The sequence below is a fragment of the Schistocerca nitens genome, chromosome 5 (genome assembly GCF_023898315.1).
Source record: "Schistocerca nitens isolate TAMUIC-IGC-003100 chromosome 5, iqSchNite1.1, whole genome shotgun sequence".
Classification (NCBI taxonomy): domain Eukaryota; kingdom Metazoa; phylum Arthropoda; class Insecta; order Orthoptera; family Acrididae; genus Schistocerca; species Schistocerca nitens.
In genome coordinates, this window is record NC_064618.1 from 400,280,575 (window position 1) to 400,568,932 (window position 288,358).

At 42.3% G+C, this 288,358-nt stretch overlaps 1 protein-coding gene across 3 annotated transcripts; it reads left to right on the forward strand.

Moving 5' to 3' along the window:
• The first annotated feature begins 14,295 nt into the window (after window positions 1-14,295).
• Window positions 14,296-163,348, forward strand: LOC126259758 (proton-coupled amino acid transporter-like protein CG1139). Of its 3 annotated transcripts, none has more exons than XM_049956751.1 (10): window positions 14,296-14,433; window positions 71,181-71,292; window positions 77,415-77,542; window positions 95,053-95,127; window positions 106,556-106,828; window positions 122,183-122,267; window positions 134,009-134,281; window positions 140,215-140,393; window positions 161,442-161,617; window positions 161,906-163,348. In XM_049956751.1, exons 2-10 carry the CDS (start codon window positions 71,224-71,226, stop codon window positions 162,151-162,153), a joined length of 1,506 nt encoding a protein of 501 aa, XP_049812708.1. In that variant the 5' UTR covers window positions 14,296-14,433; window positions 71,181-71,223; the 3' UTR covers window positions 162,154-163,348. The 3 variants fall into 3 exon arrangements, with proteins under 3 accessions (XP_049812708.1, XP_049812709.1, XP_049812707.1); XM_049956752.1 differs by lacking the exon at window positions 14,296-14,433 and adding an exon at window positions 26,450-26,547; XM_049956750.1 differs by lacking the exon at window positions 14,296-14,433 and adding an exon at window positions 39,523-39,648.
• Window positions 163,349-288,358: the final 125,010 nt, after the last annotated feature.

Consider the following 288,358-nt stretch of genomic DNA (forward strand, 5'->3'; position numbering starts at 1 on the left):
CCGAGCCCCCTCAAAAATTCGTTTGTGGGGTTGGAGCCCCCCAATAATTTAAGAAAATTATTAGTTACATTTTGCTTTGTAAAATCACATAGTTATGTTGGAAGTTTTTTATTTGACGATAGTTACCTTTTATTACATTAGTAAGCAGGTTAACTGATAACGAATAGTGTGAATCATGGTAGTGTTACGGTATTGCGGGCACACTCAGAATTTGTACCAGTGCGCGAACCTTCGGGTAAGGAAAGTCTGGCGCCAGCGGGCCAGCGCTGCGGCCGCAGCGACATCAAAAGGACTGGAGCAGAAGCGCCTGGAACCCTCCGCCTCGCGTCGCCTTGACGCTCCGAGATATTACGATGCCGCGGCTATATAAAGCCCACACAATTATTGTGTCGTCAGTTGCTTCGTCGTCTTCAGGCGAGAACCGTTCACAGCCAAAACTTGCACAATCCGGTAAGGGAAGATCATTACAGAAGTCTTGGTCAAATATACGTGGCTAGAATATGTAGCATCTACCGAAAATTTTTTTGCAAAACCTGCAAAGAGGCAGATGCTAAAAATCTACTACAATTTTAATAAATGAAAAGCACCAGTTTGCTTTTGTTCTACAATATCTACAAAACTGGTGCTTTTCATTTATTATTATAATGTTGTTCTACCAAGAGCCGACGGAAGATTCTGTTAATATACTACAATTTTCTTCAAAAAAAAAAAAAAAAAGAAAAAAAAGAAAAAAGAAAGATGCGTTTACTACCGTAGGGTTTTCTAACTGGAAAAAGGCTTTGGAAAAATTCCGTCTTCATGAAAACACATTTACGCATAAAGAAGCTGTTCTGAAACTAAATTGTATCACTAACCGAAGTGTGGCCTCCCAATTGAATGAACATTTAGATAGTGATATGAAGAAAGGCTGTTTAGCTCTTGAGACAGTTTTTACTACCATGCAATTTCTACGCCGACAAGGACTGGCAATTACAGGGCACGAAGTTGTAAACTCAACTTTTTTTCAGTTGTTGGAACTCCGAAACAATGACATACCTGAGTTTAAAGATTGGCTAGGGCGTTCGGGTGTAAGTGGACATCTCACGATATTCATAACGAGATCATTGATGTACTTGGAAAGTCTGTGTTGAGAAAGGTATTGGATACAATCAAGAAGACTGAACATATTTCTGTTATGGTTGACGAAACAAGTGATTCTTCAATTCACGATCAAGTGCCATTTAGTATTCGATTGTCAATGATTCCTTAATCATCAATGAAGACTTTATTGGCTTATACGAGACCCGCAACACTGAATCACACCCTCTGTTTAGTATTTTAAAAGACGTTTTTGCTCGTCTTGATTTGTCAACGGCTAACTTAACAGGTCAGTGCTATAATGGTGCCTCGAATATGAGAGGTAAGTTCAAAGAACTAAAGAAGTTAGTTTTGGATACACAACCAAAAGCACGTTACGTGCGCTGCACTGCTCACAGTTTAGAAAAAATGGTTCAAATGGCTCTGAGCACTATGGGACTCAACTGCTGTGGTTATCAGTCCCCTAGAACTTAGAACTACTTAAACCTAACTAACCTAAGGATATCACACACATCCATGCCCGAGGCAGGATTCGAACCTGCGACCGTAGCAGTCCACTCACAGTTTAGACTTAGCAGTGGTAGCTAGTCTCTGCCATCTTACGTCTATGAGGGATATTATGGCTTTAGCCAATGACTTAATAAACACCATAAGGGAATCCAACAAAAGGACGGAACTTTTCAGGAGCATACGCTGTGAGAGCGTCAATGACCAAGCTGGTCTATGACCCCTTTGTCCGACTCAAAGGACTATGCGAGCTTCTAGTATCTTGAGAATATTGAAAAACTTTGAAGAACTTCTAGAGATTTTTGAAACAATTTCTGCAAAGGACAAATCAGAGGTAGGTTACAAATGTGCAAGCTACCGCGAGTCAATGTTACAATTCAAGACTTATTTCTGTCTACGTCTTTATTGCCATGCAGTAAACCCTGTAGAGGAGGTCAATGAAAAAATTCAGTGCCCTCATCTAAGTGTTGCACGTCAGGAAGAAATACACGAGGGCTTGATTTGTATATTGTATGGAAGGTGTGATAGTTTTGAACACTTTTGGGAATTGTGTTTTCAAGAAAAACCTTCACAAGTTGATGCTCCTTCGCTTCCTCGGAGTCGAAGTTTACCAAAGAAGTATGAAAACAACAAAGCCAGCTCACCGCACACTTTCAAAACCCCAAAGGAATACTACAAAGCTATTTACATTGAAGTTTGTGAAACAGTGCAATCTTGCATTACTGAGCAGTTTGTTTCAACTGGACTCATACAGGTCATTGCAGTTGAACAAGAGTGTTTGCTTTTAATAAACAGAGGTGAAACAGATTTGGAAAAACCAACTGAGTTTTTCAAAATGACCTAGACATCGAGAGACTGTGCTTACACTTGAATAAGTTAGCCGATATTGCTAATAAAAAACTGGTCTTAAAAAACATGCGTGATGTAAAAAAGTACATTACACAACAGCCTGCAGTTGGAGAAATGTTATGTGAAGTAGTGAAGTGTATTAAGCTTCTCCAAGTAGTTCCAATCACGACAGCAACAGCAGAAAGGTCGTTTAGCGTCCTTAGACGTCTGAATTCATATCTCCGATAAACCATGGGACAGAAGCGATTGAACAACCTGGCTGTTCTTCATGCCCACCAAGATATTTGGATGAATTGGGTATCCGACCAGTCATGAACGTCTTCATATCCAGTAATCCAGTCAGACGGTCGACATTTGCACCTTTCTAAAGACACTCTAGCCCTAATAATGGCATTTAGAGCAATATTAAAAATCTTTATAAAATAGAGAATTAAATACATACATAGTGCTAAATTTTCAGTTTCGAAATATTAGTACTAGTTTAGTACTGTATTACTATATTACTGTATTAGTTATTTTAAAATACTTAAGTATTTTTAGGGTGTAAGACCCAATTAAAACCCGCTATTTACACACTGTTTGACTGAAAGTATTGGGCATACTGTATTAACTTTATTAACTGTATTGAAACATTAACTTTGAGTTACTGGTATTGTTATTATTTAATGAACCCTGAGCCTTATTCAAAGTAAGCTTAAATTAGCTATTACACTTATTAATCAAAGTGGTATTACTGTGTGACAGAAATATTTTATGAATTATTCTTTTAATGATAGTTTAGGATTTATTTAAATATAATTTCAGTGTTTTCAGAGCTATGTATTCACTGCTCTGTAATAGTCTATAAGCATGATTATTAATAAATAAGCATGATTATTACTGTAAATTAAATTAGCTATTTATAATAATACCATGCGTGTTTATGTTTTGATTCTTTTTTCAAAGCCAAAAAATGTGTCAGGCTTGTCGAGTTTCCCAGAGTGTCCAGTTATCGAGAGTCCAGTTTTCAGGGTTCTAATGTTGATCATATGACTGTAAAATGCTTAAAAAGTCTTTAAAACTCAATACTTTTCATCTAAAATTTAGAAAATTTCCTGGGGCAAGACCCCCAGTAAGGCCCCCCTTCCCAATATTTTTTGTAAGTCGGCGCCCCTGCTCTGTACCTGACGGCTGGCCAGGGCCGGATCTAGGAGTTTTACAAAAGGGGGGAAAGCTTAAATTTACCGCCCCTTCTTTCAGCCCCACTTATAAAAATCAAAAGTTTTTGACAGTAATTGGGTAATATATTTCGAAATAAATGTGAGTATCTGACAACATAAACTTATTTTATTAAATGAATTAAAGTCAAAGAAAATAAACATAAACAAGTTTAAAATATACAAGAATATGTCATAAATCTCATAGAATAACCGATTTAAAACTTCGCTTTCCGTTCTTTTCTGGCTGCAAAAACGTTTATGATATCGTCAAAGTTTATGGAAGCAGCTCGTTTGTGCTCTATGGAGATTATACTGAGAATGGTTAATCTTTGTTGAGCAGTCACGCTCCTCAAACGATTTTTAATTAGTTTCAGCTTGCTGAAACTTCTTTCTCTAGAGTAAACAGAAACTGGTATGGCAAGGGATATTCTTAAGGCTGTATTAATGTCGGGATACCCCTCTACCAATTTATTTTTATAAATCAAACTTAATGTGGATGATGCAGTGGCATTTGGCAAGTCTCTCTCTATTACCAGGGCATGGTGTTTGAAACTTTCAATTTCAAAAATAAGTTCTTCCTTGTTTAGATCTTCTGCATAGGTATCAGACAGTTCCACTGCTTTGGCCTTTAAGTCCTACACTTCTATTTCTTGAATTTGGACCCCACACAGAAAACTGAATTTTGCACTAATGTTCTCCAGTGCAGTAAACTGGGGACTCAGTTCCAATATCACTCTGTCAATTATTTCTAACAGGAACATCCTGAACAAATCTTCCTATGAATGTTTGGATACTTCTTCCTCACAATGCTCATCGGTCACTTTTTTCTTTATTCTGATCCTTTTTTCTGAGAATACCGTTGATACCTCATTATCTTCTGCTAGCAATCTGGCCTCAGAAATAGCTTCAGAGGTACAGGAGTCTCTGGAAGTTTTGAGAAATTTCAAAAGGCCCTGAATTTTTCGAACAGCTTTATCAATTGTAAGGTCTTCTCTTTGCCGAAACCGATTAACATGAACTCTTTTTTTCAATATTGCATACCAGAAACATGTTAAGGCAATACATTTGAGTTGCCTTATATTTTTTAAAATAGACCTTACCTCTTTTTTTGTTTCTGGTGTTGAGAATTTCAGTTTCTTCCAGAGCCTTTACAACTTTATGAAAATGCTTATAAACTGCTTCAGCTGCCTCTACTATTGCAGATCACCTAGTCTTGCTCTGGGGTTTTAATGTTGTGAGTACATGTTTTTGTAAGATTTCTCATCTTGATGTGGAATCCGCGAAGAATAGATACAAACAGTGGACGGTTCCAAAAAACGTTTGGGCTTCAGCAGATGTGTTGGCTGGATGTGGTCCTACTAAATTTAAAGAATGAGCAGCACATGGTACGAAATAGGCCAGGTTATTCCTCTCAAGTATTCTTGACTGGACCTCTTTGTACTTTCCAGCTGTGTTTGCCCCATTGCCATAAGACTGACCTCTGCAGTATTCAATGTTCAACCCATCTTGTTCTTTTTTTTTCAGTATTTCTTGACTAAGACCTTCTCCCGTTTTGTCTGTAGCTATAAAAATGTCAACAAAACTTTCCACAACCTCTTAGTCATTTGCCTTGACATAGCGAACTACTTGAGTCATCTGCTCATTGTGGCTGACATCTGGAGTGCAGTCAAACATCAATGAAAAGTATGTAGCATCTTTAATTATGTCTTGGCTTATTTTGTAGGCAGTCAATTCAAGGAACTCATCTTGTATATAATTGGAAAAATAGTTAATCTGCCCTTTCTTGTGGGTTTCAATATGCACACGAGGGGGGACACTATAGTGTGATATAAGATCAATGGTATTTAGAAATTTCCCACTCTGTGGATGACCAAAATCACCAACTTCTATTGTTCCTCTAAACGGACTTCCTTGCTTTGCTAGAAGAACGACAGCATCAATAATACAGTGCACCACTGCTCTCCAGTGAGATTCCTCTTTTTTTTATCTGGTTTTCCAGTTCTCTATCAATGCCTCCGCTTCCGAGAGAAGACTCTAGAGGCTTCCAAGAGCAAAAACAAAATTTATGGTTTGGTGAATTTTCATTTGCAGGCAATTTTTTACTAAGCTTTTTCCAGTTAACAATCCCTTCCTCTTTAGCTAAGGTAAGAATGATTTTGACTCAGAAGGTATTTTATCTGTATTTTCGGTGTTACATGCTACACACACATGATCTACACTTGATCTGGGTTGCGATTTCGTATGACAGCAGGAGCACTTTCGTGGTTATTCCATGCACTCTCACTGTAAATTTGTACATCAGTCTCGTGATTCGACCTGTTGTACTACCATTCATGAACAGCATTCCAAGGCGGTGTTTTCCAACAGGATAACGCTAGCCCTCATACCGCTCTTGTAACCCAACGTTCTGTACAGAGTGTCGACATGTTGCTTGGCCTGCTCGATCATCATATCCGTGTCCAATGGAGCACATCATCGGAGGACAAGTCCAGTTGGAACCACTACCAGAGCTAACAATCCTTGTATTGACCGACTAAGTGCAACAGATACAGAACTGCATCCCACAAACTGACATCGGTCACCTGTATGACACAATGCATCCACGGTTGCATTCTTGCATTCAACATTCTGACGGTTACAGCAGATATTAATGTACCAGAATTTCACATTTGCAGTGGCTTATCTTTTCTTTTCTTTTGATGATGCGTTAGATGAAAATCAGTTTGGCTTTAGGAGAGGTACAGGCGCCAGCGAGGCAATTCTGACGTTGCGGTTGATAATGGAAGCAAGAATAAAGAAAAATGAAGGCACGTTCATAGGATTTGTCGACCTCGAAAAAGCGTTCGACAATGTAAAATGCTGCAAGATGTTCGAAGTGCTGAGAAAAATAGGTTGGTTGGTTGTTTAGGGGGAAGAGACCAAACTACGAGGTCATCGGTCTCATCGGATTAGGGAAGGACGGGGAAGGAATTCGGCCGTGCCCTTTCGAAGGAACCATCCCGGCATTTTCCTGGAGCGATTTAGGGAAATCATGGCAAACCTAAATCAGGATGGCCGGACGCGGGATTGAACCGTCGTCCTCCAGAATGCGAGTCCAGAAAAAGTAAGCTGTAGGGAGAGTCGGGTAATATACACTATGTTCAAGAGCCAAGAGAGAATAATAAGAGTTGACAACCAAGAACGAAGAGCGTGGATTAAAATTGGTGTCAGATGGGGATGCAGTCTTTCGCCCCTACTGTTCAATCTGTACAGTGAAGAAGCAGTGCAGGAAATAAAAGAAAAGTTCAGGAGTGGAATTAAAATTGAAGGTGAAAGGATACCAGTGATACAATTCGCTGATGACATTGCTATCCCGAGTGAAAGTGGAAAAGAATTACATGATCTGCTGAATGGAATGAACAGTCTAATTGAGTACAGAATATGGACTGAGAGTAAATGGAAGAGAGGACGCAGGTAATGAGAAGTAGGAGAAATTATGGAATTCTACTCACGCGGCAGAAAAATAACAAATGACGGACGGAGCAAGAAGGACTAAAAAGCAGAGTAGCACTGGGAAAAGGACACTCCTGTCCAAAAGAAGTGTACTAGTATCAAATATATGCCTGAATTTGAAGAAGATATTTCTGAGAATGTACGTTTGGAGCACAGCAATGAATGGTAGTGTAACATGGACTGTGGGAAAAGCCGAACAGAAGAGAATCGAAGCATTTCAGATGTGATGCTACAGGCGAATGTTACAAGTAAGGTGAACTGATAAGGCAAGGCATGAGGAGGTTCTGTGCAGAATCGAAAAGAAATATGTGGAAGACAAGGAGAAGGGAAAGATGATAGGACGTCTGTTAAGACATGAGGGAATGACTTCCATGATACTAGAGGGAGCTGTAGAGGGTAAAAACTGTAGAGGAAGACGGATTGGAATACATCCAGCAAATAATTGAGGACGTAGGTTCCAAGTGCTACTGAGAAGAAGAGGTTGGCACAGGAGAGGAATTCGTGGCGGGCCGCATCAGACCAGTCAGAAGCCGTCAGCGGTGGTCTAGCGGTTCTGGCGCTGCAGTCCGGAACCGCGGGGACTGCTACGGTCGCAGGTTCGAATCCTGCCTCGGGCATGGGTGTGTGTGATGTCCTTAGGTTAGTTAGGTTTAAGTAGTTCTAAGTTCTAGGGGACTTATGACCTAAGATGTTGAGTCCCATAGTGCTCAGAGCCATTTTTGAACCAGTCAGAAGACTGACGAATCACAAGAAAAAGAAAGTCTTATCTCGTGTTTACATTATCCTGTGATCTTGCATTGTTAATCACTTAAATATGTTACCTACACAATTGTATTCCTGAAATTTCATTACTCTATATTAACTAGTTTTTGGTGTTGCGATATTTTTTCAGTCATTGTATTTACATTGTCTTCTTTGGTACTCAAACCCAATAGTTCACACCCCATAGATTCTAGAGTTGGAGAGTTATGGCTTTCGAGAACAGCTGTTTCCTATGACCTTTTACGAGGTCATCTGACCGCACCACCGAAAACGAGACCCACCCTTGAATCTTGCAAAAAGCAAGTCAATGTTAATGTTCCAGCTCACTCTAGCTCTGCATCATGCCAGTCTCTGTTGTCTGTGAATGATATCTTTGCACTTCGGCCAACTGGCTGTACAATTAGTCGGTAAGAAGCTCCTTTGTCCCTTACGCCAATGATTCGACCTTCGTCATTCAAAATTTGGTGACAGCCTGCGCGTGCTGTCCTTTGGGCGAAATGTGTTGCGAAAGTACCATTAACTGTAGACACACTCAACAGCCTCCATATACTCACACCATTCTTTGTCTGTAGGAATGTTTATTTGGACTTGATAATAAGTTCGCGAAAATATGAAATTTCAATCATTCCGTTCTACAAATATGGAATTACCGCAGCAAGTTGACGATCGTTTAGCACTTTGCAGACATACATCTAATGTACCCATCACTGCACCGAAGATCACTTTTCCGTAAACGAACGTCCGCTGAAAATCATTCTGCAAACTGGTGAAGAGATCATTCCTCGATATGCTGATTCATTCAAAAATCGAGCTGCACTCTGTGCTGCTTTTAGTGATGCTACCACTGCCAGATGTCTGGCGTTCAGACTAACGGGATCTAGCATAGTCCTAAACACACAGTCCTTCGAGGCAACTAAGGCAGCTATAATTTTTGCAGGCGAAAATACGTATTGAAAGCCAGCGGTAGGTGTTTAACTTCGTCATAAATTGTTCCAAATGCTTCCTCCCACAATTACTTTGAGCAACTAGTTCAGGAGCCCATCTCAAGGGTAAATGGTTGCGAAAACGTACTTGACCTCTTAGCAACAAATGATCGCAAGCAAATAGTAATGAAACTAACCACCCAACATCCAGATCCACCAAAATAAATGCAATGTACACAAAACAGGTGAGTAAATCGTCGCAGAAGGAACGGAAGAAGCATGTCAAATTGAAAAGAACCAAATCTCCAAGATTGGCGATGTTTCACTGAAGCTCAAAGCTTAGAGGGACTTCAATGCGACACATTTTTAATAGTTTCCACACTGAAACTCTTTCTCAAACTGTGACAGAAAATCCGAAGCGATTCTTGTCGTATATAAAGACGCAATCAATACCTTCATTCCGTGATACCGATGGTAATATTACAGACGACAGCGCCCCTAAAGCGGAGTTTTCAGATAAACTGAATATTCCAGAATTCGAATCGAGAATAACTGCCAACATGAGTAACTTAAAAGTAGAAATCCTCGGTGTAGCAAAACAGTTTAAAGCACTTAAAAAAGGCAAGTCTTTCAGTCTCGATAACATACCAGTAAGGTTTCTTTCAGAGTATGCTGATGCAATAACCCCATATTAGCAATCATATATTCGTACAAACGCTTACTTGACAAATGACCTGTTCCAAAAGACTGGAAAATTGCACAGGTCACACCAGCACTCAAGAGAGGAAACAAGAGTAATCCACTAAATTACAGGCCCATATCACTAACGTCGATTCGAACATTGTGAATTATGTCGAAGGTAACGGTCTATTGACACACAGTCAGCACGGATTCAGAAAATATTGCTCTTGTGAAACACAACTGGCTCTGTATTCGCACGAAGTATTGAGTGCTATCGAAAGGGATCTGTATTTCTAGGTTTCCAAAAGACTTTTGACACCATTCACCGTTCATACAAGCGACTTCTAATCAAATTGTGTGCCTGTGGAATATTGCTTCAGTTGCACAACTGGATCCGTGATTTGCTATCAGAAAGATCACAGTATGTCATAATCGACGGAAAATCATCAAGTGAAATAGAAGTGATATCTGTCGTTCCCCAAGGAAGTTTTATAGATCCTCTGTTTCTTTAATCTACTTAAACGACATAGGAGATAATCTGAACAGCCCTCTTAGATTGCTTGCAGATAATGCTGTCATTTACCTTCTAGAAAGTCGTCAGAAGATCTAAATCAATTGAAAAATGAGTTTGGCAGCGGAAAGTGCCAATTGTCTCTCAGTAACAAAAGTACATGAGTACAAAAAAAAAGTTACATTTTGGATTACGTAATAATTGAAAAAATCTATAGGCTGTCAGTTGGAGTAAATACCTAGGACTTACATTTAAGAACATCTTAAGTAAGAACGGCTACCTAAATAATGTCTTGGGAGAAGAAAATCAAAGTCTACGTCTTATTGACAGAAACTTAGAAGACGCAACTAGTCTACTAAAGAGACTGCCTACACTACGCTTGTGGGCCTCTGCTACAGTATTACTGTGCCATATGTGATCATTACCAGATAGGATTTCTAGTATGATAAAAGAAAAAAAAGTAAATTAAATTAAATGTATTTCAAGTTTTTCAATTTTAATCTGATAATTATATATGTAATGTATTTCATACTAGAATGTGGTGTTCCCAGTTTGGCACAGCTTTGTCACAGGAAACAAGAAATAGGTCGAAGACGTCCTTCTTCTGGTCGGCTCCTGATCGTTGTCAGAATGAGCCTAATTTTTGATTACGCAAAGGCCTCTATTATTTGGAAAAGAAAAACCCGGATTCCTTTAAGTAATCAGTATGAATTTTGTAATTATCTAAGGGACCTTTAACAATGAACAATAAAAAAATTGAATTTGCAAATGAAATCCATAATAAAGGGGCGGCTATGAGTTGGGTGGAAAACAAGGAGCGGCCTTCTGTCTATGACCAGGATGCTGCAGTATTCTCTGCTGTAGTAAAGGCTGTTTGACATTTATAAAAGTAATGTGACATGGAGGTAGCAAAAGGAAAGAATATTCAAATAATTCTCACAAGCCATTAGGGCTTATTTATAAACAGGCTAACTTACATAAGTAATTTTCTGACACTGCTGGTGCGATCAGATTTCAGCCTGTCCTGTGCTAGCTCCTTGGTTCACGTCTTTATCACAAATTATACTCATTACTTTTCACCTTACTTCGAGACAATTCTTGCACCGTTCAACACCTTCATAACAATAACTTGCCGATTTACAGTATCGAACATAAATTATTTGAATTTTATTAATTATTAACTGTTATCTGCACGGTGGCAATACCGCTCACTTTTATGGCTTAAAGACGATCTTCTTTACGCTTTCACATTACAAGAAGAAGTACGATAAAATCTGAAGATCTACAAAGGTTTTTACCATCATATTTTTTATTTAGATCGAAGCGGAACGCCCAGTTCAGCTACTGTTAAAATGTTTCTTTGAGTGCGCATTCGATGTATTAGCGTTCGCGCTAGATGTGCATCTTTACAGTTACGTATCTACATCTACATGGATATTCTGCAAATCACATTTAAGTGCCTGGCAGAAGGTTCATCGAACCACCTTCACAGTTCTCTATTATTCCACTCTCGTATAGCGCGTGGAAAGAATGAACACCTATATCTTTCCGTACGAGCTCTGATTCCCCTTATTTTATCGTCGTAATCGTTTCTCCCTATGTAGATCGGTGTCAACAAAATATTTTCACATTCGGAGGAGAAGGTTGGTGATTGGAATTTCGTGAGAAGATTCCGTCGCAAAGAAAAACGCCTTTCTTTTAACCATTTCCAACCCAAATCCTGTATCATTTCTGTGATACTCTCTCCCATATTTCACGATAATACAAAACGTGCTGCTTTCTTTGAACTTTTTCGATGTACTCCGTGTGTCCTGTCTAGTAAGGTTCCCACACCGCGCAGCAGTATTCTAAAGGAGGACGGACAATTGTAGTGTAGGCAGTCTCCTTAGTAGGTCTGTTACATTTTCTAATTGTCCTGCCAAAAAACGCAGTCTTTGATTAGCCTTCCCCACGACATTTTCTATGTGTTCCTTCCAATTTAAGTTGTTCGTAATTGTAATACCTAGGTATTTAGTTGAATTTATGGCTTTTAGATTAGACTGATTTATCGTGTAACCGAAGTTTAACGAGTTCATTTTAGCACTCATGTGGATGACCTCACACTTTTCGTTATTCAGGGTCAACTGCCACTTTTCGCACCATTCAGATATTTTTTCTAAATCGTTTTGCAGTTTGTTTTGATCTTCTGGTGACTTTATTAGTCGATAAACGACAGCGTCATCTGCAAACAACCGAAGACGGCTGCTCAGATTGTCTTCCAAATCGTTTATAAAGATGAGGAACAGCAAAGGGCCTATAACACTACCTTGGGGAACGCCAGAAATCACTTCTGTTTTACTCGATGACTTTCAGTCAGTTACTACGAACTGCGACTTCTCTGACAGGAAATCACAAATCCAGTCACATAACTGAGACGATATTCCATAAGCACGCAATTTCAATACGAGCTGCTTGTGTGGTACAGTGTCAAAAGCCTTCCGGAAATCCAGAAATACGGAATAGATTTTCAATAGCAATCAACACTTCATGTGAATTAGGAGCTAGTTGTGTTTCACACTAACGATATTTTCTAAACCCATGTTGCTGTGTGTCAATAGACAGTTTTCTTCGAAGTAATTCATAATGTTCGAACACAATATATGTTCTAAAATCCGACTATATATCGACGATAACGATATGGGCTTGTAATTTAGTGGATTACTCATACTACCTTTCTTGAATATTGGTGTGACCTGTGCAACTTTCCAATCTTTGGGTACGGATCTTTCGTCGAGCGAACGGTTGTATATGACTGTTAAGTATGGAGCCAATGCATCAACATACTCCGAAAGGAACCTAATTGGTATACAGTTTGGACCAGAAGACTTGCTTTTATTAAGTGATTTAAGTTGCTTCACTACTCAGAGGATATTTACTTCTACGTTACTCAAGTTGGCAGCGGTTCTTGATTCGAATTCTGGGTTATTTACTTCGTCTTCTTTTGTGAAGGCATTTAGGAAGACTGTGTTCAGTAACTTTGCTTTGGCAGCACTGTCTTCGATAGTATCTCCATTGCTATCTCGTAATGTTATTGGATTAACGTACTTAGTGAATGAAGTATTTAAGGATCTCTCTCGGTAGGGAGCAAAAGAAACATAACATAAGGCATATAGAGGTATATACGTTTCACATTAAGTAGTCAAAACTCATCACAGTTGCTTGATCATTAACAAACTTGGTTATGGCTTGATGCCATCATAAATGTTCAAGGATTTAACATAGGTTCCTTATTGCGTATGCTCAAGAATTACTTTCAGTCAATAGGAACATTGAAATACTAACATAGATACAAATTCAAATGCAAATACACATACACATACATATATACACAAAAATGACAAGAAGAAAAGAAATTTGTTTACAGGAATTCATTTGAAGTATTGGTGCATTTCCGCCAATTTTGAACAGAACATAAAACTTCTATCAGTCTTTCTCGTAGCGACGTCACTCTTCACTTTGTGGTTGGGAGTATTTCTTTTGAACTCTGGTGATTTTCACAGGGGAATTCTTTCATCACCTTTCACTTTTCACTGCACTATAACTGGGAATCACAGTTTCACATTTTGGTGGAAAACACTGGGAATTTCACTATGTGAAAGGGGAAGTGATATATCTCGACTCGACGATCCATCAGGTCGTTTCGGGAATCAGGAAAGTTGATGACTGGTTCAATGATGAATGATTCAGTTTGGTGGCTGTCTTAATCTCATTCCAATTTATATATCAGCACATGAAAATAAAGAGAAAGAAATCTGTATTAGGTCTTGCTCATTAACTAGAATCTTAATCTAAGGGAATACAGAGTACGAAATTAAGACAAAAATTACTATACAGACTATGTATATATATATATTATATATTACTCATGGTTTGTGTCTAGATTTCATATTCTTTCATTAGCAAAACACGTTTCGTCCTGTACAGGTCTTTCCTAAGCAATGTATTTAGCAATATTGCCGTAGCAATTTTCATAATTAGGGAAAAGTCATCATTAGTGTCCTTTTCGTGTAAATATAATAAAACAGTGCGTCGTTTATTAACGTTTTATTATTTTTATTTCCATTTTCGTCTCAAATCTGGAGCACGCTAGCGCCCGTTATGGAGAGGAACGCTTACTGTTGAGCGCGGGCTGGCGAGCAGTCATTGGATGTTGCCACAGTGCTTCACAGTCACGTGGTAACGAACTGGCGCTTTAACAGCTTTGGCAATCCGCGTCCTTGCACGAGGCAGATAGCTCAGTGGCTACCAATCGTTTCATAACTTGTGCATTTTGTTGAATCGTGGATACTGGAGCAGCTCGTCAACTGCGACATGGTCAACCTGGACGGTAAATTGACTGCGCCAGCGACGAAGAAGAGTCGTCGATGAAAATGACTACTATTTACCTATTGCGGTGAGTACAATAGCTTGTCTATCCTTTGTCTGGTAGTCATTGTATCGTCGTTGCAAGGTGAGAATATTTAAGATGCTAATTCACACGCGGAATATCACACGTGTCCATAAGTTTATCACAGTTTTGATTCACACGAGAGATAACTAGTTTTTCGTGTCCATACATGTGTCAGATTACGATTTTACGCGAACCAGTGTATATATCCATCATTTTGTCACTAAGTGAGTCACACTCAGCAATCCATACGTGTCCATATAAGTGTCCTTATACCACAGAGTAACACAGGTAATGCAAAAATTACTTATAATAAAAGAATCATTTACAAATATACATAACTACTGTCCAAGACCTAATGAAAGTCGTGTTTGCTATTCTGAATGGTGCTTCTGAAGTACATCAGATTTTATATGTATTTTAAATCTAATTCTTTTCCTTTTCTTATTGTTCTATAACAGCCATTTTTAGTTCCTTTGTTCATTTACTCCGTTACATCAGTAATCAGTAAAATATACCTTCTTTGACGTGCCGAACAGTTCACGTTCAAATCTACATCTAACAGAAATCGGGAAAATTATTCATATTTCCTAGGATGCTTTTGCTCACAGCAAATCAGATTTACACCACGTTTCGATAAGTAACTGCAGATACGCATTAACCAATGAGCCACGATCGTCAATACACACAATATACACACGTCAAGTCTTTTGAACCAATTCCAAATTTCTTCTCCTACCTGGTAAGGTAGAAAGGTAAGAATGCTAAAGAAGAAAACTACAACAGGATAATGCAAAGAAATAAAACATACGAAGATAGATAATAGGTGAAATAATCAGTTTATCAAATTCATTCTTTGGCTACACCGCTTTTAATGTCATCCGCGCGGTATAACTTGACTTCAACATTAAACTGTCGCACATATCAGCTTCCAAAGCATCGTCGATGTTTCTGCTTATACTCGGTGTAATCTACAGGTTACTTTGTATCAGTTTGTATTGTACATGGTTCTAGCGACTTAAAATATCAATCCCTTGAAAGCTTAACTTAGGTTATCACTTCACATATACGGACATTCTGGTCTGAATCAGGAATTTAAAGAAAACCTTTACTACTTGGTAAAAAGGAGATTTGCCATAACTTAAAACTAAAGCAGCAGGTTCTAACAACCCTACCACAACAAAGGTCAAAATTTTAATAACGATTGTGGTGTTGCTCAAGCTGCTAAATACTGCATTTTCGGGCACATCAGTCATATTATGTGGCAGGTGTCATTAGAGCACAGTTAATAGTCATTTCATGTAATACTGAAAAAAACTAGGCACTCATCTTTTTGTGTTTCCCACGCTGGTCTCTTATTATCATGGCTCAATCGTTGAAAATCTAGGTGATTATGATTCCAAGCTCGGATGCAAAGAGACCTAGGTTTTATTCTGCTATATTCAAAAGTTTTGTAGATGCGCTTCTCAAACCATTCTTGGAGGCTAAACCTTTCAAAGTTAGCACAATAGTGATGCAAAAAAAAAAAAAAAAAGTCAGCACTCCGAATTTAAGTTACACTTCCTTTTAATTGCTTTTATTGCAATATCTCGTAGCACACAAAACATAACTTCACAATACAAAACATACTTGAAAACATCTTCCTCACATTTTATAAGCCAACTACAAAATGTATCTTTCCAACATGACGTCCAAGACTTGACCTTTTCAAGGTCCGACTCTCTAACAACTCAACAACTAACTAACAATCGCTTACGCGCCCAAAAATCAGAGTTACAAGTACGTCAAAGATCATAGCGACAAAAGAAAGAATACACATAAGAATAATATCATTGCAATATAAACATATCGATATATCACAAATGAAATCAAATCTGAATGTTGTCTCAGAAATATGTTAAGTGGTTAACAGAAAAACAGTAGAATATTACTGGTATCGAGAGGTTCAGGTGAGGTACCATAATCGTTACGTAATCCAAATACCATTACAAGGTGGCACTTCGGCACATTCCACCTCAATTCGACGACTGCAGCCCTCTATGGCTCAAGAAACTTAAAACTACCTTAAAACTAAGGCAAATCATATTTTCCAAATACGTAGAGTACCTTCTTCAATCACTTCATATCCTTCAAGCTCCATCATTACTTTGCGTGCACCTCACTCAAATGATTACGTCACCTGCAGAATACATGTACATGCTGTTGACGCACATACTTTCTAAACAGATCACACCCTTGTTTCAAGTTGCAGCTTAATATAATGATTTTTTAAAATGTTTTTCATGGTACTTCTTTAGGTCTACATAGTGGTAAAGTCCTTTTACTCGTCCACTAACTGGATCTGCCAACACATAAAACCAATATGTGGCTTCCTGACTATAACAAAGGGTCCTTCGTATAGGTGTTGCCACTTAACGATTTTTACATAAGATGAGAGATGGTTTGAAGTGTGTCAAAAGAACACGCTCGTTCAAGCGATACGACAGAACTTTATTGACTTGCTTGTCAAATGCCTTTTTTCTTAAATTAGCAAGAGTTGTGAGAGAGATCAGGGCTTGTCTTAACTTATTATCTAGGTTGACTTCTGGACCTTGTATCTTGGGGATAGGATCAGTCCATTCATTGCTTTCCTTTTGACTGGAGATTAGTTCTGAAGATGTGAAAGCAGTCGAAGTGTGTGGAAGGTTATTTACAATCTCTTCAAATGGAGTAACGAAATATACCCACCGTGTTTGCTGGTGGGAATAAAACGATTAAATTCTTTGAAGACTCGTTCTGTCGGGTTACTGGGGGGTCTAAATCCTGAAATTAGAATCTGTCTAATACCATTACTGGCAAGAAACTGTCTCCACTCTTTTCCAACGAAGTTTGAAGCATTATCAGACAACATGGTTTCTGGCTTACCAAAACGATGAAAATAATCCTTTTCTATTCGTCTTATTAAAGATTTTGAACTGGAAGAGCCGGCCGCTGTAGTCGAGCGGTTCTAGGCACTTCAGTCTGGAACTGCGCGAGCGCTACGGTCGCAAGTTCGAATCCTGCCTCGGGCATGGATGTGTGTGATGTCATTGGGTTAGTTAGGTTTAAGTAGTTCTAAGTTCTCGGGGACCAATGACCTCCACTTCCTCTCAGAAGTGGACCTGCATAGTCAAGACTGACTATTTGGTTTGGATGCTCAGAGTAGATAGGATTCAAAGGTGTGACGTTCCAAAGATTGAAGGGCTTTGCCTTCTGAGAGATTAAACAAGTGCTTACGAGTTTATGAATTCTCTTATGCAGATTGGGTACGTAGCAACAGGCAGAAATCATTCTTTTACACTTCTCAGGGCCATAATGTCCCCAGGATAGGTGAGTGTACCATATGAGATATTCAACGTACTCCTCAGGAATACAAACACACAATTGCTCCGTCAACGTAGATGTACGATGAAATAAAACACCATTGTGTGATTTATAAAATTTCGACAACCGATGATTAGGGTTGTCTTGTAGAAGCTGTTGACTCTCCTCCATTTACGGTCGATTTCTTGCAGAGTACCCGTCTGTAGGAAAAGACGTAGAAAATAACTACGGTTCAAGGGATCTTTCGTAAGGAGTATCTTGTGATTGGAAATCTGTTCTACAAGTTCCGTAGCCTCCGGCATATCTTCCGGCATGCGTGACAATGCATCTGCAACGATGTTGTTCTTGCCTCTCACGTAAACAATTTCGAAATTGTACTCCTGTAGAAATAGGCACCAGCAAGTAAGTCTCGGATGATAGAGCTTACACGAAAGAAGAAAATTAAGAGCTTGATGGTCGGAATACACTTTGATCGCATGACCATAATTGTAATAATTGAAACGGCGGAACGTCCATACAACTGCCAATCCTAACTCCGTAACAGAGTACTGTCTCTCCCAGTCCGTCAGCACACGACTGGCGAAACTAATTATCCTAATCTCCTCTTTATCTCCAGTTTTCTTTAGCTGGAACAAACAAGCGCCCAAGCCTTGAAATGAAGCGTCACAAGAAATGCAGAATTCTGAGTTCATATCCGGAAGACTGAGGATATTGCTATTCAAAAAGAGTTTGATTTTGTCAAAGGCTTGCTGACATTCAGAGGTCCATACCCAATGAACGGTTTTCTTTAATAGATTGTGCAATACTGGATTTTCATGGACTGATTTGGTATAAAGCAACGAAAGAAAGACGTTAACCCTAGAAAACTTTTTAATTGTCTTTTGGTGCAGGGCACAGGGAAGTTTCTTATAGCAGACAGTTTGTTAGGATCGGGAGAAATTCCCTCCGAAGAGATAGCAAACCTCACGAAGATTTTCGGAATCAAGTCAAGATGTTCCTCCCATGAAGTCGAGGCTACTAAGAGATCATCGACATAGACAGTTATTTTGTCCAGTAAATCGTGACATAAGACATGGTCAAGAGCGGCCATAAAGACACCTGAACTAATATTCAAGCCAAAGGGTACGACACAAAATTGATATGACCGACCCGCAAAGATAAAGGCCGTCACCCACACTGTTTGTCGTCTTGCCTCTGTCATCTGCTACGTTTATTTTCAAGTTTGTGACGTAACTGCTCAAAGAAATCTTTCACGGCACGACCATCGTCAACTCTCAGATACGCACGCTGCGACTCTTCCTGATCGAGGCCTACTTTCTCGTGGGCCTCGTTCCTGACAGTCAAACGTCACACCGCAGTAGCTGACAATTGCAGAGCTACACCGGGTAGAATACAAGATGGCTTCAAATGGCTCTGAGCACTATGGGACTTAACTTCTGTGGTCATCAGTCCCTAGAACTAAGAACTACTTAAACCTAACTAACATAAGGACATCACACACATCCATGCCCAAGGCAAGATTCGAACCTGCGACCGTAGCGGTCACGCGGTTCCAGACTGAAGCGCCTAGAACCGCACGGCCACACCAGCGGCCTACAAGATGGCACCTAGCTTACAAAATAAGTGTCACCTACTAGACACTGAATCCTGCTATTATGGCATCCATCTTGTATTCTTAATCGTAGCGAGAATGAAGATACTAATAATGCCAACAAATAAACCTTACCTGAAGAGATGATCAGAAAGGCTCAAATGGCTCTGAGCACTATGCGACTTAACTTCTGAGGTCGTCAGTCGCCTAGAACTTAGAACTAATTAAACCTAACTAACCTAAGGACATCACACACACCCATGCCCGAGGCAGGATTCGAACCTGCGACCGTAGCGGTCACGCGGTTCCAGACTGAAACGCCTTTAACCGCACGGCCACACCGGCCGGCGATCGTAGATAAGCAATTCTGCAAGGAAATTAACAGCGATAGGATAAAATGAAGCAGTAAGGAAAGAAATTCCGGAAATCAGTTTTTTGATACAAGACGCGAGATTTTATGCGTTATGTAAACCGTAGCCTACTTAAATCCGTCGTTTTGCGCACTGCTGTTATTTTTCGAAATTTTTAATACTTCCGCGGTTTTGTTCAGTACTTCCTTTATGGCTTCCCGATGTCTACCGGTTGATGTAATGAAACAATAACAGAACAGATTTAGTTTTTATCAAGCCACTGTTTGGGTGCCACATCTAGTATGATAAAAAAATTAAATTAAATGTGTTTCAATTTTTTCGGTTTCAATCTGATAATTATATATGTAATTATCAGATTAAATTTGAAAAAATTGAAATACGTTTAATTTATTTTTTCTTTTATCATACTATATATGTGAGACTTCAAAAAGAATATAATAATTCCAATCCCAAAGAAAGCAGGGGTCGACAGATGTGAAAATTACCGAACCATCAGTTTAATAAGCCACGGTGGCAAAACACTAACACGAATTCGTTACAGACGAGTGGAATAACTGGTAGAAGCCGACCTCGGGGAAGATCAGTTTGGATTCCGTAGAAATGTTGGAACACGTGAGGCAATACTGACCCTACGACTTATCTTAGAAAATAGATTAAGTAAAGGCAAACCTACGTTTCTGGCATTTGTAGACTTAGAGAAAGCTTTTAACAATGTTGACTGGAATACTCTGTTTCAAATTCTGAAGGTGGCAGGGGTAAAATACAGGGAGCGAAAGGCTATTTACAATTTGTACAGAAACCAGATGGCAGTTATAAGAGTCGAGGGGCATGAAAGGGAAACAGTGCTGGGGAAGGGAGTGAGATAGGGTTGTAGCCTATTCCCGATGTTATTCAATCTGTATACTGAGCAAGCAGTAAAGGAAACAAAAGAAATATTTGGAGCAGGAATTAAAATCCATGGAGAAGAAATTAAAACTTTGAGATCCACCTATGACATTGTAATTCTGTCAGAGACAGCAAAGGACCTGGAAGAGCAGCTGAACGGAATGGACTGTGTCTTGAAGGGAGGATATAAGATGAACATCAACAAAAGCAAAACGAGGATACTGGAGTGTAGTCGAATTAAGTCCGGTGATGCTGAGGGAATTAGATTAGAAAATGAGACACTTAAAGTAGTAAAGGAGTTTTGCTATATGGGGAGCAAAATAACTGATGATGGTCGAAGTAGAGAGGATATGAAATGTAGACTGGCAATGGCAAGGAAAGAGTTTCTGAAGAAGTGAAATCTGTCAACATCGAGTATAGATTTAAGTGTCAGGAAGTCGTTTCTGAAAGTATTTGTATGGAGTGTAGCCATGTATGGAAGTGAAACATGGACGATAAACAGTTTTGACAAGAAGAGAATAGAAGCTTTCGAAATGTGGTACTACAGAAGAATGCTGAAGATTAGATGGGTAGATCACATAACTGATGAGGAGGTACTGAATAGAATTGGAGAGAAGTCAAATTTGTGGCACAACTTGACTAGAAGAAGGGATCGGTTGGTAGGACATGTTCTGAGGCATCAAGGGATCACCAATTTAGTATTGGAGGGCAGCGCGGAGGGTTAAAGTCGTAGAGGAACACCAAGATATGAATACACTTAACAGATTCAGAAGGATTTAGGTTGCAGTAGGTACTGGGAGATGAAGAAGCTTGCACAGGATAGAGTGGCATGAAGAGCTGCATCAAACCAGTCTCAGGACTGAAGACCACAACAACAACAATTATATATGTATTGTGTTTCATAGTAGAATGTCGTGTTCCCAGTTTGGCACAGCTTTGCCACAGGAAACACGAAAGAGGTCGAAGACGTCCGTCTTCTGGTCGGCTCCTGATCGTTGTCTGGAGGAGGCTAGTTTTTGATTACGCAAAGGCTTCTATTATTTAGAAAAGAACAACCCGGATTCCTTTACGTAATCGGTATGAATTTTATAATTGCCTAAGGGACCTTTGACAATGAACAACAAAAAATTGAATTTGCAAATGAAATCATTAATAAAGGGACGGCTATGAGTTCTATAGATTACAAGGAGCGGCCTTCTGTCTACTACCAGGATGCTGCAGTACTCTCTGCTGTAGTAAAGGCTGTTTGCCATTTATAAAAATAATATGACATGGAAGTAAAAAAAGGAAAAGAATAGAATAAGTAATCTGGTAAACACTAAATACAGTATATTCAAATAATTATAACAAGCCATTAGGGCTTATTTATAAACAGTATAACTTACATAAGTAATTTTCTGACTGTGTTGGTGCTATCAGATTTGAGACTGTCCTATGCTCGCTTCTTGGTTCACGTCTTTATCACAAATTATCCTCATTATTTTTCTCCTTCCTTCTAGACAATTCTTGCACCGTTCAACACCTTCATAACAATAACTTGCCGGTTTACAGTACTGAACATAAAGTACGTGAATTTTATTAACTAACAACTGTTGTCTGCACGCTGACAAGACCGTTCACATTTTTATGGCTTAAAGATGACCTTCTTTAGGCTTTCACATTACAAGAAGTACGATAAAATCTGAAGATCTACAAAGCATTTTTCCGTCATATTTTTTATTTAGATTGAAACGGAACGCTCAGTTCAGCTTCTGTTAAAATGTTTCTTTGACTGCGCATTCGATGTATTAGCGTTCGCGCTAGACGCGCATCCTTACAGTTACGTAAATTATATAAAACAAATGTCTTTCTAAGAATAGGTCTCATCTCATAAGTTGATCATTTAATACACAGCTAGGTGAATGCCTTTCCAAGAGTACTCACAGCTTTCATACGACGGAAAGCCCAATAATATTACACTCTGCATATATATTTCACTAATCTCACCAAATTTAGGAAGTAGGAGTTTACAGGTAAGTGAGACGTTTATCTTAAGCATCTGATTGAAGTTGCATACTCTGTTGATGTAAACAGGAAGGCAAGATATATGAAAGCGTTTGGGATCCTTAAGCCTATCATAATTATTACAACAGTGCATATTCGACTTTCAAAAGCAGAGTCGATGCAAATCCATTCAAAAGTATTATTACTGTATTTTTATCCATTCTGCCATTTGAGGGTTCTTCCTGCTCTCCTCGATTCTCTCATTCTTTTTTTTTCCTTGGAGTCTCTTTCTATCTTCAGTCCATTTTGTCCATGGTTTCTTTGGGATTTCATTCTCTGACCTAATATCCCACTTGTATATCATCCGACTTCAACTTCTACTGGATCGACTTGATCTTTCTCTATGTCAAGTTTGACTTTTAAGACGCATGGTGTTGTTGACTTTACCCCTTGTATGTATATCAGAAATCTGTTGGTAAGTCTTGTTGGTAGAAGGCTGCTGACGTGCCGGTAGAGTTTTAATCTTCTGTTTCTGACATCTGTTGTGGTAGGTTTGACAGGTTCCCTGTGATTTTCCTAGAGTGTAATCTGTATCCCTTTTCTGTCACCTTCTGGCCGAGAATTTTTCACATGATTTTGCGTTCTTCCTTCAGTATGCTTTCCATGTCTCTTTCGTGTGAAGTGTTAGTGTCTCATCTATGTACAATATTTCAGGCTTGATTACTGTGTTGTAGAGTTTCATCTTTGTCTGAATGGTTATGCATTTTAATATACACTACTGGCCATTAAAATTGCTACACCACGAAGATAACGTCCTACAGACGCGAAATTTAACCGACAAGAAGAAGATGCTGTGTTATGCAAATGATTAGCTTTTCAGAGCATTCACACAAGGTTGGCGCCGGTGGCGACACCTACAACGAGCTGACATAAGGAAAGTTTCCAACCGATTTCTCATACACAAACAGCAGTTGACCGGCATTGCCTGGTGAAACGTTGTTGTGATGCCTCGTGTAACGAGGAGAAACACGTACAATCACGTTTCCGACGTTGATAAATGTCAGATTGTAGCCTATCGCGATGTGCAGCCACGTCTCGATCCCTGAGTCAGCAGATGGGGACGTTTGCAAGACAACAACCACCTGCACGAACAGTTCGACGACGTTTGCAGCAGCATGGCTGCGGTTACCCTTGACGCTGCATCACAGACATGAGAGCCTGCGATGGTGTACTCAACGACGAACCGGAGCGCACAAATGGCAAAACGTCATTTTTTCGGATGAATCCAGGTTCTGTTTACAGCATCATGATAGTCGCATCCGTGTTTGGCGACATCGCGGTGAACGCACATTGGAAGGGTGAATTCGTCATCGCCATACTGGCGTATCACCCAGCGTGGTGGTATGGGGTGCCATTGGTTACACGTCTCGGTCACCTCTTGTTCGCATTGACGGCACTTTGAACAGTGGACGTTACATTTCAGATGTGTTACGACTTGTGGCTCTACCCTTCATTCGATCCCTGCGAAACCCTATATTTCAGCAGGATAATGCACGACTGCATGTTGCAGGTTCGACTGCTGCCCTGGTCAGCACTTTCTCCAGATCTCTCACCAATTGAAAACGTCTGGTCAATGGTGGCCGAGCAACTGGCTCGTCACAATACGCTAGTAACTACTCTTGATGAACTGTGGTATCGTGTTGAAGCTGCATGGGCAGCTGTACCTGTACACGCCATCCAAGCTCTGTTTGACTCAATGTCCAGGCGTATCAAGGCCGTTATTAGGGCCAGAGGCGGTTGTTCTGGGTACTGATTGCTCAGGATCTATGCACCCAAATTGCGTGAAAATGTAATCACATATCAGTTCTAGTATAATATGTTTGTCCAATGAATACCCGTTTATCATTTGCATTTATTCTTGGTGTAGCAATTTTAATGGTCAGTAGTGTATATACATAATTACGTAGCCTACTGAATTATATTAGTAGCTCATGTTCTTTACCAACCGCTATCAAACTGAACTGTCACGGCATTCCGATCAGCCATCGAACGTTCGTGGTTTTATTTTATTGCTGCGATAAGAAGAAGAACGAGAAGATTCTCTGAAGCTGTAAGAACAATTTGGTACAGAAAATGTAAGAATTGAGACTGTTGCTAGTAACGTCTTTTTGACTTACATCTTGAAGCTGGAGAGAGCTATGCACGTGTGCTGGCAAAATCTCTTGATCACTGGCACATCAACGTATTTCTGCCCATGTTTCGACTGAATGGCCACACAGGATTATAGGTGTTTTATAAGCAAGGTAGGCACTAACATAATGTAATTGATGTTCCTGTAAGTCTTGTAAATATTTTTTTAAAATTATTAATTAATATTAGAAGAGTGAGAGTCGGGAGCACAGGAACGCCAACAAAGCAAAGACGTAAAAAAACATGGAGAAGAGACTTCGTAACAAATTCTGTAATTTTGAAATTTATCCTTCTAATGTTTTAGTGTCTCTGTTATTCTTGTTATTCTTTCTTTTTAATCAGATAATCTAATAATTACTTTTGGCCTTCCAAGCTCATTGGATGTTTATTGAAGCTATCGATATGTATCTGACTGTGTATATTCTTGTATCTTTCCTCACTTACCAATCTCATTATTAGTTTCTTTTTCCATTTATTTTTCCTATGACATATTTAAGAGGAAACTGTTTTGTCGATATGCTATTGACTTTAATTTTCGGAATAAATAATTTCAATACATATGTTAGTCATACTACTCCCTAAAGAGTATCAGTTCAGACCATAAGAATAAGGCAGTTGCATTTTTCTGAGTGTTAGTATGTGTCTTTCGGGCCAAAAAAAAAAAAGCAAGAGTCACTTTTTTTTTCATTCGTGCTTCCTTGTTAGCGTATTGCCACTTCAACATTTGCCCCAAGATAAATTTTGCCGGCCGGAGTGGCCGTGAGGTTGTAGGCGCTACAGTCTGGAGCCGAGCGACCGCTACGGTCGCAGGTTCGAATCCTGCCTCGGGCGTGTATGTGTGTGATGTCCTTATGTTAGTTAGATTTAATTAGTTCTAAGTTCTTGGCGACTGATGACCTCAGAAGTTAAGTCGCATAGTGCTCAGAGACATTTGAACCATTTAATAAATTTTGACAAACTAAGTAGCTACATAGCGTATTAGACTGAAATATCGTAATTAGCAACTCAAATAAATAAGAATCATAACAATGAGTTGCTACACAGGTAAAAAATAATTCCAACATTTCAATTCTTTTTTCTCTAGAGAGAGCAGCGAAGTACTTCAGCTGCGGTATTAAAATGCCATATCTTTTGGTTCTCCTTGTGACACACGACATCTTCTGCTCCAATAACAAAGGCTCAGATAACCTGGCAAAGAACGCTTACCATGTATAATATCGAATATCTACTTCCACGGTATCATAAATTGATTCGGCGTAATGTTAGTTGCCACCTACAGTCACACAGAACAAGGCGCCATATACGCTACCATTGATAACTCAAGTATTATTGGCCGATTTCGGAATTCTTTGATCTTCCACTGATAGCCCTAATGACATTTAAGAAAGGTACTACATTATCGATGATTGCATTTTGAATGCTTTGCTACTGCTGATTGACCTACCACAGACAAACAGCCTTGTGTAACGTTTGATTACAGAACCCGCGGACAGATAAGCAAGAATAATATTATCAGCGATATCTAATCCGTCATGTGTGAGTGACGTTTATTTGCTGTAAGCAGGTAGAGTGTTCTCTAGATAAGTTCAAAAAAAATTTCAAATGTCTCTGAGTACTATGGGACTCACATTCCCCTAGAACGTAGAACTACTTAAACCGTACTAACCTAAGGACATCACACACATCCATGCCCGAGGCAGGATTCGAACCTGCGACCGTAGCAGCAGCGCCCGCTCGGCCACACCGACCGGCCTCTAGGTAAGTCGCATTAGTATTATAGATACTTCCTCTGAATCTTCGGTTTTACTTTTTTCGATTGCTCTCCCATTTTAAACTGTATATTGTCACCAAAGATGCTGTAAACCAAGAAAAGTGAGCAACAGCAATTTAACACGAGCACAGGACGCCTCTCGTTAAGACTCAGCCCTTGGACGCTGAACGAAATGGTTCAAATGGCTCTGAGCACTATGCGACTTAGCTTCTGAGGTCATCAGTCCCCTAGAACTTAGAACTACTTAAACCTACCTAACCAAGGACATCACACACATCCATGCCCGAGGCAAGATTCGAACCTGCGACCGTAGCGGTCGCGCGGTTCCAGACTGTAGCGCCTAGAAACGCTCGGCCCCTCCGGCCGGCGAGTTCAGCGCGGGATAAAATGTCCTACATATGCAGATCCTACCTATCACAGTAACACCGGCCAACAGCATCCAACGAGTCTTTTGCTGGTTCTTGCCAGACAACGTCTTTAAAGTACAATTCGACACCTTGTCTTTACCCGTTTCAAAAGGTGCCTCAACCTTGTGAGCGTGAGACATATGTGCCAAAAACTTTTAATTTATAGCATAAAGAAAGAAGTCAGAAAGCTAAATCGAAATTTAATCCAAAATGTGATACTCAAACATGAGCTGGGAAGTACCACGCCACCGATAAGCCTAGCTTAAGGGGGTGTAGGACGTCAAACAGGCCGACCTGGAGCAGGAGAGGCACCACAGGACATTTTAATTTCCACTGTCTACACTTAAAAAAAAAAACCATAAAACTTTGTCAGTATGACGAGGAAGGAGTCAGAAGTCACACTCACAGCAGAGGGAGTTCAAAAACATAACAAAATACATTTTTTTTACATGTAAAATTTCATAATTTTTTCACTTACTATAGGCTGCATTTGTTGCTTTAGGTACACTTTTCCTGTTAATTAAGAGAGATTCTTCGATGAATTGTGCCCAGTTTGCAAACCATACTTACAGGTGTATGAAACTCTACAATTTACTTAATTTACGAAAAAATTAACGAATTGTTGCATTTTAAACTTCATGTTTAGAAAAAACTCAAATTTTGTAGTTAATTATCTCAATTTTTACCACAACTTTTAATAGATTTGAAAAATTCTAGAGTTTCATACACCTGTAAGTATGGTTTGCATGCTGGGCAAAATTCATGGAAGAATCTCTCTTCCTTAAGATGAACAGTGTACCTATAGCAACAAATGCAGCCAATAGTAATTGAAAAAATGATGAAATTTCACATGTAAAAAAAAGTATTTTGTTATCTTTTTAAATCCCACTGCTGTGAGTGTGACTCCTGAATCTTTCCTGGTCATACTGACAAAATTTTATGAATTTTTTCGTAAAAGTGTAGACAGTGGAAATTAAAATGTCCTGTGGTGCCTCTCCTGCTCCAGGTCGGCCCGTTGACGTTCTACCCTCGTTATATTGACATTTTATATCCGCACATCGGGCAATACTACGATGGGTTCAGTAACATAAAAAGCAAGACGGACAAACCGAAACTATTTACCAACAGAGACACTTATACTATCCTGACAGTAACAGCAGTCCACTGGAAGCGAATCGAAGAAAAATATTCTCCACGGAAATAGATCATCCAGAGGAATGTAGACAACCTTCACCTCACGTCGGTCGCGAAATCTAAATAGTACATTATCGTCAGTGACAGATTCCCGACCAATGAAAAATTCTACAAAATACACCCTAGACTGACGCCTGGATTGTACGTAGCAATGTTGACACATTAACCCACATATTTACTTCTGGACATGTGATTTTAGTATTTCCTTCGTCAGAAACTGGCAACGATCGACAAGCCAACCCCTGCAAACATAGATATAACTGAATTCAAATGGTTCAAATGGCTCTGAGCACTATGGGACTTAACATCTATGGTCATCAGTCCCCTAGAACTTAGAACTACTTAAACCTAACTAACCTAAGGACAGCACACAACACCCAGCCATCACGAGGCAGAGAAAATCCCTGACCCCGCCGGGAATCGAACCCGGGAACCCGGGCGTGGGAAGCGAGAACGCTACCGCACGACCACGAGATGCGGGCATATAACTGAATTGATACGATCAGTAAGACTCAGAGATATGAGAGCAAAGAACAACTCTGCAGTCTGGACGCGCATACCGCAACATATATCACACATCAACGAGCAGCAACGTGCTACTACTATTCATCATACGTTGAAAACTATAACTGGAAAATCACGACAGATGCCAAATACACCGACAGCTTTAGCAACAGTCTAAAAATGACGACCACATCATAAACACAGTCGGCACACGACTACAGTTAATGGAAGCAAACGCTGTCATTTAACATCTCTACTCATTTCTAATTTCAGCTTCGGTGATACTTTCAATTTCAGTTTTGAATACTGTCTTCAGGAAACGAGACCACGCGTACAATTTTTCTTCACACATATAATATTTTAACCTCCTATGACTGAAGAAGATTTATTTTTCTTGAAGGACAAAACATTATATTTCATTTGTTTGAGAAAGGACGAAAAACTGATTTTCTTAACAATAAGTAACCTTACTTTTATAGATACTTGACTAGCGACAAAAACACAGCAGGACAGTGAATTGGGAAAATAATAATAATAAAATGAAAATAAACAAACTGCTGGTAGTGATGATGCAGTAGCTCTAGAAAGAAAAGCTGATTACTGTGACAAAAATACGTGAAACTTACGCAATTCGCCGATAACAAAAGATATTCTCTTCCAGTATAGGGACTCTTACCGGAAATTGATACGTTTATCCTTCTCCATCCTCCTAGAAAGTGTGTAACATCATCACGGAACCACGCTGTGTATATATACGTTTGCAATCGCCGGCGCCTGTAACTTCGACGCTCTGTAGCGTCGCTGGATGACGTTTCGAGACATGGGTTCCTATGTAAAATTGTACCTACTAAGTCCCCTCTACAGCCTCTAGAACTGTGTAACATGAACTGTGGAGCACCCTGTATACAAAGTCTGAAATAATGATCTTTACCTGCACATGAATCTCAGATTATTCTTAAAAAAAAAAAAAAAAATGTTCAGTTCGTCATGGCGATGTTAATAAATTTACATACACATCCACATGACTACTCTGCAACTCACACTTAAGTGCTTGGCAGAGGGTTGATCAAACCAGCTTCAGACTTTATTCGCATACCATATCCGTAACATTCTGCCTCCTTTACGCGATAGTACAAAACGAGCTGCGCTTCTCTGAACTTTTTTGATGTTGTCCGCCAATCCTGTCTTGTAAGAATCTCATATAGCGCAGCAGTACTGCAGAAAATGACGGCCAAGCGCAGTGTAGGCAGTCTTTTTAATGGTCCTGTTGCATCTTCTGAGTATTCTGCCAATAAAATTCAGTCTTTGGTTTGCCTTCCCCAGTAACATTATTTACGTGATAGTTCCTATTTAAGTTGTTCTTATTGTAATCCCTAGATACTTAGTCGTATTGGCACCCTTAAGATTTGTGTGATCGTGTAACGGAAATTTAAGTTAATTTTTTTCAAAACACTTTCTGTTCGTTAGAGTGAATCTTTACTTTGGGGACCATATAGTTATCGTACCTAAATTGTTTTGCAATTGGTTTTAATATTTTGATGACTTTACTAGATGATAGGCGACAAAATCATCCGCAAACAATCTACGAGAGGTCCTCAGATCTCAGATTGATTCTACAATTGTTTGTATACAAGGTGGTCCATTGATCGTGACCGGGCCAAATATATCACATAATAAGCGTCAAACGAAAAAACTACAAAGAACGAAACTCGTCTAGCTTGAAGGGGGAAACCACATGGCGCTATGGTTGGCCCGCTAGATAGCGCTGCCGTAGTTCACTCTTGCTTCGGAAGACTACTCTCCATTGAGAATGACATGCTGCTTGGAACGCATCTCCATTACAGACGCCGTTTTAAAGGCTACGTATAGCACCGCCACCTATCGGAACTTCTTGAAACTGTAGGGGTCGAAATGGGATTATTCATGCACATCCAGCAGCACATAATCTACAGAGCACGCCTCGATGATACAGAGATTTTGGAAACATGTTTTGAATATGTTACCGATGGGTTTCACATTAACATCGAGAGATTCTCCATAAAATGGCTTCCTTCGAGGCTGACACTATCTCAGAATGTTGATATTCTTACAATACAGTACACTCACACCTTTGACGACATGAACGGTTTGATTTACGATAAGCAATTTTGTGAAACATAGACATGATTGGATGTTATACAGGGTGATTCAAAAAGAATACCACAACTTTAGGAATTTAAAACTCTGCAACGACAAAAGGCAGAGCTAAGCACTATCTGTCGGCGAATTAAGGGAGCTATAAAGTTTCATTTAGTTGTACATTTGTTCGCTTGAGGCGCTGTTGACTAGGCGTCAGCGTCAGTTGATGCTAAGATGGCGACCGCTCAACAGAAAGCTTTTTGTGTTATTGAGTACGGCAGAAGTGAATCGACGACAGTTGTTCAGCGTGAATTTCGAACGAAGTATGGTGTTAAACCTCCTAATAGGTGGTGTATTAAACGTTGGTATAAACCTGAACGTCAACTACCCGAGGCGATGGATCGGCCGCCAGGCAGCCCGTGACAGAGCACTTCATCACTGGCCTCCAAGAAGCCCTGATCTTACCCCCTGCGATTTATTCTTATGGGGGTATGTTAAGGATATGGTGTTTCGGCCACCTCTCCCAGCCACCATTGATGATTTGAAATGAGAAATAACAGCAGCTATCCAAACTGTTACGCCTGATATGCTACAGAGAGTGTGGAACGAGTTGGAGTATTGGGTTGATATTGCTCGAGTGTCTGGAGGGGGCCATATTGAACATCTCTGAACTTGTTTTTGAGTGAAAAAAAAACCTTTTTAAATACTCTTTGAAATGATGTATAACAGAAGGTTATATTATGTTTCTTTCATTAAATACACATTTTTAAAGTTGTGGTATTCTTTTTGAATCACCCTGTATTGTGGGAGACTAAGGGTCCGTTTCGAGGGGGAGGGGTGTGGGGATTGAACATCGCACACTGTACAAAGATGTGGCGGTCCTTATGGTGGGGACGTGCTGAATAAGAGGGGAGAGGAGAGGAGAGGAGATGGACGCAAGACAAGCAGGAGAAAACAATAGCAATCGCTGTCAGGAGCCACTGAGTGATAAGCTAAACCTAATACAAACAGGAATTTCAGATTCCCTATCTGAGGGCTTTAGCTTGACTGACACCACCTAATTTGATAAGCCAATATCTGGATTACCAGTAAGAATATTGATCAAACTAGTCAGGCCAATGTCATAACCTGCCTTCAGAGAGAGTTCCGTTAACAGTTCCTAAATCATTTTAAGATCAGAACTAAATATTTCCATTAAGAATTATCTCTATTCTAGCAATAATAACTGACAGATCTGTTATCTGAATAACAAAGAACTGAGGTAGTCTTCTTCAATTGTCCACAATGAAATTTTCACTCTGGCAGGTTACAACTGTGTGCCGAATGGAGACTCGAAATTTGGATCTTCAAATGTTCAAACGTGTGTGAAATCTTATGGGACTTAACTGCTAATGTCATCAGTCCCTAAGCTTACACACTACTTAACCTAAATTATCCTAAGGACAAACACACACACCCATGTCCGAGGGAGGACTCGAACCTCTGCCGGGACCAGCCGCACAGTCCATGACTGCAGCGCCTAAGACCGCACGGCTAATCCCGTGCGGCGTAGGATCTTCATTTTCGCTGGCTAGCGTTCTACCAACCGACCTACCCAAGCACGATTCACAACCTGTCTTCAAAGTTACTTCCGGCATTACTTCGTCTATTACCTTCCAAATTTCGCAGAAGTTCTCCTGCAGAACTTGCGGGACTATCCAGTCTTGCAAGTTACTGAAATTGTGTGATATTACCTGGATATAGCAGAGAGTAGACTTTACTTCAATACAGAACTACACTGATACCTACTAAGACTGTGTACGACGGTGGCATGCTGCAAAGTGCATCAAATGTACTGCATACTTAGGTTTGCAGCTGATTAACATTTCATCACTACCACACAAAGCAGGTTGAAGTTTTGCAGTCAACATTCTGTATATTAGGAAAGATTATGCATTAGGTTTCTCACTCAGAAATCGCATTTGAATGTTGTTTACTTGTGAGAAGATCGTGTTATGTCTAGAGGAAGAAGGAGAAATGTCTGCCCACAGTGGAAGGACTGTGGCTTATCGTGACTGTGGGTCTATTGTTACATGATACTGCTGCTCATGCTGATCGAGATCCCACAACAAATACGGAGTCAACGAGTTCAGAAGGGCCATACTCCGTCTCATGTGGGGTATCTACGGCCCAACGTGAATAGCGTCCGGGAACACAGACATTCTGTTCACTTTGCTGTGCTGGATCTTACAGCAACGCCATGCACCGTGATTTAGGGATCTGACATGCTAGTACGCGACAGATATCAGTACGGAGGATGTGCGAAGGTGTTCGGAATACCACAGACTGTCGGCAAGGCGACCACTGTTGCTTTTTCTCATGACTTCGTAGCAGACAGGGGCCCGTCGACAGTGGTGCGCCCAGCGACAACAACGGACTTCTGACTGGTACCACGTGTTTCGGACAGTAGTCGAGACGGCGTGGTAACTGACACCTCGCAGGGCTGTTGCCAGCTTTCAACTGCGGAGCGCTAATGGTTGCAGACGGAAACAGTTGCCGTTTACACAGCTGTGACAAGACCGCGCATTGCCATAGAGACGTTTACGAAATCGCGTTACGTTATTGGTGAAGGTAGTCCCACAAAGCTGCCGTGACCAGGCCACTGCAACTGTCAGGGATCAACGAACGCCGACTTAACCATAGTCTGTTCTGCATACTGCCTCATGCCGTCCTGACCTACCGTGATATAAAGGGTTTTCGCCAGTTGACCTGGCAACGATTTTCTCCACGTCTGTCTACTGAAAACATCTCGTCCCGATTTGCCCAGACACTGGCATGTCAGCACTCATTGGCTACTTCCTTATAACTCAACTGCAAAGTAACACATTAATATACAGGGTGAAAAATATTTAAACCGACAAACTCTGGGAGGCTGTAGGAGACATCAAAACAAATATTTTACCCTAATGTCATTTTTTCCTGTGAGGATTATTTAAACTGGTGGAGGCCGTATTACACTCTTCAGTTGTTACAGGCCGTATTACGATCTTCAGTTGTTAGAGGGCGTATTACGCTCTTCAGTTGTAGGCAACTGCTGTCCACCAGTGTAGCAGTGCATTGTCTCTGTTTACTCTAATATGGTTGGTGTGTACTACGTAGCGCACCACAACGGGCGAGCTGCACAGCGGGTTTATCAACAACAATATCCTAATCGCCGTATCCCTCATCATACGACCTTCGATGCTGTGTACCAACATCTGCGTGAGACCGGGTCATTTAGCAGATTACCTGGACAGGGACGCTGTCGCACGGTAAGAATGCTGCAATTTGAGGAAGCTGTCTCGCTGCATGTGGAGCGGGATCCTTCAATCAGCACTCGTGCAATTGCACGTAACATGGGGAGGAATCAGACGAATGTAAGAACAATCCTTCGAGAGCAGATGTTACGTCCATTTCACTTACAGTGTGTCCACAACCTGGAACCAGTTGATTATCCATCCTGGGCACAGTTTTTGCAGTGGTACCTGGAGCAGTGTAAAATTTATCCTACGTTTCCTTCCTCTGTGTTGTTTACCGATGAAGCAACGTTCGGGCGTGATGGAGTCTTCAACATGCACAATTCGCATGTTTGGAGTGAGGATAACCCACATGCCACAGTTACTAGCGCTCATCAAGTGCGGTTCTTCGTTAATGTGTGGGTCGGTTAGCTGGGGACTGTTCAATTGGGCCGTATCTGCTACCTAGGCCATTAAATGGCAGGTACTATTACAATTTTCTCGCCAGAGCATTGCCAGAATTGGTGGAAGACGTCATGCTCCCTACAAGACAACGCAGGTGGTTCCAACATGACAGGGCGCCGTCACATTTCAGTCGTCGTGTGCTTCGACTCCTGGACCGACGGTTCCCAGAAAAGTGGATTGGCAGAGGTGGTCCTGTACCATGGCCTGCTCGATCCCCAGATATGTTCCCCTCTGGACTTTTTTTGTGTGCGGAGATATACCAACGTTGCTTACTAACTCATGCTGCATCAGAAGAGGATCTGGTTGCCTGGATAGTAGCAGCAGCAGGAACAATTCAGGATACTTCCTGGGGTTTTTGCCCGTGTCAGACAGAACATGATCCGACGGTGTAACCTTTGTTTACGTGTCAGTGCAGGCATTTTTGAAAATCTACTGTAATTGAAACTGGGTTGTGTTAATGTGTTGTGTCTTGGTCGTAAAAAAATGGAAAAGTTTTTTTTGTTTAATTAATTTGCCGCCAGAGAAACTTCCTCTACCGTTTTAAATGCTCCTCACAGGAGAAAATGACATTAGGGGAAAATATTTGTTTTGATGTCCCCTACAACTTCCCAGAGTTTGTCGGTTTAAATGCTTTTCAGCTTGTAAATTCCAAGAGGAAGGACACCAGAGTAAACCAGTTCCTGATGTATTGAGGAACTGAAATGCAAGATCAGATTTTTGTTTCATCCATTCAGAGAAAATCTGGTAACTTGTTGCAAATGGTGGTAATTATTACAAATCATGTAAAGCGTCAAGCAGCCTCTTCTTGTTGTTATGGGGATGTAGGAACACATCAACGATCGTACTTTGATGGGTTGAACTTAACCAGAATGGAAAACCTCTGTCAGCTAAAGATATTGTCAGATCCCTGTGCCATAGTATGCACACCATGGCTTCTGCTCCTCCCTGTGGTTGGCAACATCCCTACTGTTTAGGGCCGGAATCTCATTGAAGTTCAGCGACTCAGACATCACAAAAACCCGGAGCACAGCCACCACCTGCCTCATTTGCTCATTCCTCATTCTGTTACTTTGCTTCTGGACTGACAAGAGCTGTGGTGCTGTGAATTGCCGCAGTCATGAACATGGCTTGCTCTAGGATATATATATATATATATATATATATATATATATATATATATATATATATATATATATACTCACATTAATAAAAAACATTGAGTTGGCGTAATTTGATCGTTGACAGTGGCAGTGTTCAGGGTGTGGCAGCTTCGCGCGCCATCATCAACTCATAAAGTAACGCGATTTTGTAAACATCTCTACGTCAACGGCACATTGTTGTTACAGCTCTATAGACGGCTATTGTTTCCGCCTGCAGACGTTCACACTTCACATCTGAAAGGTAGCAACAGCACTGCCAGCTGTCAGGGAACTTCTTACTATAGTCGCAGTTCGTTTATTGCTGTCAGCAGAAGGTCATAGTGTCATTCGAGTACAGACGTCACCGTTCTTATTCGGCGCGCACGAATTTGTTGCGTCTCATCCGAACACTTACAGCGTTAACCATGTGGCAAAAAATGATTGCAACACCATTTTTCACATCGGTCATGATCTCATGGGTTCAGAACTCTCTCTCTGGTCTGACAGAAGCTATTCATGCATCCTATCCCTAGCCAGAGTTGATCTGACTAAACAAGTTTGTATCGTTCCATAATTCGTGTAGATACTATTAATCTGTAAAAGAAGACTGTACACATGGAAGAAGCCTGGAGATACTGACAGATTTCAGATAGATTATATAATGGTAAGACAGAGATTTAGGAACCAGGTTTTAAATTGTAAGACATTTCCAGGGGCAGATGTGGACTCTGACCACAATCTATTGGTTATGAACTGTAGATTAACACTGAAGAAATTGCAAAAAGGTGGGAATTTAAGGAGATGGGACCAGGATAAACTGACTAAACCAGAAGAAGAATGGGTAGCTTTGAGGGATGAAGTAGTGAAGGCACCAGAGGATCAAGTAGGAAAAAAGACGAGGGCTGGTAGAAATCCTTGGGTAACAGAAGAAATATTGAATTTAATTGATGAAAGGAGAAAATATAAAAATGCAGTAAACGAAGCAGGCAAAAAGGAATACAAACTTCTCAAAAATGAGATCGACAGGAAGTGCAAAATGGCTAAGCAGGGATGGCTAGAGGACAAATGTACGGATGTAAAGGCTTATATCACTAGGGGTCAGATAGATACTGCCTACAGGAAAATTAAAGAGACCTTTGGAGAAAAGAGAACCACTTGTATGAATATCAAGAGCTCAGATGGAAACCCAGTTCTAAGCAAAGAAGGAAAAGCAGAAAGGTGGAAGGAGTATATAGAGGGTCTATACAAGGGCGATGTACTTGAGGACAATATTTTGGAAATGGAAGAGGATGTAGATGAAGATGAAATGGAAGATACGATAGTGCATGAAGAGTTCGACAGAGCACTGAAAGACCTGAGTCGAAACAAAGCCCCGGGAGTAGACAACATTCCATTAGAACTACTGACAGCCTTGGGAGAGCCAGTCCTGACAAAACTCTACCATCTGGTGAACAAGATGTATGAGACAGGCAAAATACCCTCCGACTTCAAGAAGAATATAATAATTCCAATCCCAAAGAAAGCAGGTGTTGACACATGTAAAAATTACCGAACGATCAGTTTAATAAGCCACAGCTGCAAAATACTAACAAGAATTCTTTACGGACGAATGGAAAAACTAGTAGAAGCCGACCTTGGGGAAGATCAGTTTGGATTCCGTAGAAATATTGGAACACGTAAGGCAATACTGACCTTACGACTTATCTTAGAAGAAAGATTAAGGAAAGGCAAACCTACGTTTCTAGCATTCGTAGACTTAGAGGAAGGTTTTGACAATGTTGACTGGAATACTCTCTTTCAAATTCTAAAGGTGGCAGGGGTAAAATACAGGGAGCGAATGGCTATTTACAACTTGTACAGAAACCAGATAGCAGTTATAAGAGTCGAGGGACATGAAAGGGAAGCAGCGGTTGGAAAGGGAGTGAGACAAGGTTGTAGCCTCTCCCCGATGTTATTCATTCTGTATATTGAGCAAGCAGTAAAGGAAACAAAAGAACAATTCTGAGTAGGTATTAAAATCCATGGAGAAGAAATAAAAACTTTCAGGTTCGCCGATGACATTGTAATTCTGTCAGAGACAGCAAAGGACTTGGAAGAGCAGTTGAACGGAATGGACAATGTCTTGAAAGGAGGATATAAGATGAACATCAACAAAAGCAAAACGAGGATAATGGAATGTAGTCGAATTAAGTCAGGTGATGCTGATGGAATTAGATTAGGAAATGTGACACTTAAAGTAGGAAAGGAGTTTTGCTATTTGGGGAGCAAAATAACTGATGATGGCCGATGTAGAGAGGATATAAAATGTAGACTGGCAATGGCAAGGAAAGCATTTCTGAAGAAGAGAAATTTGTTAAAATCTAGTATAGATTTAAGTGTCTGGAAGTCGTTTGTGAAAGTATTTGTATGGAGTGTAGCCATGTGTGGAAGTGAAACATCGACGATAAATATTTTGGACAAGAAGAGAATAGCAGCTTTCGAAATGTGGTGCTACAGAAGAATGGTGAAGATTAGATGGGTAGATCGCCCTTGTATAGGATTGGGGAGAAGAGAAGTTTGTGGCACAACTTGATTAGAAGAAGGGATCGGTTGGTAGGACATGTTCTGAGGCATCAAGGGATCACCAGTTTAGTATTGGAGGGCAGTGTGGAGGGTAAAAATCGTAGAGGGAGACCTAGAGACGAATACACTAAGCAGATTCAGAAGGATGTACGTTGCAGTAGGTACTGGGGGATGAAGAAGCTTGCACAGGATAGAGTAGCATGGAGAGCTGCATCAAACCAGTCTCAGGATTGAAGACCACAACAATAACAACTATTAATCTCTATTTTAGGTCTCCATTTACGTATTATCTGTTATCAGAATATATTTACTTGTTGATCTTTAACCTTTCTTTTGTAATTAGAGACCTAATTCCTATCCATCTCCCTCAGTCTCAGATTAACATGTGTACTTGCCACCTACACAATGAGAGCACCTTCTACTCATAGGAAATGACATCACAATGGTTCGTCAAAGACATAAAAAAGGACGTATAAAATATTCATTGTACCAATTGTGTGCCCAGGAGTGGAGGTAGACAAATAGAAAGTGCAGTCGCAGCCCAAGCATATCACAGGAGGAACTCAGATTTCCTATTCACCGATGACAGATCGCTCCCTGAAAACATATACAATTAATATTATTCTTGCAGTTTTCGCCGACGTACTAGTTGGTGTAACAATCAGAAACTTAATATATACCAAAAGGAAACTAAAGCGACTACAGCATTCCATGTTAAGTCTGTTACATCGATCAGGTACATTTCGTAGGCTTACAGTCATTCTGCAAGCTATGTTCAGGCGTGCTTTAACGATCAGGCCAGTGAGCTGAATGTGCTCAAAGGCCACTCAACAACTATGCTGGTGATTGTACAGTAACAGTGTAGTTTGGGCATCAGCACATGTAATCGACGACCGAACTGAGTACGGGACTGTGTGCCGAATGGTATAAAACTCATGTGTAAACGATTTACGTGTCGTTTGCATTCATTCCGAGGCTAGTTACAGCTGCACGCCACGGCGGTCTAAATATGGTGCAACTCCGTAATAATCAAACTCCATCGGATACGAATTCTGTTATCTCGCCTCTTTCAAGATCAAACAACAGTAAGCAGGAGCGTGTAATCGACCGGAAAAGCATCAAGTTGTTCTCCAGCTCTCGGAAGGTCTTGGGTCACCTGTCTTTCAGCCAATCGAGACGAGTCTTCTCGATTTCAGCGAATCGCAAGGAATCCGGCAGATCTTTCCACTAGGTCAACGCAACAGATATATTCGACATACGGCCTAGTGGCACATTCCCGTTAATATCACAGGTGTGGTGGAAGGAGTGGGAGTCAGTTGTTGGGACGCGAGGTGGGGGCATCAGAGGAAACAGCGCTCTCGCTAATCTCAGTCTCGAACAGCTTTGCGATAGCTCACGTTCCACGAAGCGGGCGAAAAGCTGAGGGTCCACAGGCGTCGTAGCTGGTGAGTCTTTTTTCGACAGAACTAGTGGAATGAGCTGTGTTGTTGTTTTTTGGGTGAGGAGACCAGACAGTGAGGTCATCGGTCCAATCGGATTGGGGAACGACGGGAAAGGAAGTCGGCCGTGCCCTTTCAAACGAAACATCCCGGCATTTGTTAGAGCGATTTAGGGAAATCACGGAAAACCTAAATCAGGATGGCCGGACGCGGGATTGAACCGTTGTCCTCCCGAATGCGAGTCCAGTATGCTAACCACTGCGCCACCTCGCTCGGTACATATACTCGCGAAATCCATAGAATAAATTCATTGTTTCTCGTTTTAGCTATTTACTGCTTCTACGGTTCCCACGTTTTGAAAAACGTTCAAATGTGTGTGAAATCTGATGGGACTTAACTGCTAAGGTCATCAGTCCCTAAGCTTACACACTACTTAACCTAAATTATCCTAAGGACAAACACACACACCCATGCCCGAGGGAGGACTCGAACCTCCGCCGGGACCAGCCGCACAGTCCCACTTTTTACGCGGTCTTCCAGGATTTGCTTTTTCCTCTTATTTTTTTCTGGTAATCTTTCAGGACTCATCCATTACAAATGTTCGTTCCATTTTCTCTGTTTTTCGTCTAATGGCGCTTTCATTACACATCTTCAGTTTATTTCTGGTTTCTAAATACCTAGACCTCCTTTATACTTCATACTCCAGGTATGCATTAATGCTCTTTGTTTACTATATATGCTTTACATTTACATAATGATAGAGCAACAGTACTTAGTCTCGCACTCGTGTGTTCCTAAATTTTATTTTTAGGATATCAGCAATTTGTTTCACAAATAATACTGGATTATTGCCATTATTTTGTTTGTCATAAGCGTACATTAAACAAGAAATATGGCGTCTTCTATTAAAATGATCCTAGCGACAATTTGAGCCCATGTTCTTAGTTTTCAGCATCAAAATTTTCAGATTACATCGTAAATAATTTTGTTTAGTTCAGTATCTACTATTTAGAATGTACGAAGACGCGCTGAAAAGTAATGCCTCCGAGTTTATTATGCGAAAACTGTTAAAACAAACTAACACCGCTCGAACAGGCCTTGAAGGCCCACGGCACCGACCGGCCGCCGTGTCGTTCAGCCCTTCGGTGTCAGTGGATGCGGATACGGAGGAGCATGTGGCCAGGACAGCCGCTATACCGGCCGTTGTCAGATTTCGTGACCGGTGTCGCTATTTCTCAGTGAAGTAGCTCTTCAACTGGCCTCACAAGAGCTGAGTGCACCCCGCTTGCCAACAGTACTCGACAGACCAGGACGGTAACCCATCCAAGTGTTAGCCAAGCCCGACAGCGCTTAACTTCGGTGACCTGACGGGAACCGCAGCAAGGTTATTGGTGAAAACTGTTAAGATTTTTTAAATAAAACAAACATTATTAACACTCTATGTCGTTAAGTTTCATATCTACATATTTACAGCCCTCTGCCGCTAGAGGGCTCAGAATTGTGGCGTGTAACGAGGCGATGTGCAAAGTAACTTATGTCGGCGCGTGAGAAACACCGTGCTGTAATCAAGTATCGAATAAATCGAGTTTCAAATTAGAAGCGTTCGTCCACACGTGGAGCACCTTCTCGTTCAGCTTGACAATGACGGACCACAAACGAGCGCTGCGACATCTGCAACAATGCGACGCCTTGTGTTCATTGTCATCGATCTTCCTCCATACAGACTTGGCTCCATCCGATTTTCATCTGTTTCCAAATATTAAAGAACGCCTTCGATGACTTCACTTTGACAGTGATGAAGCAGAGATGTGGTTGTGCCTCCGTCAACAAAGTCAAACATTCTACAGTAACGCTATCAACAAAAAGGTCCCTCGTTGGGAGAAATGTGTTCGTCGCATAGGTGACTACGTTCAGAAATAAATATGTAGACATGAAGAATAAAGATGTAGAATGTTAATAACGTTTGTTTTATTTCAAAAGCTTTCAAAGTTTTCACATAAAAAATTCAGAGGCATCATTTTTCAGCACGTCCTTGTATTATATCATTATGAAAATTAATTTTTATTCCGAACGTGATGAGTTACAGAAGTCCAACGATAGAGTATATTTTTGTTCGTTCTACTTTAGTCAAGTGCTGGTTTAAAGATTTTGTCCTATTATACGACCAATGAAAAATATACCGTCAATACCGTCAATAACTGTTGCAGTGAACAAAACTTTACTGTAAGAAACGTTTCAACTTCTTTCTTGAATTGCGTTTTCTTGCATATATTTTTCGTATCTGTTGCAAATACAGTATACTAAAAATGGAATTTGCAGGGCATTCTACTTGTTTCCACACGATTGTCTCTCTGTGTCTTATTTTAGGCTTGAATACTCTGCATCCTGTCGCAAATACAGTATGCTAAAAACGGAATTTGCAGGGCATTCTACTTGTTTCCACACGATTGTCTCTCTGTCTTATTTTAGGCTTGAATGCTCTGCTTCCTTCCGTACAAGTTCATATTGTCGAAAATAGTTCGCAAGGAGTAGCTCACAATTTAGGAGGTTAATCTTAGAAATGTACATTTTTGGTAGGAGACCACGTAATGTACGCGAACTAAAACCGCACAATGCAAGAATATGGAAACCATTGTCGGTTGATATGTTTTCTAACGCAAGAGCATTTTAATCACGGACGATGCATTAACTGCGGACATCCCCAAAAGCATTTCTTGCCTCCTTTTGTTCAGAAGAATTTGACACGAACTGCGATCAAGAAATAACAATTTTTTTCCAACCGCATGGTTTCAATTGGACATAGCATTTACTAAATTTCATCGCCTAATGGCACAAGAGCATTCACCGCAAAGTTTGCAATACCTCACACCTGCCCCAGCTGTGACATTGTAGAGTCTGCTTAGTTTCGCAGTCATGGTGTAGTGTTCGCTTTATTGTTTTTCGTGCATCCTTCGTTTGAGGAATTATATTTCTGCTTTCACTTCATTTTCACTTTCACCAACGACAGAAAGAAAATAAAAAAGTGATCTTCATCTCATCTTATTCTGGTAGATGATACTGAGAGTGAACGGAAATCGGAAGCGAGCTCACACTTTGTATAAGATTTTGCCCAGCATAGCGGTGAGTTGCCAAAAATTGTCCACATAAAACATAATGCTGTTATATATTCAATAGAAGAACCTTCCGAGCCAGGGTTATTAAAATGGAGGAAAATTAAGATAGTTGTTTTAACGATGCGAGTGTTGTACATAGTCTTCCTCCAATCGAGTACACTGCACAGAACGTTCATACAACCACGAGAAACAGTCAGAAAAATCCTTCTTTGGGATGTTGTCCAATAGGCGCGTCATACTGGCTTGAATGGCGATTATGTAGTCAAAGCGTTGAGCCTTAATGTGAATTTCTACACTTTACCGTTTTTGATAGGTTCGTTCTGATAACAAAAAGTCTCGTCGTCTGTGTGATATTTTCCAGAATGCCTTTTCGCATTTCAGTCAAGTTGCGGTAGGCGTCTACAAATCGTTGTTTTTGTTCGGGAGTCAAGATGTGCAAAAGAAAAAACTACACCCAAACTGTGCTTTTCTTCAAAACATTCTGGAGAGTGCCTTGAACGTTATCACTCCGTTGCGATTTGTGATGCAACAATGTTAACAGACTACGTCCACTGCTTACCACTGCCTAGACACAACTGACTGCTCGAATACACACATTTTATTTACAGTTGTTAGGTCAAGCTGCCATCCTAGTTAAACGAGCTGACGTCACTTACGCGTCTGGAATAAAATAAGTCTCGGAACTTATTGACGGAATTAGATTCTGCACTTGTTCACAATAGTGTTGGGGAGTGGCTCCAGCGATTTTTGTTACAGCTTATCTACGTCCTGGAAACACTTCTCTTCAAGTTCGTTTTCAACCTAAGAATCGGGAAAATAGATACAGCGGACAGATCCGGTGAGTAGTGCCTGTGCTTAGCGGTTGTCATTTTAATTTTGGCAAAAACTCTCTGTTTACGCCGTGAGAGCGGGAGTGTTTTCATTTTGGAACAGCCAACCCATTGATCGCCACAAATGTAGTTCGATTTTCCTATAGTACCTCACGAAATCACTGTAGCACTTAACTGTACTAATGATGGTTAGTTCTGATACTTTGGAGAACAAATTCATCGTGGGTAGCCTATTCATGTCGAAGAAACAAATCAGTATTGTTTTCACACTGTATCTTAACTGCTTGTCTCTCTCAGGTTGTGGTGCTCAAACAATCTTTCATTGGCTCAGATGTAACATATTTTCGAAACAGAGCGACGACTGCGGAAAAAAATTTCCCTAACGTGACACTGTTAGATAGTTTCATGTTTCATAGATAATCTGAACGATTTTTTTTTTGTCGAAAAGATTTGGAATGGGTAAGTTTATGGAAAACATAAACATGATTAAATTTAACATCTGTGCGGCGCTATTTTTCAGGCTTACCCGTATAACTCATTTGAAAACCATGTGTTTCTTACGGGGGCTACTATTTTTTAAGCAAAAATTCGTCTATGGAATAGGAGTTATGCAGAAGAAGTGATTTTGAACTAGATTTAAAACTTGTTTTGCTACCTGTCAGACATTTTATGTAATTGAGGAAATGGTCAAAACTCATTATTGAAGCATATTGAACCCGTTTCTGAGCCAATGACAGCTTTAAAAATGGGCAATAAAGATTGCATTTTCTTCTAGTGTCGTACGTACCGCCATCATCACTCCTCATAAATTATGGTGGATTATTTATGATGAATTTCATTTGCGAATATATACTGGGTGTTTGACTGCTATAGGTAGAAAGGAAAAGGACGAGTAAAGAACAACGAAACAATCAAATAATCATGATAAGCATAGGTGTGGAAACCAGAGATATCACCGATGCGACATGTGCACAGTCAATGTTACGATACTGTTTACGTGTAAGGCAACGTGTATTTCGAAACAGCGCAAGTAAAGAGTAAATTACGAACTGATAAACCGCTATCATTTGATTCCGGATACCTAAGTTCTTGGAAATTGCGTTTTGTCGAATGCATCAGTCATGGCTCGTTAGTACACCATGGTCTCTCAGATATTCCGAGTTCAAGCAGTTTCATTATTTTTTGTTGTTGTGTAGGGTTATTTGGACGCTTTCGTGATTTCCAACTCGGATGGTAGTGTCGACTCCAGGAACGCCTTGTCGATGGTTGTCAACACATTCGGAACATGCCTGGGATTTTTTTGTGTGTGAGACGTGCTGAAGCCTGCCTTCACATGAACAATGACCATGTGAAACACTTGCTGTACTTTGTTTGTTCTCAAGTGACACTCTGCAACATGGATCGGTTGTACGGTGTTTTGTATTCAGTCTTAATGAGTGCTTTCGGGGATGCCATTGGTTTGCGGACCGATGTCTCTTACGATTACTAGGATAATTTGCTTCTGTCTCGTTTGTACCTTTAACAAACAACCCGTTTATTGTAGAGGTGCAGTTAAAACGCCTAACTCATTGACGAGGTACCTACGAGGTGCATTCAAGTTCTGAGGCCTCCGATTTTTTTTCTCCGGACTGGAAAGAGATAGAAACACGCGCATTGTTTTAAAATGAGGCCGCGTTCATTGTCAATACGTCCCACAGATGGCAGCACCGTACAGCAGATGGAATTTTACCGCCAGCGGGGAGAATGAGAACTGTTTTAAATACTTAAAATGGCGACGATTTCCTTACTTGAACAGCGTGCAATCATTCGTTTTCTGAATTTGCGTGGTGTTAAACCAATTGAAATTCATCGACAGTTGAAGGAGACATGTGGTGATGGAGTTATGGATGTGTCGAAAGTGCGTTCGTGGGTGCGACAGTTTAATGAAGGCAGAACATCGTGTGACAACAAACCAAAACAACCTCGGGCTCGCACAAGCCGGTCTGACAACATGATCGAGAAAGTGGAAAATGAAATGGCTCTCAGCACTATGGGACTCAACATCTTAGGTCATAAGTCCCCTAGAACTTAGAACTACTTAAACCTAACTAACCTAAGGACATCACACACACCCATGCCCGAGGCAGGATTCGAACCTGCGACCGTAGCAGTCCCGCGGTTCCGGACTGCAGCGCCAGAACCGCTAGACCACCGCGGCCGGCCCGAGAAAGTGGAGAGAATTGTTTTGGGGGATCGCCGAATGACTGTTGAACAGATCGCCTCCAGAGTTGGCATTTCTGTGGGTTCTGTGCACACAATCCTGCATGACGACCTGAAAATGCGAAAAGTGTCATCCAGGTGGGTGCCACAAATGCTGACGGACGACCACATGGCTGCCCGTGTGGCATGTTGCCAAGCAATGTTGACATGCAACGACAGCATGAACGGGACTTTCTTTTCGTCGGTTGTGACAATGGATGAGACGTGGATGCCATTTTTCAATCCAGAAACAAAGCGCCAGTCAGCTCAATGGAAGCACACAGATTCACCGCCACCAAAAAAATTTCGGGTAACCGCCAGTGCTGAAAAAATGATGGTGTCCATGTTCTGGGACAGCGAGGGCGTAATCCTTACCCATTGCGTTCCAAAGGGCACTACGGTAACAGGTGCATCCTACGAAAATGTTTTGAAGAACAAATTCCTTCCTGCACTGCAACAAAAACGTCCGGGAAGGGCTGCGTGTGTGCTGTTTCACCAAGACAACGCACCCGCACATCGAGCTAACGTTACGCAACAGTTCCTTCGTGATAACAACTTTGAAGTGATTCCTCATGCTCCCTACTCACCTCACCTCGCTCCTAGTGACTTTTGGCTTTTTCCAACAATGAAAGACACTCTCCGTGGCCACACATTCACCAGCCGTGCTGCTTTTCCCTCAGCGATTTTCCAGTTGTCAAAACAGACTCCTAAAGAAGCCTTCGCCGCTGCCATGGAATCATGGCGTCAGCGTTGTGAAAAATGTGTACGTCTGCAGGGCGATTACGTCGAGAAGTAACGCCAGTTTCATCGATTTCGGGTGAGTAGTTAATTAGAAAAAAAAAATCGGAGGCCTTAGAACTTGAATGCACCTCGTACAACAGGACTGCGGGTGAACACCACGTATTATTCTTACAGCTCGCTTCGTATAGTAAATCCTTTCTTTATAAGCAATGAGTTAGCTCAGAATATTATTCCTCAAGACATAACTCAACGTTAACACGCCTTTTAGTCATGTCCGCAACTAAAGAGCCGCCGATCGTCTGTTAACAGAGGGTACAGAAACAAATGCTACTCGACGTTAACGCGCGGTTCAGTCACGTCCGCAACTACATAACCGCCGAACATGTATAATAAAGATTACGGAAAGAAATGCTGCAATATAGCTGGTAACATGCTTTAAGTAAGATGTATATCAGAGGCACCTAGCGATAGAATCCGGGACCACAACCCATACGAAAATGAATTCTAGCAACTTTGTCGTCCCTATTGCCGTTCAGCACCACTGTTATCTCTTCAACTGCGAGAGTTGCTTCGGGTATCAAATATGCTGTACATTATTGTTGTTGTTTGTGTGAGACGGGATTATTTTATTTTTTAGCGACGTATATCTTATGTTGATCATAGCTGATGCTTCAGTGTTATTTGACAGACCACGGGCTCCAAAACAATCGACTGTCCGCTCCGAAATTGCACTACAAGGACACATCTAATAGAGTGCGTCAGAGCTTCGGCTTACGGCAGATGCATCCTCATTCTTCATAGTCCGTCTCAGGGTTCTCCCACTGTGCTTTGATAGGACTCTGGCCGCATAAGGCACAAACGTTTCACTTATCGCACACAATTAACAAAGACTACAATTAACAAAGACTACGCGCCGCTAAAGACTACAGGAAGTCAGTTTCAGTAACGTATAAGACGCTACTGACAAAGTAACAACATATATCAGCAATACAGAATTAGTGTCAGCGCTGTTCAGAAATTGCTACATTCAGTAACAATTGAACAAAAATTCAGGAGGCCCACAGTACGAATGCAAGCAACTGGATTATTAGAACTAATGGTGTTAGTTTTTACTGTATATTCACCGTTCTTTTCTATTTGGACCATCTGAAGATGGTTTTACAGTGAAATCGAACTAGTTTTCGTGCTTTAATAGTATAAGGAAAAAATTGCTGTCAGGGCAATAAATAAAAAAAAGATTGTTTCATAAATGATGTTAAGACTGGCGTCCCCTCCTATGAACCCTGTACCATCTGTTGTATCACAAGCTTTATATTCAATGCCATACCCATCACACTGTGTCTGTATCTCAAGTACAAATCCCAAAATCGTTGACTCATTGGTCACTTTTGATGTATGAGAGCATCATTTGCTAGTCAAAGAACGTTTGCACATCGAATCGGCGCAAATGTTTCTTCTTCTCAGTATTCAGTAAAGCGTATAAGAGTGCCTTGCGAACTTCGTACCGCTGATTTGATTACATGATGAGCGCAATAAGCTGTGCCAGTTAACGCGGGCGGCTTCACGCGCCACAGAGACGTTGGACTGAGGCCTACGAGGAAGACAGGCCGTGGCACTTACGTCACATCATGTGACATCGGAGGTCTTATGAGTGACAGCAGCCGTCTGCGGTGGGGAGCGAGTAACTATTTCAGATGAGTTTAATAATTGTTGAGTGCTCGTTCAAATGCATGCAAGCTGTCTATAGCGGACGGCAAAGTTAAGACCTTTATTAGGCACCATTTCAATTACATATTGGCTCCCCTTGGGCCCTACCAGAGCCCAGTGTTCTCATGGGTCCCACGGTGAACTGTTTAGTTTTATGAGCGAACTTGGCAGCTACAATGACGAGTTACAGCTTGTGGTGAAGGAATGACGAATGCTGCTGGAAGCTGGGTGTGGGGCTTAAGAATGAGCGAAAAATTACGTTGAAATATTATTCTCCATAATTTCTAGTACATTCTGAGTTACACTTCGGTCGGAATACTTGTAAGCTTTCCGGGTGATGAGAATCTGCAGAATGGTATCGTCGACTGCTTGAGCAACGAAGCAGCTGTTGGTTGCGAAGAGGGATTGTCCAAACTGGTGTGGATAAACTATAGATGCATGAGCGTGCAGAACGGATGTGCGGAAACGAGAGTTTGTGGCAAGTGGCTTGTGTTATGTTTCGAAAGCAAGGCAAACCTGTCATCAGCCCGAAGGTTATTATGGGACCCACAGTTCTTACTATTCACGGTTATGTTGGAGGTCAGATGCCTCTGTCTTTCTCTCACCTTGCACCTGAGTGATCCTTCCAGTCGCAATAGGCCCTATGCATTAAGATGGAATCCGAAACACGGTGCCTCTCGCGTTTTTCGCAAACACGGGTCAAAGCAACAGGGGCAAGAAACGGTAAGTCACACACACACACACACACACACACACACACACACACACACACACACACACAAAGATTCACTGCATACCGAACTTCTGAATTTCTAGTCATACCAACTGAGCAGCCGAGCCACATGTTTCTGTAGTATTGACAACAAGTACTTTTCTATCGCAAACGATCGTCGTATCAGCCCCTAACGAGAGCCAACAATAGTACGAGGGTCACTCCAAAAGAAATGCACACTATTTTTGTAAAAATACAGTTTTCATTCTGCATGTGTGAAAGTTTTACAGTGTGTAGATACATCCTTTCCGCTTGTTTTCAAACTTAGTTGAACAGTTCCCGTGAGTGGCGCCGTCGCAGCATGTCTTCAAGATGGCTCCTACACTTGACGTTCGTCAGAAGCAACGTGCTGTCATAGAATTCTTGTGCTGTGAAAACGAGACAGTGGGAAACATCCACAAGAGGTTGAAAAAGGTGTATGGAGATGCTGCTGTCGATTGCAGTACAGTTAGTCGGTGGGCAAGCAGATTACATGATGAAAGCGGGCAGGCAATATTGAGCATTGTCCTCGTAGCGGCAGGGCTCGTACTGCACACACTCCAGACAATGTGCAGAGAGTTAACGAATTGGTGACTGCTGACAGATGCATTACAGTGGACGAATTATCACGCTATATTGGGATAGGGAAAGGAAGTGTTTGCAGAATACTGAAAGTGTTGGCGTTAAAAAAGGTTTGTGCCTGGTGGGTTCCCAGGATGTTGACAGTCGCTCACAAAGAAACAAGAAAAACGGTATGCAGCGAACTTTTGGAACAGTAAGAGAATGGTGAAGATGAAGTTCTTGGAAGAATTGTGACAGGTAATGAAAATGGCTCCATCATTTTTCACCAGAGACGAAGAAGCAGTAATGAAGTGGCATCATGCAAATTCACCCAAGAAAAAAAAAATTCAAAACCACACCTTCTGCTAGAAAAGTTATGGCTATGGTGTTTTTCGATTCCGATGGACTCTTGCTTGTGGGCATCATGCCAAGTGGAACCACCATAAATTCTGATGCATATGTGATGACACTGAAAAAACTTCAAGCTCAACTGAGTCGTGTTCGACCACATCGGCAAAAGTAGGATGTTTTGCTGTTGCACGACAATGCAGGGCCACATGCCAGTCAAAAAACCATGGAAGCGATCACAAAACTCGGATGGACAATACTGAAACACCCGCCTTACAGTCCTGACCTGGCTCCATGTGACTAACATCTCTTTGGGAAACTGAAAAACTCTCTTCGTGGAACAAGGTTTGAATATGATGACTCCCTTGTGCACGCTGACAAACAGTGGCTCCAACAGGTTGGTCCAGAATTTTACCGTGCAGGTATACAGGTGCTGGTTCCAAGATGGCGTAAGGCAGTTGAGTTGGATGCAAATTATGTGGAGAAATGAAAATATTCTTCCTAAAGGATGTATTTACACACTGTAAAACTTTCAAACTTGTAGAATAAAAGATGGATTTAAAAAAAGTGTGCATTTCTTTTGGAGTGACCCTCGTACTTTACAGCTAAGCCGGTTCTCTTGACAGTAATTGAAAAGTTAGTTAACTTCTCTCGCTAAAGTTCTTGCGGGTATAGGCTCGAAATTGAGTTCGGGGTACAGCCAGACAAAAAAAGAAAGGTTCTGTAGCAGCTGCTATAATATGATCCCTGAATATTAGTAGTTGATATCGAAACACTTGCACGGAGGAAATTACGAATATATGTCGACATTATTGAACGTCAAACAATGAACCTATACTGACTACTAAAGATTTCTAAGTAGAAATGGGATAAATACATAGAGAAGAGTTCTTAGAAAGCAGGAAAGTGCTACTCCAGGTTTAGAAGGGATAAAAATGCAAAGAAATGTAAATATTGTATTGAATTGTTTGCTGCAATACTCTACGCAGTGGATCCACCCACCTGTCGGAAAATCGGAAGAGGTGTTCTTCCTGCGTGCACAGTGCCCCCCTTTCTTGCGTAAATGTACGAATTGCCGTGTATGTGTGTTGGTAGAGAGTAGGTTTAATGACATCGATGCATGTACCTATAGCGTAGTGTTATATTCGTGTTGTTGATGATGCGAGAAGGGAGAGAAGCAAACATGTGGGAACGTAGCATACTCGCCTCGAATAGCCCCAAGGGTGCCGCCGTGCCTAATGTCCCCATACAATGTACGGATCACCATCAACAGTGTCATCTGCCCTCACTCCGTAAGACACTGCTGAGAAGTTTGGAATTTAATCCAGTACAATGGCACAGCTGAACGGAACGGACAGTGTCTTGAAAGGAGGATATAAGATGAACATCAACAAAAGCAAAACGAGGATAATGGAATGTAATCGAATTAAGTCGGGTGATGTTGAGGGAATTAGATTAGGAAATGAGACACTTAAAGTAGTAAAGGAGTTTTGCTATTTGGGGAGCAAAGTAACTGATGATGGTCGAAGTAGAGAGGATATAAAATGTAGACTGGCAATGGCAAGGAAAGCATTTCTGAAGAAGAGAAATTTGTTGACATCGAGTATAGGTTTAAGTGTCAGGAAGTCGTTTCTGACAATATTTGTACGGAGTATAGCCATGTCTGGAAGTGAAGCGTGGACGATAAATAGTTTAGACAAGAAGAGAATAGAAGCTTTCGAAATGTGGTGCTACAGAAGAATGCTGAAGATTAGATGTGTAGATCCCATAACTAATGAGGAGGTATTGAATAGAATTGAGGAGAAGATAAATTTCTGGCACAACTTGAGTAGAAGAAGGGATCGGTTCGTAAGACATGTTCTGAGGCATCAAGGGATCACTAATTTAGTATTGGAGGGCAGCGTGGAGGGTAAAAATCGTAGAGGGAGACCAAGAGATGAATACACTAAACAGATTCAGAAGGATGTAAGTTGCAGTAGGTACTGGGAGATGAAGAAGCTTGCACAGGATAGAGTAGCATGAAGAGCTGCATCAAACCAGTCTCTGGACTGAAGACCACAACAACAACAACGGCGCAAAGATTGATGATCAGGAGCCTGATGTACCCGACTGTACTTCTTATCTCGGCCGAAAAGTAGCACTTAAAATTTCATTTACTACCAGAATTCGAACCGGCTTACCTCCCAGACGAGCGCTACAACATGGGCGTGCGTTAACGAATTTTTTTCAGATGAGCTATTTGTTTTTTTTTTAATTCCCCAAACAGAATGAGGAATGATATTAAGTCTTTAGCCGGTGACCGAGCGGTTCTAGGCGCTTCAGTCCGGAACCGCGCGACCACTACGGTCGCAGGATCGAATCCTGCCTCGGGCATGGATGTGTGTGCTGTCCTTAGGTTTAAGTAGTTCTAAGTCTAGGGGACTAATGACCACAGATGCTAAGTCCCATAGTGCTCAGAGCCATTTGAACCATTAAGTCTTTGAAAGTAGCACAGATTTAGTAACGTCCCCCATTCGAGAGACATCTTCACTGTCACCTTTGCTAAGATAGCTTCGTTCAACATAAAACTCCCTAATAGCTTCGTTCAACATAAAACTCCCTAATGTGTTTTAGTTTACAACTTATTTTTTGTACATTGATTATTGGGTTTACACTTTCCGGCCTGACAAGGTCCTATAGTTTTGCAGTAACGTATTCCGGATTGTTACACATCATGCTCAAGGATCGTTTGACATACAACGCCATCGCTTTAGACTCGATGTCGGTTAGCATCATTCCTCCACTGCTTGCATTAAACACTGCTGTCTTCACAGGCACTCGAAACAACTCCCCTCTGCTAAGGTGGACATGGTCGTCTTCGCCACCAATGATGGGACGGGGCGAACCGGTGCTATTTAGTAGGCCTTGGATAAAATATACGTGTTGATAAACTGTATTCTCTGGAACTGATCTATGCTACGTTGACAATTTTCAGCCAAAGCTCCCTTGATTTTCCTCGCCACTTCTCGCCAATTTACTGCTATCATTTTTAAAAGGGAAGTTGTTAATGCTATTCCAAGAGCCTTGTGTTTACTAACATGGTTGGCCCACTCACTGCCTAAGTTAGCAAGCCCCTTTATATTCAGAAATTTACTTTTGTATTCATTGACCCTCGCACCTGATGCGGAACAATATTTTGCAAATGCTATCTCCAGCTGTATCACATCTGCTTGGTCTCTAATGATTAAGTGTACATCGACTGCGTAGGCACCTACTACGGTCTTTGTTTCTTGAACGGTAATGCCTGTCAGTCTATGCTGTAGCTGTCTCAGGAAAGGTTCCAGCGATGTAACGAACAGAAGCATTGCTAAGGGGCTTCCTTGGGTAACGATCCTTTTTATTTCAATTTGCTTTGTCAGTTGATAATTAACGGAGATTTGTGTAGTAACATCCATTGCATTGTTCTTGATAATGTCGATGGTGTTTGGCAGAAAGCTCATTCGGCTCATGATCTCTATCAGGTATTTGTGATTGATTTGATCAAATGCCTTGTGAAAGTCTATGAAAATCAGTCCACAGTTTATGTTACTTTTGTGTGTTAGCGCAATGACATCGCTGTACAAAGCAGCAGTTTGTAAAATCGTTCCTCTAGAAGCAAATGTCTACTGTTGTCCTCTGATGTCAGTGGTGCATGATATAAAGCGTATATTAATTACTCGAGCTAATATTTTATAATTCTTCGGCGACGAAGGAGGTTGGAGAAACAGTGAAAGATTGTTTTTAAAAATGTAGGTTCGTAGGCTTTAGCCACTGGAGTCAATTTCCATAAAACGTAGATTCGAATATTTTAGGCCAGGCTTTAGCGCTAATATCGATGGAACAACAATTTTACTGTTCGCAGGAGAGTTTCTGTAAAGTTTGGAAGGTAGGAGACGAGGTACTCGCAGAAGTAAAGCTGTGAGTACCGGGCGTGAGTCGTGCTTCGGTAGCTCAGATGGTAGAGCACTTGCCCGCGAAAGGCAAAGGTTCCGAGTTCGAGTCTCGGTCGGGCACACAGTTTTAATCTGCCAGGAAGTTTCATATCAGCGCACACTCCGCTGCAGAGTGAAAATCTCTTTCTGGAAACATCCCCCAGGCTGTGGCTAAGCCATGTCTCCGCAATATCCTTTCTTTCAGGAGTGCTAGTTCTGCAAGGTTCGCAGGAGAGCTTCTGTAAAGTTTGGAAGGTAGGAGACGAGGTACTGGCAGAAGTACAGCTGTGAGTACCGGGCGTGAGTCGTGCTTCGGTAGCTCAGATGGTAGAGCACTTGCCCGCGAAAGGCAAAGGTCCCGAGTTCGAGTCTCGGTCGGGCACACAGTTTTAATCTGCCAGGAAGTTTAATTTTACTGTTACCTGCCACAATTTACTTTATTTCCACTACGTATTTCAGAGTTTTAAATCTCCGTCACAGATGGATTTATGGATTTAGTACATCATGTACATGTTGTAATAACTCGCCAGGCTAACCGAGAGCGCTAATTCGCTGCCTCCTGGACTCGAGAGACGCGTCGACCCGGATCGAATCCACCCAGCTGATTACCGACGAGGGCCGATGTGCCGGCCAGCCTGGTTGTGGTTTTCAGGCGGTTTTCCACATCCCACTGGGTGAATACCGGGCTGGTCTCCACGTCCCTCCTCAGTTACACGACTCGCTGACATTTGAAAAACGTTCGCACTATTTCATGGCTTACACTAGAAGCAGACAGTTGGGGTACACTAATTCCATCACGGGGGGTACGGGGTGGCGGCAGGAAGGGCATCCGGCCACCCTCCAACACTAACATCCCCAAATTCCGTTGTAAGCGTTGCAGTGGGACAAAGGCCCCAGCAAATGATGGTGATGTACATTTCGTATTAATTCACATAAATCCACCTCAAGGTGGAGGTGTAGACCTCAGATGGATAGTGGAAATAAAATAAATTCTGACACTTAGTAGTAAACTTGTTCCAATCCATTAGGTAAAATTCTTCTGGGTTGTAGGCAGTGTCATGTTATAAAAAGTGCCAAAGTTTCGGCCTATATTGGAAGTGATTTTCATCGGTGTATACAGGGTGGTCCATTGGTCGTGACCATGCCAAATATCTCGCGAAATAAGTGTCAACGAAAAAACTACAAAGAACGAAACTTGTCTCGCTTCAATGGGGAAACCAGATGGCGCTATGGTTGGCCCGCTAGATGGCTGCCATAGGTCAAACGGATATCAACTGCGTTTTTTTTTTTTAACAGGAGCCCCAATTTTTATTATATATTCGTGTAGTACGTAAAGAAATATGAATGTTTTGTAACATCCCTACAAGCATTTCACACATTTTCTGACCACCCTGTATAAATGATCTAGTAGATAGTTTCGGGAGTTCCATGCGGCTTTTCGCGGATGATGCTGTAGTATACAGAGGAGTTGCAGCATTAGAAAATTGCAGCGAAATGCAGGAAGACCTGCAGCGGATAGGCACTTGGTACAGGGAGTGGCAACTGACCCTTAACATAGACAAATGTAATGTATTGCGAATACATAGAAAGAAGGATCCTTTATTGTATGATTATATGATAGCGGAACAAACACTGGTAAGTTACTTCTGTAAAATATCTGGGAGTATGCGTACGGAACGATTTGAAGTGGAATGATCTTATAAAATTAATTGAGTGCCAAGCGGGTGCCAGGTTGAGATTCATTGGGAGAGTCCTTAGAAAATATAGTCCATCAACAAAGGAGGTGGCTTACGGAACGCTCGTTCGATCTATACTTGAGTATTGCTCATCCGTGTGCGATCCGTACCAGGTCGGGTTGACAGAGGAGATAGGGAATATCCAACAAAGAGCGGCGCGTTTCGTCACAGGGTTATTTGGTAACCGCGATAGCGTTAAGGAGATGTTTAGCAAACAGAAGTGGCAGACTCTGCAAGAGAGACGCTCTGCATTGCGGTGTAGCTTGCTGTCCAGGTTTCGAGAGGGTGCGTTTCTGGATGAGGTATCGAATATATTGCTTCCGCCTACTTATACCTCCCGAGGAGATCACGAATGTAAAATTAGAGAGATTCGAGCGCGCACGGAGGCTTTCCGGCAGTCGTTCTTCCGGCGAACCATACGCGAGTGGAACAGGAAAGGGAGGTAATCACAGTGGCACATAAAGTGCCCTCCACCACACACCGTTGGGTGGCTTGCGGAGTATAAATGTAGATGTAGATGTAGAACTTGTACGTGGGATGGACAGAGAAATTGCACAGTTGTTTTCTGGAGCTGTGTTTTACTCCATGAAGACATAAGTTGATGACTGCCGTGTAAATGTTCAGCATTGGATGGGAAACATAATTATGCGACAACTGAGAGGCGGTTACCTCGAATTACAAACAGAAATAAAGGTTCTCAACACCCTGCTGTAATTTGGTGTAGTAAATTATCACTCTAGACCTATCCAGGAACGGTGGCGGTTCGCGCATGTAGAGGCACGGACGGGGGACTTCATTGTCAACGATTTCAAGCGGCAATTGCGGTACGCGCATGCACGTGCTTTCTGCCTGAAGAACGCTTATATCCTGCAAATTATGTCTCTCGCCTGCGTATGCAGAATTTATCAACTACCACCACATTCAGCGATCGGAACTCGAAACAAACTGAATCGAAATTCACTAAACAACACGTTACAGTCACGTTTAATGCTCGCATTAGCTACAGCATTTACAGCAGAGAGCTCACTACTGAACGCTCATTGGCTGTCGGAGAATACGTGACGTAGGTGCGCAGAACAAGCCTGAACACGACCGCCATCGTTCGCGACTCCAACTATAGTTATCGAGCAACTTATCAGCACTACTGCAACCACCAGGTTACTCATTATTTGGTTACATTTCAATAAGCCGACTGACTTGTTTTGAAGTGAAATAGTTTTTCATGTGCTCTTTTTAATCAACTCTAAAATCAGTTCGTAACAAAATAGATTTCCTTTATAAATATCTATAAAATTCTTCTGGATTTTGGGCCGCATCATCAAATTTCCAGTCATATTCTGTCTCGGATCCTTCGTCCGACGTTTGTTTGATTATTTTTCAAACGCTTCGCCAGCACGAGTGGCTCGCACTATCAAAGTTTCGCCCACCATTGCTGGTGGTGGACTGGAGTCGAGATTGCGATCCCAGGTTACATGTGCCTGGCGCGCCAACATCCAAGGACCTTCCACATAGGCGCCGACTACGGGTATGCTCCGTCGCTCAAGCAGACCACAGAATTTCAGTGGGTATGCACAGCATACCACATTTAAAATTGTAGTATTATTTTTTTCTGTACGTTACATACGTTTTCGTCGTATCCAACCGGCACTGCAAAGGTTTGCGTCTTAACCGTAATTAAAATCAACTCCCTCGTTACATTTATGGACAGCTGCTTTTGTAATACACCACTGTAAAAAGATTATCTTAAAACAAACGGCTAATTGAATTCGGGGATTTAAAATCCGTGTTGGCGTATAAGTGAAGTGACCGTATTCTAAACACTCTGAATATTAAGGGAATGCCACTTGCGTCAATAACGTAAACCGAAGGCACAAACCTTTAATTATTATTATTGCATTAAATAACTAGAAATGAAGCCGGTTGGGTACGATACAATGAAAACGTTTATACTACGAAATACGAATTTAATTAGCGGTTTCTTTTAAGATAACATTTTGACACAACCAAATACGTTACCACTGAACTGGAACATCGGCTGCCAAGAGTGCTCCGCCCATCCTAGCTAAAACATTCACTAAATGGACAGTACCTACGAATTTGAATTTCCCGATCTCAACAACTGAATGAACAACGAAGTAGTCAGAAAATGTGATTTGAGACTTTCTCGGCGTATTCCATTCGTGAAATCTTCTCGGGTGATCAGCCGAGTAAAGGCGTCGTCTTCTCGTAACGTTTCGAAGGGTTTCGTACCCATCATCTTCAAGCGAAGACTTCGCTTGAAGATGATGGGTACGAAACCCTTCGAAACGTTGCGAGAAGACGACGCCTTTACTCGGCTGATCACCCGAGAAGATTTCACGGAAGTAGTCAGAAGTCAGAACGTATAAACCTCTAGTTTGTATTCTGCTTGACTTATGTCACCTGCACTTGGAAATATATCTTCATGTCTTGTGTGTCAAAATCGTTAAAGTGGATCAGTATACACTGACATACAAAAGGGCTTCGTCTGATAATCGTGATAGTGATGGTGTTATCGAATTGACAGCGTGTATCAGTAAAAGTGATCTATCTTCGATAGCTTGTGACAATGAAATCCCTGTTGTTATTTCTGGTAATCCACGAAAATGATACCAGTGCTGAAAGAGGGGCAGGACTTTTCAAAAACGTTGGTTAAAAAGATATACATGGATTCAGTTTGACGAAAAGGATGACAGAGTTTATTGTTTTTTGTAGGTCTATGTGTGAGAACAAAAGATTACCTCCAAAAACTATTACTGCGAAGAAGGATTCCTATAATGCATTCGTTAAATACGGCTTCTAGAACTGGCCCGCTGCTCCAAAACGATTCAAATCTCATTAAAAAGTAATTTGCAAATGTTTTCAGTTCGTACAAATAATTCTACGGAAAAAGGAGTAGATATTCTATCTTCAGTTAGTCATTCTAAAGCAAAAGAAATACAGGCCCATACTGTTCATTTAAGTTAAATTTTTACTGATATATTGTTCTTGCTTTGCCAAGGATTGGCCTTACGTTGTCATGTTCATGTATCTTCTAATTCTGTCAGTCTTCTGAAATTACGTTCCGAAGTTGCACCCGAACTGAAACTATGGCTTAATCAGACTAGTTACAGATGGATGTCTCATGACATAATTAATGAAATTATAACATTGACAAGCATGTCTGTTCAGAGAATTTAGGTTCAACAAATAAAAGAATATGATTTATATGCATTAATGTTGGACGACGAGACATCCGATATATCAGTTAGAGAGCAGATGTCTGTTTTCGTACTGTTGACCAAAATTTTGCTGTTCATGTGTTGTTTTAGGGTTTTTATGAACTTCCATTAACTGATTCAGATACACTGTTTAAGTCTGTGAATGATATTTTATTAAGATATTCTATTTCTGTGAACAACTGTCAACTGTCGTGGACAATGCTATGACGACGCAACAAATATTAGCGTTGTTTGCAAGGATTCCAGTCAGGGATAAAAGAAATTGAATCCAGGGCTATTTACATTCACTGCTTGGCTCATTCCCTAAACTCAGTTGTTCAAGACTAATTTTGTAGCATTCCAGTATTAACAGATATTCTGTTAATTCTCAAATATTTGATTTATTTATTCGTGGCTCACCCATGAGGGTAGTAAAATTCGGAAATCTTAAGCAGTTGCTTCCAGAGTCACACGACACTGAAGTAGGTCAAGGTTTAAGACCGTTCTGTCCAACGCGATGTGCATGCGTGTTGTATCTCTGTTGTGCATAGATAATAATTATGAAGTTCTTTTGAAGTTTCTTAATGATACGCAAGATGAACGAAATGATGCTGGTGAAAAATCTAAAGGAATCTAAAATGTCTGGAAAGATTTGAAACTCTGTTTCATGTTAAAAAGCTAATTTTTGTATTCCAAAGAACAGAAAAACTTAATGCTGTACTTCAAAAAATTTTACTGAATTTCCGCCTTGCTTGTAAAAAAAAAGAAAAAGAAGGGAGAGTTACATAGATGCTGTTTTGTCTTCAACAGGAGAAGCCAGAAATAGAAGTATATTTTTATCACTTTGGGAACATGCTAAATAAAAGTGTGATGCATTGAAATTAAGTCTCCCCGCCGTTTCACGCCCTATAAAATTACCATTAAAGGTAGCAGGTGATGACAAGCATACTTCATCAGATATTCAAGATAAGTTGTGAATTTTATTTTTCGAGGTAGTGGATCAAACAGTAAGCAGCTTTAAAAGTAGATTTCCGCCCTAAACAATGTCACACATTGTCACAATAGAACATGTTTTATTAGGCAAAGACAATAGTAGTTACATTCTTTCTTTCTACGGTGACGATTTAGACTGTGTAAGACTGACTCTTCAGAGAGATTTTTCGTTGGATGTTGTAAAACAGCATAATGTTACACTAGATAGCTTTGACAGTGTAGTGCAGTGCTTAGGTAGGACAGAGAATGACAAATGTGTAGCTTTGAAGAACATGATACCAGAGCACGTAAAATTATTGCGACTTCTTTTAATGATACCTGTACCCACGAGTACTGCAGAAAGTTTGTTTTCTGCACTTCGAAGATTGAAAACTTATACCAGAGCCAACATGAACCAAGACCGTTTAAATCATGTAGCATTGTTGAACATGCATTCCGATTTAGAAAGGGAACTGAACCTGGAACCTCTCTAATCAACGAATTTATGAGCAAAACAACTCTCAGGAGGAGCACGTTCCAATCTCCCCCTGTTTAGGTGAGGGCTCATGTATTTTAAGTTACTAGTACCATTTGCATTTACTGTAAGTGTGTAGGGGGTAATTATGAACTTTAAAGTAAAACATGATGAGCATACCCCAAGATTTTCAAAAGTCGGCGCCTATGGCTTTCCATGAGTATTCCCGCTGCGGTTCTCTCCTTGCTACCTGCGACGGTCGTTGGCTGCAGCACGAGAATACACGACCCATTCACCTTGAGGCTTTCATCTTTCTCTTTGAAGCTATTCTCAATGTTTGCCTATCTGCGGCTGCGAGCTCGGCTCCAGTCCAATCGAGGGTGAAGCTTCGACAATTCCAGCCTCTCGTGCTGGCGAAACGTCAGAAAAATCATCAGACAAACGTCAGCCAAATAACATTAGACTGAAGCCAACTGGCAGTTTGTTATCAAGTGGCCACGAAAGCCTTAATAGTTTTGTAAACCGTGGCATGTTGTAAAACGTGCCAAACGTTTCGACCATTATTGCAAATGGCCTTCATCACGATGTGTAATACAAGCTTTATAGGAAAGCAAGCCCTAGAAGTCGGAAGAATTTTATGACATTGTGCAATGTGTAATATACAGGGTGGTCCAGTGATAGTGACCGGGCCAAACATCTCACGAAATGAGCATCAAACGAAACTCGTCTAGCTTAAAGGGGGAAACCAGATGGCGCTATGGTTGGCACGCTAGATGGCGCTGCCATAGGTCAAAGGGATATCAACTGTTTTTTTTAATAGGACCCCCCATTTCCTATTACATATTCGTGTAGTATGTAAAGAAATATGAATATTTTAGTTGGACCACTTTTTTCGCTTTGGGATAGATGGCGCTGTAATAGTCACAAACATATACGTACGTGGTATCACGTAACATTCCGCTAGTGCGGACGGTATTTGCTTCGTGATACATTACCCGTGTTAAAATGGACCATTTACCAATTGCGGAAAAGGTCGGGCGTGTGCCATGTATGCTGCTCGGTATCCTGGACGACATCATCCAAGTGTCCGGACCGTTCACCGGATATTTACGTTATTTAAGGAAACAGGAAGTGTTCAGCCACATGTGAAACGTCAACCACGACCTGCAACAAATGATGGTGCCCAAGTAGGTGTTATAGCTGCTGTCGCGGCTAATCCGCACATCAGTAGCAGACAAACTGCGCGAGAATCGGAAATCTCAAAAACGTCGGTGTTGAGAACGCTACATCAACATCGATTGCGCCCGTACCATATTTCTATGCATCAAGAATTGCATGGCGACGACTCTGATCGTCGTGTACAGTTCTGCCACTGGGCACAAGAAAAATTACGGGACGCTGACAGATTTTTTGCACGCGTCCTATTTAGCGACGAAGCGTCATTCACCAACAGCAGTAACGTAAACCGGCATAATATGCACTATTGGACAACGGAATATTCACGATGGCTGCGACAAGTGGAACATCAGCGACCTTGGCGGGTTAATGTATGGTGCGGCATTACGGGTGGATGGATAATTGGCCCCCATTTTATCGATGGCAATCTAAATGGTGCAATGTATGCTGATTTCCTACGTAATGTTCTACCGATTTTACTACAAGATGTTTCACTGAATGACAGAATGGCAATGTACTTCCAACATGATGGATGTCCGGCACATAACTCGCGTGCGGTTGAAGCGGTATTGAATAGCATATTTCATGACAGGTGGATTGGTCGTCGAAGCACCATACCATGGCCCGCACGTTCACCGGATCTGACGTCCCCGGATTTCTTTCTGTGGGGAAAGTTGAAGGATATTTGCTATCGTGATCCACCGACAACGCTTGACAACATGCGTCAGCGCATTGTCAATTCATGTGCGAACATTACGGAAGGTGAACTTCTCGCTGTTGAGAGGAATGTCGTTACACGTATTGAGAAATGCATTGAGGTTGACGGACATCATTTTGAGCATTTATTGCATTAATGTGGTATTTACAGGTAATCACGCTGTAACAGCATGCGTTCTCAGAAATGATGAGTTCACAAAGGTACATGTATCACATTGGAAAAACCGAAATAAAATGTTCAAACGTACCTACGTTCTGTATTTTAATTTTAAAAACCTACCTGTTACCAACTGTTCGTCTAAAATTGTGAGCCATATGTTTGTGACTATTACAGCGCTATCTATCACAAAGCAACGGTCCCATAACACTCCCCTGTGGCACGCCAGAGGTTAATTTAACGTCTGTAGACGTCTCTCCATTGAGAACAACATGCTGTATTCTGTTTGCTAAAAACACTTCAATCCAGCCACACAGCTGTCCATGAACCTGTGGGCAAAAGGAGCAAAAAGCATGATATGGGCGTATAGCCGGACATATCTACCCACTTGAAGACAGAGGTAGAAGATCTTTGACGATCACCCCGGTAACAGCACCAGACATGTGGCCCGCCAGCATGGGGTAAACCAGACGACCGTATGGAACATTCTCTACGACAGCTGCAGCTAGCTATAGGTATCACTTACAACGCGTGAAGGCCTTATTACCTACGGACTTGCCTCTGCGGCGAAGGTTTTTCAACATTCACAATAACCAACTGCGAGCTGTGGTATGACGGCAGCGAACCTTCAACATCAGTTCAGCCCCAATTATTGGCGACACCTGGAAGACGCGTCTTTCGTGGTGCGAGGGTATATGATGGTACTCCACCTCACTGCTGTCTTGAGTATGGAGTTAAAACACTAGCACAAACGGAACATTCCCACTTGCTGGTGTGTTCTGATATGAGTTTTCAATTCAGAAAGATCGTTTATATCAACCTGCATGTTGATGTACCTCCCTTGGACACGTTTCCGGCAGTATGTCCATATGACAATTTTCGCTCTCATTTAGTAAAACCACCATTTATATTTTTGGACATGTTAGACATCACGCGACTTCTGTCACTTATGATGTGTTGTTCATAGAGTGTACAAAAAGTTTCAGATGTATTTTCATTCATGCCAACTTGTCGTTTGGACACGGAAATAATAGACACGGAACAGTGTCTTGTGTTTTATTACCTATTAACGTTTCCAATCACAGAGCTAATTGAGATGTACTTTGAAAGAACGTTACGTGTTTATGATTTTTAATTTGTTGTACAGTATTTGAAGAATTGACATCAAAAAAATTTCTGAGCTCCTCAACAGTGTCATCGCTGCTTCATAAACGAAGCGCAATTGGCGTGATGAAAGACAGGATATTCCACAAGAATGGCCGAACGGTTCTAGGCTCTTCAGTCCGGAACCGCGCTGCTGCTACGGTCGCAGGTTCGAATCCTGCCTCGGGCATGGATTAGTGTGATGCCCTTAGGTTGGTTAGGTTTAAGTAGTTCTAACTCTAGGGGACTGATGACCTCAGATGTTAAGTCCCATAGTGCTCAGAGCCATTTGAATATTCCACAAGATATGAAAAATCAAGACAGCTTCTGAGTGTGTTGAAGATAACACTGCAAATCAACAACACATAAAGGAAGAGGAGCACATCGACTGAGGGTCGTACCGCCGACTGTGTCATCGCGATTTTCAGCACCAAAAAATATGCGGCGCATTTTTTCAGTGCACTGCGAGATTCAGTTCGTCAGTGCTCGGAACAGTTTAACACAAATGGCTCAGAATTAAAACTGTTGCAAGACTCTCATTTCACTAAGTCTCTATTTAGCGATGCTTCCTTATTTCGGTCTGCTTGTTTTACTTAATTTATTTGACGATAAAACCCACACAGGGATCCCACATACGTTAACTGACGCAAAGAGAGTAGACTGGTAACTATCAACAGATGGCAATATTACTACAACGGGAAAAAAACGTCGTTGATGAGGAAGGTAATGATTGCATGCATTGTGTTTTAATAACAAGTTTTGTATGAGAGAATATGAGGCTGTTAGTCTGCAAATAAGTGTATCAGCATCTGAAGAAGTATATAGAGTATAAGAGATGGTTATTTACGGACGGTTACCGAAATAACGGGAGCTTCTGAAAGAATGTGATTGATGTCACGTTGAAGCACCTCTAAACCTTCATACAACTGCGATTCATGGAGGATTATACAAACTCGTTAATTGCATCCCGGAGCACGCTGCAGCATTCGCTGTGCTAGTGCAGCACTTTCTAGCATGTGCATTGTTGCGACAGGAAACCGGCGGCTAAAAAGTCGCTCACATACACCCAAAGTCGTATAATTAAAGCAACACCGGAGAGACGTTTTAATTCATCTACATGTTTATTAACCTAAGTCTCAAGGTTTTACATGCAGTGTCTTTTTTGTGTAATGATACCTGTAACACACAGGAGTTTAAAGCATACACATAATCCGATATCACAATTCACCCTAGGAGATTAACAGCAGAAGTGACCCAGTACCATGAAACTGAATGAGTTCAACTTGTTGAAAGCAAATACGGTTTTCAAAAATCGCAACAAACGATCTGCCACTAGAATATAAAGGACACCAACATTGAGCTGTGATCAGTATATACCAACGAGAAAGACTGGACAATTCAAAAGAATACTGAGGAAGATAGAGCACATGTCAAAGTAAATGCTGGCAAATTACGAAATATTAGAATATTTAGAGATCGTAAGAAGCTTCTGGACTAAAATACTATAGATTGTCGATCAGAAGTAGATGGAAAATGGGAAATAAGATTATAAATCTCTAAAGGTTCATGAAACATGCAGTTAAAAGTGTCGAAGCAATAAAAATGATTATGGACAATGGAAGGAAACACAAGAATGGAACAAATCACCACCACCTAGGGAGAAGGACGCGGCGCGGTGTGTGTGACGTCACCCGCAGTGGGTCAGGCTTGCCGAGGCGCTGCGCTGACAGAATCGAGGAGCACGCCCTGCGGTATTTCTCAAAACCTTTTACCGAATGTATTATGTAAAAAAAAAATGATTTCTACGTTGCCTGTAGCTTTACACGTCAGCATCATGTTGAAATGCCCATCATTTCGTTACTGGTCATAATTGTAGTGGTATTTCTCATATAAATAACAAGTTGGAAAACACTGCAGTGATAAATAGGGGTCGCTATGATTTTGGGTTTGGTGTGTATTACATCATACATTGCTGCAAATGAAATTTAGCTAAGATATTGAATTTCTCTTTAGACTTGGGTAAAGGTCTGTCTCCCATCTCCAGAAAATTGATCTTAGCATGTTCTTTTGCAATCGCATGATCGCGGGAACGATGTATTCATAACATCCCTCATATCTCGTAAACCGTTCGATATATCGAAACGAGATTTTGGCCAATGATAGAAAGCAAAGAGCAGAGTGTTTTGCCTTACGGTTACCATACGGTACTTACGTCGAAATGGCAAAAGTTGCAGTTTTTATTTTATTTTGTTCAAACCAGTACTTCAGTTTTTTAAGAGTCGTGGACAGCTAGTGGAAAGAGAATTTACTAGTATTAAAAACATGAAATTTCTTCTCTTACGATACTGCAAACGGACACAAAGAGATTTTCTGTAAGCTATTGACCACTCTGGTCACTAATTGTTTGTTTAATGAGACATCGTGTTTGAGGATTATATCGCAACTGCTACTGCAAGGTTGTTTTGAGCAAATTATACTGGGTTTTGGAGTAAGAAGCAAAATTAAACATTTCAACAAAAGAAATGTAGCTGTTACTCGTAACACATGATGTTTTTTCAAATAAGAAAGATTAACATTTCAGACAAAAATAAAACGCCAATTCTGTTGCAATTTTGTCAGAATCGTGTAACCCGTCGTATTCTGATTAGTGAACAGCTGTGACTAAAACTTTCGAAAATATTTTCTTCCTGTTCATCATCTGACAACTATGAACATAATTCACAGTAAATAGTGTACCATCTTTACGTTACTATACCCATTCAAAGTGAAGTTGCGAACATATTCACCTTAATTATATCTTGATGTGTTAAAGATAAATTATATATATTTATAATCCATTTTGCCGGCCGGTGTGGCCGAGAGGTTCTACACGCTTCAGTCTGGAACCGCGCGACTGCTACGGTCGCAGGTTCGAATCCTGCCTCGGGCATGGATGTGTGTAATGTCCTTAGGTTAGTTAGGTTTAAGTAGTTCTAAGTTCTAGGGGACTGATGACCTCAGATGTTAAGTCCCATAGTGCTCAGAGCCATTTGAACCATTTATAATCAATTTTAATGTTACGAATTGTCCCAAGCGGTTCATAAAATAATGAACATTTTGTCTTTGTAACCTTATTAACCAAAAATAAACAGGTATCAAATATGTTAAAAAGATACTTTCGCTGATGGATTAGGAGATATTTGTAATAAGAAGATTCAGTCCCTCACTCTGTACAGAGATAGGAATGGAAAATGGTACACAATTTGCGGTAATTGTTCGTATGTCAAAGATAACTGAAGTGTAGAAAGAAAGTACCTTGGCAAGTTGCATTGTGTCTATTTAGAACAAAATAAGAGAAGAAATTTCACGTTTTTCATACGAGCAAATTCTCTTTTTAGTAGCTGTTCATGACTTAAAATTACAGTACTGGTTTGAAAAAAAAAACATAAAATAACAACTGTAGCTTCCGTCACATCGCAGTAAATAAAGTTCTGCATGTTAACCATACGCCAACGGCGTTGCCGCAGTGGTAATACCGGTTCCCGTCAGATCACCGAAGATATGCGCTGTTGGGCTGGGCTAGCACTTGGATGAGTGGCCATCCGGTCTGCCAAGCGCTGTTGGCAAGCCGGGTGGACTCAGCCCTTGTGAGGCAAACTGAGGAGCTACTTGATTAAGAAGTAGCGGCTCCGGTCTCGGGAACTGACATTCGGTCGGGAGAGCGATGTTGCTGACCACATGCCCCTCCATACCCGCATCCAGTGATGATGCCTGTGATCTGAGAAGGACACGGTGGCCGGTCAGTATCCTTGGGCCTTCATGGCCTGTTCAGAGTGGAGTTTAGTTTTAGAGAATGTTAACCATATGGAAAAACACTCTCCTCTTTGCGTGCTATCATTGGTCAAAATCTCGTTTCCATATATGTGGTGTCACGGCCAGACACCACACTTGCTAGGTGGTAGCCTTTAAATCGGCCGCGGTCCGTTAGTATACGTCGGACCCGCGTGTCGCCACTGTCAGTGATTGCAGACCGAGCGCCGCCACACGGCAGGTCTAGAGAGACTTCCTAGCACTCGCCCCAGTTAGACAGCCGACTTTGCTAGCGATGGTTCACTGACAAATTACGCTCTCATTTGCCGAGACGATAGTTAGCATAGCCTTCAGCTACGTCATTTGCTACGACCTAGCAAGGCGCCATTATCATTTGCTATTTATCTTGTGATGCATGTACCGTCAGACCGATGTTCACCAATTATGGATTAAAGTTAAGTATTCCAGAAGCTACGTACTTTATTGGCTAGTATCAAGACACTGTCCTGTTTCAGACCTCACGCCATCCTGCGTGAGCTTTAACGCGTGCCTTTCGGCTTCACCTCATAGTGGCTTGGCTGTCTTGCCAAGTCACAACAATATACACTACTGGCCATTAAAATTGCTACACCGCGAAGATGACGTGCTACAGAGGCGAAATTTAACCGACAGGAAGAAGATGCTGTGATATGCAAATGTTTAGCTTTTCAGTGCATTCACACAAGGTTGGCGCCGATGGCGACACCTACAACGTGCTGACACGAGGAAAGTATCCAACCGATTTCTCATACACAAACAGCAGTTGACCGGCATTGCTTGGTGAAACGTTGTTGTGATGCCTCGTGTAAGGAGGAGAAATGCGTACCATCACGTTTCTGACTTTGATAAACGTCGGATTGTAGACTATCGCGATTGGGGTTTATCGTATCGCGACATTGCTGGTCGCGTTGGTCGAGATCCAATGACTGTTAGGAGAATATGGAATCGGTGGGTTCAGGAGCGTAATACGGAACGCCATGCTGGATCCCAACGGCCTCGTATCACTAGCAGTCGAGATGACAGGCATCTTATCCGCATGGCTGTAACGGATCGTGCAGCCACGTCTCGATCGCTGAGTCAACAGAAGGGGACGTTTGCAAGACAACAACCATCTGCACGAACAGTTCGACGACGTTTGCAGCAGCATGGACTATCAGCTTGGAGACCATGGCTGCGCTTACCCTTGATGCTGCATCACAGACAGGAGCGCCTGCGATGTTATACTCAACGACGAACCTGGGTGCGCGAATGGCAAAACGTCATTTTTTCGGATGAATCCAGGTTCTGTTTACAGCATCATGATGGTCGCATCTGTGTTTGGCGACATTGCGGTGAACGCACATTGGAAGAGTGTATTGGTCATCGCCATACTGGCGTATCACCTGGCGTGATGGTATGGGGTGCCATTGGTTACACGTCTCGGTCGCCTCTTGTTAGCACTGACGGCACTTTGAGCAGTGGATGTTACATTTCAGATGTGTTACGACCCGTGGTTCTAACCTTCATTGGATCTCTGCGAAACCCTACATTTCAGCAGGATAATACACGACCGCATGTTGCAGGTCCTGTACGGGCCTTTCTGGATACAGAAAATGTTCGACTGCTGCCCTGTCCAGCACATTCTCCACATCTCTCACCAATTGAAAACGTCTGGTCAATGGTGGCCGAGCAACTGGTTCGTCACAATACACCAGTCACTACTCTTGATGAACACGCCATCCAAGCTCTGTTTGACTCAATGCCCAGGCGTATCTAGGCCGTTATTACGGCCAGAGGTATTTGTTCTGGGTACTGATTTCTCAGGATCTATGCACCCAATTAGCGTGAAAATGTAATCGCATGTCAGTTCTAGTATAAGATCTTTGTCCAATGAATACCCGTTTATCATCTGCATATCTTCTTGGTGTAGCAATTTTAATGGCCAGTGGTGTATCTAACGTTCTGCGCGATGTGACGGATGTTATGAATATTTCATTCCCGTGCTCGTGCGGTCGGCAATGAAAATACTACTTAAAATCCATTTTTTCGAGGCTGGAGACAGATAGAGAGACCATCTCCCAAGTCTAAAGAAAAAAATCAATATCTTAGATAAATTTCATTTGCACTAACGCAAATGATGTAACGTGCACCAAATGTAAAATTACAGCGAGCTCTATTTTTCACTGCAGAGTTTTCCAACTTGTTATTTATACAGCACATATCACAATAAATTATGACAATTAACGAAATGATGGGGATTTTACCATGAAGCTGACGTGTAAAACTACAAGTCACGTAGAAATACAGTTTTTTTTACCGAATAGATTCTGTGAAATGTTTTGAGAAATACAGCAGGGCGTGCTCCTCGATTCTGTCAGTGCAGCGCCTCGCAAAGTATGGCCCGTTCTGGGTGACGTCACATCGACCGCTCCGCAGCCTTCTCTCTTGGGGGCGGTGAAAAAATGTGAGAGGAGATCCATTCTACGTGTCCCATAGGAAGACGAACTAATGCTCAAAGTGCTGCATGGAAGGATAGCTGTTTATAAATGTTACTGTTATACTTTAAAGGATGTCGAAAACGCAATGAGGAAAAGTTGTCACAGAGATATGTACGCCATAAATGACTGAGCACCAGTCAGTCATTTATGCCATGCAACTGCGACTGTGAAAATAAACTTTTCTTAAAATACATAGTTTCGACACCTGTCGCGACGAAACGCCATCCATTCGCACTCAAGCCAAACAGAGGGGCATGAGATGTGAATAACGCGGTTTCTGCAAAGGGTAGCAAATACAGAAAACCTAAAAAATGCATTCAGAATTAAGCTCGGTATAGATTTCGTAGTTAATGTCAGGCGCTGTTTACTGATTAGAAATATATGTTGTATCATGATCTGTATTTAAAATCAATAGATTTTTATCGTATTAACGACAACTTTTATTACGATTTGTAGTTCGTCGTCGAAATATGCTTACTATAAATATGGCCATCTGACGAAATGCTTGCATAAGTTTGAATGGAAGGTCATGAGCAAATAAAAATTTCAGAATAATGCATCACGACTGGAAGCTGTTTTTGCTCATATCTTCGTGCACCGGGAAGAAATGCAAGATTATGCAGTATGGTAGAGGAAAGAACGCGTAATTAGAAAATGAAGGAAGAATAAGCTATAGGGTCCCACCGAGAAGCCAGGTCATTATAGGCGGAGCACAAGCTCGCATTGTTTAAGGAAAGCGACCGCGTCCTTTCCAAAGGAACAGTGATTGTTGTGTTAAGTGACTTAGGTAAACCACGGGAAACTTAAATCTTGTTGGGCAGACCGTTATTTGAACCCAGCTCCTTCCGAAGGCGTGTCCACCACAAACAGTTTCGCCATTAGTAGAAACAGAGCAACGCAGCTGCGAATGTGGACGGTTTGGGAGTTTTATCCTCCGATGTATTGCAACATAAAGCAGCTATACGCTTAGACAACGTTTATGTTAAGAATATCAACTAAATCTCAATTTCTAACGTAATAATGGGTTGGAATGGGCGAAGGAAGAATTTGGAATGAAGATAACCACTGGCGTTGAACATTCTCCTAGGTATGGGTAACATTTTGCTTAAACTAAAGCATGGCACAGTATTCTAATGAGAACTGAAAAGATGTGAACAATGAAACTGAGAAACCTTTTTAAAGATTGTATAGGAAGATTAAAACTGAACAGTAAGATATTATGCGGACGACCCGACGAAAAAAGTCTGTGTAGAGCTGTTACCAAATACTCTTCTGAGAGTCACCATTCTAACAAATCTCGTAATGTGTGTAATGGATACGAAACATCCAATTTCTATGGTTCTGTAACTTGATTTTTGCCCTGCTCTTGTCAGGACTAAAACATCGAATTTCTGTTTCAGAGAAGAGATCTGAAGTGTTAACTCACTTAGCGTCTATTCGGAGATGAGCCAGGATAAGCCAGCCTTTTCGGACCAGTCACCGCACGAGAATGGCGGCGGCGGCAGTGTGCCGGTGAGTATAAGAGTTGATGTGGACTGTACGGCTAATGTAAAGAGTGCAAATTGCATCCATATACACGAGTACTGTACATTAAATGCTTTTTAAAATGACTCCAGGGCTGGATATCAGACGTTAAGGAAAAGTGAGGAGGAGGCTCACAGGTTAGGTAAACTAAAGGATTAACGTCATTTTTTGTTTTCCTCTTTGGATTGAAGGAGTGGTCTTTTTCTGCTTCTGTACATTTCTTTTTCTTTACTCTCTCTGTCTTTTCGTCTTCCTCCTACGAGTCTTCTTCAGAGCTACTTCTTCACCCCTCTCCACACTCCCCGGACTTAAGCCGTCTTCACTACAACTTGACTCCTAAATAGAAGGAATCACTTCATGGTATTCGCCTCAGTATTGTTACAGATATCCACAAGGACTATCAACCCAACTGTCAGTGCTAAGGGTATCCCACGACTCGCACATCGCTGGCAACAATTATACACAATCCTGTTGACTACTTTGAAGGACAGTAAAGCTTTGAAACATGTATGTGTTTTTTGTAAGTTGTAAATAAATAGCTGCCACTGTTCAAGTTTCAACCCTCGTACTTTGTTACTTTTTTTCATTTCTCAAATAGTCGTCGTTCTGCCATGTAAATAAAAAAAATAAATGAATCAAACTGACTCTTTTCACTTTTTTGCCACTATCCAGTCATCAAAAAACCAAATACAGGTAACCGATTATCTGGTTGCATGTTGCATAGTTGGTTTTCGAATATCTTTACATGCTCAGTTTTAACATTAATGAACATATTGTTTGTCATTGCTGCTCAAGAAACTACGCATAGAAATTAGCTTTTTCCAGGCCACAAGCTTTTAATTAGAAAATTCTCTGGGATAAAAGATTTGTCCAGAACAAATGATTGTACAGGTAGGATAGAATATGTACGGGGTGATTCCGTAATAATGCTACAAACTTTCAGGGAAGATGGAGAAAGGTAAATGTATCAGTTTGAGGTAAGTTACCCTGGTCCGGAAACGGCCTAGTCGAAAGTTATAAGCGAAAGTCGTTCTGATACCCCTGATCGTGGGATACACGTACCGATAGTGTTGTTGCTGAGATTACAGGGTAGGAAATCCGACGAGCACTTAGGTATAGAGATTGGGACAATAAATCAAATAATTCAATGCAGATGGCGTACTGTGTACTGACATGAGCAGTCCTGGTGTACAGTATCTGTATTGTAGTAGACTGTGGTATGTATTTACAAGCTCAAGTCTAAAATCGATCAGCCCGAACCAAATGAAGCGACACCCGGTGACGGGACTTGCAGGCATGATTTTCGTGTGTGAGCAAGCAAAATGAAGCAGCACAAGGTGCGGGTAATTGTAGAGAACCTAATATTCGCAGAAGATATCCGGCTCACGTCATGGTTCGAAGATTAAATGACGACGAACTACACCGAACGTAGACGTACAAAATGCACTGCTTGCTCAAGTGGAAGAGGCGCCTGCTACCAGCTCTCGCTCAGATGCACGTGAAATGAATGTTTTTCAGAGTACTGTGCGGCAAGTATTACAGGAAATGCAGCTACACCCCAACCAACCAAAGTAAGTGCGTGCTTTGACTTCTGCTGACTTCGGATCACGTTTCGTGTTAGCCAGTAGTTCTTGCAACGCCTTAAAGTCGATCCTCACTTTCCTGCATATGTACTTTTCACAGGTGAAGCCTGTTTCACGAAAGAGGGAGCGCAAAATAGCCACAATAGTCATATTTGGGTCGATGAGAATCTCCACGCCACAGTTGTGAAAGGTCATCAATATAGATTATCTGCCAGCGTGTGGGCAGGCATAGTCAACGATTATGTACTAGGCCCGTATGCTCTTCCTCCGGGTTTAAGTGTACCAGTGTGCACACGTTTATCAGAGCCATACTACCCAGGTTCCTGGAACATATTACACTTGTAATTCGTCAACGTATGTGGTTCCAACATGATGGAGCCCCACCTCACTTTGGACTGAGGTCTCGTGAACCCCTGGATCAAACATTCCTTGAAAACTGGATAAGCGGAAAAAGGTTCTGTTTCGTGGAAAGCACTTTCACCTGACCTCACACGACTCGACTTCTTCCTGTGCGGTCATGTGAGAATTCTTGTACAAGAGGCGTCTGTCGATACTGAAAAGAATCTCATTGCGAGATTTCTCATTGCCTGCGACACTGTTTAAACGACAGAGGGGATTTTAGAGCGGGTGTGACAGAACTTTGTGCGACGATGCCATGCCTACACTGACGACATTTTGAACAACTGTTGCAAATGCAGCAACTTACGAAACTTGTGCAGGTAAATTGAATTCATCATTATTGTACCGTGGACTTGAGATTTTCGGTCTCTCTGATATCAAGTTACTTGCGCCATTGCTAGTCCATCGACACGGGAAATTATCTGAGGGTATTAGAAGTGTTCAGCGGGAATTTTGTACGCCGTTATCAGCATACGAAAGTTGTGGCCTTAGTTCCAGCGCTGCGCTAGTCTGAGGTGGAGCCCTATATTCAGGGTGGTTCAAAAACAAATGTACACATTTCGCGAGTGAAATTTATGGATAAACAGAAGAGCAAATGTTAAACAAAGTTTTGTCTGAAACTGCTTGATTTCCAAGTTATGGTGCATAATGTCATTTGTGATATGCATTACCTCAGGGGCCAATACAACCTTTTCGCGCGTCGTGTTCGGCTGCATATCGACTGATGTTGCTTTGCCGACGGTGCCCCTGCACATTCAAGTCGGAAGGAAAAACAGTATCTCAAAGCTCCTTACCGCGAAAAGTGGGCAGATAGTGCAGGACCAGACGCTTGGCCCGCCAGATCTCTGCATCTCAACCGCTCGACTTTGTCTTTGGGGCTGTCTCATGAAACTCGCGTATGTGCGCAATTGAGAATATAGCGCAACTACGGCAGGGGACTGAAAATAGCTGTGCAACTCTGCAGACTGAGATGAACGGAGCCTGCAAATTTCCGAGAGCGGTAAGAAGTCGAGCACGTTATTGTCTTCGTCTACATGGACATCATTTTGAAAATGTCCTGGAGTAAACGGACACTACAAAGATGAGTTGAATTTCATGTCGTTGCTTTCTGAGAAGAATTAATTTTATGTTATTGTGTTGGACTTGTTATGCATACTTTACTGTATAACTCCGAAATAAAGCAATTTCAGACAAAACTTTAACTTTTTACTCTCACGTTGGTATATACATTACACTCACGAAGTGTGTACAATTAATTTCGAATCAGCCTGGCTGGCTCTGAGCACTATGCGACTTAACTTCTGAGGTCATCAGTCGCCTAGAACTTAGAACTAATTAAACCTAACTAACCTAATGACATCACACACATCCATGCCCGAGGCAGGATTCGAACCTGCGACCGTAGCGGTCGCTCGGCTCCAGACTGTAGCGCCTAGAACCGCACGGTCACTCCGGCTGGCTCGAATCAGCCTGTATAATATTGTAGAGGTGCAGTTTAAAGGCTACGATGTCTCTTGGTAACCACCACGTACGGTATAATTCTTACTGCTCGCTGTTATGCAATCAGTACATTGTGTCTAAGTGAAGAGCTACCCCAGAAAATTATCAAGCAATTATTATATGCAAAACATTTTACGAGGTCGTTCTACTTGTTTCCAAGAATAGCAGTTATTCTACGAGTAAAAATCAACTAAAATTAATTGATTGAGCAGCCAAGAGGTATATATGTTCTAATTAAAGTTCTCATCAGTATCAACACCCAAAGATTTTTGTAGTTGTGCCCTGTTCATGTGGCACATCAGATGTTTGTATGCATCTATCGCTAAATTTTCTCAAAATTTAGGTAGAGTTCGACTTCAAAGAACCACTTAATAATTTCTTCTGTTGCTGTTTCTGTAACGAGATGCATTGCAACACCAATATCGTTAGCAAAAAGTAGTGATTGTGCGGCAAATTCACGATATATGTTTGAGCTCCAGAATCCGCCATTAACTGTTATATGTATATTGTGTCTGTTCTTTCGGACATGTCCATGTAAGTATATACACTACTGCCCATTAAAACTGCTACACCAAGAAGAAATGCATATGATAAACGGGTATTCATTGGACAAATATATTATACTAGAACTGACATGTGATTACATTTTCACGCAATTTGGGTGCATAGATCCTGAGAAATCAGTACCAGAACAACCACCTCTGGCCGTAACAACGGCCTTGATACGCCTGGGCATTGAGTCAAACAGAGCTTCGATGGCGTGAACAGGTACAGCTGCCCATGCAGCTTCAACACGATACCACAGTTCATCAAGAGTAGTGAATGGCGTATTGTGACGAGCCAGTTGCTCGACCACCATTGACCAGACGTTTTCAATTGGTGAGAGATGTGGAGAATGTGCTGGCCAGGGCAGCAGTCGAACATTTTCTGTTTCCAGAAAGGCCCGTACAGGACCTGCAACATGCGGTCGTGCATTATCCTGCTGAAATGTAGGGTTTCACAGGGATCGAATGAAGAGTAGTCACGGGTCGTAACACATCTGAAATGTAACGTCCACTGTTCAAAGTACCGTCAGTGCTAACAAGAGGTGACCGAGAGGTGTAACCAATGGCACTCCAGACCATCACGCCAGGTGATACGCCAGGTGATACGCCAGTATGGCGATGACAAAGACGAATACACGCTTCCAATGTGCATTCACCGCGATATCGCTAAACACGAATGAGACCATCATGATGCTGAAAACAGAACCTCGATTTATCCGAAAAAATGACGATTTGCCATTCGTGCACCCAGGTTCGCCGTTGAGTATAACATCGCAGGCGCTCCTGTCTGTGATGCAGCGTCATGGGTAACCGCAGCCGTGGTCTCCGAGCTGTTAGTCCATGCTGCTGCAAAAGTCGTCGAACTGTTCGTGCAGATGGTTGTTGTCTTGCAAACGTCCCCATCTGTTGACTCAGGGATCGAGATGTGGGTGCACGATCCGTTACAGCCATGCGGATAAGATGTCTGTCATCTCGACTGCTAGTGATACGAGGCCGTTGGGATCCTGCACGGCGTTCCGCATTACCCTCCTGAACCCACCGATTTCATATTCTGCTAACAGTCATTGGATCTTGACCAACGCGAGCAGCAATTGTGCGATACGATAAACCGCAATCGCGATAGGCTACAATCCGACCTTCATCAAAGTCAGAAACGTGATGGTACGCATTTCTCCTCCTTACACGAGGCATCACAACAACGTTTCACGGTCAACTGCTGTTTGTGTATGAGAAATCGGTTGGAAACTATCCTCGTGTCAGCACGTTGTAGGTGTCGCCTCCGGCGCCAACCTTGTGTGAATGCTCTGAAAAGCTAATCATTTGAATATCACAGCATCTTCTTCCTGTCGGTTAAATATCGCGCCTGTAGCACGTCATCTTCGCGGTGTAGCAATTTTAATGGCCAGTAGTGTAGTTCTGGCAACACTTGCCATGACCTTCGTCTTCTGTGCGGATGTACATATATTCCCCGAACTCTTACGGGACATGGTAAGAATGTTTTCCACGAGTAATGAGTGTGTTGGGGTGGGACACTACGAATGTAGTGTGTGGACATACAAGGTGAGAATGTGGATCTCGTGGGAGGCGTGGGAGGCGTGCGCGAGATAGTCCCTGCAGTCGCGATGTTCTCCGTGCCCTCGGTGGCTCAGCTGGATATAGAGCGTCTGCCATATAAGCAGGAGATACCGGGTTCGAGTCCCAGTCGGGGCACACATTTTCACCTGTCCCCGTTGATATACATCAACGCCCGTTAGCAGCTGAAGGTATTAATATACTTCTAACCATTAACTCTTATGTTTCTTACACAATTACAGAAAGGAAAAAAATCTGCAATGTGGCCCAGACGTCACATATTTATTTTCAGACCCCAAGGAAAACCTACATCAAGATGGTCGGGTACAGATTTGAGCCCAGCTCGTCTCCAAAATCAGTCCAGGTTTGCACCAGGTTACTAGTCTTATAGTTGTGTACGCTGCCAGAGAGGAGGCGGTCACGGGACGCTCTGTTACCCGCGACTGGTGCGACACAACGCGTACGCCTTTGGCCCAGGCTGCTACTGATGTCTGATTGTCTCCGTTGGCAGGGGTCCGCGACTTCCTACGACAGGGGGAAGCGCTCTGTCGTCAGTCTCACTGGTGGCGACCGGGACAATCTCAATGACAGCGGCGCGAAGGCGACGCCGGAGTCTGATCAACCTCCACCGTACAACAGGTAAGCCAGTGAACGCAACAAACCTTAACGGTTTAGCAATAATAATAATTTGTTATCACATTTTATCATCAAGCATGTATTAGAAAAAGCATCGGAATCTAGTCAACGTCTTTACAAACCGTTTTGCTCTAGAAGATGCTCTAGAAAATTTAGTCAGATTAAGTTTCACCTGACAACCTCTTGTGAAATAAGTAAAATTATTAAATCTTTGAAAAATAAATGTTCTATTGGAGTAGATGACATCTCTAATAAGATATTAAAACAATGTGGAGCAATTACAGCTGAGGTTTTGAGTCGCATGTGTAATGCATCAGTAACTCAAGGTATTTTCTCAGACGGGTTAAAATATGCCATTGTCAGGCCTCTCTACAAAAAGGGGGACACCATAGATGTGAATAATTATCGTCCAGTATCCTTGCTTACAGCATTTTCTAAAATCTTCGCGAAAGGAATGTACTCAAGAGTGGTTAGCCCTCTCAACAGTAATGGGATACTTAGTAAACCACAGTTCGCATTTCAAAAATGCTGTTCCACTGAGATAGCAATATACAATTTCACTGTCCACATAATAGAGTCTTTAAATACTAATATGTCACCAATAGGAATTTTCTGTGACTTGTCCAAAGCATTTGATTGTGCGAACCATGACATTATGTTACAGTTCTATAGTATAAATGGAATAGCATATGAGTGGTTTAAGTCGTACCTACAGAATAGGAAGCAAAATGTTTTCTTATATGGGTCAAGTGATTTAAATAAGTTTGCCACTTCATCTAACTGGGGTGAAATTACATTAGGTGTTCCACAGGGTTCAACCATAGGTGCCCTTCTGTTCTTAATATAAGTGAATGACCTCCCTTCCTATCTGAAATAGCTGGCCGGAGGGGCCAAGTGGTTCTAGGCGCTACAGTCTGGAACCGCGCGACCGCTACGGTCGCAGGTTCGAATCCTGCCTCGGGCATGGATGTTTGTGATGTCCTGAGGTTCGTTAGGTTTAAGTAGTTCTAAGTTCTAGGGGACTGATAACCACAGAAGTTAAGTCCCATAGTGTTCAGAGCCATTTGAACCATTTGAACCTATCTGAAATAGGAAGCTGAACTGACACTGTTTGATGATGATACAAGCATCATTATTAATCCAGTAAAAGAAACTCCAATTGAAAATGATACAAATAAGGTCTTTGGAAAAGTCATTAATTGGTTTTCTGCAAATGAGCTTGCTCTAAACTTTGAAAAAACACAGTACATCCAATTTTCTACTGCAAAAAGTACAGTTCCTTCAATAAATATAGCACGTCAATAGAAGTTAGTAGACAGCATAGAGCGTACTAAGTTTTTGGGTATACGCATAGATGAGAATCTCAATTGCAAAATTCATGTTTTGGATCTTCTAAAGCGTCTAGGTTCAGCAACTTTTGCAATCAGAATAATTGCCAATTTTGAGGATATAGAAATTAGTAAGCTAACATACTTTGCATACTTTCACTCTCTGATGTCATACGGAATAATATTTTGGGGTAACTCAACATTTATACAAAAAGTATTCACTACTCAAAAGAAAGTGGTTACAATAATGTGTGGGGTTCATAGTCGTACATTTTATAGGCATCTTTTTAAAAGATTGGGAATTCTTACAACAGCCTCACAGTACATTTACTCACTAATGAAATTTGTTCTCAACAACGTAGACCAGTTTAAAAACAACAGTGACATTCATGATTATAATACCAGAAAAAAAACTTACATTATCCTTTACTCAATCTATCTTTGGCACAGAAAGGGGTAAAGTATGTTGCTACAAAAAGTTTCGACAAATTACCAGAAGAAATAAAATGTCTGACAGACAGCAGTAATATCTTCAAAAATAAATTCAAATCATATCTCCTTGACAACTCCTTCTATGCTATAGATGAATTCTTGAATAGGAATAAATAAATCTATAAATATAGTATATGCATTTTGTGCCATTTAAGGGAATGGAGTAAATAATAGAACTATTAATCCTTAACTCTGTATTGTAATATACACTCCTGGAAATGGAAAAAAGAACACATTGACACCGGTGTGTCAGACCCACCATACTTGCTCCGGACACTGCGAGAGGGCTGTACAAGCAATGATCACACGCACGGCACAGCGGACACACCAGGAACCGCGATGTTGGCCGTCGAATGGCGCTAGCTGCGCAGCATTTGTGCACCGCCGCCGTCAGTGTCAGCCAGTTTGCCGTGGCATACGGAGCTCCATCGCAGTCTTTAACACTGGTAGCATGCCGCGACAGCGTGGACGTGAACAGTATGTGCAGTTGACGGACTTTGAGCGAGGGCGTATAGTGGGCATGCGGGAGGCCAGGTGGACGTACCGCCGAATTGCTCAACACGTGGGGCGTGAGGTCTCCACAGTACATCGATGTTGTCGCCAGTGGTCGGCGGAAGGTGCACGTGCCCGTCGACCTGGTACCGGACCGCAGCGACGCACGGATGCACGCCAAGACCGTAGGATCCTACGCAGTGCCGTAGGGGACCGCACCGCCACTTCCCAGCAAATTAGGGACACTGTTGCTCCTGGGGTATCGGCGAGGACCATTCGCAACCGTCTCCATGAAGCTGGGCTACGGTCCCGCACACCGTTAGGCCGTCTTCCGCTCACGCCCCAACATCGTGCAGCCCGCCTCCAGTGGTGTCGCGACAGGCGTGAATGGAGGGACGAATGGAGACGTGTCGTCTTCAGCGATGAGAGTCGCTTCTGCCTTGGTGCCAATGATGGTCGTATGCGTGTTTGGCGCCGTGCAGGTGAGCGCCACAATCAGGACTGCATACGACCGAGGCACACGGGGCCAACACCCGGCATCATGGTGTGGGGAGCGATCTCCTACACTGGCCGTACACCACTGGTGATCGTCGAGAGGACACTGAATAGTGCACGGTACATCCAAACCGTCATCGAACCCATCGTTCTACCATTCCTAGACCGGCAAGGGAACTTGCTGTTCCAACAGGACAATGCACGTCCGCATGTATCCCGTGCCACCCAACGTGCTCTAGAAGGTGTAAGTCAACTACCCTGGCCAGCAAGATCTCCGGATCTGTCCGCCATTGAGCATGTTTGGGACTGGATGAAGCGTCGTCTCACGCGGTCTGCACGTCCAGCACGAACGCTGGTCCAACTGAGGCGCCAGGTGGAAATGGCATGGCAAGCCGTTCCACAGGACTACATCCAGCATCTCTACGATCGTCTCCATGGGAGAATAGCAGCCTGCATTGCTGCGAAAGGTGGATATACACTGTACTAGTGCCGACATTGTGCATGCTCTGTTGCCTGTGTCTATGTGCCTGTGGTTCTGTCAGTGTGATCATGTGATGTATCTGACCCCAGGAATGTGTCAATAAAGTTTCCCCTTCCTGGGACAATGAATTCACGGTGTTCTTATTTCAATTTCCAGGAGTGTATATATATTAAAAAATCTTGTTTCATATGTGCATTTCTTGTGCACCTGACACGTTCCACATCATAACGGTTGACACGTTCCATATCATAACGGCTACCGTATCGTGCGATTGATCAATGGAACACGCAACCAACAAACTAACTAACTGACAAAAAAGTTTTTAATTTTCGTGGCTCATGATGTGTCCAAAATTTTTCATCAGGTTTGTTTACTTTAAATCCAGCGCCGTTAATTGAACTGGTTTGTGACTGGAATCCCAATTAAACCGTCGTTGGCTTACGATTTTTGAATACATCAAAATTATTTTCAAGTGTGATTGTTACCAAGTGAGGTTACGTTGCCCGTTGGGATAACTGATGCACACTTGTTACGAAGAGGCTTCTACTGCTAACAGGAGCAACTAAAAGACCTCTAGAGCCGCTGCATGTAAATCTTTCACTTTTGATACTGGCATTCCTGAGTAATTGCGGGGCTTGTAATCGTTCATTGTGTCAGTATACTTGTACTCACGTGTTGCATGTACAGCAGAGTTTGGGAACCGCGAACCTGTGGCAGAACAGCTCATCACTTGACGAGTTATACTTATGGTTCTGTGTTATTATGCATATAATCAGGATTGGAATTTGAGTTGTTGATTTTTCATTAGACCGTAAGGAAGAGAGTTCAAGCGTTCAAGATTAAGGAAGATCACTGCCGACAGCCGGTTCCAGGGCTTATCAAGTCATGTTGACAGACATGCAAGGGTGATATTGAAGTCTGTCGTAGCCAACACCCTTGGAAGTTGTATCTCTGGTGACTATGTGAAAAGTGTGTTGAAGGGCATTACTGCGCACAAACAGCTGGCTTACAACATCTCTGGACAATTAATTTCGTCTATTCTGACCATGAATTCTTCTCCGAGAGCGTAGGTTTAGTTAGTGTCGGTAAACATGCACATTTTCGACGCGACTGCTAGGTGATGCGGTCATGCTATCAGGGTCGATTAAGTACACTGTTGGTGAATAACGTTCTTGACGCTTCAGCCCAACGTGCCACATGTTTAACACGAACGCAAGTCTACAATAGAGAAATTCAAATCGAAAACACCTTAAATTAAGGACACGCGTGTCAAGCTTCGTACCTCCCTTAATAAATCATTTTCTACGTCTCATCCCTTCTCTTCTAATTCTACCGTACACACATCTTGTTCTATCCGTCCCTCAATGTCAGGTTCATCCCAAAATAATTCATTAAATATTTCCTTTGCCCCAAATTTATTCCTTCCCCTCTAAACCTCTAGCAATTTTAAACTTCTCTCGTTTCCACAAATGCTGCAGTAACGACCGTAACGTTCTGCCGCACCAACGTCAATCAGTCACACTAAAATCACACTCTTCCTTCATATAACAATCCTCACGAACGTCATTACACAAACTATCGCCATCCGCACTATTTACTTCAGCCCTCTCCAAAGTTTCTGTTGGCTCTTCCACACCTTTCGCCGATTCACTACGCACAGCATGCACAGTTTTACTGTTTATCTCCTCCAAAATATCGACACTTGCAGCTTCAATAAAATTACACATCAATTCACTGTTAAGCACTTTATCTTCCTGAAATAATACATCGATGCCTAAGCCATCATTACCATAAATATTCATCTCAGCAACCTTATCTGCTGATACACAATTTAAAACACTACATAAATTCACCTCAGAAACCTTACTTTGCTCCGTCGACAAATTAACTTTACTTGAATCGTACACAACTTTATCCTCCGCCACTACATTACACAAATTGCTGCTACCTTGTCGTGTAACTGGGGAGTACTTATAGCCTGACGCGACCGATAGTAATCGGCCACTTTGGCTTCCAATAACTCATGAACTATTTAAGTTACATGCCTGTAATTCATACCAATTTAGGTTTACACTAATAGCTTTCTAAAGACACGTAGATCGACGAAATCGGATGAATCGTTTAGATTTTGGAAATTCATTGCTGGGTGTTACTTGTATAACTTATCGTCAGATACTGGCTCAAATGGCTCTGAGCACTATGGGACTTAACATCTATGGTCATCAGTCCCCCAGAACTTAGAACTACTTAAACCTAACTAACCTAAGGACAGCACACAACACCCAGTCATCACGAGGCAAGGAAAATCCCTGACCCCGCCGGGAATCGAACCCGGGAACCCGGGCGCGGGAAGCGAGAACGCTACCGCACGACCACGAGCTGCGGACTCAGATACTAAAATTTAAACTAATAAACATACTGAAAATCTGATTACACCATGAGAATCGTCGTGCAAATAATTGTACTGTACATTTTTCTTTTTGCGGTATCATGATTCATCTGGCTACTGTTAATTTCTATAGGAACTGTGAAATGTCTACCATTAAGGTTTCACAAAGTCCGCCATCTTTGGCACTCCTGGCGCGTCTCCTTCATTGGCACAACGTCACCATGGAATTGCCAGCCATGCGGCCGATGGACCACATGGTCCAGCCGTTGTGCGGCATCACGCGTTTGCTAACGAGCCGCGGCTTGCCGAGCGGCCTAGGCGGTGACCGCCAACTATGAACTTAGAATACACTACTCGCCATTAAAATCGATACACCAAGAAGAAATACAGATGATAAACGGGTATTTATTGGACAAATATATTATACTAGAACTGACATGTGATTACATTTTCACGCAATTTGGGTGCATAGATCCTGGGAAATCAGTACCCAGAACAACCAACTCTGGCCGTAATAACGGCCTTGATACGGCTGTGCATTGAGTCAAACAGAGCTTGGATGGCGTGTACAGGTACAGCTGGCGATGCAGCTTCAACACGATACCACAGTTCATCAAGAGTAGTGACTGGCGTACTGTGACGAGCCAGTTGCTTGGCCACCATTGACCAGACGTTTTCAATTGGTGAGGATCTGGAGAATGTGCTGGCCAGGGCAGCAGTCGAACATTTTCTGTATCCAGAAAGGCCCGTACAGGACCTGCAACATGCGGCCATGTATTATCCTGCTGAAATGTAGTGTTTCGCAGGGATCGCATGAAGGGTAGAGCCACAAGTCGTAACACATCTGAAATGTAACGTCCACTGTTCAAACTGCCGTCAATGCGAACAAGAGGTGACCGAGACGTGGAACCAGTGGCACCCCATACCATCACGCCGGGTGATACGCCAGTATGGCGATCACGAATACACGCTTCCAATGTGCGTTCACCGCGACGTCGTCAAACACGGATGCGACCATCATGATGCTGTAAACAGAACCTGGATTCATCCGAACACCATCTCAGGCGCTCCTGTCTGCGATGCAGCGTTAAGAGTAATCGCACCCATGGTCTCCGAGCTGATACTCCATGCTGCTGCATACGTCGTCGAACTGTTCGTGAAAATGGTTGTTGCCTTGCAAACGTCCCCATCTGTTGACTCAGGGATCGAGACGTGGCTGCACGATCCGTTACAGCCATGCGAATAAGATGCCTGTCACTTCGACTGCTAGTGATACGAGGCCGTTGGGATCCAGCACGGCGTTCCGTATTACCCTCCTTAACCCACCGATTCCATATTCTGCTAACAGTCATTGGATCTCGACCAACGCGACCAGCAATGTCGCGATACGATAAACCGCAATCTCGATAGACTACAATCCGACCATTATCAAAGTCGGAAACGTGATGGTACGCATTTCTCCTCCTTACACGAGGCATCACAACAACGTTTCACCAGGCAACGCCGGTCAACTGCTGTTTATGTATGAGAAATCGGTTGGAAACTTTGCTCATGTCAGCACGTTGTAGGTGTCACCACCGGCGCGAACCTTGTGTGAAGCTAATCATTTGCATACCATAGCATCTTCATCCTGTCGGTTAAATTTCGCGTCTGTAGCACGTCATCTTCGTGGTGTATCAATTTCAATGGCCAATAGCGTATTACCTCACAAGCTCCATTGAGCATGTATGTATAAGGGCCGATCAAAATGTTATTGTTTGAGGGCGACGCTGCAACTATTTGTTAAAGCTCTGTATAAAGGAAAGTACTGCCATCCCTTTCCCCAACGTTTGCCGCCGTCCGTAGTTCAGGACTGGCTGAAGCCGCGTCACTCGACATTAGCAGCCAGTGTGGGTCCAAGTGTTAAGTGTGAAGCATAGGAAGTGTTGTGTGTCTTCGAAGTTTTAAGTAGAATAATGCCTCAGTACTGTGCTTTTGGCTGTTTGTTTCGAGGCGAAAAGGGAAGGACAACTGTACAAAATTCCTTCCGAAGGGAGAGATGCAACAAGAAGGAGAATATTGGTCGCAATGGGAAAGGTTGCAGGAACTCGACTTAACCATTCAGTTTAATTTTATTCATTTCTGGCCTTTGGCTTTATCCCCTTTTTTACATTTATGTTGCTTAGTTTCCAGTCCATTCGAACAGAAAAAAAAAAAAAAAAAAAAAAAAAAAAAAAGTCAGAAAAGCTAAATGGGCGGTTTAATGGTAATTTAATTACAAAATAGAACAAAATAGAAATCTTCAAGATAGAACTGCTACTGTTGGCACATAAAAAGAAAAATAGTGAGTGGTACTGTACAAACTTATCATGACCGATAAAAAATTTGACATGACTGACTGTACAGTATGGTTTAAACTTACATTTACGATGCTCTCAGCAATAAATTGTGCTTTGTTGCACACAATATAACGTACTTTTTTTTTTCTCTGGGCGAGTACTGAACGAACGGCCTTTAACTCAGTAATCATTATTCTACAATCTATTAATACGAATACAGTTGTTACGGTTTCTTACAGCCCACTTTTAATCGTAGGCCTAGTTTTATTCGAACACATTTTAAAAATATTGTATTCTCTTGTAATTTCGTAATCATTCTCCTAATGTCACAGAACAATTTGCAGACAAAAATTTATGGGATACATCTGACAAAAATATAAAGCAAGTGTAATCAAAAGGTTCAAATGGCTCCGAGCACTATGGGACTTAACATCTGAGGTCATCAGTCCCCTAGAACTTAGAACTACTTAAACCTAACTAACCTAAGGACATCACACACATCCATGCCCGAGGCAGAATTCGAACCTGCGACCGTAGCGGTCGCTCGGTTCCAGACTGAAGCTCCTAAAACCGCTCGGCCACAGCAGCCGGCCATGATGTGTCACCGACAAGTAACATAGCTCGATGGAACTTGGACCATACATAGAAGGAAATGCTACTGTATAGTACAGAAGGTAACTAGAAGAAATATACAGTTTAACGGACAGAAATGACACTTCTATTCAAAGACAATAATTACTCTGTAGTCACCGCAATTTATGATGGTCCTCTGGGCAATAATATAAAAGGCTGGACTGGTTATTAGTAGCGTGTGTGATGACCACGGACGGCAATGTTGATAGGGCTTTCCATTTCTTCACCAGCGCTGGTGGATGTGGAAGTGCTACAAAATGTTTCCCCAACGGATGCCGCACTTTTCCGGTGGGATTCAAGTCGGGGTAGCGGACAGTTCAGTCCATTCGCCGAATATCCTTCCGTTTCAGAAGCTTCTCCACCTGAGAGACGAAGTGGTCGCGCATTGTCATCCACAAAAATGAAGTCAGGGCCGAATGCATCCCTGAAAAGATGCATCGGTAAGGAGTACAGTTCCATAATAACATTTACGGGTGAGAGTACGGTGTTCAAACATTTGAAGGTCAGTACGCCTATGCAACATTATACTTGTCCTCGGAGTCTTTCGCGACGGCATACACGAATAAAACGTTCTCGGTTTTCAAGCTGCGTCAAATCGAATAAAATCCCCGAGCTTTCGGTGTCCATCTCCGCCACCGTCCTCAGGAGTTCACTGACTGCCGTGGCTGCTACGGTTTCTCGCTTATATAGGCATGATGACATCATCAGCAGCCAATTAGATAGACCCTATATGGCGCGCGCGCGCGCGTAAGTCGACCCGGGCAGCACTTGCCCGTGGCAGCACTTGTGACGTCAGGTGGCGCCAGGGGCCGACGCCACGTTTGAAACGGCCGCTCCCGCGTCGCACATATGTCTTTGCTTTCTTTCGGTTTCTAACGCCCGCCCCCATGCCCTGATGAGTGTGCACCCCTGGTCTCAGTTGAAATTGTTGTTTGAACGAATCTCGTCCGCTTGCTTTTTTAACGGAGTTCCAATGTGTAGATGCATGAGCCAACACTTTTGTATTTTCGGACGGTATTTTATGTCCGTTTTCTAAAAAATGCTCCGCTATGGCTGGTAAGCTACTACAAACAGCATAGTGAACGCATTATTGTGGCCAAGATAGATACGAAGCACACACCTACTACAGTAGTACAAGTTTATATGCCAACTAGCTCTGCAGATAACGAAGAAATTGAAGAAATGTATGATGAAATAAAAGAAATTATTCAGATAGTGAAGGGTGACCAAAATTTAATAGTCATGGGTGACTGGAATTCGGTAGTAGGAAAAGGGAGGGAAGGAAACGTAGTAGGTGAATATGGATTGGGGCTAAGAAATGAAAGAGGAAGCCGCCTGGTAGAATTTTGCACAGAGCACAACTTAATCATAGCTAACACTTGGTTTAAGAATCATGGCCGGCCGCGGTGGTCTAACGGTTCTAGGAGCTCAGTCCGGAACCGCGCGACTGCTGCGGTCGCAGGGTCGAATCCTGCCTCGGGCATGGATGTGTGTGATGTCTTTAGGTTAGTTAGGTTTAAGTAGTTCTAAGTTCTAGGGGACTGATGACCACAGATGTTAAGTCCCATAGTGCTCAGAGCCATTTGAACTATTTTTTAAGAATCATGAAAGAAGGTTGTATGCATGGAAGAACCCTGGAGATACTAAAAGGTATCAGATAGATTATATAATGGTAAGACAGAGATTTAGGAACTAGGTTTTAAATTGTAAGACATTTTCAGGAGCAGATGACCACAATCTATTGGTTATGACCTGTAGATTAAAACTGAAGAAACTGCAAAAAGGTGGGAACTTAAGGAGATGGGACCTGGATAAACTGAAAGAACCAAAGGTTGTACAGAGTTTCAGGGAGAGCATAAGGGAACAATTGACAGGAATGGGGGAAAGAAATACAGTAGAAGAAGAATGGGTAGCTTTGAGGGATGAAGTAGTGAAGGCAGCAGAGGATCGGGTAGGTAATAAGACGAGGGCTAGTAGAAATCCTTGGGTAACAGAAGAAATATTGAATTTAATTGATGAAAGAAGAAAATATAAAAATGCACTAAATGAAGCAGGCAAAAAGGAATACAAACGTCTCAAAAATGAGATCGACAGGAAGTGCAAAATGGCTAAGGAGGGATGGCTAGAGGACAAATGCAAGGATGTAGAGGCTTATCTCACTAAGGGTCAGATAGATACCGCCTACAGGAAAATTAAAGAGACCTTTGGAGAAAAGAGAACCACTTGTATGAATATCAAGAGCTTAGATGGGAACCCAGTTCTAAGCAAAGAAGGGAAAGCAGAAAGGTGGAAGGAGTATATAGAGGGTCTATACAAGGGCGATGTACTTGAGGACAATATTATGGAAATGGAAGAGGATGTAGATGAAGATGAAATGGGAGATACGATACTGCGTGAAGAGTTTGACAGAGCACTGAAAGACCTGAGTCGAAACAAGGCCCACGGAGTAGACAACATTTCATTGGAACTACCGACGGCCTTGGGAGAGCCAGTCCTGACAAAACTCTACCACCTGGTGAGCAAGATGTATGAAACAGGCGAAATACCCTCAGACTTCAAGAAGAATATAATAATTCCAGTCCCAAAGAAAGCAGGTGTTGACAGATGTGAAAATTACCGAACAATCAGTTTAATAAGCCACAGCTGCAAAATACTAACGCGAATTCTTTACAGTCGAATGGAAAAACTAGTAGAAGCCGACCTCGGGGAAGATCAGTTTGGATTCCGTAAAAATACTGGAACACGTGAGGCAATGCTGACCTTACGACTTATTTTAGAAGAAAGATTAAGGAAAGGCAAACCTACGTTTCTAGCATTTGTAGACTTAGAGAAAGCTTTTGACAATGTTGACTGGAATACTCTCTTTCAAATTCTAAAGGTGGCAGGGGTAAAATACTGGGAGCGAAAGGCTATTTACAATTTGTACAGAAACCAGATGGCAGTTATAAGAGTCGAGGGACATGAAAGGGAAGTAGTTGTTGGGAAGGGAGTAAGACAGGGTTTTAGCCTCTCCCCAATGTTATTCAAAACTGTATATTGAGCAAGCAGTAAAGGAAACAAAAGAAAAATTCGGAGTAGGTATTAAAATCCATGGAGAAGAAATAAAAACTTTGAGGTTCGCCGATGACATTGTAATTCTGTCAGAGACAGCAAAGGACTTGGAGGAGCAGTTTAATGGAATGGATAGTGTCTTGAAAGGAAGATATAAGATGAACATCAACAAAACCAAAACCAGGATAATGGAATGTAGTCGAATTAAGTCGAGTGATGCTGAGGGAATTAGATTAGGAAATGAGACACTGAAAGTAGTAAAGGAGTTCTGCTATTTGGGGAGCAAAATAACTGATGATGGTCGAAGTAGAGAGGATATAAAATGTAGACTGGCAGTGGAAAGGAAAGCGTTTCTGAAGAAGAGAAATTTGTTAACATCGAGTATAGATTTGAGTGTCAGGAAGTCATTTCTGAAAGTATTTGTATGGAGTGTAGCCATGTATGGAAGTGGAACATGGACGATAAATAGTTTGGAAAAGAAGAGAATAGAAGCTTTTGAAATGTGGTGCTACAGAAGAATGCTGAAGATTATATGGGTAGATCACATAACTAATGAGGAAGTATTGAACAGGATTGGGGAGAAGAGAAGTTTGTGGCACAACTCGACCAGAAGAAGGGATCGGTTGGTAGGACATGTTCTGAGGCATCAGGGGATCACCAATTTAGTATTGGAGGGCAGCGTGGAGGGTAAAAATCGTAGAGGGAGACCAAGAGATGAATACACTAAGCAGATTCAGAAGGATGTAGGATGCATTAAGTACTGGGAGATGAAGAAGCTTGCACAGGATAGAGTAGCATGGAGAGCTGCATCAAACCAGTCTCAGGACTGAAGACCACAACAAAAAACATGGCTGATTTGTCAAGGTCCCTTTGTTTTATATGGCGCTTGTGCTCAGCACAACGCTCCGCAATCGTGCGAATTGTTTGTCCGATATACATGCTGCCACAATCACAGGGTACACCATACACCCCGGGCATTCGAAGAGCAATGTCATCTTAAACAGAGCGCAACATATCTCGTATCTTGGGGGCGGGCCGGAACACTGGTCTTAGCCCATGTTTCTGCAGCAGACGTCCTAACTTGCTGCTAGTTGCTCCACAGTATGGCAGGAATGCAGTCCGTTTGGCCTCTTCTACTGATTCACCAGGTGTCTTTCGTCGGCGGCCCTTGAAAGCGTTTGCAGTGACTCCTTTGCTGTATCCATGTCCCCCGGAAACACCTTTTAAGTTAATTCAGAGATAATCTTGGCCCTGGGAACCAAGGTGTTCAGGACCGCTTTCTTGTGAACAGGGTGGTGGAAACAATTGGCGTTCAAGTGCCGATCAGTGTGTGTTGGTTTCCGTTACACACTGAATGACCAAGGTGGCCTCCTGCCTTCCGCTCAACCAAAACATCAAAGAATGGTAGCTTGGCGTGCTTCTCCATCTCGACAGCACATTTAATGTTGGGATGGACACCACTCATGTGCCAGGGTCGCCTTACGCGCGCGCGCCACGTTGGGTCTGTCTGATTGGCTGCTGATGATGTCATCATTCCTATATAAGCGAGAAACCGTAGCAGCCCCAGCAGTCAGTGAACTCCTGTCGACGATGGCGGAGATGGTTATCGAAAGCTCGAGGATTTTATTCGAATTGACGCGGCTTGAAAACCGAGAACGATTTATAACATTTTACGTGTACACACCCTAACACCTGGACCACCAAAACAATCATGTTCGTCAATGTTGCCGGATGCATTACGTGTTCCATCCCTTGATATATTGGGTACGTCTGGAATCATGTCGAACATGCCGGTCTAAGTGTTTTGGTGTGAGGAGGTGTAATGTTGGGTGGGCGTACTGACCCCCAGATCTTTCAACACGGTTCACCCACCGGTCCACGCTATCCTGATACTATATTCCTTCACCATCTGTGCCTTTTCAACGGTGCATTCGGCCCCGACTTCCTTTTAATGGATAGTAAAGCGTTACCACATTGAATAGTGCAGAAGGAGGAGTTCTTATAACGAAGGAATGTCAGCGATTGGACTAGTCATACCATTACCCCGAGTCAAACCCCTCGAGCACATGTGGGATGCGTTGGGGAGACATATTGCAGCCCGTCCGCATGCACCATCCAGCTGTTGACAGTCGTGCTGGTGGCGGAATGGAACGTCCTACCATAAGAACTTCTTACTAACCATGTGGCTGGCGTGGAAGCACATTGCAGAGAATGCAATGCCGTCCCTGAAGATCACACATCCTATTAAGAACCATGCCCCTTGTTAATGTCCAGGGAACCATCATAAATCGCGATGACTTCAGTGTAATTATTGATTCTTAATAAAAGTGTCGTTTCTGTTTGTTCCATTGCATATTTCTTTCAGTTCCCTTCTGTTGTATACTGTACCAGTTCCTTGTATTTATGATCCAACTTTCAATGAACTTGGCAGTGGCATGTCAGGCGAAAGTTACTATCGTACTTAAATTTTGCACTCGAATATACAGGGTGTTCCATTGACAGTGACCAGGCCAAATATGTCACGAAATAAACATCAAACGAAAAAACTACAAAGAACGAAACTCGTCTAGCTTGAAGGGGGAAACCAGATGGCGCTGTGGTTGGCCCGCTAGATGGCGCTGCCACAGGTCAAACGTGTATCAACTACATTTTTTAAAATAGGAACCCCCATTTTTATTACATATTCGTGTAGTACGTAAAGAAATATGAATGTTTTAGTTGAACCATTTTTTTCGCTTTGTGATAGATGGCGCTGTAATAGTCACAATTTTATAAGTATGTGGTATCACGTAACATTCCTCCAGTGCGGACGGTATTTGCTTCGTGATACATTACCCGTGTAAAAATGGACGGTTTACCAAATGCAGAAAAGGTCGATATCGTGTTGATGTATGGCTATTGTGATCAAAATGCCCAACGGGCCAGTGCTATGTATGCTGCCCGGTATCCTGGACGACATCATCCCAGTGTCCGGACCGTTCGCCGGATAATTACGTTATTTAATGTAACAGGAAGTGTTCAGCCACATGTGAAACGTCAACCACGATCTGCAACGCATGATGATGATCAAGTAGGTGTTTACTGCTAATCCGCACGTCATCAGCAGACAAATTGCGCGAGAATTAGGAATCTCAAAACGTCTGTGTTGAGAATGCTTCATCAACATCGATTGCACCCGTACCATATTTCTATGCACCAGGAATTGCATGGCGACTACTTTGAACGTCGTGTACAGTTCTGAAACTGGGCACAAGAGAAGTTACGGGACAATGACAGATTTTTTGCACGCTTTCTATTTAACGACGAAGCGTCATTCACCAACAGCGGTAACGTAAACCGGCATAATATGCAGTAGTGGGCAGCGGAAAATTCCACAATGTCTGCGACAAGTGGAGCATCAGCGATCTTGGCGGGCTAATGTATGGTGCGGAATTATGGGAAGAAGGATAATTGGCCCCCATTTTATCGATGGCAATCTAAATGGTGCAATGCGTGCTGATTTCCTACGTAATGTTCTACCGATGTTACTACAAGATGTTTCACTGCATGACAGAATGGCGATGTACTTCCAACATGATGGATGTCCGGCACAAGCTCGCGTGCGTTGAAGCGGTTTTGAATATCGTATTTCATGACTCGCTGTTGAGAGGAATGTCGTTACACGTATTGCCTAATGCATTTAGGTTGACGGACATCATTTTGAGCATTTATTGCATTAATGTGGTATTTACAGGTAATCACACTGTAACAGCATGCGTTGTCAGAAATGATAAGTTCACAAAGGTACATGTATCACATTGGAACAACTGAAATAAAATGTTCAAACGTACCTACGTTCTGTATTTTAATTTAAAAAATCTACCTGTTACCAACTGTTCGTCTAAAATTGTGAACCATATGTTGGTGACTATTATAGCGCCATCTATCACAAAGCGGATAAAGTGGTCCAACTGAAACATTCAAATTTCTTTACGTACTACACGAATATTTAATAAAAAATGTGGGTTCCTCTTTTTTTAAAAAAACGCAGTTGATATCCGTTTGACCTATGGCAGCGCCATCTAGCGGCCAACCATAGCGCCATCTGGCTCTGAGCACTATGGGACTTAACAGCTACGGTCATCAGTCCCCTAGAACTTAGAACTACTTAAACCTAACTAACCTAAGTACAACACACATCACGAGGCATAGATAATCCCTGACCCCGCCGGGAATCGAACCCGGGACCCCGTGCTCGGGAAGCGAGAACGCTACCGCGAGACCACGAGCTGCGGACAGCGCCATCTGGTTTCCCCCTTCAAGCTAGAGAAGTTTCGTTTTTTGCAGTTTTTTCATTTGACGCTTATTTCGTGAGATATTTGGCCCGGTCACGATCAATGGATCTCCCTGTATATATGGTGCACTACATTTGAAGATTTTTCACCTGTGTTAATAGTGAGACATTACTGAAATTTACTAAAACAGACGAGGTTGAATGCCCTTAGCATCTCTTAGATTGTCGTAAACAGTTGAGGCATCCAGTAACGACTTAGTACGTTATATACTCATAACCATCGTTTGGTTAAGAGATCGTTTGCAATATATCTGGATGAGTAGGAATTTACAGAAAGCTTTTAAAAATAAGAGACGGATAACACTATCGAAACTCTGACGTCTTGTCAAAAGCCTCTTACCATCTTACGAAGATGCTATATTTCAAGGATCTCATCGCTTTTTCACTCTCCGAAACTGAAATCTTTCGATAATAATTAACTAAATACGACAGGGCCTACACAGTCTCCTGTATGAGAACTGTGTTTGCGAGGCCGTGCTCTGAGCGTATATTCATTGTCATGCGAATACGTTATCGAAGGAACTGACCCAAGGCAACAGAACACCTTGAACGAGTCGCACTGACAAACGAGACTTTCTTAACATTAGTGGCAGAGAGAAGATTCTTTAGAAAACATTATCTTCGATTCTTTAATCATGGCGGTAAAAACGTCCGGAATTTGGTACATAAAAAAGAATCATCATATTGCTAGTGTAAAGTGTTTCCATCTGGAACCAACCAATGACTACCTAACTTCTTTAGAATGCATATTTCTACGGTTAATACTTGGCAACCATTTGGCAATGCGCTATATCTGATTCTGTCACCCTGCCTTGATAGCCTCTTTCTTCCTACCTCCCCCCCTCCTCCTCCAAATTATAATGTACAGGCTACGCTAATTTATCGCGCAGCGATTCATACTCCCCTCCCCACTTTTCCCTCCGCGGATATCACATCTTTCTCTCCCACGCTCATTCTCTCGTATTTTTCACATGCAACTTTCTCTGCATCTGGCGTGCCAGTCATCATTTCTTCGTCTTTCCTCATATTTCCCGTGTGTCCAACAGCTGTCACATTTTTCAGATTATCATTTCCTGTTAAGTTCCCTCCTTGTCCCTTCGGCCTCATTTGACAGTCGTTCCCATGTCTCCAACCTTCTCACCGCCCTCTACAGAACTCTTCAGATGTTCACATATTTCCATATTTCACATTGTTCTCTACCTTTTTCATATCTTCTACCCATTCACCTCCACCTCTCGTGGCCTACACCCCCCGCCTCTCTCTCTCTCTCTCTCTCTCTCACTTTCTATATCACCGGCGGTTTCTGTAACCATTAGCACAGGTCGAACTTAATCCCTTTCTCTAATAACCCCATCATTTATGGAACAGTAATCTCTATAAATGTTCTTATTTTCTCTCTTTATATTGTCATCGGCCTTCGATGTTTTATTTTTGGTGTTTGAGAGCTGCAATATTGACCACATTATTTGACGCGTTTCTAAGACAGCTATTTATTTTGCAGCATCAGGCACAAGGTCAGTGCCTATTCCATCGAGTACGATCCCTACTTACGGCGTACCGTCGAACAGCCTATCTCGTAAGTACCTCTGACGCTTATGATTTTTCTTTTTTTTTCTACTTTACAGCTGTGAAACAATTTTTTCATTTTATTTTAACATGATTTCATGCAAAACTGCTTATATATATTAAAAATAGACATAAGTTTGAATTTCATTTGTTGTCATTTCATTGTAGGTAACTAACTGGATAGTACGTGCAACGTGTATCATATTGTCTTTCACAACTAAGTAAGTTGTGCGCTAAGTTTAGCCACCACATCGAACACCTAGTGCTGGTTGTGACGGTCCGCGCTTGGGCCGCTTAAACATAGCAAAAATTTTGCGTCATGGTGCTAGCAGTGCATAAAGAATGGTTCTGGTCTAGTCTCTTCCTTTAATAAAGTAGCATATGCACTGGCATGGAAAACTTAAGAACGAAAGTCCCCATGTCTGCCGTATAACATAGCTCGATGAAAATTGGACCGTACAAAGAAAGAACTCATTCAGTATTGAATAGAAGGTAACGGAAAAAAACGCGCAATGAAGCGAACAGGAAAGACACTTTTATTCAAAGGCAACAATTAAACTGGAGTCGCCACGATTTATGATGGTCCCATGGACTTTAAAGGCGGCACTTAATAGGTGGCGCAGTGGTTAGCACACTGGACTCGCATTCGGGAGGACGACGGTTCAATCCCGCGTCCGGCCATCCTGATTTAGGTTTTCCGTGATTTCCCTAAATCGCTCCAGGCAAATGCCGGGATGGTTTCTCTGAAAGAGCACGACCGACATCCTTCCCCAATGCGATGAAACCGATGACCTCTCAGTTTGGTCTCTTCCCCCAAACAACCCATCCTAACTTAATAGAGTTTGTGATCATCACGGATCATCACATGTTCTGCAATGTGCTCTCATGGTTATCACAAAGTCGATAAGGAGTTCTTGTGGTAGGGTGTCCCATTCCTCCACCAGCGCGTCTGAAAGCTGCTGGATGCTCGTTGGAGCATGTGAATGTCCTGCAGTATGTTTCCTCAGTGCATCGCACACGTTTTAATGAAATCAGGACTGAAAAGACGCACGTGGGAAAGGAACAGAGTTTCTCAATAACGTTGAAAGATTTGGAGGTCAGTAAACGCGAGAAACATCATGCCTCTTCACACCATTACACCTGGACCACCAAAACGATCATGTTCGTCAGTGCTCATACTCGCATGGAGAAGTTGGGAACATGTAATGCGGAGGTTCTAGTGCTCCCTCGGGCATGGGTGTGTGTGTTTGTCCTTAGGATAATTTAGGTTAAGTAGTGTGTAAGCTTAGGGACTGATGACCTTAGCAGTTAAGTCCATAAGATTTCACACACACACAACATGTACTACATCCAGGAAAACTGTCGAAGATGATCGGTTTGGTAGTCCAAGTGCTATGGAGTGGTAAAGCGTAATGTCGCATGGGCGGAGTGCCCCAGCACCTTCACCGGTCAACGTTGTTGTGACACTATACTCCTTCCACATGTACGTTCGTGACCCTCAATGAACAGCGCAGGCGGAGGAGGTCTTGGAATGAGAGGATACTCGGCGAATGGACTGACTTGTCCGTTCCTCTGACTTACACCCCATGGAGGGCGTGTGCGACTATACTTAGCATTTCTTTATATGTACGGTTCAGGGACCGATGACCTTTGAGTCTGATCCCTTCAACCCCCACAAACCAACCAACCATCTATGTACGGTTCAGTTTTCGTAGAGCTAGGTTCTTTGTCAGTGACACATCATGCGAAACCTATGTTCGTCCTTAGGTTTTGCACGCCATATGTCAAAAAATATGCAGCCATTACTTTAGATTTTTTTTTATATTTGTTTCATTCTGTGTGTTCTTTGCATTGTACTGAGTATCGTCTGATATTTATTTAATGTATTGTGTATGTCATTTTGAAGTCGGCAGCTTACATGACAAACTGAGAAGTTGAAATGGGGAATTTGTTCTAAAACGTGACCATTTAGCAGTGTTTTGGAAAGTGAATAGTCTTTTCCTTTAAAAACCATAACTCTCTTTCTGTTAGAAATATCAGAATTGTAGCCACTGTATATCTGAAGGAGAAAATGTACTGCGCTTTGCAGGTCGTCATCCCTCTTTTGTAAAATTTTTATGTCCTAAAAGTCATCTGGCGTATTTTCCCTTGTGTTTCGTCACGTATTTGCAGTCCCGTTTTTGTACTGTGTAACTCGAGTCAGCTCAGACAAATACTGCTCGTCACGTCTGTCATGCAAGACCCAGTCTCAACGGATATCGCCGTTTTTTCCCCTTTACAAACGAAATGAGATTTAAAGCGAATTTTTACACTGAAAAGCCAAATAACTGGTACACCTGCCTAATATCATGTAGGGACCCCGCGAGCATGCAGAAGTGCCGCAACACGATGTGGCATGGACTCGACCAATGTCTGAAGTAGTGCTGGAGGGAACTGACACCATGAATCGTGTAGGGTTGTCCATATATCCGTAAGATTACGAGTAGGTGGAGATCGCTTCTGAGCAGCACGTTGTAAGGCATCCCAGATATGCTCAATAATGTTCATGTATGGGGAGTTTGGTGGCCAGCGGAAGTGTTTAAACTCAGCAGAGTGTTCCTGGAGCCACTCTGTAGCAATTCGGGATGTTTCGGGTGTCGCATTGTCCTGCTGGAATTGCCCAATGCACAATACATATGAATGGATGCAGGTGATCAGACAGGATGCTTACGTATGTCTCTTCTGTCAGATTCGTATCTAGACGAATCAGGGGTCCCATATCACTCCAACTGCACACGCTCCACACCTTTATACAGCCTCCACCAGCTTGAAGTGTCCCCTGCTGACATGCAGGGTCTATGGATTCATGAGGTTGTCTCCCTATCCGTACAACCCCATCCGCTATATCAATTTGACTCGTCCGACCAGGCAACGTGTTTCCAGTCATTACAAACAAGATCTGGAGACAAATATTTGGTTGACTTCATACCGGGGAGATTCGTCGGGAAACTGGAAGAAGGACGTAGTTAGACGTGTGTAGCCCAGGAGTTTGGTATTGCTCCAAGCATAGTTTCACGAGCATGCAGGAACGGCTTAAGGCCCAAGCGACACAACCCGCCGCTTAGGGCACGAAACTGAGAGAGGCACCATACCTGAAAGGTGTGAATATACACTCAAGAGCCAAAGAAACTGGTACACCTGCCTAATATCGTGAAGTGGCCCCGTGAGCCGCAACACCACGTGGCATGGACTCGACTAATGTCTGAAGTAGTGCTGAAGGGAACTGACACCATGAATCATGCGGTTCTGTCCGTAAATCAGTAAGAGTACGAGGGAGTGGAGATCTCTTCCGAATAGCACGTTGCAAGGCATCCGATATATGCTCAATAATCTTCTTGTCTGGGAAGTCTGGTGGCCGGCGGAACTGTTTAAACTCAGAATAGTGTTCCTGGAGCCACTATGTAGCAATTCTGAACGTGTGGAGTGTCGCATTGCCCTGCTGGAACTGCCCAAGTCCAAGTCGGAATGTACAATGGACTTGAATGGATGTAGGTGATCAGGCCTTATGCTTACATACGAACCAGCTGCCAGATTCGTATCTAGACGTATCAGGGGATCCGTATCACTCCAACTGCACACCATTATAGAGCCTCCACCAGCTTTAATTGCCCCTTGGTGACATGCAGGGTCTATGGATTCATGAGGATGTCTCCGAATCCGTACAAGTATATCCGCTAGATCAATTTGAAATGAGACTCGTACGACCAGGCAACGTGTTTCCAGTAATCAACAGTCCAATGTCAGTGTTGACGGGCCCAGGCGTGGCGTAAAGCTTTGTGTCGTGCAGTCATGAAGGGTGGACTTCGGATCCGAAAGTCCATATCGATTATGTTTCGTTGAATGGTTCGTGCACTGACACTTGTTGATGTCCCAGCATTGAAATCTGGACCAATTTGCGGATGGGTTGATTTCTGTCACGTTGAACGATTCTCTGCAGTCGTCGTTGGTCCCGTTCTTGCAGGAGCTTTTCCCGGCCGCAGCGATGTTGGAGATTTGATGTTTTACCGAATTCCTGATTCAGGGTACAGTCGTGAAATGGTCGTACGGGAAAATACCCACTTCATCGCTACCTTGGAGATGCTGTGTCCCATGGCTCGTGTGCCGACTATAACACCTCGTACAAACTTACTTAAATGTTGATAAGCTGCCATTGTAGAAGCAGTAACCGATCTAACAACTGCGCTAGACACTTGTTGTCTTATATAGGCGTTGCCGACCGCAGCACCGTATTCTGCCTAGTTACATATCTCTGTATTTGAATAGGCATGCCTATATCAGTTTCCTTGGCTCTTCAGTGTATGTATCCATTCGATAGAGCGGTCCCAAATTAATCTAGTAGAGTATTTATTTTAACGACATATAGTGAGACAGAAACAGCCAAGACCAGTACTCCATCAGCGACGGAGTAGCGCTGCGGTATAGTGGTAGCAGACGGCATGGGGCAGGGCGGTCATGAGACGGGGCAAGTTCACATTTTACAGTACCTGCTAAGACGTACCTCTAAAAAGAATATAGCGCTAATATAATTTAGGACCACTGCAAGGAACCGATACGCAAAATACCTGTTTAAAATCATTTTGTTTGCGACGGGACACAGATGGACGCACTCCGGCGACATCGCAAAAACGAATTTGCTAGTATCTGCTGAAACAACAGAAAAAATGTACCTGACTACTATTAGAATGGCCGCCCAGTATACGAATTTAGAGAGACAGAGAGTTGAAAGAAAAGTTCTTCTAATGATACGTCCGGAAGTCAACACCTGTGGGGATATGAGCCGTTAAAGATCCGCAGTTCACAGCGTGCCTTTTTTTTTTTTTTTTACAGATGAGGCAGAATTCACAAGAGATGGCGTAGTAAATTACCAAAATACGCACTTCAGGGCAGACACAAGTCCTAGAGGAATAATGAAAGTAAAGTACAGAATCACTACGGTATTATTGTGAGGGCATGAAGTATCGGTGGATAATTTAGAGGACTATACACTTCGCCAAACAGATTAACCAGTGCTGTCTGTCACCGATTTCTGCGCTATTAATTACCAGTACTATTGGAGAACGCTACTCTCTCATAAAGACGGCTGTGGCTTATGCACAACGGGGCGCCACCCCATTTTCTACGGATCTTGCGACACTGCCTCAGCGCAACGGTTCATGAGCGGTGGATTGGTCGAGGTAGTCCGGTAATATGGTCTATCCGTTCATCCGACTTGAATCCCTTGTATTTTTTTTCCTACGAAAATGAAAACTAGAGATGCAGTTATTCACGGAATACCTGTTTTCACTGTTTCAAACCCCATACCTTCTGAAACACTTAAACATTTTAGGATGGAAACCGTGTCACAATTTGTGTCTGGTTGCCTACAGCATGCAACCCCCATTATGGTGCCGTTTGCGTTATTTAAAGTCTTAGTATTCCGGAAGGTATAAAGTGTAGAGCAGTGAAACCAAGTCAGACATCACTAAATGTACCTCTAGTTTTCATTTTGGTAGAAAAAAAAACAGGTGCCATTAAAACAATGTAAATTTGTGTTGAAAGTGATGGTTGCTTACTTTTAGCGATTGTGAATACCTGATCATTATGTGAGCTCCTGACATAGGCTCACCTATTTCCAATTACATTTTTTTCATTTTGTTTTATTTCGAAAATGTGGCAAGTTTGCTACGACACCCTAGATATATATAGAGGGTGTAAATGCAGATATTTTTATTATTGACTGAGGTCAGTTTACTGAACAACATCAGTATTTATGTCACTTGCAGACTAATAATTTTAGCTAATAGGAGGAGTATGTTTTACGTTGGTTAGTACCTCCGAGTCTTCAAGCACATGTGACAAGAGGAATCATTAATGCTTATTTTCCCATGGGCAGCAGCTCGGTCGTTGAAGTAGGGACGCGTGGACGCAAAGTGGTCAGTCTATACTGACAGGTATAGTTACGTTATTTAAGGTAACAGAAAGTGTTCAGCCACATGTGAAACGTCAACCACGACCTGCAACAAATGATGATGACCAAGGAGGTGTTTTAGCTGCTGTCACAGCTAATAAGCACATCAGTAGCGGACAAACTACGCGAGAATCGGAAATCTCAAAAACGTTGGTGTTGAGAATGCTACGTCAACATCGATTGCACTCGTACCATATTTCTATGCACAAGGAATTGCATGGCGACGAGTTTGAACGTCGTGTACAGTTCTGCTACTGGGCACAAGAGAAATTACGGGGCGATGACAGATTTTTTGCACGCGTTCTATTTAGCGACGAAGCGTCATTCACCAACAGCGGTAACGTAAACCGGCATAATATGCACTATTGGGCAACGGAAATTCCACAATGGCTGCGACAAGTGGAACATCAGCGACCATGGCGGATTAATGTATGGTGCGGCATTATCGGATGAAGCATAATTGAACCCCACTTTATCGATGGCAATCCAAATGGTGCAATGTATGCTGATTTCCAACGTAATGTTCTACCGATGTTACAACAAGATGTTGCACTGCATGACAGAATGTCGATGTACTTCCAACATGATGGATGTCGGGCACATAGCTCGCGTGCGGTTGAAGCGGTATTGAATAGCATATTTCATGACAGGTCGTCGAAGCACCATGGCCTGCACGTTCCCCGGATCTGACGTCCCCGGATTTCTTTCTGTGGGGAAAGTTGAAGGATATTTGCTATCGTGATCCACCGACAGCGCCTAACAAAATGCGTGAGCGCATTGTCAATGCATGTGCGAACATTGCGGAAGGCAAACACTCGCTGTTCAGAGGAATGTCGTAACACGTATTGCCAAATGCATTGAGGTTGACGGACATCATTTTGAGCATTTATTACATTAATGTGGTATTTACAGGTAATCACGCTGTAACAGCATGGGTTCTCAGAAATGGTAAGTTCACAAATGTACATGTATCACCTTGGAACAACCGAAATAAAATGTTGAAACGTACCTACGTTCTGTATTTTAATTTAAAAACCTACCTGTTACCAACTGTTCGTCTAAAATTGTGAGCCATCTATCTACATCTACATCTATACTCCGCAAGCCACCTGACGGAGTATGGCGGAGGGTATTTGTTTCTGACTATTACAGCGCCATCTGTCACAAAGCGAAAAAAGTGGTCCAAATAAAACATTCATATTTCTTTACGTACTACACGAATATGTAATAAAAATGGGGATTCCTATTTTAAAAACACGCAGTTGATATCCGAGATGGCAGCGCCATCTAGCGGGCCAACCATAGCGCCATCTGGTTTCTCCCAGACACGTTTCATTCTTTGTAGTTTTTTCGTTTGATGCTTATTTCGTGAGATATTTGGCCCTGTCACGATCAATGGACCACCGACAAAAATAAAATGGAGAAAACGACAGACTGGACACAACTTTCAGGAAGAATCCGAGAGATCATGAAAGTAGCAGAAGCACCACGCACGATGAAACACCGTTGGTGGAGCCACACATGTGACCAAGCTGTTGACCGATGAATCAGTGCATGGAAAAAATTTATTAGCCATAAATCCCAAGAGAACTGGATGAAATTCCTGAAAACACAGAAACAATCAAGCAAAATCATTCACAGTGAAAAACGACAGTATGATAAAAGGCAACTGACGGAGATCGAATCGGATTTCATGAAGAACAATACAAGAAACTTCTACAGAACGTTCAGAGAAAATATGACTGGATATCAACCATCCAACTTATGCTTCAGATGACCGGATGGAACCCTAGAAACCAATACCAAAAATAATTATGACATTCTGGCAGAGTACTTTGAGAAACTCCTCAACACGGACCCCCCCCCCCCCCCCCCCTATGGAAGTCATTATGACAGAAACGAGCACGTACAATCCAGATAGTGAACCTCCAACTCTAGAAGAAGTTAAAGAAATAATCAAGTCACTCAAGAATCGTAGAGCGCCAGGAGAAGACGATATCATTGCGGAAATCTGGAAGTTACAAGACCCAGAACTCACCAAAGACATCCACGGGATCTTGGAAGATATCTGGAAGACCATGGAAATTCCGGACGACTGGAAACTGCCCTGATACACCCACTACACAAAAAAGGTGACAAGACTGATCCGAACAACTTCAGAGGAATATCCCTACTACTGGTCACATACAAGATTCTCTCTAAAGCTTTACTGAACAGACTAGAATGCTAGACCGACCACTTGATTGGGGAATACCAAGGAGGCTTCCGCAAAGGGCGGTCTTGTGCGGAACAAATTTTGAACCTGAAAATGATTTTACAACACAAACAGAACCTGATCATTACCTTTGTCGAATTCAAAAAGGCGTACGACTCTATCGACCGGAAAACTCTCTTCAAAATTCTTGCAGAATACAAAGTAGACAACAAAACACGGACTATCATAGAGCGAACCTTGACCAACACGACCTCCAGAGTAAAGTTCTGTGGGGAACTATCAGAGCCCTTTGAAATTTGCACAGGTGTCCGACAAGGCGATGGCCTCTCACCTCTCCTTTTCAATCTAGTGTTAGAAAAGGTAATAAAAGAATTTGGAAACATCGCAACAGGGGATAACCCTAGGAAACCTACAGATTAAATGCCTGGCTTTTGCAGATGATTTGGCGATTGTCACGAAAGGTATAAAGGAAACAAAAGACGCTATTGAAAAACTACACGAAATCGCTTCCAAAACTGGACTACAGATCGCTTACGAGAAGACACAGTTTATGAGCACAAAGAAACTCTCATCTCTGAACAGAAACTACGGCACGATTTACAAAACGGCAAACTTCAAATACCTTGGTGAAACACTACAAATGAGTGGACATAACAGAGACTAAAACGAAGAAAGAAAAACTAAACTGATCAAGGCATACAAAGTAGTGTGGAATCATTACAACAAGAAGTATATCTCACAAAAAGCCAAATTACGCCACTACGACACGGAGGTGCTTGCCGAGGAACTATATGCACCAGAGACCACACTAATCCTAGGGCATACACGTATCAGACAACTAGAAAAAGTAGAACAGAAAATACTTAGGAAAATATTTGGCGCAACTAACAACAATGGAATATGGATCAAGAAACATACAGAGGAACTATACAAATATACGGAGACAATCACAGAAAAGATTACAAAACGCAGACTACAATTCTATGGACACCTATAGAGAATGCCATCACACAGACTGACCAAACAGATCTTTGACTGGGTAACCACTAGAAACAATAAATGGGTGGCAGAGGTAAAAAACGACCTGAGCCAACTGAACATAACAGCAGACACAATAAACGACAGTTAAAATTCAGAATCATCATTAAGGAAAGCAAACTACATGAGATAAACTGTGACAAACCAACAGGCGTGAAATGGACCGAAGAACGCAAGCAAGATCACAGCCGGAAGATGAAAGAAATATGGGTAACCAAAAAGGCAATCAAGATGAGGCCGAAGACACGAAGCCGACAACTAGCATGGACAGACGACCGGAAACAGAAACACAGCGAGCGAATGAGGGAAGTTTGGGCAGCAAGGAAGGCAGCAAAAGGAATTGCCCACGTAGTTTAGTCCAACTGCGCTCTTTAAAGGCAAAACACCATTGTGTATAAGTGCAGCTAGTTTTTCATTTGGTACATTAATATGGACACACATCAGTGTGTAGGTTCTTTTTTCTCTATGTCTACACTACTGGCCATTAAAATTGCTACACCACTAAGTTGACGTGCTACAGGCGCGAAATTTAACCGACAGGAAGAAGATGATGTGATATGCAGATCATTAGCTTTCAAGAGCATTCACAAAAGGTTGGCACCGGTGGCGACAGCTCCAACGTTCTGACATGAGGGAAGTTTCCAACCGATTTCTCATACACAAACAGCAGTTGACCGGCGTTGCCTGGTGAAACGTTGTCGTAATGCCTCGTGTAAGGAGGAGAAATGCGTACCATCACGTTTCCGACTTTGAAAAACGTCGGATTGTAGCCTATCGCGATTGCGCTTTATCGTATCTCGACATTGCTGCTCTCGTTGGTCGAGGTTCAATGACTGTTAGCAGAATATGGAATCGGTGGGTTCAGGAGGGTAATACGGAACGCCGTACTGGATCCCAACGGCCTCGTATCACTAGCAGTCGAGATGACAGGCATCTTATCCGCATGGCTGTAACGGTTCCTGCAGCCACGTCTCGATCTCTGAGTCAACAGATGGGGACGTTTGCAAGACAACAACCATCTGCATGAACAGTTCGACGACGTTTGCAGCAGCATGGACTATCAGCTTGGAGACCATGGCTGCGGTTACCCTTGACGCTGCATCACAGACAGGAGCGCCTGCGATGTTGTACTCAACGACGAACCTGGGTGCACGAATGGCAAAACGTCATTTTTTCGGATGTGTCCAGGTTCTGTTTACAGCATCCCTGTTTGGCGATATCGCGGTGAACGCACATTGGAAGCGTGTATTCGCCATCGCCATACTGGAGTATCACCCGCCGTGATGGTATGGGGTGCCATTGGTTCCACGTCTCGGTCACCTCTTGTTCGCACTGCCGGCACTTTGAACAGTGGACGTTACATTTGAGTTGTTTTACGACCCGTGGGTCTACCCTTCATTCGATCCCTGCGAAACCCTAAATTTGAGCAGGGTAATGCACGACCGCATGTTGCAGGTCCCGTAGGGGCCTCTCTGGATACAGAAAATGTTCGACTGCTCCCTTGGCCAGCACATTCTCCAGATATCTCACCAACTGAAAACGTCTGGTCAATGGTGGCCACGCAACTGGCTCGTCACAATACACCAGTCACTACTCTTGATGAACTGTGGTATCGTGTTGAAGCTGCATGGGCAGCTGTACCTGTACACGCCATCCAAGCTCTGTTTGACTCAATGCCCTGGCGTTATTACGGCCAGAGGTGATTGTTCTGGGTACTGATTACTCAGGATCTATGCACTCAAATTGCGTGAAAATGTAATCACATGTCAGTTCTAGTATAAAATATTTGTCCAATGAATACCGTTTGTCATCTGCATTTCTCCTTGGTGTAGCAATTTTAATGGCCAGTAGTGTAACAGTCTTCCCGCAAACACGTCTCATAACTTGATGTTTTCTGCTTGGTCGTAACTGCACCACTAAATGGACTACCCTTCTCAATACAGAATAAGCATTATGCGTCCAAGTGGGCACACATCAACATCTGACTTGCTGCTCAGGTGAAAATAAACATTAATGGCTTGGTTTCGGGAAATATACTCGGAGGAACTATCCAATCTAAAAAACATAGCAGCTCTAATTATTATTAGTTTGCAAATGACATAAATACTGACGTAATGTTGTTCAGCGTCCTCAGTCGCCAATAGAAATATACTTATACCCGTCACATACAACCATTTTTGAATCCTGATATCTTTGCAGGTACCTGGCGGCACTGGTGCACATGTTCAAAGGCAGCTTAGGCACGGGCATCATGGCGGTGCCGAACGCTTTCATGCACTCTGGGTACATCATGGGCGTGATCGGCACGCTTTTTGTCGGCGTGATGTGCACCTACTCGATGCACATGCTGGTGCGGGCGCGTTACGAGCTGAGCAAGCGGCGTCGCGAGCCCAGCCTCACCTACCAGGAGACGGCCGTGGCGGCGCTGGAGGACGGCCCGCGCTGCCTGCGGCCCATGGCCTCCTACGCCGGGTAAGCCGTCCCATTTCGCTGTATGGCCGTTCGTCGAGTACGTGAGATATTTTGCGTCAGCTTGCTGTAACATAAATGGCGCCCAAAAATCACCATACTCGCTTCACCTTTCAAATTTACAAAATGTATGCCGAAGGATGTAGGTTGCAGTAAATACTGGGAGATGAAGAAGCTTGCACAGGATAGAGTAGCATGGAGAGCTGCATCAAACCAGTCTCAGGACTGAAGACCACAACAACATCAACATGCCACTCTCGGAAGCAGGGACAGGAATAAATTGCTATATTTTAGCCCAAATTTTGTGTTATGTTTTTCCAAAATTCGTTGTTATTTTTGCCAAATTACTTGTTATTTTTGGCATATTACTTATAATATTTTCCATTTAGTAGTGTTTTACCACACGAGGGATCACTTTTTTGCCAAAGTGGATCCTGTTGCTTTTCCAATCCTGACAAATTTTGGCAAAGTCGATGTTGTATTTTTGCCGAATTCCTGACATATAATGCCATATTCACCTTATATTTTTAACAAATTCGTTGTTATTTTTTGCCAGTTTCGTTGTTATTTTTTGCCGAGTGCAGTGTTATTTGTTGCCAAACTGGGTGTTATTTTCCTGCCAAATTCTACATAATATTTGTGCCAATTTGTGTGTTATATTTTACCAAATTCTGTGTTATTTTTTGACAAATTCGATGTTAATTTGTATCAGTTTTGGTGTTTTTTTCTTCAGTCTCGAATCTCGGTGTTTTTTTTTTGCCAAATTCGGTGGTTATTGTGTCGAATTTGTGTTATTTTTTGAAAAATTTGTTGCTATTTTTGAGAAATTCCCTGTTTTTTGCCAAAATCGTTGTTATTTTTTGCCATTTCCGGTGGTGTTTTCGTCTTCTCATAAACATTAGTTACGTGGGAAATGAAATGTCATTTTAAAATTGTATATGAACCTCAGCGATGAGGAAGTCAGGAGTCAAAATGCAGTTTTAACATTTGATAACTATCGGTTACGAATATTAGTAATCTGCTGTCTTCAGTTTTATAATATTTTTGTACGACAAAATTACAACTTCGCGGTATCTCATTAAAATTGCCGATTTTCCTTTGTTTCGCTAAAAACCTCTAATTTCGTGTTATTTTTCGCGTTATCGTTATCGCGAAGTTTTCCTGTCCATAGCAATGGGACGTCTTCTGCAGCGTATGCAGGGTAATTTTTTTGACAGGGGTGATTAGAGTACACTCTTTGAAATTTTGAAATTAGTAGAGATAAAGTACAGAGCGTGAAGGGTTATCTACAACTTAAGCAGAAAATTGCATGCAGTTAAAAGAGTCGAAGGGTATGAGAGGGAAGCAGTGGTTGATAAGGGAGTGAGACAGGCTTGTATGACATTTGTTATTCAGTGCAGAAATTAGGAAAAGTAATTGGAGTTCAGAGAGAAAGAATTAACAATTTGTGTTTTTACGAAGACGTTATATTTCTGTTATAGATGAAAAAGGATTTTGTAGAGCATTTGAACGGAAAGAGAAGCGTTTTAAAGTTACAAGATGGGCAACCCCGAAATTTAAACAAGACTGCATAATAAAAGCGGATGACGCATGGGGAACTGGATAAGGAAATGAGACACTAATAAGTAATAGATGTGTTTTGCTATTTTGGCAGCATAATAGACTGCCTGAAAAACGAAGTGAAGCACCTAGACGACATGGTCGCATGTGCATGTAACTTCATACGCGTACACTCCATCGGTGGATATTTGAATCATTAGAGTTACAGTGCTCTGTGACAGGTAGAACTACCACCAGAGTGCATTATTGTTGTTCCTGTTTAGTGCTGGTACTATGGAAGGTAGTGTACGTAAAACACGCGAACAGCGCCATTTATTGATGACTATGAAGAACATGGAGATGCGCCTTATTCCTCTCTTACAGCATACTTGTCACAAAGTATTATCAGCGCCACACGCAGTTTGAAATTGACGTGGGTCACCATTTGACTGGTTGGTCGAATCGTGCAATATCTAGATTTGTGGGGCATATTTTACTTCACAAATAAAAACTCTTTCACATAAGCACGAGACATGACAGGGAACGAAATCATGAGAGCTGTACGTCTGACCATGACAAGAGAGGATAGCCGCATTCTTTTTCTTTATTGTTATTTTAACACCTTACAAAAAGTAGGCTGGCAGCAGCCTATCTACACCGCTCTTCGGCCACAGAAAAACAGCATACATGGATGGTAAAAACAGGAGACATACCGTACATAAGAAATGACATGAAGGCACCGTGGAAGGCGCTGGAGATACAAATAAGTTCATCAATGCACACAAACGTAGACAAACAGTTTCACACGCGAACGACGGAGCACACTGAGGAGGAACACTGACGCACTGGCGAAGAGAACACTGTAGCACATTGGTGATGATCTTCGGCGCACTGAACACACTTAGGAGATGGGGGGCCTGCCATTGGGTGCAGGAGATGGGAAGGGGGGAAGGAGAGGGGGAAGAACCACATGGGAGAATAGAAAGGTGAGGGGAAGGGAGAGGGCAGGGTCAGGTGTGGAAGCCTGGGGAGGGGGGGAGGAAGGGGGAGAACTGGGAGAGAGGAGGGGGAGGGAGAAAGGAAGGTGGGAAGGTGGGAGGAAGCCCTGGGGGAAAAGGGGAAGGGAAAGAAGGGGAGGATTAGATCTGATAGGAGGGGTATATGGAGGGAACGAGATCATCAAGAAGGGGGAGTTGGCAGAAGCCTCCTCAGGCAAGGGTGTGGAGAGTGTGAAGATGGAGAGCAGGTGCGAAGCAAGAGTACAGGCATGGCAGTGGGTTGTGGTGGGAGAGGATGGGAGAGGCAAGCGGTTGGGGAGGATAAGCTTGTGAGTGGTGTAAAGGATCCATATCCGTTCGAGGAAAAGGAGGAGGTGCAGGAAAGGAATCAGGTTTTAAAGGACCGCATGGGGGACGGGAGATGGATGCTATAGGTGAGGCAGAGTGCATGGCATTCAAGGATTTGAAGGGACTTTTAGTAGGTGGGAGGGGTGGATATCCAGGTGGGGTGGGTACAGTATTGTATACCAATCACATTTTAACCCTTCACATTTGCACCTGTCATCCGAGAACAAATAATGGACACCATGCAACATTCTGTGTCATGCCACAGCATTGGTCAGAGACTAGCAGCAGCTGGACGAGAGAACTAGCGACCAATGAGTAAGCTGCCATCAACACCACAATGTTTGGAGTAGTGCTATGACTGGGAAGCATGAACCGGTGATCAGTGGCGCTGCAGTGTGTACAGCGATGAATCGCACTACTGCATTACCCTGAATGACCATCGTCGGCACCGGACGAGGTGGCACGGTGGTTAACACACTGGGCTCGCATTCGGGAGGAGACGGCTCAATACGGATTTAGGTTTTCCGTGATTTTCCTAAATCGCTTTAGATAAGTACCGAGATGGTTCTTTTGAAAGGGCATGGCCTACTTCCTTCCCCATCCTTCCCTAATCCCATGGGACCGATGATCTTGCTTTTTGGTTCTTTCCCTCAAACAGACCAACCAATCATCGTCGGTGAGTATGGCGGCGACCTGGTGAGAGGTCCCACTGTTGTAGGGGCACAATGGTGCTAGGCCTGGCGTCAGGGTGTAGGGAGCCATCGGTTGTGACATCAGATCACGGTCAGTAGTGACTGAGACAACTCTGACGGTGCACATGTACATCACAGAAATCGTGCGTCCCCATCTCTTACCTCTAGTGCGACAGTATCATCGTGCCGATTTTCAACAGGACAGTGCTCATCCACATAAGACATGTTGAGACTCCTTGCTAAACCCGCAGGATAGGACAGGTAGCTTATATTGTGGAAAGGGGCCAAAATAAGCAGCTGTCAGTTACACTCGAACATACAACCTTTTATTTGATCAAACATTACAAGGGCCAGAATTAAAAAAAACAGAGGTTTAGTTTAGGAACTTAATTAGCGGCTGAATGCACTGTACAATCTCATGCCTTAAGGGCAAGACCACTTTCATTTAAAAACGGCTGAAAGCCAATAACTCAAAACTCAGCCAAAATCAGAAATTTAAAAGGCACAGCCTTACCTTAAAAGAGTTCCTTAATTAGGCTGAAGGCCTAAAGAATCTGACACTTGAATTCAAAATCGGCTGAAAGCCCAATATTTAAGAGTCAATGGCATAACCCAACCGACAGATAGACAACAGACCAAGCGACAGGTTAACTTCTGCTCCACCCAACCAGCACATGACAGGGATTTCAATGGAACAACGCTGAAGGTATCGGCACCCACAACGAATTAGACATTCAACTGTCAAACTACACGCCGTGCTGGACAGCCACAACACGACGAGGAAAATACACTGCCTGAACTTATGTCAACGGCCAGAGCAGGTAACCGGAGCGTTAATGGCCACAAGGCAGAAGATTCCGCTGGAGCACTTGAATTCAAAGTAATCAAAAGTTAAGTTAAACTCCACAGGAGGGTGGCTAGAATTACGCCAACTTGAAAACACACGTTGTTGCTCGTGGGAATGTCCCAACAGCCCACAACGAAATTCAAACGACACAATGTGAACAGTTGAGGCTGGCTGGTAGATTAAGTAAAAACTCAACTTTCGTGTCCGGGATCGGTGAGCCGCAGACCTCATAGCAATGGGAACAGCACCAAACACTCCGACTGCGCGTGGAGGCCGCCAACGACCCCACCCAGACATGTGCCCGGAGACTTCCTCTTCTCCACGCCAACCGACGAACTCCCCAGACCCGGAAACGGTGGAAGGACCAAATATCGTCGGCCGATGAGACGACCAAGCGAACAACCAACCAATGGTCGTCCCGCTCCAATCTCCCTCCGTCGTACAGTTCATGTGTGTCGCCAGCGGTCGGTGAGCAGTGGCTGATCGCACCTCAGCGGCGCTCCGTCGCCGACTTCACTGCTGCCGCATCCCGACTGCACTGCTGGTCCGTCTCCATCTGACTGCCAGACACACGACAATCCGGACATACTATCGGGCGCTCCAGAGATGGTACGACAGTGCACTTATCGATACGCGCTGCTGCTGCCGCTCACGGGCAAGTAAGGCAGGAAGTTAGTGACACCAGTAAATGGAATAAGAAAACGAGGCGGCGGTATCGTAATAGAAGGCGACAAACAATAAATGGCATGAACACGAGCCGCGTACGGCTCACGTGTGTCCCACTGAATTTTCTGCGAGATTCTGAGGTACTTCGTGGCCACCAAGGCCTAGTTCTGTCGCCGACAGAGCATGTGTGGTAGCAGCTCAGACGTCAACTACGTCATGGTGCCAGTGTCCAGTGTATCGAGGACCAGTTGCAACAGTCGTAGGACAACTTGACTCGGGAAAGGTTACAACGGCGTTACAGCACCGCTCCTAACCGAATAAGAGCTTGCATCCAGGCCAAGTGGATGTAATGTAATAGTGATAAGAAGGCTCATACCGCCAGTTTCTTGGTAAATTTGGCTAGATTTTGCTATCACTGAAATAACACCACATAGCCTCTCGACCTGTAAAGTTTTATTTCGTTGCCTCCTTCCCTTCTGGTTGCATTGCTTTCTTCGTCGGGCGCTGTAACTGACTATGGCCGCAGTAGATGGGGAATAAAACGCAGATTGGAAAGAAAAGCATGTCTGAAAAATAGTAATTCGTTAACAGTTACCATAAATTTAGACATTACACAATTTTTCTCGATATACAGGGGGTGTTCAATAGGTAATGAAATACATTTTTTTCATTTTTTTTAAAATGCGGGTTTTGTTGTGGGATATCGTGGAATATTCCCGCTTCAGCCAGTACAGTTTCATGAACTTCCGATAGGTGGTGGCGCTACGTGTATCCATCAAAATGGCGTCTGTAACGGAGGTGGGTTCCAGCCAGAGAACTATCATTGAGTTTCTTTTGACGGAAAAACAGAGTATCGAAGAAATTAATAGGCGCTTGCAAAACGTCTACGGAGATCTGACAGTCAATAAAAGTAGGGTCAGGCGTTGGGCGGGGCGTCTCTCATCATCGCAACAAGGTCGTGCGAACCTGTCAGATCGCCGCCTAACAAAATCACAAATAGCAACGATAGAGCATCTGTTTGGCCCAATGAAGGCTGCACCCCGCGGGAAGCAGTACTTGCATGATGGGAAGGTTATTGATGCAGCAAAATGTTGGCTCCGACGTCGACCAGTAGAGTGCTACCATACGGACATACACGCCCTCCCGGTAAGATGGTGTAAGGCCGTTGCACTGAACAGAGATTACGTTGACAAGTAGGGTTTTGTAGCCAAAAGGGTGGTGAAAAATGTGGTGTTTTGTAATCCTGAATAAAACACACCTGGTTTCAGAAAAAATGTGTTGCATTACTTACTGAACGCCTCTCGTGTTTTTCTGGAATGTAGTCTTGTACATAAATGAGAAGTGGACGATAAACAATGCAGACAAGAAGAGAATGGAAGCTTTTGATATGTAGTGCTGCAGCAGAATGCCGAAGATTAGAACTGAGATGAACTGAGAAGAAAAGCAATTATGATACAACTTGAGTACAATAAGTGATCGGTTGATACGACGCTTTCCTGAGGCATGTAACGCTTTCCTGAGGCATGTAGCGATTCATCAATTTGGTGCTACAGCAAAGTGTGGGGAGTGAAAAATGTGGAGATAGACCAAGGGCTGACTACAAATGCAAGTTCAAATGGATGCAGGATGTAATATTTATGTAGAGATGAAGAGGCTTCTTTAGTGTAGACTAGCGTGGGGAACTGTAGCAAACCAGTATTTGGACTGCAGACCACAACAAGCCAATGGACTCGTATTCTGGAGTAGATAGATTAACCATCTACATTTAGTTTCTCCATTCTTTTCTTAAATCACTCACGGCAGATACCGAGATGATTCCTTCAAAAAACGCAGTTGTCCATTCTTGTCCGCTAAGTGTTTGTAAAGTATTTGTTCCTAATTATTTTGTGGCAATATGGCTAAAATAGGTTTTTTTCTACATCTACAAATACAAGCCAGTCTGTTGCATTACACATATTTTGTTCTTGCTAACTTTATTGGTCGTACTGGATATTCTTTTAATTTTTCGTCACAATTTGTTATAATTTTCTCAAGTGCATTTGAAGAGGGCCAGAGATAAACTGTCACCTTATTTGACATTCTTATTTATTTTGAAAGCTCTGTATAAATCTTTATGTACTTTGGCTCCTTTTCACCCCTCTTCCGGCTCATTCCGTTTCCCCGCGACATAGTCTTCCCTCCTATCTTTTTACGACCCTTTTCCCTTCCTCATCAGCATTCTCTTCCTCCTCCGCTTCCACAGCGGCCTGTGCTAATAGTCTTCCTTTTCTCTTGTCTTGCATATGAAAGAGACTGTGGTTTTAAAAAAGAGGAGTTATGCTACTACACTCTTTTCAGCGTAACAGAAAAGTAACAGTTCACACTCTCTTGTCGTCTGGCAGCAAACATAAAAATAAAAACAAAAAATATAAAAAAAATTGGGTAATAACATACAGTGGAATCCAATGTCCATTCAGTTCTTGACAGCGAGAGTCTACAAGGGAGGCAGATGCTTGTGTGTGTGTGTGTGTGTGTGTGTGTGTGTGTGTGATGTGGGTTTAGTGCGTCAAACGGCGGAGTTACTAGGGTCTCATGTAATTCGTGATCTTCCACCCTTCTTAAATAATCGGTGACACTAAAGAAAGAAGTGCGATGGCACCAACCGCGGAGATAGTCGACTCATATCCTGGCGGTGGTGGAATATCGCGCCTCCAGTAATTGGTTGTTAACAGACGGTTAAGAAGTGGCGTGGGAAAATGGTGGTGGCCAGTGGGTCCTTATTAATAGCGAACAGTATCTCACAGTAGTGTGTTAAATCGCAAACCTCTTTAGAGTGTCTAATGGAGTGAGAGTATGTGACCGCTGAAGGTGCTCCGTCCACCGGATGAACTTAGCTCGTTGACTGGTACTACTCGCGAGCATTAGCCTACGTGTAGAGGCATTGTGTCACAGTCTCCGGTCTTGTCATTCGTACAATCGTCCTTAACAACACAAACATAAATCCATACAGGAAAATAATTTGAACCAGTTATCCGTATGACACAGATAACACTGCTGACGTAGCATACTGAGAAAACGATATCAGTAGCCGGCAGCTGTGGCCGAGAGGTTCTAGGCGCTTCAGCCCGGAACCGCGCTGCTGCTACGGTCGCAGGTTGTAATCCTGCCTCGGGCATGAATTTGTGTGATGTCCTTAGGTTAGTTAGGTATAAGTAGTTCTAAGGCTACGGGACTGATGACCACAGATGTTAAGTCCCATAGTGCTTAGAGCCATTCGAAGCATTCGATATCAGTACGTCAGTACCAACTATCAACACCCATGGAAACTGGTCACAACACTCACGTTTTAAGCAATTACAGTTACGTATCCCCTCCCAGTTACTATACAGTGCGGCGATCTTCCATCTACCTTGGAAAAAAGGAAGAAGAAAAACTCCTATTTTGTACTGACCCATGTTTTTAACCGAAGCTGCAATATACAGTGATGTGTGTCTGTTGTACTCTTTCTAGAATAAATTTACTTTCTGTATTTTCTCAAGTTCTCAAAAACTTTGCTGCATGCTTGAAAACACAAAATAACCTACAAGAAGCACGTTTCACATCTGATGCTCGGCACGTAACTTGTATTGCTCCTTTGCAACCACAAAACGAAAACTGCAGTGAATCATTGAACGTAAATTGTTGTCAACGCCGATTTAAATTAGTAATCAACTAAATCGAAATAAAAAAGAGCTACCATTAAGGTGTTCCTAAATGCATTGCTTACTACGGTGCAAGTGTTTCGATTGGACGCCTCAACTGGACCCCACGTTGGCGGCTTGTCTATTCATAACATATCCCAGTTATCCATTCGGAGAAAGGGCACCTGCATTCAACGTGGAATCTGAACCGCTTGTCGTTTCTGGTGAGTCACCATATTATTGAGAGGCGAATGCTAGGGATAAAAGACAGACTGAAATATTTGTTGTCGGACCGGGATTCGATCACGCTACGCTTTTGTGTCCAGGCGAGCACTTTACTGCTGTATCACCTGTTAAGTGCTTCCCTCCACCTGCTGACTGACACGGAACACTAATAGCACCCATTTGTTGTAAAATTTCTCAAGGTGTAGTCTTCTCGTTGTTCGAGTCATTTCATGGACTCAGTGAGTTTTTGGACTGATAACAAACAAAAACTCCTACAAAGCCAAATGTCACATAACGGCCCTTACACAGTTATCTGCTACACAACCAAGGAACGAATGGAATGGCTTTAGTCCATACATATTACAAAATAGATCTCTTCCTAAACCACTGTGTCGATTTCAACCAAACTTGGTACACATATCCCTTACGGTCAGGCAACAATCACTATGTGAGTAAGAACCACCTACCTATCATAGTTTAGGAGATATGATGTCATAAACAACGAAATGCGTGACAAACACTTGCGTTATGTATGACGTTTAAGTGCACTGTTCCTGTGCTATGACCTTATTCGTATCACGTTTTACACACAGTATCCAGATAAGCAGCTGAACGTACATACAAAATTATATCATTGTACGGTACATAGATCAGGAGATATGATGTCATAAATACTGAGATGTATGGAAAACTGACGCATCACGCATGACGTTTAAATTTATTACTTCTTCGTTACTAAATCTATTCGCAACATATTTTGCTGACAGTATCCACATGTGCCATTGTACGTGCCTACGAAAATGTATCACTCTATGACATATAAATCAGGAGACATGTCGTCATAAACACTAGGTAGTGAAAATGATCCGCGTCATGAATGAAGTTTTAGTATATTTAATCTTTACTACTGAGACACACCTGGAGTAGAGTCAACTTAAGGAAATCACTGACATCTGGTAGATCTTTTGACAGCTTTCAGTTACGAATTGAAAACTGTTGCAGGCGGAAACAATAGCCGTCTATAGAACAATGAAGAGAAGTTGCAACCGAGACAGTCTATAAGATCGCGTTGCAGACACGCGAAGCAGCTGCGCCCAGAACACATCATGTTCCTTAATGTGGACTGCACTATACATCTGTGTATTATGCATATTTCTTTGTACGAGTGCTTCATAATTTCATGTGCGTTTTTACTAATACATTGGAAATGAAATTTCTTCAGTGCTTCGCTGCAAACAATGTTAATTTTTTGTTTTCGTTCCTAATAGGAAAATTGTAAAACGAATACCAGGGCAAGACTGGATTTGTCAACTCGTAAACACACAAACAAATAAATATATGGAAATAAAAAATTCTATAACGCTAATTATCGAATCACAAACAAAACATTTAAGATTGCGGTATGGTAGGGCTGGCAGGCCTGGGGGGGGGGGGGGGGGGGGAGAAATGATTTTTCTGGGAGATGCCGTGCGTGTCAAATTAATTCACAAGCAACGAGAATGATTACAGTATAATTTATCCCTTGTAATTTGGACGTCATTGCTTAGGTGCTGGAGAGGGCCGTGTCCTGTAATTTTGCTGGTAGTGGATTTCCTGTTGACGATGACTTGCAAGAGATTACTCAACACAATAAAAAGCTTTATTTATAAGAGAGGCAAAAAATAAAAGATGTTTACTGACGCCTTTAGCAATGCGAACATAGTTGTATTTGGCCTATCGGAACTGTATTCAGTTGCGTGCAAAGTGCGCTTTGAAATTAAATGGAGCAGTACAGTCCAACGCATTGTGGCGAAATAAATAAAAAATTAAATTTATTGATTTTTTTGAAAAGATAAAAAATTATGGATACGGAACTGTAACTTCAGAATTTTTGAAAGGCTTTTTTTCGGACTGTATTGACCGGCTTGAATGCGGACAAATTCAGCGCTGCGTGAAATTTGCCTGTAATATAATTTCCAATTCAGATTAATTACATTTTTGAATTCTACGTCATTGTTGATCTAATCAGAGTTCTCACCTTAGACGTAGAATTAGTCCTTCTGCCACAATATTAATTCATTAATCGCCATCGATGTTCTTCTCTTTGTTGACCGTGTGTATCTTCCTAAGTCGGCATCGGTTTACTTCACGAAGACGGTGGAAACCAAGTAATACAATGCTACGTCGCTTTAAATAATTATCGTAAAACTTAGATATTTCTCACTATTTTTTATTCACAAGACAATAAGACTTGCTCTGCTCGTCGCACAAACCATAAATACTAACAAGATGGCTGCCTTTTCGCACACACCAAAAATTACGTCCATCCCCTACAAGATAGAAATAGAAAGTGTATCTTAACTCCTTCTTGGAGTGTGAAACAAAAGAGGATCCAATATGAACATTACAGAGATTATATTCTACATCCCTCTCGATTTAATCTTTGGTGCAGATTTTAAGGTATTGTATGCCTCTGCGTCGGAATGTGTCATTACAAGACACATACACATACACACACACACACACACAGGAAGACGTTGGTGACTTTGTAGCTGCGTCGTTCAAATTCATCCGTTGAGCGGCTTTCCCACCACATGGCTCAGGATACCAACAGAAATGATAGCAACATGAAAGAACCACCGACGAGTGTTACCGTACCCTCGCCAAGGGCAAGCACCTCAAACCGTTGGCAAGACGTGGCCACAAAGTGCTGAAAGCAGCGATCGCTCATTGTGTGTCGTAGCCTTGGCGCCAGGCTTCCTGGTGTAACCCCGCTGACGGCCAGAATTACCGCACTTTTTGCCGCACCAAGGCTATGGAAGCAGCTTTCCCGCCCTTAACCATCTACAGGATGTTACAAAACGGTACGGCCAAACTTTCAGGAAACATTCCTCACACAAAAAGAAAGAAAATATGTTATGTGGACATGTGTCCGGAAACGCTTACTTTCCATGTTAGAGCTCATTTTATTACTTCTCTTCAAATCATATTAATCATGGAATGGAAACATACAGCAACACAACGTACCAGCGTGACTTCAAACACTTTGTTACAGGAAATGTTTAAAATGTCCTTCGTTAACGAGGATACATGCATCCACCCTCCGTCGCATGGAATCCCTGATGCGCTGATGCAGCCCTGGAGAATGGCGTATTGTATCACAGCCGTCCACAATACGAGCACGAAGAGTCTCTACATTTGGTACCGGCGTTGCGTAGACAAGAGCTTTCAAATGCCCCCATAAATGAAAGTCAAGAGTGTTGAGGTCAGGAGAGCGTGGAGGCCGTGGAATTGGTCTGCCTCTACCAATCCATCGGTCACCAAATCTGTTGTTGAGAAGCGTACGAACAAATGGCTCTGAGCACTATGGGACTTAACTGCTGTGGTCATCAGTCCCCTAGAACTTAGAACTACTTAAACCTAACTAACCTAAGGACATCACACACATCCATGCCCGAGGCAGGATTCGAACTTGCGACCGTAGCGGTCACTCGGTTCCAGACTGTAGCGCCTAGAACCGCACGGCCACTCTGGCCGGCAAGAGTACGAACACTTCGGCTGAAATGTGCAGGAGCTCCATCGTGCATGAACCACATGTTGTGTCGTACTTGTAAAGGCACATGTTCTAGCAGCACAGGTAGAGTATCCCGTATGAAATCATGATAACGTGCTCCATTGAGCGTAGGCGGAAGAACGTGGGGCCCAATCAAGACATCACCAACAATGTCTGCCCAAACGTACACAGAAGATCTGTGTTGATGACGTGATTGCACAATTGCGTGCGGATTCTCATCAGCCCACACATGTTGATTGTGAAAATTTACAATTTGATCACGTTGGAATGAAGCCTCATCCGTAAAGAGAACATTTGCACTGAAATGAGGATTGACACATTGTTGGATGAACTATTCGCAGAATTGTACCCGTAGAGGCCAATCAGCTGCTGATAGAGCCTGCACACGCTGTACATGGTACGGAAACAACTGGTTCTCCCGTAGCACTCTCCATACAGTGACGTGGTCAACGTTACCTTGTACGGCAGCAACTTCTCTGACGCTGACATTAGGGTTATCGTCAACTGCACGAAGAATTGCCTCGTCCATTGCAGGTGTCCTCGTCGTTCTAGGTCTTCCCCAGTCGCGAGTCATAGGCTGGAATGTTCTGTGCTCCCTAAGAAGCCGATCAATTGCTTCGAACGTCTTCCTGTCGGGACACCTTCGTTCTGGAAATCTGTCTCGATACAAACGTACCGCGCCACGGCTATTGCCCCGTGCTAATCCATACATCAAATGGGCATCTGCCAACTCCGCATTTGTAAACATTGCACTGACTGCAAAACCACGTTCGTGATGAACACTAACCTGTTGATGGTACGTACTGATGTGCTTGATGCTAGTACTGTAGAGCAATGAGTCGCATGCCAACACAAGCACCGAAGTAAACATTACCTTCCTTCAATTGGGCCAACTGGCGGTGAATCGAGGAAGTACAGTACATACTGACGAAACTGAAATGAGCTCTAACATGGAAATTAAGCGTTTCCGGTCACATGTCCACATAACATCTTTTCTTTATTTGTGTGTGAGGAATGTTTCCTGAAAGTTTGGCCGTACCTTTTTGTAACACCCTGTATATCGCACTTCAAGGGTCAAAATCAGAAGTGAGGGACAGTTTGGTTAGGTGACTAGCTGTTCTGGCAAGTTATAACTCTTACATTTAATTGGCCGATTAAAGTCTGATACTCCAAAGATTAGCCACTTTTAATTAGTTATTTCACGTAGATGGATTTGTTATACACCTCCGATTTATTCCTTTAGTTGGAAATAACTTACTACTTTGTACTACGGTGAGTCAAATGAAAACCTTAAATTTGTAATAACAAATCTAAACTTCGCGCCGTTATCCTGTAAGTTGGTAAGCGTGCTACAAACAGCGTGCAGAATGGCCTGTAGGTGACAGCATAGTGCAGATGCACACACACCGTCGCAGTATCAGTATAAAGATGGCCGCCCCACTTAAGACTTGCACCAGGGAAGAACAGAGTTCTGTTATTCGGGTTTTGCGTAGTGAAGGTGTGAAACCTATTGAATTTCATCGACGAATGAAGGTTCAGTACGGTGATGCATGTTTGTCACAGCAGCAAGTCTACGGAGGAGGAGGAGATTTGTGTTTAACGTCACGTCGACAACGAGCTCATTAGAGACGGAGCACAAGCTCGGATAGGGGAAGGGTTGGGTAGGAAGTCGGCCGTGCTCTTTCAAAGGAACCACCCCGGCATTTACCTGAAACGATTTAGGGAAAGGCAAGTCTACGAATGGAGTAGGAAGTTCGCAAATGGTGTGACTTCAATGGAAGATGCTCCTCGTCCAGGTCAGGCACAACGAGCTGTGACTCCACAGAACATTGCAGCAGTTGAAGCCATAGTGAAGGAAAACCGCCGAGTGACACTCAAAGACGCAATGGGAGGAAAGAAGTTCCGTTCTGATGAAGAGGTACGCCACGCGGTGCATGAGTGGTTGCGCGACTACCAAAAGAATTTTTTTCTACAGGAATTTATGCACTTTGTAAGCGCTGGAGGACTTGCATTGAGCGTGGGGGAGATTATGTTGAAAAGTGATACAGCTGTGTACCACTTCGGCACAATAAATAATATTAAAAAAAATATTTAAGGTTTTCATTTGATTCACCCTCGTATATATGCGTTATGTCTTCTTAAAGAGAGGGGAGGGTCGCTGCATTCCGCCACACCCGTTTCGGAAACGTAGCACTGCAAGGTCTCGTCCAATAACTATTGGCGTTGTTGACTAACTCATTTCACATTCAGCATTTACTTGCTCTGCTCGTCGCACAAACCACAAATACTAACAAGATGGCTGCCTTTTCGCACACACCAAAAATTACGTCCATCCCCCACAAGGTAACAATAGAAAGTGTATCTTAACTCCTTCTTGGAGTGTGAAACAAAAGAGGATCCAATATGAACATTACAGAGATTATATTCTACATCCCTCTCGATTTAATCTTTGGTGCAGATGTTAAGGTATTGTATGCGTTTGCGTCGGAATGTGTCATTACAACACACACAGACACACACACACACACACACACACACACACACACAGAGGAAGACGTTGGTGACTTTGTAGCTGACAGAAATGTAATGGCAACATGTGGAATTTAAAGAATTCGAAACATACACGGGAGTAAACGAAAATCTTTCGTCTTCCTGTCGTCTACATTATTGAAATGAATTTATGTTTCCATGGTAATTTTCAAAACGATATTCCAGATATAGGTCAAATCCTGGTTGGGTCGATATAAATGTACAGGAAAATAAATTAATAATTTTCTGCCAAACATTGTAGAAGTGATACATCGTTTCTAATGCTCCCAACATATTTCAGGCATATTGTGAACGTCTTCATGTTAGTCTTTCAACTGGGAAGCTGCTGCGTGTACGTGGTATTCATCAGCAGCAATATAAAGGCAGTAAGTACATGGAGATGTCTTTCTTAATATTTTTAAGCCGTAAAATAAGGTTCCTGGGTTCTATTCCCGGCGGGGTCAGGGATTTTCTCTGCCTCGTGATGACTGGGTGTTGTGTGCTGTCCTTAGGTTAGTTAGGTTTAAGTAGTTCTAAGTTCTAGGAGACTGATGACCATAAATGTTAAGTCCCATAGTGCTCAGAGCCATTTGAACCGTAAAATAAGAAAATAATAATAGCTGATTAAGTAAGCGGGTCCACTGACCATTCTGACTACGATACGTGGAGCAGGAAGAAGAGCTCTTTCATTGCTGTGTGATCGAAGTGTAATTACTGAGGCAAATGGGGAACCGTGAGTAGGAATAAACTGTGAATAACCTGTTGAAATAACTTACCGCACGGACGGTCGCGGAGTGGCCGTATGTGGACGGACGATCGGCCTGTCTCGCCTTAGCTCCGTCCTTCTCGTTAGTGTTCGGTACAGCACGACACTTCAATTAGCATTGCTTTGCGGCATTCTTCTGTCGGTACTACTTCCTTCAGTTCACCAGAATCGTAGTGCTACCGCAGTTTACTCTTTGCTATTTGTTTGTGGTATAAAGCAAGTTCACAAGTCCAGCGGCAGTTTTGTACAAAAAGGGACAGTCTAACGATATATCGTCACAAGATTTTGAAACTGGAAGATACTGAGAGTAGAGATGGATAACACTTCTCAACATCGCATAAAAGATATACAGTCACATAGTCGACGGGTACCGTAAATTTGCTATGGAGCGACATTACAATACCATGCAGAAAGAATTTAAATTACAATACCATGCAGAAAGAATTTAAATATATGGTTGACGATGAAAGAGCACAAAATTGCAACGACTGAAAAAAATACTTTGTGCTAAATTTTCAAGAATAGAGCACGTAATGAAATTGCTGTTACTAGTAATAAATTTTCTGAGGTCGCACACATTAGTCCACTGTCAATTGCCGCTCTTTCTGAGGAACTGAACGCAGAGCATGGAGAGTTTATATATTATAGAGCACAAAAGAAAATTAGATCCAGAGTGGACTGCAGACCTCGCCTTTTAAGTATATTTAACTACACGCAGAAAGAGATTGGAAGGTGAGAAACAACTTCATTCTGGTTTGATGGGAATGCATTTAAAAAGAAAATCGCATTGTGGAATGGACAAATTCTGTCAAAAAACACCGTTCATTTCCCTAAGCTCACTGGCGTTAAAGCAAGCGCGAATTTTGAAGGATTCATTGTGGTCTTGAAAGGATTACAAGGGCAGTTTTCTAAAATTTTTGAGGACACCGTCAATCTAACATCTGGTTTTGAGCTGTTTTACTGTTTCAGTTGAAAGTGCCCCTGTGCACATACAGATTGATCTGATTGATGCAATGTAGTTCCCGTTTAAAAGATAATTTTTTTTACGTTAAAGCTATCCAGGAGGTCTACTTCGTTTTGCTTTGGAAGAGTTGCCAGATCTCTGTAATGAGTCTGAAAAGTTAGATGGCAGCCTGAGTGCGAAAATCTGAGAAATCGTCTGCGTCAGTCCGTATGCCGACATTATGTATCAGATGAATATTATATTATGTGTTCAGCATCCCAAAAATATTTAAACATTACTATAAATTTATTTAATTTGTGATCCATGTTGTTGAGAAATATGAAATCAATTCGTGTACACTGTGACTGACTGCATTGCCATTTAAATCATCACTTTCGCCATTTCCCCTATCTACCCCCCTTATCACCCTCAAACAGCATTGCGTGGTAGTGGGGGAAGCGTGCAGCCAGGCGAGAGAGCTATGGAATTGTAATATCACATTTTATTACAGAAATAGCTACGTCAGATACTGTGCTGTGTGTAAGAACCAAAGACATTACTCCTTGCGCAAGAAAAGCAAACACTATCATTGCATTATCTCTGATTTTTGTTATCTCTGTCGTCTTTTGTTCTTGCTCTGATAAAGACGAAGGGAACTTATAATTGTGAATATTATGTATTCGAACTCGATAGTAAAAGTTGTATTCTGAGAATAAATAAGTGAGTGCTCATCTCTGATAAAAAATTAGGGGCGCCTCGATCGTAAATATTACTCTTTCTAGTCATTTTAATTACTATGGAAAGTTTTCTGTTATACTTATCACAGAAGATCGTAATATACTATTAGACTCCGAGCCACGGAAACGTTCAAACCGAATGCCGAGCAGACACATAATGAAATTGTTCCAAAATTTCGGCATTCACTGGGTTTGGCTGGACGGTGATTCATGATCGCAGACTTACTGGGGATCATTTCCCGTAGGACTGATTGTATTTTGCAAAAATGTGATGTGAAATGTGTTTCTCGATGACCATCTGAGATAAGGATCCTTTTAGGAACCGTAAAGTATAATTTTGGTTCGTGTAAGGCATGTCTATCGTACTCTTTGCAGTCGTGGTGTGTCAAATTTTGGTCAGACCACCAGGACTGTGGATGACCGGTGAACTGAGCATAAGCGTCACACACGCTAACAACAGCAGAGCAAATCTCCTACTGCAGAACATTGCCTGTCTGGTCATCCAGCCGAATGTAACAACACAGAGATTCTGGTATGCATTTCCAAGTATTGGGTTAGTGTTATTAAGAAAACAGTTGAAATGAGATTTGCAAGTGACCTTATAAATAGAGATGAAGTTTTATGCTTAAATTCTGCGTAGAATAGTACTCCCTCTTTTGTCAAAAAACAAAGGGACAGAGTTGATGCTGCCTCATATCTGTAATTCTTCGCCTACACTGAATTTTAATCCCACTCTTGAAACTTCATTTTATTCCCGTCGCAGCTTCTTCGACGCATATACTGAACAGCAGGAACGAAAGACAGCTTCTCTGTCTTACATTCATTCTAATCCGTGCACCCCTTTCTTTGTCTTCCAGTGTTATTGTTCCCTCTTAAGTTCTTGTACATATTGTATATTATCCGTCGCTCCCTATGCTTGCTCCTTTTTTTCTCAGAATTTCGAACATCTTGCACCATTTTACACTGTCGAACCCTTTTTCTAGTTCGACAAATCCTATGAATGTGTCTTGATTTTTCTTTAGTCTTGCTTCCACTATCAACCGCAACTTCAGGACTGCCTCCCTAGTGCCTTTACGTTTCCTAAAACCAAAATGAGCATCATCTAACAGATCCTCACTTTTGGTGTTTCCACTCTTCTGTATATTATACTTATCAGAAACTTGAATGCATGAGCTGTTAAGCTGACTGTGCGATAGTTCTCCCATTGATCAACTCTTGCTATCTTCGGAATTGCGTGGATGGTGTTTTCCCGAATGTCTGATGGTGTGTCGCCAATTTCGTAGGTTCTACACACCAACTTGAATTTCGGTTGGTTACCACCTTGCCCAATGATTTTACAAATTTCGATAAATTGTTATTTATCCTTCTAGCTTATGTGATCTTAAGCCGTCCAAAGCCCTTCTAATTTCTAACATCAATACTAGTTCTCCTATCTCTCCCCCATCGACTTCTTCTATCACACCATCAGCCAATTCCTCCCTCTTACAGCGGCCTACAATGTGCTCTTTCCACCCATCTACTCTCTCCACTGCGTCAACCAGTGGAATTCATATTGCACTCTTCCTGTTGCCGTCCTCGCTTTTAATTTCACTGACAGTTGTTTTGACTGTTCTTTATGGTGAGTCAGTCCTTCAGGCAATCATTTCTTTTTTTATTTCTTCTTATTTTTTCTGCAGCTATTTCGTCTTGGCTTCCCTGCACTTACTATTTATTTTGTTGCTAAGTGGTTCATATTGCTGTGTTTCTGTCTTTCCCTGAGCACTTTTTACTTCCTTGTTTCATCTATCAATTGAAGTAATTCTTCTTTTACCCATGGTTTCTTCGCAGTTATCCTTCCACTACCTACGTTTGTCATTTCAACATATGCTATCGCTATTTTGAGAGATATCACTCCTCTTCACCTGTACTGCCTACTTTAGCAAGCTTGGGACGAGTCTCATCTTCCTCAGTACTTGAGTATCCCACTTTCTTCCGCAATGATTCTTCTGCACTCCTCTCTTAAACTCCAGTCTACTCTTAATTATTACTAAATAGTGATCTTAGACTATATTTTCTCCTGGGTACGCTTTGAAACCCAATTTCGAAATATCTGTCTGACCATGGTGTAATCCAACGGGACTCTTGCGATGCCTCCGGGCGTTTTCCTCGTATACGTCTTCCTCTTGCGATTGTTGAAGAGAGTATTACAAGCTGAAATTTATTACAGAAATCAGTTAGTCTTTCATCTCTCTCATTCCTACTATCAGGCCAATATTTTCCCATAACCCTTTCTTCTATTCCTTCCCCTACAACCGCATTTCAACCTCCCACGATTATCACGAGTTGTTTTCCATCTCCCTTTAGGTACTGTATCACCCGTTCGATAACCTTATATACTTCTTCTGTCTCTTAATTTCCTACTTGCGACGTCGGCATACAAGGGCGCCCATACGACAGTTTGTAGGGGCCTTGACCTGGCGGTACGAGGTATTCTTAATATTTTGGAAGACGGTAGGCGACTTGTAAGTAGCAATAAAAAGTTCTGGTTCCCAACCAGTTAAAAACCTACGTAAAACCGACTTTTAAATTATTTTATTGAAAGAAAAACACCTGACTAAGCTATATCTCTTCGTTGACCTGAGAGATAGGGGAGGGGGAGCGTGGCTGGCCTTGCCCTATCTTTTTTTTTTCATTACAAAACGAAAAAATATAGCATTCTATGACTATACTATCAACGAGCCACAGTTGGAATAACTCAAACAAATACCTGGGTGTAGTACTTTGTAGGGATATGAAATGGAATGATCGTATTGTCTTAGTAGTGAGTAAAGCAGGCGGTAGACTTCGTTTATTGGTACAATACTGGGGAAATGCAGTCAGTGTTCAAAGGAGACTGCTTACTCGTGTGGTCCATTCTAGAATACTGCTCAGTTGCGTGCGACTCTTACCAAATAGCACAAACAGGAGATTTTGAACGTGTACGGAACAGGGCGGCATGGATGTTCACAGATTTGTCCGACCCACTGGAGAATATTACAGTTACTCTGAAGAAACTGAATTGGCACAATCTTGAAGATAAATGCAAACTAACTGCCGTCTGCTTCACGTCTGCTGTGCAGCGAGCTACGTTAATTTAAGTATTAACTATATTTTTCTTACTTGTCACTTCTTCCGTGTGTTTTTGCTTTTAGGAAGCTTTAATTGTCGAGTGCTAGTAATAGTGTTCCATAGATTTCGTGTTTGTTTTGAATAGTCAGAGAGTCCCTTTAGTCAGCCACAGTGCCAGTAGTGCTAGTGTTTGTTTTCAATACAGTCCAGAGACAGGTAGTGCTATTATCATTGTTTTCTACAAGAAGTGTCTAGCAACCACAGTTTAGTCAACTATCAGCCGCCTTTAGCGAATTAGCAGTCTAGTTAAAAGTTGATTAACTCTCTACAGTAAATTGAATTCTTAGGATGGATAGCATGTGTTACTGCTGTGTACGGACGCAGGAGGAGCTGGCCACTGTTCGCGAACAGCTGAACGTGTTGATGTCCGCGGTCAGCCGTCTTCAGGCTGCTGCCTCGGAGTGTAGCGGCAGTGGGGAGTCTGGTGCGTCGCATGGTACACCCCAGGTGTTACATGCTTCACCCACTGTCCCTGCTGTCGAGACATCTTCGCGGGTACCGTGGCGGTTGGGTCACCCTCTCCCCAAGGGGAGTGGCGGGTTCAGTGGCGTTCGTGGCACATGAGGCGGAGGGTCAATGTGGAAGCTGGCCGTGTGGCATCGCCCGCTCTGCCTGTGAGGGGACATGTGGCCGCTCCTTCAGCAAGGTCCGAGCAGGCACATGGGGGGAGGGGTTTATTAGTTATTGGGAGCTCCAACGTTACGCGGGTGATGGAGCCCCTTAGGGAAATAGCGGAAAGGTCGGGGAAGAAGGCCAGTGTTCACTCTGTCTGCTTGCTGGGGGATCTCATCCGAGATGTGGAGGAGGCCCTGCTGGCTGCGATAGAGAGCACTGGGTGCACCCCACTGCAAATTGTTGCTCATGTCGGCACCAATGACGCCTGCTGTCTGGGTTCAGAGTTCATCCTCAGTTCGTACAGGCGGTTGGCGTAATTGGTGAAGACGGAAAGCCTCGCTCGCAGTGTGGAATCTGAGCTAACTATTTGTAGTATCGTTCCCAGAACCTACCGCTGTCCTCTGGTTTGAGCCGAGTGGAAGGCTTAAACCAGAGGCTCAGACGATTCTGCGGATATCCGGCGTGCAAATTTCTCGACCTCCGCTATCGGTTGGAGAAATGTAGGGTCCCCCTGAATAGGTCAGGCGTGCAATACAGGCAGAAAGCGGCTACAAGGGTAGCGGAGTACGTGTAGAGTGCACATGTGGGTTTTTTAGGTTAGAGAATTCCCTCCCTAGGCCCGACAAGACGCCTCCTGAGACGCGGCAAGGTAGGAATAGGCAAAGTGCAACAGGGAATAACAATATTAATGTGCTAATAGTAAACTGCAGGAGTGTCTATAGAAAGGTCCCAGAACTGCTCTCATTAATAAACGGTCACAATGCCCATATAGTACTAGGGACAGAAAGTTGGCTGAAACCAGACGTAAACAGTAATGAAATCCTAAACTCAGATTGGAATGTATGCCGCAGAGACAGGCTGGACAGTGAAGGGGGAGGCGTGTTTATAGCGATAAGAAGTGCAATAGTATCGAAGGAAATTGACGGAGATCCGAAATGTGAAATAATTTGGGTGAAGGTCACGGTTAAAGCAGGCTCAGACATGGTAATTGGATGTCTCTATAGGCCCCCTGGCTCAGCAGCTGTTGTGGCTGAGCACCTGAAGCATAATTTGGAAAATATTTCGAGTAGATTTCCCCACCATGTTATAGTTCTGGGTGCTTTATCTGAATACTGCCTTGAGCAGTTAAACAGAGAACCGACTCGTGGCGATAACATATTAGACCTTCTGGTGACAAACAGACCCGAACTATTTGAAACGGTTAACGCAGAACAGGGAATCAGCGATCATAAAGCGGTTACTGCATCGATGATTTCAGCCGTAAATAGAAATATTAAAAAAGGTAGGAAGATTTTTCTGTTTAGCAAAAGTGACAAAAAGCAGATTGCAAAGTACCTGACGGCTCAACACAAAGGTTTTGTCTCAAGTACAGATAGTGTTGAGGATTAGTGGACAAAGTTCAAAACCATCGTACAATGAGTATGTGACAAGCAAGATCGTAAGAGATGGAAAAGAGCCACCGTGGTACAACAACCGAGTTAGAAAACTGCTGCGGAAGCAAAGGGATCTTCACAGCAAACATAAACATAGCCAAAGCCTTGCAGACAAACAAAAATTACGCGAAGCGAAATGTAGTGTGAGGAGGGCTATGCGAGAGGCGCTCAATGAATTCGAAAGTAAAGTTCTATGTACTGACTTGGCAGAAAATCCTAAGAAATTCTGGTCTTATGTCAAAGCGGTAGGTGGATCAAAACAAAATGCCCAGACACTCTGTGACCAAAATGGTACTGAAACAGAGGATGACAGACTTAAGGCCGAAATACTAAATGTCTTTTTCCAAAGCTGTTTCACAGAGAAAGACTGCACTGTAGTTCCTTCTCTAGATTGTCGCACAGATGACAAAGTGGTAGATATCGAAATAGACGACAGAAGGATAGACAAACAATTAAAATCGCTCAAAAGAGGAAAGGCCGCTGGACCTGATGGGATACCAGTTCGATTTTACACAGAGTACGCGAAGGAACTTGCCCCCCTTCTTGCAGCGGTGTACCGTAGGTCTCTAGAAGAGCGTAGCGTTCCAAAGGATTGGAAAAGGGCACAGGTCATCCCCGTTTTCAAGAAGTTACGTCTAAGAGATGTGCAGAACTATAGACCTATATATCTAACGTCGATCAGTTGTAGAATTTTGGAACATGTATTATGTTCGAGTATAATGACTTTTCTGGAGACTAGAAATCTACTCTGTAGGAATCAGCATGGGTTTCGAAAAAGACGGTCGTGTGAAACCCAGCTCGCGCTATTCGTCCGCGAGACTCAGAGGGCCGTAGATACGGGTTCCCAGGTAGATGCCGTGTTTCTTGACTTCCGCAAGGCGTTCGATACAGTTCCCCACAGTCGTTTAATGAACAAAGTAAGAGCATATGGACTATCAGACCAATTGTGTGATTGGATTGAAGAGTTCCTAGATAACAGAACGCAGCATGTCTCAGTGGAGAGAAGTCTTCCGAAGTAAGAGTGATTTCAGGTGTGCCGCAGGGGAGTGTCGTAGGACCGTTGCTATTCACAATATACATAAATGACCTTGTGGATGACATCGGAACTTCACTGGGGCTTTCTGCGGATGATGCTGTGGTATATCGAGAGGTTGTAACAATGGAAAATTGTACTGAAATGCAGGAGTCTCTGCAGCGAATTGGCGCATGGTGCAGGGAATGGAAATTGAATCTAAATGTAGACAAGTGTAATGTGCTGCGAATACATACAAAGATAGATCCCCTATCATTTAGCTACAATATAGGAGGTCAGCAACTGGAAGCAGTTAATTCCATAAATTATCTGGGAGTACGCATTAGGAGTGATTTAAAATGGAATGATCATATAAAGTTGATCATTGGTAAAGCAGATGCCAGACTGAGATTCATTGGAAGAATCCTAAGGAAATGCATTCCGAAAACCAAGGAAGTAGGTTACAGTACGCTTGTTCGCCCACTGTTTGAATACTGCGCAGCAGTGTGGGATCCGTACCAGATAGGGTTGATAGAAGAGATAGAGAAGATCCAACGGAGAGCAGCGCGCTTTGTTACAGGTTCATTTAATAATCGCGAAAGCGTTACGGAGATGATAGATAAACTCCAGTGGAAGACTCTGTAGAAGAGACGTTCAGTAGCTCGGTACAGGCTTTTGTTGAAGTTTCGAGAACATACCTTCACCGAAGAGTCAAGCAGTATGTTGCTCCCTCCTACGTAAATCTCGCGAAGAGACCATGAGGATAAAATCAGAGAGATTAGAGCCCACACAGAAGCATACCGACAATCCTGCTTTCCACGGTCAATACGAAACTGGAATAGAAGGGAGAACCGATAGAGGTACTCAAGGTACCCTCCGCCACACAGCGTCAGGTGACTTGCGGAGTATGGATGTAGATGTAGATGTAAATGGTGTTGGCGCCGTCGTCGGCAAGTTTACCTCAGCTGTTATTATTAGCTTTGGTTTGCGTTGATCGTGATGTGAATAACCCAGTCCGCAGCTCGTGGTCGTGCGGTAGCGTTCTCGCTTCCCACGCCCGGGTTCCCGGGTTCTATTCCCGGCTGGGTCAGGGATTTTCTCTGCCTCGTGATGACTGGGTGTTGTGTGCTGTCCTTAGGTTAGTTAGGTTTAAGTAGTTCTAAGTTCTAGGGGACTGATGACCATAGATGTTAAGTCCCATAGTGCTCAGAGCCATTTTTTGAATAACCCACTCTTCACATTAACTCACTCTCTGTCCTACCTTCCGTTTCATAACGTGCCCAAAGTCGGACTTCTGTAACCGCTGTTCGCGGCCAGTGCTAACCTGAGGAGTTAGATAACGTCCGTAGTTTCGCACTTCGTCGAAACGTAAGCATATACGAATTTGCAATGGAGAGAAGGCTGTTCTAAATGAAGTGAACAGTAAGTATACTGAATAATTAAAGTAAAAATTTGGTGCTTAGAATATCATAATATTGGAATCTGGGATTGTGGTTTGATCCTAAGGAGGGACGGAATATGGAGTAACAACATTTCCTACTTGAACCCTCGTGATTGACCTTTACTACAGTAATACACTACTGGCCATTAAAATTGCTACACCAAGAAGAAATGCAGATGCTAAACGGGTATTCATTGGACAAATATATTATACTATAACTGACATGTGATTACATTTTTACGCCATTTGGGTGCGTAGATCCTCAGAAATCAGTACGCAGAACAACCACCTCTGGCCGTAGTAACGGCCTTGATACGCCTGGGCATTGCGTCAAATAGAGCTTGGATGGCGTGTACAGGTACAGTTGGCGATGCAGCTTCAACACGATACCACAGTTCATCAAGAGTAGTGACTGGCGTATTGTGACGAGCCAGTTGCTCGGCCACCATTGACCAGACGTTTTCAATTGGTGAGAGATGTGGAGAATGTGCTGGCCAGGGCAGCAGTTGAACATTTTCTGTAGAAAGGCCCGTACAGGACCTGCAACTTGCGGTCGTGCATTATCCTGCTGAAATGAAGGGTCAATCCACGGCTGCAGGATCCGTTACAGCCTTGCGGATAAGATGCCTGTCATCTCGACTGCTAGTGATACGAGGCCGTTGGGATCCAGCACAGCGTTCCGTCTTACCCTCCTGAACCCACCGATTCCATATTCTGCTAACAGTCCTTGGATCTCGACCAACGCGAGCAGAAATGTCGCGATACGATAAATCGCAATCGCGATAGGCTACAATCCGACTTTTATCGAAGTCAGAAACGTGATGGTACGCATTTCTCCTCCTTACACGACGCATCACAACGTTTCACCGGGCAACGCCGGTCAACTGCTGTTTGTGTATGAGAAATCGGTTGGAAACTTTCCTCATGTCAGCACGTTGTAGGTGTCGCCACCGGCGCCAACCTTGTGTGAATGCTCTGAAAAGCTAATCATTTGCATATCACAGCATCTTCTTCCTGTCGGTTAAATGTCGCGCCTGTAGCACGTCATCTTCGTGGTGTAGCAATTTTAATGGCCAATAGTGTATCTCTCAAGAATGATAGTAATGAGAAAGGGAGCCAATGGAAGCGGCTCAGATCCCAAGGGCGGCATCATCTTATGTACGTCATTGCTGATGGGATGGCCCATGGTGTGTTGCATGGGCCACAAAACTAGCAATCTCTTCTCCATAAAGGGTGCAGCACACATCAGACACAGTTTTGTTATGGTTTCGCCCATGTTTACTCACTGCACTGTCAGTTGTTACTTCACTTGACACTTATCACTCTTCATGGTCATAAAATACGGACACTGTTCATAATAGCCTTGCCGTAGACTTGACCATTGGATTGGCACGCGGTAACGCTGCAGGCACTGACCATACCTCTCTACAATCACTGCGGTGACTCGACTACTATCTGAATTCATTTAGTGTGGCCTGAACAACTGTTTCTGCATGTTCAATAAACACCTGTTGACACACATGTAAGTGTTTCGGTCTTTTTGGTACGTAAACTGATCAAATGAGGTATCTATCAGGACATGCTCGAAAGCATAAATCTGAAGATTTAAACATGTCGTATTAGGATACGAGAGTGCAAACCGAAAACCGATAGTTTCAGTGATAACCACCGCCCTTACCCCGCAGCCTAGATCCGCGGCCGGACCACGCGGCGTTTATAGACGCCAGCACGCGTTGGACTCTTCCGTTGTTCTCTTTCGATAGCCACTGACTCTACATCGGAAGTTTCGAACTACAATTCGTTATATTTGGACTTACATATTTTTCGGTCTTGATTCGCTTTATTTGTGTTTTGTCCAACAGTGCGGGTCCGTCTTTTTAAGAATCTGTGTCAATCAAAATAATGGGTATCACAATATGAATTAAGAAACAACTTGTTACTTTGCGTTAATTAATGGATTTATAGCTACGTAAGAGAGGAATGTTCGTGCTGTGACACTACGTTACGATATAAATAATCTTACATTCTCACAGGTTGTGGATGAGTACTACAGTGGGCTGGACCTGAGGATCTACATGTTGATTTTGTTGCTGCCACTCATACTGATAAACATGGTGCGCAACCTGAAGCTCCTGGCTCCATTCACAACGCTGGCCAGCCTCCTGACCATAGCAGGATTCGGTATCACCTTCTACTACCTGGTGATCGACTCGCCTACACTCGACGACAAAGTGCCTTTTGGAACGCTCGAAGAATTTCCTCTCTTCCTCGGAACGGTGCTTTTCTCACTAGAGGCGATTGGTGTTGTAAGTATTTTACGAAGGAAATTCATCGCTTAATAAAGACGAATGTAATGAACACATGTATCCTTAGCATTATTATAAGTTATTGATTGGCGACTCCATAGTGTCCTGTGCACTACGACCAGATAATGGGTATACTTGAAAGGAGAGACAGCATTGGTCGTATATTTTTGTTTATTATCGCAAAATCGATTTTCGGTCACTTAGTGACCATCTTCAGTGCTGTAATATATAACTTAAATTAGCAAGCACTGGTGTCAATAAGCTTACGGCGATCACATAGACTACTAAGCTTATTGACACCAGTGCTTACTAACTTAAGTTATATATTACAGCACTGAAGATGGTCACTAAGTGACCGAAAATCGATTTTGCGATAATAAACAAAAATATACGACCAATGCTGTCTCTCCTTTCAAGTATTATTATAAGTAAATGTGACTTTAAAGAATATCTAGTATGTGCAAGATGATTCGAGTTTACAGCTTTGCCGGCCGAGGTGGCCGAGCGGTTCTAGGCGCTACAGACTGGAACCGCGCGACCGCTACGGTCGCAGGTTCGAATCCTGCCTCGGGCATGGATGTGTGTGATGTCCTTAGGTTAGTTAGGTTTCAGTAGTTGTAAGTTCTAGGGGACTGATGACCTCAGATGTTAAGTCCCATAGTGCTCAGATCCATTTGAACCATTTTACAGCTTTAAAGTAGAAACTTCCTATACTTTCTTGACATTACTGCTTGCGAGTAGTTAATTCGACAATGGAGGAAAGTGATAGGCGGGGAGTGGTGGTGTTGGGAGGTGGGGGGGGGGGGGGGGGCAGAAATTGTAGTGGGAGACCAAGGCTCATATACAGTAAGCGAATTAAAATGGACGTAATTGGCAGTAGCTATGTTGAGATGAAGAGTCTTGACCAGGAGAGATGAGCATGGAGAGCTGCTTCAAATCAGTTTTTGGACTAATGACCACAACAAAAATCCTGTTGGTCAGATTAAGCATAAATACGACAGTTAGGATACTGGATAAATTACAAAAAAAACCTAAATCATACGTGCAGGTCCAATAGCTCAACATGCAGATGCTGATCAACATAATGACTTGTCAACAGACGTCTTGCCAGGCGTGGTTAGTATGCTAGAAGTAATTTTACTGCCATCATACAATTACCTTACACTACGTTCTAGCTGAAGACACCAAGCGATACAACATTCATCTACGGGCTGCATAGGTCCTTATGTTATTTTGACTAGGAATCACGAGTACCGGTTCAGCGTCAGAGCGTGCAAGCGGTTTTTTTGTCATCCGTCTTGTCGGACCTTCGACTTTTAACGACGCCTAGCAGCCAATGTATTTCTGCAGTTCTTGCGGGAAACACTGCCTATGATGCTGGAAGAAATGCCTTTGCCTCTGCGAAGGGGCTTCAACACGATGATGCACCAGCCAACTCGTAGGACCTCAGTCCTTCGCACTTCTATTCGTTTAAGCACGTGAATTCAATTTCACTTTGACAGAATGCAACACAGATGTAAGACGTCCTTTACTAAGGAATTTATTGCTACCGCACTCGAGCAGATGCAATTTCGATGGATTGGTCACGCGTTGCCCGCGATATGTAAGCTATAAGAGAATCTCAGACCAGAGAGCAGTGTTGTAGGCAGTAGGAACTGTGTGGCAGTAGGAGTAAGTAGTAGCTAGGAGTTTGGTGTATCGAGTTGGATGGGCCGGTCGTGGGGAGCGATGGCGGTGCCTGAGCGATGTAGTATAAGGTAAAAGCAACCCCGCGCGTATGTATTATTTTTATATCAAGTCCCATGTAAACGTTTTTTTAAAAAATCTCTTAATAATAATCTTTCTTGAAAGAATTAACTTTTGACAATCATTCATCTCAATTTAAAGAATTTTCTAATTTCTCTAATCCATAATCATTCCGATTATTGTGAAGAAAAATCAGTTGTTTCTTTTTATACATGAGAAATTTATCGGTCAGAATTGCACTGGGCTGTGCCAGAAAGATTTATTATTGGAGCAGATATATATGCGTTATCCGGCGACTTTATTGAGGTAAGAATTTTCAATTTATTCAGAATGAATTTTCAGGGCCATGACGCAGCACTGCTGACGTCCAAAATTTACCAGTTTAAATTCACAGTCAGTTATTGAAAGGTTATAAGTGAGCCACAATTTTATTAGGAGGTTAGTCACATTTTATTATTGGTAGGTTACGAAATTTATCTGTTGCTAGGTTACGCTGAATGCGAATGTTATATTTTTTCTGTTGGGATGTTATTATAATTTATCTGTTGGGAGGTTACACAGATGTTGAGCAATTAATCGACTTTGCCTCTTACATACAGACATACCTGAACTAGGACGTTATATCTTTGTCTGAGGTAAAAAGTCTCAGAAATAAAAAATAAAAAAAATAACACAGATCTTCCAGTTCCGTCCGAGATTTCCTAGGGTCTTCCCTTCGTTTTAGGGCAAATAACGGAACCAATATTCTCCTCCCAAATTTAAACAATTTTAGTGATCTGCTAAAAAAAGGAACGCTTCGTGCATGGAATGTAATGAGCAGGGTGTTCGTGATACGAATAAACAGCTTTTAACACTGCCACCAAACATTTCCAGGCACATATCCATCTGACCTTGTTTATTTCCTATCCTCTCAAGGATAGTCTCCCGCTCGTAAGTAGTAAATCTATAGCGACTACAGCGCACTTTACCTTAAATTACGTACTGAAGTATGCGATACCACTGACTATCTTTGACGAAGGCCAATTGGCTCTCAAAAGTGCAAGTGTTAGCGTCGGTTGCCCACAAGCAAGGGCAGTCTTATCAATGATGTCATCTTCCTTATCAATGACGTCGTCAAGCAACGCCCTCTCCCCTGCTCCTCCGTGTGTGTGAGAGAGAGAGCGCCCGCGGGAGGACGTACATGTGCTCACATAATTCAGAGGCAAATATATTACGTAAATACAATTGATATAGAATCAATATTTCCAGTCAAATATTATGGATTTAAAAACAGATATTTTACAAAATATTGTTCTATCTTTTCAGAAAATTTATAAGTCGTCAGAGTTTAATATGCTTAGCTAATGCACTACCACTCAGTGACTGACCTTAGAGAGAAACCTCTAAAAGCTCTTTGTTCCCCAAGAAAAAAATTGCACAGTAATATATATTGCAAATCTTGATAACAGGAACAATAATACAAGATAAGGAGGATGGTAAGAAGCGTAGAGCCGCGCGGGATTAGCCGAGCGGTTTTAGGCACTGCAATCATGGACTGTGCGGTTGGTCCCGGCGGTGGTTCGAGTCCTGCCGTGGGCATGTGTGTGTGTGTGTGTGTGTGTTTGTCCTCAGGATAATTTAGGTTAAGTGGTGTGTAAGATTAACACACATTTGAACATTTTTTGAACATTTTGAACAAGAAGCGTAGAGACATTACAACAGTAGAAAATCACTAGTTACCATGTGTAGCATGTTAATGGTTTAATGGTTTATAGGAAGTTACAGTGTTATATATACAGGGTGGTCCACTGATAGTGACCGGGCCAAATATCTCATGAAATAAGCATCAAACGAAAAAACTACAAAGAACGAAACTCGTCTAGCTTGAAGGGAGAAACCAGATGGTGCTATGGTTGGCCCTCTAGATGGCGCTGCCACAGGTCAAACGGATATCAACTGCGTTTTATTTTAAAAATAGGAACCCCCATTTTTATTACATATTCGCGTAGTACGTAAAGAGATATGAATGTTTTAGTTGGACCACTTTTTTCGCTTTGTGATAGATGGCGCTGTAATAGTCACAAACGTAGAAGTACGTGGTATCACGTAACATTCCGCCAGTGCGGACGGTATTTGCTTCGTGATACATTACCCGTGTTAAAATGGACCGTTTACCAATTGCAGAAAAGGTCTATAGCGTGTTGATGTATGGCTATTGTGATCAAAATGCCCAACGGGCGTGTGCTATGTATGCTGCTCGGTATCCTGGACGACATCATCCAAGTGTCCGGACCGTTCGCCGGATAGTTAGGTTCAAAAATGGCTCTGAGCACTATGGGACTTAACATCTGTTGTCATCAGTCTCCTACACTTAGAGCTACTTAACCTAACTAACCTAAGGACATCACACACATCCATGCCCGAGGCAGGATTCGAACCTGCGACCGTAGCAGTCGCGCGGTTCCGGCCTGAGCGTCCAGAACCGCTAGACCACCGCGGCCGGCGGATAGTTAGGTTATTTGTGAAACGTCTACCACAACCTGCAACAAATGATGATGCCCAAGTAGTTGTTTTAGCTGCTGTCGCGGCTATTGCGCACATCAGTAGTAGACAAATTGCGCGAGACTCGGGAATCTCAAAAACTTCGGTGTTGAGAATGCTACATCAACATCGATTGCACCCGTACCATATTTCTATGCACCAGGAATTGCATGGCGACGACTTTGAACGTCGTGTACAGTTCTACCACTGGGCACAAAAGAAATTACGGGACGATGACAGATATTTTGCATGCGTTTTATTTAGCAACGAAGCGTCATTGACCAAGAGCGGTAACGTAAACCGGTATAATATGCAGTAGTGGGCAACGGAAAATCCACGATGACTGCGACAAGTGGAACATCAGCGACCTTGGCGGGTTAATGTATGGTGCGGCTTTATGGGAGGAAGGATAATTGGCTCCCATTTTGTCGATGGCAATCTAAATGGTGCAATGCAAGCTGATTTCCTACGTAATGTTCTACCGATGTTACTACAAGATGTTACACTGCATGACAGGATGGTGCCTTACTTCCAACACGTGCATTTGAAGCGGTATTGAGTAGTCAATGCATGTGCGAACATTACGTTAGGCGAACTACTCGCTGATGAGAGGAATGTCGTTACACATATTGCCAAATGCATTGAGGTTGACGGACATCATTTTGAGCATTTATTGCATTAATGTGGTATTTACAGGTAATCATGCTGTAACAGTATGCGTTCTCAGAAATGATAAGTTCACAAAGGTATATGTATCACATTGGAACAACCGAAATAAAATGTACAAACGTACCTATGTTCTGTATTTTAATTTAAAAAAACCTACCTGTTATCAACTGTTCGTCTAAAATTGTGAGCCATATGTTTGTGACTATTACAGCGCCATATATGACAAAGCGAAAAAAGTGGTCCAACTAAAACATTCATGTTTCTTTACGTCCTACACGAATATGTAATAAAAAATGGGGGTTCCTATTTAAAAAAAACGCAGTTGATATCCGTTTGAGCTATGGCAGCGCTTTCTACCGGGCCAACCACAGCGCCATCTGGTTTCCCCCTTCAAGCTAGACAAGTTTCGGGCTTTGTAGTTTCTTCGTTTGATGCTTATTTCGTGAGATATTTGGCGCGGTCACGATCAATGGACCACCCTGTATATTTCATCACAGAATATTCGAGCGTATTTGAAATGCTTAGATATTATTCTTTAACGATAGAATTATTTTCCCTATTTATCAAAATGACCTTTAGTGAAGGAATGTGTTAATATAATTATAAATTTGTCGGCATCAAGGTGGTTGGAGCGAACCTTTAGCTTATCTGAAGTAGGGAGGTGCAAATGTTGTGTCATCTTTTTGTAATTAATTGTCCAGACATAAGTCTACTGCCGTTCATGGACATTATAGAATATTAAAGCAAAGTATACGAACAGACGATTATAAATGGACCGCTTTACCGAGTCTTAATCACTGATTTCCTCTCAGAGTGCACAAAAAGATAAAGACCGTTATCTTGCACGCAAGATCTATCAGACCAGGAAAAAAAATTGAACGCAAATTTGATCCTAAATGTGATATTGTGAACGTGATGACACGAGAACACACTCATAGCCTGTAATTTATAAACATTTGCGTCCTGTGTAATGCGTTCGTACCTTAAATTTATTATAGATTCTACCACTGGAGGACAGCATGAAAACACCGAAGAGATTCCGTGAGCCGCTTGGAGTACTTAACATAGCCATGGTTCTCGTCGTCTCTCTGTTCACGGTAACCGGATTCCTTGGGTACATGAAGTATGGGGATGAGACGAAAGGAAGTATAACGCTCAGCCTGCCCAACAAAGAAAAGTAAGTAATGCGAAAAAATGTCTCTCCATAAAAATCAATTCGCCATTCCAGCAAATTAATTTGAAAACTTACTTGATTCTTCTAGTACATCAATACCTCATTACATTTACGAATAGCAAATTCCAAATCTAAAACAAACATTTTATTGCGGTCTAATATTAAACTACTTTTTGAGTTCATAGTTTGTGATTGAGCACAGTAGCAGAACTATTTTCCACGTAAGTGGGTGGGATTTCAGAATAATCATTTGATGTACGAGAAGATTAAACGTTGGAGAAATCCAGGGTAATAAAACCGAAAATGTGTTGATCTTTGCCGTTGTTGTTCCATAGAATTCAATGCCGAGAATTTATTTCTTACTGTAATGACAAAAAAGATGTACGTGCTCCGGCAGCGAACAAAGACCGTAAGAGCCATGTAGTCTTGCACATGGTAATGCTTGACAAAAATCTGAAGCATTCCGACTATGTAGCTGTTTTTACGGATGGGTCGAAACAGGAGCATTCTGTTGGTTGCTCTGTTGTCTTTCCAGATCGTGTCCTCAAGGTCCGACTGCCTAAAGCATTTACTGTCTTTGATGCAGAAATGACTGCTATCTTGCGGGCACTGGAGCAGATGAGATGCTCTTCCCGTCCTAAATTTTTTGTCTGTCTTGATTCACTAAGTGCCCTTCACTCATTGCAACGTTTGTATCCAGCAGATAAAATAGTCCAGACCATCCAGGATGCCCTCCTCCAACTACAACGACTCGGGAAGGAGGTGGTTTTCTGCTGGGTTCCAGGCACGTCGGCATTGCTAGGAACGAAAGGGCAGATCACGCAGCCAAGGAGACGTGTCTCGATCAGTGTGCCATTCCCCTGCACGCATTCACCTCGCTATTGAGCTCACGAATCATGCGTCGGTGTGAGAATGAGTGGCTGGAAATGACTGACAATAAGCTCCGTGTCGTCAAGCCCACAACGCGTGTGTGGTGTACATCTTTCCAGACGGGACGAGGTTCTCCTCACTCGTCTTCGGATAGTCCACAGTCCTATGACGCATGGCTTCCTGCTCCGGCGAGAGGACCGTCCAATGTGTGGTACATGTGGCCTCCAGGTCACTATGCGCCACGTTTTACTGGACTGCGTTTTATTTTCTGACCAGCGGGCTGCGGCTTACTTGCTGGCGGATCTGCCATATCTTTTAGGAAATACTCTAACGATTGTGGTTAAAGTGTTAGAGCTCTGTGACTTGTCCAATGTTTTTACCAAGATTTTAGGGAGAGAGTCTTAATTTGTGCACAGGATGACTGGCTCGCTCATATTTTACGTAAATGGCCAGACAGTGACAATTTCCTGTGGCATCCTTGACGATCCTTTCTCGTTTACCTTACGTTTTACTTTCTCATACAGCATTTTGCATCTTTTCCCGCTTTCTTTGCGTGTATGCTTCGATTTTACTAAATTCGTCCATTTTCGTTTCTTTTAATGTGTGTCAGGGCACTGATGACCTCAACGTTCAGCGCCCGTAAAGCCCGAACACACACACACACACGCACGCACGCACACGCACACAGAAGAAGAGGAGGAAACGAAATGAAACTTAACGAACGGAGAGTGTGATGCTACACTACTGGCCATTAAAACTGCTACACCAAGAAGAAATGCAGATGATAAACAGGTATTCATTCGACAAATATGTTATACTAGAACTGACATGTGATTACATTTTCACGCAATTTGGGTGCATAGATCCTCAGAAATCAGTACCCAGAACAACCACCTCTGGCCGTAATAACGGCCTTGATACGCCCGGGCATTGAGTCAAACAGAGCTTCGATGGCGTGTACAGGTACAGCTGCCCATGGAGTTTCAACACGATACCACAGTTCATCGAGAGTAGTGACTGGCATATTGTGACAAGCCAGTTGCTCGGCAACCATTGGCCAGACGTTTTCAATTGGTGAGAGATCTGGAGAATGTGCTGGCCAGGGCAGCAGTCGAACATTTTCTGTATCCAGAAAGGCCCTTACAGGACCTGCTACATGCGGTCGTCCATTATCCTGCTGAAATGTAGGGTTTCGCAGGGATCGAATGAAGGGTAAAGCCACGGGTCGTAACACATCTGAAATGTAGCGTCCACTGTTCAAAGTGCCGTCAGTGCGAACAAGAGGTGATAGACGTGTAACCAATGGCACCCTGGCACCCCATACATCACGCCGGGTGATAGGCCAGTATGGCGATGACGAATACACGCTTCCAATGTGCGTTCACCGCGATGTCGCCCAACACGGATGCGACCATCATGATGCTGTAAACAGAACCTGGATTCATCCGAAAAAATGACGTTTTGCCATTCGTGCACCCGGATTCGTCGTTGAGTACACCATCGCAGGCGCTCCTGTCTGTAATGCAGCGTCAAGGGTAACCGCAGCCATGGTCTCCGAGCTGATATTCCATGCTGCTGCAAACGTCGTCGAACTGTTCGTGCAGATGGTTGTCTTGCAAACGTTCCCATCTGTTGACTCAGGGATCGAGACGTGGCTGTACGATCCGGTACAGCCATGCGGATAAGATGTCTGTCATCTCGACTGCTAGTGAAATGAGGCCGATGAGATCCAGCACGGCGTTCCATATTACCCTCCTGAACCCACCGATTCCAAATTCTGCTAACAGTCTTTGGATCACGACCAACGCGAGCAGCAATGTCGCGATATGATAAACCGCAATCGCGATAGGCTACAATCCGACGTTTATCAAAGTCGGAAACGTGATGGAACGGATTTCTCCTCCTTAAGCGGGGCATGACAACAACTTTTCACCAGGCAACGCCGGTCAACTGCTATTTGTATATGAGAAATCGGTTGGAAACTTCCCTCATGTCAGCACGTTGTAGATGTCGCCACCGGCGCCAATCTCGTGTGAATGCTCTGAAATGCTAATCATTTGCATATCACAGCATCTTCTTCCTGTCGGTTAAATTTCGAGTCTGTAGCACGTCATCTTCGTGGCGTAGCTATTTTAATGGCCAAGAGTGTAATTGGCAGCATCAGTATTACATAGTATTCCCTCTGGCCTGGATGTAGGCAGTGAGTCAGTTGGAAAGGGCATCAAAAAGCCGTTGTATCGTCTCATGAGCTAAGCTGGGCCACAATTGGTGTAACTCGTCCTTGGTATCCTGAATACTGGGGCTGAGACGGCGCTGACGTCCGAGCTGGTACCACTCATATTACATCGGGGACAGATCTGGGGACCTTGTTGGCCACGGGAGTACATTAACATCGCGCAGGCAGTTCACCAACACTAATGCCATGTGTGGACGACCATTGAACTACTGAAAAATGGCACGAACAGACTGCCACATGGGCGGTAACGTACTCTGAGGTGAAAGAAGTCATGGGTTGATTCCTGTTATCATGTCGAACCTCATTCTGTCCGGCGTAGCGCTGCAACTCGACGTGATATGGAATCAAAAAGTTGTTGGAAGTTCATTACAGAAATGTTAAGCTGTGCTGGTCGTGCACGACCTAAGCTTTCCGTTATGTCACAGAAACATTGTATGGGTTCCATAATGGGCGAAGTAGGTGGCCAAATCATTTCTTTGAATAGTCCAGAATGTTCTTCAGACCAGTCGTAAACAACTGTAGCCCAATGACATGGCACTTGTCTTCCATAAAGTACATGAATGGCTGTAAATGGTCTCCAAGTAGCCGAATATAACACTACCAATCAATGATCGGTTGATTTGGACCAGAGGACCCAGTCCACTCAATGTAAACACAGCCCACACCTTTATGCAGCCACCACCAGCTTGCAGAGTGCCTTGTTGACAACCTGGGTCCATGGCTTCATGGTGTCTGTGCCACACTTGTATCCTACCATCAAATCTTACCAAGTGAAGTTGGGACTCATCTGACCAGACCACGGTTTTCCATTCGTCTAGGGTCCGATCGATATTGTCACGAGCCCAGGAGAGGCGCTGCAGGCGACGCTGTGCTTTTGGCAGAGACACTCACATCGGTTATCTGCGACCATAGCCTGTTAACGCCAAACTTCGTAGCACATTCCTAACGGATATGCTCGTCGTACGTCCCACATTGATTTCTTCCGTTATTTCATGCAGTGTTGCTTGTCTGTTGGTACTGACAACTCTACGTACACGCCGCTGCTCTCCGTCGGTAAGTGAAGACGGTCGGCCACTGCGTTGACCGTGATATTTGGTATTCTCGGCCCACTCTTGACACTGTGGATCTTGAATTGCCTAACGGTTTCCGAAATGGAAAGTCCCACTCGTCTAGCTCTAACTGGCATTCGGCGTTCAAGGTCTGTTAATTACCATTGTGCGGCCATAATCATGTCGGAAACCTTTTCATATGATCCTCCTGATTGTAAATACCAGCTCCTGTCGCTGTCGCTGTCGCTTCTTTGGTGAACTTTCGTTGCTCAACAGCTTGAGCATTGAAGGCATGAAAATGCTGTTCTTGCTGTTCCTGTGGGAAGAAAATAAAAACTTTACCTATACGAATTGGCCTTGGGTGACATGCTGATAATTTCCTGCGACATTGGCGAGAAAATTACTCTGGCACCAGGTCAGACCAACGTGCCATCACAGGCACAATACACGGACGAGCCCGTTGCAGGATTCCCCTGCTTTCTCCTAGGACGACCTCGCAATGATCCTGAATCTGTCCTGCAGGAGCAGGATGCCTTTGTCTTAGTGTAGTAGACGAGTGGAGTATTCCCTCGGGAGAGCTCGGTTCTGGATCCTTTGCAGCGTTGTGATGACCGACTTGGCGGCCTTTCCCCACGCCGCAGCTGCGTACTCTAACACTGGTTGCAGTGTTGGGTACAGCTTAACAAGGTGTAATGACGGCACAGCAGACTGTGGTTTGAGCAATGGGTACAGAGCGCGAAGGTGCCCTATTCCTCTGCTCGTCTCGGATATGACTCGCCCTGAATAGTCTTTGGTCTAATGTGACACCTAGGTACTTAGCCGTCTTGCTCCACAGGATTGGTTCTCCAAGGATTTCGACTGGTGCGAGATCTGGGGCAGTTCTCTTTGGGTGAAGATCACCGTGTCCTATGCTCGTCCATCGCGACGCTCTGGGTCACAGCACAAAGTGTTAAGTGTCCTGGTGTTCGTTGCATATTTTTTTATCCAGGCCTGTGGTTTTATCTGGTGTCTCGCTGGCACTGAGTGAGGTTTTACCTCACGTAACATGACCGCTGTTTTGTGAAACGTTATATGGAACTTTTTTATCTCACTGCATGTAAAAATTAACAACAGCTTCGGTTCTTGTTCACTTTTAGTATCAGATCTGATGATGGACATGCAAGAGCCCGAAACCGGTCGTGGTTTATGTACTAAATAATAAAAAGAACCTTACAACTGAAGCGGTATTTCCTACCTATACTATAATGCTCAGTTGCGGACGTTCCTCCAGCAGAATTTTTTGTATAACGAATGTGTTATGAGCGCTGCCTGACATCAGAAGTTGTCCTGTCGTATATGGTGCTTGATCACGGTGCACCACATTTTAGTAGACTGTATTTTTCATTCAGGCAATAGGGCAGCAGCTCTTTTGCCGCCCATTTTACCCCTTTTCTAAATGACAGTGAAGCGAATGTGGTACATCTTCCAAAGTTTTGTGCAATGTCTGATTTGTTCCCTAAAATTTTAGGACAACGTCTTTAATGTGTTGTCAGGGCGGCTGGCTCATCCGTGTTTTCTGTAAGTGATCAGCCGGCTACAGATTCCTGTGAATCTATTTTAGTTTTCCTCTTGTGTTACTTGTGTTTTACTTGAAAATTTTAGAATTTCCGACCAACTCTAATGCTTTATTATATGATGTGAGCTACTGCGATTGCGAGGGTGATTGTGGGTAAGATTGGAGAGAATGAACACGATTTTATCTCCAACTGCTATTTCTTTCCTTTATCGCATTTTATACTTTTTACCACAGTCGTTTCTACTAATTACGGATGGACGCAGATAACCTCGTCGCTGAGCGCCACTAACCTACAAATACACAAGACACAAACAAAACGAAATATGTTTGGGAACTGAAAAGCAGATTCACGTGACACTCAAAGTACGAGGTAGCTCCTTATCATTACTGAAGGAAGATGTGAACCTTTTAAATTTAGATCAATATGAAAACTGATGGCCTCCCATACGTTGTCATGCGTAAAGAGCTTCAAGGAATAAATTGCTGATTTTTTTAAGAAATCAGTATCAAAATTTCGTTTCATGAAGACCTGCATGCAGGTGGAAGCATCTGCATGAATTCCCTGCAGCCTCACCCCTCCCTTAACCATCCCTGGTCTGGTGGCTCTCACCGTGGAACTCGTATTGGGTCACACAGACCTTTCTCCGTTCTTACAGAATAGTTCGGGTAACTATCTGATCGCTACAGAATGAGAATTATCGATAAAAACTTACTCAGTATACACCGCTGAGCTAAAGCATTAGCGCCACCTGCTTAATAGTGTGTTGGGCTACATACGGAACGCAATACGTCGTCGATTCTGTATGGTACGGAGACAACAACTTGAGTTTTTGGAGGTATCTGGGAGCAGATGTCTACGCACAGGTCACTTACTTTCTCTACATTACGGGCCAGTTGTCTGTGATCCGAATCTGGCACCCGATAGCGTCCCATGGGTGTTCATCGGGCTGAGATCAAGCCGGGGTGGCCGAGAGGTTCTAGGCGCTACAGTCTGGAACCGCGCGACCGCTACGGTCGCAGGTTCGAATCCTGCCTCGGACATGGATGTGTGTAATGTCCTTAGGTTAGTTAGGTTTAAGTAGTTCTAAGTTCTAGGGGACTGATGACCTCAGAAGTTAAGTCCCATTTGAACCAATGTCTGTGAGTCAACATGGGAACAGCCTGCGCTGAATATAATTCTCCGAAAAGTTTGACTCTGGCCCAGCAGTGTATAAGTATGTTGTCGTCAGATCTGTCACAGATGGCTGCCTATCCTGCTTCACAGAGCGGACAAGTCCTAGACCTCCACGTTCTTTGGACTTCCACTCGTAGTTTCAACCATTCATCACAAATGCTCACAAGAGAAGCGGGCGAACAGCCGATTTGCTTCGCAATTTACGTTATCTTGGCACCGGGTCTTGACAATCTGCCATTTGTCAAAGTTGACGTCAGTGTACGATTCTTTACTCCTTACCGCGTCAGGTGGCCACAGCCGTCAAGTATCTGGGTGTGACTATTCGAAATGATCTCAAATGGAATCATCAGATTACACAAGTAACGGGTAAGGCGAACTCTAGACTGCGGTTTATTGGTAGAATCCTGAAGCGATGCACTCCTTCAACAAAGGAAATAGCTTACAATACGTTAGTTCGTCCAGTCTTGGAGTATTGTTCGTCTGTATGGGACCCTTACTAGTTGGGTCTGATTCAAGAGATTGAGAAGGTCCAAAGAAGAGCGGCAAGATTCATGATTGGTACATTTAGCCATCGCGAGAGAGTTAACAAATCTCATAGAAAGTTTCAAGCGGGACACACTTGCAGATACACGGCGCCCTAAACAGAAGGGGCTAAATCCGATCTCCATCGAGGATGTAGAGCATATATTATTACCACCAACTTTCAAATCGCGCAATGATCACCTTTCAAAGATAAGCGAAATAAGAGCTCGTACTGAGGCGTTCAGACAGTCATTTTTCCGTCGCGCGACCGCGAGTGGAACAGTGGGGGGGGATATGATTTAGGCGCGAATTGTGCCCTCCATCAAACACCGCTTGATGCCTAGCGGAGTATATATATAGATGTGGATGTAGGCGGCATTTTTCTAACGGTGGGCAGTGGTCGTAATGGTATGGCTGATCAGTGTAACTTTAACGAAGAAAACATCCGACTGGGAGCACAAATTGTACCAAGCTTCTAGCTGGGGAAAAAATTCATATATTCATTATTTTCCCACGACGTAACCTAGTCGACTAACACCAATCGACATGCCGTCCAAGTCCAGGGTGCCTGATCTCCTCAGAGTGATCTTTGGCTTCCATTGATCTGTGAAGACTGTGCCCTATTGGCTGTTGGTTGAAACTTTTGGATAACTCTCTGTTATTTATCTTCTCTGGTTACGATCTTAAAAGCACGTAAGGAAGCTATTATTAGTATGCTGGAAGGGAAAAGCTTAATCCATCAGGAGTTCTGGTGTCATGATGCTGTACGACTGTAGGCAGGTTGTGGATCTGACGGTTCTGTGACATCATACTCGTAGATTTCTCGTACAAACCACCGGCCAAACATCTGAACCTTTCCCTGAAGTGACGTATTCCGGCTACCTGGTTGAGTTCCGCTGTTGAAAAATGCTGAGATAGATCCAACATAAATTCAAGAGATCGAATTTACACCTACCGTAAACCGTCTATGTGAATATCGACAACGTTGCCCCATACTATTGTTCCATAGTCGGGAATGGGCCCCAGCAGTGCCTTACCATGGACATCTTCCAAGTTCTGTGGCACAGCTGACGTCGAGTTTGGCAGTTGGTACAGTTGGAGCAACCGGGCCATTGCCTTGGCTGTCATATATGTGACATGATGGTGCCAAGCTAGACTCTTGTCGACTACGACACTCAGTCACGTGGCCCTGTTGCCTGCTGTACAGTGCCACCCACATGTCTATCTGTTGCACGGTGGCAACGTAGCTTTTTTATCGGAACTGGCGCTTCAATAGTTTCACTGAAGTACTTCCTTATTGCATCATACGGTCAAAAGCAAGAATATTTTAGCTAGAGAAACCTGAGATATCAGCAAACGGAATTAAGATTACAAGAATTCTCTCAGATTGTTTCGAGGGTACTTAGCTGAGAAGTTTTCAGGCCTTTGTTGCCTGGCTAAATTAAAGACTGGGGTTGGTTTTTGCGATGTATTTTCGGTCTGTTAAACGAAACGAGAAATCATGACTATGACTGCATTTAGTTTGCACGTATTCCTTCACGCTGAGCCTGAAAACACAAATCGGTGTGGGGTGGCCCATGCTTCAGCGCACCATCAGGCATTCATCAAACGCACACACACACACACACACACACACACACACATTGCATAATGTTTCATTTGACTCTGTATTCATACTTCACTAAAAATCAATGTTTATCTCAAACACTGTACTGACTTGCCAGTAAATTTGGTCTCTCTCTCTCTCTCTCTCTCTCTCTCTCTCTCTCTCTATGTGTGTGTGTGTGTGTGTATGTGTGTGTGTGTGTGTGTTTGTGTGTATGTGATAGACTATAACTTTTGGTTATGTCAAATACTGTACAGCCTGATCATCACTATATTTCCTCTCTCTCTGTTTAAGTCAAATTCTGTACTGCTTCATCAGTAAATTTCATCTCTGTCTTCGTAATATATTACAGGGCGAATGGCAAGGAAAATATACAGATAAAAAAACTCAAGATATAAAGTTTATTATACAAGAGATTACGTTCCAAAGGAAGTTAGCTGCACACTTAATTGACTGTGGAATATTCCGAGTTTAAATAGTACAATACTTTTTACACTTAATGTTTTTACATTTTCACACATTTAATGTTCTTGCATTTTTTCACACGTACAAGACAAAAAATTATCTAGATATAAAAAATACTACATTCGAATAAACCACATTTTCGCCAATACACTAAAACTGCAGTTAACTTTAAATTATAGCACAAATCGTTTTTATATATTTTTCTGTCGCCCAGTGGAAACCTGTGAATTTAACACATGTTCCTATTCATCATCATTATTTTTAACACTTTTTAGAATACACGGTATAGTAAACAGTGGCTGTTACAATTATAATGAGAGAAATCTTCCTTAGCTACCCAAGTTTTGTCAGATGTATCTGCCTTAATAAAATGAAAATGACACTGAATTGCATTTTGTGGGGAAACTGCATACGCAGTGAGTCAATACTTTCACAACCTCCAAACATGCCATATATCGCCAATATGACAATAATGCATGACAGACAAACCAGGAAAAGTAGCTTGTTCCAACATACAAAATGTATTATTAGTGAGTTCGTACTTGCCGATATCTGTTGAGGGCTATCATGTTTCACCATTTAAATGCATTGTAAAGAAGTATGAGCTGAGTAAACGAAATTTCCAATACTTTCCAAAATGATTTATAGAAACATCAAGCATCAATTGTATTCTGAGCTGCGCCTGTCTGCAGGCTTCTGTTTGAAGCTATCAGCTCATGCCTTGTACAGTCTTTCATGTACGACTCGAGTGCTGTCGATGTCTTTATCTGAAAAAGAAGTATCGAGAGTGCGTTATGAAACAATTCACTTCTGACATATCAGGTGTAGAAGCATGAAACCCGAGTTTGTTTGCAATAATTACACGTCTGCTGTTTGAAACTGATAAAAAATGTTTAAATGTTTTATTCAAAATAATCTCCATTGCTATTTATACTCTTACCCCACCTCGCCGGCAGGCTATGAATGCCACGCCAAAAAAAAAAAAAAAACACTTCTTCTTTTCAAGCGAACCAGTCAGCGAGCAGCGAGACATTTTCCTACATTTTCATACGAATTGAACCGTTGTTCAGGGAGAGCGTGTCCCAGTGATCCAAGCAGATGATAATAGGACGGAGCCAAGTCTGCAGAGTAAGTCGCATGCCCCAGTATTTCCCAACTGAACGCCTCGATCGTTTCCCTGACCCGTTTTGCTGTGTGTGATGGGGCGTTATCATGGAGCAGTATAACTTTGTGTTGCCTTTTACCATATTCTGGTCGTTTTTCACGTAATGTTCGATTTAAATCGAACATTTGCTAATGGTAGCGATCAGTGTTAACGGTTTCACCAGTTTTTAGCAGCTCATGGTAGATAACATTCTTCTGATCCCACCAAACACAGAACATTGTCTTCTTTCCAAAGCGATTTGGTCTTGCATTGGATGTCGATGGTTTGCCTGGATTCACCCAAGATTTACGACGCTTAGGATTCTCAAAATATATCAATTTTTCATCGTCTGTCACTATTCGATGAAGAAACGACTTTCTTTTATACCTGGAGAGCAGCATTTCACAAGTGGTCTTTCGATTTGCTTGCTGTCTTTCATTCAGTTCTTGCGGAATCCATTTTCCCACTTTCTGCACCTTTGCCACAGCTTTCAACCGAAGAGAAACGGATTTCTTTCAATTGTTCCGCGATTTCCTGTTGATTTGAGTATCAGCTTCATCCAATAAGGCCTGCAATTCGTTGTCTTCGAACTTTTTCTGTGGTTCCCCGCACTCGTCGTTTCTCACGCCAAAATCACCACTTTTGAATTTTTTCAACCTCCCGAGACACTGTGTTTTCCCAACAGCATGTTCGCCGAAAGCTTCGACAAGCATTCGATGCGATCCTGCAGCAGTTTTCTTCAAATGATAACAAAAAACCAGTGTTGTACGCAAATCGTAGTTCGTAGGCACAAAATTCGACATGTTTACGGGCTTGAAATTTTCAGGGACCTGCCCAAATGTACCGGGCCTACTGAACTAAAATAAAACCGCAATGGTAAGCACAATTAAGACTATTTTTAAAAAAGCACGAAAAATTGTACAAAATTGCACCCACACAGTTAAAAAATTGTTTCCCAAACCACAGGCTGAAATCCAATGATTTCAGTTCATTACTCCAAGAACATAATGTGTAATGTCCTGTAAAACTTTCATATATATTGCTACACTCGTTTCAAAAGAAAGGGAAAATACAAGGGACACGAGTAACAAAATGCAAAGCTGTCGATATAGGACATTTCATATCCCCTTAAGCTAAACTGTGGGTGAAATATTTTAGACCAGCCCGATGAGGACTTGATCTAAAAGTCTACACGTCACTTACATTTGAACTAATTTTTCATACTGAAGTCGGTGTTGGCTCTTAACCATGCATTCGCAGTCGTCTCACAAACAGCATGTTTACAGACCCACGTTCCTGGAAAAGTTCTTTGCTCTTACTGTCGTATACTATCATTCGTGTTAGTTTTCGCTGTTAATTATGATACTTCTTGTGCATACGTAAGATGTAATCACTTTTTACAAAAGTGGTTACCAACGAATGACACTACAGTACACGAACTGATGCCTCTGTCTGTGATATTAAGAAGGAGTACCACAGCTGAAATCGGTTACCTAAGAGAAATACACTGAGGTAACAAGAGTCGCGCGATAGCGATTTGCACACACGCAGATAGCGGTAGAATAGCGTACTCAGGATATAAAAGGGCAGTAAATTGCTGTAGCTATCATTTGTACTCAGGTGATTCATGTAAAAGATTTCCGACGTCACTATGTCCGCATGACGGGAATTAACAGACTCTGAACGCGGAAAGGTAGTTGGAGACATTCCGTTTCGGAAATCGATAGGGAATTCAATATTCCGAGACCCACAGTGTCAAGAGTGTAACGAGAATACCAAATTTCAAGCGTTGCCTCTCACCACGCACCTGCAGTGACCGATGGCCTTCACTTAACGACCGAGAGCAGCGGCGTTTGCGTAGAGTTGTCAGTGTCAACAGTCAAGCAACACTGCTTGATATAAAAGCAGAAATCAGTGTGGGACGTACGACGAACGTATTGGTTAGGACATTGCGGCGAATTGGGGCAGCAGATGACCGACGCGAGTGCCTTTGTTAACAGTACGACATCGCTTGTAGCGCCTCTTCTGGGCTCAAGACGATATCGGTTGAACCCTAGACGACTAAAAAACAGTGGCATGGTCGGATGAGTCCCGACTTCAATTGGTAAGAGCTAACGAAGCCGTGGATCCATTGTCAACAAGGCAGTGTGAAAGTTGGTGGTGGCTCCATAAAGGCGTGGGCTCTGTGTTCGTGGAATGGACTGGGGCCCTGGTCCAACTGGACCGATCTTTGATTGGAAAATATTATGTTCGATTGCTTGGAGGCCATTAGAGCCGTTCGATTGCTTGGAGACCAGTTACAGCCATTCATGGTCTTCACGTCCGAAAACGACAACGTCATGTCATCGGGCCACAGTTGTTCCAGATTGGTTTGAAGAACATTCTGGAATATTCAGAAGAATGATTTGGCCACCCAGATCGCCCGACATGAATCCCCATAGATGTTTTATGGGACATAACAGAGAGTTCAATTCGTGCACAAAATCCTGCAGCGGCAACACTTTCGCAGTTATGGACGGCTATAGAGTCATCATAGATCAACATTTCTGCAGGGAACTTCTAACACACTTGTTGAGTCCATGCCACGTAGAGTTGCTCATTACGCCGGGCAAAAGGAAGTCCGACATGATGTTAGGAGGCATCTCACGACTTTTGTCACCTCAGTGCATCTCGCGTTTATGCCTGCAAATAAAGATATGAATAGAAAACGTTTTCTGGATGTTCTGATACTGTTTTCTATAGGAAGGGAGCAATGCCAGAGGTCTCTAGCGAAATGCTGACATTGACATTAATTCCACCCTGACCGCAAATAAATGTAACGTATTGCACACAAATCAGTGGAGCCTACATTATTACTTATTATAAACAGCCACAGCCTAAAAATGCTATGAGCAAAGTTACTAGCCAGCTTTTCATACAAAACTTAAAATTTTGGTTTCGACATGTGGAATGAACGTGGGTTAAAGACTTTGAAGAGATAAATGCGAGGACATTTCACAAGTTTGTAAGTTGTGCTATAGGTCACTAGTCGCTATGTCTTTATGTTGCACGATAAAAACGGAGAATCACTTTTACCTGTTTATTTACTTTGTTTCTGTTTGTTGTATTGCGCATTATCGTATTACCGAGTCCCTGCGACAATAAATTTCGCTGCGGCGATATTACGGAATACTGTACCAGTATGCCAAAGTGAAACATCCCTCGAAAATGAATTTGGAACTATGGCATGAAGCAGTTTGCATTTATCGATTTTTTTTAAATCTTCGCTTATAGGAAAAATAAAATATCATTCTCACATAATCGTCTTCTAAGTCGTAGAAACGATTATTACAGTATCCTATTGCAAGTAGATTTCAATGAGTCATATGGCTTCGAGATCTGTGTAATGTGGAAATGACTCGCACTGTCATGTGCAATTGTGAACTGCTTGAAATGTGTGTACAGGTGATTGTAACTAAGTGCAGCTACTCAGAGAGATTCCGTGTGCGCTTTAATTATCGTACAACAGCCAAACTTGGTAGATTTGCTAATGCCTTAATGCGGAACCAAGTTACGCCAGAAAGAAATTAGTTCCAATTACGGCCATCAGGTGCAAAGCTGCAAATTTGGTGCTAGAAAGACTCTCGTCAAGTATCCGGTGTTCATACTGAACAAATTCTGCAAGCGGTGCTTAATAAAAAAAATTAACAATATGCCTTTCTCCCATCTTTGACGCTTTCTGCCCACGCCCCGTTTCTAATCCATTATATATGGAAAAACATTCTGTACATCTTCCTTGCATTCACAGGGGCAAATTTGCACCTGTTGACCAAAAATGGCACTTATTTTTCCAGCGTAAATCGGTTCCACATAGACCAGTCATAACGTCTACCAAGTTTCGCCGCTAGACGATACTTACACCCCACATCAGACTTCTGTGAGTTGCTGCACTGTAGTTATAACCACCTGGTATGGTCAATGGGTGACTGACAGCACACCCCAAATTTATCAATTTATCTAGACAGCATTTATCTTACAAATACACACATCAAAATAAGTTTTGCATCACCTCGGTTCAGAGAGTTTCGGAACCGGTACAGAAAATTGGAATAGAGGTCAACGTAAACATAATTTTCCGCCCTTTTTATTGCTCATGAAAACTACACATTGCATGTTGTGCCACCATAAAACCAGACCTTCAGAGGTGGTGATCCAGATTTCTCTACACACCGGTACCCCAAATACCCAATAGCACGTCCTATTGCATTGATGCATGCCTGTTTTCGTCGTGGCATACTATCTACAAGTTCATCAAGGCACTGTTGGTCCAGATTATCCCACTTCTCAATGGCGATTCAGTGTAGATCCCTCAGAGTATTTGGTGGGTCACGTGGCCCATAGACAGCCCTTTTTCATCTATCCTAGGCATGTTCAATAGGGTTCATGTCTGGAGAACATGCTGGCCACTCTAGTCGAGCGATGTCGTTATCCTAAAGGAAGTCATTCACAAGATGTGCACGATGGGGGCGCGAACTGTCGTCCATGAAGCTGAATGCCTCGCCAATATGCTGCCGATATGGTTGCTCTATCGGTCTGAGGATGGCATTCACGTATCGTACAGCCGTTACGGCGCCTTCCATGACCACCAGCGGCGGACATCGGCTCCATATAATGCCACCCCAAAACAGCAGGGAACCTCCACCTTGCTGCACTCGCTTGGCAGTGTGTCTAAGGCGTTCAGTCTCACCGGGTTGCCTCCAAACACGTCTCTGACGATTGTCTGGTTGAAGGCATATGAATTTGATGCCAATCCCGAGCGATCAGTTCAGCATGTTGTTGGGCCCATCTGTACCGCGCTGCATGGTGTCGTGGTTGCAAGGATGGACCTCGCCACGGACGTCGGGACTGAAGTTGCGCATCATGCAGTCTACTGCGCACAGTTTGAGTCGTAACACGACGCCCTGTGGCTGCACGAAAAGCATTATTCAGCATTGGTGCGTTGCTGTCAGGGTTCCTCCGAGCCATAATGCATAGGTAGCGGTCATCCACTGCAGTAGTAGCCCTTGGCCGGCCTGAGCGAGACATGTCATCATGTCTCTCTGTATGCCCTCCATGTCCGAACAACGTCGCTTTGGTTCACTCCGAGATGCCTGGACACTTCCCTTGTTGAGAGCCCTTCCTGGCACAAGTATCAATGCGGACGCGATTGAACCGCGGTATTGACCGTCTAGGAATGGTTGAACTACAGACAACACGAGCCGTGTACCTCCTTCCTAGTGGAATGACTGGAACGGATCGGCTGTCGGACCCCCTTCGTCTAATAGGAACTGCTCATGCTTGGTTGTTTACATCTTTGGGCGGGTTTAGTGACATCTCTGAACAGTCAAAGGGACTTTGTCTGTGATACAATTGCATGGGGGCTTAATTATCATACAATAAAAATAATTTTAGTAGCTGTGTGTCCGGTTACGAAGTCTCGTAACCGGTTGGCCCTGAGTAGTAATAGTACGCAATCTGACTGCATAAAATGACAATAAAGAATGAAAGGAAATTTCCGTTAACACAATTGATTAATTAAGTCCACTGCAACTATAAAAGCTACGAAACAACAAAGCACAAGTGTAACTGTTCTGTGTGTGGACGTGTGATTCAACGTACACGTATCTGGCACGGTTCTTCCTCAATACTATAATTGCACATAGAAACAGAATTACAAGTCTAATACGTGAACTCGAGCCAGATGCTTTGTTGACTGAACCTGTGACCAAGAAGCATTCTTATTAAAGAAATTTGAAATAAAAACATTTTTGTTACCTCCATATATATTGACGAAACGTACACTGTGATCATTGCAACATCTTCCATATATACATTACACCAACCGAAGAGCTGCACACGACATGCTCTCAACTAGTACTGCTCTCGACATCCTCTCAACAAGTACTTCCCACGACAACATCTGAACTACTACTGCCCTCGACATTCTCTGAACAACTACTGCGCCAGTGGAGGCGGTGGAATAATACTCTTTGGCTCAATCTCTGGAGCTGTGACTCAGTGTAGCCACCTTTCACAATATCCATAGTAAACGTCTGTATTCAGGAGTTCTGGGAACCAGGATGAAGCAAAACCTTTTTTTGATGTCTCTATATGACAGCGTAGTCACATGCATTAGCCTGGGCACGTCGAAACTCAGATCTAATTTTTCAAGCAAACTTTGGACACTAAAGAGTTTTATCAGGCCAATGCCGAAGGAGTCATTTAATTTGCCACTTTAGGATGGTGAATGGAGGATTCACTATGACGTTACTTTCTTTAATAGTTTGAAAAGATACTATTTTCTAGTTATTAATTCGAAAACGTGGTATTTTTTGTTGAATCACACAGCAGAGAGCAAGAACGCTTGTATTTCGAAAAGTACGCCATATACATGAAATGCAAAGTGAGATGTACAATCCTTCACATACGACTATTCTGTTCGTTCAAAATTATACGAACGTTTTGAATTTTGCATAAATTAGTATTATGTTCAAGAGGATCAAAACGGACCGAAATGGAACGTAATGGACCGGAACAGAACAATACGTGCGGGACAGCACTGAAAGGGTCAGTGTAGAACGAAACGGTACGTGACGGAACTGAATGGACCGGAACAGAACGGAACAGTAGGAGCAGATCGAAATGGAATGGAACGGATATGAACAGAACAGATCGGAATGGAACGAAACAGAAAGGATCGGGAAGCAACAGCTGACCATCGCTATGTTTCTTTTTTCCCGAACCATTTGAATTTAACGTGATAAGCTGCATGTGAGCAGTTCTGTATTGTGGTATAAACTGAGATATTTGCTTGTAATCGGTTCAGATATTGATTGAGCATTTTGGTTGTTGATATCCTTCTTAGTTCCATTGGACGAAAGATTAGTCTTAAAAATGAGGAGTAAAAATCTCGACGAATCATCCGCAGAAAATGCGGTTACTGCAAAAAAGGCAAGATGAAGATGAGTCTCTACTGGAAAATGTATTTAATCTTATTTCTCAACTGCTGTAGGGACTGATACAGCTATTCTGAAAGAATTCAGAAGAAGGTGAAGAAGATCATAACAAACAAATGAATGTATTTAAGGAAGCAAAAGACGGAGATATTGGAAGAGGAGGAGAATAACAATAAGAAGAATATGATGAGGAATATGGTGATGGAGAAGAAGAAGAAGCCACAATAGAAAATTGAAGTAGAGACAGGGGGTAAGTTGGTAGCATCATTTTTCCTAGACGAACAGACAAAGCATATGATACTGTGTGAGGCATCAGCTTTGAACTAACAACAAGAGTATGGATGGTTGATGATTCACTGGTTGATGCTGAAGGAGATGATTTAATAATTCACAGTATAAGATAGTGGGTAGCGATAGGATTATGTAATCTGTTGTTTAAAATTAAACCTCCTAAAACGAGTAAGACAACACAAGATCTTCAAAATTGTGGTGAAATTTTCGGTGCTACTAATGTTCATAAGCAGAAATCTCTCCCTCAGGCAAACAAATTCTAGCTCAGGCTGTAAATATACCAACAGCGTTCTACATAACCAACCACATGGTAAATAGAAGGAGAAGAAGATGAAGGCAGGCCATGACAAAGATATTAGAACCAAAGAAATCAATGCACTTATGCATAATTGAGATTTGGAAGGATAAAGAAAAGGATTATGACTAGGAAGACGACGTTCAGAATTGGTCTCTGACAAATCGCCAGCAAATATCGATTTTGTCCACTGTAATGAATTGAATGAATCGTTTTAGTGATTAGTTTTTTTAATAGCTTTGAAAGTAGTGGGCAATAATTCACGTGATAGTTAAATAATATCTATTGAAGGGGAACTTCGAGAAAATCGATTATTGTTTGAGGTTTACAATGGTTGTGCAAAATAAAGTGAAAGACTCAATTGCAGAATGGAAAGTTGTGTAATATGCCGTCCATTGACAGTCGGCCAAAAAAATGTTTTTCGGAAGATGAGGAAACAGTTTACGTACTTTCTGGATGGGATTTCGCGCGAGGAACAGCATGCTTTTGATTTTGGGAACAGATGGAGAGAGAATGTATTTGATTTCAAAGGAGAACTGAATATACAAAGTCTGTTCTAAAAATCCCGGAACATTCGTAATTTCACGCCAATGGTGTGTTGGACCGAAATGCGGCTGGCGCCGCTGCACACGGCTATGTTTATCGTGTAACTGCTGGAAGTTTCTTTATTGTTTGTCTGTTAGTTATTGATCAGTACTGTATTGAGTAGAACGTTCCATAGCACAGTTAGCGAATTTCGAGAGAACACAGTAAGAGGAGCAGCAAGTCAGCATTAAATTTTGCCTGAGGCTCAAGAAAATCTTGAATAGAGACACACCAAATGATGCAGAAAGCCTACGGTGAGGACTGCGTAAGCCGTACTCAGTGTCACGGTTAACACGGCTTAAAAATAGCCGGACGGAAATTAAAGATGACCGTTGTTCAGGAAAACTTTCGACGTCTGTTGACGACGCATGTGTCAGGAACGTCAACGAAACTGCGCGTGCCAATCGAAGACTGTCCGAGAGATTGCAGAAGAATGTAAATTTCAGTTGGATCATGTCATGAAATCCTGAGACAGCATCTTGGAATGCATCGTGTTGCCGCCAAGTTCGTCTCACGGCTCGTGAGTCAGGACCAGGAAGACCTCACTCTATGAAGAGCTTTTGAATCGGAGCTTTTGAATCGCGCAAATGAGAACGACATGTTCCTTAAGAGAATGATAACTAGGGATGAGACGTGGGTCTACGGTTGTGATGTTAAGACCAAGGTTGAATATTCACAGTAGGTTGGGAAAGGTTCTCAAAGACCAAAAAGTCTCGTCAGGTCAGGTCATATGTCAAAGTCATGATGACAGTTTTCTTTGACTTGGAAGGATTAGTTCATCATGAATTCATGCCACAGGGACAGACTGTTAATCTGTGGTACTATCGGAACGTGTAGCGACGCCTGCGAGAAAATGTGTGAAGAATTAGGCCTGAAACGTACCGATACAATTCATGGCTCTTGCATCACGATAGCGCATCCTTTTGGTGCTTCACTATTGCTCAGAAAACGAAACCACTGTGCTGCCCCATTTGAAGGGCAAAGATTTGCAACGATAGACGAGATGAAAGAAAATTCTCAGACGGCGCTTCGCGCGATCCAGAAGGATGCGTACCTAGACTGCTACCGGAAGTGAAAACGGCGTTGGGAGCGGTGTATCAGTTATGGAGGGGAGTATTTCGAAGGAGACCATGCACAATAAGTAAAAGATAAGCGTACAAAAATTTGTTTGACGAAGTTCTGGAATTTTTTGAACGACCTCGTACAGGCAGAATGATAGTACCATTGTTAAAAGCTGGTCGTCACAGAAAGTGAGAGTTCAGCAGATGCGCATGTGTTTATATTATACACCGTTTGCCCATAAACACAGTCTGTGTCAGTTCCGGGCAGAGGCAGCGGTCAAAACTTGTTTATCTGATGGAGATGTCTCACACATTTTATTTCGTTGTAACAACCTACTGTGTGCAATAGATGAAATTTTAAAAATGATGTTGAAGGATCATATGCTTCCATCGTGTGTGATGAATTAAGATAATAAACTATTTCTGATTCAGTACAAAGTTAGCTGTGGTTGTAGAGTATTTGCGAAAATCCAAAAAAATAAACTTATAATAAAATTTACACCTGGAGTATTTTTGTTTTGGTTTTTCCGTCCCATCCGTCTTTGTAACATATTATACAGTTTATCCTTCATTCATGTAAAAATTACAAAAAGAGAGAGAGAGAGATTATATTTCATGTAAACTAGGTTTTTACATACTTTTGATGTTAGAAATGCTGTGAGCTATACCATAATGTAACGGATGACACAGTACACTCATTAGGCAGAACGTTAGATGCTCAGGTATTTTGGTGAATAATGCATATGTGGAAATACAGTAATTATTAATGTGTAGATGTGTGTGTGTGTGTGTGTGTGTGTGTGTGTATGTGTGTGTGATGAATAGCGCCAATTTACGCAATTCAGGTGAAGCTTATGTAAGTTTTTCATTTCGAATACTTTCGAACATGGTGCAAAAGAATCGGGTACTTTTGAATATCGAGGACTATACATACTGACTAGCTGTTTAGTTTTAGTTGAAATGTACCGCACTGTAATTGGCTGTTTCATTTTTAGAGATGAAATTAATTTTCAATTTCCCACAAGTGACATGTTGGGTTTTTTAATTTCAAACCCACCTTTATTATGATGATGTCTGTTCAAAAACATTGATGACATCATACATGCATGTGAGGGACATCTGATAACCTTCAGTAGATGCTTGAAGATGATGTAATGTAAGTTTAAGAATACATTCAATTATATTCCAACTAAAAGTGTGGTGACATTTTTCCTTTTGTTACAGACTTGCACAATCTGCCAAATTAATGTTGGCTATTGCAATTTTTGTAAGCCACAGTCTCCAGAACTATGTGAATATTGAGATTGTATGGAATGGTTATTTAATGGAAAAGTTAGAGAAACATCCATATAAGATGTTGTTTGAATACCTCGTTCGTATCTTTCTTGTCACTATTTCATGTGAGTATTACAAATTTCATACACAATAAAATTATAGTAGTAGATTAAGTCATAATGTTTCAGAAATGTAAGGAAAGGTGTACTAATGACTATGAACTTGCAAATTCAAATTTAGCATAGGATGTCGGCAGATTTCACAAAAATGAAAGAAATTAGTCTTTTTAACACCTAAGAATTGTAGGTCAAAGTCATCATCTTTTTAATTTGCCTTCACTTAAATATCTATAACTATGTTTTTAACATGATCATATTATGGAATTCACAGTATTTCCTTTTTTATGTTCACAGTCGTTCTGGCAGTAGCAGTTCCAAATTTGGAGCTGTTTATATCTCTGTTTGGTGCACTCTGCCTGTCAGCTATTGGAATTGCTTTCCCAGCCATAATTTATTGCCTCTGCGTCTGGAACAACGAAACCACTCGATTCAAATTTGTGCTGTTGATTTTGCGAACTGGTTTTATAGTCTTGTTTGCTGTGGTGGGATTTGCTGTGGGAACTTACACCTCACTTTCAAACATTGTCATTGAATTCAGCTGATGTCATGATTGAAAGCCAAACGTTTTAAGAGGACTAGTCACTGACGCTTCTCCTAAAACAACCAGTGTTGAAGAAGTGCTCAGTTACAGACATAATATGTCTCATTCTCCTAACTGAGTAGTGGAAGTGTGAATTATGCAGTTCACATATGCAGTTGGCTCTCAATTCGGGCAACATACAAAAGCTGGACGTAGAAAGCTGTTGCAGTGAACATAAACCATCTGAAAGTCCTTCTGCAAATGTCTTTTAAATGTTATAAAGCTTAATTCAACAAAATGTATAGTATCATACAGTACTGAACTTCTTTGAAATATCTTAGCACAACTACATCATTTGAAGAGCTGAATTATATATGATCCACCTTAAAAATGTACGATATGATAAATGAACACAATACTAACTGAGAAGGTCAACGCAAAGTGTCGTTAGTCACCAGAACATTAAAATATTTATTGTTTTCTTGTTTACGTATTTTCTGTACGATTTGTTGCAAGGAAATATTTTCATTCCACCTGATCCTATACTGAAGTCTCTGCATAAATGAATAATGTTATTTTTACATATGATACAAGAGATTGTTATCAATTACCCTCCAAACTCTCAAGAAGACAAACAATACAGGTTTTTGTTCCAATTAATAGAGTGAGAGCAATATGTTAATTGAACTTTAGACAGTATGATATACCATTAGTACTTAGGTGTAAATGCATATTATCTCAATATCCGAAATATACTTGTATTATCAATTGCTCATAAAATATGCAAATAGTGATTGTGTTTAATTCGACACTGTAAATCGCCAGATGTAGAAAGAGATCTATATTAAGTGCATGTAAATAGAAATTTAAAATCTATCCTGTCATTTCAGTGCAACTAACATTAGTTGTCAAGAATGTAATCATCGGTATTACGCAATTCAAGAAACATTTTCAGACTAAAAATTAATGAGAAATTGCCTTCAGTTATTAAAGATGATTGCCAATACAGAAAGTCACAAAACTTAAACTGTTAATAGAATATTTCAAATAAATTTGATCATCTTATTGTTTCTCTGATGCATGTGTTATATTTTAAACAAACTAGTGTTAAGTATTTATTTGTATAGTCTCCTTCAAACTGCTGTCTTGACATATGAATATAAGTAGTTATTATGAAACTCATGTTGTAGAGTTTGTTGATAGTATTAAATCCAGTCTTGCACATATTACCTTGTATGTATGAATTTGCGGCAACTGTGTCTATATGTTGTCTTATTGCTGTATGAGTATTGTGAATGATAATAAATTATTAAAATACGTTTTGAATAATATCACATCATTAATATGCATTTCTCTTAATGTTCATACAAACCCAACGTATTATTGTTATTATGTGTGAAAATATGTACAAAAATACAAAAGAAGTGACAGTTCAGAAATCTGAAGGTACCAAGCAGAAAGAAATGAAAATGATAACTCTGGCAATGTGGAAGAAGATGGTACACTGAAAGATGAGATGATTGTGTGTTTTAGTATACAGCTTCCCATATAGAGCACCATACATTCACCAAGAGTTTGTTGAGATATTATTTGGTATTTGTGTATGTGTTAAATAACAGCTGACTGTCAATAATTTTAATTCCTTTAAGGCCTCACGAAATTACTCTTCTGTAAAGTTACATTAATATTTTTCTGCACTCTGCACTAATCTGCTTCATGATGGCTATGCAAGAAGTTGCTAATTACTCCAGATCAGCACCACATGACTTTCTCAGACAAATGTGATAATGCATTTTCTTTGAATCCACAACATTCTGCAAGAATTTTACTTACTTTTGTGCAAATAGGGGAAAGGAGGCCATGTGCTAAATATGCACTGCTGATGATTATATTTATATTGAACTTTTCTGATAATGAAATAAGTGCTCAGTCTTGTATTCAGTAACTGCTGGACGACCAGAATAACCAAAGAGATGCTAGCACCTACATAAAATTGATAAACAGGCCCAAATATTAAGTTCGGCATACTGAGAAATGAAATTACCTAAAATCTGAAAGGAGCGATAATCCAAACTGTTCACAAGAATGACAGTAATCAGATTCCATAGGAACAAGTAAGCCTAAGCTGAATATTTATATAACATGTTGTTGTTGTTGTGGTCTTCAGTCCTGAGACTGGTTTGATGCAGCTCTCCATGCTACTCTATCCTGTGCAAGCTTCTTCATCTCCCAGTACCTACTGCAACCTACATCCTTCTGAATCTGCTTAGTGTATTCATCTCTTGGTCTCCCTCTACGATTTTTACTCTCCACACTGCCCTCCAATGCTAAATTGGTGATCCCTTGATGCCTCAAAACATGTCCTACCAACCGATCCCTTCTTCTAGTCAAGTTGTGCCACAAACTCCTCTTCTCCCCAATCCTATTCAATACCTCCTCATTAGTTACTTGATCTACCCACCTTATCTTCAGCATTCTTCTGTAGCACCACATTTCGAAAGCTTCTATTCTCTTCTTGTCCAAACTAGTTATTGTCCATGTTTCACTTCCATACATGGCTACACTCCAAACAAATACTTTCAGAAACGACTTCCTGACACTTAAATCTATACTCGATGTTAACAAATTTCTCTTCTTGAGAAACGCTTTCCTTGCCAGTCTACATTTTATATCCTCTCTACTTCGACCATCATCAGTTATTTTACTCTCCAAATAGCAAAACTCCTTTACTACTTTAAGTGTCTCATTTCCTAATCTAATTCCCTCAGCATCACCCGATTTAATTTGACTACATTCAATTATCTCGTTTAGCTTTTGTTGATGTTCATCTTATATCCTCCTTTCAAGACACTGTCCATTCTGTTCAACTGCTCTTCCAAGTCCTTTGCTGTCTCTGACAGAATTACAATGTCATCTGCGAAACTCAAAGTTTTTATTTCTTCTCCATGGATTTTAATACCTACTCCGAACTTCTCTTTTGTTTCCGTCACTGCTTGCTCAATATACAGATTGAATAACATAGAACATGTTAAAATATAATTCACAGAAAAAAATTATCAGAAAATTTTAGAGAGTAGAAAAATATTTCCAGTATTACATACTGTGTTACTGTCAACACTCTACTGTGAGAAACGCCTGTACAGAAAAGTGTGTCACAATGGAACTTTTCATCTTAGATTTGAAAATCGACGCTTTATAACTGTGGACAGGAAACAAAAACCGAGTGAATTGCCAGAATCTAGGTTCTGTGAAAAAAATAAGAACAATTGCCGTCGTCAACGTTTTTTTATTTTTTCTTCGAAATAAGTGTAAAAAATCAGAAGCCCTTACGTATAAACACTAATGAAAGTTTAAGGTTACCTATGAAAGGTTACCTATGAAATGTTGTTTTTGTAAGTATCCATTTCGTCAGAATATTTTATGAAATGAGGTTTGTGCCAGTTCCTGTGCCCTTAAAAATGGGTAAGTGCCCTGAGGTATCACACAATGAAGGGCAAAATATACAATTGCAGAGTAAGCAAACAACAAGTTATAGACAACTTCTTAGTAAAGAAAGGGGAAAACAGATTTTTGGATAATTTTTTCATAAAACGTAAGAAATAAGTACTAAAATCTCAAACAGTATGCCCTAAATAAAAAGTAGAGTGTTCTTGAAAACATTGTTAATGAAACAATTAATCTGAAAAAATAGTGTACAGTACTTTTCCTTAGGATATATAAAAATATCAAAACGTTATTAAATGTGGGAGCGCTGGACGCGCAGCGTTCTTTTAATTTCATCTTGCATTTGAAATATAAAAGCACTCTCGTCTCATTCTTCGCAATGGCTACATGCATCAGCAAGCAGTCTTCATACACTTGTCTTTTGTTTGATACTGACGCTTTCGAGTTGCAGCCCTCGATGAGATGGTCGATTCATATGATCAGGATCCATGATAACATTCAAAAGAGGTAAAATTGTGTCTGTTACGGATAGCTGTTTGACTTCATGTGGCATTCAGAATGGTGTGTCTTTATTCTCATCTCCAGTTGCTTCAGGATACACGGTGATCAGAATCTGTCTCTCTGCTAAGCATCTGTAAATTCAAGTGACTTAAAGAAAGCTCCACCTACTCGCGACGACAATTATAAACCACTTGTAATTATCTTTTTTTTTAACTCTTTTTTATGATGTTCGAGAGGAAAGTTACATAGTCTGACTCGATGTTAATTCACAGCCAACGTGGGTAACCTGTACATATAATCTGCTAGTGTATTACATTTGGTTCCTTTTGCAGTAATATTTTTGAACATATATTGTGTTCGAATATTATAAATTACCTCAGAGAAAACGACATAATGAGCAATTGTCAGCACGGATTCAGAAAATAGCGTTCTTGTGAAACACAATTATTCCACGAAGTAATGGGCGCTATCGAAAGAAGATGTCAAATTAATACCATATGCCCGCATCTCGTGGTCGTGCGGTAGCGTTCTCGCTTCCCACGCCCGGGTTCCCGGGTTCGATTCCCGGCGGGGTCAGGGATTTTCTCTGCCTCGTGATGGCTGGGTGTTGTGTGATGTCCTTAGGTTAGTTAGGTTTAAGTAGTTCTAAGTTCTAGGGGACTGATGACCATAGATGTTAAGTCCCATAGTGCTCAGAGCCATTTGAACCAATACCATATTTGTAGATTTACAGAAGGCCTTTGACACTGCTCCTCACAAGCGACTTCTAGCGTTCGTATGGAGTATCGCCTCAGTTGTGAGCCTAGATTAGTGATTTCCTGTTAGAAAGGCACAGTTCGTAGTAACCGCCGAAAAGTCATCGAGTAAAACAGAAGTTACACTCCTGGAAATTGAAATAAGAACACCGTGAATTCATTGTCCCAGGAAGGGGAAACTTTATTGACACATTCCTGGGGTCAGATACATCACATGATCACACTGACAGAACCACAGGCACATAGACACAGGCAACAGAGCATGCACAATGTCGGCACTAGTACAGTGTATATCCACCTTTCGCAGCAATGCAGGCTGCTATTCTCCCATGGAGACGATCGTAGAGATGCTGGATGTAGTCCTGTGGAACGGCTTGCCATGCCATTTCCACCTGGCGCCTCAGTTGGACCAGCGTTCGTGCTGGACGTGCAGACCGCGTGAGACGACGCTTCATCCAGTCCCAATCATGCTCAATGGGGGACAGATCCGGAGATCTTGCTGGCCAGGGTAGTTGACTTACACCTTCTAGAGCACGTTGGGTGGCACGGGATACATGCGGACGTGCATTGTCCTGTTGGAACAGCAAGTTCCCTTGCCGGTCTAGGAATGGTAGAACGATGGGTTCGATGACGGTTTGGATGTACCGTGCACTATTCAGTGTCCCCTCGACGATCACCAGTGGTGTACGGCCAGTGTAGGAGATCGCTCCCCACACCATGATGCCGGGTGTTGGCCCTGTGTGCGTCGGTCGTATGCAGTCCTGATTGTGGCGCTCACCTGCACGGCGCCAAACACGCATACGACCATCATTGGCACCATGGCAGAAGCGACTCTCATCGCTGAAGACGACACGTCTCCATTCGTCCCTCCATTCACGCCTGTCGCGACACCACTGGAGGCGGGCTGCACGATGTTGGGGCGTGAGCGGAAGACGGCCTAACGGTGTGCGGGACCGTAGCCCAGCTTCATGGAGACGGTTGCGAATGGTCCTCGCCGATACCCCAGGAGCAACAGTGTCCCTAATTTGCTGGGAAGTGGCGGTGCGGTCCCCTACGGCACTGCGTAGGATCCTACGGTCTTGGCGTGCATCCGTGCGTCGCTGCGGTCCGGTCCCAGGTCGACGGGCACGTGCACCTTCCGCCGACCACTGGCGACAACATCGATGTACTGTGGCGACCTCACGCCCCACGTGTTGAGCAATTCGGCGGTACGTCCACCCGGCCTCCCGCTTGCCCACTATACGCCCTCGCTCAAAGTCCGTCAACTGCACATACGGTTCACGTCCACGCTATCGCGGCATGCTACCAGTGTTAAAGACTGCGATGGAGCTCCGTATGCCACGGCAAACTGGCTGACACTGACGGCGGCGGTGCACAAATGCTGCGCAGCTAGCGCCATTCGACGGCCAACACCGCGGTTCCTGGTGTGTCCGCTGTGCCGTGCGTGTGATCATTGCTTGTACAGCCCTCTCGCAGTGTCCGGAGCAAGTATGGTGGGTCTGACACACCGGTGTCAATGTGTTCTTTTTTCCATTTCCAGGAGTGTATATAGCGCGTTCCCCAAGGAAGTGCTGTAGGCCCTCTGCTGTTCCTGATCCATATAAACGACGTAGGAGACAGTCTCAGCAGTCCTCTTAGACCTGTTTGCAGATGATTATGTCATGTACGTCTTACGAAGTCACCAAATGATTAAAACCAATTGCAAAGTGATTTAGTCAAGATACTTGTAAGATGCGAAAACTGGCAATTAACTCCAAATAATGAAAAGTATGAAGACATCAACATCAGTACTAAAGGAAATCCGCTAAATTTCAGTCACACGATAAATCACACAAATTTAAAGTCTGTAAAGTCAACTAAATACTTAGGAATTACAGTTATGAGTAACTTAAATTGGAACGATCACATAGATAATGTTGTCGGAAAAGCGAACCAAAGACTGATTTATTGCAGAACACTTAGAAAATGTAACAGGTCTACTAATGAGACTGCTTACACAACGCTTGTCCGCCCTGTGTTGGAGTACTGCTGTGCGTTGTGGAATGCCGGCCGCGGTGGCCGTGCGGTTCTAGGCGCTGCAGTCCGGAACTGTGGGTTCGAATCCTGCCTCGGGCATGGATGTGTGTGATGTCCTTAGGTTAGGTAGGTTTAAGTAGTTCTAAGTTCTAGGGGACTGATGACCTAAGATGTTAAGTCCCATAGTGCTCAGAGCCATTTGAATTTTGCGTTGTGGAATCCACATCAGATGGGACTAATGGAGGACATTGAAAAAGTTCAAAGGTGAGCAGCTGATTTCCTATTATCGCGAAACAGGGGAGAGAGTGCCACGGATATGATAAGCGGATTGGCGTGAAAATCGTTAAAATAAAGGCGTTTTTCGTTGCGTCAGGATTTTCTCGTGAAGTTCCAGTCACCAACTTTCTCCTCTGATTTGGAAAATATTTTACTGACGCCCACCAACATAGGGAGAAATGATCGTTATTAAAAAAAAAAAAAAAAAAAAAAAAAAAAAAAAACCAACCCAAGGAAAACCAGAGTTCGCAGGAAAGGTTTAAGAGCTCGTTTTGCCCGTGCACCGTTCGAGAGTGGAACGGTAGAGGAATAGGTTCCAGCTGGTTCGATGAAACCTCTGCCAGGCACTTAATTGTAACTGCAGAATAATCATGCAGATGTAGATGTAGACGTGCACTGCGACTCTGCAAATTCGTTATTTTGCCCCCGTTTCCTTGATATACCGATTCTAGAGCGTGTATTTAGCCTCCATGTTGAACCTTTAAGCTTAGTTTCATGAGAAACGTATCCCATACACTCGCGTTTTTATCAGGGGTTACATTGCACGTGTGTGCCCCTTTTGCATTTATAAGACATTTTCAGCAATACAGGTATGTTGACGCAGATGGATGTAGTTTCTCGAGACATCCTGCGGCTGAGGTGGCGTAATTGCAAATCATCGCATTCATCTCCTGTGTCTGTGTTTTCAGTTTACTACGCAATATCGGTAACATGCGACAATAACATTTGTCCTTGCACAAATCGACTCTATAAATTGTGATTTCGTATATAGGGTGGTCCATTGATAGTGACCGCGCCAAATATCTCACGAAATAAGCATCAAACGAAAAAACTACAAAGAACGAAACTCGTCTAGCTTGAAGGGGGAAACCAGATGGTGCTATGGTTGGCCCGCTAGATGGCGCTGCCGTAGGTCAAACAGATATCAACTGCGTTTTTTTAAATAGGAACCTCCATTTTTTATTACATATTCGTGTAATACGTAAAGAAATATGAATGTTTTAGTTGCACCACTTTTTTCGCTTTGTGATAGACGGCGCTGTAAGTCACAAACGTATAAGTACGTGGTATCACGTAACATTCCGACAGTGCGGACGGTATTTGCTTTGTGATACATTACCCGTGTTAAAATGGACCATTTACCAATTGCGGAAAAGGTCGATATCGTATTGATGTATGACTATTGTGATCAAAATGCCGACCGGGCGTGTGCTATGTATGCTGATCGGTATCCTGGACGACATCATCCAAGAGTCCGGACCGTTCGCCGGATAGTTACGCTATTTAAGGAAACAGGAAGTGTTCAGCCACATGTGAAACGTCAACCACGACCTGCAACAAAAGATGATGCCCAAGTAGGTGTTTTAGCTACTGTCGCGGCTAATCGACACATCAGTAGCAGAGAAGTTGCCCGAGAATCGGGAATCTCCTAAAAGTCGGTGTTGAGAATGCTACATCAACATCGATTGCACCCGTACCATTTTCTGTGCACCAGGAATTGCATGGCGACGACTTTGAACGTCGTGTACAGTTTTGCCACTGGACACAAAAGAAATTACGGGGCGATGACAGATTTTTTTCACGCGTTCTATTTAGCGACGAAGCGTCATTCACCAACAGCGGTAGCGTAAACCGGCATAATATGCACTATTGAGCAACGGAAAACCAACGATGGCTGCTACAAGTGGAACATCAGCGACCTTAGCTGGTTAATGTATGGTGCGGCATTATGGGAGGAACGATAATTGGCCTCCATTTTATCGATGGCTATCTAAATGGTGCAATGTATGCTGATTTGCTACGTAATGTTCTACCGATGTTACTAGAAGATGTTTCACTGCATGACAGAATGGCGATGTACTTCCAACATGATGGATGTCCGGTACGTAGCTCGCGTGCGGTTGAAGCGATATTGAATAGCATATTTCATGACAGGTGGATTGGTCGTGGAAGCACCATACCACGGCCCGCACGTTCACCGGATCTGACGTCCCCGGATTTCTTTCTGTGGGGAAAGTTGAATGATATTTGCTATCGTAATCCACCGACAACGCCTGACAACACGCGTCAGCGCTTTGGCAATGCATGTGCGAACATTGCGGAAGGCGAACTACTCGCTGTTGAGAGGAATGTCGTTACACGTATTGCCAAGTGTATTGAAGTTGACGGACATCGTTTTGAGCATTTATTGCATTAATGTGGTATTTACAGGTAATCACGCTGTAACAGCTTGCGTTCTCAGAAATGATAAGATCACAAAGGTACATGTATCACATTGGAACAACCGAAATAAAATGTTCAAACGTAGCTACGTTCTGTATTTTAATTTAAAAAAAAAATTGTGAGCCATATGTTTGTGACTATTACAGCGCCATCTATTACAAAGTGAAAAAAGTGGTCCAACTAAAACATTCATATTTCTTTACGAACTACACGAAAATGTAATAAAAATGGGGGTTCCTATTTAAAAAAACGTTGTTGATATCCATTTGACCTATAGCAGCGTAATCTAGCGGACCAACCATCGCGCCATCTGGTTTCCCCCTTCAAGCTAGACGAGTTTCGTTCTTTGTAGTTTTTTTCGTTTGACGCTTATTTCGTGAGTTATTTTGCTCGGTCACGATCAATGGACCATCCTGTATAAGAGACGATCGAAGAGTTTTCGTTCGAGAACAGAACAGAAGAGAATCGTTATGCCAGTCAGGTAACATCGCCGTAAGCATTGAGGCAATCTTCCTGCCGACGCACCAGGATGAAGATACCCGTTTGGTAAAACACCGTGTCTTGTTGTGTGAAGAAATCTGTAACTGCTTGCCGCACATCCTCGTCCGACAAGAATCGTCGACCTATCAAGGCTTATCTTAAGGCCGTACCGAAAGTGTGATAACCGCACGGGGAGTGGGACGGGAGCTCGAGTGACTCCCACTTGAGTTGGCGTAACTTCTGCATTACGGAATTTGTCGTATGGGGACGTCCGTTATCGTGAAGCACCGTCAGATTTCCACAATGATAGTTTTCTACAAACATGCTGCCCCATACTCATTCTTCATCCTCCGATGGGCGTCTACCTCTGTTTGTCCTTCGATAGCCAAAGAAAGAGCAACACCACATTGGTCCTGCTTGGATGCACCTGGTAAGAACATCGTCACAATTCACGTTTTCGCATTTACACCCGCACGTCGGAAAGACGCGATTGCCGCACTAAACCCTAATCCACATGTCGGTACTTATATGCGAGCATCGTATGCGCCCTATGTAGGATAAACTCTGAAGCAACGCACTAACATAGAATCCCTTACACTTCGAGTCGGTGCAGTTAAGTGGTGCTTGGCAGTCAGATTTAATATTCGATTGTGTTTCGGCGTAAACTCAAGCGGCAGCACGCCAGTCGGAAACGACAGGGCTATGAAGAAGACGTCAGCCAGTTGCGTGCTGACCGACCGCTCTCCAGGACGACAACACCACGACAGTGGCCTCTATGCGAGGTCATAAGCGTGCGCCGACTGGTCGCGACGTACTTCTGCAACAGCAACAAGGTTAGGCGCATCAAGTCCAGCGACTTAGGAATTGTATATACTGAAGAACATTGTATACTTTGTCTGTTGCCCTTTGCTTGCGACACATCTGTTTAACACAAAGTTAAGTACCGTCATGCACTTTTCGTAATAAAACTTATTAATACGAGGGTCACTCCAAAAGAAGTGCACACTATTTTTGTAAAAATACAGTTTTCATTCTGCATGTGCGAAAGTTTTACAGTGTGTAGATACATCCTTCCCACTTGTTTGCAAACTTAGTTCAAACTGTTCCCGTGAGTGGCGCCGTCACAGCATGTCTTCAAGATGGCTGCTACACTCGACGTTCGTCAAAAGCAACGTGCTGTCATAGAATTCCTGTGCTGTGAAAACGAGACAGTGGGAAACATCCACAAGAGGTTGATAAAGGTGTACGGAGACGCTGCTGTCGATAGCAGTACAGTTAGTCGGTGGGCAAGCAGGTTACGTGATAAAAGCGGGCACGGCAATATAGAAGGTTGTCCTCGCACCGGCAGGGCTCGTACTGCCCACACTCCAGACAGTGTGCAGAGTGTTCACGAATTGGTGATTGCTGACAGACGCATCACTGTGAACGAATTGTCACGTTACGTTGGGATAGGGGAAGGCAGAGACATATCAACTAGGCTGGCTGAACATGAACGCAGCTGAATTCAGACTCTGCATTTGCTGAGCATGTACTGAGTGAGGGTCACAACTACCAGCCAGTGTCCCATGTACTTCACTTAGCAAACAAAGGCCATAAACTCAACCTGCTGGAAGCCCTGGAAATTAACAAATATCTTGCTCACAGTCTAGATCACATCCTAAATGACCAGACACAACTCAACACTTCCCCTCTCCTAAACTTCATATAATCATCTTTGTTGTTCATTACTTCCCACACTCTCTCTTCCTACATATTCCCGTTTTCCTGTAGTTATTAAGTTGTTTTATTTGTTGCAGTTGACTTTGTATTCCACATATGCTGTAGTTTCAATAGTTAAGGGTTTGCTTTTAACTTGTATTACTGTCCATGTTTAACTCCCCTTGTAGTTGTCTCATCAAATACTGTTCATATTTTACTTTGCTCATTTATTTAATGTAAACTGCTATACAGCCACTGCTTTGATTTTAATGTTAATGTTAAAATGCAGTACCACCACACTCTCAGACAGCAGGTTCCCTCAAACACCTCAATTTTCCTGCATTTACTAATTTCTGTTTATCTTATTGATATTGTTTAAGTTCTTCGTGTATTCTGTATTTACATTGACAACTGTCTCTTCTTTTTTTATTGGTTGTGTATCACTCTCCATGTTTCATACCTCTTGATGCAGCCTTGTCTAGTACTAATTTTATCTTATTTCATTAGTTTTGTTTATTAATAGAAACTGTTATGTAGGCATGCTATTCCTATTTTGTGCTAAAGGTTTTCCTGTCAACTCCATTGTTATTTATGTACTGTTCAGTTTTTACTATTTCACTGCAAAGATGTTACTCACTGTGTGTTTCTACTTCACTCTAGATGTGTTACTTCTCTTCCAATGTTGTCTGCTAACATTTAACTTCTTTGGTGATAATACTCAGTAAATGTCTGAAGATGGCCTTGTAAGCCGAAAACCGGTTAGCAATAAAAATAATATTGTAGAACAAAAGCAAACTGGTGCTTTTCATTTATTATAATAATGTTGTTCTACCAAGATCCGACGGAAGATTCTGTTAATATGATAGGGGAAGGAAGTGTTTGCAGAATACTGAAAGTGTTGGCGTTAAAAAAGGTTTGTGCCAGGTGGGTTCCCAGGATGTTGACAGTGGCTTACAAAGAAACAAACAAGAAAAACGGTATGCAGCGAACTTTTGGAACAGTGCGAAAATGGTGGAGATGAATTTCTTGGAAGAATTATGATGGGTGATAAAAAAATGGCTCCATCATTTTTCACCAGAGACGAAGAGGCAATCAATGGAGTGGCATCATGCAAATTCACCCAAGAAAAAAATTTCAAAACCACACCTTCTGCTGGAAAAGTTATGGCTACAGTGTTCTTTGATTCCAAAGGACTCTTGCTTGTGGACATCAAGCCAAGTGGAACCTCCATAAATTCTGATGCATATGTGACGACACTGAAGAAACTTCGAGCTAGACTGAGTCGTGTTCGACCACATCGGCAAAAGCAGGATATTTTGCTGTTGCACGACAATGCACGGCCACATGTCAGTCAAAAAACCATGGAAACGATCACAAAACTCGGATGGACAACACTGAAACACCCGCCTTACAGTCTTGACCTGGCTCCATGTGACTATCATCTCTTTGGGATACTGAAAGACTCTCTTCGTGGAACAAGGTTTGAAGATGACGACTCTCTTGTGCACTCTGCCAAACAGTGGCTCCAAAAGGTTGGTCCAGAATTTTACCCTGCAGGTGTACAGGCGATGGTTCCAAGATGGCGTAAGGCAGTTGAGAGGGATGGAAATTATGTGGAGAAATGAAACGGCTCTGAGCACTATGGGACTCAACATCTTAGGTCATAAGTCCCCTAGAACTTAGAACTACTTAAACCTAACTAACCTAAGGACATCACACACACCCATGCCCGAGGCAGGATTCGAACCTGCGACCGTAGCAGTCCCGCGGTTCCGGACTGCAGCGCCAGAACCGCTAGACCACCGCGGCCGGCTGGAGAAATGAAAATATTGTTCCTAAAGGATGTATCTACACACTGTAAAACTTTTAAACAAGTAGAATAAAAGCTGGATTTGAAAGAAATATTTGGCATTTCTTTTGGAGTGACCCTCGTACTATTTGCTTGAATTGTTGTCTAGCGATCCGAGAAGGAGGTTTCCTGGACACCACATCTTTGACAATTAGGGAGGATTCAACAGATTATGTTACTTCTAAGTATCTTCCCCCCTTAAACTGCAGATTTAACATTACTGCCCGAGACGAAAAATACTACAGCTTTGGAAATCACTATATAGCTACACTTTTCCTAGTTGTCGCTCCGTTCACGCGGGATTATGCCGATTCTTGGTTCGGTTACGGCACATATCAGCAGTCAATGTGGATACGAAGCTTTACAGAACCGTACCAATTAATGTCTTCAGTCTTTTACCGTCGCTTCCTCGTTCAGCCCCTACAGAACTGCAGAAACGAGCCGATCTGACTCACTGGCGCACGGATTCCATCGCCGATGCAGAACATACAAACATGGTAGCTGCGTACGTGCAACAGTTCCGTTCCAAGCTCACAGAAGGACGCACCCTCCCATTGATACCCAACAGAATCACATCGGCAGTTTACCTTTTGTCTGTGGAATAAGAAAACTCATGGTGGCTTGCTTATCCTGAATTCATTTTTGCACCATAGAGCGAGTACACCCATAAGACCATTGCCGTATTGTACGTTTTGGCATCTGTTCTTAATTGCAAACACATCAGTCGATCAAGGAAAATATCATTTTCAGAGCTAGAAGAGAGGGAAAAGAATGTGGAATTTAAAGTTCACAGAAATGTGATATCCAGGAGAGGGATCTTGCCAAAGTCTATCGATGAAACACTGAGCGACAGCCAGGCACAGAACTATGAATAATGGGGTGAACTGGAGAGACGTCGATTTCGTTGGTGCAATCCTAGGCTGCTGAAAGTTGATTCTACTGGCAAATTCTGGTTTCGTACATTCTTCTAGTCGTGTACTGGCCGCTGGCTACCCTGTAAGTAACCAGCCCAAAAGAAATACCGTTGAAACGACATTTTATTGAACTTCCGCTATTTTACTCGAAACTAAAAATAGTAGTAATCATGAAAGTAATGCAGTAAAAGCATTAAAGTGAAAAGATATGAAGGTCTATAAACGAACAGAGTGTTGTAGATAGCATTAGAGTTGAATAAACCTTTTTAAAAGTTAATTCTCTATTTCTCCATTTAGAGTCGTATAAATGTAGCATTTTTCTTGGCATTCAATAGGATTTTCTCAGTCATTCTGACTTTTTTTTACTATTTCAAAATTTAGCTTTTCAGTTCCAACCAAACATTATGGGAGTACGACTAAATCATTTTATCGATATTTTCTAGCTTTAGTTTATAACTCGTTGAACACCCTGGATTTAGTAATGTGATGTTGTAATTTCAAATCGCTGAATCAAAAAGTGACATCCCTGCCATAATAATAATATACAAAGACATACTTTTCATTTACTACTGAAATGTACTTTCCATTTAGTTGTCAAACTAATTAAATATACTAAGCACATAATTTTCCTACTTTCGATAGACAATAACTTTTCTATATCTCCTGTCAAATTTAATTCTTGGGGCATGACACGTTTTGAAAGTCAGTGAATCAGTTACATCGAAAACAATAAGTTTTGAATCTTACCCCCTCTTGCAAAAATTTCTGAGGGCGCCCATGCTGTGTGGAAGTATATTTAAGAGGATGAAACCGGATTCATAACTTTGTTTGTTCACTTTGGTATAGTTCTGAAAGCAGTGGCAGCTTACAATCTTTAACATGCGTTCAACATTTGCTGGAATAAGCACTGTCATTTTAAGATGTGGCTTAGTCAATGATGTCGAAAAGAATTTTGTTCTCCACAAAATTCTTTTCAACGCCTACTCCTTCCTCACCCTGTCTTCTCAACAGCCACCCATTTTTTTTTCACCCCAACCTATATTTCTAGTATATCCCGACGTCTTTTCGTAACGTCCAGATCTCTGTCCCAAATGTATAGCATTTGCCTAAGGATCCATTCAGTAATGCAATAGAAGAGTTTAAAATTGACGGAAGAAACTTCGAACTGATGGAGCGAATGTTGATCAAAACATGATCAATCGGTACATTCTTGGAAGAATTTTCCCATTTGAAATCAATACAGGGTCTTACCCAATTATTTCTCTATTTAGTTCTATGAAAAGTAATTAGGTAACCACAAAATGGAACTCAAACTATAAATTTTGGACAGATGTCTACAAAAAAAAAAAAGCTTCAAATCACTAGTATTTACTAATGACACAACTATGCTCTCTAGAAATCGATAATAAAAGATAATGGCAGTCAAGAAATTTCAGTAAACACTGGCAAACACGGCGCTCCAAATAACATGTGATAAGATACAGTAGTCGGAAAGATCCACATTCAGCAATCAGTGAATATGGTAACTGATAGGAAAAAGACGAAACAGAGAGCTACATAAGATGAAACGCACTCGTCATAAAAAATATGTTCAGTTTTCTACCACTGAAGTACTCTTTAAGTTTAATATTCAAGTATTATAGCCGGCAGGAGTGGCCGTGCGGTTCTAGGCGCTACAGTCTGGAACCGCGAGACCGCTACGGTCGCAGGTTCGAATCCTGCCTCGGGCATGGATGTGTGTGATGTCCTTAGGTTAGTTAGATTTAAGTAATTCTAAGTTCTAGGGGACTGATGACCTCAGAAGTTAAGTCCCATAGTGCTCAGAGTCATTTGAACCATAAGTATTATAATTTTGTGGCAATAAACATTTGTTGACGACTCTTCATTTGAGTATTTGACGTTACATACAGCAGCAGGAAACTGTTGACGTAGTTTGTGTAAGCAGTATCAGCAGTATAGAGCCGCCATTGTTTCGTTGACAATCTAAGCTCCACGGCATTAATCAACGCACCACTACCGTAGACAATGTGTGGGTGATATATGAAGTGCTGCTGATTTGAGTGATTTGGTCATAAAGCAGACTAGCAAACTGAGGGCTGGTATTGAACGTCACAGAAATGGCACTGCAGCACAAAAGTGATAAATACGAGTCTCCATTGCTAACCTGTGCAGTTATTCTTTCGACACTATAGTCGGAGCAAATGATTGTTATCACCTGGGCCTTGAGGTCAAACTACACTACTGGCCATTAAAATTGCTACACCAAGAAGAAATGCAGATGATAAACTGGTATTCATTGGACAAATATATTATACTATAAATGACATGTGATTGAATTTTCACGCAATTTGGGTGCATAGATCCTGAGAAATCAGTACCAAGAACAACCACCTCTGGCCGTAATGATGGCGTATACAGGTACGGCTGCCCATGCAGCTTCAACACGATACCACAGTTCATCAAGAGTAGCGACTGGCGTATTGTGACGAGCCAGTTGCTCGGTCACCATTGACCATACGTTTTCAATTGGTGAGAGATCTGGAGAATGTGCTGGCCAGGGCAGCAGTCGAACATTTTCTGTATCCAGAAAGGCCCGTACAGGACCTGCAACATGCGGTCGTGAGTTATCCTGCTGAAATGTAGGGTTTCGCAGGTATCGAATGAAGGGTAGAGCCGCGGATCGTAACACATCTGAAATGTAACGCCCACTGTTCAAAGTGCCGTCAATGCGAACAAGAGGTGACCGAGACGTGTAACCAATGGCACCCCATACCATTACGCCGGGTGATACACCAGTATGGCGATGACGAATACACGCTTCCAATGTGCGTTCACCGCGATGTTGTCAAACACGGATGCGACCATCATGATGCTGTAAACAGAACCTGGATTCATCCGAAAAAATGAATTTTTGCCATTCGTGCACCCAGGTTCGTCGTTGAGTACACCATCGCAGGCGCTCCTGTCTGTGATGCAGCGTCAAGGGTAACTGCAGCCATGGTCTCCGAGCTGATGGTCCATACTGCTGCAAACGTCGTCGAACTGTTCATGCAGATGGTTGTAGTCTTGCAAACGTCCCCATCTGTTGACTCAGCGATCGAGACGTGGCTGCAGGATCCGTTACAGCCATGCGTATAAGATGCCTGTCATCTCGACTGCTAGTGATACGAGGCCATTGGGATCCAGCACGGCGTTCCGTATTACCCTCCTGAACCCACCGATTCCATATTCCATGGATCTCGACCAACGCGAGCAGCAATGTCGCGATACGGTAAACCGCAATCGCGATAGGCTACAATCCGACCTTTATCAAAGTCGGAAGCGTGATGGTAATCATTTCTCCTCCTTACACGAGGCATTACAACAACGCTTCACCAGGCAACGACGGTCAACTGCTGTTTGTGTATGAGAAATCGGTTGGAAACTTTCCTTATGTCAGCACCGGCCCCAGCTTTGTGTGAATGTTCTGAAAAGCTAATCATATGCATATCACAGCATCTTCTTCCCGTCGGTTAAATTTCGCGTATGTAGCACGTCATCTCTGTGGTGTAGCAATTTTAATGGCCAGTAGTGTAAGTTCTTTCCAACGATTAGCAAAGACGGTTGTAATGATCATCTCCGCTTATGATCTTCGGATGAAGCTCACATCTGCTATGCTGTTCATGCGACTGACGGACCTCTGGTTTAGAACAGAGTGAAAGGCAAGGATCAGAGGCTACGTGCCTCTGACAACTTAGGTTGTGACTTTATAGTGTTTCACCACACATTAAAGCTAAAAGGCCGCCAGCAAAGCTCAGGGTGGCATTACAAAACCTTATTAGGAGTATTCGGATCATTTAGATTTTTTCTGTTATCTGGTTATAGCGTGATATTTAGGGCAAATCTCTTCCTGGAAAACCTATCTAAAGACCTCCCTACCAGATGCCTTCTACAAATAGTTCCGCAGTTTGGCGAAGACGGAAAGGAACTATATTTAGCAAAAATGGTAGGATTGTTATCGAGTATGAACATAGAACTGACACAAAAGTTTATGAAACCGTACGCAGGGAGCGCTGAGTTGCGAGGAGGAGACAAAAATAGTCAAATTGATTGAACTGATACAGGAAAAGACTGTTACAAATTAAATGGAGAGATATAATACAAAACGAAGAGATGCCAGAGAGAACAAGTGAGGAAATGAGTCTGTGAAAATTTTTAAAAGAAGTAAGAGACACGTTAGTGGAATATCAGGTAAGGTATCCAGTTATACTTAATACAGTACCGAAAGAGAGTGAAAGTAGCAGGTCGAAACAAAAACTGGAATATTTAATACACGTTATTGGTAATTTTGAATGTATTCCACATGCGGAGAGAGAAGTTTTTGGCTCAAAATAAGAAGAGACGAACTGTATTATCAGTATAATGACTAAGAGACGTCTTTGTTTCAGTATGTGATCACTTTAGCCACTCAATTGAAATGCGTGTCACAGTTATCAGAATGGATATGCAGAATGCGCGAACTGCTTTATATTGCCGTCAGAGCAGAGGCATAGTTAGGCCTAGGAAGACTAGGCTGCCGCCTAGGGCGACGGATTTTAAGGGGAGTCGGGTTTAAGGGGTGAAAGGTCTCTGTTGGATTCCTTTCATGTTTAATTTCTCAAATTTGTTGTCTTTTAAGGAATAAATTCCTCTTCTAAATTTACTGTGGCGTTTCTGACTATCTGGGAGGAGACTGAGTAGTGGAACGTGTTACTTTTACACGTAAACATGAACGATCTCTCACACTACTACACTTTAAAGCACAGTTTATATGTAATTCTTATATGTAATTCATGTCACACAGTCTCATACGGAACCTACATCCGCTTTCTTTTATATACTGTGTATGATAAGATACTGTCATCCCCCTTCCCTTCTGTGTGAGAGGATGAATGATCAAATGTGTTTGTAGCTGCATGCCTGAGGGTAGCAGACAAGGCTGTCTGCTAGAGAACAGTAGGACCAACGTTGAAACAGGTAGTTACGGTTCCTAAAAGCAGAGAGGTTTCCATTCTTAGTATGGTCCGGTCCGTCCCCTGTCATGTTGGTATAGGAAGCTGCCCCTCTGGCGCCTTCCGTTGGTCTTTGTGAGCGACTCTCGGGAGCACGCTGGGTAGTTCAGTGGGAGTCTGGCAGTTGGAGAGTTGCAGCCGAGCGGTAGGCAGTTGGAGTCCAGTAGTAGCGCAGGGCAGTCCAGCAGTAGCAGTCTGGCGGTAGCGAGCGTCTGAAGTGGTAAGATCTCCGGCTAAGCGCGTGTCTGTTAAGTCCATAGGACAATGGATTTGCTAAGTTCAGCTTAACTGAGAATTTAATCATTTTATTTCGGGTTAGCTTTAAAATAGCTAAGGTTATCTTTAATTGCAGCGGAGTGTAATTCTCGTGTCCAGTTCAGATTAATTTGCGGTAGTTGCTTTGTTACTACTTTGTGAGTAAAGTGGAACCACGTGTTGGTCAGTAACTCTAAGTAAGATCAATCTTAAATGCAAATGCTTGTGTGATTATAACGTATCGTCTTGAAAAGATTTTGAATATACCAACTTTTCTTTATGTTCAACCCACGTGGCGTGTACTTTGTGAGACCAGTACCACGTGCTTATATAACTGTTTGACCCATCAGGTTAATAGTAGGACGTTAGTAACCAGTTCGAGGTTTTTGTTTTGTAATTTGCTTTTTGATCTAATTTATTTTTATTATCTAAATTATTGTGGAGTTATACGCTTTCTGTAAACCAAGTTGACCACGTGAAGGGTAATTACAAGACGGACAGGATTGTGCTACGAAAATAATTTCTTTAACTGAAAATTTGAATCTATTGGTTGTGGTGAACTGTCTGTTGCATGTATTTCAATGTTCTTTGTGTGTTGTTTTATGAATGCAGTGTTGTACCCAGTCTCCCAATCTTGGCTCCATATTTTATGTGTTCCGTAATATTCCAATCTCACAGTCTCACAATCGTAAATAAGGCACCAGCTCAGTTATAACTCACGTATAATATGCTGAAATTTCAATGAACAATCTTTAAAATAAATTTGCAAATATAAACTGATTTCTTTCTTTTTATTTAAATTCTCCTTTTATATAGATATATTACCGGTTGTTGTATGACTGTAAAAGATTATAATCAATGTTAGTCTGATTGGTAATGTGGTAAACCTAGACTAGTTACCCAGTCGTGAAACAGTGGCCCAGTAAACGCACGGTTAACCTCCCAAGACAGCTCACAGTTTTAAACCGCTTTCATGGTCTAATTAGCACCCGATTTCAGCATACCAAATTCAAGTCACAATCTTACGCTATTCAGCAAAGCAAATTAGAGAGAACAATCTTTCACATGGCGACCCTGTTCTGTGATTCCGCTAGACTCTGGAATCTCTGAGACGTTAGATTGCAAGCGTTGTATAATCTTAATTTTTTTTCCCTACAGCGCTCAAACAACTTTTGCATTGTTTCTGAGCAGACGTTCAAAAGATTCACGGCGTTGTTGAGCGGCGTTGTGTTGTTTGTCTTGTTTTGTTTTCTATATTTGTTTGTTCTATATATGTGTGTTTTTTTTTCTCTCGCTTGTAAATTCCACTGTTTCGAACAAAGATAAAAAATTTGTTTTGCGTATGAAAAAGTGCATACTAGGTTGGGTATCTTTCGTGTGACTGTCGTAATTTTTGGGGGACACATTTATTGTGATTAGTGTGTTGCGTACTGGGTGTGAATTGCACTAATGCTGACACGTAACCAAGCTAAAAGTAAGCGGTCCGACAACTTAAGCAACATGGACCAAGGGGATAATTTGATTTCCAATATTAACGCGTCGGGCGGTTCCGAAAATGCAATGGGGAATACTTCAGACGAAATGCAAAACAGCACGAACGGCCTCACATCAGAGCCACAAATTAATGTGCCTCCAACTAACCAAATTGATTTGGCAGAACTCGTGAAAGCCTTATTACAACAAAATAAAGAATCGTTCCGAGAACAAAAAGAATTATCAGAAAAATTGTTCCGAGAACAAAAAGAATCCGAAAAATCGATCCGCGAGCTAGGCGAACAAATAGACAAAAAATTAATCCAGCAGACAAATAAAGTTGACAAGTCGATGCAGAGAGTGTCCGATGATATCTCACAAAGAATAAACAATCTGGCAAGTGAAATAAAAAGTGACATTATGAAAGAATTAGGCCGTACATTTGAACAAATCGACGACCGTCTGCAAGCCCTAGAACAGAGCAAGCGCAGTGGCGAGGCCGAATCTAAAGAAAGCGAAGAACGGCTACTTAGGAATTTCCAAGAGCTGAGAGAACAATGCCAAAGAGATCGTCAGCAGGTACTCTCGAGGCTCCAAGAAGCTGAAACGCATTGTCCCACGGCCGTTAGCAACACAATAGCGGACAACAGTTTAGCGATCCACGCGTTGGAACAGGAGGTCGAACAATTGAAGCAGACTGGGGCGGAGGACAAGAGACAAATAGATGAGAAGATCGCGGCATTAGCGGACATTGTAGGCACGATGAAGCTGACGGAAAGCGAGAACAATATCACACAGGTAGCGGCCGCAGAGACCGAAGAAGTGCGTTCGCTTCTTAAATTCCAGAAGGGACAGTTTGAAGTGAACAGACAGCACAAAGCTGTAACAGGCGATTTACAAGAACGCGTGGCGCATCTGGAAAACCGCATGGCGTGTGATTCCGAACTCGCCAATAGCAATAAAAATAGCCGTACGAACAGTGCAGAGAGGGACTCCGGCCACGAGGGAGATTTTGACGACAGGGAAGAATGTAATTTAAGGGGCAGACATGAGACAAATAGAAACATTCAAGGGCCTCGCCAGGAGGAAATGCGGGGATTTGATTTCAAACATTTCCTTACGGTAAGAAAATTTGATATATTCCGAAATTCTCAAAAAGGCATACATCCACGAGCATGGCTCGAGCAATTTGAGTTCTGTCTTCCTCCCGACTGGGCAAGTTCACATAAAATAGAGTATATGTGTGGCTATTTGGAAGGCGAACCGGCGAGTCGTATGAGGTCGGCAGCGCGTCACTGCAACTCCACTCGGGAGTTTCGACAAGCCTTTCTCTCCGCCTATTGGTCGGAAGCGGCACAAGATAGGGTCAAACATGGCATAATTATGCTGCCAAATTTGAACCAGTCTCGTTTCGGCAGCCCTGCACGCCTATTCGACCACATGCTGCAGGCAAATCAATTTTTATACGACCCATACGGACCTGCGGAACTAATTAGGATATGCATCACCAAATTGCCGATGCACTTGCGGCACGTCATTCTTGCGGGACGATGCAAAGAGGACGTGGAAACATTTAAAACGCTTCTCCAAGAGTTGGAATACAATACACCAGAATGCCCGCCTAATCAGGCACAAAGTTATTACGGGGCTCAGCAGCGCGATCGCAGTCGTGGCCGTATTACTAATCAACGGCGTGACTGGTCGTCGCGACGCGAACGAAACAATAATCGAGACAGGCCGTATAGAAACTGGGGTAACAGTCGCGAACACAGATGGAGCAACAGAAATGATAGAGGATGGGGACAAGATCGTGAACGCAACAGGTACGGCAACCAGCATCGTTACTACGATGAACACGGTGGGAGTAGAATTGTAGGCGGAGCCCCACATGATGTCGAAATTCGGCCGGCCAACCCCAGACATAATCCAACAAATGGGAATGAACGAAACCGGCAATGACAAATGATCAGCCCAGAAGGCGCCAAATCGGAACAAATGAGCGACATGGCAAATGAGTACATAGGGTTTATAGAGAGGAGAATGAATTGATTAGTTTAAATTTATGGCGTAGGCATTTTGAATAATATGATGGTAAATATAGTGATAAAGATATTTTTATGTGATTGATTGAAGTGATGTTGTTAATTTGTTTTCTTTCCTTGTGCAATTAGGATTTAGGTTGGTTCTAATGTGAACATAAAAGGTTTCCTTGTGAACGAGTAAAATGCTGTTTATGTTTTTTTTGTGTGTAAATTGAATGGAGTCGCTCCTGAGAGAAGCAGGATCGTTGCTGAATTAGTGCAAAAACTCAGGGGAATATCCGATCTGTGGGTATTATGGGTCTGGCAAACCCAGGTCCCCAGCTGTTAGTAGCCTTGTTTCCGATTTTCTGCTTTCCGTGCTACTATCTATCTATTACTATTCTATATCTGTCAGTATAAATGAGGATCTCTTACTATAGTATGCGTGCTGTATGAAAATTTTAAGTTACGAGAACTCTGAGAAAGGAATGAGTAAATCTGGAATCTTGAAAACAGGATGCAATAATACGATTGTTTAACCATTGGCTTCCCAATATGCGATGATATGTTAATATTGATGATATATGTTTTTTTTTTTTGTTCTTTATAGCTGAGTTCGTAAAGTGCTGTCTGTGGATTTCGTAAGTAGATTGATTCCCCTCAAGGTGAAAGAAGAATTGTGGTTTGAGTAATTTACGTGGCTCTGAAATATTATTGTGGTAGTCAAATACGAGCAGTTTTTCAGCAAATGGAGAATGGAACGGAAATATGGATCCTTTTTGTAGTCTTGATTGATGTTGAGCCAAAGCCCGAAAAATTATTCTGCGTGAATACTTGTCCCAGAAAAGCGACGTTTATGTGTTTTGTGTTTTGCTGATGCTGTGAGCATTACAGCCTACTGTTTTCGCTGGTGCGGGATGCACTGCAGCTTATATGGTTTGTACTGAGGAAGTTTCCCTCTTGAAGGAAGAGGATGATTAAATAATTTTGATTATGGGAACGAAGGAAAGCTTGGTTTAAGGTAATAAGGATGAAGCAAAACATTGTCATTTATACTTCAGGAGGATTCGGATCTTTTGTGTCTGTTGTAAGTTCAATATGTTAAGATGATACTGTTTTACAGAATAGAGGTGACCACAATTTTGCCATTCATGAGAAATGAATCCAGAATAACCACCACAGGCGAAATAACTGATTTGAAGGCGAAAGGTAAAGTAAAGAAGGAACGAAATCGAAGCAAAATGGGTAAGAAAATGTAATATAACCTGTATAATTCAAATATTTTACCTTCTCAGAGCCATCTGTGTGATTAATTCTTGTCATAACATAATTTTAGATGAAATTTTCTTACTGTTTTATGTGTGAATCTATGAGTATGATAAATGTATAATTGCGAGTCTCTTTTCAGGTGTGTGAACTGGTATAAATGTTTTTGCGTGTAAATAACCATTGTTCTTTTTACTGTGTATGTTTAAGGAAAGTTTCTACATATTTATCATGTGACAAGACGTATGCCGCGAGCGTCAAGAAGAGTACGAAGTATAAAAAATGTTGTAGTGGTATAAACACTTTGTTGAAGTAGCATTGAAGTGGCTTGTGGGATTAATTAGTAGTGGATAGAAGTAGAATTTTGAGTAATGCATGTTTATGGGTAGTTAGTTTGTAGAATAGACAACAGGTGTGCATGAGTGTGTGTAAATAACATGTGAACCCCATGCTCTCCTAACCTATACTTGCGCAAGACATAACCCTATTCATTTTAGTGAATTAATAAGTGGCATTTGATTTATTAAAACACAAGTGAACCACATTAGTGATGTGGATTTAAATATTATGTTGTCAATTCATTTAATTTTTATTTTTACATTGTAAAGTCATTTCACTTTTATTTTTTTATATTGTCAAGTCATTTAACTTTTAATTTTATATTGTCGATTCATATAACTTTGTTCTTAAAAATTGTGAAAGACAATACTAAGTGGTATTATGTATGACATTGTGTAATCACATAAGGATGATAAAAAAAATTTCTGTGAATGCAGTTGAGAACGTGAAAGCGAACCGGCAAAACTCTTAAGAGACAGCGGGAGCAGCCAGCTAGTTGTAAACTGGCGGGTTTCCCAGCGGGACACGCTGTCAGCCAGGCCACTTCGGGAGCGCGGCCGACAACAAAAGACCCTACGCCGCAAACACTTTCCCGTATACCTGCAGCTAATGGGCGGCCGCCCGCGCGACCCTAGCTGAAGGGAATGACCTGAGATGGGCGAGCGGTCCACCGCGCGGAAATCCATCTCCTGGCAACGCACCTCACGCACGCGACCGTGACGAGACGGCTGCGGTGTAACAACACAAAGGGCGTGGAGCCTTTTGACAGGTACTGTCCAAAGACACTTGCAGACGTCAACGACGCCTATCGACATTTCCTGACGGATGCCTACTGTCAAGCGACAGTAATTCATGGTTAGATGTTCTCTGGTCGCTAAGGGTGACACGAAGAAGAGCCATTGAAGTGTCATCCTTGCCCAGGAATATCAACCTGGCATGTCAATCGAGGATACTGCACGAATTTGACAATACAAACATGGAACAAAATCGAGATGTACGTGACACAAGAGAAACTTCATGAGAGGGCAGAGATGGCGGGATTGCACGCAACAGATGGACAAAAATCCCTACTGACAGCTGCGGCGACGAACCCCCTCCCCCTCCCCTTATATTGTGCCACGGAACAGTGGAACTAGTGAGTGTATAAGTGAACAGTGATTATACGGTTCTTAGTTCAATGCATATACGTGTGTTTCTGTCACAGAAACTTTGACTCGTGTGTTTTGCAGGGACTCGATTTATTGGTGTTTATTAAACTCTGACTCTTGTATTTTGCAGGTGTTCTATATTTTTTTAAACTTTGACTATTGTATTTTGCAGGTGTTTTATTTATTGGTGTTTTGTTTTAGATGTTGACTATTGTACTGTTTATTGATCAATGTTTGTTCTTGTGTTAGGTATTAGATTTGTGATATTTTGCCTCGTAAATTCATTACTGTGGCACTGCTTCCTTTATCAGTCAGATTGCTATTCATTCTCATTGGACTGTGATCGATTAGCCTTTGCATGGGGCATATTTATTGTGAGGAACCCCTTAAGGGTAACAATCACATAATTATTGTAGCTTCAGTATAATGACACAGTGCTCATTGTTTGCTAACTAACTGAAATATTGTAGAGTGATTAAATTAGTGCCACATAGTTAGGTTAATCCTACAGATTATTAGTTTTATAAGATATAGAATTTTTTTGCGATAACCACTTAGTAAAACATGTTTTTTTTTGTCGATTTTTTGCTTTTGCGAATTGTGCATTGTAATGTTCTACTTTATGATACTGATGTTATTTGATGTTCTTTTTTTTTAATTGCTGTGGCACCTTTGCTATTTTCATAAATTTTGCCTGTTAATAAACAGTCATAAATTTGCCTGTGATCAGTTGGCTCTTGCAATGAGCAAATACTGGTGAACTCCATAAGGGTAACAACCAGAAATTGTTTTCATATTAATGACACAGGAACCATTGTTTTTACTTGCTGACCGATTTAGGTCTACATGATCTTTTAAATAGGTGTCACAGATTGTGTGTTTTTTTTTCTCTCTTTGAAATTGGTGGATTGTAAAGATGTTTGAAATTATTGTGTTTTAGCAAGTAGCTGGTGACCTTTTGCCTTTTTCTTTACACTTTTGGTTTAAGTAGGGTGTGAGAAGCCTGCTTGGGAATGTCCTAGCATGGCCAGAAAATTCCCTGCACAGTCTTTTCCCGGAGCGTTGGGGTTATGAAAGGTCTCTGTTGGATTCCTTTCATGTTTAATTTCTCAAATTTGTTGTCTTTTAAGGAATAAATTCCTCTTCTAAATTTACTGTGGCGTTTCTGACTATCTGGGAGGAGACTGAGTAGTGGAACGTGTTACTTTTACACGTAAACATGAACGATCTCTCACACTACTACACTTTAAAGCACAGTTTATATGTAATTCTTATATGTAATTCATGTCACACAGTCTCATACGGAACCTACATCCGCTTTCTTTTATATACTGTGTATGATAAGATACTGTCATCCCCCTTCCCTTCTGTGTGAGAGGATGAATGATCAAATGTGTTTGTAGCTGCATGCCTGAGGGTAGCAGACAAGGCTGTCTGCTAGAGAACAGTAGGACCAACGTTGAAACAGGTAGCTACGGTTCCTAAAAGCAGAGAGGTTTCCATTCTTAGTATGGTCCGGTCCGTCCCCTGTCATGTTGGTATAGGAAGCTGCCCCTCTGGCGCCTTCCGTTGGTCTTTGTGAGCGACTCTCGGGAGCACGCTGGGTAGTTCAGTGGGAGTCTGGCAGTTGGAGAGTTGCAGCCGAGCGGTAGGCAGTTGGAGTCCAGTAGTAGCGCAGGGCAGTCCAGCAGTAGCAGTCTGGCGGTAGCGAGCGTCTGAAGTGGTAAGATCTCCGGCTAAGCGCGTGTCTGTTAAGTCCATAGGACAATGGATTTGCTAAGTTCAGCTTAACTGAGAATTTAATCATTTTATTTCGGGTTAGCTTTAAAATAGCTAAGGTTATCTTTAATTGCAGCGGAGTGTAATTCTCGTGTCCAGTTCAGATTAATTTGCGGTAGTTGCTTTGTTACTACTTTGTGAGTAAAGTGGAACCACGTGTTGGTCAGTAACTCTAAGTAAGATCAATCTTAAATGCAAATGCTTGTGTGATTATAACGTATCGTCTTGAAAAGATTTTGAATATACCAACTTTTCTTTATGTTCAACCCACGTGGCGTGTACTTTGTGAGACCAGTACCACGTGCTTATATAACTGTTTGACCCATCAGGTTAATAGTAGGACGTTAGTAACCAGTTCGAGGTTTTTGTTTTGTAATTTGCTTTTTGATCTAATTTATTTTTATTATCTAAATTATTGTGGAGTTATACGCTTTCTGTAAACCAAGTTGACCACGTGAAGGGTAATTACAAGACGGACAGGATTGTGCTACGAAAATAATTTCTTTAACTGAAAATTTGAATCTATTGGTTGTGGTGAACTGTCTGTTGCATGTATTTCAATGTTCTTTGTGTGTTGTTTTATGAATGCAGTGTTGTACCCAGTCTCCCAATCTTGGCTCCATATTTTATGTGTTCCGTAATATTCCAATCTCACAGTCTCACAATCGTAAATAAGGCACCAGCTCAGTTATAACTCACGTATAATATGCTGAAATTTCAATGAACAATCTTTAAAATAAATTTGCAAATATAAACTGATTTCTTTCTTTTTATTTAAATTCTCCTTTTATATAGATATATTACCGGTTGTTGTATGACTGTAAAAGATTATAATCAATGTTAGTCTGATTGGTAATGTGGTAAACCTAGACTAGTTACCCAGTCGTGAAACAGTGGCCCAGTAAACGCACGGTTAACCTCCCAAGACAGCTCACAGTTTTAAACCGCTTTCATGGTCTAATTAGCACCCGATTTCAGCATACCAAATTCAAGTCACAATCTTACGCTATTCAGCAAAGCAAATTAGAGAGAACAATCTTTCAGGGGAGGTGATTTTTAAGGGGTGGCTTATTAGCTATTACTGTTTTTTTAAATCATTTTATTCACAACTCTTGAAAAGTGAATGCGAACTTAACTCACAACGAAATGGCTAAGAATACCGTTGGCAACAATCAGCTCAGATTTCATGAACGATCTTGTTAGGGAACGGAAAAATGAAAGGTTTTGTTTTAGTAATGAATGATGCTAGTTCGTTCAGAGCGACCGTTATTCACTTTATTCAGTGTCGTGCATTCTTACGTGGTTTACGTTAGGAAGGAAATTCTCGTTGCTCGTAATTAAGCTTTGTGATGGGAGACGCCGATAACTGTCAAAGGAGTATCCGGTGTCGACACTCAGTCATGTCCATTCAAAGAAAATACCGCCAGTCATTCTGACAGCCGGCCGATTTGCTGGCAGTTCAGTTTAATTTGAAACTATAAAGAGTGCAGTTGTCTAGTTCGTGATTTATATTTTGCTATTAATTAAAATGAGTGACAGTCGGAGAAGAGAATGTGGTTCTCGGTACCGAAAAGTTGTGAAAGATAAGGCAGTAAATAAGCACAAAATTGTGAGAAAGAGCGCGAAAGTCGATGTGTTATTTAGAAATTGAATAAAGCTAGCTAGTTCCAGCTCGAGTCTAGAAAAATCAGTGTTATGACGTGGACTGTAAGTGTGTGGCGAACAGTATCGAAATAGTGCAACGTCTGGTTTATCTGTGTCAAGTGTTTCCGATATTAGAAATAATAATAATGGGGCGAAAAAAAATCATTAACTTGACCAGACGACGCATATAAAGCGAATGACGACAGTCATTCAGTTTCTGACGATCCTGCGAGCTGGATAATAAATTGATTCCTCAGCGGTCATGTGGTAAAGAGTAAGGGTTGTGGTTTCAATAATTCATGCAGGGAGTATATTGACTTTCCGAAGTGCATAAATAAGTGTTTGTTTTTTTTTATTTTTAGAACCATGAGGAATGGCGAGAAACAACAAAGACTGATTTGATCCATTATAAATGGTTTTTTGAAAGCCTGCGACTGTAGATACAATAGGTTTGTTTATAAATAAATAAATCTTCTGCTACCAGTCACGATTTTCTTTATTTTACTATTCGCACGACGCGTTTCGAGAAATGATTCCCATTTTCAAGTGCGTTTTTATGATGTGTGTTAAGCCATTTCTTTTGATGTTGTCAGTGTGTGTGAGTCTGCTTCATTTTGTTGACTTTTACTGTAATACATAAGAAACGCGATTTTTTAGTTGGGTATCAATTCTTTCTGTGAGGTTAGTGGCTAAAGTTTGAGAACAATTTGTACTTACAATTTTCTAATGGTCCATTTGTGTAGAGAGTCACACACACCTAACATCACACACAACTTGTACATTTTACACATCGAAAATATCTTATATAAACAAAACAGTTACAAAGATCTTCTTATAGGTAGTTCACAGAGATAACATTATAGGTCTTCCACAGATTATGATATGCTTTTGTACAGAGGTTAATTTATCTTTACAATTTGGCTCATGAATTACTTATACTGATTTTACAATTGTGCTTATTTCTATGTTTTACTATTTTTATTTAAGTATATTATCGAAACATCTGAAGAAATTCACTGATTCACTTTCAAGTTTTTCATTTAATATTTCATCTTCATATTTTCTGTAATGTGAATATATCTCCAGTTCTTCAAGCAAATCCATTTTATGTCCTTTATCTAGTCGGTGGAGTACTTTGACATTTTGCTCTGTTTTTCCAAATGGGTGTCCTGTATTATGTATGTGTGTTGCTATTGCTGATGTAGTGTGTTTGTTGTGTGTGTATGCTCTAATGTGCTCTGTGTACCTGGTGTTGATTTTTCGGCCTGTTTGTCCTATGTAGAACTTGGAGCATTCCTGGCATGTTACCTTGTATATTCCAGAGTCTGAATATGGATCATGATTACACTTTATATTATGTATTAGTTTTTGGTGTAGTTTATTGGATGTAGAAAACCCAATTTTTATTCTGTGATTTTTGAAAATATTTGCAATCTTAACACACATCATAAAAACGCACTTGAAAATGGGAATTATTTCTCGAAACGCGTCGTGCGAATAGTAAAGTAAAGAAAATCGTGACTGGTAGCAGAAGATTTATTTATTTATAAACAAACAACAAAGACTATTTTTAGTGTACTCTCGAAGCAAGGGTAGTGTATTTTGTGTCCCGTGTTTATTGTTTAATGGAACACCATAGTTTGTAAACCTAATGAGGGCTTTAATGACTGGAAAAACGGCCAATCACGACCGCCTACCTACGAAAATTCAGCTGAACATTAGGAAATATGTGTTAAACTGTTAAAGCTAGGGGACAAAAAAGATAAGAAACTAAAGTCTCAGATTGACACAGAAATTAAATATTGAAAGGACGTATTCAAATGAGTTGTTGTTACGTTCGAAAACATTTCTATAAAAGACCCAACTTGCGGAGGTCACAGCTGGTGGTTTGGGTCGGCACATTGAGGAAATTTGAGATGACACTACAGCAAACAGCAGAATTCTATCCTATTATAGCCAAACATACAGAACTTTATGGAAAGAGAGGAAAAGGCAGTACGTTATGTCCTTAATTTTCAAACGTGTGAAGAGTTTATATCAGTTCTGGCAGAAAGGTGGTGAAGTCGTATACTATGGATGATATTACACACGTGGATCAGCTGTCTTTTGTTGTAGGGTATTTTTGTTGAAAGATATACCTGTATTGCCCCAAATTCAGAACATAAATCGGAAAAATTAACTGGTTCATTAATAAATAAAATAATTTAGAGATTCACTTATGCAGGGGTCAGTTTTATAACAATGCAAGCGATATGTCCGATACTTACTCTAGTCGCCGAACTAGAACTAAATAAACGAAGCCTTAACTTAGCAGGATCGTGTGTAGCAGTGTTGTAAGTAGTGTGTTTAGGTTTTCATGTTGGTAACGTCACGTAGCGCTCTGTATGAAAATCACTGGCTGTGCTGTGTGCAGTCTGTGGCTGGTTGGCATTGTTGGAATATTCGCTATTGTAGTGTTGGATGTGAACAGCGCGTAGCGTTGTGCAGTTGTAGGTGAGCCGCCAGCAGTGGTTGATGTGGGGAGAGAGATGGCAGAATTTTGAGAGCGGACGATCTGGACATGTGTCCATCAGAAAGAGTAAATTTGTAATATTGTATCTCATGAACTGATATATATATATATATATATATATATATATATATATATATATATATATTATTGGTGTTTTGCCCTTAAAGAGCGCATTTGGACTAAACTACATGGCCAGTTCCTTTTGCTGCCTTCCTTGCTGCCCAAACTTCCCTCATTCGCTCGCTGTGTTTCTGTTTCCGGTCCACTGTCCATGCTTCTTGTCGGCTTTGTGTCTTCGGCTTCATCTTGATTGCCTTTTTGGTTGCCCATATTTCTTTCATCTTCTGGCTGTGATCTTGCTTGCGTTCTTCGGTCCATTTTATGCCTGTTCGTTTGTCGCATTGTATCTCATGTAGTTTACTTTTCTTAATGATGTTTCTGAACTTTATTCTGTCGTTTATTGTGTCTGCTGTTATGTTGAGCTGGTTCAGGTCGTTTTCTACCTCTGCCACCCATTTGTTGTTTCTAGTGGTTACCCAGTCAAAGATCTGTTTGGTCAGCCTGTGTGATGGCATTCTGTATAGGTGTCCATAGAATTGTAGTCTGCGTTTTCTAATCTTTTCTGTGATTGTCTCCGTATGTTTGTACAGTTCCTTTGTAGGTTTCTTGATCCATATTCCATTGTTGTTAGTTGCGCCAAATATTTTCCTAAGTATTTTCCGTTCTACTTTTTCTAATTGTCTGATACGTGTATGCCCTAGGATTAGTGTGGTCTCTGCTGCATATAGTGCCTCGGGGAGCACCACCGTGTCGTAATGGCGTAATTTGGCTTTTTGTGAGATAGACTTCTTGTTGTAATGATTCCACACTACTTTGTATGCCTTGTCCAGTTTAGTCTTTCTTTCTTCGTTTGAGTCTCTGTTATGTCCACTCATTTGTAGTGTTTCACCGAGGTATTTGAAGTTTGCCGTTTTGTAAATCGTGCCATACTTTGTGTTCAGGGATGAGAGTTTCTTTGTGCTCATAAACTGTGTCTTTTCGTAAGAGATCTGTAGTCCAGTTTTGGCAGCGATTTCGTGCAGTTTTTCAATAGCGTCTTTTGTTTCCTTTATACCTTTCGTGACAATCGCCAAATCGTCTGCAAAAGCCAGGCATTTAATCTGTAGGTTTCCTCAGGTTATCCCCTGTTGTGATGTTTCCCATTCTTTTATGACCTTATCTAACACCAGATTGAAAAGGAGAGGTGAGAGGCCATCGCCTTGTCGGACACCTGTGCGAATTTCAAAGGGCTCTGATAGTTCCCCACAGAACTTTACTTTGGAGGTCGTGTTGGTTAAAGTTTGCTCTATGATAGACCGTGTTTTGTTGTCTACTTTGTATTCTGCTAGAATTTTGAAGAGAGTTTTCCGGTCTATAGAGTCGTACGCCTTTTTGAAGTCAACAAAGGTAATGATCAGGTTCTGTTTGTGTTGTAAAATCATTTTCAGGTTCCAAATTTGTTCCGCACAAGACCGCCCTTTACGGAAGCCTGCTTGGTATTCCCCAATCAAGTGGTCGGTTTGGCATTCTAGTCTGTTCAGTAAAGCTTTAGAGAGGATCTTGTATGTGACCGGTAATAGGGATATTCCTCTGTAATTGTTCGGGTTAGTCTTGTCACCTTTTTTGTGTAGTGGGTGTATCAGGGCAGTTTTCCAGTCGTCAGGAATTTTCATGGTCTTCCAGATGTCTTCCAAGATCCTGTGGATGTCTTTGGTGAGTTCTGGGTCTTGTAACTTCCAGATTTCCGCGATGATGCCATCTTCTCCTGGTGCTCTACGATTCTTGAGTGACTTTATTATTCCTTTAACTTCTTCTAGAGTTGGAGGTTCACTATCTGGATTGTATGTGCTCGTTTCTGTCATTATTTCTTCCATGGGGGGGGGGTCCGTGTTGAGCAGTTTTTCAAAGTACTTTGCCAGAATGTCACAATTGTTTTTGGTATTGGTTTCTAGGGTTCCATCCGGTCTTCTGAAGCACAAGTTGGGTGGTTGATATCCAGTCATATTTTCTCTGAACGTTCTGTAGAAGTTTCTTGTATTGTTCTTCATGAAGTCCGATTCGATCTCTGTCAGTCGCCGTTTGTCATACTGTCGTTTTTCACTGCGAATGATTTTGCTTGATTGCTTCTGTGTTTTCAAGAAGTTCATCCAATTCTCTTGGGATTTATGGCAACTAAATTTTTTCCATGCACTGATTCGTTGGTCAATAGCTTGGTCACATGTGTGGTTCCACCAACGGTGTTTCCGTGTTCGTGGTGCTTGTGCTAGTTTCATGGCCTCTCGGATTCTTCGTGAAAGTTGTGTCCAGTCTGTCGTTTTCTCCATTTTAATTTTGTGTAATATTTGTGTCTGGTTTAAAGTAACGTATTCTGGATCTGGTCGAACAATTTTGTTCTTCTGGAGCTTTTTCTTGGGCAAAAGACGAATCCTGATCTGTAGTAGGTGGTGGTCTGAGTCGAAGTAGCCTTTACGGGTGTCTATGTTCAAAATTTCTTTTTGTGAGTCTTTCTGCACTATTACGTGGTCGATTTGTAGTTCTTGCTTTCCGCTGGGGAATTTCCATGTGGTAAATTTTCGTGTTGGTTTCTTGAATTTTGTTGACATAATGGCGAGGTCGTGGCTTTTGCAAAAGTCTATCAGATGTTTTCCGTTTTTGTTGGTGTCCTTGTGTGGAGTATGTTTTCCTGTATATATATATATATATATATATATATATATATATATATATATATATATATATATATATATATATATAGGGTGTTACAAAAAGGTACGGCCAAACTTTCAGGAAACATTCCTCTCACACAAATAAAGAAAATATGTTATGTGGACATGTGTCCGGAAACCCTTAATTTCCATGTTAGAGCTCATTTTAGTTTCGTCAGTATGTACTGTACTTCCTTGATTCACCGCCATGATTTCATACGGGATACTCTACCTGTGCTGCTAGAACATGTGCCTTTACAAGTACGACACAACATGTGGTTCATGCACGATGGAGCTCCTGCACATTTCAGTCGAAGTGTTCGTACGCTTCTCAACAACAGATTCGGTGACCGATGGATTGGTAGAGGCGGACCAATTCCATGGCCTCCACGCTCTCCTGACCTCAACACTCTTGACTTTCATTTATGGGGGCATTTGAAAGCTCTTGTCTACGCAACCCCGGTACCAAATGTAGAGACTCTTTGTGCTCGTATTGTGGACGGCTGTGATACAATACGCCATTCTTCAGGGCTGCATCAGCGCATCAGGGATTCCATGCGACGGAGGGTGGATGCATGTATCCTCGCTAAAGGAGGACATTTTAAACATGTCCTGTAACAAAGTGTTTGAAGTCACGCTGGTACGTTCTGTTGCTGTGTGTTTCCGTTCCATGATTAATGTGATTGAAGAGAAGTAATAAAATGAGCTCTAACATGGAAAGTAAGCGTTTCCAGACGCATGTCCACATAACATATTTTCTTTCTTTGTGTGTGAGGAATGTTTCCTGAAAGTCTGGCCGTACCTTTTTGTAACACCCTAACTTTTGAATATTATTAAGATAAATACATTGTTTGTTCTCTATCAAACTCTTTCATTTGCTTACTATGCCTATCAGTAGTTAGTGCCTTCAGTAGTTAGAATCTTTTATTTAGCTGGCACTATTGGCGCTCGCTGTATTGCAGTAGTTCGAGTAACGAAGATTTTTGTGAGGTAAGTGATTCATCAAAGGTATAGGTTATTGTTAGTCAGGGCCATTCTTTTGTAGGGATTATTGAAAGTCAGATAGGTGCGCTAAAAATATTGTGTGTCAGTTTAGTGTTGATCAGAATAAGTAAAGAGAGAAATGTCTGAGTACGTTCAGTTCTGCTCAGCTGTTGAATATCAAGTAACGTAAGAGGTTTATCAGCACAGTAATTCACTAATTTTTCTAAGGGGATGTTACATATGTCGACACTTAGCCGAGGATACCTCACTGGAATCTTCTGATTTTTTCTTGTAGTTTGTGTAATTAGGGTAGCTATTGTTTATTGCTAGCGCGTAGTTGTAGAGAGAATCTCTTTTGTAGTTGTAGTTTTTCATTTTTGTACAGTAAACAGTTGTGACATGCATGTAGATTTGCACCAAGTATTTCGCAGCTGCACTTGCAATTAACTAGATATTATTTTCAGTGCTATGTTAATGTGTTTTCTTATTTTTGCTCTTCAAATTGTGCTTTTCTTGTTATTGTGTGAAATACGTGATAATTATGGCGTGTGAAAAACCTAGCACTAGGCTCCAAAATAAACTGAGAAATGATAGTGACGACGAGCGTAGCTTATCAGCACCACCGTGTAATGAATTAACAGACATTCAAAGTAGTAATTTGGTAACTGTGCATAGGGAAATGGAGCGGGTGGCAAATAATGGTGTACACTGTGAAACAATTAGTGAACAGGGAAGCATTATCGAACGATCGCTCGGCAAACAGGTCGCCTTAGGATTCCGAAATGACAGGACACAATCTTGGAAATACTGTAGATTCAGGTTTAGCGTCCTCACCGTTTTCTCAAATAAGTCAAGACACATTTTCTGCTTTTCAAAATGCGAATATTGCCGGTTCAAATGCACTGCCGAACATCACTGAGGAACATGTTTCAGACACCAGTGCGTTGTTATTACAATTAATGCAACAAATGGGACAAAGGCGTCAAAAGTTAGACACAACGCTTGAACAAAATCAGAAACAAATGGGGCAACAGCTTCAAAAGTTAGACTCAATGGAACAAACGCTTGAACAAACTCGTGAAGATTCAACTGCAGAGTAACTTAAAATTGAATCTAAATGTCAAAAGTCAGTAATGACGTAAAAACACAAATTTGTGAGCATTTTCAACCTATTTTTTCGCGGCATGAAAATGCATTACAGAATCATGAAGCAGCCATAAAAGAACTGCAAACTAATGTTCATGAATATCACGAGACTTTGCGGGCCAAAATTGACTCAGTTGCATCTACCGATTCGGTTACGCAACTTGCAAAAACTCAGAAAAACTTAAAGGACACAGTATATACTCTGAAAATTGGATCAGAAAGACACATGGAGGAAATTAGTTCATTATCAGAGGAAGTAGTCGAACTTTCGGATCAGCTAAATATTTTATATGCGAAGGTCGACGATAATCTGAATGACACAAGACCGGTAGTCTTTTATGACACAGAAGAGTACGAACAAATTAGGAAATTCAAACAAAATCAGAATCAAATTAATACGCAACACAAAAGAGAAATCCAGGATGTACAAGATCAGTTGGCACAAGTAATACAAGAATTACATATTTCAGAGGACACTCGCGCTCCAACACGGGAAGAGGGACTTAGAAATACGGAAAAGCCACAAAATAATAACACAGGGCATTTCGGAAATTATGAAAGAAATTGTCAATGTGCACCGAATTTTGAGATGGAACCGCCGACACGACGTAACAATGACTGATATGCGACTGGCCGACACGATGAATTTGACTGTAAGCTGTTCATTACTACACGTAAATTCAAAACATTTAAGATTCTGGCAACGACATTCATCCACAAGCGTGGCTTCATCAATTCTCTCATTGTTTTCCTCCCAACTGGTCATTGGAGCACAGATTAGAATTTATGTGTGGCTTCTTAGCGAATGAACCAGCTGTAAGAATGTGATCGGTCATCCACGATTGTCACAGCCAAGGAGAATTTTATTATGCCTTCCTCTCAGCATGTTAGTCTCAAGCTATTCAAGATCGCGTAAAACATAGCATCATGGTGATGAAACACTTTGAACAATCTGAATTTTCCAGTCTTGTCAAATATTTGAAGACATGTTGCACTAGAATCAGTACCTGTCAAACCCATACAGCCCCTCAGAACTCATCCGCATTTGCTTAATCAAATTGCCTGAACATTTAAGACATATTATTTTGGCAGTACGTTGCAAAGACGACATTGAAGCTTTTCAGGGACTTTTCCAGGAATTAGAAATTGACACAGACAGTCGCGGAATGCGAAAGCAGGAAAACAATCATTACAGGTCACATCCGTCACAATTCCGTGACGACAGAAACAATAACTGGACACAACATGGCTATTATTACAAAGCAAATCGTAACCAAAACAGACACCACCTGTATGACAACCGTTGGCAGAGTAATAACAAGGGAAGTAATAATAAGGGAAGGATCGCACCTCCGCAGTAATGACTATAACAGAGACAATCAGATAAACAGACGATATGGGAACCAACATAATTATTATCAAGGGAGACAGAACAATTTCAGACGCAACGGTCCACCGTGCAGTTACGATTCCGGGAGAAATTCTCCACCACATGACCGACAAAAAAGAAAATATGGAATCTACTGACATGACGACAGACGATATAATCGTAACGACAGACCTGAATCGCATCAGAACTGGCGGGATCCAACAGGGCAGGGCCCTCTCGACAAGGTGAATTTGTAGAAGTTAGGTCTCCTAATCCTAATAACGACGCGCGCCAACAAAGAGACAGACAACGGCTCGCACCGCAGCCAGCCACGTGCGCCGTCTGGCTCAGAGAAAAATAACATAGACGCTAACCTTGAGAAAAATTTTAGCATTCCTTACCGACGTATACAACATGATAATTGCTTTGAAGTTGAAACTCTGTGCACTAGAAAGCGTAAAAGATTGCACCATATTTCACATGTAAAACGGTATATTCAGAGATAATCTGCTTTTTAACCTAGTCTTTGCCATAAAATTTTTCACTTCACGTTACTAGTACGCTAATAACATGCAACAATGAAGTTAACTATCCAGTCAAGAACCAAGAGAACTTATTTAGACAGTAATTACGAATGCATTTTTGCAGTGAACAGACGATGCAATGTTATTGTGTGTACATTCTTCCTTGTTCGCTGCACCATTACGTAACGACTAAGAGGCCTACATACTTAGAACATATACTGGTCCTGAGATTTTAATGCAACACTTTGGTTTACTTGAAAAGACATTCTGGATTTAAAGTACTTTCTGAGAGATACCAGATGACACAGTGGTTAGTTTATTTGACAGCTACACGATTATATCACGACACTGCTTATGAGTGACACAATTTATATTATTGATTTTGCGCTATATCTGTTTCATATCTGCACAGTTTTTCTGAATTATTCTGGAAAGTAAAACATGTTTTAGTAGTAACTTTTGTGGTATAGCTACAATGAGACAGCCTTTTCCGTAGCACAACACGTTACAGTATAGTACTTTCTTGATCACAGTAATGTACGTAATAACTACGAGATCTATACGCAAAGCATTCACTTTTGTTTATGATGAGGTAAGTACATTGACTTCTGCAGAACGTAGCTTACGGAGGACGATGAGTACGACACTTATCTTACAGCAAGACGCACATTTAGCGCTAAAGGACAGGCATTTAAGTGATTAATTTTTGTACTTAAAACATTTATTTTTAAAGATTTTTGAATTACAAAGATACAAAGAAAGTTTTCCGTGATACATTTCATTCCATTGCTGTAATCTGCAACATCTGAGGGTATAACTTCATTTATCCTCAGGGGGTACACACTTACTTTGTGTACCATGTGTGTGGCAAGCACAAGGAGCGCTAGCTAACGTGGTATTTACTTATACAATTTTACACATCGGTAGTATATTTCTCTAACACATAATTACACAGCTATCTGATTATTTAACAGAGAAATAAACATTTTTTTTACTATGTCAGTGACAGATGTTTACGCAATTACACAGTTGGATCACTTGACACTTATGAAATGTATTTTGTCTGTACTTTGTGAACTGTTCATATTTTTTGGAACCATTGTGATACTATGAGAGCTTTGAATGTCATATTTGGTAAGGGATCATGATTTTTGAAGTATGTTTGAGGTAGATGACTTTATTTCGTCGTAACTGCCGCCTGCTTCACATCTGCTGTGCAGCGAGCTACATTAATTTAAGTATTAACTGTATTTTTCTTACTTGTCACTTCTTCTTCCGTGTGTTTTTGCTTTTAGGAGGCTTTAATTGTCGACTGATAGTAATAGTGTTCCATAGATTTCGTGTTTGTTTTGAATACAGTCAGAGAGAGTCCCTTTAGTCAACCATAGTGCCAGTAGCGCTAATGTTTGTTTTCAATACAGTCCAGAGACAGGTAGTGCTATTTTCATTGTTTTCTACAAGAAGTAGCTAGCAACCACAGTTTAGTCAACTATCAGCCGCCTTTAGCGAATTAGCAGTCTAGTTAAAAGTTGGTTAACTCTCTACAGTATATTGACTTCTTAGGATGGATAGGAAGTGTGACTGCTGTGTACGGACGCAGGAGGAGCTGGCCACTGTTCGCGAACAGCTGAACGTGTTGATGGCCGCGGTCAGCCGTCATCAGGCTGCTGCCTCGGAGTGTAGCGGCAGTGGGGAGTCTGGTACGTCGCATGGTACACCCCAGGTGTTACATGTTTCACCCACTGTCCCTGCTGTCGAGACATCTACGCGGGTACCGGGCGCGGTTGGGCCACCCTCTCCCCAAGGGGAGTGGCGGGTTCAGCGGCGTACGCGACGCACGAGGCGGAGGGTCAATGTGAGGCTGGCCATGTGGCATCGCCCGCTCTGCCTGTTGGTGGACATGTGGCCGCTCCTTCAGCAAGGTACGAGCAGGCACACGGGGGGAGGGGTTTATTAGTTATTGGGAGCTCCAATGTTAGGCGGGTGATGGAACCCCTTAGGGAAATAGCGGATAGGTCGGGGGAGAAGGCCAGTGTTCACTCTGTCTGCTTGCCGGGGGATCTCATCCGAGATGTGGAGGAGGCCCTGCTGGCTGCGATAGAGAGCACTGGGTGCACCCAACTGCAAATTGTTGCTCATCTCAGCACCAATGACTCCTGCCGTCTGGGTTCAGAGGTCATCCTCAGATCGTACAGGCGGTTGGCGGAATTGGTGAAGGCAGAAAGCCTTGCTCGTGGGGTGGAATCAGAGCTAACTATTTGTAGTATCGTTCCCAGAACCGATCGCGGTCCTCTGGTTTGGAGCCGAGTGGAAGGCTTAAACCAGAGGCTCAGACGATTCTGCGGACATCTGGGGTGCAACTTTCTCGACTTCCGCTATCGGGTGGAGAAATGTAGGGTCCCTCTGAATAGGTAGCGGAGTACGTGTGGAGTGCACATGTGGGTTTTTTAGGTTAGAGAATTCCCTCCCTAGGCCCGACAAAACTCCTCCTGAGACGCGGCAAGGTAGGAGTAGGCAAAATGCAACAGGGAATAACAATATTAATGTGCTAATAGAAAACTGCAGGAGCGTCTATAGAAAGGTGCCAGAACTACTCTCATTAATAAACGGTCACAATGCCCATATAGTACTAGGGACAGAAAGTTGGCTGAAACCAGACGTAAACAGTAATGAAAACCTAAACTCAGATTGGAATGTATGCCGCAGAGACAGGCTAGACAGTGGAAGGGGAGGCGTGTTTATAGCGATAAGCAGTGCAATAGTTGATGTGTCGGCAGCTGGGCCAACACCTTGTAGATCGAAGTGGCTGAAAGTGCACGCTAAACTAACGCAGACGGGCGTGAAGTACTGGAACATGAGACTTATTAATGAATAAGAAGAACAGTACGTAGCTGGAATAATATACTTAACTTTATTCTCTTGTTGGAATACATCTCTTGAATAGTAGTAAGCTATAAGCACTGATACAAATGGCGCCTTGCTAGGTAGTAGCTATGGAATAAGCTGAAGGCTATTCTATCAGTCTCTCGGCAAATGAGAGGAAGACTTGGTAGGTCTGGTCGCAAGCTATGTCGTCCGTACAACTGGGGCGAGGTCTATTCCGTATCTTGTGACCTGCCATGTGGTGGCGCTAGGATTGCGATTACACAGTGGCGACACGCGGGTCCGACATGTACTACAGGACCGCGGCCGATTTAAGTTACCACATAGCAAGTGTGGTGTCTAGCGGTGACACCACAATAGTATAGATGGAAATTGACGGAGATCCGAAATGTGAAATAATTTGGGTGAAGGTCACGGTTAAAGCAGGCTCAGACATGGTAATTGGATGTCTCTATAGGCCCCCTGGCTCAGCAGCTGTTGTGGCTGAGCACCTGAAGCATAATTTGGAAAATATTTCGAGTAGATTTCCCCACCATGTTATAGTTCTGGGTGCTTTATCTGAAAACTACCTTGAGCAGTTAAATAGAGAACCGACTCGTGGCAATAACATATTAGACCTTCTGGTAACAAAGAGACTCGAACTATTTGAAACGGTTAACGCAAAACAGGGAATCAGCGATCATAAAGCGATTACTGCATCGATGATTTCAGCCGTAAATAGAAATATTAATGAAGGTAGGAAGATTTTTTTTGTTTAGCAAAAGTGAAAAAAAGCAGATTACAGAGTACCTGACGGCTCAACACAAAAGTTTTGTCTCAAGTACAGATAGTGTTGAGGATCAGTGTACAAAGTTCAAAACCATCGTACAATAAGCGTTAGATGAGTATGTGACAAGCAAGATCGTAAGAGATGGAAAAGAGCCACCGTGGTACAACAACCGAGTTAGAAAACTGCTGCGGAAGCAAAGGGATCTTCACAGCAAACATAAACATAGCCAAAGCCTTGCAGACAAACAAAAATTACGCGTAGCGAAATGTAGTATGAGGAGGGCTATGCGAGAGGCGCTCAATGAATTCGAAAGTAAAGTTCTATGTACTGACTTGGCAGAAAATCCTAAGAAATTTTGGTCTTATGTCAAAGCGGTAGGTGGACAAAATGTCCAGACACTCTGGGACCAAAATGGTACTGAAACAGAGGATTACAGACTAAAGGCCGAAATACCAAACGTCTTTTTCCAAAGCTGTTTCACAGAGGAAGACTGCACTGTAGTTCCTTCTCTAGATTGTCGCACAGATGACAAAATGGTAGATATCTAAATAGACGACAGAGGGATAAAGAAACACTTAAAATCGCTCGAAAGAGGAAAGGTCGCTGGACCTGATGGGATATCAGTTCGATTTTACACAGAGTACGCGAAGGAACTTGCCCCCCTTCTTGCAGCGGTGTACCGTAGGCCTCTAGAAGAGCTTAGCGTTCCAAAGGATTGGAAAAGGGCACAGGTCATCCCCGTTTTCAAGAAGGGACGTCGAACAGATGTGCAGAACTATAGACCTATATCTCTAACGTCGATCGTTTGTAGAATTTAGGAACACGTATCATGTTCGAGTATAATGGCTTTTCTGGAGACTAGAAATCTACTCTGTAGGAATCAGCATGGGTTTCGGAAAAGACGGTCGTGTGAAACCCAGCTCGCGCTATTCGTCCACGAGACTCAGAAGGCTATAGACACGCGTTCACAGGTAGATGCCGTGTTTCTTGACTCCCGCAAGGAGTTCGATACAGTTCCCCACAGTCGTTTAATGAACAAAGTAAGAGCATATGGACTATCAGACCAATTGTGAGATTGGATCGAAGAGTTCTTAGATAACAGAACGCAGCATGTCATTCTCAATGGAGAGATGTCTTCCGAAGTAAGAGTGATTTCAGGTGTGCCGCAGGGGAGTGTCATAGGACCGTTGCTATTCACAATATACATAAATGACCTTGTGGATGACATCGGAAGTTCGCTGAGGCTTTTTGCAGATGATGCTGTGGTGTATCGAGAGGTTGTAACAATGGAAAATTGTGCTGAAATGCAGGAGGCTCTGCAGCGAATTGACGCATGGTGCAGGGAATGGCAATTGAATCTCAATGTAGACAAGTGTAATGTGCTGCGAATACATAGAAAGAAAGATCCCTTATCATTTAGCTACAAAATAGCAGGTCAGCAACTGGAAGCAGTTAATTCCATAAATTATCTGAGAGTACGCATTAGGAGTGATTTAAAATGGAATGATAATATAAAGTTGATCGTCGGTAAAGCAGATGCCAGACTGAGATTCATTGGAAGAATCCTAAGGAAATGTAATCTGAAAACAAAGGAAGTAGGTTACAGTACGCTTGTTCGCCCACTGCTTGAATTCTGTTCAGCAGTGTGGGATCCATGTCAGGTGGGGTTGATAGAGGAGATAGAGAAGATCCAACGGAGAGCAGCGCGCTTCGTTACAGGGTCATTTAGTAATCGCGAAAGCGTTACGGAGATGATAGATAAATTCCAGTGGAACACTCTGCAGGAGAGACGCTTCGTAGCTCGGTACAGGCTTTTGATATAGTTTCGAGAACATACCTTCACCGAAGAGTCAAGCAGTATATTGCTCCCTCCTATGTATATCTCGCGAAGAGACCATGAGGATAAAATCAGAGAGATTAGAGCCCACACAGAAGTATACCGACAATCCTTCTTTCCATGAACAATATGAGACTGGAATAGAAGGGAGAACCGATAGAGGTACTCAGGGTACCCTCCGCCACACACCGTCAGGTGGCTCGCGGAGTATGGATGTACATGTAGATGTAGATGTATTGGAGGTTTTGAAATTATTGAAAGAAGGTGCGACGATTTTGAGATTTGATTGGTCTGTTAGGATGTTATTATTACGGTGACGATGTGTATTATGCTGTTGGGATATGTTTATGATCAATAAGCTGATGCTATATGAGGAATTTGATTATGCTACATATTTATTATGATGAAATATTGAAGAAGTGTCGACGAATATGTATATGTGTAATAAAGTAATGAATAATGAGTAGTGGTTAGGGACTCTGATTTGTGAAAAAGGATGTTGGAAATCATGAATCGTACTTTAAGAGTTATGAAATGTGTGTACATGCCTGAAGGTATCACAATGCTGGCGAAAATTTTTTGGACACTGTTATATTTATAGGATTTTGTTTCTACACATTTGTAACGCAAATTCTCGACCTGCGAATTTTTTTTATATGACACTGTCATTGTAGCGCAAACTGCTGTTGTAAATATTTCGGTAAGAAAGCTAAGTGACCATGATGTACTGCATTGTGGGCGCCCACCTGCGCCATTTACCTGGAGAAAAAGCCATTAGGTGGAGGAAAAAAGGCCATTAACCTCGCTATTGACATTCGTTTATAGAAAGCATCGCAAATATACATATGATTATATTGTGGAGCTCGTACTTTGTGCTACTTACTGAAATGCTTATGAATTGATGGGAAATATTCTTACATCTGCACACCTGATTGTGACAAGTGTCTTTCTGCGAGAGTTGGGAGAATTTCTACTGACTTATGAAATGCCACATGGCTATTGAATGATGTTTTTATGCTTTGTTTTGTACATAGTTACTTATTTGATTTGATATCTTGTTACCAGCTGTGTTTCAGCATTAGTTGTTAAATGCATTTGCTAGTGTGAACACTTTCTGTCAACAGATCTATTAAATAATAATTTTATGATCCACGTTCTTCAAAAAAGGAGCACTTGGAAAGGAAAGAACAATAATAAGTGACTAATAACAGTAACTGCATACATAATTTTCTTTTCAAGTACTTGGTAATTTTTTTTTGTAGAATAAGTTGTTGTGGTGCACCACTTTAATGACATAGACATTAAGATGTGAATATACATTTCCCTTATGTGCATTGTTGTCTTTAGTGTATTATTTTTTCTGCTTGTGGGTTTGTCTTGTTTAGATATAAGTTATTGCATTTGCTGCTGCTGTTTTCCAGGTATAGTTCTACTGAATTTTACATTGTATTATTTGTTTTTCTTGTTGCTGCACATTGGCTCATATTAGTTGTAATGTTGCATTTGCTTTGCTAATTTAGATATACTGCTGCTTGCTTTGCGTTTTTTTTTTTTTTTTGTCAGTGCTGTTTTTGTTTTGTGCTGCTGCATTGCCTCGTCCCTTAGTTTATGCATCTGAACTCAGTAGATTTAAGTTAGCTTAAGAGGGGGTAGGCTATATAAGAGATTGAGTTGCGATGAATTGGAAGAAATGAGTTTATGCATCTGAGCTCAGTAGATTTAAGTTAGCTTAAGAGGGGGTACGATATATAAGAGAATGAGTTGCGATGAGTTGGAAGAAATGCATTGAGAAGTTATTCGAAAAAAGTTTGTAAAAGGAAGGTACTGTACAATTAAGAATAATTATTTTGAAAGAGGATATGAATAGAATACAGAAAGTAGGTATAGATAGGACTTTTTTGGAATAATGATGAACGAAGGGAGATCTCCAAGAAGTAAATAAAGTTTTGTTTGCAAAATACTGCAGTAAAACAAACCCTGTCCTGTCCTTTTGTGTTATTCCGCTATGTGTTTGTGTACCCTTGTGCATTTGTGTTCTTCCTGTCCCTTATGAGTTTATCTGATAAGAGTTATGTTGTAGAATTTTTCTAATAATATGTTATTTGCTTTGTAAAGATGTTTAGACATTATTTATTCTGTTTTGTTTTAATGCTCATATGTAAAGTTGATGTTTTGAAAGTTATTCTGATTTTTTATGTATTTACTTATGTCATAATTCCTGTAACACTGATGTATATGTTATTTCGATTCTTTTGTAAAGCCTGTATTACTACAAATGTTACCTGTATTGTTATGTTCTTTAATGATGGATTTTGTACCTTTGTAATTATATTCTCATGTAGTAAATTTATAATTGTATAGACACCAGTTCTTCAAATTAAGTTTCATTTCACTGCACTCGTTTCTGTTGGTCACAGTATATGCACAATATGTGAAAAAAAGGGACTATTAGTGCTTGCATGTGTGTTGATAATTCAGCAAGGTACTGGTTAACAGCACTGCTGGTTCTAAGGACATACCAAAAACTTAGTGAGTGCACAAGTGGTGGTTTATGAACTTGCTATATTGTTTGCAAGACTCTTTAATGGTGATTGTGCACCCGCACAGTCGCAACAGATGGCTGCTGGCCATCTCTACAAGGACTACAGTGGGTCTACACCTTTGATGACTCACCAATACCATACTCTCTACCAGGACTGCAGTGCGTCTGCTCTGTGATGACCTACCTACCAATATTATTCAAAACTTCGACTGATTCTGCTGTAGGTTTGCTCTGTTGTGGCCCATTATCTGTCTGCATGTCAAGAGTCAGCATTTTCTTTCCCTTGGAAGGACAACACTACTTCTTCAAGACTGCATGGAAATCCACTACTTTCGTGTTCATTTTATTTTACTGCTCAGACTTTGAAGAAAAAAATCCAATTACTACTGTGATGAATGATCAGGACTGTCTTTATGGACTGTGAGAAAATCTTTGCTTTTGACCAACAGTGTATCAATATGTGTATGCATTTGATATCTTTGTTATTGTAATTATGAAAAATTTTATCAAATCATTATTGGCCACTGCCCAAAACAATTTGTAAAAGTTTTGTGGGGAGAATGGGGGCTATGTAAATAGGCTGTTTAGGTTTTTATATTGGTAACGTCACGTAGCACTCTGTATGAAAATCACTGGCTGTGCTGTGTGCAGTCTGTGGCTGGTTGGCATTGTTGGAATATTCGCTATTGTAGTGTTGGATGTGAACAGCGCATAGTGTTGTGCAGTTGGAGGTGAGCTGCCAGCAGTGGTGGATGTGTGGAGAGAGATGGCAGAATTTTGAGAGCGGACGATCTGGACATGTGTCCATCAGAAAGAGTAAATTTGTAATATTGTATATCATGAACTGATATATATATATCAGTTCATGATATACAATATTACAAATTTACTCTTTCTGATGGACACATGTCCAGATCGTCCGCTCTCAAAATTCTGCCATCTCTCTCCCCACATCCACCACTGTTGGCAACTCACCTGACGACTTTTGAATATTATTAAGATAAATACATTGTTTGTTCTCTATCAAACTCTTTCATTTGCTAACTATTCCTATCAGTAGTTAGTGCCTTCAGTATTTAGAATCTTTTATTTAGTTGGCACTATTGGCGCTCGCTGTATTGCAGTAGTTCGAGTAACGAAGATTTTTGTGAGGTAAGTGATTCATCAAAGGTATAGGTTATTGTTAGTCAGGGCCATTCTTTTGTAGGGATTATTGAAAGTCAGATAGGTGCGCTAAAAATATTGTGTGTCAGTTTAGTGTTGATCAGAATAAGTAAAGAGAGAAATGTCTGAGTACGTTCAGATCAGCTCAGCTGTTTGAATATCAAGTAACGTAAGAGGTTTATCAGCATAGTAATTCATAAATTTTTCTAAGGGAATGTTTCAGTGTGTTGTCCTTAAGCTGTTTGATTTTTCCATTTGTTGCAACAAATTTACACATTTTACTCTGTTTTGACGAGTCGTTGGAATATTTTGCAGTTTAAACTAAACAGATCAATCTCCGTAGAACGTCCTGTAGAAACACACTAGTAGGGGCGTCGCAGTGTCTGCTGTCGTCTCAGTGTTAACTGACTAGATATAACATCAGCTTTGGAAGTTATACAGAATGATGAAACTCAAAAAGCTTCACTGAGGTAAGATACGAGGAGACTGGAATGCTGGGCTGTCTACAGATTCTGGAAACTGCAATAATGACAACGTTTTGTCAGTGATGCCAAAGAGAGCGACTGTCACAAATAAATCGTTGCGAAGTGTTGTTAGCGGTACTAGGACTGTAGCAAAGTTGTACGATTCTTTATTTGTATATATTCAAGAGAATATATCTATGAACGACACATATGAGAACGCTGGCACCGAAAGGAGTGAGATAGTTATGTACACAAATAACCACAAAAAAGACAGTCAAGAAAAGTGGACGAACCAGCCGACTTGATGCTACTTTTGAAGGAAAGAAAGATTTACGGGTAAATACATTTCTAGTTATTATAGACAGATTGATGTCTGAATTTGAGAAAAGAAAAAAACCATTCGAAGAGTTTCATAGCAGTTTTAAGTTCCTAAGTAATTTTCTTGATACAACAATGAACATCTGAAGAGCGCTAGAAAATGCAGTAGAATATCAAAGACTACTTGGAAGAACCTTTGAGTGATGAGGCTCTTCATTTTACAGCATACTTGATTTCGAGCTCGCAATACGAATACTTTTCCAGCCGCGGCAGCCAAATTATTGTTCGGCCGAACGTTCTTTCTCACTCCTCAAAAGACTCAAGAATTATTTGCGATCATCCATGTCGCAGGAGTGCGTCCACAGCCTTGTCGCCCTCTCCAGGAAGCCTGACGTAACACAGAAACTAGGCTATGACGATGTGATCGACGAATTTGCTACAAGGAAAGCACGTTGTACTCGACTTTGCCTGACTTGAGTGTTTTTAGTTCAATACACATTCATTTATTATTATTATTAGCACCAGCACTCGTTGTATCCATTTACGTACAGATGTTAGATAATGGGTGATACATTTACGTCGAAATGAGGGGCAGAAGTATTTTTCGCTGTCCAGGAGCGGCAAATTGCTAAATTCGCCCCTGACTGGTGTGTCCACTCTTTAGGCACACCACATTATCCTGTGTCACCTACTCCACCAGTTTCTGACACGAAATGTAATAGATTTCCCAGTTACGTCGTTCAGTAAATTTCTGCCATTGTATTAAATGTAAAATACCGTGACTGTTCATATTATACAGATTAGAGCATCTTGTGGTAAGTGTAATCTGTTATGATAGATGGAGCGATACTCAGTCGTGAAGAAAATCAAATAATGGAAAACAGCTTACCGCATGAGCATCGCTTCTGAATCTTGAAGTGTTTAGACTACGCTTGGTAATCACATCGATCATTTCACAGAGTTTCTGTAAACATCCTGGACGAAAATACCTCATTGATCTCACATGATCTTACAAGATGGTCTGCTGCAACAATCCTCCTCCGCTTAATTTTTCTGCTAGGACTTTGTATAAACGCGTTACAAGTATTAGAGAAGCGGTATCTAGATCAACTGTGTTGCATTCGCCGACGATCTCGCGGCCTCGTCTAGGAACATTAAGGGGCTCCGGAACGCCCTATACTTGCAATGTTAAAATAACGCTTATAAATTACATCTTTCCTCACAAAGTATTTGAGGTAGGAAGTTGAACTCTTTACAGATCATTTATTGGAATATGGGCTACAACTTAACACAGGGATTTTACAAAATTTTAGTTCAGTTATTAAAGATGATTTTTTTTCAATTGTAATGAAAATTCACAACATTTTTTTGCAATTTTTTATTTATATATTCAAAAATATACAGTTTTTTGGAAAAAGGCTGTGTTAAATTATGCAGAAGGTACTGTGTAACATTTACTGAAAGTTTGAAACAAATATGTTTGGAAGATCCTTAGAAAACATGTAATTAGTATGGGAATCGAGCGACAAAGATTGGATTAACTTTTTAGTGCATTCCAGGTCCATAGGATGGATTATCTTCATCCTCTGCAAACTCCTCCTCCAGCTTCCTCTTGTTCCTCCTCCTGTTTACTCTTGCTTGTATTTCTAGACTCTTTACAGCCCTGTCTGCAGCCCGAAGGCGTTCCTTGTCTAAAGCAAGCATCGCTCGTTGTTGTGTTCGTAGATTTTGCTACCATTTTCTTCAGTTGCAGTTACTGCAACACTGTTCCAAAAGGTGGTCATGTATGAACACTTATCACATTTCAGTTGTATTTCACTAGCAAGTCTTACGTGCTTTATTATGGAGAGTTCCAGACCAACTTCACTACAATGAATACGTCTTACACTGTTTGAAAAAATTCCTTTGAGAACCGACATATCAAATATTTCATTCACATCCGATTCGCCCATAAAACATTCATAGTTTTCACTCATTGAACCAAGCTTCTCCTGTGAAGTATTTTCTTTCCCACTTTGACTGCTATGGGCAGGTGTACTTGAGAGGTTAGGTTCACTCACTTGGTTATCGTCTTTATTGTTTACAGTAATAACACATACCTTTGGCTTTCCAACATTTCTCCTTTTCTTAAAAGCCTTCAGAGGATTTCTAATAACTTTACTTTTACTCATTATTATACTTCAACAAAACAGAGACTCAAGAAACAGAATTAATTACGAATATTTTCGAGATAACGACAGAGTAAATAAACATGAAACAATCGACAATCACACCAGCGATATATATTGAACCATTAAAGGTTAGCCACAACACATACTTTATCTCACATCACTAAAATGTACCTGATGAACACGGACGTTAATAATAACACCATTTGACAGCAGTTTAACAGCGCCACAGTGGGTCACGCCCATGTAGAACACATTTCAAGAAAAATTTAAAAATAGTTGTAGTCTTCGGAATTGAATAAATTATATATCTATTAAAAGGTAATAGTCTGCAGATTCAGAAAACGCAAAAAAGTAAAAATTGAACTTTTCATGATTTTGAGCCTTTCCGGAGCCCCTTAACACAGCTACCGAGCAGATAAATATGCTAGAGCAGTAACCAAGAAAAGCCAGATTTGAAAATTATCTTTGAAAAATGAGTATACATGAGAAGCATCAGATGTGCCCTTCGTTACCTAAAGACAGGGAATTCGTAGAACTGTAAACTAGGGAAACAGATGGCAACAACACCAGGTGAGAGAAGATGGCCCATGCTTTGCACAAAAGACAAGCCATCTGAAGGCGCGCCGAGGGCTAGACACCACGCCGTCACCAGCAACGCAGGGTGATGCTTGGGTAATGCCGCCCATCCGCGCTAGCGAAAAGCCAGAAAAATTGTAAAATAAACGTCGGTCGACGAAACCGAGTCGGAAGCCAAGAGAAAAAGAAGACTGTCATTAGATGGACGTCTATTTAGGGTGGATGTAAAGATCCTAACAAAATAGATTTTCCGTATATTTGACAGGAGACCTAAAGTTTTCGAGATTTGGGGGGGGGGGGGGGGAGGTAGGAAGGGGTCTTGAACCGTCTGGAGTAAACCGAGAAGACGTTTCATCCGGATAAAGCATAGTTCAATGACCTCAAGTTTTAAAGGATCCGGTAATACATAATTGTCACATAATATGGTCTTTAATGGCCAGCTGTTATCGAATAAGAAATGCATTGCAAGCAGTGACTATTTTTTATCTACGTAACAGTTACACTAGAAATTAAAGTGACATCACGTGAACGACAGTACTCAAATACTTGACAAAATTTTGAAAAATTTGTAAACTTCTTATACTTCTAAGTATTAACATATGTTTTTTATTTATTTTTGTTAGTTTGATCATACTGTCTATTGCACTCACAATAGTGTTGAATATATTGTAGCAGTGCAACTAGTAAATCAAGTTATCTTGTGGAATGCACTCAACGACTGTAATATGGCTTTCAAAATAATGCAACATAGCAATCAGTCGTCCTTTGCTTTAAGGTTCTATGAAAGCAAATCTAGATTTCGGCTAGCAACTAGCCATTATCAGTGCAGTATTTCAGAGTTTTGATACATATCCTAGTACGTCAGTGCCCTGTTGTTCAGGCTCCTGTCACAGTTCATTGAAGTCTACAGTAGTCTTGAATGAGCTGTGACAGGAGCCCGAACAACAGGGCACTGACGTACTAGGACACGAAGTAAAACTCTGAAATACTGCATTGATAATGGCTAGTTGCTAGCCGAAATCTAGATTTGTTTTAATGAAGCCTGAAAGGAAAGGACGACTGACTGCTGTACTCCATCATTTTGAAAAATAGCTTCATCATTTTGAAAACTAATAATTTAGTACTATTTATGAAGTAGTGGGTTTTCTCCTAGTAATGTCAGAAGATAATGTGCCCTATTTTGGTGTAATCACTGCTTAGTAAGTGCACACGGTAGAAAAGTTCGCCAATTAACAAATTGCAATTATTTATTAATGACGCCTACAGGAGCAATTCATTATTGTACCTCTGAAACAACATATATTTGAATCGGTTCACACCACTGAGTATTTTTCCTCGTTACAGAAACTGCAGAACACTTCGTATGAAAAAATTAAGTGAATGAATGAGGGAATAAACGAATAGACGATAATTGTATATTTGCTGTAGATGCAGAGTTGCTAGTAATTCTGTATTAACTGTTAAGAAATTACGTGTTCTGTAGCTAAAAAACTGCAATTTACGTTTTACACAAAAAAATTTCCGCAGTTTTTTGAGAAGCGTCTTCAGTGAGTAATGTGTTGATCTTATAGTTACTTGAATGTGCTCTATCAAAGCCTTCCAGATACAGATGGTTTTGGTTCTATACGTCGTCAAGAAGTGCTTGATAAAGTTGTGCCACGTTATTTAACGTTTTTGACTTGTAGATAGTTAGTACACTCCTGGAAATGGAAAAAAGAACACATTGACACCGGTGTGTCAGACCCACCATACTTGCTCCGGACACTGCGAGACGGCTGTACAAGCAATGATCACACGCACGGCACAGCGGACACACCAGGAACCGCGGTGTTGGCCGTCGAATGGCGCTAGCTGCGCAGCATTTGTGCACCGCCGCCGTCAGTGTCAGCCAGTTTGCCGTGGCATACGGAGCTCCATCGCAGTCTTTAACACTGGTAGCATGCCGCGACAGCGTGGACGTGAACCGTATGTGCAGTTGACGGACTTTGAGCGAGGGCGTATAGTGGGCATGCGGGAGGCCGGGTGGACGTACCGCCGAATTGCTCAACACGTGGGGCGTGAGGTCTCCACAGTACATCGATGTTGTCGCCAGTGGTCGGCGGAAGGTGCAAGTGCACGTCGACCTGGGACCGGATCGCAGCGACGCACGGATGCACGCCAAGACCGTAGGATCCTACGCAGTGCCGTAGGGGACCGCACCGCCACTTCCCAGCAAATTAGGGACACTGTTGCTCCTGGGGTATCGGCGAGGACCATTCGCAACCGTCTCCATGAAGCTGGGCTACGGTCCCGCACACCGTTAGACCGTCTTCCGCTCACGCCCCAACATCGTGCAGCCCGCCTCCAGTGGTGTCGCGACAGGCGTGAATGGAGGGACGAATGGAGACGTGTCGTCTTCAGCGATGAGAGTCGCTTCTGCCTTGGTGCCAATGATGGTCGTATGCGTGTTTGGCGCCGTGCAGGTGAGCGCCACAATCAGGACTGCATACGACCGAGGCACACAGGGCCAACACCCGGCATCATGGTGTGGGGAGCGATCTCCTACACTGGCCGTACACCATTGGTGATCGTCGAGGGGACACTGAATAGTGCACGGTACATCCAAACCGTCATTGAACCCATCGTTCTACCATGCCTAGAGCGGCAAGGGAACTTGCTGTTCCAACAGGACAATGCACGTCCGCATGTATCCCGTGCCACCCAACGTGCTCTAGAAGGTGTAAGTCAACTACCCTGGCCAGCAAGATCTCCGGATCTGTCCCCCATTGAGCATGTTTGGGACTGGATGAAGCGTCGTCTCACGCGGTCTGCACGTCCAGCACGAACGCTGGTCCAACTGAGGCTCCAGGTGGAAATGGCATGGCAAGCCGTTCCACAGGACTACATCCAGCATCTCTACGATCGTCTCCATGGGAGAATAGCAGCCTGCATTGCTGCGAAAGGTGGATATACACTGTACTAGTGCCGACATTGTGCATGCTCTGTTGCCTGTGTCTATGTGCCTGTGGTTCTGTCAGTGTGATCATGTGATGTATCTGACCCCAGGAATGTGTCAATAAAGTTTCCCCTTCCTGGGACAATGAATTCACGGTGTTCTTATTTCAATTTCCAGGAGTGTAGTAATATTCGTATTATGGGAGGACGGGCGGACTACACGATCCGAAGCCTAGTAAAGTCCACTGACTGCTTATAGAATCATGCAACACGTAGCAGCACGGTGTGGTCCTCTGCACGTAGCACCAGTTCTGGTCTGTAGCGTGCGAGCAATCAGCCGATGTCAGTGTTATGGCCAGGTTCATCATTACCTTTGTGCGTGCAAATGGTTGGGTGTCTTGACCTATTCTTGGTGATGCATTACGTAGAAACAGGTAGAAAATAAATAAGCTAACTATATTAGCGTATACGTAATTAGGTCTAGAATCACATGTCCAAGCAGTTTTGCTTGCGTTACACAATACCACGAAAAACAGGAATAGCCTTGGTCAGAGAATATGACCCATACATGGTTCACATAATATGAAGTATATTAACATACTGGTCATACTGGTTTTGTTTCTTAGGGAACGATGCCTAGAGTAAAAAGAATAACTAAATAAATAAAACAGAAGCAAAAATCTGCGGAGAATGGTCTGAGGAAGTTAACCATGCAAGATGTTCTATAGGGAAAAAAAAAATCTACGTTCAAGCTTCAGCACAACAGTTCAACGTACCAAGAAGCACTTCGCCTAGGGGAATTGCTAATATAAGAACGAAACTACAAGTATCCAATTTGTTCACTTGTATGCAACTTTTGACGAAACGTATGAAAAATAACTAGTAAAGCTCATGAACTCACTACCACGTCACTATCATGGAGGGAATTTCTCAGATTTTTCAGCAATCTTATGGAAACTATTATACGGATGAAACAGAGAGTTGTCTATCCGTTTAATGCGTTCTTGGACTTCGATAGGCCTCAAGTTGACAGATTCAGTTAGCGAGACGAAATGAACATCATGCATTTCGTCGGTTTAGAATATTTAATCTGATGTTATTAAGATCACTGTAAATTGAAAAACTAATAACGCATTTAAAAAACAGTAAGAAATACCGAAAAACAATTAAATCAAGGGCTCAAATAGATTTAAAATTTAATTTATTCGTAAGTTTAAAATAATTGATTTAGTGCTTTTGTTGTCAAAATAATTCTGATCGTAGCTTTCCAAGCGAACATACATGTGACTTAACTGACGTGTCGATTATCATGACTTATCACTCCTACGATATACATTGGTTTACAGATGATGACGTAGCAGTTACCATACGAAGCAGTTTCCTGGCCGATGTTGGTAACAGGGGGAATTGGGGGGGCGGGGGGGGGGGGGCAGACGAAGAGAAAGCATGACGCGAGCGGAAACATTCATTTACAGAGTCGCTATCAACAATTCTGATCTCTAAAATCGAGCATTGATGCGGATAACATGTTCCAGCAAACACTCCTAGATTATTTTTTGTTTTACCTTATCAATGACGTGTAAGAAGCCACATAAAAAAAGAACTGCATGATGAGTTAAAGATAATCTGAGTTTTAAGGTGACATGACCGAACGCTGATAAAGATTAGTGCCTCTATTGAAACATATCAGCGCACCCTCCGCTACAGTGTGAAAATTCATTCCGAAAACAATTCCCCAGGCTATGGTTAAGCCCATGTCTAGGCAATATATTTTCTTCCAGGAGTGCTAGTCCTACAAGCTTCGCAGGAGAACTTCTGTGAAGTATAGTAGGTAGGAAATGAAATACTAAAGTGGTTCAAATGCCTCTGAGCACTCTGGGACCGAACATCTGAGGTCATCAGTCCCCTAGAACTTAGAACTTCTTAAACCTAACTAACCTAACGACATCACACACATCCACCCCGAGGCAGGATTCGAACCTGCGACCGTAGACTGAAGCGCCTAGAACCGCTCGGCCACACCAGCCGGCGAAATGAAGTACTGCTGGAAGTAAAGCTGTGTGGGCGCGTCGTGTGTCGAGCTCGCATAGCTCAGTTGGTAGAGCAATTACACGCGAAAGGCAAAGATCCCAGATTCAAATCCTGGTCCAGCACACTATTTCACAACTGCATATACAGGGTGTTACAAAAAGGTACGGCCAAACGTTCAGGAAACGTTCCTCACACACAAATAAAGAAAAGATGTTATGTGGACATGTGTCCGGAAACGCTTAATTTCCATGTTAGAGCTCATTTTACTTTCGTCACTATGTGAACAAATTGTAAATTTTCACAATAAACATGTGTGGGCTGACGAGAATCCGCACGCAATTGTGCAATCACGTCACCAACACAGATTTTCTGTGAACGTTTGGGCAGGCATTGTTGGTGATGTCTTGATTGGGCCCCATGTTCTTCCACCTTCGCTAAATGGAGCATGTTATCATGATTTCATATGGGATACTCTACCTGTGCTGTTAGAACATGTGCCTTTACAAGTACTACACAACACGTGGTTCATGCACGATGGAGCTCCTGCACATTTCAGTCGAAGTGTTCGTACGCTTCTCAACAACAGATTCGGTGACCGATGGATTGGTAGAGGCAGACCAATTCCATGGCCTCCACGCTCTCCTGACCTCAACACTCTTGACTTTCATTTATGGGGGCATTTGAAAGCTCTTGTCTACGCAACGCCGGTACCAAATGTAGAGACTCTTCGTGCTCGTATTGTATTGTGGACGGCTGTGATACAATACCCCATTCTCCAGGGCTGCATCAGCGCATGAGGGATTCCATGCGACGGAGGGTGGATGCATGTATCCTCATTAACGGAGGACATTTTGAACATTTCCTGTAACAAAGTGTTTGAAGTCACGCTGGTACGTTGTGTTGCTGTGTGTTTCCATTCCATGATCAATGTGATTTTAAGAGAAGTAATAAAATGAGCTCTAACATGGAAAGTAATCGTTTCCAGACACATGTCCACATTACATATTTTCTTTCTTTGTGTGTGAGGAATGTTTCCTGAAAGTTTGGCCGTACCTTTTTGTAACACCCTGTATTTAACATCAAATCTACCGCTAAAATATCAACCACACCGACGAGAAACACTTTCTCTGCAGTGTATACTTCTCCCAAGCTACCGGAAAGAAATTGTGCAATTCGTAGTTTCGAAAATATCTCTCGAAATAAACCGAGCGAAGTGGGGGCAGACGTTGGACTCGCATTCGGGAAGAGTGGAGTTCAAATCCCTGTATATGTATCCATACTCACATTTTTCATGGTTTCGCTAAAGCGATTTGGGCGAATCATAGGAGGACGTTTTTTTAAAAAAAGACACTGCCCATTGTCTTTCCCACTCTTTTCCAATCTGATCTTGCACTCTCTTTCCAATGATCTCCTCATTGACGATGTTAAATCCCCATTTTTCTTTCTTTCTCGAAATAATGGTAAATCAGCGTATGCGTGTCACTGACTCCCAGTACATCATGAACTTCAGTACCTCTTTCTACCCAGACTTAGACCCTTCTCAATCTTCTTCTGCGTTTTCTCATTCGTTCACCTTTTCCCCACGGAGTGCTGTGGCGCAGTGGTTAGCACACTGGACTTGCATTTGGGAAGACGGCAGGTCAAACCCGCCTTCGACCATCGTGATTTAGGTTTTCCATGATTTCCCTAAATCGCTTCAGGCAAATGTCACGATGGTTCCTTTGAAAGAGCACGGCCGACTTTCTTCCCATCCTTCCATAGTCCGAGGGGACTGACGACGTCGTTATTTGGTCCGCTCCCCCGATTCAACCAACCAGTAACGTTTTCCCATCCTAATTCTTGTGCTTTAAAGATTTTTATCTTTTTTTGTATTATGGTAACTATGACAGAAATGGTAATGTATTGGGCTATTAATTGAAGTGTATGTTTTATTTGTAATTTGTAAGATATCTGGTCCTGTATAGAAGAAAACACACAGTGGTAATTAACCAGCGTAAATAAACCAAAAACAAATAATTTGGTGACGTCCAGACAGGGCGAGTAATTTTTTGCAATTACCGTTCTATTTGGGACTTTGTCAGCTTGCTAGGGAATGTGAGGCAAGTGCTTTTGGGTGCTTAAAGGAGAGTCTTCCAGAATCATCTTTTATTTACTGTTTTCTATGGAAACCTTTAAGTTCTCTCGAAGAGAATACAAGCACAAACTGGATTCACGCAGTCAGTGTGTGCTGGCAAGGGCAACCGGTTATCAGTTAGTTGTTCCCTTGTGATATCATCGGTCACTTCATCATCTTCATTGTATTACTGTGTTATCTGCTTCTCGTTATCAATTTAATAGTCATTCTGATTCAGTGAAATTGTCGGTGTTGAGAGTTGTGTGGTCGAGACAGCTGATAATTTCTGCAACATTGGCGCAATCATTCGGCGAGAAACCGTAGCTCTTTAAGAGTCAAAATTCACTGGTGAGCAAAAGTTAAGGGCAAAGCAACTTTCAAAAATGGTTCAAATGGCTCTGAGCACTATGGGACTTAATATCTGAGGTCATCAGCCCCCTAGAACTTAGAACTACTTAAACCTAACTAACCTAAGGACATCACACACATCCATTCCCCCGAGGCAGGATTCGAACCTGCGACCGCAGCAGCAGCGCGGTTCCGGACTGAAGCGCATAGAACCGCTCGGCCACAACGGCCGGCAAGCAACTTTCGTATGACATGTTACTGTCAAGTAAAATAGCTCGATTCAACTTGGACCATACGCAGAAAGAACTGCTACCGTATGGTTCAGAGCGTAACTGAGAAAAATACGTAATGAGACGTACAGAAATGATCGTTTTATTCAAAGATAATAGTTATAGCAAAGTCACATGGTTCTTAACAGGCTATGTGATCATCTCAGACAGCAATCCACCTTCTGCAACATCCTCTCACGCTGACCACAGAGTTGGTAAGTTCTTATGGTATGGTGTTCGATTCCTCCAGCAATGGCGTTAACAACTGCTGGATGGTCTGTTGTGGACTGGCAAGACAGCCAACCCACTAGGAGGAAGCCGAAAGGCACGCATTTAAGCTCACGCAGGCTGGCGTGAGGTCTGGAACAGGACACGAAAATGAGAATAGTCAAAAACGTACGTAGCTGCTGGAATACTTAACTTTAATCCATAATTGGTGAACATCGCTCTTGACGGTACATGTTTTACAGCATCAATAGTAACTAGTAATGGCGCCTTGCTAGGTCGTAGCAAATGACGTAGCTGAAGGCTATGCTAACTATCGTCTCGGCAAATGAGAGCGTAATTTGTCAGTGAACCATCGCTAGCAAAGTCGGCTGTCTAACTGGGGCGAGTGCTGGGAAGTCTCTCTAGACCTGCCGTGTGGCGGCGCTCGGTCTGCAATCACTGATAGTGGCGACACGCGGGTCCGACGTATACTAACGGACCGCGGCCGATTTAAAGGCTACCACTTAGCAAGTGTGGTGTCTGGCGGTGACACCACATGGTCGTTGGTTCATATGGACGTGCTGTAACACGTCTCGCCAAAAGCATGCCATTCGTCCATTCCCCGAGTATCTTCTTGTTCCAAGCGCTCCTCTCTCGATGCGGCAGCACCATAAAAATCATATCAGAGTACCAGTGAGTGTACCGTGTTCTAAGTTTTGGAAGTCAGTGCGCGCATAAATGTTATGTCTCCCTATACCAGAATACGTGGTCCATAAAAACCATCAGGTTCGTCCGTGTTCTTGGAAGCATTACGTATTCCCACCTCTCGCCATACGAGGGTATGACCAGAATAATTGCTCAGAATGAATCTGCCCTCTTTCGAGAAGATCACGCGACGCCACTCCAAGTTGGTTCAGTCCCTGTGCTCTTAGCGCAATCAGAAATGGTGCCGCTGTGATCGGCTCTCAACAGAATACAACATAGGTCTACTGCTCGTCTGGCAAAGAGACCAAGGGACCACCCCCATGCAGTCGCCATGCCATTCCAAGCATGAGACTGCATTCCTTGCAGTCTTGTTAAATATGGTTGCAAATGCAGCCTCTGTTTGAGTTGGGTCCCTTCTTGCGTGTTGCACTATGTAGCGTTCATATGTTGTAGTCGGCCGTGGTCAACTAACTACTCTCCTTCGGGCAGCAGTACCTGCTGTTCGGAAACATCCCCATGCTCCGAGCCGGTTCGAGAATATTTTTCCTCACAAGCGACTTTTTGATTTGACGCTTCCCCACTCCACCCCACTTTTCGTTGGTGCAATTCCACTTGTGCCAGTTTTCGACACTAATTGTGATATGCAATGTATATAAATGTTGCACTTGGTCGCTCCTGACTCCCCTCTCGCCTTGGTGCCACCAGCGGCCTCTACTAATTGTGACTACACTGAAGTGCCAAGGAAACTGGTAGAGCCATGCGTATTCAAATACAGAGATATGTGAACAGGCACAATACGGCGCTGCTGTCGGCAATGCCTGTATAAGACAACAAGTGTCTGACGCAGTTCTTAGATCGTTTACTGCTGCTACAATGGCAGGTTATCAAGATTTAAGTGAGTTTGAACGTGGTGTTATAGTCGGCGCACGAGCCATGGGACACAGAATCTCCGAGGTAGCGATGAAGTGGGGGATTTTCCAGTACGCCTATTTCAGGAGTGTACAGTGAATATCAGGAACCCGGTAAAACATCAAATCTCTGACATCGCTGCGGCCGGGAAAAAGTCCTGCAAGAACGGAACTAACGACGACTGAAGAGAATCGTTCAACATAACACAAGTGCAACCCTTCCGCAAATTTCTGCACATTTCAGTGCTGGGTCATCAACAAGTGTCTGCATGCGAACCATTCAAGGAAACATCAGCGATATGGGCTCATGGAGCCGAAGGCCCACTCATGTGCCCTAGATGACTCCACGACACAAAGCTTAACGCCACGCCCGGGGCCCGTGAATACCAACAATGGACTGGTGATGACTAGCAACTTGTTGCCTGCTCGGACATGTCTCGTTTCAAATTGTATCGAGCGGATGGAGGTGTACGGATATGGAGACAACCTCATGAATCCATGGACCCTGCATGTCAGCAGGGGACTGTTGAAGCTGGTGGAGGTCCTGTAATGGTGTGGGGCGTGTGCAGTTCGAGTGATATGGCCCCCTGATACCTCTCGATACGACTCTGACAGGTGACACGTACGTAAGCATCCTGTCTGATCACCTGCATTCATTTGTGTCTGTTGGTCGTGTGGTAGCGTTCTCGCTTCCCACGCCCGGGTTCCCGGGTTCGATTCCCGGCGGGGTCAGGGATTTTCTCTGCCTCGTGATGACTGGGTGATGTGTGATGTCCTTAGGTTAGTTAGGTTTAAGTACTTCTAAGTTCTAGGGGACTGATGACCATAGATGTTAAGTCCCATAGTGCTCAGAGCCATTTGAACCATTTGAATTTATGTCTGTTGTGCATTGCGAAGGTTGGTACCCGTGGTCTAGGGGTAGCGTCTTTGATTCATAATCAAAACGTCTTCGGTCCCGGGTTCGATCCCCGCCACTGCCTAAATTTTGATAAATAATCAGCATTGGCAGCTGAAGACTTCCGGCATTAGAAGTCAGCCTCATTCTGCCAACGGCCTTGTCAAAGAGGGCGGAGGAGCGGATAGAGGTTCAGGGCACTCTCTTGTCCTAGGGGTGGGAAATTGCCCCTAAAGGCGGAAGAATCAGCAATGATCAACGACATGAGGATGCAGAAGGCAATGGAAACCACTGCATTAAAGACACGTAACGTGTATCCATAGGACATGTGGCCTGTAATTGAAGAAGTGTCATGATGATCTCTCCATTGGCAAAAGATTCCGGAATAGTCCCCCATTCGGATCTCCGGGAGGGGACTGCCAAGGGGGAGGTTACCATGAGAAAAAGATTGAATAATCAACGAAAGGATAACGTTCTATGAGTTGGGGCGTGGAATGTCAGAAGCTTGAACGTGGTAGGGAAACTAGAAAATCTGAAAAGGGAAATGCAAAGGCTCAATCTAGATATAGTAGGGGTCAGTGAAGTGAAGTGGAAGGAAGACAAGGATTTCTGGTCAGATGAGTATCGGGTAATATCAACAGCAGCAGAAAATGGTATAACAGGTGTAGGATTCGTTATGAATAGGAAGGTAGGGCAGAGAGTGTGTTACTGTGAACAGTTCAGTGACCAGGTTGTTCTAATGAGAATCTACAGCAGACCAACACCGACAACGATAGTTCAGGTATGCATGCCGACGTCGCAAGCTGAAGATGAACAGATAGAGAAAGTGTATGAGGATATTGAAAGGGTAATGCAGTATGTAAAGGGGGACGAAAATCTAATAGTCATGGGCGACTGGAATGCAGTTGTAGGGGAAGGAGTAGAAGAAAAGGTTACAGGAGAATATGGGCTTGGGACAAGAAATGAAAGAGGAGAAAGACTAATTGAGTTCTGTAACAAGTTTCAGCTAGTAATAGCGAATACCCTGTTCAAGAATCACAAGAGGAGGAGGTATACTTGGAAAAGGCCGGGAGATACGGGAAGATTTCAATTAGATTACATCATGGTCAGACAGAGATTCCGAAATCAGATACTGGATAGTAAGGCGTACCCAGGAGCAGATATAGACTCAGATCACAATATAGTAGTGATGAAGAGTAGGCTGAAGTTCAAGACATTAGTCAGGTTGGTTGGTTGGTTGGTTTTGGGGAAGGAGACCAGACAGCGTGGTCATCGGTCTCATCGGATTAGGGAAGGATGGGGAAGGAAGTCGGCCGTGCCCTTTTAGAGGAACCATCCCGGCATTTGCCTGGAGTGATTTAGGGAAATCACGGAAAACCTAAATCAGGATGGCCGGACGCGGGATTGAACCGTCGTCCTCCCGAATGCGAGTCCAGTGTCTAACCACTGCGCCACCTCGCTCGGTCCATTAGTCAGGAAGAATTAATATGCAAAGAAGTGGGATACGGAAGTACGAGGTGCATTCAAGTTCTAAGGCCTCCGATTTTTTTCTCTGGACTGGAAAGAGATAGAAACATGCGCATTGTTTTAAAATGAGGCCGCGTTCATTGTCTATACGTCCCACAGATGGCAGCACCGTACGGCAGATGGAATTTTACCGCCAGCGGTGAGAATGAGAACTGTTTTAAATACTTAAAATGGCGACGTTTTCCTTACTTGAACAGCATGCAATCATTCGTTTTCTGAATTTGCGTGGTGTGAAACCAATTGAAATTCATCGACAGTTGAAGAAGACATGTGGTGATGGAGTTATGGATGTGTCGAAAGTGCGTTCGTGGGTGCGACAGTTTAATGAAGGCAGAACATCGTGTGACAACAAACCGAAACAACCTCGGGCTCGCACAAGCCGGTCTGACGACATGATCGAGAAAGTGGAGAGAATTGTTTTGGGGGATCGCCGAATGACTGTCGAACAGACCGCCTCCAGAGTTGGCATTTCTGTGGGTTCTGTGCACACAATCCTGCATGACGACCTGAAAATGCGAAAAGTGTCATCGAGGTGGGTGCCACGAATGCTGACGGACGACCACATGGCTGCTCGTGTGGCATGTTGCCAAGCAATGTTGACGTGCAACGACAGGATGAATGGGACTTCCTTTTCGTCAGTTGTCACAATGGATGAGACGTGGATGCCATTTTTCAATCCAGAAACAAAGCGCCAGTCAGCTCAATGGAAGCACACAGATTCACTGCCACCAAAAAAATTTCGGGTAACCGCCAGTGCTGAAAAAATGATGGTGTCCATGTTCTGGGACAGCGAGGGCGTAATCCTTACCCATTGCGTTCCAAAGGGCACTATGGTAACAGGTGCATCCTACGAAAATGTTTTGAAGAACAAATACCTTCCTGCACTGCAACTAAAACGTCCAGGAAGGGCAGCGCGTGTGCTGTTTCACCAAGAAAACGCACCCGCACATCGAGCTAACGTTACGCAACAGTGATTCCTCATGCTCCCTACTCACCTGACCTGACTCCTAGTGACTTTTGGCTTTTTCCAGCAATGAAAGACACTCTCCGTGGCCGCACATTCACCAGCCGTGGCGCTATTGCCTCAGCGATTTTCCAGTGGTCAAAACAGACTCCTAAAGAAGCCTTCGCCGCTGCCAAGAAATCATGGCGTCAGTGTTATGAAAAATGTGTACGTCTGCAGGGCGATTACGTCGAGAAGTAACGCCAGTTTCATCGATTTCGGGTGAGTAGTTAATTAGAAAAAAAAAATCGGAGGCCTTAGAACTTGAATGCACCTCGTACTAAGGAATGACGAGATACGTTTGAAGTTCTCTAACGCTATAGATACAGCAATAAGGAATAGCGCAGTAGGCAGTACAGTTGAAGAGGAATGGACATCTCTAAAAAGGGCCATCACAGAAGTTGGGAAGGAAAACATAGGTACAAAGAAGTTAATTGCGAAGAAACCATGGGTAACAGAAGAAATACTTCAGTTGATTGATGAAAGGAGGAAGTACAAACTTATTCCAGGAAAATCAGGAATACAGAAATACAAGTCGCTGAGGAATGAAATAAATAGGAAGTGCGGGGAAGTTAAGACGAAATGGCTGCAGGAAAAATGTGAAGACATCGAAAAAGATATGATTGTCGGAAGGACAGACTCAGCATACAGGAAAGTCAAAACAACCTTTGGTGACATTAAAAGCAACGGTGGTAACATTAAGAGTACAACGGGAATTCCACTGTTAAATGCAGAGGAGAGAGCACATAGGTGGAAAGAATACATTGAAAGCCTCTATGAGGGTGAAGATTGGTCTGATGTGATAGAAGAAGAAACAGGAATCGATTTAGAAGAGATAGGGGATTCAGTATTAGAATCGGAATTTAAAAGAGCTTTGGAGGACTTACGGTCAAATAAGGCAGAAGGGATAGATAACATTCCATCAGAATTTCTAAAATCATTGTGGGAAGTGGCAACAAAACGACTATTCACGTTGGTGTGTAGAATATATGAGTCTGGCGACATACCATCTGGCTTTCGGAAAAGCATCATCCACACAATTCCGAAGACGGCAAGAGCTGACAAGTGCGAGAATTATCGCACAATCAGCTTAACAGCTCATGCATCGAAGCTGCTTACAAGAATAATATACAGAAGAATGGAAAAGAAAATTGAGAATGCGCTAGGTTACGATCAGTTTGGCTTTAGGAAAAGTAAAGGGACGAGAGAGGCAATTCTGACGTTATGGCTAATAATGGAAGCAAGGCTAAAGAAAAATCAAGACACTTTCATAGGATTTGTCGACCTTGAAAAAGCGTTCGACGATATAAAATGGTGCAAGCCGTTCTAGATTCTGAAAAAAGTAGGGGTAAGCTATAGGGAGAGACGGGTCATATACAATATGTACAACAACCAAGAGGGAATAATAAGAGTGGACGATCAAGAACGAAGTGCTCGTATTAAGAAGGGTGTAAGACAAGGCTGTAGCCTTTCGCCCCTACTCTTCAATATGTACATCGAGGAAGCAATGATGGAAATAAAAGAAAGGTTCAGGGGTGGAATTAAAATACAAGGTGAAAGGATATCAATGATACGATTCGCTGATGACATTGCTATCCTGAGTGAAAGTGAAGAAGAATTAAATGATCTACTGAACGGAATGAACAGTCTAATGAGTACGCAGTATGGTTTGAGAGTAAATCGGAGAAAGACGAAGGTAATGAGAAGTAGTAGAAATGAGAACAGCGAGAAACTTAACATCAGGATTGATGGTCACGACGTCAATGAAGATAAGGAATTCTGCTACCTAGGCAGTAAAATAACCAATGACGGACGGAGCAAGGAGGACATCAAAAGCAGACTCGCTATGGCAAAAAAGGCATTTCTGGCCAAGAGAAGTCTACTAATATCAAATACCGGCCTTAATTTGAGGAAGAAATTTCTGAGGATGTACGTCTGGATGGTTCAAATGGCTCTGAGCACTATGGGACTCAACTGCTGTGGTCATAAGTCCCCTAGAACTTAGAACTACTTAAACCTAACTAACCTAAGGACAGCACACAACACCCAGCCATCACGAGGCAGAGAAAATCCCTGACCCCGCCGGGAATCGAACCCGGGAACCCGGGCGTGGGAAGCGAGAACGCTACCGCACGACCACGAGATGCGGGCTGTACGTCTGGAGTACAGCTTTGTATGGTAGTGAAACATGGACTGTGGGAAAACCGGAAGAGAAGAGAATCGAAGCATTTGAGATGTGGTGCTATAGACGAATGTTGAAAATTAGGTGGACTGATAAGGTAAGGAATGAGGACGTTTTATGCAGAATCGGAGAGGAGAGGAATATGTGGAAAACACTGATAAGGAGAAGGGACAGGATGATAGGACATCTGCTAAGACATGAGGGAATAACTTCCATGGTACTAGAGGGAGCTGTAGAGGGCAAAACCTGTAGAGGAAGACAGAGATTGGAATACGTCAAGCAAATAATTGAGGACGTAGGTTGCAAGTGCTACTCTGAGATGAAGAGGTTAGCACAGGAAAGGAATTCGTGGCGGGCCGCATCAAACCAGTCAGTAGACTGATGACCAAACAAAACAAAAAAAAGTGCATTGCGACGGACTTGGGCAATTCGAACAAGACAATGCTACACCCCACACGTCCACAATTGCTACATAGTGGCTACAGGAACACTCTTCTGAGTTTAAACACTTCCACTGGTCACCCAACTCCTCAGACATGAACATTGTTGAGCATATCTGGGATGCCTTGCAACGTGCTGTTCAGAACAGATCTCCACCCGCTCGTACTCTTACGGGTTTAAGGACAGCCCTGCAGTATTCGTGGTGTCATTTCCCTTCAGCACTACTTAAGACATTAGTCGAGTCCATGCCACGTCGTCTTGCGGCACTTCTACGTGCTCGCGGGGGCCCTACACGATATTAGGCAGGTGTACCAGTTTCTTTGGCTCTTGAGTGTATATTCAAACCTTTCAAGTATGGCGTCTCTGGTGCCTCTCTCAGTTTGTGCCCCAAAAGGCGGGTTGTGTCGCTTGGGCCTTAAAACGTCTCTGCATGCACGTGAAACTATGCTTGGAACAATACCAAACTTCTGGGCCACACACGTCTAACTTCGTCCTTCTTCCAGTTTCCCGACGAATCTCCCCGGTATGAAGCCATGCAAATGTTGTCTCCAGATCTTGTTGTAATGAAGAACGTAAACACAGTGGACACTACATCGGCAGCGGTTCTTAGTAGACATTCCAATACGTTAATGTGGAATCGATTTACGCTGACAAGAAATTAGTCCCAATTTTAGCCGTCAGGTGTAAATCTGGCGTTGTACTGTATTTCGACGACGTCTCCGGTGCTCATATTGAACAAACTGTGTTTGTGCGGGTTAATAGTAACATCAACTTTATGCCTTTTTCACTTGTTTGACCTTTTCTGCCCAGGTCCCGTTCGTAATATGGAAACATTTCTATGCGTCCTTCTTGCTTCTACAGCGCCAGATTTGCTCCTGGTGGCGAAAATTGGAACTAATTTTTACCAGAGTAAATCTGTTCCGCATTAAAGCATTATAATTACGATAATTACGGCCCACACTGGACCTCTGTGAGTAGCCGCATTGTAATTATAACCACCAGGAAGAACTCACATTAATACGAACTTTTGCAATAGCTTCTAAAAGTGCGACTCGAAATCACTATCTAATTCAGCAAAAACTGCAGTAGCGCTCTTGAGTATGAGCTTATGCAATAAGCGCGGGACTTCTGCATGTTCGTACGACTTCAGTTTGCTTTACTAGCGGCAGAAAGCCACTACCAGATTGTAGCAGCTAAAGGGTTGACAAAACGTTTTACTAATGGGACGGGTGAACTTTTACCACGAACAATAAGTAACAACATAGCCCCCAAATTCAAATATTGCCCAGTTACCTCGGTTGGTGTGGAACGGTCCTTTTCTGTTTATAACAATGTTTTGAGTGATCGAAGAGGCAGTCTTACTAACGACAGAAGAAAAATCGCATGGCATTTTTTGTTCGTCAACCGTTTTATACGCCGTTATTACTGTGTACTGTTCTGTTTCTTTATCACATGCTACGCTTACGTTAACGGAACTGGATATCAATTCACTCACAAATGACCATGGGGCATCACCCAGGTCACAATAAATGTATCGTACAAATCGAAAAATTGTGTAGTTATACACGTCCGTCAATCGGATAACAGTCAACGTATCGGATAAATAGGTAAATTTTATGATTACACAAATTCTGAGCGGTAGTCTGGTTTACTTATCACTAGAGACCGTATAATGTGCATCATAAAAACCTTAAACTAAGCTTGAAAAATGCTTAATAATTCATGAAAAGTGTCGAAATATGAAGGTAAAATAATAAAAGATTATGATAGTTACTGCGTGCATTATATCTCAAAGTCGAACCTGTGCATGCCAATTACGAGGAAGAGCACCGGCCACGAGAAAAATCGGTACGTTTATAACGCTGATATCACTTTCTTAATACTTTCTGATAGAGGTTACGAAGTGGGCCATTCTGGGATCATTATCAAAATTTGCAAAATGGGGACGCATACCATGTTTCAAGAATTGTTCCTTCTTTGCTATTGTTGTCGGTAACAAGCGGATACGATGCGAGTGAATCGCTGCGAAACAATCGATATGTACAAGACCAACTTCGAGATATATCGCACGCAGAGGACCATACCCAAAAACCCCATAACAGTATATTTAAAAAAAAAAAAACCAACATACAATTATGAATTTTTTTGGACAGCATTAACTTTTAATTAATTCTATTGGACCAAAGAACCATTTTCAATTTATTTTACATTTTTGTACTGTTGTAAACAAACGACCAAGTACTGTTCCAAATGTTAGGTAGTAAGATTGTGTCTTCGATCACTCAAAACAATTTTATAAGCAGAATAGGACCATTCTACATCACCTAAGGTAACGGGGCAGTATTTGAATTTGGGTGCTATGTTGGCACTTATTATTTCTGGTTAGAGTTCACCCATCCCATTAATAAAACTATCAATTTAGCACAATGATTCAAAGCCTGCGTTATTCAAAACGTTTTCAAACTTTTCTTTAAGTTTTTTTAGGAACACGTCCGGCAATGAGGAGTTCAGTAGAATAATTTTATTCATTAACTGAATAGATTCATTCAACGTCAGACCTTGATTGCAAGATTTTTAATACTTGTAGGTATATGGGAAAAATGAGTGCTAATCACAGCAATGTATTTTTAAATACCGGAATCATTAAAAGCTTCCTTGCACTGGAAAACTGTCAGAGCCTCTGCACTATCGAAGTCTTTTACTAACCCTCTAATAGCCTCGAAATGTTCATTGTAAAACAACACAGCTTCGACCCACGTACCCCAACGAACACCATTTGGTAGTTTTTCTCTGTAGGTCTTGATATGAGCGCAAGCCTTTATAAACATTTCATTGCGGATGAAATCAGTTTATTTACATTCACAAACGTGGAACGTACTCTTTCAGCAAGGCCATGCACTCCATGAGCAAAGCACATCACATGAACCAAATTGGTACAAAAATACTCGGAGGGCTTTTCCTGCTTTGATCATATAAGGAGCAGCATCTGAAATAATCACAGACCCCCTTTCAACTGCAGAAGATATGGAAATCTTTTTCTAATACCCTCATTCACGAATCTGGCGATCGTGGAATGATTTACTTTTTCAAGTTTTTTGCAGGCTACTAAATAGGAAGAAAAAGGCTCTTCTTTTAAAGCATCAACAACTAAATTTTGGATGTAACGGGCACAAGTGTCTGTAGTTTCGTCAACTGAAATCCAGATGCTGCTGTCCTTGAGTTCACTGCGTAATTCCAGAACATTTATGTAAATTGTCGGTGTGTAATTTTTACGCGATGTTGGTTGATCTTGTATATTTTGATTAGAGCAATATTTGCGCGCGAAGCCTTGTAAGTTTGTGAAGAGGAATGTTGCTTGCAATGAATGCTTCACATAGATCCATGTTAAACTGACCTTTTTTGGTTACCTTTGGACAAACGCTGCTACTGAAGCTTGCCGTTGTCAGAAATTGCTGTCGTGGCCCTTTCTTCTCCGTTTCTGCTATATGCATGCTGGTCTATTTGAAATTTTTTTTGCACGAAACGTTTTTCTCGCAAACTTGACAATATCAAACAATTCCGTCGTATGCAAATGTTCCAACTATCCACGAAATGACGTTTCTTTTTTCGGGCGACATGACGCACTACACGTTACACACTACATCAACATCTACATCCATACTCCGCAAGCCACCTGACGGTGTGTGGCGGAGGGTACCTTGAGTACCTCTATCGGTCCTCCCTTCTATTCTAGTCTGGTATTATTCGTGGAAAGAAGGATTGTCGGTACGCTTCTGTGTGGGCTCTAATCTCTCTGATTTTATCCACATGCTCTCTTCGTGAGATATACGTAGAAGGGAGCAATATACTGCTTGACTCTTCGGTGAAGGTATGTTCTCGAAACTTCAACAAAAGCCCCTACCGAGCTACTGAGCGTCTCTCCTGCAGAGTGTTCCACTGGAGTTTATCATTTCCGCAACGCTTTCGCGATTACTAAATGATCCTGTAACGAATGTGCTGCTCTCCGTTGGATCTTCTCTATCTCTTCTATCAACCCTATCTGGTACGGATCCCACACTGCTGAGCAGTATTCAAGCAGTGGGCGAACAAGCGTACTGTAACCTACTTCCTTTGTTTTCGGATTGCATTTCCTTAGGATTCTTCCAATGAATCTCAGTCTGGCATCTGCTTTACCAACGATTAACTTTATATGATCATTCCATTTTAAGTCACTCCTAATGCGTACTCCCAGATAATTTATGGAATTAACTGCTTCCAGTTGCAGGCCTCCTATATTGTAGCTAAATGATAAAGGATCTTTCTTTCTATGTATTCGCAGCACATTACACACATTGAGATTCAATTGCCATTCCCTGCACCATACGTCAATTCGCTGCAGATCCTCCTGCATTTCAGTACAATTTTCCATTGATACAACCTCTCGATATACCACAGCATCATCCGCAAAAAGCCTAAGTGAACTTCCGATGTCATCCACAAGGTCATTTATGTACACTCCTGGAAATTGAAATAAGAACACCGTGAATTCATTGTCCCAGGAAGGGGAAACTTTATTGACACATTCCTGGGGTCAGATACATCACATGATCACACTGACAGAACCACAGGCACATAGACACAGGCAACAGAGCATGCACAATGTCGGCACTAGTACAGTGTATATCCACCTTTCGCAGCAATGCAGGCTGCTATTCTCCCATGGAGACGATCGTAGAGATGCTGGATGTAGTCCTGTGGAACGGCTTGCTATGCCATTTCCACCTGGCGCCTCAGTTGGACCAGCGTTCGTGCTGGACGTGCAGACCGCGTGAGACGACGCTTCATCCAGTCCCAAACATGCTCAATGGGGGACAGATCCGGAGATCTTGCTGGCCAGGGTAGTTGACTTACACCTTCTAGAGCACGTTGGGTGGCACGGGATACATGCGGACGTGCATTGTCCTGTTGGAACAGCAAGTTCCCTTGCCGGTCTAGGAACGGTAGAACGATGGGTTCGATGACGGTTTGGATGTACCGTGCACTATTCAGTGTCCCCTCAACGATCACCAGTGGTGGACGGCCAGTGTAGGAGATCGCTCCCCACACCATGATGCCGGGTGTTGGCTCTGTGTGCCTCGGTCGTATGCAGTCCTGATTGTGGCGCTCACCTGCACGGCGCCAAACACGCATACGACCATCATTGGCACCAAGGCAGAAGCGACTCTCATCGCTGAAGACGACACGTCTCCATTCGTCCCTCCATTCACGCCTGTCGCGACACCACTGGAGGCGGGCTGCACGATGTTGGGGCGTGAGCGGAAGACGGCCTAACGGTGTGCGGGACCGTAGCCCAGCTTCATGGAGACGGTTGCGAATGGTCCTCGCCGATACCCCAGGAGCAACAGTGTCCCTAATTTGCTGGGAAGTGGCGGTGCGGTCCCCTACGGCACTGCGTAGGATCCTACGGTCTTGGCGTGCATCCGTGCGTCGCTGCGGTCCGGTCCCAGGTCGACGGGCACGTGCACCTTCCGCCGACCACTGGCGACAACATCGATGTACTGTGGAGACCTCACGCCCCACGTGTTGAGCAATTCGGCGGTACGTCCACCCGGCCTCCCGCGTGCCCACTATACGCCCTCGCTCAAAGTCCGTCAACTGCACATACGGTTCACGTCCACGCTGTCGCGGCATGCTACCAGTGTTAAAGACTGCGATGGAGCTCCGTATGCCACGGCAAACTGGCTGACACTGACGGCGGCGGTGCACAAATGCTGCGCAGCTAGCGCCATTCGACGGCCAACACCGCGGTTCCTGGTGTGTCCGCTGTGCCGTGCGTGTGATCATTGCTTGTACAGCCCTCTCGCAGTGTCCGGAGCAAGTATGGTGGGTCTGACACACCGGTGTCAATGTGTTCTTTTTTCCATTTCCAGGAGTGTATATTGTGAATAGCAACGGTCCTACGACACTCCCCTGCGGCACACCTGAAATCACTCTTACTTCGGAAGACTTCTCTCCATTGAGAATGACATGCGGCGTTCTGTGAACACGTTCAACTGCATGCAAGTAAACAGAAAGGTAAACTGAAACAATGGACGTGCGACTAAAAGCTTGCGTAGTTTAATTGTTGCCGACGCGTACGGCATGACAGCGGAGGCGATTAACAGGGGGCGCGGGTGTAGCAGCATTGACTGTCTGCCAGTTCCTGTTCCTGTTCTGTAATGATTTAGCTAGGCACTGGCCTCTCGGTTAGCGATTGCACGTAATTCTACGTCGCGGTCAATCTGTGAAACATCAAAACTAGATCGAGCTAGAGGCCGCCCGTCCAAGTTTTTAAAATATTGTACAGATAGAGCGAAAATATGCATCGCCACTAGTTTTTAGTTAAAATATGCAACAACCGGTGAAAAGGAGCCAAATATGCAAACGCATATGCAACAAGCATATGCGTTTTGTCCGGTCTCCAGTTATCACCGTTGGGGTGAGACGAAAAAACTCTAATTCTTTTTTAACAAATAGTAGTACTGCGGTAAAGATGCGAATTAGAGGAATAAAAAAAAAGGTAAGAAAAATAAATCAACGATTCTTATCTTCTGGTCGTGCATGCGCTCTAATTTTACGGAAGTCTAAAAAAAAATCAAATTTTTACTTAGACAGTTGTCTATATTATTTAATTTTTCACGATGTAAATGTAGTGCTTTTAGCAGATTATCATTATTCGAACGGATAAAGTATTAGAAAAAAGGAATGATTTAAGCTGGTCAAGGAGCCCGCGTAACAGCAGTCAAACTTAAGGAAAAATCCGAAGGCAAACTTAGCACACGCGCTCGCTGACTTCGGGAAGCCGTAGACTCTCCCGCCATCCCCCCCCCCCCCTCCCTTTCCGTCGTTCCCCATTGTTCCGCGCTATTGCTCTGTCAGTCGGTACTTATTCCTCGTGTCTGACGTGTGTTTTAAGCGCTTTTCCACTTCTCACTGAAATTACCATTTATCGTCAAGTTGTCATAATTCCTGTGTTTTTTTTGTGATGAGCCGGCCGATGTGGCCGAGCGGTTCTAGGCGCTTCAGTCTGGAACCGCACTACTGTTACGGTCGCGGGGTGGCCGTGCGGTTCTAGGCGCTTCAGTCTGGAACCGCGTTGCTGCTAGGGTCGCAGGTTCGAATCCTGCCTCGGGCATGGATGTGTGTGATGTCCTTAGGTTACTTAGGTTTAAGTAGTTCTAAGTCTAGGGGACTGCTCAGAGCCATTTGAACCATTTGAATTTTGTGGTGAGGAACTATGGCTTTATCTAAGAAAATTTTCATAAGATAGACATTTGACTACCCTATATTTGGAACACCTAGAGATTTTTCAACATACAAGCTGCCTAATGATGAGGACGCGATTTGGTGTTGTTCAAAGGAGAGATGTAACTTAGGGCTTGAAGTTAGTAGTAAGAGCGACAGATTTTCAAAAGTTGGCAGTGTAGTAGCTAACAAAGTAAAAGGTTTGTTTCAGAAAGCATCCCTCTCTACCTTTACAGAGAAAAGAATCATACATCTTATAAGTGAATCACGTGGTAAATATTGCAGCCTACGCAAATCATATCAACGAAGTAAAAATAATTTTGAAAGGAAAATTGACGAATCCAAGTAAATGAGTTCGTTGTTTTCTGACGTAGCAGCTTCTAAATGCCGCATTGTTGCAAATTTTATTTCTAACAAAATCGCCGATTTATGTAAATGCGGTCTTGCTGTCAAGTATGATTGTGAAATATCAAATAAAATACCTGTTATTGAACTAAGGTTTACTTACTCGCTACGAATTTACGGAATAGGAAAACTTTGGGGAGTACTTTTACCAGAAACAAAGAAACATAATGAAACGTTAAGAAGGAGAGCACGTGACAGCAATTTGACTTTGAATGGATTTTCGATACCCTCGTGCTAAATTAGTAATATGAATATTGTTGAAACTGAAGACCAGTATCCTAGCAGTGAAGATGAATATAGCACTAGGGACTCAGATTTTAAAGTGTCAAGTACAGTCCTTAACTGGCAATGAGAGTACAGTCAAAATATGCTGCGTTACTAAGCGATCGTTGTGGAGTTTCAGATTAAATAACGTATTCAGTGTGGCTCAATCCCTAACTGGGATGCGATAATCAAGAATTTCCCAGTTCACACACAGGCCGTTGTACGATATGTGAAACTCGTGAGGATCGTCCATGTCTAACTTTTCATGTGTCTTCAGCTGCGAAAAAGTAACAAAACGAGTAAGTTCTACGTTATTTTCGTGGACTTTTCTCCGACAAAAATTGTAGTTCTCCGAATTTAACACAAAAAACTTATTTTTAATTTAATTTAATTTGAAGACTTTTTTAAATTATGTCTTGCATATATCAACTTTTCAAAACTCAGATCTCTGACATTATGTGACAAACTTCACCTTTGATCACATAAGGACAAACTTCATCTGTGAAGTGTCTTAAAGAGTTGTAAACCAATGTCCACCTTCAGTGGCTTGACGTGCAACGACAGAACGAAAAAACCAACATATATTGACCTCAAAAAGGCAAAAAATGTTCTTCCTTGTTTGTTCAGTAAGTTTTAACTGTCTTCTTTTTTTAATGTTTCTCACATATCTCGGTACACGAAATTCAAAGCGTTACATCTAACTTTCTCATACAGGAAAATGTATCTCAACATACTCCAGAGCAAATTTAAATAACGTGTTATATGATTTGCACCTGAAGATGGACCCACATTGTCTGAAATGCAGCACGTAATTTAATAAAACACGGTAAAAAATTCTGAGTCATGGCGCGGGATAGCAGAGTGGTATGTGGCGCCTTGCCACGGTTCGTGCAGCTTCCCCCGTCGGAGGTTTGAGTCCTCCTTCGGACATGGGTGTGTGTGTTGTCCTTAGCGTAAGTTAGTTTAAGTTAGATTAAGTGGTGTGTAAGCCTAGGGACCGATGCCCTCAGAGGTTTGGTCCCACAGGAACTTACCACCACCACCACCACCAGTAAAAACAGTTCTTGCGTAAAATTGCTACTGAGCTCCGATAATAACAAGTTTTGGGGCATTTTAACTTATATAAATGAAATAAACGAGGAAAAAACCTGCGGGTTGTAAACATTTTATCTTTTAATTGTGCTCTTCTGTTTTTTAAGTAATTTTTTTCGATTTTTTCATCAACTTTAAAAGCAATGCACGGTCTAAAGAAGTTGACGAAATCGAATAACATTTTAACAATATTTTCTGTGGCTCTAATTAGAGATGAAACGGATAGTCGTTTGACCAGATGCTGGGTACCTGATGTCGGCCCGTTCTTTATGGCGGATAGCAGATACAGTATCGGGTGGCCGGAGCATGTCTTAGTGTTTAGGTCCAAGCGTGACTACGTAGCTCCGGCGGAGAGGATCGGGCGGATTCAGATAAATTCGGCCATCATCATACTTGAATAGAACGAGTGAATGACAAACTGACTGACTGAGTGGACTGTTTGATTTGTTGCGAATTGCAATCGCTTTCACTAGTTTTTGAGATTAGAGCTGAAAATAATTTGTAAATTACAAGATAATAAAAAAAGGTCATGTGAAAAAAAAATATCGCCAGTTTCGGAACTTTTGATATTCACTGTGACGAAAATAAGTTTGCCCTTGTACGTTGTGATGCCTTCAAATTTCTCATTATGGAGAAGGATAAAGGGAAAGAATGTAGTTTGACTTCCGCTCTTTTGTTTTGAATTGTTTTGTTACACTGGTCAGCAAGATATTAGTCAATAGATACGATTATTAATATCATTATGAAGGTACTTACTTTTGGAATCTCGGTTTAATTAAAGTTTTATGGGATGCTCGGATGATTTTATTAAATAAAGTTATAAAAAATCATTTAAACTAATAAACAGAAAAGCACCAAACCTGCTATAAGCCCAATGAAATACTTTTTTTGTCTAACAGGTACTTCAGCAATGAAACATCATTTGGAAATGAAACATCAAGACAAATTTCATTTACCAATTTCAAGTTTCCTGCTGTTGACCTAAGGTTTGTTAACTTTTTTTGCTGCGTGTTTAAATGAATGTGAGCTTTCCATAGCACAGGACAAAGCTACGACATTTTGTGGGTATCGTTTCATTGACATATTGATTGTTTGTGGACCCTGCAAGGACCGAGCGTTCGCGGCGTTTTGCCTAGACTATGTTTAGCCATCCCCGGTACAAGTTCGTTGTCAACGTCGACAGAAAAGCACTGAACTAGTAAACGACGCAAAAGCAAAAAAAAAGTTGTAAGGTAGCAGTATTTTGCACCTTACTGTAATATAATAATTGTTGCCAAGACGAGTTAGATATCGGTTATTATGTTATTTATAAGGCAATCAGACTATTGAAATTAACATAGGGAGTATCAGGCGGCACAAGACGCGTATTAACTTTAAGAAATTCGCATGTTGCATGAAGTCGGGGTTCAGGTGATATTTTCACGGAATTTGGCTGGAGCGGACGAGCGGCACTGCTCAAAGGCAGGGCAGAGGGGTGCAGAAGTTTACAACCGACCATTACGAGTCGGCATGCCACTGGGGGAGACGCGCCGCCGGAGCAGGTAGGCACCCATTGCGCGTACAACACAGGCAGGCCTTCGAAGGACGGCGCCTCGTTGACGCTGGATGTTACGCCGATGCCACCATGTCGAGATGAGCTGGCGCCTAAGGGAGCCTTCCCACGAATCTTAACGTTTTCTGGGGCTTTCTAAGAAACGCGAACAGAGAGACACGATTGGTGGGTTCAATTTTGAACGGAGTTTCAGTTTGTTCCAGAGCATTCTAGGTGCAGTAAGGCGCAGAATGTTTTAAATTAGCTGGAAGAAGCCAGTAAATAATAGTGGGAGCGAACTGTGCTGGTCTAGAGCCATGGGATTGGCCAGCTCGACAAATAGTGTGCTTTCGGCTCTGCTGTAGGAAAGTAAATTCTTTTCAGTGTGCTGTGCAGAACTTTGAATAAGTCTGCCAGCTGCAACTGAAACTAGAATTCAGTTAGGGGCACTATCATGTTTTACTGTTAGAGACAGGCTGATTCCGCTAATTACGGTTGGGAATACTGTCTCACAGGAAGTATACAGGAACAGAGCAATTTCCTTGAGCCAGACTTTATTAAAGACGTTACTGGATTCCGCCTTTGGGCTGGTGAGTCCCGTCTTAACGAGTGCGAGACGATTGGAAAGAAAGCAGAATTAGCTTTTGAATAGGAGTTTACGAACAGGAAGCCTGTTCGCGAAAATAAATTCATTTTGTTGCAATTGAGGCTCCTGGACGATGCAGACGCCATTGGCAGCTTGCTGACCTCTCCACGACGCTGCATTTGGTAACGTGATGCTCAGCTTTGGCATTTTATCCGATATTACGCACGCCTGTGGTTACCAGAGCTCAGTTTTCCAGCCACGCTCTTATTGAATATTTGGTAATTGAAGTAGGTTTGTCTGACGTATTTTATGCCGTCTGACAAGGTGAGAGAGTAGAAAATAACAAGTACAGATGCGTTATCCGACCTTAAGAGTTAGTTTTGGAATTTAAGGGCCATTGCCATTACTAGCTACATTTTCTCACTTATAAATGTATGTCTTCGTTCACTTTGATATTAGGAAGATTATTGTTAAATAAATGTTAAATAAATGCTATCCTTGTTTGTTTAGTAGTTATCAGTTCCCTGAACACTATTTAATTATTAAATATTAATCAAAATTAGTAAAGGGGCAGTTTTAATTAACAGGTTGGGTCTCATAACAGGCCTTCAACCAGAGCCAACGACCCGATCCAGAAGGGAAAGTGAACAAGTAAAAGCATTCTTGTTAAAACCCCCCCACATTTGGCTGACCCGCCTAGGGTCCCTTATTATCAATCATTGAAAGGAACCCCTTCCACGTGGCTGACCCTGCGTAGGATGCGTAGACATCTGTAATCTTCTGATTAGTAATCATGGCGGCAGTTATTTGTGCGAGGTAAATTCTTTATATTTGTGTTTGTGTATTTATGTTTTGTATTTGTTTCAGTGTTTCTATGTATTGCTGGTTAATTTGTAGTTGTTGGGATTACTGTGATGTTTCATGTTTTGTGTTTTGTCACAGATTGAATAAATATTTTGGATTAGGGAAATAATGAGAGTAATTGGTTAGGAATAGGATCCGCAGAGATCGGGAAGATTTGTGGGATTTGTTGGGTAACCTGTTTGTGAATATTGTAGAGATATTGGGAGTTAATGATTATAATGTGTATTTTGTATGTAAAGTTTTGTTACTATATAAAGTTAGTGGGTAAGGCAACGTAGATGATTACGAGGGCTAAGGCGTGCTTAATAGAGACAGTCCAGGGCGCAACAGGGGTTGACAGAATGGCAGTCATGAGAGGAAGCAGCGACATCTTACACGAATTAGCGGCAGCGGAATTCGAAAGAGAAAACAGCTATTTTCGGGAACGAACAGAGCGCTTGGCGTCACCGGACGACAAGGAGCATGATGCAGGAATTGGTGGGCCATTGGCGAGTCCAAGAGGTGCAATCAGGCACATTGAACCGGTTATACGCACGCGTGAGTTCGGCAGTGTGTCACCGCGGGGGCAAACGTCGCCTACGGGAAGCATGAGTGGATTACGTACAGGAAGATCGGAATGGAATAGTCCGACACTGTCGTACCGAGCAGGGTTTAGACCTTACTCGACAGGAGACGAAAGAATGAGCAGGAGATCACCTGCAAGTCACGACAGTAGTTATCATGCGGAAAGGAGAGACTTGGCGGTCGACGGTTCAGGTATCGCTGGATTCTTGGAGCGTATGATGCAGAAGATAGACGCTAGTATGAAAGTGACGCAGGAAAGAATTGAAATGTGTAGAAAGGAGACGCAAGCCAGTCTGGAAAGAATCAGTGAAGAAACACAGAGCAGCATACAAGAGTGTAGAAAGGAAACCCGGACGCAGCTTGCCATCATAAAGCGTGAAACATGTGGTATGAAGGATGAAGTAAAAGCTTTGTGCGAGAAGTTAGAGCGAGAGATAGCCGAAGCGAAAAGAACCGCCAATGAGGCGAAATTAATTGCGCGGAGAGCCAAGAGAATACCGAGAGAAACGAAGGAGGTCACAGGGAACACGACCAAGGTCGGAAAAAGTGTTATAAATAAGATGCAGACACCAGTGAAAAAGATTGAAGAAACCGTGTCGAGCAGGAAGGAGGAAGCCGGAGAGGCACCACTGATGGCAGAATTTGCCGAATTTAAACGACAAATCGAGAGTAGGGTAGAGGCACTGTCAGTCGACAGAACTTCTACAAATACAGGACAAACTGGAGCCGATATTCAGACGGTGTCCACGGAAGAGGTAACCTCGGAAGTACGGCAACGGGTACAGTATCTGTCACAGGAGCTGTGAACCGACGTGATAATGAAGCACGCATGCCGAAAACCAGACCGTTAGAACGTCAGGGCAGCTATGAACCGCGAGTCACACGTACGGAGGTACAGCGCGTAATAAGTGATTTGCCGGAGGCGGAGTTCAGTAGCAGAACAACTGGCGCAAGCAATTGCTACCCGCTTAGGCGATCCACCTCGCACTTGTGAGAGCCACAGGATATACAGGAGGCGCACACGGAGGTAGTTCATGAAAACATCGAAACGCCACCGCAGAAAGATGAAGTAGGCAGTTTGATTGTAAACACTTTCTGTCGGTACGCAAGTTCCAGCACTATAAGGATGATAATAAGACATTACATCCAAAAACGTTCATTGGACAGTTCGATCTAACGTTACCACCACAGTGGCCGTTAATGTACAAACCTGACTTTGTGTGTGTTCACTTGGAAGCTGCATCAGCGGAAAGTATGCGTAGTGTTGCTAAAGGTTGCAGAACGTAACAAGAGTTCCGCGACGCATTTATGAGCAGATATTGGTCAAAGGAGACCCAAAACAGAATTAAACAGGAAATCCTTATGACACGCGACTTCGAGAGCTCAGGTTTCCGAAGTGTTGTAATATTTTTTGACAACATGCTGAAAAAGAATCAGTATCTGGACGAACCGTGCAGCCCTGGGGAGATTATACGCATATGCTATATGAAGTTGCCACTTACATATCAGCAGACGCTAGCTGGCAGATGCAGAAATGACGTAGAAGCATTTAAGGGCATTCTTAGGAAACTGGAGTTTGCCTATAACGAGCAGCAGGTGCGTGAGAAGAAGAAGCAAAGGGAACCGCATGAGAAAGGCCAAGGCGCGAATATAGAGAGAGACAGAAGTCAGAATTGGCAAGGAAACAGAAACCAGATGAGCAATAACTATGCCGGTAACGGTAACAATAGGGGAAACAACCCACAGTGGCGCGATAATAGACGACAAAATTTTCCGCCACAGGAACGTAGGTGGAACCAGGGAAATAATAACTGGAACCCAGCCCATCAAAATGGAAGGGAGCAATCAGTGCGGAACTGGAGAGTGAGTGAAGACCGCAATCCACAACCTGCACAAATAATCGAAATACGTCCGGCGAACCCTGGCAGTACGCAAACTGCGCAAAACAGATAAGAATGACTAGGGCGGCACACTCGGCAGCGGAAGAACGCGGCCGGGAACAAAGTAGTGTATAATTGGATTAGATTTTTGTGATTTGTTGGTGATGTTTATTTGTATTAGTATAGGCAGTGTTTTATTTGTGTTTTGTGATTATTTGTCTTATGTTGTGTGTATTTCTTTTGGTATTTTCATGTGTTTGTCTTATTTTGGTATGGATTGTGTTTATATTATGTGTTTCATGTTAAATTTTGTTGTGTGGGGACCAGTGGGTCGCTTAGTATAGAAAATTTGCTTCAGCTATGACACAAACAATATTTAGAAGTATTAGATTAATTATAGAAGGGGTTACCTTATGTAGATAACTTCCTATACAAAATTTTATGGCAAGGCAATTGGACAGGAGAACTTTCAGGACAAAATCTGGATCTGTGGTGGAAGGATTTGGGGTGTGTTGAGCGTGTTGTGATATGGTAGGTGGAGACTGCGTCCCACCGAATGTGTTGCGTTTCTTGAGACGAGTGCAGGGTGTGACGTCCGACGTGGTAGTGTTCAGGGCCCACCCGTTGCGTTGTCGGCGTATGGCGATAGTGGGTGTTTCGGGTGATAATTATGAGGTGGTCTGTCCGACGCAGTAGTGTTCGAGACGCACCTGTTTTCTCAATTGTGTTGCTAGTGTGAGTACGGTGATCAAAACGATTATCCGGTGGCCAGTCAATCACAATTAGGTGATAAGGACGCACCAAACATGGATAATTCGTAATGGGAGCGATGAGGGCATTATGTGAAAAGGCGAGTTTTGAGCCGTCATAGGAAGACGTAAATCAGGTGGCTGGTCGCACGCAGTAGCGTGATCGACACACCTTATTGATGAGTTGCGCCGTAGGAGAGTTGTAGAGACGTGTTAGCGACGCTAGCCGAGTCTGGGCTTAACTATTTGAGTTAAGCAGAGACGCTAAAACAACACGCTACTCAGTTTAAAGGAAGATAATGAAGTTCACCACAAGAGATAGATGCTCTGAACATCAGTCCAGCCAAGAACCTTGACCACTATCACTGATTTTTACTTGCTGTAACGTGCAAAACTAACTCTCGTTTTGTTCAACAGATAAGCATGACCTTGACTTGAGCCTACTATTACAGACAGAAGCAGACTAGAAGCGGAAGACCAATGCCATAACCAGTCAAACAAGTACAACATCAAAGGGGTATCGCAGAAATTCGGAGTTACAGTAACCTACAATAACGTGCAATAAATGTTTTAATTGTTCACAGATAATAGCAGCAACTGAGCGACGCCAGGAAAAGGAGTTTACTATAAAAGGTCACAGCATGTAGTAGTAGCATGTTGACGTCAACTGTAGAAAGTAGAAATAGAGAAATTAGTAGTTAGAGACCATGTGGTGATGGGATGACTAAATTAATAAACGTCTATTTTATCCACAGGAAAAGACCATCATGCTTGTTTCTATAATTTTGTTTTGAACGTTTTGTTTAAGAAATGTCTTTCTGTAAAATAATGGTAATGTATTGTAGGTGATGACGTAAGAGGAAGTGGCTTAGGCAATAAGTAATCATGTATAAAATATCATATCCTTAGTGCGTGCAGTTACACGTTGTGGCGGTGACTGGCCAGCTGACGACGAGCGGGACAGCAGACGAGAACCACGAGGGCACAGCGCAGAGCGGCGCGTGACCAGGGCGAAATGAATGAGCGGCCGGCAGGCGGCGGCGCAAGTCAGCACAGCGTGGGGCGGCTCTCCAGCAGACACAATGGCCCCGCTGGAAGGAAGGTGGGGGTTACGACCCTCCCCGGAACGCAGGGAAGCGGCCTGGGCTCTGAGATTCACTTTCGTATGGCAGGTGTCGCAACGTAGAGGAGGACTGTCATGCAGAGAAGCGTGAGTCCAGGCGTTTGGTTGGTGCGCCTGGATGCGTGCGCGAGACAGTGTTATTGTGAAATGTGGAGGACAGAAGTGGGGAATGCCTACAAATGGACGTTCTGCTGAGGAACCTAAAACCTTACCTTTACCTTATCCTAAAACATGAGATTGCAAGAACCGAAGAAACACGAAGAGCCTGTATTTAGGCATACTACTTAGATGTTCATACATGAAGATTGACAACTAGATACAGATACACAGAATCCTTAGCCAGCGCAGAAGAATGGTTAGGTTCCGAAGCCCCACCGAAATCTGACCATCAATATTTCAGTATCCACGACCACAAATGACGAACAACGTCTGTTCACAGTCGCACACCAGGTTACCACTGGAGACACAGGGAGCGATTCGCCATGGCCAGGTGACGACGACGTTGGAGCCGGACGGGACATTGCGCCACGGCCGTGGGTACAGTGGTGCGATCGAGCTGAGAGCAGTGTGCGACTTGCAGGGGGGGATGGGGGGGGATTTCCCCCCCTCTGCATCAAACCATCCCCTCCTCTGGTTTTAGTTTATGCATCCCAACCTGGGATGTTTATTTCCCACGCACTGGAGTAAAACTTTACATGTAATTTAAATTTGTGGACCCGAACACTGAAAGTTTTTAATACAGTCTTACTATTAATACTATTAATATGTTTGCTTATTAATTTTGAAAAAGTGTTATGTAGTAGTTAAGCATTTCAAAACGTTTAGAACTAAATCATCATTCTCATGTTGCCATTGTTGCTTTCGTCTAAGGTGCGGCATCCGCTTACTTTCGAGCTTGCGAGGGAAGTAGTGCGGCAGTCGTACCGCAGAGTTGGGTGAGCTGGGGGCTGAAATTCCCACCCCGGGCCCTGACACAGGGTAGTGACCGGCCCGGTACCTGTGTGAACATTTACCGTTAGGCCACCTTTAGGCAACGGTATGGCGCGGACTAACGCGCCTGGGACGAAAGCACAAAGTAGTGCGAAGGCAGCAACGGTACCTACCAGAGGGGATCGGACAGTCTGACTTCGCTAACCGGGAACCACGTGGGTGGAGCTTAACACAGGCTCCCCAGCATCGCGTACTCCAAATTAATTCGTGCCGTTCGTTCGTTGCCTCGCGCCTGCCAAACACACGGCGATCTTCACACGTTCCCGCTTCAGTAGCTTCATTAGTGAGTTGAGTGCGTCCGGGCCTGTAAGAACTACGAAATTTCAGGATGTCATTCAAACAAAGCAAAATTTCTGATTTTCTTAAGAGCAGTGCATCACCTGATACGTGTACAAACTCTGACAGTCAGGATTCTAACAGTGGTGCTAAAAGAGTTAAAATAGACAGTGAATATAAAAAAGAAAACGGTAATGATGGTGCTAATACAGGGGAAGAGACTGAATCTCCGGTGACTGAAAACTGTGACACATCTCAAGGTAGGAATGGGAGTAACAGTACTTTTGAAATTATAGTAGGAAATTGTGTTGCCCTATCACGTTTTCAAAACTGGCAAAAGACTAAGCCGTGGCTATCCGTAAATGACAAAAACTTAGTAATATGCACAGTGTGTTCACAAGTTCGTGAACTTAAGGTGGAAAGCAGTGAACGTGTGCGTATCGATAACGCGTTTTTTTGCTGGTGTTTCTGCTACGAACGCCAAAAAACTAAATGATAAAATCGGGGATCATGCAAAGTGCAAATCACACATGAAGTGCGTAGAAATCATGAGTATAAAAGAAAAGAAAAGTTTAGAAAAATGCGTGAGTGAAAGTGAAAAGTTGTGGGGAAAGCAGCATCAAGAAAAAGTAACCGCAACTGTTTCATTGTTCAGATCTGCATATTTAATAGTTAAACAGAAATTATTTTTCAAATCGTATCCTGCAGTAATCGAGCTACAAAAGCTTAATGGTTTATCAGTCGGTAATATGCTTCATTCTGACCATGCATGCCGAAATATCATTATGTTTGTAGGAGAAGAAATGAAAATGCATCTTGCTCACTTCCTTGTAGAATCGGGTACAAACTTTGGTATCATGATGGACGAAAGTACAACGGTTTCCAATAAAACTTGTTTAATAGTATATTTACGTTTGTCCTTTGAGGGAGTTGCTTGCAATTATTTTGTTGACATTGTTGAATTAGAAAATGGGACCGGAGAATGCATTTTCAGCACACTGTTAGCAGCTCTTGAAAAGTATGCCATTACAAATGATGTACTAAAAAACCACCTTATAGGTATCGCAACAGATGGTGCCTCAACAATGCTTGCACCTTACAAAGGCGTAGCCGCTCTACTGCGTAGTCATTTACATAAGGATTTGACTGTCGTTCATTGTATGAACCACAAAATGGAATTAGCTGTCCACGATGTTATGAATGATGTAGCAGATGTATACCATATACAGTTTTTTTTTAGATTCCTTATATTCTGTGTTTTCTCGAAAACCCAAAAATCAGAGACTACTACAAAGTGTTTCACAAGAATTATCCTCGCAACTATTAAAACTAGGCCATATTTTTCGCGTACGTTGGGTTGCTTCCTCATTAAATGCAGTTCGAGCTCTTCTTGAAAGTCACAATCATCTTGCCTATCTTTTTGAAAAACTGAGACATGATGGTTCCAGGTCAACTCAGGAGAGATCAAAATTTGAAGGTTTACTAAAACATCTCACAAAGTGGTTGCTTGTAATGGAATTAGTTATGCTTTATGAGGCCCTAGAAGTTCTGCAAGTATTATCATTCTTTATGCAGAACAGAAGTTCTTCAGTCCTTAAAGCAAAACAGGAAATTGACGTGACTATAAGAACTCTTGAACCACTGAAAACAAATGACTCGCCACGAATTAGTATGATAGTGAAAGAGTTGGAGAAAAATCGTACATTCAAAGGGGTATTAATTAAAGAACCATCTTGTGATGAATATAACAGATTTCAGACATTTCGGAAGAAATTTTTTCAGTCTCTGGTAGACAATATAAAAAACTGCTTTGAGGACCTGGATTTATTTTCGGATGTAGCCGTATTAAATTCAGATACATGGCCTTCATATGATTATGAACGTCTGTTTTATGGTGACACGTCAATTTCTCTCTTGTGTAATAAGGTAGATTTTAAATTACGTGAAAGCACGTGTGCATCACTTGTTAAAGATTTTCGAATCTATAAAGAAAATCCTCAACATATGCCCAATTCTGTGAAAGAACTTGTGAAAGCAGTCGAAGTTGTACCTATATCTACGGCTGAATGTGAACGCGGATTTAGTGCCATGAATTTAACACTGACTGGTCAGAGAAATCACTTACAAATTCCGACGCTTTCAAATCTACTTTTCATTTCAATAAATGGACCTCCACTGCATTGCTTCGATGCAGAAAAATTTGCAGCAAGGTGGATCAAGTCTCAGCAGCATAGCGCCCTTGACAAACCAACAGGCAAACCCTCGAATCTTCAGGAGCAGTCTCACTCATCTCGTCTCTTCAACTAAACTCTGTAAGTTAAAATGGCAATTATATACTGTAGTACTAGCTGAACCGGTCACACTTTACTGTGGCTTTGTCATAATACGATGATTTAACAAATTAACATTCACTTATAATTTCAGAGTGTTAGAATTAAGCACAAAAAAACACAAAAATTTTAATTTTACATTTCATTCAGCTCATATTTTAGTATAGCTTGAGTATCGTATATTACATGAATCATTTACAAAGTTGTTATTTAACAACATATGAAGATTTATTAATTTTATAAATGAGGTAAGTAAACTCGGCATTGCCCGGATGTCTCTACCTTCCCCTTATGTCCATCTCCTTCTTTTCCCACTCCCCATCTTCTCCTGCCCTTCTCTCTGTCCATCTGCTTTTCTCCTCTATCACCTCCGACCCCCTCCATCACACTCCCCTTCACTAAGGTCAATTTCTCTCCGCCTCTAAGTCAATCTCCTCCTCCCCTCTCTTTCTGTCCCTGTGACATCCAACATTTACATATTGAAAACAGAAATTTGCGTCTACAATTGCCATAAGGACAATGCTGAAAGTTTTTTTGTAGTTGATGTATTCACTTCCAGCATTCGGAGAACACATAATTTGCACATGTTTGCCATATATGGCTCCTGTGCAGTGAGGGAAATTCCACTTTACTTCGAAATTTCTTGCTACCTTCTGCCATTCTTCAGTATCCTTTGGAATCTGAAAAGTAAAACATACTCATTACTTTCCCTATTTTTTCAGACTGATGACACAGAGGACACAGTATCAAACGATGATGGCGATATAGCTCTTGAAGAACATGTACCTCCCACATATGTCAAGCACATATTTTCAAATGTTCTTTTTAAAGCGGCCTTGGGGTAGTATGAACAGCAAACTCCGAGCATCGAAACATTGGTTGCAAAACCTAGCTGTGAAATTGTATACCTGGTCAATAATAATTGTGACGAATTTGTTCAAACAGAAACAGAAGAGCTCGAATTAATTCGATTTTATAAATAAGTATTTTTTAACAGTTCTTTAATATCCATTTTAATTTGTTTAAAAATGCCAATAAAACATTACTTAAATGAAATAAGTATTGAATGTTGCGTGCTTACCTTTATGTAACTCTTCAACACCAATGAAATAGCTTCACATACTTCTGGCACTTTGAGGGAAATAGCATAATATGATGCTTTAAATAAATACATTAGTGACTTGTATGAATCGCCAGTGGCTAAAAATCGTAATGTTATGGCCCATCGAATTCTTGGTGAAATACTGTCTTGGCAGTTGTTATTTTTCTTTACAATAAGAGGTGTAGTTAACTGCAGTAAGTAATTAAAGTCTTCAGTCGACATTCTCGTAAAATTACTAAATAACGCACCATCGTCTGCTTCTAGTTCCTAGGATACTATTTCGTGGATCTTCTTTAAATACTCTTGTCTTTCACCATCGTTTTCTTTTCCTTTGGTTTTCATTTCCGTTGTTAGCTGCATGTGCAAGTACCAAGTAAGTCGCCGCTTCGATCACTTTTATCATCCATTATACTGCAAGAACGACCCAAGTGTGGCACAAATTCTGTTGCTTTGGTATAAATTAACCTGCCGCATGCAACATACGCCGCAAGATGTTGCTGTTGTAGCATGCTACAAGACGACGCACGCCATATTTCCGTTGCATGCCACAATGTTGAAAGACGCCGCCCCAGCGTAAACGAGGCTTTAGAGCCAGGTCTGTATTGTATGGTTGATGTGATGTGTTGCGTACGAAACAAACCTGCAATCAGATCCAAACGTCGTGGAAAATTGTGAAGAGGTGTCATCCTGCAGCAAGATAACGCTCGCCCACATTCTGCCAAACGGACAGCCGACGCAATAAAGGAGTTGAGATTCGAGGTGCTGGAACATCCACTATACAGTCCAGACCTGGCTCCAAGCGATTTTCACGTTTGGACCCTTAATGGAAGCACTACAGGGAATAAGATTTGAAAGTGATGAAGACTTCATTGCTGCGGTGCAAAATTGATTACAGATGCAACCGAAAAACGTATTTTCTGATGAAATAAAAAAAAAAAACTCGTAAAACGTCGGGAAAACTGCATTGAAGTCCAGGGAAGTTACGTAGAAAAATAACGCATGTTTTATTCTATCATCAGAATACGTACAGCTTTTCACAAATGTGCCTTTACTTTTTGAATTCCCCTCGTATACCTGTATGTAGATGATTTTGTAAATAAGCTTTACCTATAATGTACTTTTAAAGATATAACAAGGGATGGCTTTTCTGATAGTGCATAGGCGTGAATAGTGAGTTTCGGCATTAACATCTATTTATAAATAACTGTTTAACCATGGGTAACGCCACGGTCCAAGCTAGTAACATTATACTAACCCCCTAAGACATCCCCCCCCCCACTGGTAAAAACACAAATCGCACACTGGCTGAGAGCAGTTGGTCTTTGCAGAATTCAGAGCTGCCACCCAAATTTGTTAGCGTGTGCTAAGTGCTTGCGAATGGTGCCAGTGCTTGTGAATTAAATTTGCTGTGTTTATGCCTGCAAACAAGGTGACAAAAGTGTAACGATACGGCCCGCGTCTCTTGGTCGTGCGGTAGCGTTCTCGCTTCCCACGCCCGGGTTCCCGGGTTCGATTCCCGGCGGGGTCAGGAATTTTCTCTGCCTCGTGATGGCTGGGTGTGGTGTGATGTCCTTAGGTTAGTTAGGTTTAAGTAGTTCTAAGTTCTAGGGGACTGATGACCATAGATGTTAAGTCCCATAGTGCTCAGAGCCATTTGAACCATTTGTAACGATATGGCCTAAGTCATTAACCTCATTTATGTGTTTGCTTTTGTATAGATTCACTGTAGTAGGCCACTTCGTAGTTATGACAATATGTTTGCCTCATGATCAACATTAATGAATAAGGCAAGGCTCATTTTGGTCATCACTCATAATTTTCTTGTCGATTTTATTAATGTATATGTTGTGGAGTCATCGAATAAAAAATTGTCGGGTTTCCAGCCGCGTCAAGTATTTAAAATAACACGAGTTTTCGGTCAAGTACTTGGCCATTGACATGTGGTATGTCCGCCAGTGGATTGCTGGTACGTCCTCAAACAGGTTGATCATTTTCACTGAAGACATCGAAATATCTCGAAAACTACCCGTCGGATAAAAAAAAAGTTACAGTTCCAATTTGTTTGTCTTGGAGGGGGACATCCAAGATACCACACCCTACTCCCTACCCCACCCCATGCGTGGGTGGCGGGGGCAACTTCAAAATCTTCAATGAGAATCCCTGCTTTTTATTGCAGGTTACTATTCTATGGCAAAACCTACGTAAGTTTTCCCTGAAGTATTTTCTTCGTTTCACCACAAATGGCGCTGCAATCGGAGGACTAGAAATGTTGCACACAATTGTTATTTAAGACATGCTACTCAGTAGCCCTTGAATATGCAATGGCACGTGGGATCCCACCTCCATGCTGTGAGAGTAGGGCAGGCCAGTATTTCGTAACTTCTAATCGGAAACCATATTTGCAACATTGTATTCCTTCGACATATCGATCAGGGGACTACTCGATGCGCCACTATGGCCGTGGCTCGAGGCGAATGCTACAATTCTTCTTCAATTACAGTGAGTGTTCAGACGTAGTACCACCAACATAAATACACTTAGTAATCCGCTGTTTAAAAGACTGTACACACGACAGAAACATATCTACAGGAATGTCAGCACAGACGTTTCCGATGCGATCGACCATGTCTTCACGGCCTATTGGCACTTGCTGGTACACTTTATCTTTTAAATATCCCCACAGAAGTAGATTAGACGACGTCAACGATCCACTGACCAGTGTAAACACTGTCTAATACCTGCCGTGCTTCTATTGCGTAATGCGCTGGGCAGCCGTCATGCTGGAGCCACAAACGTTGTCGGACGCTCAGGGCTACATCCTGCAGTATGGCCGGTAGCTCCTGCTCCAAAAATGTTCGATATTTGGGTCCATTCAACGTGCCGTTGACAAAATATGGACCAAAGAGTTTGCTCCCCAAGATACCACACTATACGTTAACCGACCAATGACGTTGACAGTCAGCTTGCCATAACCAGTGAGAACTGTATACATTCCAGTAATGCTTGTTATGCTGGTTAACGCTTCCATAGTTTGTGAATGTAGACTCATCGGAAAATAGTACTCAGGCAAAGAATATGGTGGTCGTTTGCATTCGTTGATGTGCCCATTTACAAATCACTACCCGGTTAAGGAAACTGGCGTCATAAATTTCCAGATGCAGTGACACATAGTGTAACTTATGACGCTACAGTACTGTGACAATATTAGCTAAGCACTTGCAGGAATTGCGGTGTAATTGATGAGTGCTTATCCGTGGGTTGTGGTGCACTGCCGCTAGTACAGCTATTTCATAAGCTTCTCCTGTAAGACGCTTGTTTCCATTTAAACATAAAGGTGTCCAAAACCTTGTAAAAGAACAAACGAGAGCGAGTTTCCTCTGGAAAACGCTGGGCACGCAAGGCAACAGCAGCCAAAACACTTCTCTTACATTCTCCATAAATGAGGATCATTTCAATTTTTTGTTCTACGATTGCAACATTCATCGTCCACTTGCATGTCTGTTCTCAAAATGATAGGTAGGAGCGCAGGGAATAAACACTGAACAAGTATTGTTCTTGTAAATAAATTATACACAACTGCAACCAGTCACTTTTTTCATTAGTAATGCTTTATTACATTAACCGGTTTTCGAACCCTTTCAGGTTCATCTTCAGATGATTTCGGGAGAATCCGGGAAGCTACATCATTATTGGTAGTAGCATAATGCTGGGTGCTGGTTCTATGGCAGAAATATGGGTCACACTTTAATGTATCGCCATGACTATAGATTATCTGTCGATATGGGTGTGAATTTAGTTTTTACTTACTGCGACAGTATAGGCGGCTTTTTTCGTATCTGTCTCCATCCATTTTGAAGTCCAGAACACTTTCACACAAGCTATATTAGTTCACACTTTAACAGTGACACTTCACCAGCATCCAGCATGCGCTTTACAACTGTTGCTTATAACAAAGATCTTGACAGAGAGATATGGCATAAGCCTACTTTGTACAGAGATGAAATTTTCGACTTTAACACATGTAAAGAACAACAAATTTCATCTCTGTACAAAGTAGGCTTATGCCATATCTCTCTGTCAAGATCTTTGTTATAAGCAACAGTTGTAAAGCGCATGCTGGATGCTGGTGAAGTGTCACTGTTAAAGTGTGAACTAATATAGCTTGTGTGAAAGTGTTCTGGACTTCAAAATGGATGGAGACAGATACGAAAAAAGCCGCCTATACTGTCGCAGTAAGTAAAAACTAAATTCACACCCATATCGACAGATAATCTATAGTCATGGCGATACATTAAAGTGTGACCCATATTTCTGCCATAGAACCAGCACCCAGCATTATGCTACTACCAATAATGATGTAGCTTCCCGGATTCTCCCGAAATCATCTGAAGATGAACCTGAAAGGGTTCGAAAACCGGTTAATGTAATAAAGCATTACTAATGAAAAAAGTGACTGGTTGCAGTTGTGTATAATTTATTTACATTAATATACAGTCACGGTTCTAAAATATCCGTAATGGATAAGCATAAAGTATTGTTCTGTTTAGAACCGCTCTCAGTTCTACGTCTGTACGATACTTAGCTCTGGTCACAGTGTACTGCCTGTTATGATATGTCGTAGTTCACTATATGGCCACAGTGACGCATCGAGTAGTCTCCTGTCCGATATATTAGAGGAAAACAACATTCCGAATGTTGTTTCCAGTTAGGAGTTGTGAACGACTGGTCTGTACTACCCAGCAGCGTGGACGTGCGGTCCCACTGAGAGGGGGCACGCTACTCTCTCACTTAAAACAGCACTCTCAGTCGAATTAACATTCATATTTTAGGTCATGATCTCAGTGTTCCCCAGTACTACATTTGCTATGTGTAGCTTATAACTAGCAACAAAACGGATGCAGGGACTGGTGAACACAGGGTTGTAACGAGATGGAATGTTGTAACCCCCCCCCCCCCCCCCAAATCCTCCAAAAATAAACGAAAAATATACCTATCCAAGAAAGCAGATAAAAATTCACTTGACTCCTTCGTGAGATACAATCTCCACTCCTTTCAAATTAACAATATAAGCGCGGCTTGAATTCAGAGAAATAGTTTCAGCAGCAATCGAGAGATTTACACCAAATAAATTAACAAACGACGGAGCTGATCCTCCTTGGTACACAAAACGGGTGAGAACACTGTTGCAAAGCAACGAAACAAACATGCCAAATTCAAACAGACGCAAAATCCCCAAAATTGGCGATCTTTTACAGAAACACAAAATTTAGAGCTGACTGCAATGCGAGATGCTTATAATGGTTTCCACAATGATACTTTGTCGCAAAACCTGGCAGAAAAATCCAAAGAGATTCTGGTCATATGTGAAGCATGCTAGCGGCAAGACACAATCAATGCCTTCTCTGCGCGATAGCAATGGAGATATTATTGAAGACAGTGCTGCCAAAGCAGAGTTACTAAACACAGCCTTCCGAAATGCCTTCACAAAAGAAGACGAAGTAAATATTCCAGAATTCGAACCTAGAACAGCTGCCAACATGAGTAACGTAGAAGTAAACATCCACAGAATAGTGAAGCAACTTAAAACACTCAATAAAAGAAAGTCTTCTGGTCCAGACTGTATACCAATTAGGTTCCTTTCAGAGTACGCTGATGAAATAGTGCCATACTTAACAATAATATACAACCGTTCGCTCGACGAAATATTCGTACCCAAAGACTGGAAAGTTGCACAGGTCACACAAATATTCAAGGAAGGTAGTAGGAGTAATCCATTAAATTACAGGCCCTTATCATTAACGTCGATATGCAGCAGAATTTTGGACCACATATTGTGTTCAAACATTATGAATTACCTCGAAGAACACGGTCTATTGATACACAGTCAACACGGATTTAGAAAATATCGTTCTTGTGAAACACAACTAGCTCTTTACTAGCATGAAGTATTGAGTGGTATTGAAAAGGGATTTCAGATTGATCCCATACTGCTGGATTGCCGGAAGGTTTTTGACACTGTATCACGCAAGCGGCTTGTAGTGAAATTGGGTGCTTATAGAATATCGTCTCAGCTATGTGACTGGGTTCGTGATTTCCTATCAAAGAGGTCACAGAGCGTAGTACTCGACGGAAAGTAATCGAGGAAAACAGAAATGATTTCTGGCGTTCCCGAAGGTAGCGTTATAAAATGGTTCAAATGGCTCTGAGCACTATGGGACTTAACTTCTGAGGTCATCAGTCCCCTAGAACTTAGAACTACTTAAACCTAACTAACCTAAGGACATCACAAACATCCATGCCCGAGGCAGGATTCGAACCTGCGACCGTAGCGGTCGCGCTGTTCCAGACTGTAGCGCCTAGAACCGCTCGGCCACTCCGGCCGGCGGTAGCGTTATAGGCCTTTTGCTGTTCCTTATCTATATAAACTAGATGCAATGCCTACTATGGAAGAACTTAGTAGAGAAATAGATTCTCTTGCTAACGGAAAGGCCCCAGGTGAAGATGGGATCCCTGCAGAGGTTATTAAGTATAACAAGTCTGTTCTTCTCAAACATTTATATTCACTTATCACAACCAGCTGGGAAGAAGGTTATGTCCCGATGAGTATGCGGAATTCGAGGATAGTTACTCTATATAAACAGAAAGGGAACAGAAGTGACTGTAACAATTACCGAGGCATTTCATTACTAAGTGTAGCCGGGAAAGCTTATGCAAGAGTCATCCTAATGCGATTACAGATCTTAGCTTCCAGAATCTACCCAGAATCTCAGTGTGGCTTCAGGCCCGGCCGATCAACCGTAGATATGATCTTCTCCTTAAGACAGCTACAAGAGAAATGTCGTGAGCAGCAGAGGCCACTTTATATTGCTTTCATTGACCTTGTTAAAGCGTTTGATTTAGTGAGCAGAAATGGGCTTTTCAAACTGTTGCAGAAGATTGGATGCCCACCTAAACTACTGCAGATAATTGTCTCTTTCCATGAGAAAACACAAGCAACAATTTGCTTCAACGGTAAAACATCAGAAGCATTCCCTGTTAATAGCGGTGTGAAACGGGGGTGTGTGTTAGCTCCTACATTGTTTGGGATTTTCTTTTCCCTTCTGCTCAGATTTGCCTTTGTGAGGAGGGAGTGTATCTACATACGAGGTCTGATGGAAATCTTTTCAACATTGCTCGCCTCAAGGCCAAGAGCAAAGTAAATACGGTTGTTATCCGTGAGTTGTTATATGCGGACGATGCAGCTCTAGTAGCGAACACAGAAGATGAGCTGCAGTATATAATCAACAAATTATCAAATGCCTGTGAAAAGTTTGGTCTACTCATCAGCCTTCAAAAGACTAAGATCATGGCGCAGAGCACTACCAACCTTCCATCCATTAGCATTGATGGCAATCCTCTCCAGATAGTTGATGACTTTACCTACTTGGGATCCACAATATGTAGCAACTTGTCCATGGACACTGAACTTACTAACAGAATCGCAAAGGCATCATCTGTCATGGCTAGATTGAAAAACAGAGTATGGAACAACGGACTGCTTACCACAAAAACTAAATTAAAAGTCTACAACGCTTGTGTTATAAGCACCCTTCTCTATAGCTGTGAGACATGGACAACTCTTTCTAGGCATGAATCTCGACTCAACAGCTTCCATCTCCGCTGTCTCCGGAAGATCCTTCAGATCTCTTGGAGAGATAAGTACCCAACACCGAAGTCTTTTATCGTGCAAGCACAACCAGCATCTTTGCACTCCTGAGTCATCGACGTCTAAGATGGTTGGGACATGTCAGGCGCATGGATCCTGAGCGGATACCGAAACAGCTGCTGTACGGCGAACTTCAGGAAGGTGTGAGGCCAGTGGGACGACCGCATCTTCGTTTCAAGGATGTCTGCAAGAGAGACCTGACCAAGACCAGAATCAATCCAAGTCGCTGCGAAAGCATTGCAGATGACCGTGTCAAGTGGCGAGTAACTGTGCGCAACGGCGTCAAGCTCTCAGAGGACGAACGCACACAGGAACAAATCAGGAAGAGGACAAAGCGAAGAGACAGAGCGGCTTCTGTTCGAAGTCCCTCAGATTTCACATGTCCAAACTGCAGTAGGGACTGCCACTCTCGAGTGGGACTTTTTAGCCACAGCAGACGCTGCGGACTCTGAACCAAGCATGCTACACCATCATCCCTCAAGGATGGACGGATGCCATTATTATCTATATAAACGAGTTGGAAGACAATCTTAGGTTGTTTGCAGATGATGCTGTCGTTTATCGACTAATAAAGTCATCAGAAGGTCAAAACAAACTACAAAACGATTTAGAAAAGATATCTACAAGGTGCAAAAATTGGCACGAAAAATTTGATGTCATCCACATCAGTGCTAAAAGGAATCCGTTAAACTTCAGTTATACGATAAATGAGTCAAATCTAAAGGCAGTAAATTCCACTAAATACCTGGGAATTACAATTATGAATAACTTAAATTGGAAGGAACACAGAGAAAATGCTTTGGGGAAAGCTAACGAAAGACTGCGTTTCATTGGCAGGACACTTAGAAAATGTAACAGATCTACTAAGGAGACTACCTACAGTACGCTTGTCCATCCTCTTTTAGAATACTGCTACACAGCGTGGGATTCTTAGCAGATAGGATTGACAGAGTACATCGAAAAAGTTCAAAGAAGGGCAGCACGTTTTGTATTAGCACGGAATAGTGGAGAGAGTGTCACTGATATGATACAGGATTTGTGGTGGACATAATTAAAACAGTGGCATTTTTCGTAGCGGCGGAATCTTCTCAGGAAATTCCAATCACCAGTTTTGTTCTCCGAATGCTAAAACACTTTTTCGACACCGACCTACATAGGCAGGAACGATCATCATGATAAAATAAGGGGAATCACAGCTCGTACGGAATGATATAGGTGTTCGTTCTTTCTGCGCGCTATACGAGATTGGAATAATAGAGAATTGTGAAGGTGGTTGGAAGAACCATCTGCCAGGCATTTAAATGTGATTTGCAGAATATCAATGTAGATGTTGATGACCTTTTTACATAGGGAAATTGAGAGCAGGATGTTCTTATAACTGCATGTGTGACCTTTAGAGAACTTGTACCCAAGGGGCCATAGTGAAGGCAGTGGTGAACGGGGAGAGAGATGAACTGGAGGCCATAAATGCTGAGTGCAGCGACATGGCTGTGTGGGTAATTCTGGGGATACAGTGTTCAGTGGTTCTTACCTGACGAGAGACTTCTGGCAAAAGTTCTGTTCTCTTTCCGCTTAGGATCGGGCAGGATGACACAGGTTCACAAAATATTTTACCTGGGCCAGGCGCCAGTCAATCGTGGAAGATGGCCATTTGACTGAAAGTGGGAGGAGGAAGGCATTTAAGAGCTTTGCCCGCCCGGTTAGCCTTGCGGTCTAACGCAGGGCGTTCTGGAGTGGGAAGGAGCGCCTGGTCCCCGGCACGAATCCTCATGGCGGACGTGTGTCGAGGGGTGTCCGGACATTTGCCACACCGGACATTTGCCACGGTTTTACCTGCTCCGAAGGGTCGAGTCCCTTGTCCCCCCCCCCCCCCCCTCCTCCTCCTCCTCACCCGGCCACCCAGTTTGCTTTCGAAGTTCCGCACGTGACATCAGTATGGAAGATATTACAACAAACAAGGACAGGCCTCCTGGTCATTACAAAGGTTACGCGTATCTTAAACAGAGGGAATCTAAAGAAGGTGTTGTTACATGGATGTGCTTACCCCGAAAAGCGGATCATTGCAAGGGACAGCTGCTTTCGAGGAACGGAGAAATGTTGAGCGTATTAGAACATCTCCGTGGACCACCTGACGATGCAGCTCTGAAAGTGAGAAAGCAAGTGGGAAGGGCGGAGAGAAGGTCTCCAGAAGAAACTACACAGTTATCGGAGATATACGCGGATGAAATGGGAAATCTACATAATACAGTTTGTGACTTTGTTACAGTGATGCCTAATTCAGAATCTATGAAGAGAACCAACAACAGCCTAAGAACTCTTATGAAATTGATCTTCATGAAGATCTATTAAAAATGGGAGATGGCAGTAGTTTTCTTCTGGAAGACGATCGATCAGAGGCGAGAATAGTGATTTTTAGTGGAAGCAAAGGAAAAGAAATTTTAAAAACATGTGCCCATTTTCTTATGGATGGAACATTTAAGAGATGCAGCAAGCAGTTTGTACAGACCTTCACCATACACGTAGACTTAGGAGGCCCGATTAAAGAAACAAACATTCTTCCTATTGTATTTGCACTGCTCCCTAATAAGAAGAAAGACACATATGTTCGTCTGTTTCGTCTGATAAAACAGGCAGTCTCTGAGTGGTGTCCTAAACAAGTAAAGGAGGCTTTGAGGCAGCTGCGATATCGACCATTCGTCAAGTTTTCCCACAACTTAAATATATGGATTCTATTTCCATATGAAGAAGAGTTTATGGAGAAGAATTAAAGTTCTCGGTCTAGCTGAGGAGTACCGCTTGAACGAGGATTTAAGACTTCACGTCAGCGTGTGTGCAGCGCTAGCAGTTGTAAAACCGGAGGACGTAAGCAATGGATGGATTGAGATTCATGCAGAAGCTCCTGATAACGGAAGGTTCTCTCATTTCCTTGACAACTTTGTGGATAACTGGCTAGAGAATGAGGATATCGCAATAGAAATGTGGGACTGTTACGGGAAAAGGCACCGAACGACGAATGTTGTTGAAGGGTGGCAAAACAAAATAAATAGTATTATTGGAAACCCTCACCCTAGAATCAACTATTTGGTGGAGTGCTTGAAAAAGGAAGCAGAGCTCACAAACTGTATGTACATGAAATTGGAAATGAATCTTGAAGGTAAGAAGAGGAAGAAGAAGTACTTGGAGCTGGACGACAGGATAGAGAGAATCGTAAAGAATTATGAAGAGACTGGCAACATTAGGCCTTGCTTGAAAGCCATTGCCCATATTCAGAAACTGGACTAAAATACGTTAAAAATGTATTAAAAGCTATGAAGACCACTGAGTCCTCGCAGATTACTAAATTTTTAAAACATTGAAGCAGCATTATCGGAGCTAATATTAAATTGTAATTGTAAATAAAGTGTACATTAGTTCAGCGTGTTTAGGCTGATTTTACACACGCCAGAATGGTAGATGGTCATTTATCATTTTCACGGTCCAAAGCCTGTGCAAAGTGTGATGCGAATCAGCCTTTAACGTAAAAATTAAAAAGTGTTTCAAGCCTCACAGAAGTATCCCTATTGTTGTCACGTTAAGATAACTTTCTTCTACCTTCCAATATTATCGCCATACTATTAAATAATTGTGAGTTCTAAAATAATTTTCTGAAGCTTCAGAATCGCAACTATCACCTAAAATATCATGGTTTGTTAAACTGATAGTATACGCTTTTGTAAAAGAAAATGGGAACTGAACCTTTGAATTGCACCTAAAATTGACATCCCAAAATTGATCTGATCCTAAGGTTGACAATTTTGGCACCTCAAATATTTTTTATTTAAGTTTAGCTGCAATCATTTATAGTTGATGTAAATCTACTTAAGTATATTTAGATATAGTCCTTTAAAAATTAAAATTTCTTACTAAATTGTTGATCATCTTTAAACAGGTCAGTAAAAGCAAGGAGCCTATTACTGAAAATTAATTGTTACTAAAGAACATCAGAAAGAAATGTATTAGACCTACTTTTCTTATACATTAGATACTTTTTGAAAAAATATTTGATCATTTCCTCTGTCACTGACAGTGTAATTTCAGTTGCTTTGCAACACCAGGGATATCTAGTTCTAAATTATGTTTCCAGCTGTTGTCATTTAGAATTCTGGTTCAAAATGGTTCAAATGGCTCTGAGCACTATGGGACTTAGCATCTACGGTCATCAGTCCCCTAGAACTTAGAACTACTTAAACCTAACTATCCTATGGACGGCACACATCACGAGGCAGAGAAAATCCCTGACCCCGCCGGGAATCGAACCCGGGAACCCGGGCGTGGGAAGCGAGAACGCTACCGCACGACCACGAGAGGCGGGCAAGAATTCTGGCATATTTACTTCGTCTTCTTTGGTGAAGGAATTTCGGAAAATGCATTTACTAACTCCACCTTAGTGGCACTGTCTACAGTAACGTTACCGTCGCTGTCGCACGGTAAAGGTACTTACTGAGCCTTTCCGCTGGTTTACTTAACATGGGACCAGTATCTCTTTGGATTTTCCGCCACATTTCTAGAGCGAGTTTCGTTGTGGAAGCTATTAAATGCATCTCGCATTGAAATCCGCACCAAATTTCGAGCCTCAGTAAAACTTCACCAATCTTGGATATTTTGCATTCGTCTAAATTATACTTGCCTTTTGCGGTGCTCCTGCAACAGCTTTCTGTCGTGTTTTGTGTACCATGGGGGATCAGTTCCGTCTCTTATTAATTTATTTGGTATGAATATCTCGAGTGCTGTTGATACTATTTCTTTGAACTTAAGCCACATATGGTCTTAATTTACATAGTTTGGAAGGATTGGAGACTACCTCTTGGAAAGACGTCACCCGAATTTTTAGCTGCTTTTATAAATAGATATATTTCGCGTTTAGTTTTGGTGAATTTTTTTGTTACGGAAGTGAGCCTCGCTACGACTGCGTGTTCACTAATCCCTGTATCCGTCGTGATGCTCAGGATTATTTGTGGCTAAGAGTCCAAGTGTGTTTTTGTAACCATTTACAAATGGTTCAAATGGCTCTGAGCACTATGGGACTTAACATCTGTGGTCATCAGTCCCCTAGAACTTAGAACTACTTAAACTAACCTAAGAACATCACACACATCCATGCCCGAGGCAGGATTCGAACCTGCGACCGTAGCAGTCGCGCGGTTCCGGACTGAGCGCCTAGAACCGCGAGATCACCGCGGCTGGCGTAACCATTTACAATTTGAATGGCCTCGTCAACTAATTGTTAAAAATAATTTTAAAAAAAGCATTTAGAACAATTACGGAAGTTGTTTTCTATTTACAATAGGGTATGAAAATGTATTTTTGTCGGTACGCAGCTCGTGGTCGTGCGGTAGCGTTCTCGCTTCTCGCGCCCACGTTCCCGGGTTCGATTCCCGGCGGGATCAGGGATTTTCTCTGCCTCGTGATGACTGGGTGTTGTGTGATGTCCTTAGGTTAGTTAGGTTTAAGTAGTTCTAAGTTCTAGGGGACTGATGACCAGAGATTTTAAGTCCCATAGTGCTCAGAGCTATTTTGTATTTTTGTCAACATGCGGAAGGTAGATTGAAGTAACTGCCAACTATAATTGTATGAGTAGGGTACCTATTTCTGATGAGACTCAAGTTTCCCTTTCTTTGAACTGTTCAGCAAGTGTTTCATCTGAGACAGGGGGTCGGTAAAAGGAGCCAGTTATTAATTTATTCCGGTTGTCGAATATAACCTCTGCCCATACTAAGTCACAGGAACTATCTGCTTCAAAGTCGATTGTGAGCTTACATTATTTTCCCTTAAGTTGTCCTTCTTGTTTCTGTTGTAGTGCAGATAATTACAATTACGGCTTTTCCCTCCCGAACCTAAGATGCTTTCTCTGTGACCCTGTGAATACCAGAGCTAAACAATATAGAACAACAATATACGTTACAAGCGTAGCATTCTGTATTACTTCATTTCCTTATTTCTAACATTTTAAAATTGTAAGTCGACTTTAGATGACATGTCAATCATAGATGTTCTTATCTCTATTTAGTGAACGGGTTTTCAGTTACGTTTTGAACATTGTCCCGCTAAACTTTATTAACTAATGTTTTTAGAGAGTAAATTAATATGGAGTACGTCGTTCTTCTTTTCAAACATTCACAAACCCATTTATTCTTTCCCTATTGTCTTTTGGGTATGCAGTTGTAGTAATTAAAGTAGGCACAAATGCAGTGATCAAAAAGAAATGATTAGCGTACATTCGCATTCTCGTGTCATCGTGAAAGGAAGCTACCGTACAGACAGAGGACTCTATATTTATACTTGGCAGAACTAATTACATACTGACATAATCGTCGGTATTGCTTTCGTTTCCCAAAAGTTATAAATATTTCGATTTCGGAAAAGAAGCTCTGTATTTGGCCAAGATGTCGAAGAAGAAGGTCCCTTACGTACTGGTTGTATCGAGTAAGATGTGGAGACGGCGGTTTGAAAGCGGACAGAGGTAGTGCGGGGAAGGGCGTCCCTTACCTGAGGGATCGCTACTCAAGCTACCTGGCGAAGGGGCAAGTGTGGCAAATGTCCGGTGTGGCAAATGTCCGGTGTGGCCAATATCCGGCATTCGTGTCGAGGTCCGGTGAGCTGGCCAGTCTGTGGATAGCTTTTAGGCGGTTTTCCGTCTGCCTCGGCGAATGCGGGCTCGTTCCCCTTATTCCTACTCAGCTACACTACGTCGGTGATTGATGCTCAAACAAGTTCGCCACGTACACGTAAATCACAATTACTCTATCACACAAACATAGGGGTTGCACTCGTTTGGTGTGAGACGTTCGCTGGGAGGGGCAGAGGGGAGAGGAGGGGTTCCACTGGGGGCCGAACCGCACAGTAACCGTGAAAGAGTGGTCCCATGTGGGAGGAGGAGGGGTGAAGTGGACTGCGGAAGTCGTCGTGGGGTTGTGGACCACTGCGGCTGCAGTGGGGATGGAGCCTCTCCATCGTTTCTAGGCCCCGGTTAACATACAATACAATAAATAAAATACAAAACTGAGCTTTTGTGCAAATGATGGGAAGGTCATGAAACTCTGTGCATTGTGATGTTAGAAGCTGAGACAATACGAACAGAGCAGCTGCCGTACATGCTTGGTGGAGGTAGGACTGTAAACCCCATTGACACCAGGAAATCGCCAGGTTCTTTTAGTGAGCGATATATATATTTAACACGCATGACTGTCTGGGAAGCAGCCTTTCAGAAACTGGGAATGGTCAGCCCAGAAAAATCACTCCATAAATGAAGGAGTGTGGCCTCATCTACGTAGATGTTTTTTGCCAAAACATGACCATGCTTACTGTGAGAACAGCACCTGCCTATTTTTTTCATACACGAGAGGTCTGGAGGTGCTGATTGCCTCCTCTCAATATATACAATGTAGCAACTTGCTCTCCAGCTAGGGAACTCTGGAACTGTGTCTGGATTGGCTACCAGGCCAACAGAACAATCAAGAGGAGAGATTCAGTGAGTAGAGGATAATTGGTTCAAATGGCTCTGAGCACTATGGGACTCAACTGCTGTGGTCATTAGTCCCCTAGAACTTAGAACCACTTAAACCTAACTAACCTAAGGACATCACAAACATCCATGCCCGAGGCAGGATTCGAACCTGCGACCGTAGCAGCCGCACGGTTCCGGACTGCGCGCCTAGAACCGCGAGACCACCGCGGCCGGCAGGGGATAATTCTGTAGGTTTGTGCACCGTGGGGGCGGTTTCATTTTGCTGATTCAGCTCCTGTACCAAGGCTTCGTGGAACGTGGTCGTGATTATTCGAGGGCCTTCGTCTTCTGGTCTTCCCCTGGTGGAGAACTTCAGGTCTTTCCCGAGTGGGTCAGGCTTGTGGTCTGTATTTTGTGGTGGACTAAGAGCCAATGGCAGTTTACAGCTGTCAGTGAAACTGCATATCAATTGGGACATATCGTGTGTCACGAGGGTGAACTTATTCGCCGTGAGTCGGGTGTTTGGCAATACCAGCATGCACCGTCAAGCCAGTGAGTCAAATTAGTTTGGCCAGACCAGCGAACGGGTGCACCTCACACGGAAATCTGACGGGATTTCAGGGCTCTGACAGGGAAGTTTCCCACCTTCTGATTATCAGAACGCCAGACTGCGTAGCTAGTGTATTTTCGTGGACGCGTCAGAACATTACAGCTGTCGGAAGCACCGCTCCTCGCCCGCAGCACGCCGTTCTCTGCTACCGCCCGAATCAACGTGAGAGGGTAAACTACTGTTGCACCGGCGCAGAGTTATATTCACAGCCCTCTTTTCCCAGGTAAGCCACAGTTTTTGGTATAGCTGATCGAAGTTGATTCCATTTGGACGGAACTGGGCATCACACTGGATTCGTGTAAACAAAGTCAGACTGCATTGTAAAGGGGATTAATTCAGGGGATAATTTGGACAACCTCCATCCAAAGGTATGTTTTGCCTCTCAAACACCATTCCTTAACTGATTTGTGTCTGCTATTTTTGTGTAAGATTTATCAGCTGGTTCTCCAGAAAGTTGTAGTTACAAAAGGTTTAATAAAACTTGTCATTATTTTGTAAACTTAAATACTCCACAGTTCTCATTCATACTCCCTCTGCTATTCATTGTTTTCATTTTATTGTAATTGGATGTACCAACAATTTAAGGTTCAGTATTATTAAATTAGTTAACTTGATTATTAACTTGACTCCTGATAGTGATTACGTGCTTAGGGCAACAAAAGTGCCATGAGTAAATCTTCTAATTCGTATGCCGGTCACAGTGGCCGAGTGGTTCTAGGCGCTTCAGTCTGGAAACGTGCGACCGCTACGGTCGCAGGTTCGAACCATTCCTCGGGCATGGATGTGTGTGATGTCCTTAGGTTAGTTTAGTTTAAGTAGTTCTAAGTTCTAGAGGACTGATGACCTCAGATGTTAAGTCCCATAGTGCTCAGAGCCATTTGAACCATTTGAACCATTTCTAATGCGTATTCAAGTCTCATGCGAGTAGTGCACGATTTGATGGTTATTGCAAAGTTACGGTTTTTGTTTATGGAAAGATAATTACATTCAGCTTCACACAGACATGCATTTATGATTAAAGCACGACGCTTAGACCATTTGCCGTTCTATATTCAAAGGCCTTTGAGTAACACGTCGTAAATTACGATTGTGTACCCATTTTTATTCCTCCGATAACAGTGCCACCTGTGGCGAAAAGAAGAAAATGCTTCAGACAAAACTTACGTAGATTTTGCCATAGAATTATATTCTGCAATAAAAACAGGGTTCACATGGACGATTTGAAAGTTGTCCCTCACCACTCATGCGTAGGGTGGCATAGCGGATGGAGTGTGGTATTGTTGGATGTCAACCTCAAAGACAAACAAATTGGAATTACAGCTTTGTTTTTGATTCAGTGTGTAGTTTTCGAGACATTTCAGTGTCTTCAGTTAAAATTAACACCTGTATACACTAGCTGCCGGCTGTGACGTCACTGGTGCTCGCGCCGGGGCCCATGGGAAACGCAGGCCCTGCAACGAACTTGTTATGTTAGATTAGTCGCCTTGTCCGCCATACTTCACGAACGCTCGGCTCCGTGTGGGGCCCACAGGAAATCAATATGTCAATGAAAAGGAGCCCGCTAAAGGTATGAGCTTTGTAGTGTGCTAGGAGACCTTGCGTTCATTTAAACGCAAAGTTAAAAATTATTAAACTCGTCTGAAATAGTTACTCGCTCCCAGCCGGAGGCGGCTGCTGGCACTCGTGCTCTGATGTACGTGCAGCGGCCTGTCTTTCTTCTGGGCCTCGTGTTCGCAGAATAGTCAGAAAAAAAATGTCGTGTGACTAGGGCCTCCCGTTGGGTAGACCGTTCGCCGCGTGCAAGTCTTTCGATTTGACGCCATTTCGGCGACTTGCGCGTCGATGGGGATGATGATGATGATTAGGACAACACAACACCAGTCCCTGAGCGGAGAAGGCCGGGAATCGAACCCGGACCCTTAGGATTGACATTCTGTCGTGCTGACAACTCAGCTACCGTGGGCGAATAGTCATACATGGCCATTTGACGAACGTTTGCATGGGGGCTTAATAAAAATATTAATGCAAATAATTTTAATTTTTTTTTTTTTTTTTTTTTTGCTTTAGTAGCTGTCTGTCCGATTACGAAGTCTCGTAACGGTTGGCCCTGACTGTTATTGTTACGCAATCTGACTGCTTAGAACAATAACAAAGAATGAAATGGAAATTTTCATTAACACAGTTAATTAATTAAGCCCCCAGCAACTATAAAACCAACGCAACAACAAGCACAAGAGTAACTGTTCTGTGTGTGGGAGTGTGACTCAACGTACGCATCTGGCACGGTTCTTCTTCAACAACACAACAATTTTTAAATAACATTATACTGAATTAATTAAAGAAAATACAAATACCATAATTACTCAAGAGAACCACAATTACACTCTAATCCAAGAACCCAAGCCAGATGCTTTGTTGACTGAACCTGTAATGACACATTATTTAAAACATGGAAATAATGAAAAATAAATCAAGTTTCGTTACCTTCATATATTGACCAAAATCACTCTCATAATTACAATATATCTCCACACCGCCTCGCTATTACCACATCTGAACAAGAACCTTTCAGTATCACATCTCAGCAAGCACTCCCTACTAGCACATCTGAACACCAACTGACTACTACGAGTCCTGGACAAGCACTCCCACTACGACATCTCAATAATCACTGTAAGTGGAGGCGGCGGAACAATGCTCTCTAGCGATCTCTGGCGCTGTGGCTCAGTGTAGCCACCTTTCATATGCCCTTCCTCCACGGCTAGAATTTGATGGTATTTTTGCCAGCATTGGTGGTGAAAATACCACCAAATTCGTCAAAAAAATATAGACAAAAATAAAAGATAATATTAATACGTAAATATCATATAACTAGATAAAATTTTGGCTTTGCACTGACCTTTCAATAACCTATTATATAGAATACAGTAAGCAATACAAATTCTTTCATACATGTGACTTTACATAACAGTTTATACAAGTATTATGTGGTTAAACAGTTCAATCAATAGCGTCAGCAATGACGAATATGTGCAGGTAAGAGCCTCATAACTTTCCACAAACAGTAATACACAAAAAATCAGTTTATACAAATATTCACATAAACGCTTTCCATAGCCCAAGAATAAGCAGTTGACAGTTCCAGCAGTAGCACCCAGCAATGGTCAACAGGTGCAAATACCAATAAGTAACATTTTTTCAATAGAAGCAGTCCATCAGTGGCACCCGCAATGTTGAGCAGGTGCAGACACCAACAAGTAACACCATTTCAGTAGAAGCAGTCCATTAGTGGCACCAGAAATGTTGATCAGGTGCACACAGCAACAGGTGACTTCATTTCAGTAGAAGCAGTCCATCAGTGGCACCCAGCAATGTTGAGCAGGTGCACACAGCAACAGGTGACTTCATTTCAGTAGAAGCAATCCATCAGTGGCACCCAGCAATGTTGAGCAGGTGCAGACATCAACAGGTGACATCTTTTCAGTAGAAGCAGTCCATCAGTGGCACCCAGCAATGTTGAGCAGGTGCAGACACCAACAAGTAACACCATTTCAGTAGAAGCAGTCCATTAGTGGCACCCAGCAATGTTGAGCAGGTACACACAGCAACAGGTGACATCTTTTCAGTAGAAACAGTCCATCAGTGGTACCCAGCAATGTTGAGCAGGTACACACAGCAACAAGTCACATTTCTCAGCAGAAGCAGTTCAATAAAATACACTGTCACTGATCACACTGTTCATCAGAGTTTATAAGCAGAAATTAAACATGTCCTAGTGGCACCAATCATGTAGAAAAAGTGCAAGTAACAGTCCATACTATTCACCATAACTACTGAGACAGTTCAGTCATGAACAATAGTTTGAATGCACATACAATTTCTTTAACAAATTATTATCAATGCTCTTACACTAAACATACAAATCATAATAAACACACAAATGATATCAGGTAATTGTCACATTAACTATTACAGTACACAATAACAGTTAACCTATAATATTTATGGGTGTCAGTGCAAGCCACAACAAACAAGTGAAATAATATTTAGGAGATAGGTTGGGATCACTTCTCTGGGATTATAAAAGGAAAACACACAAAACACACTCACTCATCTTTCATCCACATTAGTGCTACTGTGTAATTGAATAGTGTTAACTGTGTAAATGCAATTCTGTCAAAATTTTATGTTCATCATGTGTATCAAGTAGTAGTGGCAGCAATGTATAACAGTCAATAATAGTTAGTCAACGTCATAGTCATCATGTCAAGACCAATGTTTGCCAAGCCAGATCAAAATGTACTGTTGCTGAACAACTGTCAGTGAGCCAAGATATGCAAATACTTCCTCTCTTCAAAAAAAAAAGTGTATACTGCTTATTGATTTAACAAAGTGTGTGTGTAGGCAATCTTCTTTCTACTTGAGTGTTCTAGTCTGCCATCTTCATCCTCCTTGTTCCATATAAACCAACAAAAACAATATGCTCCTCATTTACTTTACCTCTTATCCACCAAAACTCCAATAATCATTAGCATCACAACATCTCAATACTTCACTAATACCTTTTCAATACGTCGATCATCAATATCATTTACCTTACCTTTTGTCCACGAAAACTCCAATAATCATCTACTTCACCTAATCTCAATACCTCAATAATACGTCGATACATATAAACCTCAGCACCAATATCATTTCGCTTCCATAGCAACACTTTCCTCTAGTCAGTCTCCTCGAACAAGTACAGATAAAAACCTAATGCAAACCTCATCATCCCATACAATCCGAAGACACAGTGTCCACACAAAACCTCTGTGTAATCCATCTGACCCAAATTTTCTACTCATTATAAATTATAAGATACATTTTGGTTCCTTGTCCATCATTAAATAAAAGAAATGCATACATGACCTCTAACAGACCTTAGTTCGAATAACTCTCAGTAATTAAGTACGATTACGGAGTGTGAATGATCATAACATTTCACAGTGTGTACACCACTTCAAGAATCATAGCAGAAGCAAACATGTGGAGTATTTTTTGTGTCAATTGTCACTTCCTATTTCAATTGCTCACGAAAATGCAGTGTAATACTGTCAATGGTCTAAACCTAGTTTTGCTCTGTCATGTCGTTAGCTTCCTTCCTATTAGCATAAATTTATACAGCTTCCATAAAACCTCAGCTCATGTGACTTCTATGACTTTCTTTTACTAATGTCGTTCGTCGAATTATAGCAGTTCATTTTCTTATCTTAAAAATATAAGGCACTGGGCGTAAGCAAAACATGCAATAGCGAGTAAATATACCAGTAGAGAACAGAATGTCAACAAGTGGATGCAGCACAATCCCTATAACAAGGCTCTGCCAGGCGAACAATCTACAATTAATACCACAGTGTAACCTAAACTCTATGTTCGTACACAGTATATCAGCATTTCTATATACTAAATTGAAGAGTAGTTATGACAACAAAACAGAAATGTGTAAATATGCAATCCATACGCACAGCAGCAAACATGCCTTACACAATAAACAGGTCATTAGCATCACATCGACATAAGCAAATAAATGTTCATATGTAATCTTAATAAGTACCCATGAAGGCGCAAGCAGATAAATCACAAAGTATAACTTACATATCTAACCACATCAGCACAATTAATCAGGTGACAATTATAATTTAAATAACTAAGCACAGCAGGCACATAATAAAAAAAATATGACGTCAGTGAAAAAGCATAGCAGCCAAGCGATGCATAATATACGCAAGTAATAACACTGTTCATTAATCAATAATTGTCAAAATCAGTAAATGTACACAAGCACGTCGCTTCACAAGTAATTTCATAGAACATAAAATTTAGCACAAAGTATGAGTCACGTAATCGCGAGCAGCAAATTACGTCTAAAGTACGTACCTAAGTGAAATTATGTTACCTGAAAAATAAACTCAATTAATAGTTACCCTTTTTAGTTTATTAGTTTCATCTTCGAAATGACCTTCTTCCTGAAAATTTTCTCCAAAGCAAGTCGTCTTAACGTCGGACACGCACAGAATTTACCTGAAGGTCTTAAATACTTTATACAACCGTATCCTGAAAAATACTGAACGTTAATAACATAATTTATGAAGTCCTTATAGCTTTATACAGAATGTAGTCGGAGAAATTAGACTGTGTATTTGTTTACGTCTGTCAGTGCATTCGCACTGAGCGCTCGATCAGCTGTAGGCGCGTGACGTAGGAAGGTAATTGTTTGCGGTCAACGACTGCCTTGTGCGGCGCGCAGACTGACTGTTGCTTTGAGTATGTGCCGCCGCCAAACACAGCGCGGTATCCTTGTACTCTCTCCATGTTTACGTAAACTGTTGGTTTCTCACAAGTATGTCATTCCACAAAAATTTTTACGTTAGATATGTGATGTATTCCCTTAGAGCGTCGAGATTTAAGAGTTTCTACTTCAACAGTGTTATCATGTATAATTTTGCGAACTCTATATGGACCGTTATAAGGCAGAAAAAATTTGCGACACAAGCCTTTTCCTTTATGAGACAAACGGTGGGACTTAATTAACACCTTCTGGCCAACTGACAAGATTTTTAAACGACCAGGACGTTTCGCTGATTTCTCTCTTCTAGCAGCCGCCGATGCAATATTTTGTAGAGCCAGGTTGACAACTTCAGAATGCCGCAGTTTCCGTGAAGGCGGAAAAGGAACGATTTCAGAAATGCGATTTGTTGGTACTTTATTTTTTAATATCAATAGAGGCGGTAAAGAAGTTGAGTCATTAGGAAGTTCATTCAGAATGTTTTGAAAAATATGAAGATACTGATCCCACGTTCTGTGATTCTGATGACAATAAAGACGACACAATTTATTAATTTCTTTCATCCATCTCTCTGAAGCATTAGATTGAGGGTGAAAAAGTGAAATAAAAATTGGTTTAATCTTACGACGCCGTAGAGTACGAAGCCAAATTTTAGAGCGAAACTGTGATCCATTATCTGATATAACCTTATCAACATGACCAACTTCTTTAAGAAAATGTTTGATGAAAGCATTAGATACTGAACGAGCTGTTCCTTTGCGTAAAGGTGTAAAACACACATATTTTGATGTCAATTCCACTGCTACGAAAATGTACGCAAAACCATTAGTAGAAAGAACCACTGGACCGAACAAATCGACTGCAGCCATCTCCTTTAATTTCGCTGGAATGATAGGAAACAACGGTGCTCTGTGAGAAACTGTTGGCGGCTTAGCCTTTTGACATAATTTGCATTTGGCAAGAACAGATCGAATACGTTTTTCCATATTACTGAAGTAGCAATTTTCTCGTAATTTATGAAAGCATTTTCTGGGACCAAAGTGCGCATAACTGAAATGTGTAACGAGGTGTGGCCAAATCATCCAATCTAACAAAGCGTCTAAGAAAATTACAGACACCAAGGAAACTACAAACATCACGTTTTGTGGTAGGAACAACATAATTACGAATAGCGTCTAATTTTTCTGGATCAGGAAGAATACCTTCTGTAGAAATAATGTGACCGAGAAATTTCACCTGAGAACGACCAAATTCAGATTTTTCCAAATTCACAGTAATGCCAACTCTTGCAAAAATACGTAATAATGAATCCAAAATTTTGTTGTGCTCACTCCAAGAACTTTAGCAATAAGAATAACGTCAACATATGAAGTAATATTGTCACGAATATAAACAGGTAAAATTTCGTTTAAGCTACGAATGAATGCTGCTGAAGATACAATAAGTCCAAATAGTAATTTCCGAAGTCACTTTTGGGTAAAACAGTCAAATCCGGTTATTGTTTACCTACTGTCTAGATAGATGGATAGTAGAAGAGTTGTTTTTATAGATGCAAAGAATAGTGAAAGAGTAGGCAGCGGTGCAGAAAACTAAAAGGGAAATAGCACCACTACAGCTCGGGGCCTTGTGAGCGCTACGGCACATATTCACTTAGTGTAGTGAATCCCCTGAGGACTTTAATAGCTGCACATAAATTTCAGTTTGTGACTTAGTGGCAAATCTGGCGGAAGTGCGCACGTAAATCGATCCAACCATGAACATGGACGTATGTCATTCCTAGAATTGCAAAAGATCTTAAATTTCCGAACAGTCAAGAAGTGTTTACAGTCAAAGCTTCCGCCTCGCGGCGACAAAGACCTACCGCGTCTGTCCCAGTCCCAATGTCGATTATTGTCAAGTTCGCGCGCCTGGCGCTCTCTTGTTGCATCCCGTAAATGAAACAAATTACTTTCTTCAAACCCCTCTGCTACCTGTGATTCTAAATTTCTTTTGCTGTCTTTTCCTACAATTTCACCTTCGATTTGTTTGACTTGCTTTCGTAATGCCTCTACTTCCCTTTTAACGCGTTCATTAAACTTTCCCTGATTTTCAACATGCTTATTTATGTTCTGGTACTCTTCGGTTTCTGCAAATGGTAATGGAGCTGTATCATCCGAATCTCTGTCCCCATGTAAACTAAGATTTGTCAATTTATCTGAAATTTCCTCAACTCTTTCCGATAAGTCACCTATTTTTTCTCTCTGTTTATTTACGTCTTCCGTAAGTGTCGCGACTCGGGTTTCAGTATTAACACATTTGGTAGTTAACTGTTCATATTGTTGTGTTAGTTTATTTATTCTGTCATTTGGTACGGATTCCTCGATTCTCTCAAATATTTCTTCCTTATCGTGTGCACGTTGTAAATTTAACTCTGAAAATTTCTGTACTATCACGCGATCTCTCTCCTCCTGTTCTCTATCCTGTTCCCTTTGTCTAATCTCTACTGCAATTAATCTATTATTGTGAGCATTCAAAATCGGTTGTACTTCTTCTCTGATTTCTTTCTTTAATTCATCTTTCATATTTTTGAAACATGTCCCTATTCGTGAATCTAACCGTGTTTCCATTGTTTCCATCTCTGTTTTAATTGTGCCTATTTGTGATCCCAACTGTGATCCCAGTGAGTCTAACCGTGTTTCCATTGTTCCCCTATCTGTTTTTAATTCAGATCGTAACTGTGATCCCAGTGAGTCTAACCGTGTTTCCATTGTTCCCATCTGTGTTTTAATTGTTCCTATTTGTGATCCCAAATTTAATATTGCACCCATCAACTGCTCCATATTAGCTTGTTCGCAATTCCTTTCGCCCCTAACATTTCCCGCAAAACCAGTTTCATTCGTCATAGCTGTAAAGCTATCTGTGTTTGATGCTATTCCAGAATTTTCTATCGTTAATCTCGTATTCTGTGAATTTTCTGATTGAGAAAAATTTTGAAATGGTTCCGGACTACTTTCCCGACTTATTAAATTGATTTCCACTTCATTATTCAACATACTGTTCTCCTGTGTTGGCGAGTTCGCCATGTCAACAATTTCGTCATTCTCACTATTCATCATTTTTGCCTTTTTCATTGATCGCGTAATCATTTACAAAATATACAAAACTCGTCACTATATGAAAATTACACACAATGACTCTTTATCTCCAACAATACCCTTCACACGAAATGCTTCCCTCAAACACGATTAACGAACAATTGAAATAATTGCATTAAATTGTCAAACGCGTATACAAGGCAATAAAAATTAAATTTTGAAAAATACCATTAGAAGAATACTAATTACTAAATCTACACATGCAATATAGACTACAATTACTAACTACAAATTACTACAACAATCCTACTGTCTACTATTTCTACAATCAGAAGAATTCCAAGGGACGATCCTGGCAGGGTCGCCACGTGCATGGGGGCTTAATAAAAATATTAATGCAAATAATTTTAATTTTTTTTTTTTTTTTTTTTTTGCTTTAGTAGCTGTCTGTCCGATTACGAAGTCTCGTAACGGTTGGCCCTGACTGTTATTGTTACGCAATCTGACTGCTTAGAACAATAACAAAGAATGAAATGGAAATTTTCATTAACACAGTTAATTAATTAAGCCCCCAGCAACTATAAAACCAACGCAACAACAAGCACAAGAGTAACTGTTCTGTGTGTGGGAGTGTGACTCAACGTACGCATCTGGCACGGTTCTTCTTCAACAACACAACAATTTTTAAATAACATTATACTGAATTAATTAAAGAAAATACAAATACCATAATTACTCAAGAGAACCACAATTACACTCTAATCCAAGAACCCAAGCCAGATGCTTTGTTGACTGAACCTGTAATGACACATTATTTAAAACATGGAAATAATGAAAAATAAATCAAGTTTCGTTACCTTCATATATTGACCAAAATCACTCTCGTAATTACAATATATCTCCACACCGCCTCGCTATTACCACATCTGAACAAGAACCTTTCAGTATCACATCTCAGCAAGCACTCCCTACTAGCACATCTGAACACCAACTGACTACTACGAGTCCTGGACAAGCACTCCCACTACGACATCTCAATAATCACTGTAAGTGGAGGCGGCGGAACAATGCTCTCTAGCGATCTCTGGCGCTGTGGCTCAGTGTAGCCACCTTTCACGTTGTGCCTGCCTCAACTGTGTGATCACCGGTCCTCATTATATGAAGGCATGGTGTCTGTCCAAAAGAACAGACGCCACGTGGAATCAGCAGCTGTGATACTTGTAAATTGAAGGTGGAGGCGAAGAAAGGAAAGGAAAGCGAAGGAACTAATGACATCAGCTGCATCGGAATATTTATGAGGAATTAGTGGCGATTAGTGAAAATGTGTGTCGGACCGAGACTTGAACCTGGGGTCTACATCTACATCTGCATCTACATAGAGACACCGCAAGCTACTATACGCTGTGTGGCGGTGGGTACCCTGTACCAAGACTAGTCATTTCCTGTCCTGTTCCAATCGCAAATAGAGTGACTGAAAAACAACTGTCTATATGCCTCCGTATGAGCCCTAATTTCTCATATCTTATCTTCCTGGTCCTTACGCACAATGTATGTTGGCGGCAGTAGAATCGTTTGGAAGCCAGCTTCAAATACCCGATCTCTAAATTGTCTCAATTAGTGTTTCTTGAAAGTAACGTCGCCAGGAATTCCCATTTGAGTTCCTGAAGTATCTCCGTAACACGTGTTGTTCGAACGTATTGGTAACGAATCTAGCAGCCAGCCTCTGCATTGCTCCGACGTCTTCCTTCAATACGGCCTGTTACAGATCCCAAACATTCGAGCAGTACTTGAGAACAGGTGGCACCAGCGTCCTTTATGCGGTCTCCTTTACAGGCGAAATTCTCCCAATAAACCGAAGTTTTGATGTGGTGCCGCTGTTCACGAACGTGCCGATCAAAGACGCTTTGGACCTAGTATCCCAGTTTTTTTAAGTGACGCGGTCGAGCTATTTAGGCACACTCTTACGTCATCTTATTTTCTGTGCAATGCCAGTATTACCATCATACGGACGGCGTTGCGATGGGAAGCCCGTTAGCTCCAGCTGTTGCAAACCCCTTCATGGCGAATTTCGGGGCTATTGCCTTAGATACTGCGCCATGAAAGACTAGTTGTTTACTTCGATATGACGACATGTTCATTATTTGACCCCACGACCTTGAAAAAAAAATGTTCAAATGGCTCTGAGCACTATGGGACTCAACTGCTGTGGTCATAAGTCCCCTAGAACTTAGAACTACTTAAACCTAACTAACCTAAGGACAGCACACAACACCCAGCCATCACGAGGCAGAGAAAATCCCTGACCCCGCCGGGAATCGAACCCGGGAACCCGGGCGTGGGAAGCGAGAACGCTACCGCACGACCACGAGATGCGGGCACGGCCTTGAAACCTGAATTTTTGTAACATCTCAACAAAATTAACAGTAACATCCAATTCACTATGAAGGTAGACAAACACACTGCATTGACTTTCTTTGACATCCTCGTCCGCCATAGACGAAATCGATGCCTTGGCCACAACGTTAATGTAAATCTGCTCACCTCGATCTGTACGAGCACGCCATCATCCATCATCAGCCACCACAGTAGCGTACTATTACAGAGCGTCGTGCAAAAGTAATATCAGACGCTATTAAACTACCCCATAAGCTGAGCCACCTACGCAAGATCTTCAACAGCGGCTACAACAATCATCAAATAAATGAAGTGATTTCAAGCAAGAATCGCAATACTCGTAAGACCATCCAGGAGCCTGCCTGATCACAGTTCTCATATGCTCGTCCGATTTCTTATCGCTTTGCAACGTTACACCCAGATATTTAAACGATCTCACTGTGTCAAGCAGGGCATTAGTAATACTGCATTAGAACATTACAGGTTTGATCTTCCTACTCATCTGGATTAACTTACATTTTTCCACATTTACGGCAGGCTGCAATTCATCACACCAAATGGTTATTTTGTCTAAGTCGTCTTGTATCTTCCTACAGTCACTCAGCTTCGACGTCTTACCGTACACCACGTCATCATCAGCAAACGACAGCAGATTGTTGCCTATCCTGTTCGCCAAATCATTTATGTATGTAAGGAACAACAGCGGTCCTGTCACACTTCCGTAAGGCTCTGCCGACGAAAGAAGTCTCCGAGCCACTCACATTTCTGTGAACTTATTACAAATCCTCGTAGCAGCCTGCAATGGGCATCCGTGTAAAATGCTTTCTAGGCAGTTGCGTTATCAATTGCACAATGTGGACGCAATATCGTAAATGCGCTGACTGTCTCGGCACGTTCCCCTACTGAACCACACTCCCATGTAGAGCTACCTATCTGCAGTGCCCGTCCATGTTCTCCATGCTCGCTAATTTTATTTTAGATTCCTGCTTGGGGTTGGCCGTAAATGTGCATTCGCACAGAAAGTTGTGGTTCCATTGTCCGTGGGGGCACATCTGTTCTACGAATGCGTCCAAAAGAACAGATATCAAGCATTCATATAATTGGTCAGCCTCGATGGGCTACCTAAGGCCAACCCCCAATGTCTCGCTGGGATTGCTCCATGTGACATCAGAAGAGAGGTCGCCGCTAACATCGAGAGGCATAAATCAAATACAGTGACCACACATCCACTCTTTGGACAACAACCTGCCAAGCCAAGACTGAAGTCCAGGAAGAGTTTCCTAAGAACTTCACAGCCCTTAGAAACATCAGCTGCGGCTATCCGACTCACCAAGTGGAAAGAAAGATGCCAACACCTGTCAAACTGGATGGCACCACAAGAATCCCTACCGCCTGGACACATGGAGAAATGGGTCACCTGGAAGTTCTTGAATAGACTACGGACCGAAGTCGCAAGATCGAGGGACAATCTCCTTAAATGGAACTTCCAACTGCCAAATGCCAACACAACACTGTGTGAATGCGGTGAATTGCAGACAATCCGTCATTTATTCAAATGTAACTTATGCCCAACCAGCTGTAGCATGAAGGACTTAACGTCTGCAGCACCCAATGCCATCAAAGTTGCCCAATTCTGGGTAAATACTGTATAGTTTTCTTTGTATGTATTGTATATGTGTTCATTTTAGTGTACCTCTGACACGAATAAAGAAAGAAGCCTCGATGGGCAACGAATTCACAATGTTCAGAGCGGATCCACATTTACAGTCCACCATTAGCGGGAATCTACTATACGGGAACTGCGGGCAGTTGGCGCTAGGTGGGAGTGTGGGTTGGTCGCGAAGCGTGCCGAGAGAACCTGCACATTTGCAATAAACACTGAGTCCAGTTGAGCAGTGGCTAATGCTACTGCCAAGAAAGCAAGAGATCCCAGATTCTTCGTGGTGTCTGTTCTTTGAGACATGTCTGAAAGAAAACGCACCACACATTCACATAATTGATTCACCTCGATGGGCAATGAATGCACAACCTTCAGCGTGGTTGCACATTTAGGTTCGACCTCCAGCGAGGATCTAAAAAAAGAGAAAATGGAGGACATGGTCGAGGACTGTGGGTAGATGGCGCTGGGTGAGAGTGTGAGTCGGTCATGGAGGGTGCCGAGATAGCGCGCAAATTTGCGATAAACAGTGACTGGATTTCACAGTGATTAATGCAACTGCCCAGTAAAAAAGAGATACTGGATTCAAGTCCCGATGTGGCAGACATTTTCAATCGTTGCCGCTGATTCCGCACAGAAGTCCCGATGCAGCAGACACCATTAGTCCCACCCATTTCCCATGCAGCTTCAACACGATACCACAATTCATCAAGAGTAGTGACTGGCGTATTTTGACGAGCCAGTTGCTCGGCCACCATTGACCAGACGTTTTCAATTGGTGAGCTATCTGGAGAATGTGATGGTCAGTGCAACAGTCGAACATTTTCTGTATCCAGAAAGGCCCTTACAGGACCTGCAACATGCGGTCGTGCGTTATCCTGCTGAAATATAGGGTTTCGCAGGGATCGAATGAAGGGTAGAGCCACGGGTCGTAACACATCTGAAATGTAACGTCCACTGTTCAAAGTGCAGTCAATGCGAACAAGAGGTGACCGAGACGTGTAACCAATGGCACCCCATACCACCACGCCGGGTGATACACCAGTATGGCGATGACGAATACACGCTTCCAATGTGCGTTCACCGCGATGTCGCCAAACACGGATGCGACCATCATGATGCCCGCTTCTCGTGGTCGTGCGGTAGCGTTCTCGCTTCCCACGCCCGGGTTCCCGGGTTCGATTCCCGGCGGGGTCAGGGATTTTCTCTGCCTCGTGATGGCTGGGTGTTGTGTGCTGTCCTTAGGTTAGTTAGGTTTAAGTAGTTCTAAGTTCTAGGGGACTTATGACCACAGCAGTTGAGTCCCATAGTGCTCAGAGCCATTTGAACCATTTTGAACCATCATGATGCTGTAAACAGAACCTGGATTCATCCGAAATAATGACTTTTTGCCATAGGTGCACCCAGGTTCGGTTCGTCGTTGAGTACACCATCGCAGGCGCTCCTGTCCGTGATGCAGCGTCAAGGGTAACCACAGCCACGGTCTCCGAGCTGATAGTCCATGCTGCTGCAAACGTCGTCGAACTGTTCGTGCAGATGGTTGTTGTCTTGCAAAAGTCCCCATCTGTTGACACAGGGATCGAGACGTGGCTGCACGATCCGCTACAGCCATGCGGATAATATGTCTGTCATTGCGACGGCTAGTAATACGAGGCCGTTGGTATCCAGCACGGCGTTCCGTATTACCCTCCTGAACCCACCGATTCCATATTCTGCTAACAGTCATTGGATCGCGACCAACGCGAGCAGCAATGTCGCGATACGATAAACCGCAATCGCGATAGGCTACAATCCGACCTTTATCAAAGTCGGAAACGTTATGGTACGCATTTCTCCTCCTTCCACGAGGCATCACAACAATGTTTCACCAGGCAACGCCGGCCAACTACTGTTTGCGTATGAGAAATCGGTTAGAAACTTTCCTCATTTCAGCACTTTGTAGGTGTCGCCACCGGCGCCAACCTTGTGTGAATGCTCTGAAAAGCTAATCATTTGAATATCACAGCATCTTCTTCCTGTCGGTTAAATTTCGCGTTGTAGCACGTCATTTCGTGGTGTAGCAATTTTAATGGCCAGTAGTTTAATTTGACGTCTCACCAGTGGTGTGTGATGGAACAGCGTGTTAATCCTTTGAAGGCCTTCGAAGATATAAGAGAAATAAGTTCTTATCATATCCAAAGTATTAGCTTGTTTCATAAGTCCTTCGCGTTTCTGTTTTACATCTTGGTATTACCGTTGCTGTGGGCTTATTTGTCAGTTGTCATTTTTATTTAAGGTACATTGTTATTATTTCAGTTTACATATTGTCATTTGTAGATAGTAAGTGGAGCTGTGGGCGCTAGGAAATGTAGTGCCAAATGGAGAAATCGGAACATTTCCGACACATTCTTCTGTCTGGGTTCAATAGAGGGGCCCGCATCTCGTGGTCGTGCGGTAGCGTTCTCGCTTCCCACGCCCGGGTTCCCGGGTTCGATTCCCGGCGGGGTCAGGGATTTTCTCTGCCTCGTGATGGCTGGGTGTTCTGTGATGTCCTTAGGTTAGTTAGGTTTAAGTAGTTCTAAGTTCTAGGGGACTGATGACCATAGCTGTTAAGTCCCATAGTGCTCAGAGCCATTTTTCAATAGAGGGGTGGCAGCAGCGGAGGCAGACGGAAACACTTACGCCGTGTGCGGGGATAATGCCACTGGACAGAGCACGGCAAGAAAATGGCTTTCTCGTTTTAAGGAAGATCCATTTTGGCATTAGTTGGTTCAAATGGTTCTGTGCACTGAGGGACGAAACTGCTGAGGTCATCAGTCCCCTATAACTTAGAACTACTTAAACCTAACTAACCTAAGGACATCACACACATCCATGCCCGAGGCAGGATTCGAACCTGCGACCGTAGCGGTCGCGTGGTTCCAGACTGAAGCGCCTAGAACCGCTCGGCCACCCCGGCCGGCTTGGCATTAGTGACCTTCCATGTTCAGGAAGAACTTAGGGGTTTGATTAAGATCCTCTAAAAGCATTAATCCACAATGATCCACGTGAGTGTGCTCGAGAACTGGCCAATGTGATGAACAGTGAATATTCCATCGTCGTACGACGTTTGCATGCAATGGGGAACGTTCAAAAACCTGGTGTCTGTGTGCTACATACTCTAAGCCAAAATGACAAAAATCTGCGGGTGGCGATATGCTAGTCATCAGTTGGCTCGTTAACAGCATGCACCATTCCTAGCGTGTATCGTTACTGGTGACGAGAAATGGTGTCTTTATGCTAACATAAGGAAAAGAAATGAATGGTTGAGCCCAAACGAAGCAGCAACTCCCCGCATGAGGAGCTGTGCGCGTCCACAAAACGTAGTGTTGTGCATCTCGTGGAACAGCGACGATGCAGTATACTACAATTGCTTCCCCGAGGTGTAACCAACACTGCTCACATTTTTGTCAGCAACTGAGATGTCTTGTAGATACAATCCACGAGCAACGACAAAAAATGTGCGTGAAGTGATGTTTTTCCGCTATAACGCACGTCCACATTCAGCTAGGCTGTCGGTAAACACTATACAGGGAGTTGGGTTGAGAACTCATTCCGTACCCACCTTACTCATTTGATATTGCCCCCTCAGAGGTTCACGTTTCCCGCTCTCTGTCAAAGAATCTTCAAGGAAATTCATTTACGGATGAAAATGCGCTCCGAACGTGACTCTTCGCCTCAAAAAACGCGTCATATCCACAGTCGCGGACTCGAAAAGTTACCCCAGCATTGGTAGTGTGTTGTAAACAGTGAAGGAGAATATATTATTGATGACTAAAGTCTCTGTTATGTGTATGTACTGTGTTTGTTTAAGGTATAGAAAAATGCTACGAACTTATGCAACAACCCAATAACACAACATGTTGCGTTAAGTAAGCATTTAGATACGGATGAGACTGCACAAAGAAAAGTCTTTCCACACGTGAGAGCCTCATTTTAGCTGAATTAGAAATGTCCTTAAATGAAGATTCAAATAACATGATTTCAACCTGTCTAGACCCAAGACACAAGACAGACTATTTGGGGGTTGCAAGTCTGTTTGCGTCGCCATCCTCAGTAGCAAGCACAGAAATACTTGTTTGGTAAGTAAAACTTTGCAGCAAGAAAAGGCGGTTTTATTTACAGAATAAGTATTTGGGAGTTGTTGAAACTGAAATAGCTCGGCAGAAGATCCTACTGGAATTTTTCGAAAAATCTTCCGCCATTAGTAGTTCATCGCCATTGTCTCATAAAACAACAGAGGAGGCGTCGTCATCACTGAGTGGGTTACTATTGAAATTCCGAGAAGCTATGTTCCAGCAAGACACGGACAATGTATTACTTCCTCCCATATGCGTATACGTCTCGCGAAATGACGACAGCGAGAAAATTTAAGAAATTTGAATTAATACAGAGAATTGCCGACAATCAACCTTCCAACGCGCCATTCGTGAATGAAAGAGGGAAGAGGGGGTCGGATAGTAACCTGGGGAGTAGTGATGTAGATGGAGAGACGAGATGGAATCAACTCGCAGTTCGTTTTGGAGGTAAATGAAAACAATCATAGTCAGTGTGATGGTAAATAAACAAACGTGATTGTGAGACTGAGTATTATATGAACATATTTCGAATAGATTGTAATTGCGAACCTTATATTTAATGGTCAGCTAATGCGACACTGTATTCGGGCCGGCCGAAGTGGCCGTGCGGTTAAAGGCGCTGCAGTCTGGAACCGCAAGACCGCTACGGTTGCAGGTTCGAATCCTGCCTCGGGCATGGATGTTTGTGAGGTCCTTAGGTTAGTTAGGTTTAACTAGCTCTAAGTTCTAGGGGACTAATGACCTCAGCAGTTGAGTCCCATAGTGCTCAGAGCCATTTGAGCCACACTGTATTCGAATTCGAGAAAGTTTATCCGAGTCTATCTTTCAGGGACTGTCAGCTGTGTATGTAGAAGAAATCCTTTCTCTGAAGCTGGTCTTGTTTACGAAGAAGATCAAAATCGCTTATTACATCTCAATGCAGAGAAACTGGTGTTCGTTCACCATAATTTACCTCCATTTCAGTGCGAACACTAATTTATTTTTTGTTCAAATGAATAATAAATGACGTTTTGACTGGAAGATATTTTCGTTTTATTTGTGTTTATAGTATCTTACATGTAAGTTAGATAAAGTCGATTTTATGAAATTTTCATGATTTATTTCAAATACAACATCTACTGGATATTATCCTACTATCTGCTATCTGACCGGATAGTAAAATTAAGCCGTATAGGCTGGATGCCGGACAGTTGCCGGATATCTCTTTTATCTCTAGTTCTAATGCATAAAAATTTGGGTTGTTACATTCGAATGCTGGGATGTTGAAAATATTAAAAATTATCGTAAAAACTTTGAGCGTATGTGTAAACAGGTTATATGAAAACGGTTTGATTTCTCTCTCTCTCTCTCTCTCTCTCTCTCTCTCTCTCTCTCTCTTCCTATTCGAATATTTTCCGCAGTATTACCATTTGCAAACAGGAGTTTGAATTTTTTCTTCGTACCTTATCATTTTTCTGACAGCAACTTGCACACAGTGTTCGTTGTCCAAACACAGTAGAGCTTACGACGTCACAGGTAAAGCTGTCCTTAGGTACAAGCAGGGTTGAGCACCGCCGTACTTCACTAGGAACTGTCCTCTTGCTACCTTTGTACTGGCTTACACAGCTAGTTATAGGAGACCTATAGTTTAGCGTGGATACTGAATCAAAGTACAACTTGATGTTTTTCATACGCGCAAATCGTTACGAAACGGGAAAGTAGCGATGCATAGGACTGAAGCGTGGTTATTTGGATGTTCTAACTGACGTTTATTCGCCGGACAGCGCTACAATGGCACACTTCACAACAGATATGTTTAACCACTATCAGGTGTGGGGACATGGCACAGTGACTGCACCTCTTAGAGCTTCTTGGTTTCGGGTAGTTACGCAACCATGTTCCTTGCTGTTTAAAGTAATTACTCTCTTCACGCCACGATGAAATGCCAGGAAGTGAGCTTGCAGAACCTCGTCGACTTAGCGCCGTGCTGTTCCTGTAGACGTTCCTCAGCTGAAATAATTGTGTTACAACTCAAGGAAAGTACTCATTGATCGTCCGATTATGTCTTAGTAAAGAGTTTAATCGATAACTGAGGTGCATTATCACAGCAGTTGCAGCGACCTATACTGTTGATCATTAAAACTGCAGCACCAGGAACAATGGCACATAATGAAATTTTACGTATTGTATGCTTACGGTATAGTATGAAGAATACATTATTAAATTACCAAGTAATCTGGATGTCACAAGGTGCGAAAAACAGTCCACAGAGCTGTCACCTATGGCAGCAAAACGACACTAACCCATCTGTCCGTCGAATTGCGATATGGGTACGTCGTTCCATATTGCTTCAAAAGTATGCCACAGTTTTACTAGTGTAGAGGCTGGCAAGTGGTGGAGTGCCACTCCCTCGGCAAACCATGACCAGATGATTTCAATGAGCAAGATACGTAGAGAACTTACTGACAGGACAACAACCGAACGCCTTCTTGATCGATGTATGTCACGACAGCACGTTCTACATGAGATCTTGCCTTACCTTTTAAAAAAGATAAACTGTGACGGAGACCTCGAAGATAGAATACATTCATCGGCCTTTATGCGTCAGAAATATAACGATTTCTGCCCAAATTGAGTACACAAACCACAGATGATAGTGCTGTTTAGCAAACGGCAGCCTGTATCTATACGCTACATGCAGAGCCCACATGGCGACGACGAATGCAATGTAGCAGTGTTCACATTCTGTTCGGAGCCTCCACATAGGCGTATGTCCATCGCCTCGGTGTGCACAGAACCAGCACTCGTAACGCCTTTGCCGTGTACTGTTTTGTCACTAGGCGCATCACTATCGGTGCTCCTCTTCTTGCTGCCACTTCAAAGTAATCCGCGACAATGGACGCCGTGCTGATAGTCCGTGGTGTTCCAGACTGTCCGTGTGGATACTTGTCTTGCTGCAAACGAGCCTCCCCAAGACTCGTTGTAAGTGTTGTGGGTGTAATGTTACTGTGCGGCCGAGCGAACAATACACTATCGTGCGGTTAAAGGCGCTGCAGTCTGGAACCGCAAGACCGCTACGGTCGCAGGTTCGAATCCTGCCTCGGGCTTGGATGTTTGTGATGTCCTTAGGTTAGTTAGGTTTAACTAGTTCTAAGTTCTAGGGGACTAATAACCTTAGCAGTTGAGTCCCATAGTGCTCAGAGCCATTTGAACCAATACACTATCCTCTCTGGCGTTAGTTGCGGGGCGGCCTTTGCGGTCCTTCGTTAGGTTTAGTACGTCCGTCCTAAACGCATCGATTTCATATCCGTATGACAGTCTTGGACTGCCAACCACAGGAACATCATTTTCGCAAAGTGAGAAATCCCAGTCCCCATATGCCACGATCTTACGACTGTTGAACTCCGACACATGCTGGTTAGTGTCTTTACTTCATATACGAGTCATAACACGACTTTGGACAAACAACATTCAAACATGATTTCTGAATGAGAAATTAGCTTGGTAATCTTTCTTAACATACAGTATTTGGTATCGTGCCCTGTCGATACCACAGAGGACGAATCGTTCCGGATACAGACTCGCACTAGAGGTTGCGCTTTGATCCCACAGCGGCAGCAACAACAATGGCCAGCGCCCGACCCCCCCCCCCCCCCACCCACGAGTGCCACGCCCCCTGAACCAAGGCGCCACCGGCACCACAGATCACGTGTTTAAGAGGCCGCTCGACCGCTGCTCTGTCCAGTTCAATAGCTCCAGTCTGGCAGCAGTAGAGTATCGACATAGTTGCAGTCGCAGCTTTCCCTTGAAATGCAGGGCAACAGAATTGCCCTCAAGACTCAACTTACGTAAAATTGGATTGCAAACCGGACGCGAATTGTGAATTGTTGAAGTGTTTAATTTGTCCCAGCGCTGCCCAAGGACTTGTAAAAGAATTTCGACAAGTATTCATTGTACTAAGTTGAGTGTAATACTTCTCACAGTGGTTGTGTTCTCTCATTCTTTTGATTTACGTCTCAGGAACCCAAGCACTCTCCCGACGGGACACAACATAATTTTGGTGACGGGAGTTTACATGGTCACTTCACAACACGCAGATGGCGTTCCTACTACTTGCTTGGCGAGCGTGCGTTTCTGCTGAAACGCTAATAGTTGCCGTATCCAAACAAGTATGAGGGCGTGCTGAAAAGTAGTGCCTTCGAATTTTTAGTGAGAAGACTTTTAAATCTTTTTAAATTAAACGAACGTTAATGACATTTTACATCTTCTTCACGTCTACATACCTGTTTCTCAATGTATCCACCCTGACGACGAATACATTTCGCCCAATGAGAGATCCATTTGTTGATAGCGACAATGCAGGAAGTTTGACTTTGTTGACGGAAGCGCAACCTCACCTCTGCTTGAAGCCCTCCATCACTATCAAAGTGTAGTCGTCAAAGGTGTGTTTTAAGTTTTACAATCACATGATGTCGTATGGTGCCAAGTCGGGACTATATGGAGTATGTGAACGCAAGGTATCGGACTGTTGCAGATGTCGCAGCGCTCGTGTGTAGTCTGGCACTGTCATGCTGAACGACAGGGTGCTCCTTATATGGACGAACTCTTCGAAGTCGAAGCTCGATTACACCAAGCTGTTTCTCACGCAATGACATAGTTACGTTACACATTGCTATGTTATACGCGACAATTCGGAGTCCTCTAGCGGCGCCGGCCGCTGTGGCCGAGCGGTTCTAGGCGCTTCAGTCCGGAACCGCTCTGCTGCTACAGTCGCATGTTCGAATCCTGCAGTCGCAAGTTCGAATCCTGCCTCGGGCATGGATGTGTGTGATGTCCTTAGGTTGGTTAGGTTTAAGTAGTTCTAAGTCTAGGAGACTGATGACCTCAGATGTTAAGTCCCACAGTGCTTAGAGCCATTTGAAACTCTAGCGGCAGAGTGCTTCCAATAGGTAGACACGCAGAATAAAGATGTAGGAAGTTCATAAATTTTGATTTATTTAAAAATCTTTAAGGGTTTTCACATAAAAATTCAGAGGTGTCAGTTTTGAGCATGCCATCGTATACACTTCATGCCAATTCGGCTTTTGGCGCACGCCGTCTTCACGGTCCTGTAACTGTAGTGTCCAGCAGCACGTTCAGATCATTAGCTCGTCTCCTTGACTTGGGGAGGGAGGTATTGCAGATATAAAATGAGGAACCTGTCC

Coding starts and splice junctions, on each gene's coding strand:
- LOC126259758 (XM_049956751.1), top strand. CDS start 71,224: ATGAGCCAGGATAAGCCAGCCTTTTCGGACCAGTCACCGCACGAGAAT. Junction 71,293..77,414: donor GCGGCGGCGGCAGTGTGCCG/GTGAGTATAAGA, acceptor CTCCGTTGGCAG/GGGTCCGCGACTTCCTACGA. Junction 122,268..134,008: donor TCAGCAGCAATATAAAGGCA/GTAAGTACATGG, acceptor ACATTCTCACAG/GTTGTGGATGAGTACTACAG.